Genomic DNA, 285,672 nt, shown 5'->3' with positions numbered 1-285,672 from the left:
TGCTGGCACATCAGTGAGAACTCTTCAACTCCTCTGGAATTTCCCTAGTGTTCCAGGAGTTATCCGTGATTGATGTCAAAGGGTCACTAATTTCTTCAGCCAGTTCTAGGAAGAATCTTGGCTGCAAGTTTGCAGATCCTGTTCGTATAAAATGTGTTTATTCCTAGAAGATGTTGCTTAACTTCCTTCTTGGTTGCTAGTAGAGTGGAAAGTATTTCGACATCCATGTGTGATATAAACACATCCTCTTCTTTCTTTCCAAACTCGGAGTAAACATATTTATTGAACATTTTTGTTTTCTCTAAATCATTTTTCACTTTTTTTTCTGCCTCCACATGCTTGGCCCATGTCACCACTGGCATTTCTTTTTCCTTAATTAGTCTACAGAACTCCTTCCTGATCAATAATTTGGATAATTCCTTATGACCTTTAGCATCTTTTTTCCTCTTTATGTACTTCTTGTCTTAAATTCTTTACCAATTTGCATTTCTCCTTCCTTGTTTTGCTCTACTGCTTTAGTACTAATTGCTGCTTTCATGTCAGTGCTGAACTAAAATGAGCATTTGGCCAAAATTGTCCTGGTTGTTATTGTTTTGTTTCATTTCTTATGAAATCATAGCATTTAGGCCCTTGTAAATTTTCATTAAAACTTTCCTGATAAATAGACATATTTACTTACAATATGTGTGTATATATAACCGTGTATAAATGTTTTTCTCATTTGTGCTCATATTTTCCCTCAGTTTTGGGAAATTGTCTTCTGAAACCATGGTGTACACCTCTCAGAGGGCTTTTTATTGTCTTTATTAGGCATCATGAACAAGTGTCCAAGGACCAGAATGTTCTGGATAGTTGATGAGTCCCAGCAGACAATTCATTGTGCCCTGCAGGGCTTTTATACTTTGTAGAGATGGATGTGGCTGAATATGCCTGCTCAGGAGCAGGAAAAGGTGTCCCCATAGGCTAATCAGCCATACAAATCCTCATGTTTTCTTGCTCATTCCACCTTCCTCAAAGTGACTCCCTGGCTTACAGTACATTTTGAATCTAAAATGCTCCTACAAAGGTTATACTTTATGGCAGTTCCCAGGACAATGCATACTGTTAGCTGTTTACTGAACACATGCATTTCATAAGATTGATTTGGAACACTAGACTATTCTTGACCAGGAATTCCAAAAGCTGGAATATCCTTGCAAGGAGTAGAGATAGTCTAGGTATCTAGAGGAGAAATATCTTTTACATTATAGGCTGGATCGATGAGCTGAGACCAATGGGATGCAGGATCAAGTATCAGGTCCTGTGCTTTGTGTAGAACAACTCCGTGCAACGCTACAGGCTTGGGGTGAGTGGCTGATAGGCTGCATAGAGCTAATGGCCTCAAGTTGTGCCAGGGAAACTTTAGGTTAAATATTAGAGAAAATTTATTCTCTGAAAGAGTGGTGATGCATCAGAACAGGCTGTCCAGGAAGCTGGTGGAATCACCGTCCCTGGGGGTGTTCAAGGACTGTGGAGATGTGCTATTGAAAGACATGGGCAATATTTGTGGTAGATGTGATCTCAGAGATCTTTTCCAAACATCATGATTCTATGATTGGTGTTCTATCAACACAAATTAAACACAGGGACCTCAAGATTAATTTTCTTAGTGAAAGTCTTGCTTGAAGGTTTCTTGACTCCATTTACTGAATGACTCTAAATGACTGTAAGTATTGGTAATCCCAGCTCCTATGAGAATTAGCATGAGTTCAGAACTTCCACAGCTATTATGACTTTACCCTTTTATGAGTATGAGGAATATTCAACAATGACAGCCAGTTTTGCTTGTTGGCAATCTCTGTGTGTTTTGAATGTCTGTAAGGATGCCAGAAGATGCTTTATCAGTCTTAGAGCTGTGGGAATAGGAAATACTTTGGCAAAGTGAGATGGAGTTGTTGGTGAAATAACTGACATAAGACATGTTGTGGCTGATAGATACGCTCTAAGAATGATTACAGATGAAGTTCAGTACATGGAAGGAATAAAACCCCGTCAGCTTAGTGGTAAACCATGATTCTGGAATGGATGTTTCAAGTCATGGTTAATTTATTCAAATCAGCCTTTCATCTTAGTGTGATAGACAGGTACAATATGCCTATCCCCCTTCAGCATTTTAAATAGTTCTCAAAAAAAATGCATCAAATTGAGTTTCACCGCTAGTAATAATGCAGAACATTGACCTGTGACATCTGAAAATAAATGACTGGAGCATAAATGCACTCCTTCTCAAGCAATCATGCTTTTCATACAGGTGAAACATTTTTGTTCCAAAACCATTTTGTTCCAACTATAGCACCCAACTCATGTCAATCACACTGAAGATTCAAAGAGCTTCACTTGTTCAAAACAAACAGAAGGGAGCAGTTCATCTCACAACATATAATTATGCTGCTGAACTCTCTGCCTCAAGATCTGTGGATGGTAAGAGTTTTTCTGAGTTTAAAAAGTGACTCAACACATTCATGGAAGAGTGTGCTAGCACCAGCTATTAAGCTCAACATCCTCACCTGCCTCTGGATGCCTGTAAGATGAAAATTACTGGAGCCTTGAAGATTTTTGCTGGGGAAATATCAGTATATCCTTGTCATGCTCTTACATTTCCCATGTAGGCATCTGCTGCTGGGCATTGCCTGAGATATGTTAGTGCTGTAATGGACCATTGGTCTGAGTAAGTATAATGTTTCTTGTATTCCTTAGCAAACCCAATGGAAATCCTTGATCATGATTAAAAAAAAGGATTGGGAATGGATTCAGGATGCCTAAAAGTTTGGCATGGCAGATCTTCATCCAAGAGAGTGTCACAAGAGCTGATGTATAACTTGGTGCAATGCTGCATTTACAACAAAACAAATGTCCTTCTTGGTCTGGGATTACATAGCTGAGCTTGCACTCTCCTCGGCAGACACAATCTTAATGGTGAATGAACTTCAGGGTAGACTGCATTTGATGCAAGATAGCAGTCATTATTCAAGCTGACATTGACAAAATGACAGAGTAGTAGAATAATGGCACATTCTTTGATATTGCCTTCAGGGTCAGGATACTTACTGTTATAGGATAGATTATCGACCAGCCTTGCAATTTTTAGAGCCCAGACGAGATGTCAGAAGGAAGTTGCAACTGGAGAATAACAAGAATTAAAGGACTTAGCACTGGTTCATGGCCTTCACGGAGTGTGAAGATGCTGGTTTTCTTGTGACCTGTGAGTAAATGACCTAAAACTTGCATTCCTCCCGGATGATGATGCCATAGGATAGAAGATACTTTTGACAGCCAGCGACTTTCCTGTTGATGATCTCATCATTTTATTCCTCTGAGGAATGGATCTCATTTTGGGGCCCACAGTGACACAAAGGAACAGCTCTGATTTCATAGCTGCATGCTTTTCTTTGACATATGAAGGCTTATGCAAAGTCTTGGTGCACAAGGAAAAACGCCAAGCCAAATGTATTTTTAACAGTTCAGACAGCTGGCTTTCTTGTGTCTGCACGAATTCTCTGCTTTTCTCCATAAAAAGATCAGAAACATCACTCTTACAAAAGTTGTCAGTTAAATGCCCATAAAAATGGGTGAATCCAAAGGTGCTGTAATCGTCCCCTCTGAGGAGATGCCATATCCAGAGAGTTGCAAAATATTGAGCTTTTTGTCTTCTATATATAGCACATTTTCTCAAGCATCGTTAGGAGAAGATCAGAAACGTCCATGTAGGCAGCCAGGACCGATCCTGATACAACCACACTGAAGTTACTGACGTAAAACATCAATGGTAATAGTCTGAGCAACATCGGTAAATATGCAGAGTAAACAAGCTCTACATAGACTAAACCCTCCTAATCAACACCTTCATAAATACATGCCACGCTGCAAGCTCTGTTCAAGCCCAACTTCATAAACACGCTGGCACTCTGTGTCCTTTTCAACATTCATTAATTAATGACAGATGACATTTGGTTTTGATCATTATTTATTTTTCATGATTTGATGCAGTTGACAACAAGGCGCGAAGATCTGCCCCTTCTTAACAAGCAAGAGGCAGATATACCAGTGAATGAAGTTCTTTGTTAGGCTTTTTTTTCAAGGTGTTTGTGTGGGGGTTGAAGTTTAGGCTGGAGAGGAAGTAAAATATTTCAACTGAAGTGCTGGACCCAAAATTCAAACTCTTTAGATGTGACCGAGGCGGAACTAAAGGACCAAGCAGCTTTCATTCAGCTGTTTTTTGGAGGTCTGGGGCAGAAGCTCACTGGACTTTCGAGGGGTTACTGGAAACGGGTGTGGTTAACATGACCAAATTTCCATGACATCACCAAAGTATTAAGAAAAAGGTCACTCTGGACAAACTCCATCTGTACTGAAGGCATTTCTGTGAAATGTAGAGGTGATGCAATGCAAGCAAGAGAAGCCAGTTCCAAGGGAATGCAACATGACAGTTGGATGAGGGTGTTGTCACAAGGTGGTCTGGGATTGGGACTCGGTGAACTCAGTCTGATGCAACAACCACCAGATCCGGCAAGATCAGGAGGGGCTCCAGTTCTGCTGGGCCAGAAAACCACACTGCAGGGTAGCCATGAGGTTCCCAGATGTGACAAAGCCATTCAGGAGAACTGTGAAGCACAGCTAGAAGAGCTGACGTAGTGTGGATGGAAACCCAGCTTAGCAGAGCTATCAACTTTCAAGTCTTTCTATGGCTGGGTGTTCTGCACATTTCCTTGGCTGGATAACCATTAAAAAAAAAAAAAACAGATTTTTTGACCATGATAAAACAAAGCCCAAGGAAAACTGTACTGAATAGTCCATATGGTGTCTTTTCTGGTGCTTTTCTGCCACATCAGCTGACCCTGGTATGAATGCAGGTTCTGCATGAGGGATGGCTGATTGTGGGGAACATGAGGATGATGATGGCAGTGACACTTTCTTTGCCCTTGTTGCTGGTCAAATCTTGTACGCCTTGCACGTCTGTTGGCAGAGTTCAAGTAAGGATGTGTACAGGTCTGGCATGGCAACTCCAGCCAACTCAATCCCTTGTTTTGTCAGATTTGGCAGAAAAAGGCTATCTGAGGCACTTCGGTCTCCTCTCAGTCAAGAACTGTGCACAAAAGATCAAAGTAGGACAGACACTGTGCATCAGCTGCCAAGATGACCAGGTGGCAGAAAGCTTCTCACATGTCAACAGGCACTAGGAGAAGTTTGGGAAACAGTTATAAGCTTCTGATGTCTCCATGGATATCTCAGGCTGCAGCTTTTAAGAGTTCACTGCACCTCCAAGGAGAGCTGCCCAGGAGGCAGGGTGCATGCAGCTGGTTGGGATACAGCACTGAGCAGCAGCTCACAGCCCCTCCTGGAGCGGGTTGAAGCAAAGGTGACAACTGAGAGCTGGTCAGGAAAGGAGGAAGATGGCAAAGAAGAAATACCAGTCCTTTTTCCACATAAGCTGCTTTGCCCTTCTTCAAATGACAAGCAAGTGCTGGAAGAGACTTCTTCTCTGTCTTCTTCTCTGTGTTGCTTTGGAGGTCTGGAATGGACTCCAGGAATTGCATCCGGTCGGCTGTCTGCTCCTACGCTCAGCTTGTGAGTGGATGATGCCCCAAATCTTGCAGGAATTTAAATGGAAAAAGGGCAAAAAGGCTAATCTAGGGAGGGAGCCAGCAAGACATTCAGATGCAGGAACATGTTAAAGCAAAATATTGTTCCTAACAGCACTTTCGGTCTCCTCCCTAGGATCAAGGATTAAATGGTACAGAGCTGCTTCTGCTTGTCACATGTTGAATTTTATTTTCCTATTTAATTTTATTTATTTATTATTATTATTTTTTTCATTTGGGAAGTGTCCCAAGAAACTGTGTTTCCCACATAGACATTTCAAAGGAAATTCGATGCTGCAACAAGGGCCCTGGGGGAAGCACTTTGGGAAAACAACACCAGCTCTGTCCTTCCTTTCTCTCTTTCTCACTCTCTTCTTTTTTTTTTTTTCTTTTTTCTTTTTCTTATTATTTTGTAAGAAAGAAAAAAATAAAGAAAGGGGAAGGGGTGAGGAGAGGAGCCCTCAGTGTGGGAAGACGTGAATCTGGGAGAGATTGGGTTTCAGAAAGGCAGTGGTGCCGCTGCTTCATTCATTTCTTGAGCCAAAGATTCAGCCTCTGCTCAGCCACGGGAATACCTCACTCCTTTAGGCTGATACTTTTGTGATTCCATTTTGTGTCCTTTTACCTTTTTTCTGGAAGACTCCATAGAACCTTTCCTGTGAGCGCTGAGAACAGCACAGTGGTTTCTGGATGCTGAGATGTGATTCCTACCTGCCTTCCTCAGGGGCTGAGCACAGTCTGCTTTGGTGAGGAAAAACTCTTGCTTCGTGATGTACCCCCCTGAGGGTCCAGGAATGGCTCTGCTTGTGCAACCCTCACCTCCAGAGCAAAGGTCCACGTGTTTCCCAGGCTCACAAAGTGACTGCCTGACACACAAGGCTGCTTCAGGGCCTGATCTTTACTTAAGAGAAGGATCTCCTTCCCCAGAAAGCCTCAGTTTGCAAAATGATACCTCACAGCCATGCTGGAGTTGGGTGAGGTTGGAGAAAGCCATTTCCCAGCAGGAGAAGGTCCAGCTGTTTCCCTCGCTTTGGATAACTAAACAAGGGATTTGAGCAAAGCTGCTTGGCATGAACATCCACCCTTGCCTCTGAAATGCAGCTTCGGAGGGACAAAACACTGGAGGCTGGAAGGAGCCATCGCAGTGTGTGAGGTATGTCCTTGCTTCCTGCTGTCTAGGTGAGGTAAGGTGGGGTGCAAGTCCTTGGCATTTGTTCTTGTGCTGGAAGGGCTCTGACAGCTCTGGAGCCACCAGCAAGTGGGTACCAACCTACAGACTTACCCTGCAAAGGGCACTGATCCTGCAGAACTGGAGAAATTCTACTGCTTCCCCAGATGGCTCTCTGCTATCCTGCTTTGTCAGGTGGGGATGAGTATAGTGACAGCATGGTGATGGGTCATAGAAAAATGCCCTGAAGCAATTGACTTTCACCAAATCTCACAACTTCAGCCTCCTCTCCCCTTATCCTTCCTGCTCACAGTGGCACGCAGAGCCCTGCTGAGTGATGCTGTGAGCCTGGATAGACTCAGTGCCTCCAGGCAATGATGGCAGAAGCCCCATCCCGCTGCCCCAGGATCCCAATGCATCTACTTGTGTGCTCCTTCCACAGAGCTGTCCCTAAATAGAGCAGAGCACAGGTGGGCTGTCCACACCCATTTTTCAAGGCAAGGCAGGCAGGTGAGCTCCAGCCCTCACTTCTACCACCCGTGCTGGTGCCTGGAGGGTTTGCTGGTGCATTTCCATGTTTTCTCCTCACTGACCCCCATCCTTCATCCCACAGCATACGCATGGGGCTGGGAGCCAGCAGAGGCTTGCTGCAGGACCTACACTTGCAGCCACAGGACATTTAGATAAGATCAGTATATTTTTGCAATGCAGGGATTCATTCATGGGGAACGGACAGAGATCCATGAAACTCATTTTGCGGATGGCTCTGAACAGCTGCGACACAGAAACAACTTTGCAGTGCTCTCAGCCTGGCTGCATCTGAGCGAGTGTCCTCAAGGCCTGATTTACTTTCTAATCCATCTACCTAGATAGTTTGCATGCATCACCACTGCAGCATCTCTGTGTTGGCTTAGCTCCGTATCCTATTGCATATTCCCAAACGATATTGAGTAATGTGTCTCCAATATTACTTTTTAAGTAACCTTAATTGTCTGATTTTGATTTGCGTTTAAATTGCACTTTCCTCTGCAACCCGAGAGGCATCAGAATTGGGCACGTAGTGTTTAGGTTACGGCGCAGAAGGTATTTTTGTGTGCTCGTCAGGCGGGCGCTCCTATTGGAGGGCAAATGCTTGAGGGGCAGAGGGAAGGCTTCAGGGGGAAGATCAACTTCTGAATTTCCTGAGGTTTATGAGATTAAAACCTCACATTTAATGCTGCATTAGAAGAGAGCTGTCAGGTTCTATTTCACAGAAGATGTTGTTTTTTGTGAAAAGTGCTTTTTACGAAACATATGGCTAAGGTAATTGTTTGGGTTTAGGGGGAGAAGAGGGAGTTATTCCAGGGAAAGCGTGTCTTTTGAACAGCTCTGGCCTGGAGAATTTGGAGCCCTCTGTTAATGCATGGAAATGAAACTGACTTCATACAGGACGTGCATTGGTTCTCCTGCAGTCTCCACTGGGAGCACGGTGCCGTTCCCAAGTGCGAGGTGTAGGCATCTCCCCTGGCTTCACCTCACCTGGAGTGGGGCTGAGATGCCCCAGCCCAGCTGGTGACAGCCTGCTTGCACATGGGCGCATTTAACGAGCAACACACTTTGCTCATTACATGCCTTCCTCTTAAAATCATAAAAGATTTCACGAGGGCTTTTCCTTTCCAAACATATGTAGATGGGTTTCTTCCCTTTAAGGTGGCTTTTGTGTTTGCAGCAGAGTGAAATGCTCAGCCACGCTGAGGCTCAGGGCTGACATCAGTGGGAGCTTTCGTTAATTGAATTACTGTTTTGTGGCAGAGTGTTTTAAAAATAAGCGGAAATGTCCCACATACTTTTTTGGCTGAGAGATCAAATGTATCCAAAGGAATTCAATAATATTCCTACATCTGTGAGTCCTGTCTGTCTCTGGAGAAAAAAAAAAAATTCAGATTCAGTCTCCACCATTGTTTGTGTTCATTATATTCCCTTATCGTCTTTTTGGCTCGTGGGCAGCAGGGGGGAACCAGCAGAGTTCCTCAGGCCTCAAATGGAAACATATAGAGTCATATGCATATCACAGGAGCAGGAAGGACAGTATCATAAAAAAAGACTCCTCCGCTATTCATCTGAATAAGAGCCGTGATTTTCTTTGAAGACGTTCACCTCCCCCATCGCTCGTCTTAGCTCATTGCAGCAGCATCTGGGCTGAAAAGGTGTGGGTAAAATAGCAGAGCGCGAGGTGAGATGCTTTGAACCTGAATTCACATGCAGAGCTGCATGTGGATATGTATTTTCAGGCAAGTGTATCTTCAGATACGTATTGACAGGCAAATCCCAAAGCAAGCACTTGCTCTTATATGAACTGATGAGGATTTATCTAAGAATTTGCTGGCAAAAGAATACTCATGTGAGCACTTATTCAGAGATACCCTAGCAGGGAAATACTTGTTCACAGCCTCGTCCACAAATGCATTAGCTGCAAATTCCCATGTAAATCCTGGAGCTACAATCCCTACGTGCATGGGTGGGTAAGGGAATGCATGTGCATGTGCAGCAAGGCTAGGCACATCCAAATGAGAATGAAAATACGAGAAGTCAGAAGAAAACAGTGTTTGATACCTGTGCAAATGAATGGAGTGCTTATGTAAATAAAGGCTGTGTGAGTGTGTGACTTGGGGTGCCCATGTGCAAATGTATCCAGACAGGGCTTTCCTCTGACAAGTTCTCATACAAATTGGCAGTGCAGCCCAGGGCTAACACATGTCTGCTTTCTGTCCAGTGTTCTGGTGTAAAGGTATGAATGGGCACTTCGAGGTGGCTCAGGATAACAGGGGCAGGGAGAGTTGGGGTGGCCAACCCTTGGATGCTGCTTCAGGAAACTTCCAGGATCCTCACTGCAGAAGGGGAGTGAAGTCACAAGCTCACACCCCAAAAAGGAACTGCCTTAGCTCAGGTCTACACCTAACTCACAAAGAAGGTACCCAATTAAAAACGAGTCCTGGTGCCAAGATGTCAGTTGGAAGACAGAAATCCATCTGGATACATTTGATCTCCTTCACCAAAATATTAATAATAATTAAAAAACAAACCCAAACAACACCGTGTTGGACATTTCAGTTTATTTTTAAAACATTCCTCCCCTAAACAGTAACTTGAAGAGCTAAATCTCCCTCTGACATCAGCTCCTAGCTTCAGTGTTAGGTCAAGTTTTATTTAATATGCCTTAAACAGACACTGCCAAGTTGGAAAGAAAAATATTGTATGAAAAATCTGATACTTAAAAGAGTTATTTCTGACAGAGCCAGTGCTCACTCCATCCCCCAAGAGCTGCATCTCTGCCTTGCCTAGCAGGATTTATCAGGAGAAGCAAGGGGCTGAACCCACTTTCTCCCAAGGTTCCATTGCAAGAAAACCAGACGTAGTGCCAAGCTTCCCACTGATTGCAGAGGACTTCATGTGCTGCAAAACACTCAATATCTCTGCACTGTTTGTTGCTGATTTAGAGCCTTTCGCATTCTGTGTATCTGGACAGGGAAGTGAGCCACAGAGCTGCAGAAGAGCCAGTGCAGTGCCAACACCCATCCTCTGTGATGTCTCCAAGCTCCTGTTGCTAAGCCCATGGAAAATAATGTAATTACCACTCTAAATTAAAGTGCATCTGAAAAGTGCATTTGATTAAACATGCTCTAATGGACTAAGTTTGTTGGTATAACTCTGGCAGTGCGCACTCCTCTCCTTTGCTTATACTCCATCATTAACAAGTGCTCTACCAGATTAATGACCTACTAATAGGCCCTGGAGATGCTTTGACTTAGATTTATCCCACCTAATCTGTACAGATTTCACCGAGGCAGATAAATTAGGAACGGAGCTACCAATACAATGTGATGAACAGCTCCAAGAGGGCAGCAGGTCTTCTAAGGATGCAACACTGGGAGAGTGACAAACTCAGCTCGCAGGAAGAGAATTGGAGGTTAACTTCTAGCAGAGCTGCATAAAAGCAGATAATGGAGGAATTGGCTGCAGGTATCTCGTTCTGGTTACATTTCTGAAGCAGACCCTCGTGGGGATGGGAGATCCATCTCTGCTCACACTGCTGCTGCCCTGCAAGCTGCTGATCCTTGGTAAAGCAGATGCTGGTGCTGCCAAGGTGGTATTTTTGTGCTGAGAAAATGTACTGAAATAGCAGGGCATGGATTGCTCCTCTTGGCCTGCTCTTTTCAAATGATTCCTCTTTTTGCACCTGTATCAGGCTCATTCCTCTCATCCTGCTCACCTGAGTGGTCCCACTCTCTGAAGAAAGACCTCTGGGTGGATTAGGAAAATAGGTCTATGATGTGGGATGCTGTAATGATCCCTTACTTGTACTACAGCAGCAGGGTTTTTATGGCATGTTTTTAACATCTCAGACCCCAGCTTTCTTTGCAAAGGAGCCATTGATTCTGCTCTCCTGGTTTTACAGGGAAGGGAGGGAAAACAGGACACAAAGAGGGAAAGAAAAGCCTTTGTTCAGGGCTGTGCATCAAGCCAGCAGCAGAGCAAGGGAGGGACACAGCTCTTGGATCACCAAGCGTAGCTCCCACTTTGTGTTTGCTGGAAATAAGTGGCTAAAGCCAAATGAGTTTAATGGGGGTCATGGTCCCCTTGTTCCCCCATACGCTCTGCAAGTTAAGGAGGACAGCAACTCTGCCCATACAGTTGTCAACTTCACTGCTTTCATGTCTGTGCTAGCATGGGGGAAAGCCAGCCTCTGTAAGTGGGAAAGAAAAAATGTTAGCAAGGGAGGACAGAGGAGTTTGCTCATACATCTTTGGAGAGAGCTGTGTATTGTTTATATTCACAGAACAGCTCACACTGCTCATCAGAAAAGCCTCTAGACTCCATCAGTGGTCACAGTGAGCATCATTAATGTCCTGCTGCCATGCATCCACCAGCCCCAACAGGTCTGCAGATGGCAGGGTTCATGGGGCCTGATGCCCCAGCTCTCTACAATGTGCAGGTTCTGCACTGCCTTATGATGTGGTTAATGAAGTAACTTTTCCCCCACATGGGACATCACGAAGGGCTGCTCCTCCTGATGGAGAGACCACTGGCCTCTAACACTATAGGTACCCAACATCTCAGTGGACTTTGTACCTGAGCCTGACTTGAGTGAAATTACCCAAAGCATCTGAAAGACAAGCAAACAACCTTGTTTCCTTAGGAAAGTCCCATGCTAAACATGTTGCTTTGAAGAATCATTCCCTCTCTCCTCATACACACAGCCCATTTGCAAGTTGTCAGCCTTTATCACAGTTTGCCGAGGGTTCAGTTGTGCAAATAGAAGCTGAAGAAATTGAAGGCTACAGCAAAGCAAGGGGGAAGAACAGAGAGCTTGTCTGAACGACGACCCACTTCATCTGGACCATCTTATGTCTGCAGACACTCGTTTCATTATTAGGGCTCCCAGAGCTGGGCAGATTTAGGCTGCAATTGTCTTCACAACACAACGGGCCCTCTGCTTAAGAGCCACCCTCCTCATGTCATCCCCCTGCTTCTGTCCCAGTCCTGGGGTCATCCGTCCAGGCATGGGCCGGGGCTGTCATGGGCAGAGGATCCACCTTTCACCTCCTCACTCTGCTCCAGCTTTTGATAGATCACTGTCTTTCTTAGATGAATTCCTCTCGCTTCAACTTCCAGCAGAGCGGCTTTCTTACAGCCTTCAGTGGTAGATTAAAGATCTCTTTGGTACTCATAGCTTCTTCTGAAAGTGCTTAGATACTATTATCCACTCACCACTTCATCTTCTTTTTGATCCACTGAATAGGTTTGGTGATTTAAATCTCTCTCTCCAAGACATCTTTGTCCATTGCTTAAATTATTCTTCAATCTTCTCTGTTCTCTTTCAGATTTTCCATGTCCTTTTTAAAACGCAGGCACCAGAACTGGAGTTTAGAGGCTCAGTTACAAATGGGTACAAACCATTTTTGCTATCTGGGGAAAACTGTCAAGATTTTGTCGTGTTTTCCTGTCTGCAATGAGGAGAGATGTCAAACCCTTGATAAATGCAGCGACATCATGACCCCAGAAAAAATTGTTTTGGAGGAAGGTAAATATTTCATATTGACCTTTTTAACCATATTTTAAGAAACCTTCTGCTTTTCAATTTCTTTTTTTTTTTTTTTTAATATCGCTTGTTCAATTTCTTAGACAGCATTGAAGCAAAAAAGGAACTCCCATCTCTGAAGATGTGTTGGAAAATATTGTGCTAATTTTTAACTCCCCATTTTTATTTTTCAAATTGATAAATGCACCATTTCACTTGTCCTCAGCAGATTTTTTTTTTCTTTTATTTAACCGCATATTAGAAAACCAGTCCCTTTGTTCTGATTACTCACATTTCCCTCATCAACACAGAGATGAGCTGCTCTAGTTGACTCTGCTCTGCACTCGGGGTATGGACACAGTGATCTCCAGGGATACCTCCCAGCCTCAGTGCTGAGAGCTGACAGGTCACTTAGCAACCCAGAGCAAATCTCTTTTAATTATGGCCAATTATGTTCATGTTTCATGTGAACAGGCACAGGGGAGATAAGTCTTGCTTCAGCTTAGATGAAGTCTGTTCCCAGTCTGTGGAAGAGAAGGAAAACCACGGTGACTTCTGGATTGGATTGCAGAGGGCAGATATCCTGCACTTTCTTTCAGCATATGGGCAGCGTGTGCATCTATCAACCAGGAGCTCTCAGAGAAAGCCAGCAAGTTGGTTTGTGTTCTCCCTTTCCCCACATCTCACTAGGCTTGCAGAGCATCTTCATTACCCTTGAACAGCATCCTGAAAGCACGAGGACCGAACCCTGCTCTCAGCTCTCATGCCAATAGCCCTGTTGAATTCAAAGGGGCTGCTGGGCGATGGGGTCTCAGTGCAGACTGCTGGCTTGGTCTCTGTGCCATGGACATTTTCCAGCTGGATAATTGCATCCTGCCTCTATAAATTCTCCCTGGAAATCCACTTGGATGCAGCATCTTCTCTCCCTGCCTCTCTTCAGCAATGGTGGGGAACGAATCTAGGCAGCGAAGCAGCTGCTGCGTGCTGTCTCAGAGATGGCTGCATTCCAGTTGCAGGCAAATGATCTCTGTGCTCATCAGGTTTGCAAAATTGCTCGCGGGGAAGAAGGATGTCAATATATGTGCTACTGGGCACAGGGGCCCTGTGGTAACACACAAACTTCCTGCTCTGTGCTGCTTCCCTGTTGCAGCCCTAAAACTGTGCTGTTCTGCACTGGCATGTCAGCTTGAAATGCAATCAGAGAAGCACGATGGACTGACATTTGCATCCCTCTCATCTGAGCCCTTCAGAGCAAGGCAAATATTTGCTGCTGATACTGATATCACCTCAAAACTGCAGAAATAAGGCCTGGCAAATGCATGTTAGATCACATGCTGCCATTAAAGGGGCAGGATTGCTCCCTGAGGGAGCCTGGAAAAATCTCCAAGCTTACCCCGTCTCATTTCAGCAATTCAGAGGACCATTCACCATAGGGAGGTATACAGATGTTGCTTCTTTAATGACTTGGGTGTCTGTGAGGCAGCCTGGCTGGAACACTTCTTGGACTCAAGCCTGAGCCCTAATGAGCAATTGATACCCAAAGACTATGATAAAAAGAGAATAACTTCTCCTGTGTAATTTAATACTTATTTTCACTCTGAGCGTGGTTCTCAATGCAATGCAACATGGCATCAGAGCTGCCTAGGGACACTGAACATCCCCGTAGGCACCTAGTGTGCAAAACATGTGAATGATGGGCCTAGAAGAGGCTGAAGGGGTTGGGAATGGGTGCTCCCTGCATCTGGCTTTGGACAAACCTCCTCCTCACATGCTGTCTTTATCTGTCTGCCTCTTTTTGTACAGCTCTGCTTTCCATCTCCTTGCAGCCCATGCATGCACATTGTAAAGCACTTCTGGTGCCACCTTGCCTTTCCCCACAGCCCTGCAGAAACACAGCCTGAAAACACACCCTTCTCATCATCAAATGCCGGTGTGCACCCCCTCCATGCAAAAACAGGCAGCCAGGCTCCCCGAATGCGAGCTCAGGGAGTTATAAAAAGGTAGATGTGTTTGTCAGGAACGCGAGCAGCCCAGCTGAGCGCAACTTCAAGGGGGCCACTTCTCGCTCCCTTTCGTTTCCACTCCAAAGAGCGCGTGAATGATGTCCGGAGGGAACAAGCACGCCAAGAAAAATGCAGCTGAACCTCCATCGGAAGGGCTGTGTGCTTCACACCATAAAACCTGGAGTGGAAGAGCCGTGTGAGAATCTAAGACCCTCACGCACAGGCCATAATGTTCTTTTCTGCTTTGAAGTGGATTTAGGGCTGGCTTAACCTCTCTGGGGGCTGGAGGCTGCTGCTTATCCATGCATCCTAGCAGCAGCAATAAGCAGCTGAACGGCCATGAGCCTCCTCCAAACGGAGAGCAGAGAGCACTCCCCAGCCCTCTTGCTCCCAAGCAGTGGCTGCAAAGAAGCAATGACAGGCTGGATCCATTCTCATCTCTCCAGCATATTTGGGACGTGAATTCTCCCCATTTGAGGTCTTGCCAGCACCTCCTCCTTTTGATCCCATCTTTCTGACCAGAAATACCTTGCAGGGCATCAAAGATGGGACTTTGTGGCCTCCCCACAGCTTGTCTCCAGATGAAGATCTTCTTTCAGGGCAGCATTCCTATAGAATCATAGAATCACAGAATATCCCAAGCTGGAAGGGACCCACAAGAATCACTGAGTCCAACCCCCGGCTCCACAAAGGACCACCTCAAAATCTTGCCACAATATCCTGATATCTCCCCTTCATTTTTCCCTTAATGCAGTGCAGCCTTGGATTTTTTCTCTCTCTTCCCTCCCTACTGAAGACAAATAAGTGTTCAGCTGCAATATGCCAGCTGTTATCTCTGAGATCTCAACCAGTAAGGTCTGTCACCTGTTGCTGGTGACACTCTTCCAGGTGTCCTGGGGATCCATGGCAGAAGGCAAGAGCTGCCGTCAGGGCAGATGCTCTCAACTATAGCACATGTTTATAGGAACAGCCCATGGGAGAAGGACACAGTGCAAGAAACCCCAACAGTGGGACACTGTGGAGTGCCCACTGTGATGTTTATTCCTGACCTCTTATCTATCTCCATCAGAGGGTAGGGAAAGGAGATTCTGAAGGAAATGTGTCCCATGTCTTTGGATTACCTGCTTCAGTGCTAGCTATGGCTTTAAAGCAGTATTCACCACAGCACACGCTGATGATGGAATAGGACTCAGAAGCCAAATACTGTGTTGACCAAGGAAGCCAGCCACATCAGGACTCCTGCACAGCGCTTCGGGGGGCTGCAAGAACAAGCAGTTACCATTGCTTCCACCAAAGAAGCTAGTTTTCTCTCCACCAGAACTCAGCATCTAATTTGCACTTGTCGTCTGAGATATCTCCTGTCTGTGGAGCACCTGTTGATGCAGACTCACCCAGTCTGTCTAACACCCTTACTTGAAAAAGGGATGAGTTTTTCCCTGAAGATTCTGTTTTGTCTCCACTTACTATGAAAGGAGGAACAGAGAACGGCCCCACTGTCGATCAGAAACATAACATTAATGCAGACAAAAATAGGTGGGACAAGTCCTGCTGTCTGTGTCAGATGGGAGGTCACCCCTGTATCATGGTGCATGCCCTTTCTAGCTGTTTTTCTGTAAAATGAAATTTCTAATGGTTCTTCTTCAGTCCGATCTCAGTGAGTTTCTAGCATACAGACACTCCCAGGTGCCTCTGAGAGACAGCACTGATATTTTCAGTAGCCTTTCAAGGATATTTGTGGCTGGTGTCAGTGTTATCCAAATCAACACATCCCAGCCAGGTCTGCCAGAGATTTCTTGCTTTATTAATGAGAGCAGGGACGCCTGAGAACAGTTCAAAAGAGTTTCCTTGGGTACAGGCAGTGTTGGTCCTTCAGGTAGCATGCAGAGATTAGGGGAAAAATTGATGAAGCTGCTGCCCAGGAAACACTTTCTCACTCAATTGCAGTTGTTTAAAATTGGTTGGAATTTTGTACACTGCTGTTCACTTGTTGTTTGTTCAGTGCATGCATTAGGAACATTTAGATGGACCGTTGAGGCTGATAACAGACCTGAGAGGTGACCTCAGGTTGAACTGTTGAGAAAAGAAATTGTTTTCTCATTAATATCTCTGCAAAATAAATGTCAAGTGGAAAAGCAGTTTCTCTGTAATCAATCTTGGTGCATAGACACTGGGCATTGACAATTCCTCTTCTGGAAAGGAATATATTTCTCATAGATCTGTAGTGCTTCATACATTATATCTCTCATAAAAGCAAAAGCCAGTGCTTGGGTTACATCGAGCTTTTCTTTCTAACCCTTTGGTTTCACATGACCATAATTCTCTGAATTTTTTTCCTGCTCCAACTAAAAGTTTCACACTTTGTACAGGGCAAGGAATGATGATTTTTCTTTCACTGAAGAAAATCCTTTTAGCTATCTTTGATTTATTGGAATGTGTGTAGGGGAGAATTACGCTTTTATGGTTTTTTAAAATGTATTTTTCTTCTTGGCAACTAACAAGGCCAGAAAAGCCGTTTTCCTAACCTGTTTGGCATTTTCCTTATGGAGAACCTGAGTTTTTGTTGGGAGCGGGTGCTAGGGAAATCATCTAGAACAACAATTCAAGTATCTCCTCCAAGCGTGTTTAGCTGAGACAGAGTGGGACTGGGAGGGGCAAGAGAGGTGTTGAGATTTATTTCTTTCAAGACAACATCATATACAGAATCTACTGCTGAGCCTGAGGCTGGTTTACGTTGGTCACTGGGTTAAGGACAGGAACATGTGGTGGAATGACAGATGGATCTGCCTCAAATGCATAAAGGAGGGGCATCTTTGCTCGCAGCCTCGTCAGGCTGTGTGTTTTGGATGCTGAAGACATTCGGTTCTGCTGTTTTTCTTTTGAAAAGCTCAGAGAACCAAGTGATACAAGGGAATCTCACGTATCATTGCAAGGAAAGCACTTTCTCCACTTCATCTTTATGCAGAAAAGTGTGAAAGCACAGCTTGGCAAGGCTCCAGGGCTTCTCAGATCTCTCATGTGCTGAGAACTGGTTTCCATCTTCTTCTTTGGCCTTTCCCGGCTGCCCATGGCAGAGACAAGTGGTTGCTAAATCATGGGTCGAGTGGCTGTGAGAAAGGGTCCTTTCTTGCTGCAAGCCATGCATCTGCTGTGCCAACACCATGTGCCAGGGGCATGTGGTCATTGTCCCGGGCCCCACAACAGGGATGGGCCCAGTGAAATGTGCAAAATCTTGAGTTCAGTGAGAAAACTTCACGTTTTCAATAAAGACTTTTTAATCAGTGTCAGTGTGGCCTGATGAATACATCTGAGGAGGACCAGACTTGGCCAAACCCATGAGTTCACTCCTTTCCAAGGGGAGCAGGAAACAAAAGAAGTACAGACAGCTGCACAGTACTTTCTTCTACCCTGATTTTCCCTTACAACCAGTAAGCAAGAAAGTGTCGTGTAAAAAGACTGTTAATGTGACAGTAGGATGATGTATTCGTACAGTGAAGGACAGGAGGATGCTGAGAGGTTGATCTCACAGCCACGTTAATTTGTAGTCCCCATTTGTTGTACTGCCTGCCTCCAGTCTTGGTGATTGTGGCATCTGGTTCTTGCAGAATTTCAACAGAAATCTGGAAATCTTATCTGAAAAGCAAATTCCTTACCACCCCTGGTATTTTTAAAATACATAGGAATTTGAGCTCAGATTATTGCCTTGCTTTCTGTCCTGTGCAATGTAACTCACTCTGTTGATCTAGCCTTTTCTTTTGTACATCCTATGTATTCCTTGCATCTGTTCAGAGATTGGATTCACCCTGCTACTACAGAATTTTTCCCTCTGAGACTTCTCCTTCCTATGAAAGGATGTTCTAGATGGTATTTCCAGTCCTTGTAACTAGATCCAGGCACTGATCTGCTCAGGGTAGTTGGCGACCTCACAGAGATCCCTTCAAACCATAACGTTTGTCCTTGCAAATCTTAATTGCAGACTTGTTGCTGACTACTCTTGTTGGAATTTAAACCAAAGATGACAGCAATTGCTTGATCACAGCCTACATCCTGCAACACATTCTTCTACAAAGTCATTATTACTTACCAAAAGTCAGCTCCTAAACATCATTGTACCACTAATATCTCAACGTACCCGTGAGAAAAAAAATCTGCCATCTGCATGCTCTCAACAATTTGGACTGGCTAAAATAGATGGCCCAAGAAAAAATCTATTAAAAGGATTACGTGATGCATTTCTCATGGGCTGTCAGTCGACCTCTCCAGCACTGAGACCATATATTACACTGACTCAAATCAGAGGGCAGTCTGTGGTTACATGGTCATTAGTGGATGTTCTGAAGGAAGACACAAGCTGGCAGACAAACCCAACTGTGTTCCCAACGGTGCCTAAAAAATGAAATGTAAAATCCTCCTCAAACATCACTGTCCCTCAAATTGAATACAGGTGGTGTTTTACCACTTGCACCAGTAACCCCAGATGACATTGAGAACCCACCAGCCAGACTTTGGATCTGCTGCTCTTAGTGTTTTCTGATGGCACAGAGCTGCACAGCTCAGTGTCCTGTCCTACAGCCCGTGTGCAGTCTGCCCATCAATCTGTGGGGTGATCCACGGGGTTAACAGTGCCCTGACCTGGGTCCACACGCTGTACACTTGAAATACAGCCGAACAGGCAACTGGTCAGGTAGGAACACATTTTAAGACTATATCTCTTTGCATTAAAATATATTTACAGCATAAAAAGCCACACGCTGTATTTCAAAGACCAGTGAGAAAGGGACGGTTTTGGTGACATTTGAAGTCCATCTCCTGGGCTGTCACATTCATTTGAAGAACGCCTGCTGTGCACTCAGATCCACCCCCATCCAGACTGTTGGGAACACGGTGCTCTCCCCATATGGGGCTAATCTCCGGGAAGGCAGCGGGAGCACATGGTACCAATTCCTGCACACTTTGGTCCCTTAACTCAGTCCTGAAGGCAGCGGGTTGAGATGGGGGTGGGGGGCAGCACTCTGCTGTCACAGTCTCTTCCTTGCAGGTCCTCTGCTTCCAGGTGTTATTTGAGAGAGTGATGCCCTGGGATGCGAAATCCACAATGGAAATGCTGCAAAAAATTGCTGATCTCTCCAAATTTCTGGGAAACAACAACAAAAGACATCAATCCCAGAAACAGCTGAGTCCTGCAAACCCAACTGCATGGGGAAATACATGTGTTACGCAGAAAAAGCAGTACTGAAGGGAGAAATCTGACTTGCAGCAGTGAGATGTCCTCTGTGGAGGAATGCTTTCAGCCCTGGAGGGGCCAGGCTGAGCCCACAGCACCCTGCACACACACCTGTGGGTGCTGGAGAATGAGTGAGGGAATACCACTTCTGGCAGGAGGGGAGCTGCTGTGGTGACAGCACTGGGAGATCTGCCTGAGAACTGAATTTTGCACAGAGAGGTAAAATTCAAGCTTTTGAACACTGTGTTATTTCCTAAAACTTTCCAAAAGCTGTTGTAAGATTTTTATTGGCAGTGCCTAATTAAGGAAAAAAAGAAAAAAATTTTTTTTTAAATCCTGGCTTAGTCAGTCTTGGTATTTTTTTCAGTTTATCTGCTTCTTTTCTTTCAATCTGAAGAACTAAAAAAAAAGTAGAAAAGGGAAAAAGGGTTAGGGTTAAATGTAGTGCTGGAGCTGGGAGTAAGATTATGATTAAGGTGAGGGTTGAGGTTAGGACAAGGGTTAGGGTTAGATTTAGTGTTAGGTTTAGGTTTAGGCTTAGGTGTAGGGTTGGGGTTGGATTTAGTGTTCGAGTTAGTCATGGGTCATGAAGGAAGACTGAAAAATAACTACTTTCAGAGGAACACAGAAGTCAGTTGGAAGAGGACCTCCACTGTTTAAAATTTTGAAACAATAAATCCTGCTGTCTGTATGTTTTTTTCATCATACTTTGTTGATGGTTAGTCTTCCACTTGCATTAGGCAAGAGCAGGTGCTAGGAAAATCTACGATGAGAGGGAGCTGGAGCTGTGCTCGCTCTCATCAAGTGTGAGATTTTTTCTTAGCTTCCCCGAGACATTCACACCGCAGTGTCTCAGATCAACTGCATGAAGATTCTGCTCAAGTTGTGCTCATCTTGTTCTGTACGGACTGATGAAGGCCCTATTCTGCTGCTGCATGTAGAAATTTCTGAACCAAGGGGCTGGGATCTTCTTACAGAAAGTCCACTCAGTCCCTCTCCTTCCAAGAAGGTCTTTGCTGCAACTGTGCACAGTCTTGGTGAGGAGGTATCTATTCATCTGAGATGTTTTGCCACTGTGTTTCAGAAGGAAATCAGTAATTCATAGAATCATCAAATCATTAAGATTGGAAAAGACCACTGCGATCATCAGCTCCAGCTGCTCAACCATCTGCCAAGTCCAACTCATCCCATCATGCCCACTAAGCCATGACACTCAGTGCCACAACTGCCTGTTTCTTCAGCACCTTAAGTGACTCCACCATTTCCCTGGGCAGCCTGTGCCAATGCATTACTGCAATAATCTCACATAAAATCTCACCTACCTTTAGACACTAGAAGTGAATATTATACATCAGATCTCATCTCCCTTACACAGTAAGAGCAGAGATTTTATCTTAGCAACGGGACTTCCCACCACCTATAGTTAGATCTGCACCAGAAGGTGCTGCTTGTCCTCAAAACCAGATGACAGCTCACCTCCAGACCAGTGATTTTTAGATATATGCCAGGAAAGCAGACTCCTGTCCTGGGATAATGGAGACCACGCAGTATTTAATACAGTGGGTACCACCACTCCTTGTCTGTGCTCCAACAGCATCCACTTGCCACTTCTGTCAATTTTCAAATGCTCCAAGCATCTTCACCAAACTTTAATTACGTGATGGCAATCTGTCCAAGAATTTTATGACATTAATAAGAATGTTCCTAATTAGCATTTATTGTTTATATTATTGAAATTCCAAATTACACGACCAATTGATTTTTCCCCGTTGCCCTCATTAAATCACAGCAAAATGCATTTTAAAATAGATTGGCATTTAATACCTTTAGAAAGCACTGATTAGATCAAGGGCCTGTTTCACTGCATTTGGTTGTATGAAGCAACGTTAGGTTTTAATTTCTCCTTGTTAGTATGAAGCTGAGTCACCGGCTGTGTTCCTCTTCCCCTGCCACACAGGAATCTACTGGAAAAATCCCGCTCTGTGGCTAAGGCCAGGACTCTGGAATAAATGAAAGCAAAACAAAAGTCTCCAGACAGCAAATTCAACGTGAGATGAAACACAAAGCTCAGCTGACTGTTGGAAGTGTTTGGCTTGCTTCATACGCCCAATGGATAGGGAAAGAAACCTGGAGTGATTAAGGAACTGCAAAGGCTGTTGGTTTTTTTTGTTTGTTTTGTTAATTGCATACCTTGGTCTTCTCCTGGCCCTCAGGAAAGGCCTTCTGCCTGTCCTCTGTCCCTTCATGCCCAGTCCACCTTTTCAAGACCCAACTCTGGTCTGCCATGCTGAGCCATGGAAGCTTGAGATCTGGATGGAGCTGGGATCTGGCCATCAGCACATGTTGCCGGTTAGAATCGTAGAATCATTAAGGTTGGAAAAGACCCCTAAGATCATCTAGTCCATTCCCAACCCGCTGACCATGTCCCTCAGTGCCACATCTCCACAGTTCTTGGACAGCTCCAGGAACGGTGACTCCAGAGCCTCCCTGGTTAAGACACCCGGCTTCATCAGATCTCATGGCTCTCATTACTTCAATTTTACTCTGTGTGAAAGGGCTGTAATGGTGTCTCCTTGGTGTATATACTCCATAGGACTGAAATTGCATGAATGCATAGGGATTTTCATAGTTTCTTAAATGTTTAATGTTTCCCGTAAGCTTGTTCCAACTCATCATCAGGACAACTCATTGTACTGGGGCTGTATCGTCTGCAGACATGGTCAGGGAAGCATCCCAGGCTGTAAGAAGTGCTCTTTTTCAGTACATTTCCTGAGTTTTACCTGAGTACCCCCACACACAGCTACTTTGTGGGGCATCCAGCTAGCTAAACTCTATGCTGCAGTGGGAGATGAAGACATGGGTGCCTGGTCTGACTCCTCTCAAAGCTCCTTTTCAGAGCTGCTGCAGGTTTTCCTTCTCCTGCATGCTGATAACTCACGACTTTTTCCCTATAAAATCCAGACAGACATTTGCTAAATTGTCTTTCAGGGACAGACACTTGGTGGGCCCACACAATGCCTGCAGCTGTTCATGGCAGGCTGTGAGCACGGAGCTGGTGGCACAGGGCACTGCTCCCAGGCTGGTGCCACCTCCTACTCCTGCAGTGCGTGGACAAGGACGCAGCTGTTTACAAAAATGCCTGCTGTTGGGTCTCCACTCATGCTGGCCGACAAAACCCATGGTTTATGTCGGCTTTTACGCAAACTTGTTTTTTGACAAAATTATTATTATTATTATTATTATTATTATTATTATTATTATTATTATTATTAGGTAGAAATGTTTATTCCTTAATTTGTCAGAGTTGTTTTTTTTTCCACATGAAAGTGTACAGCTGTTCCAAATAGAGTGGGGAATTGCCTGCTGAAAATGCTACTAGAAGTAAAAAAAAAATAAACTACTTTCCACCACATCTGCCTGTATGGGAAGAGAACACATTCCCCTAAATCTTCACCAGTGTCACACAGTCACCAGTGGGATCTGCGAGCAAAACTAGAGCTCACCATGCACTTCCCTCCTTTCCTTTTATCAAGTTGACGATGACAGCAAAACAAAACTCTTGTTCCCCACCACATTTGCTGAAATCTGGCCTTGGAAACAGATGATGCTGTAGAGGGGTAAACTGAGTCAAGGAGTATCAGAGCATTTGCTTTGGAGTTCTGCCAGAGCTGGGAAGAAATCCAAAGATCCTGATTGTTGAGCTCTTGACCCAGACACCACCCCATGCAGCCTCTTTATTAAGCATCCTCCAAGATGTCTTTAAAAAATCCCACAGAAAGGCTCCCTTGTTCTCTCGCATGCTCTATATTAGCATCTGAAACAACCGTGCTAAATTTGAAGAGGGAAGGGGAGGTGAAAATGCATGAGCAGCTACTTTGATTAGGTAATAAAGTATCAATTTATTTTCTATAAACGCGGAGAAAATTCAAACCAGCTGGAACCTGCAGTACCTCTTTGCACGCGACGTTTCTAGCAAGATTTCCTCCCATCCCCTGGAATCCACTCAAGGCATTGCCATGCCCGTGTGTTTGCTGTGGTCCTTTTGCTGGTCAGCAGGGCACACAGGAAGGCATGGAGCAGGGAGACTTTGAAACAGCTTTTACTGAATATTTTCCCTCTTGAATGCTGAGGGCATCACCGACGAGGGCTGCACAGCCCATTGCACAGAGGCTGTGGGAAGAGTGGGTTATCTCTCTGACAGCTCTCAGTCCTGCACTGCTGACGGTGATGTGAAGATGCTTGTGAAGATGTGTTTGGGAGCATATGTGTGGGTGTGCAGGCTCTTGGGTGTCTGCTGCTCTTGTGCACCTACCTGTGTCACTCCAACATGACTCAGGGAGAGAAGGCTGTAAAGGTTGACCTGCAGCCCACGTGCAAGAAAGAGAGAACAGGTCTGAACTGCAGGAAGGAGGTTTCAAGTGAGCTACAAGTAAATCAAGGAGACAAGAATCAAGTGTTTGCTGACGGCCTGGAGAGAAGCAAACTTTTTGTTCTGGGGAATTGGTCAAGAATAAATATCTGCCAAGAAAGGCTGGAAAAGGCTGGTTTTGGAGAGGGGTGACTGATGGCTCCCTGCCTCCTTTCCAGATCTCACAGATGTGACCTCACATCCCAGAACCGACAGCAGAAATGAGCTTTTGTTTTTCATAGAGGAGAAGAAAAGCTGTCTGCAGTCTGAAGGCCATTCCCTTTGCATTGTTTCCCCAGGCCCTCAGGGCCTGTGCCCTGAAACAGGAACTTGTTGAACTCTGATGTTCCCAAACCTCCACATTCCAGTCCAAAGAAATGACATCTTCACAAAATCACAGAACTGTAGGGCTTGGATGGGACCTCTAGAGATCACCATGTTCATCCCCTGCTAAAGCAGGTTCCCTACAGTATGCTGCAGAGGAAAACATCCAGGTGAGTTTTGAATATCTCCAGAGAAGGAGACTCCACAACCTCCCTGGGGTGCCCTTTAGAGCTCCAAGTCTCTCAGCCTTTCCTCATACAGGAGATGCTCCAGTACCACAGCCATCTCTGTGGCTCTCCACTGGACTCTCTGCAGTAGTTCCCTGTCTTGCTTGAACTGGGGAGCTCAGAACTGGGCACAGTACTCCAAATGTGGACTCACCAGGGCAGAGCATAGGGGGAGGATCACCTTCCTCAGTCTGCTGGCCATGCTCTTTTTAATGCACACCAGGATCCCATTGGCCTTCTTGGTATACTGCTGGCTCATGGTCAACCTGTCATCTACCAGAACACCCAGGTCATTCTCCACAGAGCTCCTCTCCAGCAGGTCAGCTCCAGCCTGTACTGATGCATGTGGTTATTCCTCACCAGGTGCAGGACCTACTCTTGATTTTGTTGAATCTCATCAGGTTCCTCTCAGCCTGTCCAGGTCTCACTCAATGGCAGCACAGCCTTCTGGTGTGTCAGCCACTCCTCCTGGTTTTGTATCATCAGCAGACTTGCTGAGAGTGCATACTATCCCTTTACCCAAGTCATCGACGAAGATGTTGCGCTGACCCCTGAGGAACAGCTGTAGTGACATTCCTCTGGTCACACCACTGGTCACATCCCTCAGAGCTCTGCCAGTAAGCCAGGTATCAATCCACCTCATTGTCCATCCCACACTTCTGAAGCTTAACTTCTGACGAAGCAGCCTTTAATCATGAATTTCAGGAGTGACTTGGGGTGAAAGAACACAGATTATCCTATCTTCATATTGATTAAAGAATAAGTGATGTAGGGTGGAGTAGAATTATAGGTATTGGATGGGACTGCCAGTGGGATCTGAGTGCTTGGTACATGCCTGCACAATGCTGTGCAGCGCCTCATGGGCAACCTGAAAGACCCCCTTCGGATCTTTCACTGTTTGCAATTATTTTCTGGTACGAAGGCTATATTTTGCAACACACTGAACTTCGCAAACAAACTAGGATTCTATTTTAGACTCCAAATTGATGTATCCAACCGGCAAGGAAATTAGCATGCATTAATTAGAGTGAAGATGAAAGACTTCAGTAAGCAGTGTTATGAGCTACAACGTTTATTAAAGCTCCACAATGCGTTCTCTCCTTATCATAAGGTAGAGCACGCAATCTGAGCACACCACTGACTGGGACTGACAGGATCATACCAGCACTTAAATGCAGGCTCCCTCGGTTCTGCAATTGTTTGTGCTTTGCTTTGCCAGAGGTGGTTTCATCTCCTGACCCCTGCTCTACCCATCCCTTTTGCCCAGCCCCATGCTGCAGCCTCTCAGAGAATTCAGCCTCCCATAGACAAGCACCACTGATAAAGAAGCTAACCAGCACTCTGATAAGTAATAGCTTAGCTGGGAAACAATTCATCATGAAAACAAAAATGTTTAAGAAGGAGAAAGAGGTGGCAAACAGCAAGCAGAACCTTGAGAGTGTAGCTACTCTATGCTGTCAGTAAGACAGCGTGTGGATATGCAAGGATATGTGCTTCTCCTCTCCACGGTCTCATGCAGTGCAGGCACTGGACTCTATTGCAGTTTTCTGGGGTTTCCGCTTGTGTTGTTAACTTTCACTTCAGGGCTCTGTCTTCTGCCTTTTCCCAGTGTTCTGGAAGGACATAGCAACTGAGATAACAAAATTTGGGGCAGTTAATTAGAGGAATGCTCTGTGCCCTGTAACCTTGCCTTCAGCTCACTGCGTCATTTTGAGAAGACAGATAACATGCATGTTGTGCTTTGATCTGCTAGGAGGGCAGCTCATTTTAATGAGAGATCCTGCAGGTTTACCCCTGTCAGTTTGTAGGAATTCCTTGGCTCCTCTGCTGTACCCACCTTCTCCTCCTCTTCCTCCTGCTCTTTAATTGCTCCTTCCCACCCCCCGCTGTTCCCCTAGACCGATCAACTGCCGCCAGCCTTCAGATACACGTTATATATTTCCACTTATTTGGGTTTAGACTGTTAACTATTTGCTCTTTCAATTCCCTCTTGGTCCTCAAGTTTCCACCATAAATGCGATAAGTTACAACATCTGTTCTGCCAGGGCTGGGCTTCCATGCTCACATGCTTGAAAAAGACCCAGAGTTCCCCCCTCCTGCTAATCCTCCTCTCCATTTTGAAGTCCTGATCCCTGCAGCCTCCTGCACTACATTTTTCAGTCACATTGTCAAAGCAAGATTGAAAAAGAAGCAAAGGAAACAAAATGTTTTGCTTGTCGAAAGCTAATTCTCAGCCAAGATTCTCGTATGTATTTATATGCATGTGATAACTTTGTATGATAACCAGCAGCACTGTGGCAACCAGCCCACAATGAGGGTTTGGAAATAGGTAACATTTGAGGTCCCTTCCAACACAAGCCATTCTATGATTCTGTGATCCTATGCCTTCTGCGTGATGGAGACACCTCAAGGATCAAAGCCGTTTGGAGTGAAAAGCATGGCCTCAAAGGGCTCCCAAATGCAGCAGAAGAGATGAGATACTCCTCAGTCCAGTTCATGAAGCAGGATGGTAGCAAAAAAGTGGTCCTTCCCCCACCTCCTGGCAGCTCTAATGCAATCCATCTGACCCACTGCTTGTAAAAGTGCCTTATCAGCAGGCTGGTGCCGATGGTGAAGAAGCAACACTGAGAACCATGCCAGGAAGGAGGGAGAGCTGACTGCAGGGATGCTGGTGTCTTGACGGAGTGGACACACATGGCATGGGCTCCTGAGCGTGCAGACCTGCCACAGCTACTGCTGCTACTATTGCTGCTATGCATCTCCCAACATGAGCAAAGCAGTGAAATTCAGGGCTCTGAAAGGCACCTGGCCAGTGTTTTCTCTTCCTGCACAGTTCAGAATATCCAAGGTTTTGAATCAGCCCCCTGCCTCTTTTTTATCACAGCTCACCTTGGGCTAGGAGGGCCATCTGGGGCAGCTAGAGGATCAGAAGGTGCCCAGGGCTTCAGGTTTAACACTGCAGAGGTTGTTCCCAGGAGGGAGGAAATGGTGGAGGGACCTGGGCTAAGTCTAAGGCTTCTGTTACAGAATGGAACAAAAGGCAGAGAGAATTATCTGCCTTCTTAAAGAAAAACAGCAGGGGAAAAGGGAAGATGTGGGAATCAGTCAAAGGATTCTGCTTCTGTTTCTGCATTTTTTTCTTTCCTTTTCTTTTTTGCACTTGGTTTCTCAGCATTTTGCTTTTTGAAAGAGGAAGATTCAATCAGAAAGATTGCAGTTCAGAAGACCCAAAAGAAGCATTTCAACTTTATCAAAGTGCTCTTCCTCTTTTACTTCTTACTTTTCTTTTTCTTCCTCTTCCCAAAAATGAGTTTTGTCCCCAGTGTAAGACTTTTCTGCCTCCCATAAATCATTCATTTCCCATGGAATACTCTTTCAGTGGAAGGTAGTTATAAGGTTTGGGAGGAGGGTTGGAATGCTGTTGGTGCCTGTACCTCTGAGGGAAGAGCTCAAGCACCCTTTCCTTCTAGCTTTGTGCGTTGTATCCTTGGAAAAGGCAGAAGAAATCTGTCCCCAGACACCTTGTGCATGACGTGTTTTAGAGTGGCTGAACTCCTGTCTTACCTCTCCTCAGTCATATGTTAGGTGTAACACAGAGTCCTAATTTGCTGGTCGGGGCAGAGAGCTTTCAGCTCTACAGGGCTACAGCTCCTTGTCCTCAATTAGTCTTCAGCTTGAAGAAGTCCCAGATAACTCTACTTCTCAAATATTAAAGAAAGAAGGAAAAAAAGAAAGGGAAGCTGATCTTGTCTCTGTAACTTTGATCCTTCCTTTTTTATTTAGGAGAATGCATGTCTCCTGGAGTCTCTTACACAATACCAAAATTGCCTCCATTCTGAGTTGAAATAGATAACTTTTTTCTTTTGAAACTTTTTCTTCTTTTCCTTCCAGAAATACAGCTTGAACTGATGGAGGTTGTTCTGATATTTTTATCAATTTTGCCAAATAACTTCAGTCTGAAAAGACAGCGAGAAGCCTTTCTGAAAGGTTAGAACTTATCAATTGCGCATTTACAGAGTGAAGCCTTTGCATTTTTCATCAATATTGTATTTCATTAAAGAAAAAATAAAAGGGAAAGAAAATATTTCCTATTTGCTTAGGGGCAACCTATGCTTCCTTATCACAGAGAAGTAGAAATGTAAGGGACCTGCTATTGCAAGGCACTAGGGGTCATTTTTCAGGCTGGGAAAGCAATATGTAATGTAGGCTAGGAGTGAAGAAATGTCCAGCACAATAGAATTTGGCAACGGGTTCCAAACGGGACAAACTGTCTGCTCTTAAGTCCTCTTTCCAAGAAAGAAAAGGTACTTGGCAAAGGGACTCAAGCACCCAGATCTCATTCCTACAGCCTAAATTCACACATCTCCCTGCAGGATGCTAGTGATGCCCTGGACATCACCGCATTCATCTGGGTTTGATATCAGCCAAGCAGGTGTGAACTGCTCCAAGGAGCAATCAGGCTACAATTACAGGTTCTTACATGAGTTTCCACAAGCTGTCAGCTACTCAGAATATCTGACTGTGAAACACCACTGCACTGTTTCTCACAGGAGGTGATGCTCGGATGGCTACAACATATTGACAAGGTGAAGAGGGTGGAAAGAGGGGAGTGATTCTTGTCCACTGTGTTCCTGAGCAACTGTTTAAATCATTTAACAGTGAATAAATTACAGTGTAATTTAACTGCATAGCATTGCATGCTCAATTAGTGCTACTTCAGATGGAAGACAGTTCTCTATGGAGAGTAAACTCAGGAATTTCAGCCTGCACTTGGAAAAAAAACCCTATCTTTAGAGATAAAGGAGTAACTATGGCAACAACACAACACTCCAGGGAAAGCAGGGACGAGAGAAGAGGCTGCAAAGAAGAAAAAGGAGATAAGAGACCGGCCATCAACAGGCCTTCTTTGGGAAAGATATACCTGCTGGCAAAATGGTGGTAGCAGTAGCCAGATGGCAGTCCCCAGGTCTACACTGGAGGCACGGTCACCTCTGGCCAAAACAAGTCCAAAAGGCTGCTTTAGTAAGTGATGAATGACAAAGGAAAGACACGAAGCCCTACAGCCAACATCTGCAGGAGAAAGCAGGCGGGGAAAATAGAGGGACCGGGAGGTCACAGCAGGGCTTGGAGATTTTGTTACCCACGGCATGACCTGTTAGCTGTGACATCCTGTCCTTGGTACCCACCATGGTGCAGAGGCACTGGTGAGGACATCAATGTGTAAGGGGTCCTGGGGTCTCTGGGGAACCGTCTCCCTCTTGTCTGTCTCCATCACCAGTGGTGTCAGAGCAGGTGAGATGAGTTGCTATGCAGGGGTAATCACATTGGAGGAGCATTATGGGGAATAAGACATCAGTCTGTGCAGAGAGAGATCCTCGGGGTCCTGGAAGTATACACAGCACCCAAGAGCACAGATGTGTGTGGATGATGGCAGTGCTGAGATAACTCAAACCTGTTCCATTGTCTGTCACCCTCACATTCCTCTGAGCTCTGCCAGTCAGCCAGTTATCAATCTATTATCTGTCTGTCCTACACCTCCTAAGCTTACTCACATGGCTGTTGTGGGGACAGTGTCAAACACCTTGCTGAAGTCAAAGTACACAACATCCATTGCTCTCCCCCACATACTCCGGTGGTCATGACATCATAGAAGGCTACCAGGTTGGCCAATCATGACTTCTTCTGTGTGAATCCATGTTGATGACTTCTGATAACCTATTTTTTCTTCCTTTTCTCTCTGAGCTCACAGGGCCTGTGGTCTCTGTCTTGCACAACCATATTCTCATGCCATGACCAAGGAGGCAATTCCTCAGGCTAATGCATCCCTGTGACAGAAGGCATTTCCTGATGTTGATATGTAATTTTTCTTGCTGGATTTCATTCCTTTCCTCCCAGCGAAACCATAAGGGGACACTAAATTACCTTCTGTTTCCTTCCAAATTCTTGCAGGCAGGCATGTCCCCATTATTTCTCTTTAGGGCCTTTCCTTCAGACCTTTCATCATGCCTGCCCATTTCTTCCCATCCCACAGGCACAGGCCACAGGAGCAACTTGATCCAAACATCAATTTGCACAAGACCTGTGTGTAAGCAGGTGGCACATTCAGCTATCTCCCTAACCCACTGCAATGTCAGAATCAGGCCAACCTTTCTTCTTGGCCTTACCTTTGTTTGTAACAAAACAACATGAAGAGGAACCCCCATTGCCTTGTCTTCTTGCTTCTTGGATTCCCAGCACCTAGTATCCACTGTTTCCTGGGACCATTTGAGCCCCTCTTTCAGCTTTAAGTCTGGATGCATTTACCTTCGGCTGGAGCCAGCAAGAATACCTCTCAGGAGATGTGTTCATGCTCCTGATACCAGGTTGCCTCAGCTTAAGAGAAGATGAGGCTCTGCTGCTGAAAAAGATGCTAGATTCATGACCAGAAACATATTTAACAAGCACAGAGAGGAGTAAAATATTCCTAAAAGGGAGCACAGCGTAAGCTTCCTTCTGTAAGAGGTTCCTGCGGGTATGGGAATAAAACAGGAGCTGCTCTGTATAGATCTTAACCACAGGTGTGGAAAATGCATGAGGAGCAACAGTCTGTGCTTTGAAATGACGGACAGGAATGTGAGGTAATTACTGATGCTGGAATGGCAAACATCACAAACACAAATATCCCATAGTATCTAGACGAGACAAATGGAGAGTAATGCAGATCCCAGAATTAAGGTTGTAGAGAGGATATAATAAAAAGCTTAGCAGATACAGCAATAGTTGTGGAATGAAAGGAAATGAGATACAGCATAAGGCATTTAAACACCCTTTTTCAGCCAAGTAATTCTGGAAAAAACCTACAGTTTATCTGTCATGCCCCACTCTTGTCAGGAGTCACATTGATTTGAACAGACCATCTTAGAGAAAGACATCCCTCGTTCCAGAGATGTGATGAAATCACCACGTCCCAGAAGTTACCACATCTCTGGGATTTTGACTGATTGTCTGGTCACATTTTCAGCCACAAATCTGTGCCTGAATTGTTGTTGGAATCTGTCTGACCTTAATTTCCAGCTGCTGGCTCTTGTGTGCCTTTCTCCATGTGATTGAAGAGCCTTTTGCACCTTGTATTTTCTTCCTGGGAAGGTACTTACACACTGCAATCAGTTAAATCACAAACTTCTATTTGATGAGTTGAACAGATTTCTAAGCCTCTCACTGCAAGACTGTTTTTCTTCCACCTCCACAGACATTCTTGCAACTCTTTCCTGCCCTATCTCCACTTGTTCAAAATTCAACATCTCATTTACGTGCCCTCATGTTCCTCCAAAACAGTTTTGCTCGTAATTTCCTCAAGATGTGTAAAACTAGTCCTTCTGAAGCAATGAGCTTATGTGTGTACTACAATTTCGCACTCAGGGCTGTCCTTCGAAAGATGCCACAAATGACATCAAACTGTGATTACTGATATCAAGCAATCACCAATTTCCAAAGCCGTGATCTTGCTGATCGCTTCACACTTACTTATCTGTCCCTCTTACTGGCAGAGCCCTCTTTTTCCTCCATACAATACTTTTGAGGTCAAGAAGAAGCATCTCTAATTTTAAACATTTGCCTAAAACGTCCTTGAGGAGTTCAGTGTCTTGAGGAAAGAATTTAGCTGTGAAGGTGTAGCTGCTGGTTTGTACTGCCTGTTGGACATGCATATTAGTGACCCTTCCTAGGACAAAACAGAGGTTCCCAAAGAGCAATGGATTTGTCCCAAATGGGCTTTCCCTCAGTACCTCACGACATTCGTCTTATGCCTCCTGTCTGGGCTGCTCTTCTTGGCACCATTCCCCTCTAAAATCCTCCCTCCCAGTGCCTGTGCCTCGACCCCTCGATAACAAAAAGCATTTGACCTTGACCTTGACAAGAAAAATCAAACAACTCTTCTATCTATGGAGTCGTGCTGCTTAGTATCATCCCAGGACATTATTAATGTGTTGTTTACTTCTCCCTCCCTATCATTAATAAAGATGTTAAACTAAACCAGCTGTAACATCGATTCCCGTGGCACCTTCTGGACACCCCCCTCCTCACATGGCCCCCTGTACTTTATCATGGCTTGGTGTTTACCCACCTTAAGCCAATTTTCCATCAGGTGTCTCAGCTTGTAACCACCACAATTGGAATTCATTTGCCAGGTAAGATTTTGCAAGGCACTATATCAAACACTTTATTAAAGGTGGCCTCTAGACACTTGCATTTTTCTTCTCTTAATACAAATGGCTCCATCTGAGGAGATAACATGCAGGTTGGAAAACATTTGAAAGAAGATAGGCTTAAGCTTTGTATACAGTCAGTGGGTATCAATGTGTGCACTTAAGTTCATGTCCATTAGGGAATGATGATTAGACTACTTCTGCTTCTTGGGAGCTTGATTCTAGTCACTTTTCCTCATGTGAATGTTTGTTTAGTTTTTTTCTGTTTTGTTTTGATTTAGTTTGTAGCTTGGTGGTTTTTGTTTGTTTGTTTGCTTTTGTGTTTGTTTTGTTGTTTGTTTGGATGGTTGGATGGTTTTGTTTGGTTTTAAGTGCAGCTGTTATTTTTCTAAAGACTTTCAATATCCACTATTTCATAGAATCTTTTGAGTTGAAAGGGATCCCTAAAGGACATCTGGCCCCTGCAGTGAGCAGGGACCCCCACAGCTCCACCAGAGCTCCTCCAGCCTGACTTTGGATGTATCCAGGGACAGGGCATCCAGCACTTCTAAGGGCAATCTGTTCTCTCAAGTAGCTAAAGGCTCCTCTATACACCCCGCACCGTGACCCAGATACCACAGGTCATGACAGATCTCCTCTACCATGCAATACAGTCAACCAGGTCTCCAATAGTGCAATAGATCTTTTCTGTCCATTCAGTATCCTAGCATGGAGAGCAAATCCTCTCTCTATGCAGAACCCCTATCCACATTGCTCAAGTAACAGCTCCTCTGTCCATCCAGAACTTATGTCAAGTAGACATAAGTCCCCTCTTTCCATCATGTACCCCCACCTAGATACCTGAAGTAGCAACATGTACCCTTTTTCTGTCATACAGCCCCACCGAGATCTGTCAGGCAATGGAACAGCTCCTCTACCACTTCACTGTTCCCACCCAGATCCCTCAAGTAACAGTACAGCCCTTCTGTCCTTTAAATACCCCTATTCAGATTGCTCAAGTAGAAGCACAGCCACTCTATCTTGTACCCCCACCCCGATTCCTCAGGTAAAGGCATTGCCCATCTGTGCATCCAGAACACCCACGCAGCTACCAAATAACAATACAGACACTCTGTTCACCCAGAACACTCAGCCACATCCCACAGGTAGAGACAAGACCCCTCTGTCTCTCATGTACCCCAACCCAGATCCCTCAAACAGCACAACAGCCCTTCTGTCCTTCTGGGAGAGGCTCCCAGGCAGCTTGACAATGTTCATCACAGATACATTTTTCTGGCAAGCCCCTATTTGCATGAAAGCTTTGATTTAGGGTGACTGACAGCACTCACAAATTTGGTCCAAAACAAACAAACAAAAAAAGAGTGTGAGAAGGGATGTCTGCTTAGGGCTGCATTGCATTCTGGTTATTATCCAATGTGAAATGTTGGATTTTCAGGTCAGAATACTTACGTGGGCAGAGGAAGAACATAAAATGATGAATAGGACTTGCTGAATAGGACTTCAGATGTCACTCTCTTTCCACATCCTTGGGCTGGGAGCAGGGAGTCTGGTTCCACCCAGACATGGTCCTGGCTTTGGGAGCCATACCCTGGCAGTTTCATCCCTCTCTGGGATGCTGGCAGATCTCACAGTCTGCTGACCTGGAACAAGTCTCCAGACTGGGGTATCCTTGTCCCTGTCCTGATGAGAACTGCCCTTTGGGGAACATGGCTGGCAGTGATACCTGAACCAGGACAAACCTTGACATGCAACTGGCAGGATCTGCTGTCCATAAGCACCAGTCGGAGAAAGACTGCATTCCCATTGCCCTGCTTTCTTGTTTTCTAGCAATGCTCTCCATTACAAAATGTACAAGAGAGGCAGAGCAGCCCATATCCCCTCATTCGTGTGTGTGTGTGCAATCATTTTTCTCCTCTGTCAGAAGGCAAAGCCAGCTTGTGAAGAAGCCATTAATCTGAGCCCACGTCTCATGCTCCTTTTCTGCTGTATAGGACTCTGGAGGACATGCTGGAAAGAGCTGCTCTACTGTGCTAATGCCTCCTAATCTCCCCCCTATACCCCCCCCCCCCCATCCCAATAGTCTCCAGCAAACTCTCTCTGAGCTCTGGAGCTATATGTCTTCACGGCTGCTCACAAGGGGCATCATTAGGAAAGGGCTCTTAAATGGCTTGACATTCTCAGCTTCCCAGAGGAACAGGGCCGCTGACAGATCTCTCCATTTGGAGTATGAAATCTATTTGTTCAGATGCATAATGACCGATTTGTCTTCTTGGAGGAGCTCTTGTTGAGTTCTGGGACAGTCAGTTACGGTGCTAGGGGCTAGCAGCTGCATGCTGAAACCACAGTAGGGCCAGACCTAAGCGACATTGATTAGAGGAGAGGGTAAAAAATCATCCCTGGATGGCAAAAGGTGGAGAATTACAGGCTTTGCTGGGGATGGAGAAGGTCCGGAGAAAAAGAGAGCCCCAAAACATTCAAGTGAGACAGTGTGCAGAAGTTCGCTGAAGCCAAGAGAGAACTGAAGCCTGAAGATGCTGATTCCTTGTGCTGTTTCCCATAAGAATCCTTGACTGCAGCCACATTTCCTTGTTTGTGACCAGCACCTGAGCTTGTATGGCACCTGAGCACTCATTTTGCACTGACAGCAAGCAGCAGTTGGTGCTGCCAGCTCCATCACTGCGAGGTGGAAGACAAAGAGGAACAGAAAATTAGTGTGGTGCACTGAAAGGGACACACTACTTCACTGTATCTGGCTTTGGCAGAGAAGGTGGCAGTGACAGGCAGTCCTGCTCCTGCCTGTTTCATCTCACTCAGTGACTGGAGTAGCAGATTGAGAGCAAGGAAGGGGCAGAGAGCCCTGCTGAGAAAGCAGAGATGCATGGGCCCTCAGAAAGAATGGAGGAAGGAAAAGGTATTGTACTTGGGTGATCTGTAGTCAGGAGCAAAGGGAAGACACAACAAAGGGAGAATACGAGAAAGCAGGAGACTCCCTCTGGGTCACGGCTCATTCTGTGAGTGGTCTGCATGGGAGCAGAGATGGCAGCTGCTTTCTGAGGAACAAGGGCAGGAGGTGCCCAGGGCACCAAAAGTCCCTTCCCAGCCTTTGCAAGAAGCTCAGCTACACCACTGCAGGACCACATCCCCTGCCACCCTTCTGCATCAAGGCACTGACCTCTCCCACCGAGACGTGGGATTTTCGCTCCAAGGGGAATCCCAACATTTCAGCGTCTCTTGTTTTTCCCCAGAAGGGTTGGAACAGTTGCCATTACGAAATTTTTCACAGAACAGCAATTAAACAAAAAAACAAACAAAATCAGAAATAACAAAAAGTTTGGAAGGCAGCAAAGTGTTTTGATGCCGTGAGAAGGTCAAACGGAGTTGGACTTGTGTGGTGCAGAAAAATGCAGGCTGGGGGCATTTGGGAAGTGTATGCAAAATTATTCCCAGACCTGTGCTCCCTCGATACCCTGCAGCTTGGCATCAGCAGGTCAGAAGAGGAAAAGGCATCTCAGGACAGCACTGTACCTGCTGCTTCAGTGCCAAAGCATCTGCGCTTGGTCTGCCTCCCACCTTCCACCACGGATGAATTCATTTTCAAAGCAGAAAACAGCTGAAGGCGCCTGGGCTTGTCCAGTGCTGCTGGGAGGGCTGCCCAGGCACACAGAGCTCTGCCTGCTGTAAATGACCCCAGCCCAGCTGCCTGCAAAATCAGAAGCGAGCTAATTAAATAAAAGGAGAGGCAGAGAAAAGCCCCTTCTCTGCTTTTCTGGGCTCCATGAGGAGAGTAGTTGTCTTTTTCCCAGAGTTTGTGGAAGCAATGATTGCAGGATTGTTTGCCTTCTTCATTACAAACAACATCACGGAGATGGCCAATGAATTCAAGGCCACCTTTCATACCGGGATTTCTCTGTTTGCTTAGGATTGTCAGTGTACCATGAATTTCTGGGCACACGAATCAGGGCAGATGCCGGCTGGGGACCAGAGAGGGGAGAGCAGCAGTGACTGCCAGGCTGAGTTTTCCATCTAATAGAGCCAGGTTTAGTGCTTGCCCTGGCCAGTAGGAATAAACAAAGGGTCTTAGTAGGAAGACATAGGGTCCAGTTCAAAGTTGTGACAGTCTGCTCGTTCAGCTTGGAGAAGACTGAGTGGAGACCTCACTGTAGCCTCACTGTAGGGCAGTGAGGCACTGGCACTGCTGCCCAGAGCTGTGGTGCCCCATTCCTGGAGGTGCTCAAGGCTGGGTTGGATGGGGTCCTGGGCAGCCTGAGCTGGTGGGGGTAACCTTACAGCAGGGAGCTGGGGCTGGGTGGGTTTTAAGGTCCCACCAACCCAAGCCATTCTGTGATTCTATGATTTCACCTCCATCACTATTGCCATGGTCCCATAGATCCAGCCTGAATTTAGCCTGTGTTCCTTGGCAGCCTCTCAGTCTCAGTGCCACGCTCCCAGACCTCTCATCTCTGAGATCTCCATTCATACCACCAAGGGAAAAGCTGGCGGATTTGCACATCAACATGCTCTGCTTCCACCTTACTCCCCACTCTGCTGGGCAGCTTTAAGAGAAGGATGGTAGCGTTACTTCACGTGCAACAGGATGCAGCCTGGGAAGACAGGACTGCATGGCAAGGGTAGCATCAGTAGCAAGAATGAAGAGGAGAGAGCAGGCAGGGCACCCAGTGTTCTCTGGGGATGGCCCTTTAGCTCCCTGTGTGTGTAACAGCATGGCTGTCCCCAGCAGAGAGGGAAAAGAGAAGTGACCCAGCACCCTTCTCCCCACCTAAACAAAACAAACCTGAGCAAAATGCAGCCTCACTAAGCAGGCTATCCCTGTCACAAAAGGGTGAGGAAGCAAAAAGCAGGTCAGGCAAGTTGTCACTAATGAATCAGAAGGTGCCTAGTGTGTAGTGTCTGGTTGGAGTCACACAGAATCACAGAATCACAGAATTGCCAGGGTTGGAAGGGACCTCAAGGATCATGAATCTCCAACCCCCCTGCCACACGCAGGGCCACCAACCATCCCACCTAATGCTAGACCAGGCTGCCCAGGGCCCCATCCAATCTGGCCTTGAACACCTCCAGGGACGGGGCATCCACAACCTCCCTGGGCAGCCTGTTCCAGCACCTCACCACTCTCTCTGTAAAGAATTTCCCCCTGAAGGTCTGTTCAAGTGTGATAAAACCTGTGTGTGTACATTTAATTTATTTCCTCATGGACATCCCTTGCAGAATGCTAGGACACTGCAATCTCCATCTGACTGGTTAAACTTTATTCTGAGAGGAAAGTTTGGGACTTGTAAGGCTTTTATTTTTCTCCCTCCCCTTAGGTTTACTTCACAGCAGTGCAATCACTGCATCTCCTAGGTGAGATGTGGTCAGAGCCTCTGTGCTGGAGGGGAGCACACCTGTCACCACAGCGTTTATTCACCACAGGTGTCCCCACATGGTTTTGCTGCTCATGCTGGAGTCTTGAGTGCACCTTCTGTTGGGCATTTTCATTCTCACCAAGATGCAGATGTAAATGGTTGTGAGATGCCAATGGTTGCGAGCTGCCAGCAGCAGAGAAGAAGCTAAAAAAAAAAGGTTCTAAAACAGGGATCTAAGAGCATCCACAAAGCGTGATACACAGTCCTGCTTTGCCCCTCAGCCCCACAGGAAGCAGCTGCCCCAGTAGAGCAGACGTGCTGCTGTCAGTTCCAGCTTCTCATCCGCTTCGCTCCCTCTCCCCGTCATTCATAACACCACTGAGTGCTTAGGAGACACACCGTGTGTCTTTCAGTCTTGGCTCCATGCTACATGTTTGACCCAGGAGTACATACCTACTGCTTAACTAACAGAGCTGAGCTGCCAAATAAGTGCCTGATTTCTTTACTGCTGATTTCTAGCAATGAAAGAGTCCTAAACCTTATGTGCTGGGTGAGAGTTGCAGAGCAGAGGAACATATTAGCTGTATTTTTTATTTCTTCTCTTTGTTTTGGGGTTTTGTTTTCCTTTTAACTGTAGTGAAATCATGATGGCTGCCTTATTTCTACCCATGTGCTGCAGCCTTTCTCTCCCTGGGCTCCCTGTATGGCGTGTCCTGCACCCCTGTTCATTGCAAGGCATTTGGACCAGATGATCTTTAAGGGTCCCTTCCATCTCAAATGATGCTGTGATTTTATAATTCACCCAGGCATCTTTGTGATGCCATAAGCATGTATCTCCATGCAGTGACCGAATGAGCTCTGGGGAAAAAGCTAAGAGATGTTCCTCAACTCTGGAAAGAAAGGCACAATTGGCCTTTCTGCTTCTCCTAAGGGCAACAGGAGATCACTCAGACCAAAGAAAGCACATGCCGATTCTCTTGTGTGATTCCCGTGATGTTTTTGGCACTTCCCTGGCAGTGTTTTTTGAAGTCTCACCTGCATTTGTTCTCCAGCACCTATGTGTTGTTGGGGCTCCTTTTGTTCGCTCCCTGCATGTTCTCCTCCTCCCTCTCTGGACTTGCCTTCCAAATGGATTGTGACTGCCTTTACCCAGAGATCAAGCGCTGCTCTCTCTCATTAAATGTAGTATTTATTGTACTGGCACTCAAATGACCCCAGTGCAGCAACAAAAACTGAAGAATCTCTTTAACTGCTATGCCAAAGACAAATATTTGCTGGTACAAAGTGCTTAAGTTGATGTTATAAGGATTCTTTCTGCACACAGCAGACGTGCAGAAAAGCTGACGTCTTATCACCAAGTTGCAAGTACATCTCATCTGTCAGAAAAGCTGGAAAGTCACTTTTATTTTGTAGGGTAAATAAATTTGTCAGAATTTCCTTTTGCCTTGCCTTTTCTCTTTCCTTTCCTTTCCTTTCCTTTCCTTTCCTTTCCTTTCCTTTCCTTTCCTTTCCTTTCCTTTCCTTTCCTTTCCTTTCCTTTCCTTTCCTTTCCTTTCCTTTCCTTTCCTTTCCTTTCCTTTCCTTTCCTTTCCTTTCCTTTCCTTTCCTTTCCTTTCCTTTCCTTTCCTTTCCTTTCCTTTCCTTTCCTTTCCTTTCCTTTCCTTTCCTTTCCTTTCCTTTCCTTTCCTTTCCTTTCCTTTCCTTTCCTTTCCTTTCCTTTCCTTTCCTTTCCTTTCCTTTCCTTTCCTTTCCTTTCCTTTCCTTTCCTTTCCTTTCCTTTCCTTCCCTTCCCTTCCCTTCCCTTCCCTTCCCTTCCCTTCCCTTCCCTTCCCTTCCCTTCTCCCTTCTCCCTTCTCCCTTCTCCCTTCTCCCTTCTCCCTTCTCCCTTCTCCCTTCTCCCTTCTCCCTTCTCCCTTCTCCCTTTTCCCTTTTCCCTTTTCCCTTTTCCCTTTTCCCTTTTCCCTTTTCCCTTTTCCCTTTTCCCTTTTCCCTTTTCCCTTTTCCCTTTTCCCTTTTCCCTTTTCCCTTTTCCCTTTTCCCTTTTCCCTTTTCCCTTTTCCCTTTTCCCTTTTCCCTTTTCCCTTTTCCCTTTTCCCTTTTCCCTTTTCCCTTTTCCCTTTTCCCTTTCCCTCCCCTTTCCCTTTCCTTCCCTTTTCTTTTTTCTTTTCTTTCCTTTTCCATTCTTTTTTCCTGAACTGGAATAAACCCAAGATTTTAAATTTTATTTCTAATGCATTTCTAGGTTGTGCGAAATGAAATGGGAAGAGCACTGGCCCGTGACCAGTTACCACTTCGTGGTGTAAGAGAAATGAATTCAGTCCTAGATAAACTGATTAACTCTTCTCTGCCCTGAGCGCTATGACTTCTGTGCTGTTGCCTAATTTGTGTTTCCTTGATTTTTGACTGAAAATCTTGCCAAATTCCTGTTGAATCTTCCCATCAAAACAGGCACATCATCATTTTGTGATTTGGTTTATTTATTTATTTATTTAAGCAAAATAATGGGCAACGTTTTTCACATCAAACAACAAATTAATGAGTGTTTCAAGCTGGGAAAGAGGCATAAGGGGGCATTTTGTGTAGATTTCTTTTCTTTGCAGTGACAAGGGGAAATTATTTCAAACTGAAAGAGGGAAGATTTGGGTTGGATATAAGAAATATGTTTTTGTACAGTCAGAGTGGTGAGGCACTGGCACAGGTTGCCCAGAGAGGCAGTGAACGCCCCATCCCTGGAGACACCTGAGATCAAGCTGGAGGGACTCTGAGCACCTGATGGAGCTGTGGGTGTCCCTGCTTATTGCAGGGATTTGGGCCAGATGACATGTGAAGGACCTAACTAACTCAGATGACTTTACGGTTCTTCCAAATCTGGGCAGGAAGCAGCAAGTTTAGAAATGAAGTTAGTATCATTTTCCAGTTGCAGACTGTTCTGTGAGCAAGCTGGGCTCTGTAATTAGAGCAAAGAATTATTGTCTTTTCCTCAAGCACTGTGTCTGCAAACTGACTATTCTGCATGTAGCACATGGAACAGGAGAACCTGAGAATGATTGCTTTCCATCGAGCAGAGAAGCACAGTTTTCAGAGGGGTGCCACAGGTTGTGTCTATGTTAAGTGCTGAGCAGGTGGTATTTTTTTTCCCAGAGAATCCAGCCCAAGTTATAGATGCTGAAGGCAGAGAAAACAGTTTTTCACAACTGGGAGCAAGTGGGTGGGATAGGAAGGCCCTCCTGACAGCTGCCTTCTTCCAGAACTGTTCTCACTTACAGGAGTGTTCATTTTCAAAGGCTAACGAGACACACTGATTCTACAGTTGGGAATTTCTTCTGTAATAATAATTAGCATCCTTTGCCCTTCTCTATCTGCTTCTAATAGGAGACCTCCAGGTCTCCATCTGATAATAGATCTTGACTGCCAACCCTTCTGCAGGCATACAGATGGTCTCTGTTTCACAGGCAGAGAAGACAAGCCTGGATAAAAGTGATGAGCATTTCTTCCCATCACCACTGGCCTCCCCAGATCTTTCCAGATCCTGACCCAGCTTCTCCAGGTCTCTCTCCTCCCTCTGGTCTGGCAGAAGAGTGGAGTGCATTGCTGTGCTCGTCCTCAGCAGAGCCCCTCTTATTCCACAACTCATATGGCCATGAAGGTCATCCCAATTGCTCTGGGGGAACACACTGTGACATTCTACCACTCTGCTCTCGCCAGGCAGCAGCAAGGGTGAAGAGACCAGCTGGACTACCCTTCCAGACACAAAATCCCTCATGCTTCCTCTCAAATCTGTGTTCTTATCTCCAACATCTCCCCACTCACAGTGCTTGCTGGGCAAAGGGCTTGAAAGTTTCTGTGTTGGCATCTCTAATAACATACTCCAGCCAAAACAAGATTGTTTTCAGTATGATAAAGCTCTAGAAATAAATACTCTTGAGTCCATTCTTTTTTTTAAAAACAAACAAACAAACAAACAGTGCCTTTCAAATACACACCCCAGCACCCCAGTATCCCACATAGGCTCATCTGCACTTAATTTGCTGAGCAGCAAGAGGTTTCAGGAGGTCTTGGCCAGGTCCCAGCTGGTACCAGTATTACTGGATTAGTGCTCTTAGGGCTTCAAACCTTGCTCCATACATCACACAGTGCCTAACCCAGGAGCACCGGGAGCGGGAGAGAGGAAAATGCAGCTTAATTTCCCATCTATCAACTCTCTGATGTGTCTCTTATAGCTACAACCTGCCCTTTCCCACTGCACAGACAAAACTGTGACCATAATGGGTGACTTCTTTCCCCATCTGGCTGGTAATGACACAGCAGAACATCTCCTGCTCTGCAAATCCTCCTTTCAAGTCACATTAGGGTCATTCTTTTTCCGAGAAGGAGATGAGAGAGGAGAAGGGAACGATTCTGAGGAAAGAGATAAATAATCTTCAAAGAGAACAATTAACAATCAATTGCAGTACCACTGTAGAGCAGAGATAGACACATATTTCGGGCTTTTATTTCTGATTAACACAGGAGAGGCCTGGCATCCCCTCTCCCCAGTCCTGAGAAAATGGTCTCCTGATTGTGTCACAACTACTCTGCAATTGTTCTCTCTGAAGATTATTTATCTCTTTTCTTCATGATTGCCTGCTCTGAGACCTTAATAAATTGGATCCAGTCAGAAGCAGTGCTAGCTAATTTCCCCCTGAAGAGGATTTGAGTTTTTGTCAAGCTCTCAGAACACCCGTTTGCTTGGTCTCTTCTGCTTTTTGAAGGGTTATGTAAAAAAAAAAAAAATCGTTTTCCAGCATTGTAGCATCAAGGTTATTGGCAGTTATGTATTTACACTGGATTGCATTGGCAGCAGGGTCCCATGCTGATGAGAGCTCTGTGCCAGGTGCTGTACAGAGCGACCTTGGCAAAAACTGTCTGCAAGGTCCCGTTTCTGCATGCTGTGGAGAGCAACTCCTTCTTCTTCCCAGCCGGCAACATGGAAAGGGCCTGGGACGAGCCAACTGGAGCCTAGCCAGGCTACAGGACAAGCACAAAGCAGGGGAATTTGGGGGGATGAAGAAAGGCAGAGATGCTCTGAGCCAAATGCACAGGCTGTAGGTCCTGTGCTGGGTTGGCAGACTGGGGGCAGAGCTGCTCCCTGGGCTCAGGTTCCAGCTTTACATTTCAGACTACTTCCTACATTTTGGAGTGGGTTCCAGCCCCACATTTTGGAAGGTACTCTGTTCTTCATAGGTATCACTGCACTCAGTCCATCCCCAGAGGCTCTCCCAGGATACTAGGTAAACCAGGGGGTCAGTTCTGCAAGGGATTTGTCTTGCTACCACCCTGCAGCCTGCTTTCACATTCTGAATGGCATGTACTGCATCAGGTATGCAGCCTCTCAGTACCTAACAGGGGACAGTCTCTTGAGCAGTGTCTGCTGTGTTAGGACAAGAGGAAATGGCTTCAAACTAAAAGAGGGGAGATTTATACTGGATTTAAGGAAGAAGGTTTTTACAGTAAGGGTAGTGAGGCACTGGAACAGGTTGCCCAGAGAGGTGGTGGATGCCCCGTCCCTGGATACATTCAGGTCAGGCTGGAGAGCCTCTGAGCATGTGATGGAGCTGTGGGTGTCCCTGTTCATTGCAGGAGAGTTGGACCAGGTGACCTTTAAAGGTCACTTCCATTTCAAAAGATTCTATGATTCAATGACTCTATTTGCTGTAAAGCTCCCTTCCTTCTCAGAGTCAATCTCTTGTACAGAGTGGATGGCGTCCATTCCTGTGGGTAGCACAGAGGTGTGGATGCTCCTGTTTATTGTTCCACAAGTGTGATTAAAGCCTTTGTGCCTTGCTGCCTTCCCATTCTCAAGGCAAGGCTTTGCGTGTGCATCTGTGTCTGTGCGAGCGACTCTGTGTTATTGACTGCATACACTCAAGGGCTCAACTTCCATTAATGCAGCCAGATGAGGAGCCTTCCTTGGGGAATCATCCCCCACTGTTTTTATTTTAATATAGCAAACATTGCGTGCTTGAGTGGTAAATGAGATGGTGTTATTCCTCTGGCTTCCTTTACGTTCTTGTCCTAATCTTCGATCCTATTTCAAGTTGTTGTTACAAACCTTCTCCCTCCAGTTCCTTTTCTCTGAGACTCTCATCCTTCAGATGTTTAGGCTAAGTCTCTCCTTGGAGTCTGATGGGATCAGCTTCATAAACCTCCCTGCTCTTGGCTTTCCTAGGAGAAAGGCCATGGGAAGGAGTGTTACCGAAGACCAGGCTATCCCCAGGGCCATATACTGTAGCTGGCTTTGTGATCTGACTACTTCCTCTTAGTTTAGAGTGATGAAAACTACACCCCTAAAAACCTGCATAAATATTTCAACTGGAAAAAAAAAGAAAAAAAAGAAAAAAAATAATTACAACAAGAAAGGAGAGCCGACTGCAATGCCAGCTCTGCTGGAAACAGCAAACTGAGACGTGGGTGCTCTAAAGGTCACTCTGAGCCAGAGAAAGCCTTGAATGAATTCAAAATGCTTTTCCTCCTTGCTGGCAGCAGCACATGTGGTTGCAGACTGTCTCGAGATCTCACTCTGATATATTTTGTTTCCCTTTTATTTGTTCTAGCATAATATTCCCCAGTCTGTATCAGGTTGGCAGTTCTCCCTGTTTTTTTGGGTGTTCACAGCCTGGTGTGGCTGGATGGGAGAAAAGTCATCATTTCTTGTATCCATGCAGCTAGACTTGGTTGCAAGATGACAGCTGGCCTCATCCTCTCCAACACTAACCATACAATCATATGGGGAAGGTGCCATGCCTGTCCCTTGTTGGAAATTTAGCAATTGCTACTGGAAGTCCCCCCATCCCCCCTTCTGGTAAGATGCCCCAATGTCACCTCACTACAAAATCATGTATTGCTGGCAAAGACCAAAGCCTTTTTGGGCATCTGTGTGCTCCCAGGGCTGCATGAAACATGTGCCTGCCTCCTGCATGCCAGCACTGGAGAACAGACTTGGACATAGGGTATCTAAAAGAAAACACGTACCACTCTGTCTTGAAATGTAATGGGATTATTAGTGTAGCTGCAGCAGCCTGTGAATGGCAAACCCTTGATTTAGAATTAACTTGACATTTTATTCCAAGCCTATACTGTGTTATAGGCTCTGCTCACCCAGCCCTGACCAGCACTTGGAAAATTGATAGGGGTTGAAGGTATTTTCACCAGTCGTGAGCTGCAAGGTGGAAGTGAAATGCCAAGGTGTTAAATGGAAGAGCTAGCTGATCTCCTGAATGCGCAGCCACGTCTGCAGTCTGCTTTGAAACATGAGAAACCAGTGGTATCAGCAGTGATAACTATCGTGAAACCACATGCCAGGTTTAGGTCTTGAGCTCTCGTCCAGAGATGTGTACTCAGCTCTCCCCACTTAGTTGGACTTGTATCTTCCTGCAGGACACCCCTTTCAGGTGGCTGGTGACCACCTTCAGTTGGGATGCTGTGGGTGTTTCTGAGAGGATGTATATACATATCTGTACATTTGGGAAGAGCTTCCTCAGAAATCCCCATCAATCCCAGTAGTTCAGAACATAAACCATTATATAAGGGGTGAGAGCTAAATCTCAACAAATCTTGGTGCCACATTAGCCAGACTGCATTTTCCTCCTGGCTCTCATAGAACTTGTCTCAACCACTAACAGGCGTAGGACCAGCAGTCTGTAAAGTTGCCCTATTTTTGGTAGTACCACTGCTCTAGGCACTAATTCTGCAGTTCTAAGCATCAAAACTTGGCTTGTCATCTCAGGTTCCCCTTCTCATCATTGCAGGGAAATAATGTCCAGCAATCAACCTCACCCTACAGCAGGGGGCTCAGGAAAGATTTGCCCCCCACACTTGAGAAAGGGAGGTGGAGATCAGTGCTTCTGGCTTAAATGCTACATTTTTCAGTGTGCAGCTCTGGGAAGGTGGACCTGCTCCATCACTACTGACCTTGGCACCACTCAGCTGCTCTACTGACAAGTGAGGATTCTCCTGTTGTTACCATAGACTGGTAGAATCATTAAGGTAGGAGAAAAACAATAAGATCATCTAGTCCACCAATGGGTGACCTGGGTTAGAAAGAAGCCAAACCAATGGTGAAGATGTTGGACAAATGGATGAGATTAGTCAGGCCACTTTTCAATGGTCAACCTTGGTATTGCTCAACAGAAACCATAATTCAAAACCTCAAATCTACTAAAACCAACAAAAATGAGGCAAGCCATCCAGCCACTAATGACCAACCTCATCTACATGAGGCCAAGAAACCATGGTCAGTCTCACTCCGGAAGAATTCAACCTAAATCCTGGCCAGCTCAAACTTATTCCTCTCCAGGTCATCCGGAAAAGGCCAATCCCAGATGACTGACCCAAACTGAAGGACCAATCCCAAATATGGACTAAGTCATCACCAAAATTCAACCTAGGGCTGCAAAAAGACCAAATCTGACCCAGCACGAGTATCAACTGAGGTCTTGACCAATCTGGTCAGTACAGAACTTGTCCTACCTCCTGTTCCCTCATGTCTCACTGTGTCCCTTTGTGCCCCACACTGTGATTGCCATTCTGAATGCCTCCATAACGTCCCACGAAGTGGCTCAACCATTAAAATCTCTCAACACCTTTCCACACAATTATGATTCTATGATTCTAAATCCACAGCTGCATCCGGATTTCCATGACTGGCTGATCCAGCCCCATGCACTGGTTGGTGGGACCTTTGGGACAATCTGGGCCCAGGAGGGAGCTGATTTCTTGCAACTACGTCCTTTTCACCTTGGATGTCTCCATTGGATGTGATGGTGGACCCACGGAGACCTCTGGGATGAAGAACAGTTTGCTCCTCTCCACAGTGAATGGCTCTCATTACAGAGAAAGTGCCAGGAAATACCAGGGACGTACAGCTTCTCTTGCTAATGGGGAAGTCTGGACCAACAGCTGCAAAAATGTGTTATTTTTTGCAGCTTCCATGCCTGCAACTGCGTGGAGTATAACAGGGAAGATTATCTTGACAGCTCTCTTACCTTATTCTCTCATTACAGCTCATCCACAAGGATGGGGGTGCAGTAAAGCAATTTTAGGAGGCTGCGCATTTTTTATAGTTATGTCTTATGATGTGTTAATTTGCCAAATCAAATATATGTCTCAGCACTTCCACCTTTTACCTCCCGCATGCCTGCAAAATAAATAGTCATATTAATCACACTTTGCCTTTCTCCCCGGGGATTAGAAAGCAATTTGCTAGGATGGGTTAGGCTGACCGTGCAGCTCGACGTGACGTGTGTGGCTGCTGTTATTGCATGGATCAGGAAACTGAGGCACAGAGCAGGCAGAGCAGCAAGATGTGGAGGATCTTGGTGGTGGAAGAAGAATGGACAAAGGGGCACATGGGAGAGATGAGGGGAAAGCATCCACATAGGAAAATAGGAGCTGCAAGAGAAGAACTTGTTCAACTGCAGACAGCTGAGGTTGGGTGTTGAAGGCAGGGACTGTAATGCTTTAGGATGGGGTCGTTCCTGCTTTCCCCTTCCTTCTCCTCCCACCTGCTTGCTAAAATAATCTCTCCTGCCCCTGCAGCCCTGGCTGTGCCTGCTTTTCCTCCTTCATAGCCTTTGATGACTTCATTCACACCAGCTCCCTGTCTGCTGACACCTGCCATCAGCTCTGAGCCTCTCTGCTGGCACAGTCTGTTACTTGTGGGCTCTGGCATGGTACGAGAGGTTATTAATAAAGATAATGTTATCCAGCAGCGATGTAAGTCAGTATTTTTTAATAATCATTTCTGTCCACTGTTCCAATTAATGGATACATAAACAAGGATCTGGAATCGCCAGGTTCACACTGATCTGAGATGGCCATATTCCTGGCCAGAATTCCCAGGGCGGTGCTGGTACCTGTCCACCATTCACTTGGGAACATGTGGCCAGTGTGTTTTGCTGAGATGTGAGCAGCGTGACACTGAAGGCAGTCTCTAAGCATCTGAAATCAAGAAAACATGAATTGGAAAAAGTTCTTTGGGTCACCTGCTTTCCCATCAAGCTTATCTTCTCTGAATCAGAAGAACTGCATGTGCAAAAAATCCCAATGAATCTGCAAGTGAGGAAGCTAACAGAGGTTTGGAGTCTTGAGGGAGGCTGGGAGAGGGTTGCATGATACTGTGTGCCTCACCACAAGATCACATCCATCCATGAGCCTGGCCCCTCTGTGCCACACTGGCCTGCCTGGTGGTAGAAGGACCACACCAGAGTGCAACTGCAGGGAAGCACTTCTATGGGGATTCTCAGCTCTGCTTACGCAGCCTCCCAGGTAGAGTTGTCTGTAAATCAGAATTGATCCTGAGTAGCATTGGTATGTGACATGTCAAAGCTGTGCTGCCAAAGAAAGAAGTCCAGGGGAGATTTGACTGTGTTGGAAATGAAAGAAGATGACAATGTAATTAGCAACCCTTGGAGACCTAACTTGCTTGCTTAGAGGTCAAAAGCTATAAGCCATGCCAAGCATGGGGCTGAGATCCTCAGTTACAGCTGAAATGCCGCACACCAATACCTTATTCAGACATGCAGGGACACTGGTTGCTGACCAGAATCCCAGCAACACCATGGCAGCATTTAGGGACATGTCTGCAGATTTACACTGAGGAGCCATTGAGGAGACATTAGGTTTCTGTAATTAACACAGACTGATGGATTACCACCATTCTGGCAAGATCTGCCGGAAGACCCTTTTTCGTTCCTCAGAGGAAACCTGGCACGATGCGCGTGGTGTCCCTCCTGGCTTCCAATGGCTTGGCCAAGGACTGAAACCACACAGCATGTTGTCAACATGCTTTATTAGTCTTTTGAGGAACAATCCCTCCCAGAGCTGGCAGAGCTCATGACAGATGAGTTATATTTGTTCTGTGCATTCTATTGTGTCCTCCCTGGTGAATGATACTTTCTTTTGCCATCCTAGCTGCTCCTAGCACCTCTCCTATGTCACTTCAGTGCACTGACTAGTAGTCCTGTCTCAGCTTCCCGAGGCTTTTCCCTGTGTAAGGAACTAGCTGCACAGTTCCTGCTGCAATAAATTGACAGATCTCTCACTCTTATGGGATGGCTCCGTTCCTAGCTTCTTTCTTATTGCGCCCTTAGTCTTTGCATTAAGATAGTGTAATGAAACCACCCAGAGCTGAAAGCTCCTACACTTTCCAGTGGGGAAAAATTGGATAATGCAGGCACAGACTCACATTCAGGTTAGAGAGGACCCATCCTTCTGCTTCACAAGGGAAAGGAAATGGAGATCTCTGCTCCCCCAGATGTGCTTAAAATTGCAGTCACTCACCAGTCCTGTCATGCAACAGCACCAGGAAGGAATTTGCCATGCAAGGTATCCTGCAGAACATCATGTCCAGGGGGCAAAGCAGGTTTTGTGTAAATGTACTCCACTGGAGGCTTTGGTGAGCAGAGGTCACCTAAACTCCAATGCAGCTCATGCAGAGGCTGTTGTCTGAATGAGCAGAGAGGCTGAGGATGGAAGTAATAGGAATTAGAATCACTCACTACAGATAAATTGTGAGCCAGGGATGGAGACATCCATCAATAAGTGTCTCCTTAGTATACAGTTCCCCAACTGCTTTACATTTTCTAGTCTAATGTATACATTACAATGGAAGGTACAGCCTCCAGTGTGCTTGGGTACATCCCTAAGGACCCAAAACATCTTCCTGGGACTGACAGATAGAACAGAGAACCCAACCTTGTGCACCCGTATGGAGGCCACGTGGGGTGGACACCTCCACCAGACACGTGAATTGCTCCCCTGAGGTCACAGAGCAGAAAGGCAGCTGGAGGCAGTTGACATTTCCACCTTCTAAACAAGATGGGCATTTTCTAAGGAAATATATCCTTCCCCCTCCCCCCCCCCAAATATTTCACCAGGAATAAATGATACTTTTCGTTTTGAGAACTCTTCCTCAGTTCTCTAAACTGGTGTGTACAGACAGCAAAAATATCTTGAAGCCCCCTGCATTTTTATTTTTTGCACACCAGAAGATTTGCATATGTTAGCATATGTATTTGATATATAATAGATGTATAGACTCTGAAAAGTAATTAGTATTTTTTCTACCAGCTGCGATGATCACATGTTCCTCGGCTCCGTGCTGGCATAATTGGATGAAATTGTTGTACGTGTTCTACTGCTGGTTAGAAGAGCTGATCTGAAGCTCCCATCTGGCCTTAAGATTTCAGAATCTCTCTCAGTGCTTTACAGCAGCTCTGCTGCAGCCAAAAGGTCAGTAAAACATAGGAGGCTGCAAAGGGCTGAGCCTGGCTGCTGGAGTTCATGTCCAAACCCAGCATCCAAATTTCTGCTCAGGAGCTGGAGGAGAGAAAGGAGCTTTGAAAGCCCCAGTCCCTGGCGGCACACCTGAAGCACAGGGCTTTGGCTTAAATAATCTTGTTACTGCATGTTTTCAGTTATCGCCTAATGCAGCTAAACCCAGAAAGCCACTGCTGCCTGCAACACATCATGGAAGAAGTAGTTTCTACTGAGGATACTTTCTGAAGATAAAGAGCAAGGCTCGTGCAACATGCTAAAGAAACCGTGACACAGCAGGAAGGCTGTTTATAGGAAGGCTCCACGTATTTCTGGAGATACGAAATCACAGCTCAGACCTGACTGCCAACATGTTCCTGCTTTGGTTGGCTGAATGTGCATCTTCATCCTCCACCCTGGCTGGAAGATGTCACAAGGGAGACAGCAAGAGGCAAGATGCAAGGATTAATTACATGCCTTCCATTGTAGTGCTGGAATTTGTTTTTTAATCAGCAGATTTAAAGTGTTTCGAGCATTGTGAGGATGTTTGGTGAAGAGAAGCTAGAAAGTAAGAAAGGATAAAGTTTGCTTTCAAGTTCTGCTCCATCGGGAGTTTTGCTGATGCCTGTGAGCACGGCACTTCAGCTCTGATGGGGGCTAAATTCCTCATCTGTAAAATGAGGTCAGTCGTACATGTCCACATTGCAAGGATAAGTGCTCACAACTGCTGAGATGCTACAGCAATCACATATCCACTTGAATTAGATGGCCTCACAGTTGCCCAGAGGAAGCAGTTTGCCAGTTGGAAACTCACTGCATTGAGAGGTTTAGCGTCAAAGCAAACTCAGCAGCAGCAGTGAATGCTGTGCCGATGGGTACAGAATGAGGGATGCCATGCTGTAAGGAGACAGAGCAGCAGGTTTTGAATCAGGCAGGTCTTGGTAGTCATGCTGGCAGATGAAGAACAGCACTGAAGGCCAGGACAAGGTTGTTTGCTGCTTGCGATGTGCTTGTTGGAAAGCAGGCTCCAGCCACAAGGCAGCACAGATCTTCAACCTGGATAGCAATGAGGAGTGCTTCTGCTGGTTTCTCTCAATACAGATTTGAGCTACCTGCAGAATGTGAAGAATGGCAGATGGCAGCAGAAAACATGCCTGACAACAGCATGCTGGGGAAAAGGTACTGCCTGTTCAAGAGGTCTTATCACTGTAAAGAAAACTGGTTTCCTTCCCATCAGATCTCATCAAGGAAATGTAGCTACTGTCTTACATGGCACAGAACCCAAAATGTTAAAAACTGAGAAATTTAATCTACACGGATTGAATGGGGCTAAGAAATTCAGGAAAAAAACATGGATTTCTTCAGCCCCACTTGCAGATAAAGTACCAGTGCAGTCCTGGATTTCTGACTGTTGAAAACACTGAAGTTCTGTGCCTCCATCTGGGTGGACCAGAGCTCTGTGGACATCCGCTGGTCAGCACAGGAATGACTCACCTTGGTGCAAGTGCTGTCAGTGTGCTGGCTTCTGGCACAAGAGCAGGACATGCAGCAACACGGCATACAAAATGCTGGTCCTGCAATGCCAGCTCTCTGTTTTCACTCTAACCTGCCAAGAGGCCGTGCCAGCAGGCTTACCATGGTCAGGGGACATCTATGGCCAGGAGAATCTCTTACTACTTTTTCATTCTGCAGTCTCCTTCCTTACTGGCCAAAATACTCAATTTCAGGCCCAGAGGAAGCATTCAGAGCTGCATAAACTGCTAAAGCCATTTGCTGTCTTCGGGCATCCAACAAAATGAGGGTTGCAGCACTTCTTTCTTCCCAGCCTGGATCATAGAATCCTTTGAGTTGGAAGGGATCCTTAAAGGTTGTCACATCCAACACAATGCTCTGAGATGTCCAAGGGTTTTGCATATGAACCCCACTTTTCCAACAACTTGCACGAGTCTGAGGCAGACCTGTCCTCCCCCTGACACCCCTCAGTGGCCTGTCCTTGTGGCCATGGTGGCATGAGCTACCCAGAACCCATGTGGTTCTCACACCTGCTCATCTCACACCCTTGTGAGAGAGACACAGTGGCACCAACATTTCTTACAGCTGTTGTGCACGTGTTCCACTCCCTCTACCCCACACCACCTCTGCTGATACAAGAGACTCATGCCCAGAGACAGGTTAAACTACCTTTTGGCAGGGTGTTAGATTTTAGGGGACTGCTTTTAATTTGTCTTTTCCAACTCCAGCAGCTACTGACCGCAGCTGACTCTTCATTCTTCTGGATGCCATGACAGAAAGATGGCTTTCTCCTCAGAATACTTTGCTAGCTGAAGTTTATCCCTGTGAAGTGCAGACAGGTTTCCATGGCTGCTCAGTTTTGCATTTATCTCATTTAAAATTCTCCAGCTGTTTCATCTCCCACTTTGGCTCAATCTTTCTAGAGTTTCTCACAATTATTCATATTTCTTCCCATCTTTCATCAGATTCTTTCTTTAACAAATGAAAACCCAAATAGTTTGGTGTCAGCTGGACAGATTTCACCTCTCGCTCTGTTCCCTCCCTTCTCCAAATCGTTAATAAATATTTTCAGTAACACCCCTCCCAAAGCTGTTCCCTGAAATCCCTCCTATTTAACCTCCCTCTGCTCTGAGGACCATTCATTCACTCCAACCCTTTGTATCCCGTCACTTGAGCGGTTTTCGACCCACAAGAGGATGCTGCCCCTTACCCTCTGGATATTTATTTTCCTTCAGAGTCTCCTGTGAGGAACTCCATCAAAAAGCCCTTAGAAAAATCCAAGTAAATTGTGTCCAGAAGTGCCCTTCATCCCGTTTGCTGGATTAACTCTTTCCCAGGTTTTGGCAAGCTCTGGCATTTCAGTTTTCTGGGTCTGCACCCCACCCTCCTCACTTGTGCCATCAGTTTCCACTGGAGCAGATTTCTGCAGGGCTGGGATGCTCTGAGGTGCTCACCCAGAGCAGAACCCCTCAGGATCCCACCAAATGAAAGACCTAAAGCACCCCGGAATGTGGTGTTGTCTTATCACAGGGAAGGATTTTATAATAAGGACAAAACTGTGGAGTCCAGATGATGCTTTCCACTTTCAAAAAACTGATCTCTTTTACAGACAGTGTATTAGGAAAAGTTACTTCCTTCGGTTACTTTCAGATTCATATTAGTTTTCTGTATCTCCTTTTTGCTGTTTTTGTTTCCTTTGTAAGTTTCTGCTTATGTCAGAGCTTGCTTGTTATTTTCATGTTTTTGTTTAAGCTCCATACTGGAATCTTTTAGACAATCATAAAAAAAAAAAATCTCTTTCAAATGAAAAAAACCCAAACAAAAACCAACCACAACATCATAGATTTGAATAGAAATACGAATTAAATTCAAGGATAAAAGGAAAATGTATTATTATTTTGCAAAACAGATGAACTTTACATTTTTAGGCACAGGATGGAGATGCAGTTAGAATTGAAACAAGGCATTGTGATTTCTTGGCGTGTCAGGTACTGGTAAGGTATTTATTGGAACATCATCTTTAAGTCTGGTGTTCAGCTTTTAGAAGGATGTTAAAAACTGAATGTGTGAGCAGAAGAGCTGCAAAAATTATTGGAGGCCTGGAAAAAAAAACTGAGTGTGAAGGAAGTTATTCTACTCAGCTTACCAGAGTGAAGGGTAAAAAGCAATTTGACCCATAGGTATCCACCCAGGAGGATGGTATTTGATATTACAGTGCTCTTTAATTGAGCAGACAAAGCAGAATGAGTTCCAGTGGCTGGAAGATGAAGCTGGAAAAATTAAAGGTGGAAATAAGGTTTAGCTTTTTTTTTTTTTTTTTTTAACAGGCAGAGCAATTAACCACTGGAGCAATTTACAAGAATGGAAGAGGTTATCTATCATTCAAGGTCCTGAAGTCAGGACTGGATGGCTTTCTTGAAGTGCACGTCCCACGTCAGTGCCCAGTTGTGAGCACCGTGCAGGACTGCAGTAATGCCAGGATCAGATCCCGCGGGATGTCAAAACCAATTATCATAATTGCACTGTCTCACTTAAATTCCTTGAATCTCCACAGTCCTTTCTCCACTGCCCTTCTAAGACATGCCTATTAGCATCCGCACTGCAGAAACCTTTTTAGGTTGAAAATAGACACAGAAGAAGAATTTCCACCATGTCCTTTTTCTCCCTTCTCCACCTTTGGCAATGTAGAGGTAGCTCTGACTCTCATAGTCATGCCCACCACCCAAGGCACCTTTCCCTACCGGTTTTGGCTTGACCACACATGCATGGAAAAGCTCCATTTTCAAGGCTGACAGTGGCTGATCACTCCCTGCCCATCACCTCCCACCAACCATCAGCTCACTCCTAATTATATACCCCAGAACAGACTTTTCAAAATCAGCCTTCACTGTGGGTTGTGTTTGTGAATTCCCTTCACCACGTTCTCCTCTGTCGTGATGCTCACCCCAATACTGACAAACCACAGCTGTCTGTGCCCTAAGATCACTGCCTGAACACGGTCTCATTGCTTTCATGCATTTCCCCCTTATGTTTTTTTGCCTTGCGTTAGGAAAGCAAGCTTTTCATATGAACACTAAACTGACCAGACTGAGGCAACCCAAAGAGCCTCTTACTCTTACAGCTTCTCTCTAACAAAGGCTGCAGAGGGTAAGAACAGGAAGGGGACACGCTCCTGTGCACCAGGTTTCCAGGGAACTCTCCTTGTTGTGTGCTTTATAGAACACCTCCAGAGGCGGTCTGCAGTGCCAGTTCCTTGGGGGCATGGAAAGAGGAACCATCATCATATATTACTGCAATTATTGCAATTATAATAATTATTATTCTGTCACTAAGATTTCAGCAATTAATTTTTCCACTATCTAGTTTAAGGCACTTTCTTTCTACCAGATGCTGATCGCAACAAGAGCAAGGTGCAGTGTCTGCTGCTGGTCAGAGTCTGCTTTAACTCATAAGGCACTGTGCAGTCAGCTGTCTGGGAAAGCACAGAGCTGGATCTCCCTCACCTGAAAGATGAAGCTGGTAGCATGACTTCTGTGCTCCCAAGCAGGCATGACCCGAGTCTGGGGACATAGAATAAGGTTTTCAGCAAGCTGGACCAGGAGGGCTGAGCTAGAATGGTTCAAAGCCAGGACATCCAGGACACCAGGCTGTTTTATCAAATTAACATGAAGAGTGGGATAATGCAGGATTCATCTTTATGCAGCTAAAGGCTACATGTCTTTGCTAAAGTACTCATCTAGCAGCCCACAGAGAGCCCGAGGAGCAGATCATCCTATCCTCAAGCAGTGTCTGATCCGTGCTTCAACTCATCTTTGGAGGTCCTGTTTTTCTCCACTGACTGTAGAGAAGCCCAAGGGGTTCGTTCAGACCAAACACCTAGTTGAAGTGGGAGGAGATCAAACCTGACCTTCATGTTCTCAGCTGTAGGTCTGATGATAAGAAACTTTGATATGTGAGAAGGATCCATCAATTCAGTGGTTTGGGAACCACCAATTCAAGGTAACTGAAGGAAGGGCAAAGCCCGCAGTGGTTTCCTCTCATCTCCCACCATCAGGTGACACTAATAACACACTGCCATGGCATAAATGAATGCACAGTATCCAGATCATCTTTCTGAGTGACAGCTCTGAGACCTAAAATGTGTATCAGTTGGACAAGTCCATTGAGAAGTATTTAGCGATTTCCATTTGCATCAGCTGGAGCTGACTTACACCATATTCGGGATGTAACATTAATCTCATACAATGAAATGCTCTTTCCTCGGGCATGACTGCTGCTCCCATTAATAAGCCCTCTTCTATTACAAGCTCTATTGAGGAATTTCACATCCAGGCCAGCAAACCTTAAAATGAAGGCAGGGAACTATATCTCAGAAAGCAGTGACTCTTGAAATGACTGAAGGTTCATAATAGATATTCAGTTCACTGAGGGCTGTCTTTGCACTGCTGTGAGGAAGGGAATAAATGATATCTTCGAATCTTTCAGCAACAAGACAGTAGGCAGGAACTAGAAGATTACTGTTATCTCCACACTTAATATTGTGTCCAATTCTGGGTTTCTGCTTTCAAAAGGGAACTTTAATTAATTAGAAGAGGATGAGAAAATTGCTGCTGTAATGACTTGATTTGGGAGAAGGTTGTCTTCTAGTGAGAAATTCACTTATGTTATTTATCCAAGAGAAGATTAAGAGGCAATTTGGTCATGGCCTATGGGTCTGGGCATTGAAAAAAGGTCTGGGGAAATAAATGGTACTTTGATCTATTGGGAAAAGGCAGATAAATATCCAGTGGTAAGAAGCAGAAATACAGTCACAGTGGGAAAGGAGTGCAAAAAGTGAGGGGATAACCAGAGGGGTTGTATTGGGTGTCCCTTACTCACATTTAAGTCTAATCTGGGGTTGTGCTCTGGCACACACAAATATTGCTTGACTGATGTAGAAATTAGTGGGGTGGGTCTTTGCTCTCCTCACTGCTCTTGGTTGCGTTGTATTCTTTAATTGGATTCCTAGGGCTACAAACCATTGCATTACTCCTGTGAGAGTAGATATAAAGTCCATCTCATCTACAGCAGTATGAGATAACAGCACAGAAAAGAGTCTGCCGTTTGGGAACCATATCTATTGGGACAGTATCTGTTCATTAAAAGACAATACTAAACTATGACAAATCTACTGTCTTGACTGTTTCTTGGTCATCCATGGAAACAATTACAGAATCACAGAATGGCCAGGGTTGGAAGGGACCTCGAGGATCATGAATCTCCAACCCCCCTGCCACACGCAGGGCCACCAACCTTCACATTTAATGTTAGACCAGCTGCCCAGGGCCCCATCCAATCTGGCCTTGAACACCTCCAGGGACAGGGCATCCACAGCCTCTCTGGGCAGCCTGTTCCAGCACCTCACCACTCTCTCTGTAAAGAACTTCCCCCTGACATCCAAGCTAAATCTCCCCTCCCTCAATTTTGGAGAAGAATTAAAAAATGGACCAGAAAAAAGACAAAAAACATCTTCATTTGAAATTCAGGTGAAACACAAAGGGCCAGCTTCTGCAGGGTCCACCAGTAAGGGCTGTGTTCAAGGCTATATAGACCAGGGGCAAGGTCTCTATCATTTCAGTAAGCTTTTTGCTTATCCTGCTTTAGCAAAGATTCCACTGCTGAAAAAAAGGACAATAAACATATTTTTTCTTATTGAACCCCTTAGCTGCTGACAAAGGTGCAAGAGGCTGCAGGATGGAACTCCACAGTGGTCCCAGGGTAAAGGGTCCCAGTGAATGCATTTTGGAAAGGCTCTGGTGTACCAAGGATGGAAGGCTGGGAGAAAAATAAGAGCCAGGTCAAGTGAAGGTGGTCGAAAAAAAAATAAAAAATGGAGAGGTGAGGAAATAAACTGTGTATACATCTTCATGAGGAATAAGTACCTTCTCTTTCATCTAGCAGGTACCAGCCAGAAGCAGCAACTAGCCTTTAAAGGCAAGCAAAATTCAATTCAGAAGGAAAGCACACGTTTCTCACAGTGAGACTGATTAACTGCCAGAATGAACCACGAGGGAAGCAGTGGCTGCTTTCCCAGCCCTGCTCGCACGCTGGTCTGCCTGAGACCTCAAGCAACCACATGTGGATCCAACACACGGTGGAAATGAGAGGTGAGGGATCGCCTCCTAGTCGACAACAAGGGGGAAGAGTGAGTGATTGCACGGCCTTCTTTGCTTTTTCAAACACAGTCAAGACTTTGTAAGTGGGAACGCTCAAAGGCATTTATTTCAGCATGTTCTGCTTAGTTACAATTGCATAATGAAGTCCTTTTAGGAGTAATGTTTCTGTTTAGTTCAATAATAGAGCTTCATTAAGAGCCTTTATAGACCAAAAGGGGAAGAGTAACCCAATCAAAGGTTTCTGATGAAGAGAAAACAGCAAAGTAGGAAAATAGGTTTACTGTGTGAACCCATTCCCGGCAGTGAACTGAAATGTAGTTATTTCTCTTGCTCACAAGGACATTTAGTGATGATTTGCACAATAAAAACGTGCAGAAAAGCAGAGGTAGGTGTGCAAAATATGTCCAAAAGAAAACTGTGGGACAAAAATTGCCACTGGAAAGGACCTCCTAAGCTGCTACAGTCACTCATCTGCAAGAACCAAAGACTCTAATCCCATTACGAAACTTATCTTTCCTGATGGACAAAAAAGCTTTCTTCCATCAAACGTCTATTCTGATGGAAATCTTTGTACCAGAACTGTGTCTCACAAAGGGCCAGGGTGCAATCTAAGCCTTTGATGTTGTGTTTGGAGTATAATGAAAGGCATTAATTTGAATAGAATTATTGAAATGGCATGTCTGTTTCTGCTATTAATAGAAAAGAGTCTTAAAACAATGAGCAGCAGAGATGGGGTCTATTGCAGCGAACAGGAACAAAGGCAGAGCATTTTGCTTTGGTTGTTGTGTTACGGGAATGGCCTGAGGTCACTAATGTGCTAGGCTCTGTACAGAGCAGAAATGACAAAACTTACGGGAGGCTGCAAGAGAAAATATGGGGAGTTGGGCTCTGGCTGCAGATCTCAACCAGCCTGGGAGCTGTGGGGCATTAAATGAAGCTGGCACAGAGAAAATTCAAAATAAATCAGAGGCGATGGTCTTCATTTAGTTGGAGAACTCCATGTCAGAGAATGCTGAGGGTGCTATAGGTTTACCTGTGTGCAAGGGGAAACTGAATGAGTTATTGAAAAAGAGATGCATTGAGGATGGAGACCTGAAGTCTCAAATAGTATTAGCCTGGCAAGAGTGCAGAAGAAGAGCATTATATCTGCTCGTCCTGATGGTATGTCTTCCCTGCACGTACGTTTTTGTGAGGATTGTGAGATATCTGAATTTTGATCTGACTTAATAAAATTGTTCTGGCAGTCTTGAGTTCCTCTGATCCCTGAGTCTAGTGGAGTTGTATTTGTATTTTTGTATCTGTGCAGCTCTGCGTAGTAAACTGAAAATCAGAGAAGTGGGTGGAATCTTCTGTGGGAAAAAAAAAAAAAAAGAAAGAAAGAAATAACAACCCTTTCCTGGGGCTTGAATTTGTAATGAATTTTCTCTTTTCCTTTTGTGTTTCTCACAGGGAACAGGATGGCAGAGAAATGAAGTGACACGTGCCCACACGAGGGGGTAACCTGGGAGCAGAGCCGGCAAGGTGCTATGAAGCAATACAGGCTTTTCTGTGCTGGTTTCCCAGGGATGGAATACATGCTGAAGAACACTGTCTGCATGGGCTGAAGTGAGACACCTCCTCTGGGGTCCAGGAGGAGACTGAGACAGCCTCTAGAGAGATGGCAGAAATGACCTTACCATGTGGTGCAAGACTGAGCCCAACAGAAGCCAGGAATTGCTTTCAGGAAGCAGTTATCTATCAATCATCTAGTGGTATATGCTCCAGGTCCCAGCAATGCTGGTGGGAGCTATTCAGATGAAATAAGAACAGCAGGGTCCTCAGTAGGGACTTTTTGCATCCCTAAGTGGGACAAATTTTTCCCCATCCGCACAGAGGTGGATGGTTGGGTGCAGTATGATGTACCTTTGGTAAATTGACAGGGATGTCAGTGGCAGCATGGAGGTTGAGGGTATGCTGGGAGAGGACTCTGGAGAATGTCCACCACCGAGGGCTGCCTTCCCCCAGGGTTTCCTCCTGCTCTCTGCCATGCATGATGCAAGATGACCTGCACAAAGGTGCTCGGAGGGCCCTGTACAGCTTTGTTTGCTCCCCAGGGCACAAGAAGCCAGGCTTGCCTTGTCCTTACTTCCTTTCCAGCTCCAGCTGGAGAGACTCAAAAGTAAAAACAGCCCAAGGTGCAGTCAGAGAGGAGAGAAACCAGGACTGCAGGGCAGAGAAGCAAGTGACGGAGATGAGAGCCTGGTTAGCATTGGTTGGATGGATACTGAGCATCATGATCTAGTACCTGGCTCAGTGGCTGACAACCTTGCCTATGGGTTGAACTAGATGATTTCTGAGGTCTTTTCCAACCCAAATATTCTATGATTCTATGAAGACTGAAGCTGTGAGATGGGAGAGACAAGAAGCAGGCCAGACCAGGAGGCAGCACTGTGACTTCTGATCTGATTTTCATTTCTGAGAAAAGCAGCAATACTCCCATCCTTGTGCTGAGGCATTCTTTCCTATTTTTCCACTGACATCAATGGCAGTTTCTCCTTCTCTAATGGGACAGAAGGTTTGCATCAATGGGAAGGGGCAGCTTGACCACTAGCAGTGGTGTGTGTGCTGCTGCTCTGTGCTTTCACCAGCTGAGGCAAGCAGGATCCTGCCTGCCATCCCTGTGTGTGAGCCAGCCCTCCTCCCTTTGGTCCAGATGCTCTTGGCCACTGCATGCAGTTCTTACCCCCTGGGGAGTTGCCGCAGTAGCAGAATGTATTTCTTCTCCACTCTGCAGAAGCAGTACGCCCAGACTCCCTGCTTGAAAACCCTGAGCTGCTATCACTCCTGCATCACCACTGCTTTTGTATGCTGCTGTTGCTAGCCAGAGATGTGAGTGTCTCAGGGCATTCAGGAGCTGAGAACGAACTCCAGTGTGGTGTGCATGAGGTTGAGCTGGGAAACTGGAAGCAGGAAAACTGCCTCAGCCTGCCTCCGTACAAAGCTGCTGCACCTCCTGCTAAAGACACAGTTCCAGAGCGACACTGCACAGCCCCTTGGTCCTGCTGTGTGCAAGGTGCTCCATCCCTGCCCATCCTGCAGCCAGACCTGCTCCTGCATGCCTTTCCTTTACTGAACTTAGCCCTCAGCTGCTGTTATTCACATGGATGCTCTGAAGCAGGGCTCTGCGTGGTTTTTTTTTTGGGGGGGGGGCACATAGGTCTGAGAGGCATGACACAAAGTGGATGCAGAAGCATGCTTTACCTGAAGAATTTGCAAGCTTCAAACTTCCCCTTGCTCTCTTGCCTTGCTGCTGGCTGGCCAGCAGCTGGCTTCTCACACCCTTTCAGAGTCAGCAGAAAGGGTTGGAAACCAATGCAAAATGGCAGAGGCCAGTGAAATTTTTAACAGAGTCAAACTGAGACTCTGCAGCTGAGGTAGGCAGGTAGATCGTACCAGGAGTTTATTTAGAGGTTCATCTATTTTCTTGTGCTCAAATGGAGACATAACAAGGATGGATCTCTGCAGTCTCCCTTCCTTCCCCTTCCCTGAAACCTGCCTTTGCAGAGGAAACTGTAAGACCTGCATCCTGCTGTGAGCCTGGTTCTGGGTGCAGCAGTGCTGCCACCATAGTAGGGCCTATTGTTCCACCTCTCCCTGTCCTGAACTTGTGGAAAGAGGGAGGCAAAGCCCTCCAAATGAACAGGTTTCAAGCAGGTATTCCATCTATTGATTTTTCTGTTGGCCTTTTGGTCTGCAGGGTTCACATGTTAAATAGCTCAGCTATTTAGTCACAGGGGCTATACATAAAACAAACATGTTATGATTTTTCACAAGATTGCAGCCGCCAGAAGCTTTAAGAAAACAAAGCACCAAGCAGCCCCTACATCCCCAGGACATACACAGAGCCAGGCTGAAGCCTATGGACATTTCTCCAGCAGCCATACAGGGGAACCCATTTCTGCCATCCCTGCATGATTTCTCCAGATGTGTTTGCACAGCTGGTCTTGAGGCCAAATGATGAACTGGAATAAGGGAGTCAGTCTGGCTTACATAGAACTGCACGAGAGAATTTCCTTATTGCTGTATATACACCTATGCAAGCATCTCTCTTTGTTTCATTTCCCTGACTGAATTCATTGTGTGGTTTCATGATGATGGAATTCTTTCCCCTAATTTCCATAATTTGCCATGAACAGCTACTGAGATCTGTTCTGGCCTGACCTTAAGTCAGCATCTCCTCTGACACATTCCTGTGGATGGTGTTTGATAACCAAACACATCTCTCTCCAAGAGGAGTGCTCTCATCTGCAGCATAAATTTATTTTTTCCCTCTGCTTTTATCTCCTTCTTGTGCAGGAGAGCTGGGGTACAAATTTTATTTGTGTCAGCTCTTTCAGGCAAAACCTGTTGGAGTTAAATACAGGAATCACCCAAAACGTCTCATCGAAGGGGCTGAAGCTGCGAGCCAGGGGCAGCCTGCTACCCTTCAGGGCATGTGGAAAGAGAGGAGGCAAATGAGTGCCTAGAGGCAAATCTGCAGCCAGGCTGGGAAACGTTGCTACAGGCAAGGAGCAGAGCTTTGTGCCTGCTGCCTGAAGTCAAAAGGGGAACATCAGGAGCTGCTGAAGGTCAACTGCTCTAAACTCCTTTTTCCGTTGCCAGAAGCATTACCAAGAGACAGATGTAGGTGAGTGTTTTGGCTGAGGATTCAAGGGTGCTGTGTTCTCGATCCTGCTGCCAGCTGCTCCCCGGTGCACTCTTTGTCATGCTCACAGCAGAGCACATCACTGTGCCTCACAGGGCTCCGTGTGCAGCCAGAAGTCACTGCTTGGATGCAGGGGTTGAAACCTCAGCCAAGAGCAAAACAGCTGCTTTCTCCTACCTGCTGGTACCTACCGTCCGTGCTGTAAAAGCTGCCACACAATAAAATCGCTTCTACCAAAATTACTGCTCAGAGAGAGCACCAGGGATTTAGCAGGGGGAGAACTGTGCACCACTGTTTGACATCTTTGCTTCATCTGGGACTCCATCTCCTTTTTGTAAAACAGGAGTTTGCAGTCATCCTTCAGGCTCCTGCACTTTGGTTGGTGATCCTCCTGTTGCTCACACTGGGCAGGAGGCGGAAGAGTTGGAGCTGCAACTGGGTGGATCTTCTTTGGGCTGGAAAGATGGGGAGGGGGCTATAAAAAAGAAGGGGACAGACTCTTTAGCAGGAGGTGTTGTGATGAGACAGATAAATGGTTTCAAACTAACAGAGTGAAGATTTAGATTGGATATAAGGAAGAAGTTTTTTTTACAATAAGGATGGTGAGGCATGGGAACAAGGTACCCAGAGATTTGGTGGCACCCCCATCCCTGGAGATTCTCAAGGTCAGACTGGAGCTCTTAGCGCCTGAAGGAGCTGTAGGTGTCTCTGCTCATTGCAGGGGAGTTGGACTAGATGTCCTTTAAAGGTCTCTTCCAGCTTAAGTGATTTTGTGATTCTGTGTGTGAATTACGACCACGTTTCACCTGAGCTTTGCTGTCCTCCCCTCCTCTACCCGATGATCAGTGCAACATCCCAGAGACTTCTCGCTCTTTGCTTTCCCCAGCTCTGCTCAAATGTGTTGGGAGTGGTCTGAGTGCTCTGAAGTGATGAGGAGGCACAGGAGCCCAGTGTATGGCAGTGGGTAAAGAGAGTGCTACATTCTTTAAGTGGGGGAGATGGCAATGTGAGGCATGGCAGGAGAAAAACCAGGGACAATTTCAGCAAGACAGGTGGTAAACTGCAATTTCAGATCCCATGAAAGCAAGCAAGAGAAAAAAAAAAAAAGAGAGAGAGAGAGAGAGAGACTGAGAAGTCTGAATTATTTCCTCTTTTGGAAGCTTAATTTTTCATCTTCTCCAAAGTATTTGCATAATCTTTTTTATTTGTTTGGTTTGGTTTTGCTTCGGTAGGGGATTTTTTAAAAATGAAGCCTTTCTTGCCTGTGCTACCTTGGCAGTCTCTGAGCACTAGCATAACGTTTTGTGTTTGCTGTCATCAGAAAAATTGAGCTCCTGCTCCTGGGAACCTTGCAGCACAATTACAACCAAAGTCCTGGAGGAGAGAGGCGCTGGGGACAAGGAGGTCACCACTTTGGCTGGAGGTGTTGTCCCCATGGAGCAAATCCCACCTGGTAAATCCCATCCCCAGCTCGTAGACACCTGCACATCCCTACAGCCCATCCCTGCAGGACCATGAAGGGTTTGAACATCTGGGTTTAAAGCTGAGGGCTCCGTGTTCAGGCAAGAGATGTGCCCCATGGAGATATGTTAGAGGCAGATCTGCAGGTCTCTGGCTCAGTCTGTTTCTCCCGATCAGAAAGTATTGAACCCCAGACACTGTGAGTGAAGGTTATGCCAGAACATTTCGACCAACTACTCAGATCTCTCACTAAGCCCCTCCGGCACAGTGCTGGGCTGAGAAAGACAAAAAAAAAAATCCTGAATAAAATGGAGACATTTCATTTAGAAATTTTGCTGAAACCTAACATTCAGACTCCTCCTGAAGCAAATGTGATTAAACATCCCCTCTCTAGTTTGGAAACGTTTGCCAGATTTCATCTGGAAGATCATTATCCCTCTCCCCATGCATGTTTGCTGAGGAGCAAGCTGTCTACCTCCCCCCATCATGCAGAAAAATCAGAGCATGGCAGTGCCATACCACTGTCCTTGTGTCTGGGTGCTGGGACAGACCTGCTCTCAGCCTCTCTGTTCAAAGCACAGAGAAACCCCAGCCCTTCAGATCTTCATCACCCCAACCTGATGGGAATATTTATTCTGTGTTGACAGCAGCGTGCTCCAGTGTGGGAGCTAATATTAATTACATGACAAACACATCCTTGGCTAGTGATTTGCATGCGGCCTTCCATCAGACAACTCAAGGTCCTGCAGAAGAGGAGCGGATCCCCTCCCTGCTCCCTGCTGCATGATGAGTGACTCCTGGCACGACGCCTGATGCTGTGACCTTCGGGAAGGTCTGAGCGTGTCTCCAACCCCTGCATACCCAAGCAGGTGATGGGACTGTCCTCTTCACTTTGGAGAATCTCTTGTGAAATGCTTGCAGGGGTTGCCACCACCTCGCAGGCTGCTCCTTCAAGCAGTGCCGTATTTACGGCTTTCTTGCCTACAAAGAGCAGCTGGCACCTCGTCCCACGGAGAGAATCTCTAACTCGCAGGCTGATTTACGGAACGTGTCTTCCTCTTCTCAATAAAAATTACAAACAGCACCAAAAAGAGGGAAAGAAAAGTGACTGATTCTCCTCGTTTGGGGCTCTACTGTCATAACTGACAGGTAAAAAGGAGGATGGGAAAATACCTGCTGAGAGTGAGGGAAGATCTACTGAGCTGAGATCCATCTCAATTCCTCGTGAGGTTATCAGTGCCTTGGTGATCAGACTATGAAAATAACGTATTGTCAGAGCCAGGTGCCAGCAGAGGAATAGCCCAGCAATACCAGGGCTCAAACAGAAACAAATCTGGTGTGTTTGGAGTGACCCAACCGAGGGATATCTGATCCCAGAGCTGTCTCTTATTTTGCTTATCCATTTTATTACCCTTCATTTCGTTCATGCCTTTCACTGCCAGAAGACAGGGAAACGGCACCGTGAAATCCTCTGGCTCAAGGGGATCTGTGTGGAGATGTTCAGGATATCTTATGATTTTTTTCTTTCCTTCCAAAATAATAAATAAATTCTGATTTCTTAGAATGAAAACTTGCCTTGGGAAATGGTTGGGTTTGATGGATTTCCCATCTTAGAAAGTAATCGTTCCCAATACCTTTTGGAATTGTAAAATGAAGGATCTCTGATTTCTTTCACTGCTCACTTAGAAATGCAACCCTTGGGTAACAGAAATGTTTGAGGCAAGAGCAAAGCAGTTTGCAATGACAGGGCTGAAATACTTCGATTATACTAAGCCAGTGTTGAAGGATTATTATTCCAGTTCTAGCCCAATCTGGAATAGACATTTTGTTTATTTTCTTTTTTTTTTTTTTCTTTCTTTCTTTTTTTTTCCTTTTTCCTATCTTAAAAATGTTCGCAGGTGGGGGAAATAGCTTTGTGCAAAGCTTCTGTTCTGCTGGAGTCCCATCACCTGTGCAGACATATATATATATAATATATATAGGATATATCACTGATAGGAAATCACATTAAGGCAGAAGACCAAGAAACAAAGGGTTGCTTCATTAGAGAGGAGCTATCTGTACCCTAGTGATGTTAAATTTGGGAAAGCCATGGCTGAAGCAGGAGAGATAGAAAATGATTAGATGCATTAAATCAGGTGTGTTGTCTCAGAAAGAATGGTAATGCTCTGGGACAGGCTGCCAGGAACAGGGAAGTGGTAGATTCACTGTCCCTGGAGGTGTTAAAAAACACAGAGTTGTGGCACTGAGGGATTTGTTTAGTGGGCATGATGGGATGGGTTGGTGGTTGGAAGAGAGGTTTTCCTCTAAGGAAAACCTAAGGTTTTCCAACCTTAATGATTCTACTATTCTTTGGGGGTGGTGGGACAAACCTTGGTGACTTGAAAATAGGTATAAATCATTTGTGTGAGTTGGCCTAGGGAGTCCTTATAAGATGTCCGTCATCCAAAAATGTATTCTCACATTAGGTTTTTTTCCTTAAAATCTCGGCCTCCAATATCAATATTTGCTTTCAGGTATCCCTGAGTTTCTCTGCTATAAGTCGGGATTTAAGACCTACAGCCCCAACTCTGAATTCTCCATGGAGAAATTCTTTTTCTCAAGAGAAGTGTGAAGATTTTGGTCTCACCCTGCCTCTCCACCAGGACACTGGATCACACTGGAAGCACTGCAGAGTGGATGCAGGGTGAGGCTTAGCTGCAGCTGAATGGAGCCTCCCCATCAGTCACAGCCAGAGATGATGTTTGTCCAGGCACAGTTACCAGATACCTCATCTAGTCAAGGCAGAATGCTGCCAAACAAAAAGGAGGGAGAAGGGGAAGATGTTGGCTGCTGCAGATGGCACACTGGAAATCCCATTGTCAGGCGATGGAGTAGAAAGGGAATGCTGAAATATGGAGAGAGGAAAGAGAAAAATCTGAGGATGAAAGAGGATGGCAGCTGCTGGGGCAGGGTGGCTTTGATGGAGAAAAGACATACACAGTTGCAAAGATTCCTCTCTACCTTCATGTGTGACAATTCATGTGAATTATTTAATGAGCAGATTTACATATTTTCAAATAATTTTCAATGCTCTCTTCCGCTGCTTCTCATGCTGTTGTTGCTGGAAGCTGCTGCTGATCTTGGAACTCTTTTTGGGGTAAGGATTTATAAGAGATGCTTGCTGAGAGACTGCTGTTCCTTCCAGGAATGTGCTGAGAGAGGGACAGGCCCATGGAGGGGATGAGATTTCTCTTGGGACTGCAGCAATGCCCCAGTTCCCAGGCAAAACACTTGCAGACTCCGTGCTCCTTAACTCTAAGGAGGGAAGGTGAGCCTAGAGGGGTACAAGAACCAGAAGGACTGGAGCATGAGGGGGGTTGGGATACTTCCCATAGCTTTCTATAAATATGTCCGAGGAGTAAGCACTATGGAGGGAAGAGAGCTATTTCAGCCAAAGGACAGTTCTGGCACAAGAACAAATGGATATGAACTGGCCATGAATAAACTAGGCTTGAAATTAGTTGAGGACTTTGAACCATTAAAGCAATCACGTTTGGAGTGGCCGCCCGGTAGGAGGCAGGGGGGCAGAAACCCAAAGAGCTTTTAAGAAAGTGTGGATTCTAGCTCTAAAAGGGCATCATGATGTCCATTGGCTGCAACAGCAAGGATTGGATTTGGCAAGCGTGGAAGTCCTTGCTAGAAGTGTGCTTGAGTTTCAGGCATTTGGAAGTTTTGACTTCTTTTTGTAGATGAATATGTCTTCATGAGCAAAAGCAAATAAACTGCTGCTGGAAAAATATACTTGGACACTTTTCAAGATGTTTTAAGAGTGGAACTCAGCAGTTGAAAAGCCAGCTCTCACCTCCCAGTCATTGCTGTGACAGCGTGGGCTGTCCTGTCCAGATGGGGGAAGACGATGAATGAGGACGTGATGAAATGTCACCAACCTGCGGGCTCAAATTGATGTGGCACCTCTGGGTAGTGCCACCTGGGATGTAGGAGGTTCACTCTTGTGCAAAAAAAGTGTCCCACTAGAGGAAACTTGATGGTGGAAGGGACTCAGCCAAGTTACTGCAGCAAACAGATCTCTGCCACTGTGTTAACAGCCCGCTTATCAGAGGCTCTGGTTCATGTTCCCAGACCAGCATCCGACTCCTGATCTGCTCCAGCTGATGCCTTTTTTTCCCACTGTTTCCCACCAGGATCTGGTCCAGCTCTGAATTCAAGCTAACATCAGCATAGGGACGTAGTGATATTCCTTCCAACATAGAGTGTGACCAACTGCAAAGTCCAAGGACAATGAGATTGATAATAAAGCTCTCTCAGACATCCCAAACCCATGCAGGTATCCTTGTAACTAAAATCCACAATATGGGTTCCCCACAACCCTTTCACATCATTTATTCTTGAACTCCTGTAAATGTTTTGTATCAACAGTATCATGCAGTAAGGAGTTCTACAGGCAAATGATATGTTGTTTAGAAAGATCTACCTTAATTTATTTCCAGTCTGCTACCTATAGTTTTCATTTGATGCCTGCTAGTTCTTCCATTTTAAGGCATGGCAAATACCTAACTTCTCTACATCTCTTCCTTCCAACTTACTGTTTGATTTGCAGTTCTTAAATCTAAGTCTATTTGATTGTTCTTCATACTGTTGCAGTTCTAGTGCTTTGCTTGCTGTTTTTGCCCCTCTCCAAATCTTCTCCTATGCTTCTCATTGTGGGGGAGCACCACAGATTCAAACACAGTGGCACCAAAAAAGACCCATCTGAAAGCAGCATAAGACACATAGAATGCACTTACAGTCTCCAAGACATGTTATAAAAGATGAACTTGAGGTCATGGAGATCAGAGAGGAGCTGCACTGACTGTGGAGTTGATGGACCAACCGAGTGCTTCTTTGAGATGTTGAGTCTACTTGGCTCCACCAGCAGGATCACCTTCATGGATGGGCTCCAATTGGACCTCCAAGGCTAGCTCTAGAGCACTAACTCCCCACCTATGAAAGCTGGCTGAATCCCATTAAACTGTCTGTGCCTGTGGGGCCAGAGATACATCTATCCGAATTCATGCCTAACAGTCTCTGAACGCAGTGTAGTCAGGGTGATGTGGCCACTACTGTGGTGGGAGGCCTGAAAACAGTTATCAGGGCTCTCCTACACGTCTCCCACACTCTTTCCACTGGTGAAGCTTTTCTTGTTTGGACCCATCATTTCTGACATATGACTGGAGAAACAGCAACTGCCACAAGTGCTGAAGTACTGTAATTTAGTGCCCTGGTTGCTGGGCAGCAATTTAAACTACTATAATTTCAGAGGACCCACAAAGGAACCCTTCTCTAATTGAGTCTTTTCACTCCATTTGCCCAAGAATGCGTATAGAGGGGACAATGAGCCACTACAGGAAACAACAGTGTAAGAAGTTGTTGGAAAGAGAGAAGAAAGAGTCAAAGCTGCTTGTAAATGGACTGCAGATTTGAACATAACAACAGCATTTCACAAAACCTCATATGAAGATCAGCCTCCTTTAACACATTTTTGACAGCTCCTGGTTAAAAAAAAATAATAAAAAAAAAACTTTAAAAAAGGAGGAAGGAGGTGAAGTAAATAAGCTATAGTAATTCTCCCTGTTGCAAACTGCTTTCTGGTTTATGGAGATGAAGTGAAAGGAAATATGAAGCAGAGACGGCCACGAGCTCCTTGACTCAAAGGAAGCAGAGGACGAAGTCTCACACAAACTGCTGGTTAAAGCTACCTGTGGTGTGTGAGCACAGCCTTGGGGCAGGGCTGTGTCCCACCACCCGTATCCATCACCTTGAGACCACTTCTGCTTTGAGTCTGCAGCAGCAGAGGAAGTCAGATATGCGCCTGCACCTCAGCCCATGTCGTTTGTGTTTCCTTCTTAATACAATCCTTGCTTCTCGCCCTCCCCTCCTGCCTCTAGCCCCCAGGATTCCCTCTAGCCTCCATCCGGCATGCCTTGGCTGCTTCTGAAAACCCTAATTAAGAGCAGTTGCCCACCAGTCCCCCCTGAGACCATCGCAATCCAGTTCAGGGGTGAGCATCTTTTCAGTATTCATCAAGCTTCATTCTTTGGCACTTGGCGACAATTTCATCTTCCTCTGGGGACACAAAGGAAGGAGGGATGATACTGCTGTAAAGAGATGCTAATCGTTCTATGGGGATCTCCAGAAGAAATCATGGAGACCTTTGTTGTGGGACGCCAGGTCTTGTTGTCCTCGGCTCTTTGTTTCTCCACTGATTTCTGAAAGATGCCGGGCGGGCAGGGAGGGAGGGTAGAATTTATAACTATATTGAAGGGCAAGAGAAGGGCAGAGCTTAATTTTGAGACACAAAGAGTGCTACGAGCTGTTTTGAATTGGGTCTGCCTTTTTACTGCAAATGCATGCAGTGCCAAGCTGGTGGGGATGGATGGGGATCTGCTCTCACCCCCGTCAGTGGGGTGAGTACGTTTGTTACAATTATGATTTCTGGTTTCTGGCTTGGTGAGAGCTGCATACGGATCAGATGGGCCCCCGAGTGTCTGGAAAGCTCTGGCTGCACAACAGTGTTTCCTCTTCTGGAGTTTTAAGAGGCGCTCAGGGAGCCTCTGGAGGAACATGTGGAGCCAGGCGTGGAAGAAGGATGCTTCTGGATTGACAGTGACTGATGGCTTATGCTGTGTGGGTCTCTTGCAGCGGTGCCAGCAGCAGGAACCACCTCCTAATGACAGAACTCAGGGGTGTGTGTTCCTCTTCCAACGCAGTGTGCACAGCCTGGGGCAGCCTCGTACAGCCTGCAGTGAGGAGCGTCCAAATTCTGCTTCTCTACTCTCCTGTGCAGCCTAAGGAAAAGGTCACCTTCTGCTTGGGTCTTGGCTGCAGAGAACAGCAACCAGCCGGATGGCAGGTTGCAGGTAGAAACTGAGTATTGCTCCTGTGCTCCCTTTGAGCACAGGTTTAGGACCCAAGAAAAATACAGAAGTTAAGAATCACATTGCTTTGCTATGCCCACTGCCAATGGTTTCTCCAAGTTCTTTTCCGTCCCCATAGATGAAGTTGCACAAGCATGGTCCTGCCTTCCAGCTTGGCCCAGTGCCTACGAGGTGCATCCTGTAGTTCTGACAGTGCTCACCCCTCTGCTCACCCTTTGCCACAGTGGCTTAGGGACATGTCACAGCCCAGGGATGTCCCCAGCACTCTCTGTGGGCTGACAGCCTCGGTGCCTGGAGAGGTCTTTAAAGAGTTAACTTCCCTCCAGATACTCTCAGCAGCTCCCTGAGCACAGTGACTTGAAACGCGCCGGCCTGTGCGGCAACACAGCAAAGACTGGAGCAAACCATATGCTTCTGCACAAGAATAACTGCATCATTAAAATCCTGCACCAAGAACTCAAAGGAGCATTTGAAGAGTACACAGCAGCGGGTCCTGAATCCTAACTATCAGCTTCTTTTCCCCTTGAATCCTTTGCATGGGCTGAATGTGAAAGCAAAATGTATAATCAATCACAACAACCCACTTCCTTCCTCCTCGAGTGAGTCTTCAGGCATATGCCCACCTCAGGAGTGAGCTGTAGTCTGTAACAGCAGGGAAACAGAGGGGAACAAACAGGTGAAATAGCAAAGAGAGAAAGAGTACATGAGAGAGGGAGACAGACTCCGGTCACTGCTTAAACTTTGCTTATTTACAGCAGCAGCATACATATGAAGATCTATGGCACTTACACCCAAATAAATCCTCCCCTGGAGACAGGTGGCAGATTTCCCCCTCCATTATTTACAGCCACTTCTCAGTGAAAACTGCAAGCTGTAAAATGCCCATACAGTGCCGGAGAGATTTATGGTCCTCCTGTATTTCACACACTGCCTAGCCCTGCTGTGCTGCCTTTGGGGAGACATGGCAAATGGACTCCAAGGTGTTTGACAAAGATGAAGTCTCATTTATTACTTGATGCTTTGGAGAGAAGTATTTGTACGCTGCAGCCTACACAGGTGGCAAAGGTTAATCCTCTCCCCTGCTGTCAATTCAGCTTTTTATGAGCACTGGGGAAGGCAATGTGCTGGGGAAGGAGAGGAGCAAGGGAGGAGAGGCTTAGAATGGCACCTGAGATCTGCTTCACCCCATGCCCTTGACCAGAACTGAAGGAGACATGGGACATCATCATATTGCCAGCCCACTGCACAGCCAAGCCTGATCTCTGCACAGATTTTGGTCCTATGAGAAGGGAGCTGATGTTTCCACTTCTTCCCAGTGGATGGGATTCCCTGAACCCTGATATTAGAGGACACTTTTGGCTTGCAGGCTGTGTAGCATCCTTGACACCCATCACCCTGATCCCAGTGTGATGTGACTCCATCTGACACAGTGGTGTATAGGAGCACGAGGACTTTGGGATCCTCAGCTTCAGAGTACCTTAGCCAAGCTTGGACCTCTGGAAATACATATTTTCACCCACTGCTGCTGGCACAGCCAGCACGAGATAAGACCACTATACAGTGTGTGTGAAGCCAAGGCAGACAGCCAGCACAGAGCCAGCATGCTGCCTTCTCTGAGTACAGACAGAGCTTCAATCTCCGGCTCTGTCGATAGAGTGCTTTTCAGCAGCACTAAATTCTTGCAAAAACTCGAACATGAAAACATAAAAATAAAAACATGGCATAAAAAACACACAATAAAAATACAATACCAAATATATCACTTAACTAAAACCGCTGACCCAGCGGCTTTGATGTTAATGCATTGTCTGTAACTGCAAGGCATTCCAGCTGAATACTAACCGGCTGCAGAGCCTGAGCCCAGCCTTGCTTCACAGGGCTCTGATTTTACTACTCTGATTTCTGCAGTCAACCCTCCTCTCCTGGGGTTTATTAGGTCTCCTTCCCACCACAATCAGCCAGGAGCTGTTGTCACTTTCTCCCCAGCGTTAATTAAAGCTGGGGGAGAAGTAACCCCCTGAAGACTCCTTGGAGGAAGAAGAGGGAGAGGAAAACTGAACCCAGCATGACTACAGTGCTGGATCAGCAGAGCACTATGTTAACAAGAGTCCTGTGGATGTGAGAGGGATGAGCGGTCGGCAGAAAGGCAGGAACAGATGGTACCCAGCTACGTGCAGCATGGCTCCCAGTCTGTGGGATGTGCAGAATCTACTGCTCACAGTAGATTCTAATGACAGCACCAGGCACAGCCTCTGCAGGGCTGTGTGTTCTCTTCCATGCAACAAGGAGACACCTCAGGAGGATCCTCTCCTGCTCAGCCCTTGCATGGAGCCAGCAGGAAGCTGCTGAGATGAGCTCAGTGCTTCTGTGCAGAGTGGCATCTCTGTACTCTTATTCAGTGCCTGCATGCAGGAGAAAGGTCGAGTGAAAGCCTTCATGAAGAAAGACAGAAGTAGAGTCTCCAGCAATTTGAAATCATCATGCCTGAATGCCCTAAAGCAGAAGATGCACCAGTTTCTCCAGAATCACAGAATCACAAAGGTTGAAAAAGACCTCCAGGGTCGTCCAGTCCAATTGTCCACCTACCACTAATATTTCCTACTAAACCACATCCTTCAATACTTGTAAATGTTTCTTGAATGCCTCCAGGGATGGTGACCCCACCACCTCCCTGGGCAGACAGTTCCCCACCTGGCCACTCTTCCAGAGAAGAAATTTCTCCTAACACCCAACTTGAATCTCTCCTGGTGCAACTTAAGGCCACTCCCTAAGAAGATTCACACCACTTTGGTGATGGAGAACCTGGTGGGATCCAGCACAGAATTTCAGGCTCATTGGCTGGAGTCACTACTTCCAGATGAGGATGGGGTGAGGATGACCTCCTTACTGTTTAGTCAAACCTCTTCACTTCAGCAGCAGTTGAGTGCAGGAACAGTGAGGCTTGAATCTGGAGGCTTTCACTGCAGACAAAACTAAAGCTGCTGTTTCAGCTGCAGCTGAAGCAATCAGTCCTGGAAGGTGTTGGCTCTGTGTGGCCCTGACTGAGCTCACGTTCCCTGCTCAGTCAGTAACTGCCAGACAGGCAGCTTGTTACAGCTACCATCCAAAGCCTGTAAATCCACATTGTGAGCATTTCGAGCCACACTTTGTCCTTTGATTCCAACAGGTGGAGTCATCTGGAACAAAGCAATTCTACGTTTTCTCTTCCTCTAAGGTCATGGTGACCAATCTTCAAAGGACAGCATCCCATCTGTGCATGGCTGCTTGGTGAGGAAGAAGGTAGATGATCCCTCTTCTGTCCCCAGCTGAGCCAGCACTTACTTCCACAAACATTCTTCTTCCATGTTGCATTTTTGTTCACTGATATAAACCAGCAAGAGGAATGTTCTTGCTCTCTTTAATCACACGACAGGGGCTGCAGCTGGGATGTGTGCTGATGGCAGCATGGTCTCCACTGCTCTGTGAGCTTGGATGCTCTCTGGGGAGGGTAAGACACTGGTTATCTGAAGCTGGTAGAAAGTGTTTCACTTAAAATCATAGAACCATTAAGACTGGAAAAGACCTCTAATATCACCTGGTCCAATCACCAACCCATCACCACCAGCTGACCTACTAGAATGAGAGGGAAAACTGAGGAGGTGTTGAAGCAGCCGACGAGAAACCTTAATAGTAAGTACAATTTTGTAAGCTTGCCCTTCTATTTTTCCGGCAACTTATTTATCATTGCAACCTAGTATTTGTTCTTCCTTTAACCTAGCTCTTGGCCTTGTATGACCCACCTACAGCAAGCTTTCCTCCCACAAGCACAGCACATCATGACACAGTGTGCTTGCAGAGCTGTGCAGAACCACTTAATTCCTCCAGGAACACCAAAGTGTCTGGTGATACTGCTATTTAGTGTTACAGGGTACAATGGGTGTCAGGAGGAGGAGAAATATTTCCCAGTAATGGGTAGAGAGCAGGGAAACACGCCCAGTAAGTGCACATTTCGACTCACTGGTGCAAGGGAGTAGGAGAGAAATTCCAGCACTATCACACCAAGGGCATGATGTTTGCCTGCCTCTCTGGACAAGCAAGGGCCCCTTCTGCAAGAGCTTTTCAGCCCACATGCCTCCTAAGCAGGACTGAGATGACCATCACTCCCCATCTCATGGCTCCATTACTGGACAGAGCAGCACTCCCATTTATAACACCCTGGGAACAGCACTTGGAGTTGGGGCTGGAAGTGGGGAAGCCCTGAGATTGACTGTTTACAGAACTGCTCCCTCACTTCCCAGTCCTATCCGAGGTCCCCTTGGTGCTCCATGAAGGACTTCCACTTGCCTTGCAGTGTGTTGTCAGCAGTGCCTCGTGCTGGAAATGCTCCCTAGTTTTAATTAAGGCTTTGAGGACCCAAGTCAGGCAGAAAGAGGAGAAAATGCTAAGAACAGCTAATTTCTTAAACTGCTCTCTGGCACCTTTTAAAACTTACCTCATGCAGCAAATTAAAAATGCTAATAGATGGCCTATAAAAAAAAAAATCCTTTCTTCTCCATAATTTCTGTGAGCCGAATGGCTCTGTGCATCAATTAGCTGTGGAAAATGAGATTTTCTCCATTGGGAAAGGACCAGGTTGAAGGCGCAAACTCACAGGCTGGCTTCTGAAGTGCTTTGCTCTCCAAAATGCTTTCAGCAAAGGCGTGTGGGGCCATGCTGAGCTGCTCCTTTCACTTGTATAGCCCTTACAGACTTGTCACTTCTTGTCCTGAGGTAGACTGTGAGTCTGGTCACTCAAATGGGAATGGAGACTTGGAGCAAGAATGGTCCCCTGTTGTATTTGAGAGAGCTTGATTTCATCTGGGTAGTGCTGTAACAGTAGAAATTAATACAAAATAGAGCAGACACATAGGCACAACACTTCCATTGCCTTAAGTTGTCTTTGGAGAGATGCTATCTGTTGTGTTCTCCTTACTGTTTGCAAGCAGTACTCATTGCTACAGGGACTTCAGCTTGTGTTAAGTCACAGCAGCTTTACAAATTTAGAGAGCAATTGAGTTTTGAAGGTTTCTCAGATCCCAGGCACAAGAGATGGGAAAATCACTTCAGCTACCCTCTGTCAGGTTAGCAGGTGGAAAATAGAAAAAAACTTTTTACCCAGAGGGCGGTGGGGCCCTGGCACTGCTGCCCAGAGAGCTGTGGTGCCCCATCCCTGGCGGTGCTCAAGGCTGGGCTGGCTGGGGCCCTGAGTTGGTGGGGGCAACCAGCCCATGGCAGGGGTTGTAAATGGGTGGGCTTTGAGGTCCCTTCCAGCCCAAGCCATTCTATGATTCACTCCAGTCAGAAATTTGAGTACTAGACTCCCACAGGTCAAACGAGCACTGTACTCAATAGATTTAGAGAGCCCTGAATGAAGGATAGAGAATAGTGAATAGTTGATCCAAAGCAAGGCGGACATCAGAAGAGAAATGGATATGAACACCAGCTGCAGATCATGTCTCATGTGTATCTACACAGCATAGAAGCAAAGCAGATGAGAAGTGGATTTTGAGTCCCTCACTCCAAGTGGCTGCCCAGTCATCAGAATGACTATAAAACATGTGAAAAGATCAGTGATCACTGCATCTTCCAGGCTGCACATCAGTAGTATGCGATTGCTCCTGGAGCCAGAAGAGAGACTATGCTGTTTCTACTCAACAAAAGCTTATTCCCCTCTTGTGTTAATGTTTACATCCTTTTCAGTCTCCCAGTTATCTTCTCCCAGAAATACCTAGTCGTGATCTATGTCTTGGAAATCCTGGCCCAAGACGAGCACTCAGTTAAATACATCGTCACAGCATATTGATTTTACGGGTCAGCTGGTACACCTTGGAGGCAAAAAGTCCAGGGAGCCTGAAGGAGGTCATGGACAGCATCACAGTCACACAATTTGGACCATATCCAGTGGCTCTGCACTTAAAAGCTGTCAGCCAACTAAAAGCAGCCTTGGAGAATGAGGAAGGTCTGAATACTAAAACTCTGAAGAATGGTTAATGAAGCTTCTGGTTTGATGTATTTCAGCCACGTCGTGTGTTCCTTCTCCTTCCACCCTCCCATCACTGCAAGAGAGTGGATGGGGAAGAATGAGAAAATTACAAGTGGAAGTTTCTACTTTCCCTCTGAAATTGTCTTGACTTTTGAGTCCCTTGAGGACTGTACAAGTTCATCACAAAGCAGACCTGTCCAAATGAGCAGTGACACTTTGGTAATTGCACAGGGCAGGAGAGCTGCTAGAGGAGGCAGGGGGGAGGGGGTGGTAGATTCCCATGTACCCTGATCCTGACATCATCGCTTCCAGGGAGTGTAGAAATAAGGCAGCACAGGTGACCCTGGAGATGAAAAGGATTTTCTGAGCTGTTGAAGGCTGTTGTGGCCACAGAGCCCCTCTGTGAGAGCACAAAGCAGTGCTCACATCAGGCCCCCAGCTGGCGCCCTGGCCGGGTGTAGTCAAACTCACAGGCATTGGGATCCTGGATTCAGTGAAAGAGGATGAAGTTATCCAGACTGATGGTGCTGAGTATTTCTTCCCCTTGTGGCTGACAGACATGGCTAACCTCCTACTCAGTGGGCTTTGCAGCTTTGTAGCAAAGATGCTCCAGTCTCACCAGTAGCTCTGTTACATCCATAGATGCATAAGGAAGAGAGAAGGGCAGGTCTATAATTCCAGAGGTACCCAGGAGAGGAGGAAAAAAAATACACAGGCCTGAAGGACCCTGATGGTCTGCATGGCAGCAAACGATATCCAGATGGCGATGGCATTTGCCAGCACTGATGAGCAATGTCACGTGCAGGCAAGTCATTTCTCTCAGGTGATGGCTGGAAACGTTGTGAAAGCAATGCCTTTCAGGTCAGTTGTGAAGGCTCACCTTCACTCCCAGTCTCTCTCCAGTTCCCCAGCAAGATGTGAACACCCTATGACCATACCATACTTGGGAAACTAGCAGCCACAGCTGAACCAGCATGAAACCAAGGCACTCAGATCTATAAGCTCTTTATCTTATACAAACATGAAGTTCACTTTAATACAAAGGAGAGAAAAATGAGATTTATATCTTCTGTGTTATGCTGGCTTGGGACATAAACTTAATTAGAAAGACTGAAATGTCATCATCTCCTGGAGGAGGGTGAGGATTTTTTCCAAACCATGAGCATCTTTCTCAATTTCAGAGCATTCACTGGCCAAATAGATGTGATTTGCTATTTCTTAAAGAGTGATGTCTCACTGTGAAGAGTGTGGAACTGACACCACGGATAATTCTCTGCTCATTCTGTACTCCATTTAGGGAAAATTCTTGACCTGTTCTAGTGTGACCTGGATCGTGTAAGTTTTAAAGAGAATTCTGGACACGAGTGTATTTTGCAGCCATGAAGAGCCCTGGGAGAAGGACTGCAGGCATAGCATCTCTGAGCCGCACAGCTCCCGGCTGTGGCAGCAGCTGCTGGCAAGCAGAGAGCATATGGAGGGACATAGGTCAATGCCTCTCGGAGCCTGTCTTAGCTGTGCAAATCATGAGATGAGCAGAGCTGCAGTGACAAGCAATGATCTTGTACTAGTAGACACTGACATCTCCAAGGAGCTGTGAATTTTGCAAGTGATTATTTAATCTAGCAGGTGATGCATAATCTGACCAGGGCATCTTTCTCATGGAGTAAGCAGTGCCTGTACTGGTAGGACTTCAGAGATATGGTTCCCAAACAGGGACCTGATGCCTACAGCGCAGCGATGAAGCAGCATACCTGTGGTTGTCCTTGGGAAGTGTATCAGTATACTTCTCTTCCTTGAGGGTACAAACAGCCTTAAAACATCTTCCATCTTCCGTGGGATAGGAGCCAAGCTCTGACTGTTCCAGTGGAAGACACAAGTCATGACAGTGCGTCTGAATAGTGCAGCATCTCCTGTTCTCCATTCTGTTCTATGCTCCATTCTATTCAACTTCTCTCACAGCATGGGAAGGGTGTGTGAAGGATGGGAGAAATTTGGGAGAAGTGGTCATGTGAGAGCAGTGTGCAAGATGGAAAGTGTAGATAGAGTGCAAAGCAGGGGCTGGCTTCACTTACAGGAGGTGAAACATACATTAGAAGATCAGGGAGGAGGTGGCCCTGAGACATGAGCTTAGAGGTGTCTGACACAAATCTGCCTTGCTGCCGTGCTAAGCCCAAATACTGGCATTCATGCAGTTTGGGAAGAAGGCTGGGCACATGTCTACGTCAGCATGAGGGCATGATCCAGACATAGCCATGCAAGGAGAAGCCCTTCCCAGAGAGTGTGTGTCAAATTGAGCAGTACAGACTAAGTGCTTTGGAGGGAATCATAATATCAAAGAATCATAGAATGGCTTGTGTTGGGATGGATCTTAAAATTGTTCTGTTCTAACACTCAGGAAGGCTTGGGGGTTACTTCTAATGCTGTGACCAAGAAAGAAGGAGTCCTAAACCTTGTGCCTAGCAGCAGTGACCTCTGTGCCCAAGTGTGGCCCAAAAAACACACTCTCCTTCCAGCTGAACCCCATTAAATCATCAATTTCTCAGTTTCCCCTTAATTACTGAGATCAATGACTACATAGTCCCGCTTTCCTCCATACATTTCCTGCTTCTTCTGAATGTGGAGCAGCTAATTGCAGTTCACTGCTCATCCTAATGTTTCCTCTCTCGCTTACTTTCTCTCTCTCCTGCAATTTACTGGCATTTCCTAAGCACATTTAGGCCATGTTGGCAGCTGGATTCTGCGATAAGGTTGTTTTGACATCTAGTGATTGTTGGTCGATAACATTTCTATCCCATAATGAATAGAGGAGGGGGACAGCGAGAGGAAGAGCGAGGAAGGAGCGATCTTCAACAGTTAGGAGATGAGATCATTATCTCCTGGAAATATGGGAAAGGCAGAAGTGAGAGGAGAGAAGCGAAGCTGTCTTCACAGCTGAGAACAACCTAATAATTGCCTTTCACAAGGAAGGGATGGCTCAGTACAAACATGGGCACCCCAGGTGCTCTCTGCATTCCCGGCTCCAACCACAGCAATTGGATTGCACTGTAGGGATGGGGCCAGGCAGGGGATATACAGGTCTGGCTCTCCCTCTAGCTAGTGACATTGCTTGCTGTTGGGTCTACCTATATGCTCCTTGGTGCTGGTGTGGAGTTAGCCTACTGTGGGGCTCTGAGAGTGAGAAGGGTAGTGAGACCCTTCACCTATGTGGGAGCCTCTGCCTCTTCCAGCTGATAGAGTTTAAGGTCCATCCGCAATGACAGACTTCAGCTTGCAAAGTCCTGCCTGGCTGGATTGCTCATTGCAGGCAGAGGCAGCAGGCTTCTTGCGCCTAGACACCATCCAAGCAAATAAAGCCTGTTAAAACTCAGGATGTGTATGAAGAACAAGCTGCACCAGACCTGAGATGGCTAGGCTTTATACCCCTCACTGCCCACGTGCACTTAGTGTTTGCCTTGGCTCTAGGATCTCTGTGCCATTCTCTGTTTCCAGGATAAGCAGGCTTTGAATAAATACCTAGATGGAAATGCTGTCTTTAATGACAAAGCCAAGCTGTTTAGCACACATGCTGTTGGGTAGGCTGGTGACCACAGGCAAGACAAGCACTTGGTATGGACTTCTATGACTCTTAGTCCTCCGCAGGCTGAGAAGTGTTGATGCTTCACAGCCAGGAATGTTCTCTGGTCAGCAGCTGCCCAGTTCCTGCCTGGCACACCAGAGCTCTAATCTGCCACTTTTCAGCAGATATCAAAGCTAATTGTGCCTTCCTGTCCTCCTGCTTGTGGCATGGGTCTCACTGTGTGAGCCTTCCTGGGTTCTCATCCATGCCTTCAGCACCAGGCAGCAGTAAGCTCGCCTGGTCAGGGAGGTGCTACCACCCTGGGCATTGCACACTGATGCTCACGTGGAGCAACAGGCAATGAGACAGCACAGTGTTGCTGGCTCTGCGCCCAGCAGGAACGAATCAGAGATCCACAGCACGCAGGAACTCAACAGGCAGCTGGACAACTGCCCATCACTCTCCAACAGCATTACAGCCTTTTGTAGCCACAAAATCGGTGACAGAGTTCACAGAGAAAGCACTGCTCATTGCTGACGAAGTCCCAGCACAGATGAGACGATGTGCTGGGGAGGCACTGCTATACATTTGTCCTGATGTATTTGTCCAAGGTGAACACTGCTGGCTGCTGTCAGGGGCTTCTGTGAGCCTCAGTGCACCTGTCCTTATCACCTGTCCTCTGACAGTGCCTCAGTCTCTGTTGGCTACAGAGAGGTTTGAAAGTCATGGCACATCTTATTAAAGAGCTAAGATGAAATGTAGACAGGATGGGGCTGAACTCAGATTTCTGCCAGTTGCTTCAGGTTTTCCTGGATTTGAGCCTGGGTGGTGCTTACCCCTGCTTCTTCCGAAGACCTGCTACAGAGCTTCTCCCACAAGGACAGGCAGCAAGGGGCAGATCCAGCCCCTCCTCCCAAATCTGCCTTCTGCCGCCTGTCACCAGTGAGAGTTTTGGAGAGAAGCACAACAGACAGGGTGCATATGGCCATGCTCTCCCTGCTCTCAAGCCTCTTGGGTGGTGTTTTTGCCCTTAATAGCTCTCGATGGGATTCTCTTTTTCCCACTAATTCGCTTAGTCGTTTGTGGGAGCAGCCGAAACTCTTGTCACTACAAGATCTGTTGGCAGCAAGATCTGCAATTTGAATACTTACTGGGAAAACAAAAAGCACCCTTTTGTACCTGGTGAATTCCCTGGGTGCTTCTTTGCCCTTGCAGTGTAAGAAACAGCAGAGAGAAATACTTCATTTGCTACCTCCTTTAAGCTGTCAGGCTCTTCCCAAGGTCTCCATTCAGCTTTTTTCTCAGCTGCAGAACCCTAACTGATTTCGTCACTTGGTGTTCAGCGTTGTTTGGTGGCTCTGATCAGTTCTGTCACCTCTCCCTGTGCTGTTTCCAGCTCTGTCTCTTATCTGAGCCAGAGGTTGAGGCTGCATGCAGAATTGGAGATGTGGCTTCAGTCAGCGAAAGTGCACAGCCATCACTTGCCATGCTCTCCCTCCAAAAGCACGGCTTTCTGCTTGCTTCCTTGACTGCTAATGAGCAGGAATACGAAGGCTTTTGTACACCTGTCTGCACAAGCTCCACTCTGCAAGGTTGATGGCGTGTTCTTGGCACATCTCTATTGGATAGAGCTGTGTGGGAATTTTCCCAGGTGTGTTGCTTTGCTCTTGCACAAGGCCACAAAAAGACAACAGAGCGATGGGCTGTTCTTTGCAGCCTTCGTAACAGAGTCAAGACACAGTATGGAAACAATAACCTAATTCTGCCTCAGGGCTTCTGAACCCCAAATCAGGAAGGGCAAAGCCAGACTAGGCTTGCTTTAGGTTGGTGAAATATTAATGAATTTGCTGTTTCTTGAGCTGTTTTTTAACGATGTTTTAATGCACACTCCTCGACTCAGCTGCCATCTCTCCTGGAAGATAAATCCCGTGCTTCTTCACCAACCCTTCCCTTCCTCATCCTCCTTCATCAGCACATTCTCTATTCCTCTTCTTCCTCCCACTGCTTATAATTTGGTCCCTCATTCCTTGCGTCAAGAAAAGAGAACATTCTGTACGTTCTCACCTAACACCTCGGATAAAATTAATGAGATTTTGGGCTGAGAGGACTCAGGAAGGGATATTTTATCTGATGTTGAGAAACATAACTGCGTGCCTCAGACTAATGAAGAATTACCTGTTAAGAACCAGAGATCTAGAAGAAGAGTTGCTGAATACTCTGTTCAGTTGTTAATATCATTCAACTACTAAAAACTCCCAATTTCTGGAGCTTAAAAAAGAATTGCAACATCTCAAAAATAGGATAGGTTTGCTCTTCACTATTTTAGTAAAACATTGCCCAGCTTTCCTCCGCAACCATGAAGTTAAAGACTTTTACCTTGGACACTAAAACCAAACAAGATGACATGTCCTGGAGATGGCCTGTTTCCATTACAAGGGAACTTACAAAAAGAAAACATCACTAAACAGAGTGACTAAATGGCAGGAAGTGTACATTGTCCTTCAATCTGAACAACCAGCAGGGCAGCAAGAAGAAAGGCAGGGGACAGTGTGCCTTGGGAAGGATGTTTCTGGAGGTGGTAATGGGAAGGATACTCCAGGAAAGGAGACATCTGATTTGTACATCCTCCTCAGCTGGGAGAATGAGCTCAAAGGCATTTCTTCACCATCCTCCCAGCAGAGGGAACCGTTGGTCCTTGCTGGAGACAGGTCACTTCTAGTCCTGGAGGCTTTGCACATCTCCAGGGCACGTGGAGGGGTGGTTGCTGCAGGCTGCCCTGGGGCATGGAGCCCTTGACCATGTGATGAAGGAACGAGAGGTGTTTGCAAACACAGGGCACTGGTTAGTGCTGTTTAGTGTCATAAGAACCCACACAGCAGAGGCCAAGCCTTGTCTGGCTGCAGGTGGGAAAGGAGCTGCTTCTGCTTCTCAGTCACCTCCTGCATCAAGACACCTCTCCTCTCTTCCACGTTCTGGTAGAAAAGCAAAGAAGAATGGATGCTCCAACTCTCCTCTGACACAAACACTGCCTGGGGTTTGGTATCTGACAGGGAATCTTTGCCCTCTTCCCCCCATCCACACTTCTCAGTATTTTCTTCAGGAGGTTCTAGAACAATATAAAAACAACAGTAAAACCTGATGTGTATGGCGGAAAAACTCTGTCTAAGGCAGCAAAGTGAAGCACACCAAATTTGCTATTGCCTAAGCACTTTATTTCTGTCCCTTCCCACTTTTACATGACAGTGCTGACTTTAACAGCACAGATTTACTATTATTTATAGATCCCCATACCTCATTCCATGCAGCACAAAGAGGACCAATTAAAGCTATGCAGATAACAACAAATTCCCCTTTTCCCACTTCTTGCCTACTTGATCCCTCAAGCTGGAGGAAGGCTCCTTTAGGGCAGCTGTGGTGCAGTGCTGCTGTGGCTGAGTGTGCAACCAGAGCCTGCTGCACTTGTGGCATTGTTAACACACTGGCAGTCTGCAGATCTCCCTGCTGCCCAGCTGCTATGCTGGTCGTGCCCAGTCCTTCCCTGTATTTTTGGCACTGCTGTCCTTCAGTCCATCTATCTGCACATCCCTGGCATTTGTTTTCTGGCCCCATTGACTCAGGGCTCCCCACATGGATGGTGTCTTGTAATGCATGTCACATCTACAAGAAGGAGAGTCAGCTAGGCAATTAGGGCTGGTTCGTTAGCATTCATTAGGCAAATATCATTCTTGGAACTATGGGACTTCGGGGCTCTGACAGATTGTGGCATTCACCATTTCTGCCAGCAATTCCCTTTCCTTCTTTCTCTTCCCAGATTCTTGCAAGTGTTTCTCCTCTTCTGACCACCTCCCTTCTGACATGGGGCTCTGTTGTTGACAAAGCTTGACATTTCCATTGGAGATGCAGAAGAGCCATTGCCTTACTATCTGCCTACGACCTGAAAACCAGCCCTCTGACAGTGTCCACTGGAACTTCTCTACTTTTATCTTCCCAAAAGAAGAGGAACAGACTGCACCCCACACAGCACACCGCCCAGTCCATCAACACAATGGCACTGGTGAATTTATTCTGTTCTTTCCCAGCATTCCTTCCCTTTCACTTTGCAATTTCCATTACCACATTTCACCAAGCCAGCATTGCAAGAAGCAGTCCACAGCCACAAGAGTTAATTTCTGCACAGCAAAAGCTTTAATTATGGTAATGGAAGGGAAGCCTTTTCATTGTGCTTCCAGCAGGCTGATGGGGCAGTGGGAGGGACCCTTCACTAACACTGCCATATAAAACACACAAGTGCACTGTGCGGAGAATCACAGAATTGTACAATCATAGCACTGTTTGAGTTGGAAGGAATCCTTAAAGGTCACCTGGTCCAGCTATCCTGCAATGAGCAGGGATATCCACAGCTCCATCAGGTTCTAGAGCCCCTCCAGCCTGACCTTGGGTGCCTCCAGGGATGGGGCATCCACCACCTCACTGGGCAACCTGTTCCAATACCTCACTATCCTGGTCATAAAAAATATCCAGTCTGAATCTCCCCTCCTTTAGTTTGGAACCATTTCCATTTGTCCTATCACAACAGACCCTACTAAAGATTCTGTCCCCTTCTTTCTTACCCCTTCAGGTACAGCTCAGTTTGCAGAAGAGCTGTGGGGAACTGGCTGCCCAAAATGTCCACACTGAAAGATGAACGTAAGGGCACTTTAGATGTCCACAGAAACCAACAGGTTAATAAAGGAGAGACAAAGTCCTGCCTAAATATATCCATCGTGCATCATGGGCGAGTGATGTCCTCAGCAGGTCGTACTGGTCCTGGCCTGATCCAGTCACAGGGATACAAATAGCCATCTCCGAGTTTTGGTGTGGAAAATATTACTAATTACAATTTTAAAAAAAAGAAAAGCAAAACATCTGTAGTCGGCAGCATCTGTCACTCTTGCTTCTTCAGGGCATCGTGCTTGGAAACTTTAAAACCAGAAGATATTTTTAGTTTGAAAAAAAAAAAAAGTTAGAAGCATAGTTTTAAAATTAAAAAGTCTTTCTTTTCTTTCCCATGGCTCTCCTGCATCCTGGGAGAAGCTCTCTGGGTGCCCATCCTAGGAGCTGAGCTCAGGGATGGAGCAGGGTGGCTGTCCCATCCCTCCACATCCAGTCTGAACTTCTTCCTCCAAAATCTAGGGGAGCTGCCACTGATTGTCAGCCCTTCTGATGTCACATGTGTTGGCACCAACGTGTTTTTAATTAGCACAGGGCTGGGCAGAGGCAGAATGAAGCCAACTGGTCCCTCCTGCCTCTTGCTCCATCCGCTGTTAACATCCCCCCCAGCATGCACATGTCCTTGCTCTCCATCTCCTGACCCATCACAGCCAGCATGTCTTTGGGGCTGGAGCTTCACCTGCCCACAGATGGTCCTGGCTGTGTTCTGCATATCAACTCAATACCTGCAGCATTTGGGCTGGTCTGAATGGGAGATGGTAAGGCTTTTCTAAAGGGCAGAAGAATTGGTTTAGGTTTTGCTCATGAATATTTTCAAGATTCTTTTGATTATTATAATTTTTATTTATTTATTTTTTTAGCGGATGGTGAAATTACCCTGGGGCTTGCATGGTTGCTTTTTTTTTATCTTGAGTTTTTTGCAGTTTTTAATTGGAAACCTGAAAGATTGTGAAGGAAGCAGAAATATTTGTCTGGAGATCTGGGTCTGAAGTAAGTAAGGAAAGTCTAAGGAGCTGGCAATGAGCTCTGGACATCTCTGTAATTCTGTCAGGTGATGTTCACTGCAACATACTCCACGAGCAACTTGTTTCTAGGATGTTGATTGTCCATGGTGATGGTAGTGGCCTTTGAGAATAGGCTTGTCACATCTTTTCTGTGTTGACACAGTGGAAGGAAGGGGACTTTAACAGACTTGAAAGGTGGGCCTGGGTGAACCTGATGAGGTTCCACACAGCAAAGTGCAGGTTTTGCACTTGGGCCGGAGGAATCTCAGGCATTTATACAGACTGGAAGGAGCAGTCCTTGAGAGCAGCCCTGTGGAGAAGGACCTGGGGGTCTTGATAGATGAAAAACTGAACATAAGCCAGCAGTGTGCTCCTGCAGCTTGAAAAGCAAATGGTGTCCTGGGCTCCGTCAGAAGAGGGGTGGCCAGCAGGGACAGGGAGGTGATTGTTCCCCTCTACTCTGCTCTTGTGAGGCCCCATCTGGAATACTGCATCCAGGTCTGGAGCCCCCAGTACAAGAAAGATAGGGAACTGTTGGAGAGGGTCCAGAGGAGGGCCACAACGATGATCAGGGGACTGGAGCACCTCCCCTATGAAGACAGGCTGAGGGAGCTGGGCTTGTTCAGTCTGGAGAAAAGAAGGCTGTGGGGTGACCTCATTGCAGCCTTTCAGTACCTAAAGGGAGCCTACAAACAGGAGGGGAATCAACTCTTTGAAAGGGTGAGTGACAGCAGGACAAGGGAAAATGGTTTTAAGTTGAGGGAGGGGAGATTTAGGCTGGATGTCAAAGGGAAATTCTTTACAGAGAGTGTGGTGAGGTGCTGGAACAGGCTGCCCAGAGAGGCTGTGGATGCCCCGTCCCTGGAGGTGTTCAAGGCCAGGTTGGATGGGGCCCTGGGCAGCCTGGTCTGGTATTAAATAGGGAGGTTGGTGGCCCTGCTGTAGGTTGGAGGGGGGTTGGAGTGTTCGAGATTCATGATCCTTGAGGTTCCTTCCAACCCAGGCCATTCTGTGATTTTGTGATTTTCAGCTGAGTTTGTCCCCATATCCTCAATATCTCTGTCAGCAAGCCAATAGGCAGCCTTGCTGGGGCTGGGGTTGTGTTCCCATGGAGGCTGCCAAGATGAAAGGCATCTTCTCCAGCCAAGGCTGACCTTGGGAGATCAATGTGGGAAATGTCAGGGTTTGTTTAACAGGCCAGGCAGTATACTTTGTCAGCAGGCTTTTCTTTGTTATGGAATATCTAGAGAAATCACATCTAGGAGAAACCTGTGCAGCACAACTGGTTCTCACTCACATTTAAATGTCTGCACCACTGCCGAGACCCAGGAAAAATGTTTACTTCCCTCCACAGATGCCTCCATCTGCTGAAGCATTGAGGAGGGGGACCTGACACAGGAGCTCAGACCTGACCAGTGCCTTCTCTTTATGTTCTCCTTGAGCCACAGCTGGGACTCTGGGATGCTGCCCTCTTTGCCTCTCTAAATCATCAGAAAAATGATGACAATAACTCAAGGCATGGTTGACAATCTGTGACTCTGAAAATCCTTGAGCATCCCAGACAGGAGGCACTTTGCTGTTGTCCTATTAACATCGGAGCTTGGCTTGCTTTTTCAGGCAACCCTCTGAAGAGAAGCCAACAACCCTTCAAACCCAAAGCCTCCCTGGGACCACCCCAGAGTGCTGCAAGATACAGGAGCCATGCTGCTGTTGAGCAGTCATCGCTGGACCGTGATTGCAGAATCTCTTAGAATAACAGAATCAGAATCATTAAGATTGGAAAAAACCTCTAATATCATCTACTTAAGCATTAACTCACCCCCACCACTCCCACTAACCACGTCTCTCAGTACCACATTTCTGTGTTCCTTAAACACCCCCAGGGACAGGGACTCCACCAGCTTCCTGGGCAGCCTGTTCCAATGCCTCTTTCTGAAAGACATTTTTCCTAATACCCAACCTGAACTTCCCCTGCAGCAGCTCAAGGCCATTACCTTGGAGCGGAGCGCTCTTGAGAGCAGAATGAGCCAAGCCAAGGTGACATGCACAAGGATGCACGGTGAATGCCAGAATGAAGGGCATGAGATGCATCGAGCATTTTCTTATGCAAAGGGGACGTGCTGTTTGGTGTGTCTGGGGTTTTTGACGATTTTCTGGAGGTTTTCAGGCTCTGCACAAGGAGAGCCCCTGCAGACGCACACCCGTGAAAGCAGGAAGCTGTTTCGGGGACATGAGCGCAGCTCCGCGTCGCCTCAGCTGCAGCCCATTAGCTGACCATGCTCTCCGCTCCTAAATCATTTCCTGAAGGGCTTTTTCAAGCCGAAAAGAAAAAATTCCCCCTCAAGATGGGAGGAGGGAGGGCTGGGAATGGTGAAAAGTTCAAACCCAGCCTGGTGCCCTGGCGTCCTGGTGCTGCCGTGCCAGGAGCCGTGCCCGGGCGGGCAGCAGGCAGTGGCATGCCGGCGAGCCCTCGCCTCCGCGGGGGTGGGAGCCCAGGGACCCCGGCTGAAGGTTTTGCCTTTTTTCCTGCTTGTGACTTTTTAGCAGTCCTTAGGGGACATTCCAAGTATGTGGCCAGGCATGGAGATAGTTTAAAACACATTAAGTTCACGGACAAGGTGTCATTAGGGCTTCTTTGGAGGGGGGAGAGAAGGAGGAATTATTTGATGTTCATTTGCCCAGAGGGAGTGCTCTCTGAAGAGGAATGGTTTTGGGGCACGGCGGGGCGGTTTCAGGGTTTTTGCTCTTCCTGCGGCTTCGAGGAGCTCTTTCTTTTGAAGACGACGGCTGCTACGGTGAGGGACAGGCGGGGAGCAGAGAGCATTTTGCCTGCTCTGCCTTTAAACTTGCTCCCAGCAAGCTGTCCAGGAGAGCTGGTCAGAGCTCCAGAGTCCTGTTTCGTGGGAAATATTGACCTCTTTGTTGTTGTTGTTCCAAATAGGAATGAAAAATGTAAATTTTTGGTCAAGCAAACATTCCTCAGGGCTGTTCTGGAAAATTGAAGTGACACTTTCTCAGCATTTTTGTTATATTAACATTCAGCATGCAAATTGGGTCTGTGATATATATTACATAACATATTATGAGCAAATCGCAATAGAATATAAAGCATAAACCTCAACTTTGAACTGAGTGTTTTCCTCTAAGTATGTCACTGAAATGATACCTTTCTGGCAAGAAGTTCGGATCCTACTGAAACAGCTTCTTCTCCTTTTGTTTTGGAAAACTCCCCTGTTGCAAATAAATCCGAGCCATCCGCAGGCTCCATCCCAAGCCAAGCCTGCCCTTTCTCGGGGCTGAATTTCCACTGGGGCCATTTCAGCTGGGAGGAGGGCTTGGATTCCCAGTGGCAGCAACAGGGGCTGAGTTTTGCACGGTCTGCTGGGCTCTGGGCTCCTCTCCATACCTGACACCCTCCTTCTGGAGGAGGCAAAGGAAAATTGGCCTGACCTGGAAGAACTCCTCAGCATTTTTTCTTTTTTTCCTGTAATAAATCTGAAACAAGTTTCTTTCTTTTCTATTTTTCCTTTATATTTTTTTTTGTGTGTGTGTGTGCTGTTCTCTATTTGAGGACAAGGCAGCAAGGCAGCTTTTTCTAACCCCTACCAAGGAGAAATGCTGCTGCGATGCATGTTACCAAGGCTGGTGGACTTGCTGAGAACTTCTCCAGCTCTCATTGCTGTTATCCATAGAGTTTAGGTCTGCAGAGACTTCATTTACACAACATGACCCAGCTGCAGTTCAGTGTCAGGGCCACAGCATGGTCCTGTGCAGGGACAAGAACATGGCTCACAGGGGTTCTGCAGAGGCACTGCTTGGACAGCAGCATGCAGGGCATCCCCCAGCAGGTATCACCACCCACTCCTCAGCATCTGTGTCTCTCCATCAGTCCCTGTCCTGTTCCAGTGTACCACCATGGACCTGGTGGGTAGCAAGATGCAGACCACACACTGTGCCTTGCAAGGCTGTAGGAAACCCCTGCTGCTCTGCTGTGGCTGCAGTCAGCCTCACCAGGACAGAGGAGAAGGGGAATGATGTAGGCTTTTTACAGTCAGGGTGATGAGGCATAGGAGTAGGTTGCCCAGAGAGGTGGTGGATGCCCTATCCCTGAAGACACTCAAGGTCAGGCTGGAGGAGCTCTGAGCACCTGTAGGTGTCCCTGTGCATTGCAGGGAGTTGGACCAAGTGACCTTTAAGGGTCCCTTCCAACTCAGACAGTTCTGTAATTCTAGGATTTTATTAGCTGCATCCTAAAGGAGGACAATTAAGATTAGTTCCCTCATCTCTGCATAGAGCAGACTGAGTATATCATCTGCTTAGAATGGCTCAGAGAGACACCATGGGGTAGAATGCTGTGGCTGGAGGCTGAGAACCAGCAGGCAGCCAGGGCGTATCTGTGAGCAACACAACAAGCAAAGCTACCTGCACACGCAGCAAGAAGGTGGCAGGGCCTCACTGCTGTGAGCACAGAGGCAAAGGCAGAATGTCTGTCTGACTAGCATAGTTGGAGGAAAAAGGAAAAACCCACAAAACTGAACAACAAGTTTTGGGGCAGACCAGACCTTATTCAGATTTCACATACAAGGAGAAAACTTCAAAGGGAAACACAAATTGGGAAGAGCAGCTGGGAGCTTAATTGGACTTGTTAATCAGCTAGACCTTTGGAGAGAAGATACCTGCAGTGACGGGGGGGAGAGCCTGGCCCCTGCCCCACAAGCTAATGAAGCAGAATGCTAATGAACACCAGATCAGAGAGGAGGAGGCATTTGTAGTTGAAGCTTGAGCTTTGTAAGCAACCATGATTAAAAATATAGAAATGAAATCAGGCAAATTGCCCATTCACCTGCCCTGAGGGGGGAGCGGGGACCCTGTGAACAGGGTCTGCCTGCTCTAACCCTGGGCTGTGGCTCATGGACGAGACTGTGCCCTGAGGAGCTGCAGAGCAATGCTGGGCTGAGCACTCCAGCTAGTGGCAGGTGGCCTTGTTTGTCTTCACAGGCGTGCCAGAGGTATCTAGGGAAGCAGACTCTTTCTACTGAAGCCCCTGCTCTTTCTCCAGCAAAGGCATCATCAGAGACCTCACCAACCTACCCTCTGCAGTCCCTTTCAGGAAAGCTCAGGAGCAGATTTGCTATTCCTCATCTCCTTTGCACAGCAAGAAGTGTGGCAACATCTCACCAAGCCGGAGATGCAAGTCCCCATCATTCCAGCAGGGCAGCAGGGGGCAGAGCTGTGCACTGGGGCAGTGGCAGCAGCAGTGTGTGACTGGCAGGAACTGATTTGAATAATTGGGTGTCACGTCTCTATTTTTCTTTCAGTTAGGCTACATGTGCAATTAATTAAAATAATAACTTAAACAGCCTCCTGCTGGGGCAGCATTTGCTGCTCTGCTTCAGCCTGCCATCAGCGCTGCTGTAGGTTTTATCGAGAGCCACTTCTTGCTGAGAGGAGCGTGCGTGGAGGAAGGCTCTCCCTGCAGATAGAGCTTTACTGCTCTTGGCACCTGCACTCTTCCCACCCATGCTGTCTGGGTCGTGGATAAACAAGAAATAGGGCTTTAATGCAACACTTCCCACATCCTCAGCTCCCAGTGTGGAGAACTGCCTTGTGCACACTGAGGGATGTGTGGATCCCATCCTACACCCAGTGCAGGATATCTCACCTTCCACCTGTTGTGCTTTCCTTTGCAAGAAGACAAGGAGGAAATTATCCAGCAATTTTATTCAAAATACGCACTAAGCAAATGTTGAGATTTTGGTGCGCTGTGCTGACCCATGCCTTACAAGATGATGCTGGTGGCCATTGCAAACTGCAGATCTCTGCAGAAAATATGAAGTTATTTGGGGAGCTATGCTTCTGCTTCTCACACTCCTCTCAGGCAACCTGCAAGCACAGGCTTCAACAGCAGCAGAAACATACTTTAAAATCACAGAATCAAAGAATCATTAAGACCAAGATCATCCAGTCCAGCCACCAACCCACCCCCACCATGCCCACTTAACCATGTCCCTCAGTGCCACATCTCCACGGTTCTTGAGCACTTCCAGGGTCAGTGACTCCACCAATTCCCTAGGGACAGAGATTTTCAGGGCTGAAGCCTATATCCAAAGCCTCTTCCTGTTGTTATTTTCTTTGCTGGTACACGAAACAGCTGAATGCATTCACATCTCATCCTGCTCCTTTACCCACTTCTTTTTCCTGCCTGGCTGACTCCCTCTCAGCAGCCAACACTAATCTACCTCTGGCAGTCCTTTCCTTCTCTGCTTCAGTTTGGGATACAGGGTATTGACAACAGCATCCTTCCATACAGCCCCTCAGTCCACAGCCTCTGCCTATCTATCGTAGAGTTTGGGAGCAAGCTGGCAGGTGGAGATACCTGCCCTGAGATGGCCCCTTCTGCCTGTGTTTGCTGAAGACGCCTGAACTAGATGGGCAACAGAAGACACTGTTAGAGATTAAAGTGCCTGGCTGGCAGGAGGGAGGTGATAAACTTGTCCAGACAAAATTGAATTGGGATTTAGCTGAACGGGAAAGCAATCAAAATTCAAAGGTCTTTTGCTTAAACCAACTGACCAAAGCAGAGCTCCCAACCCTTTAGGCTGTGTTCATAAACTTTAAGGCCAGGGAGAACCATTTGATTATCTGGTCTAATTTCTGGCTCAGTGCAAACCTGCTCCCTCCTGACAGCCTGAGAATTCTTGCACTGGACTTTTGTACCTCCTTAAGGAAAACAACCTGTCTTGATTTACAGCAAAGATCTGTCTCCCACACTATTCTGTAGTACATGCTGGAGGCTGATTTATCAGGACTTTGAATAAGAGGCTGCCTCGTGATTGTTGCAGAGACAGTGAGAACATTTGCACCCAGCTCTGTGTGGGACAGCTTCCTCCTCTTTGTGCCCCCTCAGGTGTCCCAATGCCATTTCCCAGTGACAGCCAAGCCCTGACCTGGTTGCCTCCCTGCTGCAGCAATCTGCTCATGGCACAGCTCTCATGCTCCTGAATCCCACATTCAGAAGTGAAACTGCTGCTTGCAGTCCCTGGTCCTTTGATTCTCAGAGTGGAGGAAGCTGATGCTGCTCAGCGTTCCTTCTGCTGCATGATCCTGCTGCTCTCCGGGAGCACAGCAGAACTCAGGGCCGATTGCTTGGGGGATTGCAGGGAAAGGACAAACCCATCACTTCAAGCACAGGCAAAGGATGGGGTGAGGAACTGAGGACTGCACCGAGAGCTTCTGTGGGATATTTACACCACTCCGCAATATCCAGTACCACCCTTTCTGTCCAGACCAGCAAGGTTCCCCATCACCCAACACTTCACAGAACACCTCTCAGATCAATGCAGGGAAAGGGCCGAGAAAGCAGATTTTTTTTCCCCTTGCAAGCCCAGCCCCTCGGCGCTCAGCCCAGCCCCTGCCAGCTGCGGGGAGCAGCCCCGGCTGAGCGCTGCCCTCCCGGATCGCATCCCGCAGCAGTAGCGGTCCCCGAGCAGCCCCTGCCGGGAGATGGCACTGCGAGCACGGAGAAGCGGCGCGGTGCGGTGCGGTGCGGCGGGCGCGGCCGGAGCGAAGGAAGCCCTTCGCTTTTCGTGTTCTTTCTCCTTTCCCGGAGACGCTGCTGAAAAATCGCTCCTGTTGTCACCTGTGAGGGATGCATTCTCGCTGCTTAGGAGGGTTTTTATTTTTTTCGCGTCAAGCAAAACTTGATGCTAAGGGGGCAACAGTGATAGGGATGGTTAGAAGGAGGAGGTGTGTCCCCATCTGCATCTGAGCAAAGAAGCGAAGGGGAAAGAGTCCAGCCCTGTCCTTAGTGACAAATCTCCCACTCCACATAAGGGTTTGCAGACCCTGCCTTAAGCTCTGGAGCATCGGTGTTCCAACTGCAGACTTCTCTATTTCCAAAATCACCCAAAATTTCTCTGGGAAAAGGTTTTTGTTTTTCCAGTTCAAACAAAGAAGCTGAGTAAACGTAAGGAAGTTCCCCCTCTAAATGGGAAGTTTTACTTAAGTGGTTATTGGGGAATCAAAATTCACAGTGCTTGAATTTTGCTCATTTCACCTCAGGGTAGAGGGGGAGATATGATTTTCCCCATCTCTCATGAGAACTCGAATCTCCACCTGGATGAAATTGAGAAATTTCGGCAACCTTTTGTGGTGCCAGCCCAATTTCCTAAGGAAATTTCATTGGCCTTTCCACACCCTGCCAGATTTTTCAACACCTCTCTGGAAGTCACAGCTGAACGCTTTCGGTCAGGATAGTTTTGCTCCTTGGGGACAGTATTTGTGCCATTAGGTATCCTCAGCAGATAGCTGTTCAACACTCTCAGGACCGACATTTCCACAGTCTCAACCAGTACATTGTTCCAGGCAGCAAGATGATCCCAAAATAGGCACTTTGCAGTGAGAAGACACCCAACAATCCTCTTGTGAAAACAGATGTGTTTGGGCTCTGATAAAAGTCTTATGGATGAGGCTCTTCGAGAATTTTCTAGGGGAAAAGGGTACATTTTTCCACTGGAAGTTCTCAAAACTTCCAGTTTTGAGAAGTTCCAGGAACAGGAACATACTGGTGCCCTTTCTGCTCTGAGGAGGTGATAAAGAGCTGCATAAGTCCCATTCTTTTGCAAAGAAGGGTTCTGTTCCTCAGTTCCTAGCAGGACAGATGAATGTATAGTGAAGAAATACAAATGACTGTACAGTGAAGAAAAGAATTGCGTTCAAGAGTGGTAACAGAAGTTTCAACATGGGGTAAGCAGGGGGATGTGCTTAACTCTGGCACCATTTTTGCCAAGTTGTTGAGAGAAAAGTGAACATTCGTCCAGCTTTGGGGGAGGATGAAGGAAGGATGGCTGGTGAAGGGAAGGTCCTCTTGATACAGATATGCCTCATACAGGGACACATGGGAGCTCTGGGGCAAGGATGGAGCTTAGCCCAAGAGGGTCTCATTGATTTCAATGAGGTTCCAAGCCCTAAGGATAAATCCTAAGGGGCAGAAACTAAAAAAATCATTACGAGAAATGCATTGCAGAAAGTTTAATACTCACTGAGAACCAAGTAGCAGGAAAGGAGGTGGTGGTGGCAACACTTTCCAGGCACTGTATTGGGATGGTTTCTACTCATCCACTGAATGCAACAAATAGGAGCTTATGAGGCTCCTGGGGAGATGGGGAGCACTCCATCCTCTCCCAGCCTGCTCCCCCAGCCCAGCACTGATGTTTCCCAGGTGTTTCTGGCTTGCAGAGCTTGAAACTGAGTCATCTTCGATTTTTCCTGATATTGCCCAGATTTTTTTTTTATGGCAGCACTACATTTACCCCAAATGTGGTTTTCTGAAAGAAACGTGATCTTCACCTAAAGGAAAAAAGAGAGAGAGAGAGAGATAAAAGGGAAATAAAATGAATCTCCCACCCCTCAAAAAAAAAAAAAAAAAAAAAAAAAGCCTTTTGAAAATCATGGGAGCAGCGGGGCTGCAAGAATTCCTCACCAAAAGACATTCAAAAAGCAGCTCTTTCACTTTTTCCTTTTAACCTGACCTTTTCATGCTAAAAACTTCAAGCCGCTCTAATCCCTGGCTCCTGCTTTCTATGCGCGGACGATGGCTGCTGTTAGAAGCGGGCGGAGGAGGAAGAAGCCACGCTGTGGCAGATGCTCCCTGCCTCGAGGTGCTGTCTGCAGGGATGCAGTGAGGATGCGCTGGCATGGCCCATAGCCTGGGATAGGCTCTCAGAGAAGGCCTTGGTGGCACGGCTACCGATCCCAGAGCCACAGCCATTAGGACGTCTTTGCTTTCTGCACGGCCATTAGGGAATGTGGGCGACGTGTAAAACATTGCTGGCTTGGGTGTTATCCCATTGCACAGCATCCTGCTGCGTCCTCTCCTGAAGATGAGCACCGTGTGCCTCGTGGCAGCTGCATCCCTATGGACACCCCTATGTCTCCATCCACGGCAGCAGGACAGCATTCACAACCTCTCTGAACACAGCTGAGATCCAAAAGAGGAGAAAAGAAAAAAAAGCGTCATGCAAATGTGCAGGATTGTGGTGCTGACTTCCCAGTTCCAGGAACATTGCAACTCCTCTCCTTGCAAGTCAGGATATTCATGAAATAGAGATGCCAAAAAAATGTTGGCTGTAAGGTCTCAGTTCTTGACTGAGATTACATGGGGTTGTACTTCTGGCGTGCAGGAGAGAGAAGTGAAGGGGTGAGCCATTTCCAGACCCCTATCCTGTTCCCCACTTGGAAAGACACATGTGAAAATGTATTTTAAATAAGTCATGCTGGGCCTCTTCTGAGTGAGGTGCTGGCAGCAGCGGGCCATGTGCTGAGGGTGTTGGGATGGATGTTATTAAAACAGGTGTCAGGACACACTTTGTCATTGAAATCTTACCCAGCAGCAGCAGTGAGGGGTCTTGCTGTGAGCCAGTCACTGTTTTTCCAGCAGTGGTCTGGTAATGCCCCTGAGCGTGGGTGCCCCAAGGACAGCATTTCCTCCCCTGCAAATCTTTGCACCCCGACGTGGTTGCATCCCCATGGCTGCTTTTTACTGCATGCACACACACAGATGCTCCCCACTGCCATCCTTCCCAGGAACGTGGGTCGCAGCTAGGAAGCCACTGCCGAGCCCTGAGTTTATTATCTCTGCCTTTGTCTTCCCCACGCACCTCCCTCCGTCCCCTTCCATCTCCACAGGAAGAACTTTGGCAAATGTAATAAAGACAAGGTGAAGCTTTACATAAAATAATCTCTCCTGCCATGAGTCCTGAGGAATTTTAATCAGTCCAGGAGCACTGGCAGAATTCCTTTGCCTGCAATCTTTTCATGATCTGCTTTCCTCTCCTGCTCCTCGTGGGGAGCATTTGCTGGGAAGATGATTAAATCGGGCTGGTAAAGAGCTCGCAGGTTCTGCCGCTCTCGTATTTTCCTGCTTCTTTGCGAGATCATTTGTACTTTTTTATGACCTGCAACACGCCAGGTCAGCCGCTTTCTTTGCCTCCCCTGTAGGTTTCCTCACCATTGTTGTGGGGTTTTCCCCCTCCGGAGAATCTCTTTTGTACAAAGGCGAAAGACAAGGCTCCCAGCTCAGCCTGCTGTGTTGTTGTTCGCCTCGAGTCCAGCAGGAATTCAAGGAATGGTTCCCCACGTCTCCTATTCACCTTGCTCCTGCCGATGGCGAAGATTTGATCGGAGTGGGGGGATGTTTTTGGGAAGTGGTGAATGAGGAGCCAACACGAACTCGGTGGAGTGGGGATTTTGGAGCACAGTGCGTTGGCTGCCAGGAGTTCACTGCAGGAATCCGAGCATTTTTCTTTGAGCAAATGATTCACCAGCAATCACTCAATCAACTCTCTCAATGGTTGAATAATCTGAGAGTAATTTAGTCAGATGTTTGCTATGAATTATCAAATAAATGCTTGGAAAGACACTGGCCCAGAATTTCCCCTTACATGTACATGACCACGTGAATGCCATCCCTTGAGGTGTCCAAGGGATCTCTGTTTACATCTGGCCAAAGAGCTCAGGCTCCAACCAAGATTCAGCTCCACCCTTCCTTTTCTATGAACTCTCCTGCTCTGGGTACCCCACTGCTGGAGGCAGATGGGTGCCTGCAGTGCAGCAGAGCAGCAGTTTTGGTCATGCTCTCCTGGTCAGACATCAGCATATGGGCTTGCGAGCTCCTGCTGCCTGCAAGCAGCACCCATCTGGAGATGGATGGGAGACAGCCCATAGCAGTGCCCTGGTGCTGTTTGTATGCTAAGGGAGAACCATTTCCCCATGTCCAGCTCTGCCCCTGTTGGTGCTGCAGTTTTCCATCTCTTTCCCCCAGAGATTTCCCACTGGTTTCAGAGGGATGCCTTTTTTTTTTTTTTTTTTTTTTTCAACCTCAAGCTTGGCTGATAGTGGGGCTGGAGGGATGAATAAGAAAGGGGATTGGAATTTTCTTTTCCGTTCTTACATTTTGTGGCTATTTCACTTTGTCCAGAGCATCTGGGCAGGAGGTTCTTCCTTCAGTACTGCTGTTGAATAGCCCTGGGCACAACCTCTCTGCTCTCAGCTTCCCTTTCTGTGTTGTGCATTCAGGACCTGTTCTTATCCATCACAAACTCCCCCAGAGCTCCTACCTGCTGGTTATTCTTCAAGAGGAAAAACAGTAAAAATAAACAGATGATTTATTACGGGGGAAAAAAAACACACAAAAAAAGTCCACTATTTCTATCCAATTAATAGTGGCTTTTATGAAAAACTGTATTCAAACTGGCTCCCACTCAGACTGTCACAGTGTCAGTATGAGGCCAGGACTGAGGGGAGAGGAGGCATCTTTCACTCCATCCACTTGTATCTCTTTGGGATAAAACAGAGTGGCTTTTGTAGGCTTGTTTTCCTTTTTCCTTTTGCTTCAGCAAGAAGAGCAGAAAGTTTTGTTGTCGTTAGTCCTGTTGTTTTGTGCAGTCCTGGCATGTCAGGGAGGGTGAGAGCATACCAAGGGGAGTATTTCTCCCAAACCTTCTGCAGTTTTGTTGCATACTCTGCTTCTCAAGTCACAGTGATTTGTCCAGCAGTACTTGGGTGTCTGGAAGCTGGAGCAGACCTTGCTGCTGACTGCAGGGCTGATGTTTCCCAGCCTGCAGCACCCAGCCCTGCTGCAGTTCCCATTAGAGCTCCCCAAATATCAGCTCTATGACCCTTTTGGGCTCTCCAAATAACAGCTCTCTGTCCCTGGAAACCCCTTGCAGTGAGTGGGCTATGTCTGCCTGGGCATTTGTCTCACTTACAAGTGGGGAAACTGAGGCACACAGCCACCACCAAGTGAGGGTGTCGCAGGAAAGGACAGCCCAGCTGCTGCCCCCATGGTGCCAATTCCCCCTTTCCCCAAATACTATCAGGCACTGGCAGTGCCCATGGAGATGGCAGCCCACTCCTCACCTCCCGCCCACGCTGCCCTTCCTCATCTCGGGGCTGTCCTTGCTCACCCTCCCCTTTGGCTCCTGCTCCCTTGGCCTCGCAGCCGCTTTAATTTTAGCAATTCCTTGGAAAGAGTCCTTTTCCATAACTCAGCTCACAGCGAAGCTCTCTGCCTGCCAGCTCTGCCTTCTCCCACGTGTTGCTGGCGTGCCCCAGCAGCACACGCCTGCACCTGCCCAGCCAGGCCTGTCCCAGCCTCCTGCACACCCAAACCTCACGCCCGGCTCCCGTCCCCTCCTGGCACATTTAATCCTGGCACTCCCGAATTGCACTGCGGGAGCAGCTTCTGCCTTGTCTGGAGGCATTGTGCGTGGCACGTCTGTCCTCCTCGTCCTGCAGAACCCTCACCTGCGTGACAGCTTTGGTGCAATGGGAAGTGGGGTTACCCTACAGCCAGGGGGTGCAGAGGATGAGAAAGCTGTGCAGTGTGGGTGTGCAATGTGCACCAGTAGGTTGCACGGGAGTGGGAAAAGTGGGTGCATGCAGGATGCTCTGCTTGTGCACTGGTCATGTGAGACCAGTGTGAGCACAGAGCTGTGTGCACTGGTTGTGCAAGGGTGTGTGAGCATGGACCTGTGCATTGAGTTGTGCACTGTGTGCGTGAGTGTGCTTTTATTTTGGTCTGGAGCTGTGTGGCACTTCGGTTGGAGGGGTACTTGGAGTGAGTCATCGTGCAATGGGATGTGCACGGCCATGTGTGTGCCAGACACTCACGAGTGCGATGCGTGCGTGTTCACGGGATGCATGTGAGCACAGTGCCTTCTTTTGTATCTGCACCCCGGGGGTTGCTGTGTGCCCGGAGGGGTGTGCAGGGTACGTTGTGCACGGCTGTGTGTGCAAAACGGGGCACGCGTGAGTGTGGTGTGCGCGTGCAAGGAGCTATGTGTGTCGAGCGGGCTGCGTCTCCTCGCACGGGCGCGCGTGCAAGGGCGCGCGTGCAAGGACACGCGCGTGGATATGTGTGCGTGTTTGCACGTGTGTGAGTGCGCGCTCGTTCGAGTACGCGCCCGTGTGTGTGTGCGTGCGTGTGTGTGTGTGTGCGTGTGTGTGTGTGTGTGCGGGCGTGGGGCGGGAGCGCGCGGCGGGGCCGGGAGCGCGGCCGCGGCGCTGTGCCGGGGGGTGCGGGCTGAGCTCATCGCTGGCTCCCCGGCGCTCCTTACCAGTGGCTTCTGCGGTCACATGGGTTATGTGCTGGAGTTTAAAAGAGCTTATAGCCCCCGAGCCGGTGCAGAAGCAGCCGGTGGTTGCATGGGGTAGAGCCGGGAACGGCGGCGAGGAGGGCACCGTGAGTACGGGGGCGGCCGGGACCGGGGGGGCGGTGCAGGGTGGCCCCCAGCCGCGAGGGTCGAGCCCCGGTGCCAGCCGCCCTGCGCGGAACCAACGCCGCCTTTCTGGTGGGCGAGTCGGGGGGGGGGAGGGTGGACCCGGATCGCCGCCTCCCTCCCACGCCCCGCTATTTCCCCCGTTCGCATCTTCCCACGCGTGTCCGTGCCCCGCCGCGGGCCGCGCCGCCGCCGCCCCGAAACCCACGAGGAAACGATTCGGGCAAGTTAGTTTCCTGCTCCGTGCGTCCGTGTGTCCGTCCGTCCGCGCGTCCGCCCCGCGCCTTCACCGCGCGTCCCCCCGTCCCCCCCCCGGCGGCACCGCGGGACCTCCGTCCCCGTCCCCGCGCCGGGAGGGCATCGCGGCCGCACTGCCGCGCCAGGTTGAAGGCTGCGCCGCGCCGAGCCCGCTGCCTGCTGCATCGCATTAGGCGTGCTGGAGCCGAGCTCGCGGGGGGGCTCTTTGTCAGCTGCAGCCTGTGGATTTCCCGGGCAGGAGAACGGAGTTTTTCTTTCTTGCCCCAAAGGCGCAACCTGCCCTCTCCGCTGTGGCAGCGCTGACTTTTATCCTTTTTTTCTTTTTTTTTTTTTTCGTGGGGAGAGCTGATTTTATAAGAATATCATCTGGCTGGCGCGCTGTGGATCTGCTGTCCCGGGCTCGGCAGCTCACCCCTAGCACGATGAGGGCTGCTTTCCGGAATTGCATAACACACACCGTTCCCTGTGTGCACAAACTCCCTGACATCCCCTGATCCCGGTGATTTCCCTTCTAAATCCAGACCGGGGCTCCAACCGCCGCATGTGCGACGCTGTGCTGCCTTCGCAGGGGATGGGACCTGGTCTGCACATTTCAGCTCTCCCAGGCTCCCCCAACCGTTGTTTTTTAAGGCACTAAACTTTTTTTTTTTTTTTTTTGGTATAAAGATTGGCACTTCTCCCTCTCCCTCTGATAAACAGTTTTCCCCTTTCTTCCCCACCCTTTGCTCATAGACACGTGTCTGTAGCACAGGTTGTGGAGAGGGGATTGCTTGCCAAGCTGTTTGTTTCATTTCTCAGGTCTCTTTGTGTGTTTATTTGTCAGTTAACCCAGGAGGTCCTTTCCTCAGGTTGCGTTTTGCTCCGGACCCTTCTGACTCCTGCTCGGATCTTGCAAATTTTGCACTCTCCTTACTCCCTCCCTGTTGTGAGCAGCCGAGCTCTGCTCTGATGGCTCTGGGCACGTGCGAGAGATGCTCTTGGCCGTGCATCTCGCTGGGACCAGGTGCTGGGATGGGGGTCTCTGGGGAAGGCATACTGCCCAGGCACGGGTTGTGCTTTGGCAGTGAGAGCCCCACGCCTGCCGGACTTCTTTGCAACAACCCTTTTAGATAACTTCATCTGAACCCACTGTCAGAGCAGGCCAAGCCGTGAGCCGTGTGCTGTCTTTGGTCTGATTTACCCTGTGTAGAGCTGCTCCAGCTGAGCCACTGAGCCCCTCGTGCAGAATGTGCCCCCGCCTCCTGTGCTGGGGAGGAAGGAGCCACGGTGCCGTGGAGCTGCAGAGTTCACGGTGCAGATAACTGTGGTGGGGCTCAGCTTTTAGAAATGGTTCAGCAAAATGGGGAACTCTAAGGGTGCAACCATCCTTTTCCCCCTGCCAATCCCACGTGGAGCCGGAGGAACGCATCCTGCTTCTGCCAGGGAGCTTGGCTCTGCCGTTTATTATTGCAGCCGCTGCCATTACGCCTGACAGACGGGAGTTGCTGAGTAATGTGCTGTTTGTGTGTAAATATCTGAGCGCTCACCATCGCGCTCTCTGCCGTGGCTCTGCAGCGAGCTGCCTCAGCACCTCTCCCTGTGCAGACCCCAATGAGCATCCTGCCTTCCTTCTGCTCCCCACGTGCCCTGTGCAGGGCTTCCAAAGTGCCAGTCTGCTGTAATTGGTCAGGGGAGGCCATGCTGCTACCTGGGTGCGAATTGGGGCAGGAAAGGGCTTTGTGTATGAATGCATGTGTGTGTGTCTGTGTGCACCTTGGGCACAGGGATGCTGTCCTAGAGTTTGCAGATGTATATTTTGCTATAAACTTAAGTCATGGACAAGTAGGAAAGCAGCTCTGTTTTGCTGTTCTGGTTTGCTCCATGTTTTTTTCCCACCTAGCTACCCAGTCCCAAGTTCCCCTTAATTTCATCCCATTACTACTGAAGATGCTGAATTATTCCTTCCTGTATCATTTTCATCCCATTTGCAGATTAGCATCCGACTCCCCCTGTCAGTGCTTGCTCAGCCCAGCTAGACTGATCACAGCCCCTTTAATCTCCCCTTGTAAATCAATCCTTTCTGCTTCCCCATCATTTTTGTCGCTCGTTTTTCTGAAATCCTTCCAATTTGTCCATTTTGTGCTGGTGACGTATGCCTGGCCCTAAACATGATGTATACCAAGCATGGCAGCGTGAGGGAAGGACACCTCCTCCCCTCCCACCCGCTGGGGCTTGTGATGCTTTGTCAGCTCTGAACTGAGTTACTTCCCCATTATTCTAAGCTATAGTCCCTGCTCGGTGTTGCAGAAGGAAGCAGCGTACCCAGGTCAGTGCCCTGGGGAGAATTCCTCCAAATTTTGGTGGTGGGTTGGCAAGCTTGGTTTGTGTGCTGCTATTGCATGCTGGTGCTCCAGGTGCTGCGTTGGAGGTGTCAGGAGACCACTGTGCCTCTTCCTGAAAAAGCTCAGGGTTGAACAAGGTAAGGTGAGCAAAATGAGTGAAGACAAACTGTACAGGGCAGGAGGATGGATGGGGAAACTGAGGTTTGTGCACAGGCTCAATGCACTTCCCTCCAATACACGGGGATTTCACATAGAGGCAGCACTTTGTACAGTGTTGCTCTTTGGAGTTTCCTTGTCCCAGACCTGAAACTCCCAGCACTGTGCATTCCCACTAGCAGGGAGGGCCGTGCCCTTCCAGGGACCATCTATTTTTAGGAGGAGCCGTGTTCTGGACATTGGCCACTGCAGATGCTCTCTGCCTCCTCCTCTTGGCCCCTCTCCAGGAGATCTGCTAGTGGGGAGCATTTTGCTGAGACTCTATGGGAGCATGATGGAGGTGGCACCACACAGGGCACAGGAACACCTGAGGGGAAGTCACTGCCCAGGGGTCTCAGTGGGGTTGCACTGCCCTTCTCCTGAATGGGGAAATGGCATTGGCTGAGATCTGGGGACCAGCAAGGATATGGCACATTTGTCTGTCTCTGGCTGCAATGCAGGGTACATCCCTGGAGTAGGAGGGCAGTCCAGGTGGGTGCACAAGAGGGCTGACCGTGGTGGTCCTGGTCCTGTTTGGGTGCCAGTCCCTTCACCAGGATGACACTAGGGGGCACGAGATGTGCTGGAATCCCCTTTGTTGGGAATGGGAAGGAAGGATGCGATGCAAAAGCCACTCTTGACCATTTCACCCCCTGCATGATCCCTCTGCACAGTTTGCAGGAATCTGAGCATGAAACCCCTACAGAGGCCACAGGCTGATGCTGGTGCCATGTCCTCGGTCCTTAGTCTCTGTCCTTGGTCTCTCGTCCTGCTGAGGAGAGAATGCATCTGTCCGGCTGCACACATCATGCTGCTCCTGGCCATGGGAGCAGGGGGAGCGGGGATGGGAGCACTGAGCTGGAAGCATCTTGGAAGCAAGAAAGAGGTGGACACTGACAGGGGGTCACTGGGGAATTAGGGAAATCCAGGAAACACCTAGCATGGTTTTAGTTCCTCCCGAGAGGCTTTGTCCAGACAGGAGCAGGTTAGGATGGACCGTGCTTTGGTTTCATTTTCTGCTGGATGTTAAGTCCACGTGAGATACCTCCTCAGGATCGTGTTTTCCCAAAGCAGCAGAAACTTTAGAGAGTCAGATGTGATGAGCAATCCTGATCGATCTGGAACATGTGTATATTTATGTGTTAGCTATGTGTCCACTTGTATACCTGGGTAGGGTTTCAAAGAATGTGTTTTTTAAGATGTGTTTATGCATTTCAGCATAAATTCAACTGTCATTTTGCCTTTCGTCCTTAAAGTCTATTATTCCAGCTGTGAATACGTGTGTGTGTACTAAAGCACCGTATACTGCAGTCTTTCTCTTGTTATAACAAACCTTGTGAAAAAGCAAATAAAGAGACATTGTTCTCATAGTGGGCTTGGAAGGATTCAATATTTATCTTCTATGAATTTTGATAGTTTTTGTTCAGCATGTTTGCAGGTTGTGGCTTTTCTTCCTTTTTTTTTTTTTTTTTTTTTTTTTTTAGCTTATCTGCTAAAAAGAATTGCACAAGCGGAAAACTGAAAACATCCAGACACATTGAGTTTATTCATTACTTAATGAGCACAGAAGTCAAGCTTCTGGTTTAAAATGATGCTTGATAACAGCCTGGCACATCTCTTTCTCCCTGGTCAGTTCTGAATGCTTTCTGGCTGCCAGACACCGGGAATCGGAGCGCTGCTTCTCTCCCAAACCCCCAGGCAACAATTTTAGGACAGCAGAGCAATGCAAACGCACCCGTCCTCCCGGAGCAGCGCTGGGAGGGTGGGGTGGGAGCATGAAGGAGATGCTGTGCTGCTTTTTGCTCTCTGTGCTCAGCCTCCCACAGCCCAGCACGGGGTTCTGTGGATTTGGGGCTCTGCTGGATCTGCTTTTAAGTGCCAAGGCTGCTTTTAAGTCAATTAGGGATGGTGTCTGAAAGTGGTGTTGTGGTTTGAGGAGGAGAGGGTGATTTGTCTGAAGGTGTTACCTAATTAGAGGGTATAGTCAGGGCCCTAATTAGCCATGACACCCTAAAGATGTCATCGATGCCCCCTGTCCCATCAGCCTTGCGTTTCCCTCTGGTGCTGCTGCTGTTTTCCAGTGATTGCTGTACGGTCGCAGAGCGAAAGGAAGCTGCAGCAGATGGAAGAATTAATACGAGCACTCAGTGGGGGAAATCTCCCCTCCCTTTCCCCCGGGGGGGTGGGTTTGTGATGTTCCCTGCTTGGGGAGGGTGGGTGAGGGAGGCTGGGGAGGTTTGCAAAAAATGATGCTGTGATGGAGGAGTGATTGCATGGGACCAGCTGAAACCTGACCCAATCCGAGGGGCTGAGTGCCTAGAAGAGAAGGGACAGGGGCATCTCCAGGACTGCTGCTCCCTGCTTGGCTCACTTTGTGCTTTCAGAGTCAGGAAACAGCATGAGTTGCTCCTTTGCAGCCGGTGCTGAGCATCAGCAGGAGCCAGGTGAATTGGGGGGCTGGCTGGCAGACAGGGACAGGAGCAGTCTTGCCCTGCCCAGCATCACCCAGTGACAGCATCCTATGGTGCCAGGGCTGAGCTCACCCCTGGAGCTGCCAACACCCAAATGCTGCCCAAGGGAGATGCTTAGCCCCAGGGCAGATGTGCAGTCCTGGAAGGGCTCAGAGCTCCTGTGGAGGAAGGAGCCACTGCTGTTCCTCTTTGGATGGGAAAATAAGGGGATTCTCAGGGCTCAGCTCCTTATTTTCTCAGTGCTGCAAGCAGCCCCACTCTGCAGAGGGGCTTTGCTGTTGTAGGCAGTGCCACTGTTCCCCTAAAGCAGATGCTCAGCCAGGCGCATCCCCATGCTGGTAATTACCAAGGGATGTCTGCTTTTAATTATGTGGGTGTTAAGGGAGTGAATGCATTTTGTTCACCAAGTTGCAGCCTGTTATTTTCCTATATCTCTTGGTCTCCGGTGGCTTTCACAATCCCTGGAGCATGGTATGGGGTAACACGGCCATGGTGATCTGCAGACCCTGATTGCCCACTCGTGAAATGAAGCAGCTGCTTGTATTACAGGTACTCTCTCTGCACCACAATCATTTTCTCCATGAACTAAAAATAATGCTGGTGACAATGAGGACACATCATCTGCTGCCATCAGACCTGGATGCAGAGGCAGGCAGCCTGTCCCAGGCTCTGCCGATGTGTGTGATTTGCCCTCTTTTGTGCATCACCTTCCTGGCCTCCCAACTGGCGGCTGAGAAATAAATACATTTAAAAAAAGGAGAGGACAAAATGCTGCTGCTGCTCTGAGGTTTGATCAAAAACGCTCTGTGCAGACCTTCGGACTCCTCACATAGGCAAGAGCTCCAGAAATAAGTTTTATGGCAAAGGTGCACCAGCACATAACTATTAATTTGGGAAGGAGATGGCTTTGCTCCGGAGGCACCTGGAGGGGGTGCGTTTTGCAGGGTGTGCTGCAGGCTGTGTCAGCTGGAGGCTGCTTTATTTGCTCTCTTTCGGTCGCTGTTTGCCTCAGCTTTGCTGCACAGCACAGCTTCCTCCTGCTGCACACCCAACACGTGTTGCACAGACACGTTCCCCTGCTCTCTGTTCTGTGCCTGCCCACCTATTTGCAGCTGAGGGAGCTGAAGCTGCCCTTTTTTTTTTTTTTTTCTTTTTTTTTTTCTTTTTTTTTTTCTTTCTTTTTTTTGTGATTCATAAAAAAATCTCTCTTGCTCTGGATGGAGTTGTCTGTGTGTTTATTGACTTGGTTCCGGGAACGGCGGTGACTTTTCCATCTCCTGTGTGCATGATTTCTGTGAGGGCTCTGGAGCAGTGGCCAGCCCTTGCAGCTGCCGTATCTCCAGTCCTAACATTGTTAGTCTGACAGGCCCATTGGATATGTAGGTGCATGTAGTTTTATCTTGTGCATGAAAGCAAGGTCTGTGGCTGGGCACAAAACATCACTGAAGGTGATGTAGGAGGGAGCACATTGACTCGACAGCATTGTTAGCCATACCCCAGCAGTGCTGTGCCAACTGGCTGAAGCCCTGACTCTTGTAATGAGATGTGCATGTCTCCATTCTCATGGTGTTCTGGGGAGCTCCCCTCTTAACGATTGCAGCTGGGGAGTGCTGCAGGATAGCCCACACGTTTGCAAGGGCATTCCCAATGATGCTATTCATCCCTTCAAAACCCAGCAAGGTGCCATCAGCAGAAAGACTGTTTTCCACCTGTGCACGCTGCATGCTGATCTCCTGTTTCATGTCCATTCTGATGTACACTGACCGAGCTGATGGGGTTCATTTAGCTGGGATGAGGGCTGGGATGAGTCTTACAGATGCCCTGCATCTCCACCCTGCAGTTTTTTCACAGCGTAGGCACATTTGCTGTCTCTCATCTATCTTTGGGTCAGTCGCTTTGGGCCCATGACTCCTGCTCTTCCAGGAAACAAGGGTGGAGGGTAATCTCTTTAAGACCCAAGATGGGTCCCTGACTTCAAGAGCAGGCAGCATTTGTGCTTCCTAGTTTTGACACTCTTTACCTTCAGTCAGGCCATCAGTGCTGTTCTTCTTCCAAGTTGATCTTTGCACATCCCCAAGGCTGAGAAAGGGAGAAGGCAGTGAAGCACCTCTGCCCAGGTCAAAGGTGTCACTGGCAAGGGAAAAGGCTTGGTGGTTTCAGCTTTCCCCCACATGGGATGGATAGGTATTATCTGACCAGTGTTTGGGTCTAGGATCTGGAAAATGTGGTATACGTGCACGGTGGTACCTGCATCTGTGTTTTGTTTGTGGTGTTTACCGTGGTACATTTCCATGGTCAGCAGTAAACCTTCCCACAGCATGGGGATGCAGGAAAGTATCATTGCCTCCACAGAGGGGAAACTGCAGGCTGGAATGGCTTTGGGGTTTCCTGGAGGTCCCAGAGCATACATGGTGGCAGAAAACCAGACTTACTGAGTTACAGATGGATCATGCCAGTGTGGGACACATCAGAATACTCTTTCCCTAGACAAAGCAGGGCGTCCGCCCCTCCGTGCAGTGCTCTGTGCTTATCTGCCTGCCCCTCTGGCAGCTGAACCCCTGAAATGACATTTGAAGGCTTTACATTTATTCTCTCCTGCTAGTTCCATATCGGATTTGCTGAGTTGTCAGGCAGAAGATGCTTTTCTCCTAAGTGCTGGCCCTGCAACAGCTCCCTCTGCTCCATCCCTCCTTGCAGCAGAGCAGCTGGGCTCCTTCTGCCTCCGCCGTCACCAGCAGAGATGTGTGGGGGCTGGAGCCACAGCTTTGCCAGTGGGTGCAGGAAGAGAAACAGATTTCATCTTCCTTCTTCCCCTCTTGTTTGGGCCATGCTGGGTTCTGCCGGCAGTGGCTGTTGAAAGGTGACATACAGGGAAAGAGATGTTGGGGTGGAGAAGGTGAGGGTACTCAGTGCAATCACATCCTCCTGGAGCTGGCTGATGCGTCTGACCTATATGTGTGCACTGAGCTGGTGGGTTCTCCGCGCACAGCCCAGCCTGCAGATAACCAGGACAAGTGACACTAACAAGCAGCTTGCCCGCCAGCTCTCTACGAGGAAGGCGAGCGCTTGTCCATGCGTGGCGAATAAATTGTGCCTTTGTCCCCGGAGGCTGTCACTCTGACACTTCGCCGTGCTCTGCTGGCAGAGAGCAGCACTGGGAGCTTGCCTCGGCAAGCAGAGCAGAGACATGTGTCCCAGCTGGAAGAGGGAAATGAGAAACCTCCCTGAGAAGGCATTTGCAAGTGGCAGTGTGACCGTGCATGCTGGTGGGGTCCTTGCAAGAGAAGTGGACAGCCGTGTCCCTGTGCTGGAGCAGAGCTGGGAGCAGCCTGCTGTGTGCTGGTCCTTGAGCACTGCCGAGGACTTTGTGCACTGTGGTCGCAAGCAGTAACAGCAAGGCTGGCAGCTCAGCGGGTGCTGTGTAACTGAGTACAGCAGTGATGCTTTGATCCCAGCACACAGGTAGGATGCCCTGCAGCTGCTGCACAGAGCCCATGCTCAAGGGCAGAGCCAGCAGAGTGGGTGCAGAGAGGCCTTGACATAGGCGATTTCATTGTTGGCTGCAACAAGCAGCACACACGAGGTTGCTGCTGTCACCCAGGCTGGGAGATGGAGGAATTTAATTATCCTTCTAACTTCTTCCAGAAGGGGCTTGGATGCCATAGCAGCAGACAGCTTTCTGAAACTGAGAGTACAGGGGGAGAGAAAGACAAAGCACCCTCCTTTGCTGAGTCCTGGCCATTCACCCTTCTAGTCAGCCCAGCCCAGACAGCATGAATGGGCTTTGGAGGCACTGTGGGCAAAGGGCATGGCCATGTCAGTGACACCTCCTCCCCTCTGCAGGATGTGATCTGCTGGAGGTAGAAATCTGTAGGGCTCTGCTTCACAGCCCTGCTGCATGCTGTCCCTCCTCAATTGCTGCGTGGACATTAATTTTTCCCAGATTTCTGCTTCCCTTTGAATATCTCTGCTGTGGATCATTTTCCTTGCATGTGTTAGCTGGTATTTTCCCAGAGCTGAGTCCTGAGCTATTTCCTGCCTGTCTTTCTGTGATTTCTCATGCTCCCTCTTCTGTTGCGCCTGCACCCACCTTGGCACGTGCCATTGTCACTGGGTATGGAGGTAATCTCTTGCTCTTCTCATTCAAAAAGCCTGCAGGAGGGGATGGACTGCCCATTACAAAGATTGCAAATCCTACTTGGCTCTTGCTTACACTTCCCCAGCTGGAGCAAAGTGGCTCAAGTCCTGTGGTAGCCACAGTGGGAGAACAAATCTGGAGTTTTGGGGTGGGGAGAGCATTGGGGGGAGGGGGAAGAGGGTGCTGCAGGGCAGGTGCAGGCTGGAGCTTGAGGATGCGGTGTGAAGGGACAAACAGGGAGCTGCTGCCCTGAGGGTCTGCAGGAGGCAGTGAGAGGATGTAGGGGCTGTGGGGTGTCCTCTTTGTAGTGCTGTGGGTTTTGTGCTTGGAAGCACCTCTGTGAACTCCTTTCTTCCCTCCTTGCCTTGTACGCTTCAGCAGAGTACCAGGACAATGCTGCTTTTCCCAAAGCCTGCTGAGGATCCCCACCTCGTGCTGCACGCTCAGGAGCCAGACAGCAGCTTAAAGACTAAATATATCTGCTGCTGCAGCTCTTGGCTCCTATAAAAATAAATCTTACCGAGGTAACTTTGTGCCGTGCAGTTCTCAGAGCTTGCTTTGCTGTGGTTTCCACTGAGATAGCATTTGGCTAACACAGCCAAACATGAGCAGAACAAGCCTGGAGCTGTATAGAAAGTGATAAGATAAGGCAGGGCTATGATTTGCCTGTCTGATCCTGAAGCTTTGTGCATTATTTAGTGTGTGTAGTGAGAGGTCAGTAGCCTCCTGATAATTTTCATTAGATTAGTCAGGCAGGGTAATCACCTGCTCAGAAAAACCAACTTGACACTGTCTGTTCAATAGTTGGGGTTTAACTGAAAATAAATAGCCTTGTAATTATAAGGACACTGCCAAGGTCAAAAGGCTCAAAGATTCTCTTTCTTTTCTCCCTCTGATATGTTTACAGAGATCTTGCTATTCTTTGTGAGGTTTTTTTTTTTTTCTTTTTTTTTTTTCCTCCCTTAAATTCAAATCAAAAGCTTCAGAGCTCTTAAAGGAAATTCAACACTTCCATGGCAGTGGACGTGAGTGGGGTTGCAATAGCCAAATGATGCCTCTGACCCCATGCTAATGAGCGGGGCACTCATTAGTGCACTGGAGTGTGTGCTGCCCGCCCATGCAGGGCAGAGATGCGCTTCCCTCCTCATCTGTGCTAATTCTGGGATGGATCCAGCCTACAAAATCTGGCTGCAGGTTGCTCCCTGCTTATGTGGCAGAGTTCATCCCTCTTTGGGTGAGGTCAGCCCAACCCAAGTGCTGTCCTGTTAAAGTTGTGCATTAGATCCTGGGGTTGACTGCTGCTGTAGTTGGATGCTGCTCTCTTTCAGAGAGCCCAGGGAGAAAGAGTGGAAGTGATGCTGAGCCTGCTCAGCTTTAATCAATACCAATGGGCTCTGCAAAGGGGTTCATCTATTGTAGCAAATGGGATATTAAAGCTGGGCTCAGTGTGCGTGCACTGCTGAAATCCTTGCCCTTTTCCAGCTTCAGGTGGTTGTGCTTGCTATTTATCTTCCTCAATTGCATGTGAAAACTAACGTCTGGAGGGATCTTTGTAATCTTGTCCTTTTTACAGGACTGATGCTTTCTGGATGAGAGCGGGCCAGATGCTGGTGCTCCAGGTATGTTCAGAGCTGCTGGTGCCAGAAGTGGTGGAGAGGTTGTTGTGTTCCAGCAGTGCACTGTGACCCGGGCAACCTTGCTTTGCCCAGCAGTTGGGTGAAGCAAGCTGTGATGCTTTCTGTCCTGAGCTCTGCTGTGAGCCAGGAGTGTTGCTGCCTGCTTCAAACCTGAGCACCTACATGTCACAAAAGGCAGTGTTTGCATGCTGATGTCATCACAAAGCTGTGCTTCCTTGCTTTGGTGAGCTCCCAGCACAGTCGGATGAGTTAGCACATTCAGCCCCCAAGGATCCTGGATTTTGTTTTATTTCCTCCATCCCGATGGATGTAAGTGGGGATCCTCATCACAGAGCTGGCGGGTCTGGTACTTGGCCCATCTTCGCAGCAGTCTGTTGCTCTCATTCTCTGTCATAGGCTTTGATGGATGGCTCAGGGATAAGGAGGGCAGGGCAGGGACCGATGTGCCAAATGACGGATGGTGTGGTCTGGTGAGTGACGCCGCGCGGCCGCGTGCGGGTGCTGCCTCCACGGGAGGAGAGGGGCTGCCTTGACAGCTTGTTTTGAAAGCAGAATGACTTCAGGGCTGGATTCTTTTTTTGTCCTCCCTTCCAGCTTTATTCCTCCTCCCCCCCCCCCCTTTTTTTTCTTTTTGCCTGACAGAAAAAGCATAACTTGTCTTTGTTTAATTGGTGCTTTGTGCCTGTCTCCTGCCAGAACTTAACGGAGAGGGGGCTGGCTGGATCAAAGCAGCTCGAAGTTGGGAAGCTGTTATACATCCAGCCTGCCTGTTTAAAGTGAAACCCCACTTTTATTTCCCCCCCTCCCTCCCAGCTGCAATCCAGTTCCTGGCACACAGTGAAAGCGGCTCATTGGCTGCTGCTGCGAGCCCCCCTTGGAGCAGCCTGGTGGCATGGGGGTGAGAGCTGGTGTGCTGCTTGGAGCATCAAATCGACGTGTGCTTGTGAGGCTTCAGTCTGTTTCATGATCTTACAAATAAGACCTGCTGGCGTCTGAAACACAAAACAAATGCATTGTGGATCGAGTGAGGAAGCAGTGTTGTTTGGGCAGACATGGACGTGCTGTCTGCAGGGCAGAGCGGGGTTAGAGCAGAGCTCCAGCTCCCCAGGTATCTCTGGTCTCAGTCTCATCACTCTAGAACATCAGTGATGTGAGGCCAGGTAACTTCTTGCAGGAAGGGCTGTATACAGGAGAGAGTTCGTGCCCTTGCGTTGTACTCAGCCTCTGTCTCTGGCAGAGAACAGCATGGGATTGCCCATGCTATGAGACCTACTGCAGCCTTTGCAGAATGGTCTTGCCCTGCTTTTTGCAGAGCAAAAGCAGCAAAGTGAAATGCTGTGGTGTGTGACTGGTGCCCGGCTGTGTGCTCGCTCCTGTGAGGGGCTGAGTACTTCCCAGTGCTGCTTGCTGCAGCTTTGCCTGGACTCAGGGATGGGTTCAGCGTCCTTTTGAGGTTCCTTCCAGCTGAACCTGTCCCTGTGCAAAGGGTGTAGTCAATTGCTTTGATTTTTTTCTACTGTCAAATTTTCTTCTGCCATTTGCAGGGGCAGCCAGCAACTCATACTTGTTCTGGTTACAGGGTGGATCCTGACCTTGCTGGACTGTGCTTCTTGCTGTCTGCATCATGTGAGTTTTTGACTACAGCCTTGGCACATGAGGTGGTTGCATGTAGCTTTGGTACGGGAGAAACAAGGTGCCTGCTTATTTCTGAGGCATCTGAGCAAACCTGCTGGAAGGTTATAGGTCTGTAGGAGTCCCTAGTCTGTTTCTTAGCAAGATGGGAGCAAAGCATGAAGCAGCTTGTCTGTGAACATCAGGTTCCCCGTGGCACCTTACAGAACTTTGCTGCAGACAGCGAAGGACCTGCTGCAATGAGCAGGTGGCGACTGGAATGGAGATGTGTGGGCTGTAAAGGCATTTGGGGAGAGAACTGAGAGCGCAGCTTGTGCTGGGCTGAACTAAAGCGACAGCCAGGTGTCCATGAGAAGATGTCAGTGATATCTCCACAACCTGACAGCCCTCACTTCACCACCGAAGGGCTGTGGACGAAGTATAAATAGTGTTTGGTGAGTGCTCCTCTGCAGAGGGGATGAAGTGAGTCCTGTCTGGAGTGCTGCAAATCCAGGGTCACACTGTGTGTGCTCATCCCTTAGCATCCTGTCTTGCTCAGACGCCAGGTAAGGAGAGCAAACCACATCTGTCAGAGACCAGAGCCCCGATGGAATATGAGCATTGAGAGAGGGAGATACGGTATTTATACTGTGGTCAGGGCAGGATGCCCAAAGGAAGAGGTATTTCAGAGAATACCCTTGGGCCATATTCCTTGTTTTCTTGGGAGCTTTGGATGCTTTCATGGGAGAGAGTGTTGTTTGTTTTTTGTCTTTTGTTTTTTTTTTAAAAAGCAGCTCCACTGCAGTAGGATCCTAGTTTACTCAGTCATGTCCTTAGAGCTGTCTGTACTCTCTGTTTACGGTTTTTTTTTTCTCTTTTGGACAGCCTCGCTTCTTGCAGAGCTTCTCCCAGTGTATCCCAGCTGGGTGAAGCACTGATGCACTGATGCTCTAGATCTATCTTTCCTATATACTGGCAAAATTTATTTAGCAGATAAGTGTTTCAACCCCTTCTCAGAGTTGTTGCCTGTATCGATTTGTCAGTGGGAAGAGGGGGAAAGCAGCAGCCACCTTCATGAGCCATTTCTTTCCTATTTTCAGCTGTGTAGGCTTGTAACTACTAGGCTCTGACCACACCATGCTGACAACTGTTAGGGATGCCTGGAGCAGAGCAGGGCAGGTGATCTCACCTGTTAGTGATGGGATGAGCCCTTTCTGGTTTCCTCTGACCCTTCTTCTACCTGCCCTTTTGTTGCTGTGCTCTTGTCAGTGGAAAATAACTGGTATACATACCTATTCTTAAGTCCCTGAGGAGTCTTAACCTTATTTCTAAGCTTAGAAATACCATACTCCATAGGGCAGAAATTGAGGGCTGCAGTAATTCCAGCATTACACCAAAGCCTCTGGGGAGCAGCTGGCTGTTTCCCTGGGACTGCAGCATGTCAGAGGCCGTGGCGGGGCTGGTATCTCCTGCCTCTTGCTGCCAGATATGTGATGGACAGGGGCGATGGGGAGGAGTGCAGGCTTTCAGCAGGTGGGAGCTTTGTGCCTTTCTCCTTTCCCAGGGGACCAACTTGCTGCTCACCTAGTGAGAGCTCAACCTGCTGCAAGCTTTGCCTGTTCAGGGATGGCCCCTTTCTGCATCCCCATTCCTCATCTCTGGGGTTCAAAGCTGGGGTGAGGGGAGAGCCCTAATTACCCCTCTTCCCAAGGCTCCCGCCTGTGTTAACGACCTGTAATGGGATGGGCTGTGTTAGCCTATTAAGCCCAATGGGGTTCCTTGTAGACCTAAGTGTGAGGAATTTCTCTCAACCATGTTAAAACATTTCCATCCCCTGTAATAGCTTCGTGCATTGATTTAACCCTATGGCAGCTGGAATTGTTTGCTGGGAACAGCCATATGGAGAGCTGTCCTGCTGTCACGCAGCTCCTTTGGCCAGGGTTTACATTTCTGGGGGATCTGATTAGCACCGGGGCTGCTCTCGCTCTTGCCTCCTCCCGGCTGAGCCCTTGCGGGAAGCAATTTTCCTTCCATTGAGCTGAGCCTGGCTTTGCTGCTTTTAATGAGAGTAATTTTGCCCTGGCTTGTATCAGCCGCAGCCCACCTGCGCTGCCAATTACCCCGGCAGATCTGGCGTGACCTGTGGAGCTGGGAGCAGCCTGTCCAGGCTTTAAGTGTTTCTGAGCCGTAAGGTGTGAAAAATCTCACCAGTGTCCAAATGGAGATGGAGGGGAAACGGCTTTCCGGGTTATGAACGACCTCAGGACGCACTGGCATCAGGTGCTGCTGGTCTCAGAGGGATTTGCAGAGAATCAAGGGCTTGCTAATGTCAGGCGCGTTGCCAGCGTTTTGGGAAAGATATTCTCCCTAATTGCAGGCTGCCTGCCCTAATTTTTGTTGTTGTTATTGAATTAGTTAAATGTGTATTGTAACACTCCAGTGCCTGGGCAGACCTGGAAAGTATGTGTGCAAACATGCTGAAAGGGCTCTGCGGGAGGGAGAACGGTGGTTCTGCTGTATAAACACAATGCATCTGTGATGTTTCTGGAGAAGCCAGTGTCCATGCCATTGCTGACCTGGACATTGCACAGATTTACCTTCTGCAGTGTCTGTGTGAGCATGATTTCTTCATGGCTTGAGGATAGTGCTCAGATGCCTACCTGCCTCCTTGTGATTGCTGTCGTTGTCGTGACTTTGGTCATATTTGAAGGAGAATATAGGGTTGACTGCATCCTTTGGGCCCCTCTGTGGTGCAGGTAGGTGGATGGCTGCAGCACTGGTGCAACAAACCCTGTTGTAGGGCTCAGTGCCTGTGCCCATGTTTCTGCTGCAGCCCCTGTGTGCAAGTACACTGATACAAGGTGTGCATATAAAGATGGGGTTGGTTTGGGATGCTGTCTTGGAGCTCAGGGTGTGAGGTCTGGAGTAGATGGAACACAGACAGTGAGGCGCTGGCTCTGCTGCCCAGAGCTGTGGTGCCCCATCCCTGGAGGTGCTCCAGGCCAGGTTGGATGGGGCTCTGGCAGCCTGAGCTGGTGGGGGCAACCAGCCCATGGCAGGGGGTTGGGACGGGTTGGGTTTTAAGCTCCCTTCCAACCCAAGCCATCCTGTGGTATGATTCTACGGTAGGATTGTACCTGGCTTACTCCTTTAGCACAGGACTGCTAATTACCCATACATTATTGCTCCCACTTTTTGTTATCTATGAGCCTGTGAGCAGTCACTGTAAAAAGACCAAGCAAAGAGGGAGGAGTTTGAAAAGGAGCACAGTACAATGTTAACCTCAGATGTCTCCGAGACATCACTGTGCAAAGAAGCAGTTCTCTGGGAATCAAAAAGCAGCTTAATTTATCCTCCCAAATTTCAATATTGCTTTTATTCAGCAAGGCCAGGAAGGTTCAAGTAACAGATTATTATCAACACGTTCAACACGCACCTAGGGAGTCTGCTTTAGCAGGAGAATAGATGATCTCCTGAGGCCCCTTCTGGTCCCTATTTTGTGATTTTGGAGGCTGGCTGGGCAGCACAGTGACCACTTGAGTGCTGTGGTCTTGGTGCAGAGGAGGGGGTGCTGGGGACGGAGCTGTGGCAGCATGGCTGTGCATTAAGTGACTTATTACAGCAATAACAAATGGAGTTAACTCTAATTAGCTGGGATCTTGGGAAGAGGGGGAAGGGGAAGGCTGCAGTTTGCATTGTCACAGGAGAGCAGTGCTCAGAAGGCTGCACGTGAGGGCAGTCGGTGACATTTTGGGTGGAAGCTGTGCTTGCTCTCTGCCTGTGTGTGGGCCAGCTTTCTCCTTGATGTGTCATTCAAAAGTGTGGTGCTTGATAATTGATGCCACCGTGATTAAGCATAGGAAAGGGGTGATTAAGCGTAGGAAAGGGCTTCACATTCTCAAGGTGGGGCAGCTGGAGTGGGAGCTGCGAAGGGCTGGAGAGGTGATGGCAGGCTCAGTCCTCGAAGCAGCGAGGGGGAGGAAACGGATGCGTTTTGAAATGTGAGGATGCCGTTGATGAAATGAAAGCTAGCTTCAATTTCAAAGCTTTAGAGCCTCTCTGGATACCCTGGCGTAGCCTGGCCCGGGTATGTTGTTTCTTGGCAAGGATATTCTTGCAAATGGAAATGCTGGCCTAGGTGACCTTCTGTGTCTGGCTGCTGGAGGAAATGTGCTGAACAGAAACAGGCATTTCCAGAGCTCAGCTCTCAGGCTGGGCTCTGTTGATCTCCCTGCTGGGATACAGGGTCTGGCAGCCGGGCTCCATCCCTCTCCAGCGCCTGGGCTTGCTCCCAACCCAGGCCCATCAGGCCGCTCGTGATACCAGCTTGCTTCTGACTCTGAAGGTCAAATGGCGCACAGCGGGGTGACAAAGGAGGCCTTGATCTGAAAGCCGGATTGTTCTTGTGCCTCGCCCCAGGAGGGGTCTCGCGGGCTGGGATGTGTGCGGGCTGAAAGGAATGCTTAAAATGTCCTTTCTCTGCTCCTGTCAAAAGCCTTTGGAGCCGTGAATCAAAATATCTGCCCTACTGCCTTTCCCTCCGCATGCTTCAGGCTGGTTTATTCCTTCAGAATGGCCTGGTCCAGCACAGCCAAACGTCCTGGCAGCCAGTCTGACAGTGGGCAGCAGTGGGTGTGCAAGGAAAAGGGGCTCGGAGCAGAGTGAGTGTGCACGGGGGCAGCCCCAGCCTTTGGTAAAGAGAAATTTTGTAGGTTCAACAGATCAAGTCTTAATCATGCACAGCATCCTCCAGCCAGGAGGCCTGCAGCTCTGCTACACTGCTTGCCCAAAGCTGACCTGCTGCCAGGGGCTTCATCTGGCTCCTGCTGCAGGGCACTCTGATGCTGCAAGGGGCCAAGTCAGGCAGTAGTGTGTGCCTCTGCTTGTGGATTTCTTTCCCTACGGATGCCTTTGGTTCAGAGCTGTGAGGAGAGTCTTGCATGATGCTATGCATGCTGTCCTCATGCTGCATCACCTCCCCACCCAGCTTGTTTCTGCAGGGAGGCTGTGGCTGTGACCTGCAGATTGCTGAATGCTGCTCATAGGGTCTCATGTGCAGCTGTGATGCTCAGGTGCTGGAGCATTGCACTGCAGCCACGAGGCACATGTCATAACATCTCCCTGAGATCTTACCTGGCTCCTTCCAGTCTTGGAACTTCATTCAGTTATGCCTTGGCAGTGCAGCAACCAAGGACTCAAATACTGGGCAAATTAAAAGTCAGCTTAGGGAAAAAAAAAAAGAAAAAAAAAAAAAAAGCAACTCTTGAAATGTCTCTGTACAACTTTAAGTTAAAAAAAGAAAGGGGTCCAGTAGACTGCATCTATTCTGATGCACCTGTGTCAGTTCCCTTTGATTGGGAGGAGAAGGGGTTAAGGTGACTTGCATTGTGAGGAGTTGTGCTGGAGCTGAAAGGAGGCTGTGATCACTAGATTGATCATCCACTCTTAATCCATTGGCGATGTGTTAATTACTCTCATCGTGTGTTAATGTGGCACTTGTACCAGGGGATCTGTCATACCCTTAGCTTCTTGCAAGCCATCTTGGTGTTGACTGCCACTCTTGTCACACTGGCTGTACACTGAAGGCAATGTGGGCAGGCAGGTCCGTGGGAAGCAGTGACTCTGCTTACACATGTCAAAGGGTTTGGAACAGCCTGACCCATATTGCATGTGTTGCCTGATTTGCGCCCTTCCTGCTCTGCTCCTGCTGCAGATGTGGCTTTCTACCATTTGCTTGCCCTTGCCACATGCTGCAGTGCTCCTGGCCACAGCTGTGGTGTGTGAGGATGCTTGTGAAGCAGGGACAAACTGCCTTGTGGCTGGATGGAAAATGCTGTCAGGAGAAGATGCTAGGAGCTGCCAGCTGTGCATACCTGTTGTGCTTTGATGGGGGTGTTGCTGAGGGTGCTTGGGCAGATGGGAATGTTTTGCTCCCCTTCCCCAGCTACTCCAGGCTTGCTCCATTTTAACTGCAGGAAAAAAGCAATTTACAGGCTCCTGTTCCCATGTGGATCACAATTTTTGGGTGCTTTCCTGTTAGAGTGACCCTCACCTGGGTCTGACCTGTGGATGTGCTGTGTCAGAGCTGTTGGAAATATCCAAATAATTCCCACACAGCCTTGGTGGCAGTGCTTCTGCACGCCTGGTTAACCAAAAACTGTGTGGTTGTAGTTCTTCTCATGGAACGAAGCAGGTCCTGCTGGATGGTGTGCTCCCTGGGTGAGGCGGGAGCTGAGCAGCCAAACTGCAGCTAGTGCAAAGCATGTTCCCTGCATGCTGCCTCACACCTTGCTATTACAGCTGGCTGTGAAGCATTACAGGGATTTCTCTGCTTTCTCCATTTAAGTACAGTGCAATATCTAACCTGTGTAAGGTGTAAGACTGCCTTCTCTCTTCTCACCCCATGACTCTTGCACAGTCACTTAAAAATCATAGCTCCCCTCTTTCTGTCAGCTGGAGGAGGCTGTGAACTGCAGCTGCTGCCCGAGCAGGTAAGTGGAAAGAGAAAATCTCTTTTTTGCCCTCCTGTTCCTGCCTTTGTGCTATTTAGGGAGTGCATGGTCAGGAGGCTGGCAAGGGTGGGAGGACAAAGATGAGCTGTCACTCGGCACTGGTCCAGGGTACCAGGGATCTTGTTCAGGGCTGCCCAAGAGTTGCTGCTTCTGGGGGCAGTGGGGAGGAGGTGTCAGCAGTGTCAGGGCTGTCAGCAGATGATGGATGGCCATGCTGTATCCAACTTTCTGTATCTGCTGGCCGAAGCACCCTTTGCTTGGAACAGGCACCTGCCAAGGGGCACTTTTACTTTCCGTTATGTTTGCAGGGCATTCAGATGCAACATTGCCAGGTTTCTTGAGCACCTCCCAGCTCCTGGGGAGTTGGTCCACCTGGCTGGCCCTGGTGCCCACCCATGCAAGTCAGGGCATAGGAGAAAAGTGACAAAGCAAAGGAACTGTAAGGAAATGGAGGTCAACAAGGGAACTGGGAGGTCAGGGCTGAAATCCAGTGAAGAAGAGATGATGTACTTGCGGGAGAATATTGCTGTAATAGGCAGTCTGACATGGGCAGTGCAGGTAGCTGCTGTCCCTCTACCAGGGCACTTTCAAGAGATGCTGGGGCTCCAGCTCCAGATACAGTGCATGGAGCCCTGCGTCTGGACTAGGTTTGGGGCAGCAAAGTGCAGGTTTACCTTTGGGCAGAGCATGAAATGGGTTTCTCTGAAATGCTGCAGGAGTGAAGTCTCCCCTCCTGATTTTAAATCCTCCTCTGGTCAGATGGCTGTCAGCATGACAGCGCTGTGACTGTCTGGATGATAACTTCAACTTTTGTCTTAAGCAATGGAAAGTACCAGACAAAGGTTTGCTTGCAGGAAATGAACTTAAAATAATAATTGCCTGGCTTTTTTTCAAGCTGTTTCCTCTTCGGATCTTTTTTGATTGTAGAGGAGCTTATGCTAGCAGAACTTCAGGTAAAATAAGCTTCTGTCCTGGTGCTCAAATGTGTAAGAACATCCTGTCCTCATGCTGTTACTGACTGTATGTCACCTGCATCAGTGCTGCAGCGGGGAGGCGAAGTGTTTTAAGGAGGTTATAAGGCTCCTTTCTCTCTTGGTCGTGCTGTGGCCACAAGGATCAGAGCCCTCAGGGCCATATTCATAGACTGCAAGGACCACCTCACTTCTTTTGCAAACATCTTTAGGCTGTCTGGGAAATTGTTGAGATATTCCTGCACTTACAAACTTGTGCTCTCCCACATCTGCTTATGAGCACACATGTTCCTGCCTGCGGATGTGCAGTTTTTTCTTTAGCAGCAGTACTTGGGATGCTCGGTGATGCCTTGAATGTCCTGAGTTGAGAAATGCTGGAGTGAAATCTCCAATGGGCTGGCGTGTCCTCCTAGCACAGCGCTTGTCTCCTTGTGCAGTCAGCAATACTCCATGGAGCTCATCTTCTGAGCTTCCACATGCACTTGTTTTTTTGTTGTTTGTTTGTTTTTTCAAGAGCTGACACAAGCTTGGAGCATTAACCTCTTCAGGACTGAATGCTCCTGTGTTATCATTTGGAAATACATGAGGGAGTTTGTGGGGGGTGACAGTGACCTGCTTGTGTTTGGGCTCAATGAAACATCAATCCCCTGCTCTTCTGGGGCATGTGGGAGGCAGAAGCCTTTACTTCAGGGAAAGATACTTTGCGTTTTGCAAAGGTACCTGCAGCCACAAACACCCTGTGGTATTTAACCTGGAGGATGAGTCTTTTCCTGCTTCAGTCTTTTTCTTACTGGGGGAGCAAGGGGAAGCTGCAGATAGGAGGGAAAGCTTCTTCTTCCCTCTACCCCAAATTCAACCCCTCACTGTTAAAGCGTCCTTAATGTATGCGATTTTGAACTCCTTGCATACAGTAGCACAAAGGGCTCCTGCTTGTTCCCTGCTGCTCCTGGTTCCTTTCTGGTCCTTTGAGCCATGTCACCAGCCTGCAGATTCCAGACCTGGAGGACCATCAGGGCACAGTGCAGGAGCTTCTCTTGGCACCTGCTCCCCAGCTCTTGGCTGCAAGCCTCTCTCATGTCTGCCATTTGTGCTCAGAGGGGACAAGCATGCCTGGGGGCTCATCTTGACAGCTGCTGGCAGTAGCTCATTTTAATTTCCATAATGGACCTGGTTCCTGCAGAGTTGGTCCAGAGGGAGATAAATCATGATGCTTGGAGAAGAATTGTGGGGGTGACAAGTGAAGGAAGAGCGTATCTAGATCCCATCCAGTTTCTTACTTTGTCTCTTATCTTTGCCAAAGCAGACCTGCTTCCTGTGGTCCTGGATGCTCTCCATTGTCTCATAGTTTGCCAGGCTGGAGTTGGTATAAATCACACTCAGAAGATGCTGAACCAAAGAGTTTCCTGACCATAATGGGGGAAGAGGAGCAAGAAGGGCTGGAAATAGGAGAGAGCTGAAACCATGAGCAAGAAGGAGATGATTTCTGGGTTAACAGGATCATTAAGCAAGCAGAAGCACTGCTCAGCATGTGGCATGACTGTTGGAAAGAAGGTGATATTTTGCTGTAGTGTCACTGCTGTTTCTCATCTCTCCTTTCCCACCTGTCCCATGTGCTCAGCATTTGGTGTGGGGGATGGTTTGGTAATAGTTCCAGATCAGTGCTGCTGCATCCCAGCATCCAGAAGAGGAAAACTGCGCTGCTGCAGACAGTCCAGTGTGCACTATTTTGTATCTTCTCTGCTGCTTTTCTGACTGAGACTTCAGCTGTAGAAATGTCGTCTGGTCTCATGTTTGTGCAGCATCTTGCACAGTGGGTCTCTACTGGATGAAGGCACCTGGATTGTGCTGCCAAAAAAAATTCTCCTGTCTTCCCTGCTTTTTTCTGCATCTTTACTAATGCCCTCTGTATTCAAAGAAACTAAAGCTCTGCAGGAGCACTTGCACTGGCAAAAAAGAAAAGACCCCCAAACTTCTCCAAGTTATTTCTGTCAGACTGACCAGCTAGGTGCTGTTACCTAGATGAGGAGGACAGAATAAAACCCACACAAATCAATGGGCAAATGGGAATTGAACTTTGCCTCTGGTGCTCCAGCACTGCCCAGCTCAGCCAATCTCTTGCATTAGCTCTGGGAGCAGTGCAGGCTGTGCAAATGTCTTCAGGGTTTTGATGCCCTGGATGAAGCACAGGTCCATGTGTCTATGACTGCAAGTCCTTCAAAGACTATTAAGTGGCTCAGTTTGGGTTGCAGCCCAGCTTGGTGGCTCTCCCGCCCCTTGTCCCTGCACCACAGTCTTTCCTGTTTGTACAGAGCTGGTGGAGATCAGAATGAGCTTCACTGCTTGTAATAAGCATGGATAATACAGATCAGAAGTGCTCTGGGAAATGATGTTTTTCTTCAATTATCTGTGCTTGTTACTTGTGGCAAGGGAAGGAAGTGCCCTTGAAGGTGAAGGGTGGGCAGAGTTCATGCAGAAACAAAACAGCCTTTCCTCTGCTGATGCCTTAGATGATTCCCTCTCTCCTTAGCCATTCGTTTGCACTGATGCTCAAAAGCAGCGCTTGTGCAAAGATGCTTGAGCTGAGTTGCTCCCATCTCCATCATTCCTACAGAAGTGGTTGCAAATGAGCACATCGGGCAGTGGTGAAGGAGCAGAGTGCAGCAAGATTAGCCTGCAGCTAGCTGCTTTCCTCTCTGGAGGTTTTTTTTCCCCATCTGCTGTCTTTAGAAGCTGTAAATCTTTTGCATTAGTGGTAGAACCAGGAAAAGAAGAAATTCAGGGGCAAAATGCAGCAGTGAGAGATTTAAAATGGGCAAAGACTTAAGGGTGCATATGCATTTTTGGGAGGATTGGGAAGCGTGGTCAAGCCCTTAAAAACCTCATTATATCATTATATCAGCAAGGGTGCAGCTGGGTGCGAGGGGGGAATGACTGAATTCAACAGGATTGTATCTGCAAGATACAGTGCAGAAGTGTCAGGGCTGTGTGATCAGCCCTTCCTGGCAGAAAGGCTTTTTTTCCGCAGTACTGCCAGGGAGGAGAAAATGTAAGGGAGACAATAGGTCTATTAAATAGAATTGGTTTCTCACCAATTTCTTCTCCCTTCTCAGAAGGCTGAGATCCTGAACATCTTTTTATACCTGTCTTTAGCAAGATTACAAGAGCCAAAAGGCCTGGGGGGTGGGGGAATGGAACAAAAGATAACTGCGCTATAATAGCACTTGAGGCAAAAGTGAGGATACTATGCAAGCTTCTCAAATGCTTGGCCAGCCTTGATAAGAATTTTTCAGGACGTTAGGGGAGTTACTGATTGAATGTAAATAATGAGTGTCACTGCCCTTTAAAAGAGGGAAGCCTTGTGCCAGGGGTGGGCAGCAGGCAGAGGATGGGACAGGCTGCCGGGATGTGCTGCCCAGTAGGTCACTCCTGTCCCTGCAGGGAGCAATGCGATGTGTCTGCTTGTAGCAGGGCTCTTCCAGGATGCGGCTCTGATGGGATTACAGCTCGAGTCTGGCAGCTGCTCATCTGTGCCATATATGACTCAAGTAAAGCAGGCGTCCTGGGCAGCCTTGTTTGAAAGGTGATGTGAATGCTGTAATTGGAGAGAGGAGTGGACGACAGGGTTTGGTATTGCAGCCAGGCTTTAAGACAGTGTCTGAAGCAAAGCTTCAGGTCTTCCCTGCTGAAAATGGTTTCAGTATGCAAGTAGGAATGAAAAGACAGTGAGACTTCAAAGTGCTGGAGAAGCACACGGGATTCCGATTCTGATCTCTCAAGGCTGCAGGTCTGTCCTAATCTATCCTCCTTCTGATCCAGTGAGGACAGCTACATGCGCTTTAAGAACAACATAATATGCAGTACCTCTTTCTAAATCACCATTGGCCTGACTGTCTTTGAGAAAACTTAGGCTGTCTCCTTTTGCAAGTCTTGCATACACCACAAAATGGTGACCTAATGGAAAGTGCAGGAGCACCTCAGGCTGTGCTGTTGGAAGATGCCCCAGGAACTGCCACATGGTTGGGCTTCTGGTTCATATTTGTAGCTGGAGGGAAGGGACCAGAGTATCTTCACAGCTTATCTGCCCTCCTCAGTCACTGATTGGAACTTATTGATGGGAGCTTACTGATGGGATTGCTTTCAACTGAATCCAGGAACTAAGCAAAACACTCCTGACCCCAAGCTAGTTCGCTCTCTTGTTGACCTACAAGTGGAGTTGTTTCCATTGCCTTTGTGCTCCAGGATCTGAGCCCTTTCTAAGTTTGCCCTGCCCTTTGCATGCCATGTGTTGCATGACCGGGACAATGACAATTCTTGTAGCTGTGGCCCCTTCTCTTGAGCAGGGCAACAACCAGGAGACAGAATCAGGGTGAATATGACCTGTTTCCCCTTGGCAGCCTCCTGGTGAGGTCCCTGCTGCCAGCAGAAATCCCATGCATGTGCCAGTATTTCTGTTTGCATTGATTAAGACCTCACCTGATTGTCTCTTGGCTAAGTTGAACCAAGTGAGCACTTGAGCTTGTGACTGCACAGCAGGCTTTCTATATCCTGACTCATTCTCCTAATTTTTCTTGGAAGCAGTTCCACTTCTACCTTTTTTCTTTTTTTTTTCTTTTTTTTTTTTTTTGTGCAAGCATGGAGGTAGCAGCCAGGAGTAGCATCACTGTGCTGTAGCAATACCTAATACTGTGCTTATGCTGTTCAGGATATACTGGCTGGAGTATGCTGGGAATTTTTTCCCCTTAATTAAACCACTGCCCTTGAACAGCCTGACTTTTGTATAGGAGACTTAGAGCTGTGCTTTCAGATACGTGAGGCTCAGTGTTGCAGCATCTGGCCTTACTCGGACTGGGAGGGAACACAGTGAGGTGCAGAGTGGAGCTGGGTGCCCTTGTGACCCAGGGCTTGCAGCTGATGCAGCAGGGTTTTGTGTATGCCACAGCCTCATGTCTGAGGGTAGGGATGAAATAGCGATGATTACTTGGGAGGATCAGCTTTCCGCTGAGCAAGTAGGTGGAAAGTCAGACAACAAAATTAGCTGAATACACAAACAGTCTGGGCTGGAAGAGGCTCTCTCCCTGGGGGAAAATTAAGGCATGTGCTGTCTTATGTAGTGAATCACAGTCTCATAGAATGGCTTGGTTTAGAAGGGACCTTAAAGATCATCTAGTTCCAAGCCTCTGCCATGGACAGGGTTGCCATCCACCCGATCAATCTGCCTAGGGCCCCGTGCAACTTGGCCTTGAGCACTTCCAGGGACGGGGCACCCACAGCTTCTTTGGGCAACCTGTTCTTGAGTCTCATGAGAGCAGAGTAGAGCAGGACAGTCACTTCCTTCTCCCTGCTGCTGTCCTTTGGAGGAGAAGACCTCCAAGATCATCCACTCCATCCTCCTACCAGCAGTGTGTCCTCACTACGTCATGTCCGTTAGTGCAACGTGTAAACATTTCTTGAACACTTCCAGGGATGGTAACTCCACCACCTCCCTGGGCAGCCCCCTTCCAGTGCCTGACCACTCTTCTGAAGAAATTCTTCCTGATAGCCAGCCTGAATTTCCCCTGGTGCAACTTCAGGCCACTCCTAGTTCTGTTGCTCGTTACGTGGGAGAAGAGGCCAACTTCCATCTCACCACAGCCTTCTTTCAGGGAGTTGAAGAGAGCTGTAACATCTCCCCTGAGCCTCCTCTTCTCCAGATTAAACACTCCCGCTTCCCTCAGCTGCTGCTCCCCATAAGACTTGTGCTTCGGACCCCTCACCACTTTCATTGCCCTTTCTCTGAACATGCTCCAGGGTCTCAATGTCTTTTTTGTAATGAGGGCCCCAAAACAACACAGTACTCGAGGTGCAGCCTCACCAGGCCTGAGTTCAGAGGGGAAGATCACCTCCTGTTTCTGCTGGTTGCTATATTTTTGATGGAAGCCAGGGTGCCATTGGCTTTCTTGTCTGTCCGCCTGGGCACACTGCTGGCTCATGAGCACTGACCAGCATCCCCAGGTCCATTTCTTCCACACAGTCTTCCAGCCACTCTGCCCAACGCCTGTAGCATCGCTTGGGGTAGTTGTGGCCAAAGAGCAGGATCCAGCACTTGGTCTTGTTGAACCTCATCACACTGGCCTCAGCCCAGAGATCCAGTCTTGCCAGATCCCTCTGTAGGGCCTTCCTATCCCCAGGCAGATTGACACTACCTCCCACCTTGGTGTCATCTGCAAACTTACTGACAGTGCACTCAATCCCCTCATCCAGGTCATCCATACGTATATCGAACAGGACAGGCTCCAGTACCATCCCTAAGTAGTGACAGGTAGACAGCTGGATTTAACTCCATTCAACACCACTGTCTGTGCCTAGCCCTCCAGCCTGTTCTTTACCCAGGAAAAAATGTACCTGTCCAAGTTTCTTTCCTAGGGGAGTATTGTGGAAGACAATGTGAAAGGCTTTGCTGAAGTCTAGGTAGATTATGACGGCAGCCTTTCCCTCCTCCACCAGGTGGATCTTCTTGATGTCATGAGTGCGGGCACCTGGCAGGCAGCAGACCTCTTTGGAAGAGGTTATCTGGGTGGCAAATGGGTGCCTCAGTGCCTCTCAGTGAGGAGTCCCCAATCACTAAGACCCTTCACCTTCTTTTGGTGGCAGTGGTTCTAATATTAGTCTTTGGTTGGACCAAGTTAATGTGGGTCTGAACCATTACCCATACACTCTCCTCTTTCTAACCCTAGAGTATCATTGTCTCTTCCTTAGGGACACTTGGTGACGAAAAGGAGATTCCTCCTTCTGGTCTGAGCAGAGACAACGATCTGGTCTCCTTCATCTTGTGTGTTTTTGAGATCTGTCTCCTCGAGCTGGAAGCTGGTTTAGCTGTGAAGGCCTTGTCCCTGTGCTGCTGCTCTGTGCCATCTGATCTTCTAGCAGTAGGGGCACCATATGAGACTTCACAGATAACTTTGCGTTTATCTCCCATATCACTGAGCAACCAACATCTGTCAGCCTGAAGCATGAGATCGCAGACAATGCAGAGGGGCATGGCAATGGAAACCTGCAGGCGCTCAGTAGTTTGGCTTTCAGACATGTAGAAATCAGCAGGATGCTGGCCCTGGCACAGGTTGATGCGTGGTGATTTTCCCTGGCTCTCTGTAGTTGTTCCTCTGTGGGAGGCTGCAGCTCAGTTTCCTGTACTGGTATTGTACATTCTACCTAAATCCTGTAAAAGGAGAAAAATACAATCACTTGTTGCTTGTTTTTACTGTGAATGGGTCATATCTGTTGCTCAGCAAAGCCTCAAGGTGATCTTCTTTCAGAGAAGGATGAGTGCTTTTCCTCCAAAACACACACAGCATGATGCAGATAAGCACTTGGCCATGTCTGGGCATAGAGCCCTTTGGTGGTCAGAATTTGTATAGTGTGTGGTGAAGCAACAAGAGGTGTGAAAATGTTTCACATAGTGTTGCAAAGAATCTCTAATTCTGCATTTAATGTGCTTTCTGTTGAGCCAGGAGGACTAGCGGAAGCCTTGAAGATTTGCTCTTGTAACTTGCAAATGAGATGAAATTTGAGGAGTGACTAGAAAAAAAAAAAAAAAAAAAAAAACATCAAGAAACTAGCAAGAATGCAAAAGGAGAGTAAGGAAATTGTAAACGGAGAGGATGAGGAATGAAAACTGCAGGGGAAATTCAGCCTGAAAGCATGAGGACTTTGGACATTTCCTGCACTGGAAGCATCAGGCTCTGAGTTGTGCAAACGTGCACTGGGGCTGGCTTTCCTCTTGCAGAGCTCGACCATGCTGTGTTCCTGTTGGCCACCCAACTCCAAATACGTGGGTTCTCCATTGCCTTTGTGTACTAGCAAAACTCATTCTGGGAAACCCCTAGGAGGTGCCTTGGACATGCTTTTCACCACTGCTGGAGCAGGCAGATTTGGAGCTGCATCTCTTCCTCTCTGTGTTTGCCCAGAGACCCCCACATCCTCAGCTAGTAAATTACCAGCCTAAACTTCTCCATAGCAAACTTGCAAAGTAAATAAATATTCTCCTATAGAAGCCTCTTTTCCCAGTTAAATCGACCCCTTTGGTTACTTTCATACATTTCAAGAAGTCGGAACAGTTCACAATTGAAAACAAGCAGTGTTTAGCTCCTGCTGTGAAGGGAAATAGTCAGGCACCAGAAAGACTGTCATTTTAGCCATGCACTTACAAAGGAGGGTGTTACAGTAAACTTGCTTATTTCACTGAGGGAGAATTCAGCAGGCTTGACGGAAACCGGATGAGACAGGCACGGTAAATGGATTTTGCTGGCCAAATTGAAAGCAAAGAAACATGCATGTGCAGTGGCTGGTCAAGAATTGACTGCATCTTGCAGAAACCAGGAATGAATTAGGGACAGGGAATTAGCGAGCCTTGAAACAACATCTGTGCAGCTGTATTCAGCATCCCATTCACCTGTGGCATGCCTCTGGTGGCAAATGGGTGCAGGGAGTGAATAGACCTGTTTAACTGCTGTGCTGCCTTTTGTCTTTGTGCTGGAAGGGATGGAGGTGCCTACCTGAGGTCCATCAAATGGGCTGGGCGTGAAGCAATCTGAGGGGCCTGCTGCTGGGTGCAGAGCATCAGCATCCCTTGTGGTCAGCCAGCTGGCCAGAAGCTGATGGGAACCACTAGGGTAGAGTAAGGAAGAGGATGGATGTCCAGTCCCTGACAGCTGTGGGGCAGGGGGTTGGAACACCTGGGGGGTGTGCAGCATCTTGTCTGTCACCTCCTGCAGCAGCTTGCTGTCAGCAATGCAAGACCAAGGCTCGAGTCCTGGAGGCTTCTGAGCAAAGCTGCCTGTTGCTCCATCTTATAGCCACCTTGTAGGGCTGATGCCATCTTCCCTTCTGCACTGGAAGGGTGTCTTTTTCTCCCAGAGATGTGGAGGGGCTCTGAGCTTCACTGGGATGATGAGGTGGGGCCCAGCCAGGCAGTGAGTGATATGGTGGGGTGTGTTGTGTTTCCACCCTACCCTGTGCAAGAGCCCCAGAGCTGCTGAGGGCTCTGGTTAGTGTGTGAGGACAGCTGCAGCAAAACAGCCTTTCTGGTGTTATTCTAAGGTAAACCAGCCTGGCTGGGGAAAAATCCAAATGCCAGAATGAAACGTCTCCTTAATCACACCCCAATGTGTTCTCCCAATGCGCTCCTCTTTTCTCACCAGGAGTGACATTGTCCAGGTCCAGTACACAACAGAAGACTTTTGTGTAGCATATGCGACCCAAGGTTTTAGAAAGGTAAGCTTAGTTTTTCTGCATCGAGAACAGTCTGGCCTCCTCCGTAAGCACTGAGACAGAAACATGCTCTTTAAAGATAATAATGAAATACTCATCTTGGTAGTGGCTTTATTTTCTCTTCTAAAAAGGTGTTGTGTTCTCCATCAGGAGAACATAAATCAGGAACATTGCCAGTGCTGTGTCCCTTGGCAGACTGCTGAGCCCCAGCGAGAGATGAAGAGCAGAGAGGCTTAAGCAGCGAACTGTGGAGTCAGGTAAAAATCAAAGCAGGGTTAGGGGCTCTCAACATTTGGAAAGCTGCTTGCGTGCAGGTGGTTTGGGAAGTGCTTGAAGTGCCTGTTTACCATTAAGAGAGTATGTCCTACAGCATAAGCCATGATGCATTTTGATATGTGGGCTGATAATCCAGAAATGGCTCTTCAGCAGTTGTTTTGCATTTTCTGAGCATTTGAAGTCGAAACAACTGGAGTCCCTGTGGATCACAGACCCTTCTGTATGAGGTGCAAACTGGAGCTGTGTGTAGATTCACAGCCTTGGCTACCTGGATCATGCTGGTTGCCTCTGAACTGGTTCAGAGTCATATTTGCTGGAAGGGAAGTCTCATGCTACAGGACAGTGTTGGGGGGGAACTGTATTATGCCAGTCTCAGTGGCAAGCAAAAATTGATTAATTGCCTCTTTGACCAAAAGCAAAATCTTTCAGCTTGAAGTGCATCAACAGAACCTCAGTTTTGCATGGGCATCAGCATGCCTCCTGTTTTCAAGGTAACTTGATGATGTGTGCTTCCGCATGGTGCTGAGATTGCTTTCTTCTGGTCTCATCCCGTGCACCCCATGGCCATGGTGTCTGGCTTTCTCCTTTTACTGCCTGGGTGCTGCTTGCATCCTGCCTGGCACGGGCACCTGGCAGTGTCCTGGAAGGAAACAGCTGCCTGAGGGCTCCCAGGGCCCAGAGGCAGATGGAACCTTAGGGAGCAGGAGAGCTATCGCTTTCCAGCTGCTGTTATGTTGGCACAAGCTGGACATGGAGCCACAGCTGCTGTGGGACTGGGGAAGGGCTCTCTGTTTTGCTGCGAGGTTTTTCTCTCTGCAGCCTCCCTGGCTTAAAGGCTTTCACCCAGTGAGGTCTGGAGAATGCAAGATCGTTATGAAGTGTGCTCTGAAAAGGGCATCTCTCAACACTGGGTTGTGACTGCTTGTTGCAGTCGTGGGAGCACGATTATAACGTGGTGCATAAGAACTGCACTAATCCAGCAGCTTGGTGGCTTTGACAGCATCCATGCTGACCCAGGAGGATGCTGTGCAGGCTGGCAGTGCTACACATGTGGGAGAGTCCCACAGTGTGTGCCATCTTGTTTTGGCTCCTGCTCTCCTGCACAGTCATCATCCTCGCATATCCCAGCCCACACCAGTGCCACCTTCAGGTGCCACTTGTCTGGCCAAATGCTACCCGTGGGCTCTCAGGGGCACAGGAAGGCCATCGCGTGCCTTTTACCAGGAGACTGAGCCTGCTCCTCGAGACCCGGAGGACAATGAAGGCGCTGAAGCAGCCAGAGCACCGCCGGGGGCAGAGGGGGACAGGCAGGGAAGGGGAAGCCATGCAAATGGGGACTTTGATGTGGCTGCGAGGAGTGGGGCTGGAGCATTGTTCCTATCACATCACATCAGTTTCACATTCCTCATGCAGGAGTGATCAACGCTTTCAGGGCCAGACAAAAGAGTGGGGAGATGAACAAAAGCGAGAGGGGGCCTTACCTACTGCAGAATAGAAGCAGAGGATGAATTGCTCTCTTGGCAAGCCATGGAGATGGGCTGGCAGTTGCTGTGCTTTAAAGCACCAGCTTAAATTTTTTCTTTCATTTAAAGGGGGAAGAAAAAAAAAAAAAAGAAAAGAAAAGGTAGGGGAAAGAGTTTCCTGTGTGCAGAAAGGAGAATAAGTAAGATAGATCGCAAAGATCTGTGATCTTTTTACATTTCCCTGCCTGGTCTTCCCAAGTGGTGACTTTTGGCTTATTGCAGAGGTACAGAGCTCTTGGGAGGATGGGCAGGTAAACATGGGCTTGACCCAGGGGTAAGGTGAGGGTCTCTTGAAGGGAACCTGCTCCCAAAATCAGTAAGTGGGTTTGGGTGGAGGGTGGCTGCATACATCTGAACACAGATCCATGGAGGATGTCAGCATCAGACCTGGAGCAGGGGGAGAAGCAGGGCTGGAGAGAGTCCTGGGTCATATTCAGCTCTCCTAAGCTGGGAACAAGGGAAAGATGAAGATCAAGTGCTCAATCTTTTCTGTCAGCTGCTGTGGGGCTTCTGCGTGTTGTGTTGCTTCACAGGAAACTCCTTGACCTCCCTTCACTGGGCTGGTTTTGCTTGAGGTTAGAGAGCAGGGATATGGGACAGCAGGCAGAATATGGCATAGAGCACACATCCACATCTGTGTGTCCCTGTGCATACCTCCTTGCTGCTGCTGCTGTCGTCTCTGGCTCAAGTCAGTATCACTGATCACTGGCTCTGTTCACCTGCCTAATCCTGACTTTTTACTGGGATTCCTCTCTCTGCTCTGGACTTAGAATCCCTTCTCAGCTCCCATCTCTCTCCTCTGTCCCCCCCTGCTATGTGTTCACCTCTGGAAAATGCTGTATTTGCATTAGACCAGCTCCTCTTTCTATTTTACTTTTTTTGGTTTAGTTTGGTTTTTTTTTTTTTGGTTGTTTTTTTTTTTGTTTGGTTGGTTGTTTTTTACTTCTGTGTACTCCAGTTTATCTTTTGCCACTGTTAAGAAGCAGAACTGCATCCCCTGATGGATGCTCCAGAGATCCTCCCTGTTGAAGAATAAACCTGAGCATCCTCCCCACCTTGCGGCCATCCATCCCTGCTCTCCCAGCCCCTCGCACAGCTCTGTCTGCCCCCCCAGCCCTGACCCATGCCCCCCTACCCTCCAGCCCCGGGCCTCTCTGCATGAAAGGCTGTCAATCATGCCGAATTGTCTGCTGGTTTTGTGATGTGGAAAGACTCCCACCAAGGAGTCAAGGGCCAGGCTGAGACCTTTAAACTCGATCCTATTTGTGTCTTAAACAGGAACCCAAGTCCTGGGTTGGAGGGGGGTGGTAAGGGGATGCAGAGGCTTGAAAGCCTCTGCTGCACCTCCCAAGAACTTTCTTGTATCCTCCCCCCACTCCTCACCCAAAGTGCATACCCATGGCCCTGGAGTTTAAGGCTTGTTTCCCTGCAAGCCCTCAGAGTGATGAAAGCCCTGAGCAGTTATCCTGAATCCCACGCGAGGAATGGCACAGGTCAGAAGTCTGAGCCTCGCTGGTCCTGGTCCCAGCTTGTGTAGGGCTCCATTTCCTCTTGGCAGAGGTAATACTGCCTTCCACAGCAGGCTGAGATTCCTGTTTTCCCCCACTCCCCCGTTCTTCCTGCTCTGACAGCAGTAAAGCTGGCAGTGCCCATCTGGACCAGGGTTGAGCCCTGTCCCCATTGTCCCTTCAGTGCTGCTGGCAGGGAAGGGATGGCAGGGACTGGCTGGGAGCTGGCCCTGGCATCTCAACCTGTGGCTTTCTCTGCATGCCAGTGAGTGCAGTTGTTGCTTTTTTTTTTCCCTTTCCAACCTCTTTCCGTGGTCCACGTAGTTGAGAGATTTCATTTTTCTTCCCGGGGGAAAGCGATGAATCTCTCTTCCCCTGCTGGAGCCGTGTTTTCAGGAGAAGCCTGGAGCTGCCTCAGACACGTACAAGCTCAGAAATGCAGTGGCTGTGTTTGTTTTTGCGTTCAGGGCAAAGCCATGGCTGCTGACAGTGCTAAGTAAATACAGAGCTGCCCTGATGGGAGGCTGCAGTAGCCAGGGCCATGCTCGCTGCCTGCGTGAAACCGGATGGATCCATCTGGGGACTCCAGCAGCAGCCTTCCTGCCACTAGCACAGGCAGAGCCACTGGCGTTTGGATTACCAGCTCTCCTGTGCTTTTAACAGAGTGCCAATGTTTGACAAAACCATTAAGTTAAATTAAGCCCTACGCATTTCAAATGGATTTGGAGACTTCTGGCTGACTCGCTATTAGCAGAGCTGTCTCTTCTCCCTTTCGTCTTCCTCTCTCTCTCTTTTTTTTTTTTTTCTCTTTCCCTCCTCCTCCATTAAATTCCCTCTGTGTAGCTGGTTTTACTGCTGACATTTAAAAACAACTGGGAATGGCATTGCTGTGAGCCCAGGCAGCAGATAGGGTGTCTGGATGGCATTTTCTTGGGACCACCTCTGTGTCCTGCAGGATATGGGCTTGGAGGGGAAGCTTGGGGCCCTACAGGCTGCTCCCCTCTTTCCCACTGGGGTGCTTGTTGTTTACGGCACAGGCAGCTGCTTCATTGGGCAGTTTCCTGACAGTGAAGCAGTGTACTTGGAGGGGTTTGGGTGGGAGCAGGAGCAGCAGTGCTTATGCTTGTTTATCTCATGCAAAAGCAAAAGGCTTAGGGAGATGCAGGGCAGTGACATTGTAAATGGCTGCATGACACATCCTTATCTCTGGTACAGGCTGCTCCATGTCCTTGGTACCGCTCTGTGCCTGTGGGGTGCCACTGGGACTGGGGGTGATGGCCATGGTCTCATCTGCACAGCTCAGTGTGAAAGTCACTGGGAGGAGGAGTGCCATCCACCTTCTCCCTGTCCATTTACTGCTGTTTTGGGGACTAAAGGCAGCTACTGGATGTAGATGGGGTCAGGAAAGTGGGGGAGCTTAAAAGCGAGGGATGGAAAAGCACTTGATGTTACAGCGTGGGAGAGAAGGCTTTTCAATTAGTAAATATGCTGAGGCAGATGTGATGGAGCTTATGGCTGAGGGAGGAAATAGAAAGGGGAACCAAAGCTGGAAATGGCTTGCTGGTGTGTGAGGTCTGCAACATTTATTTGCTGCCCCATGGTCCTGGAAGCACAGCATATCAAGTGCCCAGCCAGCAGACACCAGCCCACATAGTGGCTCCTGGTGCTTTGCCTGCAAACTTCACATTGTTTTTGGGTGATGTTGGCATCTCAAGTCTGGAGAGCTCCGGGTTGCTCTGCTGAGCACCTCTGCTGAGCACCTTTGCTCTCATGCATCCTTTGGCCCCATATTTGTCAGGTTGCTCCAAGATGTGCCCTCTTGATGGAGAATATCCTTCAGTGGAAGGACTAAGTGGTGCTCATGGCTGGTGAGCTGAAGCATGAGGAACACCTCTGGGTGAAGGTGAAGGCATGGCACTGTGGAGCCTGCTCATGTTGAGCCTGTAGCTGACTTATCCTGATGGGTTCAGCTCCCCCATCAGTGTCTCATTTCTCTGGGTACTCTCATTATTTCCATCGTCATTAGTGCCGATGTGCTCAATTGCATCAGCTTGTTTCCAGGGCCCAAGTGCAATCCTACTCCTTTATTTGCAACCCCGCTGCCTCACTGTTGCCTAGGCAGTGCCAGGTGCTTTGACATCATTACCCAGCCGACTAGCATCCTCTCTGCCCCATTAACCTTCCCGTAATTGACTCAGGATTGAAGGGAGGGGAGGAGGAACCATGTTGAAGCAGCAGCCATTTGCACCACAGCGGAACAGGGCTCTTTGGGGAAGGTGGGCTGAGGTGCAGACTGTCTTTGTTACAATCACCAATCAGGCAGCAGGAGATTCTTTTCCCAACCAGGGAGGTCCAGCATCATCTTTCTCAGTTTAACTCAAGTGTTGGAATAGGAAAAGATTCCAGAGGAGCTTTTTGCTAGTTTAAGGTAGAGTTGGTATTTGTCAGGTTTTCAATTTGTTCCCTTTTGAGCCCAGAGGTGCCCAGACACATGCTTTGCTCCAGCACCTTTTCCATTGAATTGCCACCATCCAGTGAGCTTCACTGCACAATTTGCTGTCAACCTGAGTCACTTTTATTTATTCACTTCTCACCTGCACTAGCAGTTCAAGGGGATGGAGACCTCCAGCAAGTGCTGGGAGCTTCACATGGACTTCAGAGGTGTGTAGTACTTCAAGCTATATTAACCCTTATTAATTATTATCTATTAATTTTCATATTTAATTACTAAGAGGAGGCAATTCTATTTTCCAGAAGGCAAAGTTGGGAGTCTTGTGTCAGGAAGTCTTATGTCAGGTTCTTCAGCTCTGGAGTTTCTAGTATGAGCTTTCACTTGACTGGAATAGTTCCTTTGCTCCTTCTCATCCTTTGCAAGGTGCTTGAATCTGTGAAGAACATTTTGCAGAAGCAAAATGCTGGAGGCTTTTTTTTTCTGTACAGAGCTTTTATGGCAGCTGATATGTGATGGTGAGGAAGCTGTTCCTCTCCTTCAGGCATGGAGGATTTTACCTAGCAGGGAGCCCTGGGAGAGGCTGTCTCTCCCAGTTGCTGTGTGATAGGAAAAGTCTGTTGAAGGCAATTGCTGGCTCTTGTGTGTTCTTGGTTTGTGCTTGGGTCTGACACTAGCTAGGAGAGGAACACCTTTAGGTGTCATGGTGTTTGGAGACAGGCTGGAGCTGAAAGTAGCAGAATACTGAAAAATTGGTATAAGCAACTCACCACCATCAGCTGCTGTGGAGCTTGTGCCAGCCCCCAGTTTTCAGCATGGACCTCCCTGCACCTGTGCCCCTCCAGCCTCTGCCCTTCTGATCTCCCATCCCTGGGGTCCTGAGTATGGGGCCCCTCTCTCCATCACATTGGATTGTGCCTCTTTTTTGGGAGAGCAGCTCCTACAAGATGCTGTTCTTGTATTGTTCTGTGCCATCCGGATGGGGACTGATCCCCACGCTGGTCTGACTCTGCAGCCTGCAGGACTTGGGCACCAGAAGCTGGTACCTGGATTCACTTGTCTTTGGGGGTCTCTCATTGCCAGGGGCTGTGAAGCTATACCTGTGTTTCAAGCAGGGAACAATTAAGTGATTTGTTTGTCTCCCTTTTCAGCCCATGGGGTCAACCCCTCCAGTACTGTTCTTGGGCTTGCTGCTGCCTGGAGCATTCTGAAATTTAGGGGCAGGTTTTGATATGGAGGTTGGTTGGAGAACAGGAAATAGTCCTGGCAGGGGGACTGCTGCTGCATGGGAGATTCCTGCCTTTGCATCCAGGAGTACTGGCTGATCACCTGGGGCAAACCTTTCTCTCTTTGCTCTGTGGCAGCTGCAGTCCTGCTGGCCAGGGCCACCCAGCAGAGATGAAGGCGAGTTCTTTGTGCCCTACAGCTATCTGCTGCAGGAGTTTTCATAGTACTGTCCTGCAGGATGATGGTAGGTCCTTCTTTCCTGTGTCACATTCTGACCAGCCTTGATGTGAATGAATGGTCCAGCAGCCATTTCAGTTTTTTAAGGGAGGCTGTAAGAAAGAAGGGGATGGACTATTCAGCAGGGTCTGCTGTGATAGGATAAGGAGAAATGATTCCAACCTGAAAGAGGAGAGATTTAGACTAGATATAAGGAAGAAGTCTTTTACAGTCATGGTGGTGAGGCACTGGCACAGGCTGCCCAGAGATGGATGCCTCCTCCCTGGAGACGCTCAGGGTCAGGCTGGAGGGGCTCTGAGCACGTGATGGAGCTGTAGGTATCTTGCAGGGGAATTGGACCAGATGACCTTTAAGGATCCCTTCCAACTCAAACAATTCTGTGGTACTGTGATTCTGTGACTCCTGCCCTGTGCCTTGCTCCATCCCTTGCATGCGCTGTGCCTGTGGTTCTTCTCTTCATCATCTTTCTTGAACAACTGCTTGCTGCTTCCTTTTTGAAAACTGCCAGAAGAGTGAATACATTGTGGGCAGGGAAGAAGAAGCACTTCTACACTTCACCTTGTGGAGGAGACGGCATAGAAACCGTGTGGTGGATGCCAGTGGCTGTGGGAGCACAGGAAGAGCAGTGGCAGGATGAATGGCAGTGCTGGACATGCAGTGCATGTCCTGGTTTGGACATGGTGTGTGAGGGACAGCCAGTCTGATGTCTCTCCATCCACACCTTCCGGTGTGTGTGAGCAGCGCAGCTGAGCTCAAGTTGCTTTTTCTTTTTCTTCCTATTTCAAGGTTTCTTAATGCTCAACTGTCTTAATCAAGTGTTTCCATAGCATTTGAGTCTCCTTCTGTGTGTGGAATGATTTGTCTGCAATGGTTGACATTTGTTTGAAGTGCAGTGAGTGTCATGCCTGGAGAGGTCTGCAGTTGGGGCAGGAGCTGAGTTAATTTGCACTGGAGGACAGGAACGATCCACTTTGCATGTTGGTTTCTCCTTGCAGAAATCCCATTTGAGGTATTTGCTCTTTTCTATTATTGAAGCTGTGTTAAGGGGCATGACAGCCTCCTGCAGGGCTGGAAAAAGAGGGAGGGAGCCAGAAAGGTGCAAATTAAACCTGTGCTCTGCTGTAAACAAGCACGGCTAATATGGGCCCTTTTCCAGAGTTCTGATGTTCTTTGCATGCAACTGAGGAAGGAGTTCTCCTGGAAACAGTCCTGTAGGGAGCAGTGCAGGTTTCAGAGCTCAATTTGTAGTTTGATAGTATAAAGTGCTTCTGATCTTCAAGAAAATGTGCTAAAGGGTTTTAAAATCTCTTGAATCAGCTCCAGAAATGGTCAGGACATGGCGTTTTGGTGCAGTTTGCCTAGGAGGAGGGATTCTTTGGATGGGTCAGGGGCCACAGTGCTGCCATGAAGGGTGCCCACTTGGTCAGGAACACTGACTTGGTTCTCCTCTACCCAGTGTCAGATCAGAGGGTCATCTCTCGTGTCTTCCATTGGCTACTTTTTTCTGGGGATGCTCCTCTGTGCCCTCTGGCCAGCCCCCACGTACTCCCTGTTCTCACCCTGCAGCACCATTCACATTGTCAGATGACACAGAGGGACGAGAGCTGGCAGATCTTTGGGGTTTGGGGTTGTCATGGGGTGGCCATGGTTCATTGGTGGTTGTTGAGGAACAGCCAGAGGGCATTAGAGTTAGCCATAATCCTTTGAGGGTGGTCAGAAGGTGGCCAGAAGGCACTGGAGATGGCCAGAATCCTTCAGAGTGGTCAAAGGTTGACCAAAGGGCATTGGAGATGGCCAAAATTCTTTGGAGTGGTCAGGGGATGGCCAAAAGGCACTGGAGGTGACCAGAATCCCTTGGAAGTGGTCAAAATTCTTTGCAGATTGTCAAGATTCACACAGCTTTGGTGGGTGATGACTACAGGCTGGCATTTTCCCTGACCCAGCCTTTCCCTGCAGCCTTTCCCTGAGGTCCTGAAGGAGGGAGATGTGGGGCTCGAGCCGGCTGCGGGATGCACAGGGTTAAGCAGACATTGACAGAAAACAGGAAGAGGACAAAAGCAAGTCTGCTGTAATTATGTGGCATTTATTATTAATACGCTGGAATTGCTGGAAGCAGCCTCTGTAATGTGAATACTGATACAGAGGTTCAGAAGACAATTTAGCTCTCATCTGTCTGTTTATTAGCTCCCTCAGCTCTGGCAGCAACAAACTAAAGCCTCATTTGCTCCTGTCTTGTTGCACCCGCTCCCTTTCTCCCTAAACTCTTTTCTCTTTCCATGAGGAAGCCTGTTCTTTGTGCTCCTGTGGCGATGTGCAGAGTTATCACTCATAGCAGGACAGGGCTTCATCCTTGACCTGCACCTGCAGGAAAGTGTGAAATAATTAAAGGCTGGTGGGGTGCAGAGGGTGAGAAGGTAAGCCAGGAGGTGCAACAAGCTTCCTTTCTCTTGTAGCATACCAGGAGCTGTCACTTCAGCTTTTGCCCAAGTTTCTGAGCTTCAGCCCATTGGGTTTTTTCTTGTGTGTTTTTTTTTTTTTTTTTTTTTTTGCACGTATCCCAAGCATATAGGGCATCCATCCCCCTTATGTATTATAGAGTAGTTTAAAGATGATTAAGACAATGGCTAATCTAAATGATGAATGATGTAGATTGCTCAGCCTCAGAGCCACCAGGGCTTTTCATGCACACGGATTAGTCAGCTCAGTAGCTAAATATTGGGGCAAACAGCGTAAATCCATGCAGATAAGCCTCACTGGCTTTAATAGGATAGCAGGATTTCAGAATGGGTTTTGACACCGCTCCACGTCTTGTCGCGGTGTCTGTGGCCGCGTCGCTGACACGGCTGCTGCAGGAGGCTGGATGAGGAAATAAAGCATGGGATGGCTGTTTGCTGAGCGAGATAACGTGGCTGGCAGGGTTTGGCTTGTAGGAAGGGACGGCGGGAGGCTGGTCCCTGTTTGTCCTCCTCCTGTCATCAGGATAGAGCTGGCAGTGCCTGGGGAGCGCGGCCCATAGGGAAGAGCTCATTGCAGCGTGGGGCTGACAGCGGGTTTTCCTTAAGCACTGAAGCGTAAGGGTTTAAATCTTTTATTTATGTCTGGTTGAGTCTGTCAGAGTTGTGTCAAATATTTTTGACAAGCAAAAACGCCATTTGCTTCAGTTTAATGAAAAATGATTTTTTTTTTTTTTTTTTTCCTTTCTTTTATTTTCTACCCCCCACCCCGCCGGGAACTAAAAGAATTGTAGTTTCAATTGCAAACCCAAAAAGCTCCTCGGGAAGAAAAAAATAATAAATCCACAAAGAGCCTTCAGAAAGTTGTGAGAGTTGGATTTTACAAGACTCTCTTGGTTGGTGTTTTGAGTCTGTGTAAAATGAGAGTCTGGAGAGCATTCAATCATATGATATCTCCTTTTATGAAGCTTTCTGGGCATATTATTCTAATGATGTTTAATGGCAGTGATTTCTTCATCTTAACTGAGTCTGTCTTTTCCCAGTCCCATGTCATTTTTAATTCGTTGCTCTTAGGAGAAGTAAGAGAGCACGAGACTGGCTTGGGCGCCCTGTCTCTGCCATAGAATGACACAGTCATTAAGGAAAAGACCACTGAGATCACCCAGCCCAACCACCAGCCTGCGCCCACCGTGCCCGCTGACCATGTCCCTCAGTTCCATGTCTCCACATTTCTTGAACACCTCCAGGGATGGTGACTGTACCACCTCCCTGGGCAGCCACAGCCATCTCTCCACAGGCAGGTGTCCTGTGCATGTTCCTCAACACCAAGCAAGTGTCCTTCCCAAAGGTACAGGGAGTGGAGCTGTGTGAGGTGTCCAAGTGGCAACTGCAGGGTAGGCTGGTATGATGTCAGTGTCCTCTCACCTGGGGAAAGGGGATGCTGGCCCCCAATGGCATAGTGTCTGTTGAAGTCCTCAGAACATGATGTAGACCTGTTAGAGCTCATCCACAGGAGGGTCACACAAATGGTCAGGGATGGAGCAGCTCCCTACGAGGACAGGCTGAGAGAGCTGGGGCTGTGCAGCCTGGAGAACAGAAGGCTGAAGGAGACCTGAGGGCGGCCTGTCTGTATCTAATGGGGGCTGTAAGAGAGACGGGGACAGACTCTTCAGCAGGGTCTGTGTTGATAGGACAAGGGAAAATGGCTTCAAACTAAACAAGGGGAGATTTAAATTCGGTATAAGGAAGAAGTTTTTTTACAGTCGGAGTGGTACTGGCACAGACTGCCCAGTGAGGTGGTGGATGCCCCATCCCTGGAGACACCCAAGGTCAGGATGGAAGGGCTCCAAGCACCTGCTAGAGCTGTCGATGTCCCTCCTCATTGCAGGGGAGTTGGACCAGGTGACCTTTGATGGTCCCTTCCAACTCAAACAATTATGTGATTCTGTGATGCTGTGATTCTATTTTGTGGTATGCGGGTACAACTTCTAGTAGATCTGGGTTTACATTCAGCCTGGGTCATGGCTGGCTCTGAAGCTGTGGGTGCAGTGGTTGATACCAAGTTGCACCCAGGGCTTTCAACAGACTGGGCTGAAACACAGGATACTACAGACATAGGTTACAAGATGAGAAGAAGGAAAAAAGGTCTTTTTTTCCTCCTGAGATGAGAACAAATCAGGTTTTGCTTGGACTACTCCCTTTCAGGACACATTCTTTGTAACTCAGCTCCACGCTCAGCATGGCAGACCCCTTCTTGGGCTAGGAGGACAGCACAGTGGGACAAGCCTTCACATCCTGCCCACCCCTGCAGCTGAAGGCTTCATCCTGTGCCTCCTGAGTCAGGATCAGGCTTTGTCACAGCCCAATCCCCCATCACCTCCGTGGCCTCTCCTCATGTCCCCTGGGAGCTGTCATGAGGCTGCCCGCGCCATGCGGTAACACGGGTCTCAGGGATGCAAGCAAGGTCAGATGTCTGCTCAGAAATAAGATTGGCGATGATGCCACCGGTGCTGACAAATGGCCTGTCACTGCTCTGTGACTCACAGCAGCGGAGAGGGCAGCGGTGGAAGAAACCCATGAGGTCACTCATAGCCTCGCTCCCCCCTGGGAGCCGTGTGTAGCCTTTACCCAGGGAGTGCTGGATTGGGCAAGGCTCTTCCCACAGCCTTCCTTCTGTGTGCCTGCGTGTGGGTTTAGGTGCCTGAATTTTTAGGCACAGATCTGATTTAGCTCCTGCGCACGCCCAGGGGGCTGGTCCTGTAGTGCAGATGGTGTCCGCTCTGCAGCCCCTCTTTGGATCTGGGTTTCTGCATGGGGTACTCCTCAGTTCAGCAGTGCTTGTGAGCAGGGTGAGGGGTAAGACAGACTTTGTGCTTTCAGCCTGTTGCAGTGCTACTGTGATGCACAAATATGATGCTGCTGGGAACAGAGGGCCCTGCAGAGCCAGCCCAGCCCTGGTGTGCTCCAGCCTGGGCCATACTCCTCTGTACTGGGGCATCGGCCAGCTCAGCCTGCCCTTCCTCTCTCATGTTGGGACTTTCCATACTTTTTAAAAGAGCATTTTTCTCAGTTGCAAAAGGATCCATGGACATCACAGCCAAAGCAGCCAGCACCAGGTGCATGCTTCTGGAGATGCTGCACCCACCACTCAGCCATGGGGTCGAGTTGCTTTTTTGGGGACAGTATTGGTGTTACGGGTTTTGTGGGGAACAGGTGACCTAAACTCTCCAAGTAATTTGAAGGAATGCCCCAGCTTTAATATTCCAGTTTCAGTTATTCTGCCTCCTGACATGCTTCATCCTCTTAGCCAGCTCCTGGGAAGCGATGGCGCAGCTGGGGAGGGTGGGATGGGGTCTCTGCACGTAGAACGGCAGATGACAGCACACTGATGGGGATAAGAAGTTGCAAGTCTTGGCAGTATGAAGATCTCTGAGCTGGATGCAGGGTATATCTATGCACCACTGCTTGGAGCTGGTGTCCTTCCTCCCACAAGGACAGCTGTCCTAAAAACCTGAACCCCTTCCGCAAAATGCAAATGCATGAATTCTCCTGCCTTAAGAATCCATCACAGGCTTCTTGTCTCCATCTTGATTGGTTCCAGTGAGGTCAACTTTTTTTAATAACTTCTGGACTTCAGCAGGGAAAACTCATTCCTTCAGGAAATAATATAATTAAGGTTGCCTGACACTTGTGATTATAAGACACTGTCTTCAGTTGCTTGAAACTACGCCAGTCTTTAACAATGTGGACTGAAACTTTGCATGTTCCTGCCTCCAGCTGAACTTTTTTGGAAATTTTTAGCAAAGAAGTGTTTTAAGCTGCTCTCAGGACAAGCTTTGGGGAAAAAAAGACATTTCTTTATCTGTAGCTTAAAAAATAGCTTAAAAGTAGATTAAACTTGCAGTTAGGCTGAAGAAACTCTAGTACCTTTGCACTGTGAGACCAGGGCAGATTGCTGTCAGGGGTGCATATAGTCTGTGTGCAGAGGCGCTGCTTGCAGCTCTGCTCCCAGCAGGACCTTCGATGCTTTGAGCATGCAGGACTGCCAAGCCCATGGTTCGACTGATGCAAGGTGTGCTTCACTGATGGGAGGCTATGGGGCTCTCCTGTTGGTGCAAAGAATTCGTTGATCCCTGATCCATACAGTTTTTATATGATGGTGATTAGAGAGAAGACTTCCCCCCCCAGCATTAGTATTAGTATTAGCATTAGCAAGAATTGTCCAGGATATCCCTCTACCTTAGCTCCACTGATTGTCTGGGAGGTACAGGGACATGCAACAAGTGCTGCTTTCAAGGTTTTTCAGGAGTGACCTGGCTAAACCACCAGTTCTTTTGCATTGCATCCTCCTAATTCAGCATGTATTTATGGAAGTGTCCAAAATAAGAGCATGTTGTGGGGACAGCCCTGCCAGATCCTGTCCAGCAAGTGTCACCTTGATAATGCGTCCACTTGGGACCTTGAGTCTAGGGTGCTTTCAAGGAGCTCAAGGCTGCTGCAAACCCTCCTGTGGAGCTTGTGCTGCCCTTTGTACCCTACACAAACCTGCCTGTGCTGTGGTCAGAGCTGCCTCCTGTTTTCCAGGAAGTTCAGCTCACTGATACTCACTTCCTGCAGGTTGCCCTGAGTTAGATCCTTCAGGTGCACACCTGCTCTGGACACACCTGCTGAGTTCCTCCAAAACCTAAGTTGGTCCTCAGTTTGAGTTCTTGAGAAGTAAAGAGGAGAAGGTGAGGCTCTGGGATCTGTACCAGAGGTGGCTTGTCCCAACAGAAGAGAGCTCAGTGATATCCCGGAGACACCAAGGTCAGGCTTTGGGGACTTTGAGCACCAGATCAGGCTGTAGGTGTCCCTGTTCGTGAAGGAGAGTTGGACCTTTGAGGGCCCTTTGCAGCTCAAACAGTTCTGTGATTCTGTGCCCATCCTCATGGTGTGAGCAGGTCCCAAGGACACCCCTCAGCCAAGGGTTCCTGGTTGTAACAGAGCATCCTCACCGCTCGCTTTGCCCTGCCTTCCTCTGCTCTGCTCCATCTGTGGCTTAAACTCTCCCCCCCCTAAAATAACAACAACAAAACAACCGCATCGTTGTCATTGCAGAGCGAAGGAGCTTGGTGGAAGGAGCCCTCCTCTCCTTGCACACCCTGTCAGCCTGGGGTGCCCAGTGGGGCGGCTTGTGAGTGATGGGGCGTTGCGGGTGTTCGGCTCGGGGCAGCCGGAGTTGAATTTCCTGGTGTCTGACACCTGACAAGCATGATAAATTGTGGTACGCCACGCGCTGCCAGTGTGACAAACGGTCCATTGCCCTCCTTTTAAGCTCTGGGAAAACTTTTTAATTATTTCCCAGCACTTTGCAAATGAGCGTTTCTCAATCAGGCGCCCAGTGGAGTTCCTTTTTTTTATTGGGAGGGGGATGGGGGCAGGGAGGATTATTTGTTTGTTTGGGTTTTGCAGGCAGATGGGGGTGGGCAGGATCTGCAGTTTGGGTTTGTGCAGTGTTTGGATGGGGTCCTGCAGAGGGTTGGGATGGAGCTCATCAGCTCAGGTGCTAATTAAAGCACATCGTGTTCCAGGCTTGCAGTCGCCCGTGGGAAAACGTCTCCCCAAGAGCGGCACTGAGGCTCTCCTCTTGCCAGTGGAGTTTGGCTCCTTCTATTTTTCATATTTAATAATGCAGAACCATTGTACTTTTTTTTTTATTTTTTTAATCTTCTCAAAGCGCTTAAAAAGGAGGGAGGGAACCAAAGAAGCTCAGCCACAAGAGCTAGATAATGAGTGCTGATAATTTGTTTGTCTAACACGAAAAGTGTGTTTGCAGCTGTAACCAAAGGCACCGAATGCCCCAGACACTGCCTCGGTGGGCAGCACATCACACAGCATCTCTCACACATTTGTAGTCCTGGGAACCTGTACCACAAAACTGTGTGTGCTTCTTTCCTTCCCTTGGTGTACAGTGGAACCGTGTGTAAGGCCCTGCTGGGTTAGGGCTTATGCAGCACAAGACCTGTGGGCACGTGCCAGGATGCTGGGCTGACATTTTGGTCCTGCTACGTTATTTTGGATGGCGACTATTGCTGTCTTGAAGGATGATTAGAGATGCCCCAAGCTGCTGTATTTTTTCCCCCTCTCCTGTTTCATGTCTCTAAATCAAAATAATTAAGCAGATGCATGCTCTGGGGCTGGACTGGGATGCTCCTTCGGGAGGGCTGTACATCCGAACAAGCTTTGTGTCACCCCTGGCTGCCAGGGCTGGGAAACAGATCCCCCTCCCTTGTTCATTGCTTGTGCTTGAAGCAAGCGCAGTGCTGCACCAGATAACCTGACAGACTGTCTCTTCTGCTTTGTTGAAGAAACTCCCAGATCCGAGCGACGGGGTTCAGCCGATCGTGAGCAACCAGAAGAATCCCAGAGACTTTGATGATAAATAGGGGACGCCCCCAGGATTCAGGACCGGTGGAGAGGTGAGAAATGTACTGAAGTGCTCACTTACCTGCCTTGCCCTCAGTTCCCATGTTCTAAGCATCAATTCTTTTATTATTATTAAATGAGTTCTTTCTGTTCACCCTTCCTGCACATGGGATACAGCATCTATCTTGTGCCCATCTCTGTCCCACTGATGCTGTAGGGCTGCGTCCCCTTAGGAAAACACCATGGCTGCCAACACTGGTCAAAAGGTTGTCAGATTTTCTATTCATGCCTTTTATGGGTTATGATAATCTAACATCGTTTTTGGAGAAGTCTAGGGTCACTTCCTAAGCCACAGGGACTCTACTTGAGCAAAGAAAGAGTGGTGATGGTACTGCCTTGTTTGGACATACAGGCCATGCTGAGACTTGCTAGAGGTTGGGAAAGCCAATGCTTGCTGCTGCTGGGTTTGGAAAATGGAAGTGGTGAATTAAATTTTTAACGGGTCCCTAACTGCCAAGCAAGGACATCTTAAATGAGAATTGTCACTGTTTGACTAGCACAGCCTCCCACTTAGCAAAAATTGCGTGGTTTTAATTACGCTGATCTTGGAAAAGCAATCACTTGCACCAAAGAGGTGAAACTTCAACAAGACATCAGGTGTCAGGGATTCTCACTGCCTGCTTCTACTGCTCTCTCCCGTGCAGCCCATTTCCCAGGGATGTTTTGCAGCCTCTTTCAGTCTGCACTGACCTAATCATTGTCCCCTGAGCACCAGGCAAGGACAGAAATGCACCCTGCAAGTGCACTTGAGGCTGGGTGCAGGCACTGGATGTAGCTCAAGGTGAGAGACCACAGGAGTGGGCAGCACCTGGTGGGGCACATTGGTCTGCAGCAGCAAAACTGCCATCAGCACTGCCTGGGGGTGGCATCTGTGGGACGGTGTGGAGTAAGGACCCCTTCCCATCCCTCCTCATCCTCTACCCAGCAACAGTTCTCCTTGCAGCTCTGCAAATAGAGAACAGCACAAGGAGGGTACGTCGCTAATAATACCAATTACTGTTACACGCTGGCTACAAGGTACGCTGGCAGTAATGGGATCCGGGGGGATGAAATGAAAGCGATATAATATGGTGAGATAAATTAGCATTGTAAAATTAGCCATGGGTCTAGTCGGGGATCTGACAAATGTGTTGCAGCTTCGTTACAAGCTCTGAGCTCTGCCGAATTGGATTTAGTGGCCCAGAGCAAAGCAGACAGGAGCAAGGGAAAAGAGAGTTTATTAGGGGTCTCCGTACACACATGCTAATGGTTAACGCTGCTTGTTGCTTCCTTGACTTTGCTGAATGATATGTCCCCTGGCGCCTGCTCGTATGCTGCAGTGCAGGAATAAAAGCCCAACCCTGCTGATGTGCTGCTGGAGCAGCTCAAGCCTGGCAGAGGAATGGGAAGTGGATGGAGTGGCGCAGGTTTGGGGTCAGGTGGGATGTGGGGAAGGTGTTTGTGTTTTAGCACGTGTTTCAGGCTGTAGGAAGGGTTGGAGGCTGCAGCCTTTCCTATTTCCCATGGTCCAGGCTTGGCTGTGGGGCAATTCAAGCTGGGCATCCCACAGCTCTCCCTGCACGTCAATGATACACCACCAACTTCAGGGGTCCAGGTGCACATATTATCCTTCTTTCTCTGAAAGGGAAGGCTGTTTGTGCCTCAGGAACGGCTGTGGCCAGATCCAGTGGGACTTGCTGCCTGGAGGCTCGTTAGGCAGCAGCGGAGGCAAGCGGTCCCGCTGTGAGCAGCGCATGGATTTGTGAATGCAGACTAATTGCATGTTTAATGGCTGATGCATTACACAGAATCTAGGGAGGGGCAGGCATGATTTAGGTCTGGTTTAATAAGGCACGTCGTGTGGCTCATTTAATAATAATAAAAGCAAGGGAGAAAAGCGCAGAATATGCTGTAGAGCTCTGTGGTGGAGCTGAAGGGCTTGCAAGGAGGTCTAAGAAGTACTAAGGCTTCTGCAAGCTGTGCCACCATGGTGCTAGAGGAGTGGTAGGTACATGGCAGACATGTCCATAGGAGGGATGAATTCCTGGGGACTGCAGTGGGCTGGGCATTGCTCCGTGCTGTTCTGGAGATCAGGGCACTGTGGGCATATACGAGTTGCATTATGTACACAATGTTTTGCCAGGAGGGTCCCCTGGACAGCAGCATTGGCTGGGGCAGTGGTCACTATGGGACCATCTCAGCAACACCCAAACCCAGGAGCATCCCAGGAAACCCAGGTGGGTTTGTGAGCACCAGTTGGTGGGAGATCAGTGTGCTGGTGCAGCTGCCCATGTCTATGTGGCTGCAGAGAAAGCAGGGTGCAGCTGTGATGCATTTAAGGTGCATCAGACCCCAACCAGCTCCAGGTACAGACAAAGGGTTGGTGAAAGCAGATCCTCTGGCCCCATCTTTGCTGCCGGAGAACCAATGCAGGACCTCAGCAGGGAGCAGCAGGAAGGCAAGCCCACAGTGCAGTGCTCACAGAAGCATAAATAGAAATACGACTTCTCAGGCTCTTGTGCAGCAATGATATATCTTGTTTCTATTGACTTTTTTTAAACCTCTAAAATACATTGTAGATTGATCTACAAATCTGCAAAAAGCACCTGTTTTTTTTTCTTTCTTTCTTTCTTTTTTTTTTTTTTTTTAAGTCTAAAGCAATTTTCTGCCTGCTCCTTGTGGTTGGCTCTGAACAGACACATGTTCTCTTGTCCTCTTTGAGGCTGGCGCGCTGCCACGATAGTAGGAAGTTTAGTAATACTTGAGCTGGATCGATGCAAGCCCATTATCTGTGCTGCCTGGGACTTGGAAGAGACGGGGAAAAAAAATGCTCTCCCCGAACGCATCAAAGCCCTGCGATAAGGACAGGCGGCTGAGCGCTATTTATAGATGGACAGATGTCTTGCCAGAGCTCTGGTGCTGTCACTTGTTTATGCAGTTTTTGAGCATTTAGCAGTGTTTATGAGGGCCTGAAGAGAAATCTGTCCTACCTTCTGTCTGAGACGGATCCCTCCAGGCACAGCCGGTGATGGCGGCTCATTTGCTCGAGGGCTTTGTCCTTGTTCAGAAGGAGGGACCTGCCTTTCAGATGGCAAGAAGAGTATGGTTGCGAGGCCTCGAGGTGCTCTGTGATCAAAAGTAGGGTGTGACCAGTGATCTCATCTCCTTGCGTTGCTGCAGACCCACATGGACCTTGGAGGTCTGTAGTTCAGAGCAGAACTGTCACCAGAGCTGTGTCAGGTCAAGTGTGGGCTGTGAAGGTCTCCATCCTCTGCCCCTTGGGATTCTGGCTCAGGAAAGAGGTTTTTCCTACTGGTTAGTTAGTTAGTGTGGCCAGTGCCATTCCATTTCATGTAAAAGCCTACATCCCTCATCAAGAAACACATAGAGCACTTGAATAGGTGCAAGCCATTCAGCCTCAATGTCAGGAGTGGCTCCTGAGCCCAAGTTAGGTCTTGCAGTGCATGTCCATGTACATCTTCAGTGAGTGCAAGTGTCTGGGCCACTCCTCCAGCTGGCCCTCAGGATAGGCAGAAGTTTCTCCTTGCATCCAGTGGGAGCCTTTTCTTTCAGCTCCAGCACGCTGCCTCTCATCGTCTTGTCACACACTGCTGCAGAGAGCCCAGCTCAGTCTTCTCCACAACTCCCCCATTCATTTTGGTGACCTCTGCTGAATTTTCTCTAACAGCTTGTTACTGGGGCTCCCAAGACCAGTTGTGGTGGTGGGCTGGAGTTTTCAAAGCAAATGCTTCAGTGGCCTGGGGCTGCAGGAGGGAGGGAGGTGCCTGCAGGCAGGTTTAGGGGACCAAACCTGACTGTGTATTTTAACACATCCTTTCCTTTACAGGATGCCTCATTCCTGAGCCAGGGAGCAGGAAGATTTCTGCCCCCCGTAATGTGTTCATCTACACAGTTTTTGCAGAGTGCTCTGAGCATCCCTTGCTCTCCGCTCAGCTTCAGCCACTTTGCTCTGCCCATATATTCCTCTGACTAGTGGGCAAGCCAGGAAGTGGATACCTTTGTAACAAAACCACATATAGGCTTTCAACTGGTGATGACACTTTCTCAAGCTATCTGTCTAGTGAATGTGCATTCCCCAGCTTGTTTGTATTCACAGGCATGATACTTAGCTGCGCAGGTGGGCCATGGATGTCCAAAAAGATGTCAGTGTCAGGAGGAGGCTTTAATGCAAGCCTTTCTGCTATTCTATATGATGGGTGGCAGGTGAGATCCTAACGTGCCAAGGGCTGTGAGGGGGATGGCTTGCAGGGTGAGGCACAGGAGATGTGGCTCAGCCAAGAGGCAGCAGCAGTGCTGGGGATGGCTTTTTACTGCTGAGCTACAGCATGACCGTGGCAATCATTCAGTAAATGAGGGCTCTAATGGAGCCAAACAGTGTTTTCCAATTAAAAGAAACAACCGTCAGTAACGGGGACAGCACTCCCTCTGAAATACTATATGCTCACCAGATTGCATTACAGCCGCTGTGGGTCTTGGCTCCAGGAAAACTGCGACGATGGATGCCCGATGCTCTGCCCCCTAGGGCAGATGTGGGGTGTATGTGGGGTGGGAGCTGCCCTGTGAGCCAAAGCTGTGTGCAAGGCAGGCACCTGCTGCATTACCCTGTGTCCTTTCCAATGGGGAAGGGGTGCCAGTGGGGACCTTCTTTCTTTCTAACAGCAGGATGGTTCCAGGCAGCTGGGACACCACTCTGCTCCAGGGCAATTAGCAGCACACGCTAGGCTTGGTGTAACAGCCTCTAACAAGTTTGGCTCAGCGCTGCCCTTCACTGAGATCACATTGCTCGCTCTTTTTCTTCCCCTTGCCCTAAATCGTAGCACTTACATAAAAAAGGAGGGGCAACGCACGTGGGGCCTGCACAATTTATGGATCAGAGATTTATATGCCGCTGGGATGCAGTATTTTTTCCCCACCGTGACACTTTATTGCCACAAATTACCAAACAGGCAAGGTTACACGAGTGACAGCAGGCAGGGCTGTAAAGGACAGGAACAAACGGCAGCGGGAGAAGTACTCAGAGGAGAGGGGGAGGTCGGGCACGAGGCAGAAATAAAGCAAGGCGGGAGGCGAGCGTGCGTCAGAAATCTGCCCGCGCTGCAGCGAGCTGTGTGGGTGAGGGCTGGGGAATTGGCGTGCCACCTCGCACACGTGTGCCCACGCTGACGGTGCCGTGCAGCTGCGGAGCAACTGGCGGTTGGGCACATGTCAGGGTTTGCAGGCTGTGAGCCCATCCTGTGCCCTGGTGATGTGATGTGCACCTGCAGGCGGCCTTTTTGCGGTATGAACTGTGGGTTTTTAGTTGCAGAGGGATAGTTATTTTGCATGCTGGGGCTGCTTGGTGGTACCTTGAGGGCAAAGCATCCTTAGAAAGTGAGACTTCATTTCCCTTTGAAGCATCTTCCATCCCAAGCAGTGCTCAGTCTGCAGCAGCTGTGGGGGGTGTCCTGCAGCAGGGTGTCCCTGCTCCTGACTTCTCATCAGCAATCAGCAAAAACGTGATGTGTTATGTGGAGCAAACACACCTGGCTTCTGCATGGTGGGCAGCAGACCTTGCTTTGACAAACCTAAGGGCAGTTATCCCCTCATCAGTGCTGCATTCGCAGCCTTTCCAGGCAAACCTAGTCAGTGCAGGGACTCCCATGTGAAAGTTTTTTGTGGTCAGTTTTTCTCTGCTTGCTTTCTGGCTCTTGACATCTGTGCTGCAGGGACGATTGGGCTGTCTTCTGGCTTGGCCTGGGTGTCTGTCCCAGATTTGAAGACTGAAGGTGTGCTGATTTTCTATGCAAGTGGTGGAGGGAAGGAAATGCTCCTGGGAGACGCTCTGCTGGAGGAATGAGTGCTGGGTTTTCTAGCTGCGTGATTGCAGGATGGGGAACATCCCAGATGTCCCCTTAGGTGGGCCAGGATGGGCACTTCTGTCTGTCTTAATGTGTCTAAGTGTTGCCTGGGGAGAATGGGTAGTGAGCATCATCCCCTGGCCAGGGAGGTGTCAGCACTGCTGAGTGCCTGTTGCAGCTCCTCTGCGATGCGCTCTGGTTGAGCGACTCTGTCTGCGCCCAGTCGCCCAAGTTAGATCAGCTTAACTTCAAACAAATGTAAGAACTGAAAGGCGCGGGAGCAGTGAGGTATTAAGGCTGCCTTTGAGCTGGGGATGCTACTCAGAGCTGCCGGGAAGCTGTCACTCCATTGTTATTGCAACAAAACATTACTGGAGGAGCTGAGAGGTGCAGAGACAGAACTGCTTTTAGCACGCAGAAGTGTGGTCCACAGCCTTGGGACGTGCTGTGACAGCCCAGTGGGGAGCAAGCATGGGTGCAAAACAGTGTTCGCCTGGCCCTGGCACCACCATGGGCAATGGGGCAATTTGATGTGCGTGTTCCTCTGCTAGTCAAAAAAAAATAATAATGATTTCTCTTGAATCCCATTGCCATAAGCCAGGTATTTAATCTTGCTTGAAGGGAGCATCTCTAACGTACACAGGGCATCACAAACAATGGTAAGCAATCAATAGGCTAAGTCCTGAGGTCTCTTACCCAGACTTTGCTGGGGTAAAGGTTGACAAAGTGCTGAGTATTTACTCGAGGCTTCAGACCCGTGCTGAGAGCAGGAGAAGTGATTGACAGATTTATTGATGATACGTTTCTCTATGAATCCCATCTGACTGTTGCTCACAAATGCTCATTTGAGCATAAATCCTGCCTGGGCGATGTAGCAGATAGCTGCTACTAAAGCAGAGCTGGGCAGAAAGGTTTCAGATGAATCACATATTTGGTGAAAAATAGCTTCAGATTAACAGGAATAGCTTGTGTTTCTGTGTTGTGTTTGGCAAATAGCCTCAACTGAAGAAAGTGAAAGCCCACTTGTGAAAAAGATCAAGCGCCAGGTTTTGACACGATGTTTAGATCTCATTTCAAATCGGTTTTAGGTTTTCTTCCAAAATCAAAAAGCCAGACAAGCTTCAGAAGATCCCTCTGAAACCCTTTCATTCCTCGCCCTCTGCTTCTGCCGCAGCGCGGGGAAACGTGGCACTGCTCGCACAGCTCGCCGTCAGCTCTGACTTCATCTGTTTTCCGCTCAACTCGCGGTGCGAAGGCTGTGTTTGGTGCAGGCTGAGCTACGTTGGGCTGCTGTGGGGCACTTCATACTCACTCCAGAAAAAAATAAGCCACCTCCATGCCATGTTTTTCTCTTGTTGCATTGATGTTTCTTTGTTTAGCGCCCGGCTGTGGCTCTCTACCTCTGCCGCAGCACCTGCTTGTGCCCGCGATAGGTGCCATAGGAAATCGCTCAGACAGATTTGTGCATGTGTGTATGCCTCTCTAAGTATTTCCCATTAATTAATGGAGGCTGGAGTCTGTCGTCTGTAACGAGCGCTCACTGGCGGGTGATGAATGGCTTGTATGACAAGATGGCAATGAGAGCCGGGTGAGCTGCTGCTGCTGCTGCTGCTGGCGCTGGATTTGGGAGAGCAGCAGTTGGTACCTGGGTGAGAAGATGGGATGGAAAGCAGCCAAATTTCCGCATGGCTGAAGAGGAGGAATGGACTTGCACCGTGGTGGCCACCCCAGTCCCATGGAGTTGTTGTCTGGAACTCTGTTTGCCAAGCAGAGACCTTGTGCTCTTCTCCTGACTTCTGCTGTGCTTGGTTTTGCTGCTGCTCCATCCCCAGTGAAGGATCCATGTGCCCACATTTAGTTTCTGTGCTCCAGCAGCGCCTTCCTTCAAGCTGTGCTCAGGAGCTGGAGCACATCATGGTGGTGCCAGTACCAAGTGTCCCCAGTGTCCCTTACCTGCTGGCAGCAGGCACGTGCACGCAAGACAGATGCTTGAGGGTGTTTCAGGTTCATGTTTGTTGTTGCAGCGTGGTGTGAAGCTGGTCCTTATGGATGTGCTGGTGTGAGGATGTGTTTGGTGGATACGAGTTTCTGGTGCTTGCAGCCTGTTTGACGGTAGCCAAATGTGTCCTCTTGAGCCCAAAGTTTGTAAGTTAGAACACTGTCCTCTGCTGCACACTGATCCAAGGGAAACAGTGCTGTCCCCAAAATCTGCAGCCTCCAGGGCAGGCATAGACAGAGAGGGCACTCCATGCCCAGTAGGAATAATCCCTGCAGCATCACCCACCATGAAAGCTGTGTACTGATGATCCATTTCTGTTTAAGCTGGTTGTGGCTGCTTGCTGGCGCTCCAGCAGTAGGAACAGGGACACTGCTTGGAGGAACAGCGTGGGTGCTGTGCACATCCTGCATGGTGACCCCCACCCCACATGGTAAGGTTGCAGGGGGAGCAGCCTGCCTTTGCTGGGGAACTGAATTATCTGCTTCCCCAAGTGGGGAAAATAATAATAATAATAATAAAAAAAAGTGCCTTCCACTAGGTCATGAGCCATTACCTCGAGGGGCCCTTCATCAGCTGATGAATTCTACTTAATAAAATAAATACTGAGAGAAAATGTAATTGGATTTCATTTATTACCCAGTTCCGCCTAGCAGCCCCAGATTATACAAAAGCAATTAGAGAAAGCTCTCCATTAATAGCTATCTTCAAGCCGCCCAATGGGCTCATTCCATCAAACCTTCTGGCTCGTGTAATTTCCTTTCTTGGAGCTGGCTCCTGGCTGGGGGAGGGATGTGGGGTGCCCAGCACCATTGCCAGCAGCCTGTAAACAACAGCAGCCCTGTTTCCATCACCCTCGTGTATGCTTAGGTCTGCAAAAGGGTCTCCTTATCTGGGGAGGGAAGCCAGAGCACCTGGGATGTTTGGCTGAGGGTTGGGCTTGGTTGTGCCTTCTCTGTGCTGGGAGCACCCCATAGCCGTGCGGTCAATCCGTCTGGCTTGGCAGCTGGAATGTGGAGCCCTGCAGGGGAATTTGATGTAATCCTGTCCCCCTCAGGATACTTTTTGCTTCTCTCCAGTGCTGATTCTTCCTCTAATGCTGGCAGTTTGCACATCAGCTCCTGTCAGCCAGCTGGTGGGATGCAGGAGAGCATTCCTTCTTCTATGCATTCTGCTGGAATCAGGGGGACCAAAGACAACCTGCTGGTTAGCCTGTAGCAGAGGCTCTGTCCAACATCTCAGCTCCTGGTCACTCTTAACAAGGCTGGATGAGGAAGAGTGCTGACAGTGGAATTGGCTTTCAGATTCTGTTTGATCCCAGTGCCCAACCTGGAGTGCAGTGGGAAGGATGTATTTGCTGTGCACACAGCAGCAGGTGGATGCTGCATGGCAGGAGGTGAGGGATGTGCTGGTAGGGCATGAAGCCATGTGTCATGGGGAGAGTGACAGATGCTTGGCACAGATATGCGTGTTGCTGTGCGGGTACTTCTCCCCACAACACAATGGACTCATGTCTGAGGTGCTGCTGATGAAGGAGATGAGGCTTGGCTTCTGGCTTTCTTTATTGGCTTGGGACTGTGGGAGTGACCCATGACACTGTCTTTACCTTCTCAGGGCTGAGGGAGATCAAGGGCTCAGCTCAGCCTTGCGCCACTGGATTTTTTTGCATTATGTGGTATGAACAAAAACAGGCTCCTATCCATGACGATGAAGACCACCTTACTCTTCCTCTGCTCACCTGGGCCCATTTAGCAGCCTTGGAGAACAGTTGTCCTGCCGTGCTGCCTTGTGTTGGGTAAGGAGTGCTGTCACAGATACACCCATGGGCAGTGCCTGTCAAATGAAGGATATCTGTTCAGTAGAGAAGAGAGTGGGTGCTGGAGACCGTGAGGGAGGGGATGTAGTTGAGACATATCAGTGCAGAGAGAGCGGATTGATCTTAGCCATTGAGGTGGCTGACAGCATGGGATCTCTGCTCTTGGAGGGGGAAATGGTTTGGGCATGAGGAGATGAGTCTGCTGAACTGAGAGGAGGCTGAGGTGTGGAGGAGGCAGGGGAGACCTTTCCAGTGGGAAATGAGGGAGGTGAAAGATCAAAGAGCAGCTGTTGATCTGGAAATGCAGGGACCCAGTTGGAAGCTTTTTACAGGGATGGCACACTTATTACAGCCACTCAGCTGCTTCGCCTCTGCAAACACAGTGGTTGCTGAAAGTTGGGAAGCTTTTCTGACTTCATGGGCAGCCATTTCTTCCGGCCTGGGAATGACTCTGGACTCTGTGATGGCAGGAAAGGCTGTGAAAGAGACAAATCCACCGTCCAGTGAAGAAGGGACCTTCTCAGAGCTGTTTTTTCAAGCCATACAAATGCAGTGACCATGCAAAACCTTCCTTTTCATCTCACTGTTTATTTTTTCACAGGGCTTTTATTTATACCCTCTTAACATCCGTGCCGTTAAAGCAGCCTTATTAGGATGCTGCCCTTCACCAAAGAACTCTGCTCTCGAAAAAGAGCATTAAAGATTCAACAAATAGCTGAGAATTGGGATTGATCCTAACCTCCCATAAATGGGAGTACCTTCCCCCATTAATCAGCCTTGGTTTTCACTTACAGGATGATGGCCTCAGTGCTACACTTCTTCAGGACTAAAAGCACGTTAAATATTTATCACAGCTGAGTATTCACTTCCCCCTCTATTGCCAACTGTGCTCCACCGCATAAGCCTGCGTCGGCTTGACAGGTTGTGTAGTGAGGTGGCATGCCATTAGGAAACCTCTTGTGCCAGCATGCTCCAGTCATTTGCTGTGCTAAGCACGGAGAAATGGTGGCATCTCTCATCTTGAAGCATGGTCAGCATGGGACTGTATTATAAAGTCTCGCTGCCTGCATTTGCACTAGTAAATTTAACATGCCCAGGTCTGCTTTTAAGCAGAGGCTGGTGGTGATGCGTGCTCAGCATCCGTGCTCCTCTGCTGCCCTTTAGCCTCCAAAATGGGACAGTCACCTCCACACTGCTTAGCAGGAGCAGCTCAGTGTCTCTGCTGAGGGCTTTGCCCCGTGCCACCATCAGTGCTGGCCATTCAGAGTGTGGCATTGAATTGCAGTGCTGGGAAATGCTCCCTCGCTTACGGCTGTGCACATGGCTCCGGTGCTGTCCTGCTGCTCTGGAGGAAGCCAGCAGCGCTCTGCACTTTGCTGGCATGCTGGGAGGAAGCTTTTAGTGCCTTACGAGGCTTGAAATGCCGGCAGGGTGTTTAGCGGTCCAGTTGGTCTAAACATATGCAAGAACGTCCTTGATAATTGTGCCAGGTGTGCCATAGCATTTCAGGGAGAGGCTATTTTAGGAGTATCTCTGAGAGCGCTTTTTCCTTTTTTGCTTGCTGGTTTTGACTGCCAGCATTTCTCAAAGGCAGCTCTGGCTTCAGGAGCTGCTGAGGACCTCACAGCTGGGACAGCTTGATAGCAGTGTCCTCAGGCAGTGCTGAAATGAGAGCCCTTTATGGTGCCCCTGCCTGGGTTATAGCTGGTAAGGAGGAGCTCCCTATGATGCTGGGAAGAGTTTTGCTTCTTGGGGCATGCTCCACTTGGCCAACCCCACAGCTGCAATTGAGCTGTTGTTGCTGGGTTAGTGCTTTTTCTTAACGCCTTGGCATCATCGTGATGCATCTTCCCCCATCTCCCTCTCCCCCCCTCCGCCTCCAGCTTGAGTTGCTGATGTGCGCAGCCTTGTTATAGCCGTTTACATGTACAGACGCACAATGTGTTTCATTATCCATGTATCAAACTTGTTTTGCTGCTGTCACGCACCAGAAAAGTTAAACACGTCTGATCAAAGGCATGTAAACACAGCTTCAAAACAAATGCCCTCGAGTCCTGCCAAAAGCGCAGAGCTGTCTCGAACAAACCCCCATCTCCTATTCCCACATGTGCATCTCCCTCTCCTTCTCCGAAAGGGAACGTGATGCCAGGTGGTTTCTAAGAGCTGCGAGCACTCGGTGGCAGTGGGACCAGTTGTCATCTGGCCAAGCAAGCGTGGCCATGCAGCACTGCCATGGGGCTCGGGACTGACTGGAAGTGGAGGCGGCTAGACGCATCCTTGGACCCCTACTGAGAGGGGAAGAACATAGATGTTCAGTGGGAGGACCTGGGATGGTCCCAAAGTAGGAGCTGCTTCTTCTCTGCCACTTTTATGCTCCTCAGTTACTGGAAAAGGAGAACAGAGGCATCCATCCGTGGCTCAGGGTCTCCAATGGCACAAGATCACTTGTGAAACTGGAATTGCTAAAAGATGGGAAATTTTCCCACTCTTCAATACTGAGGTTTGTGTGCTGTCAGCATGTGTCATTGCGGACTAGTTGAGTTTTCACTTTAGTCCAACCTACAGGAGGACTAGATAGGTTCCTTAAATGGGGATGGAAATCCATGGGATTTTGCAGGCTTTGAGAGCAGGTGTTTTAAGAAAACACTAGCTCCCTTGAAATAAGCCAAAATCCTATTCAGTGGTTGGCTATGAGCACGAACAGAGGGCAGTTTGGGAATTCATAAGCTTGTGAACTGACCCAGACATTGGAAATTAGTTGCCCAAGGTCTTTGCCAAATGCCTTTGAATAATGGACGTGTCAGAACCAGATGAGATCGCAAATGGTGAGTTATTACTGCCCAGTGCCTGTGCCAAGTCTGTGGGGTTTGTCCCCCAAGCCAGCACTGCACGGTACCCCTGGCCATGTTGCCACATGTAAGGTGATGCAGTGAGCTCCCTTCATCACACCCGGCTGTGCAGAGGGGACAGATAGAGCTGCAGTCATCCACTGCCGTGCTGCTGGACAGTGCGGGCAGGTTGCGAAATGCCCTGCAGGCAGTGGGACGTGGTCAGAGGTTAACGATGGTGTCAGCCTTCATAAATCATCCCTAATGAGGCTTGGGAAAATGATGGTTTGGAGCCTGCCATGCGCAACCGTGCTGTCTTTCCTTTCCTTTGGACTTTGTTCCCATTCAGTTTTTTAGGGCTATTTGGGGGGAACTCCGCATGCCCGGAGGTGCTGGAGGCTTTCCCACCACTTTGCGTAATGAGTGGTTCTGGTTTCTGCCTGCACCGCTTTTGTGGGCAGTGGCTGGATGATTTGCTAAAGTCTAAATACATTCCACATTTTTTGTCCCCATAGTTTTTCCCCAGCAGAAGGCTCAGGCTGGAAGGCATTGCCCATGTCTTGGTACGTGGCGTGATGCTGCTATGGTCAAGCTTGATGTGCTCAAGCTGTGGGGCAAAGAGTCATGGGACCTTCTTTCAGAGTGCCATCCCAGCATGGGAACCATGTGATGGGGACACAATCAGGTCAGAGCAATTGGAAAGAAGAAGGAGGAAGAGGAGGTGAGTGAGATTCCCTCAAAAAACAGATCTGGGGCAGATGATGGTGGGCTGCTCTGGACCATGTGTGGTCCCCAGGAAAGCTGACAGCCATCAGAATGCTGGGAGGAGCACAGCACGAATGCAGTGAATATTCCTGTATTATTTATAAAGTACTGCCACATCCCTGGAAGTGTTGGGACTCTCAGAAAAGCTGAAGGAATGCACTAATTAAAGAACACAATGGGAATGTAAATTCGGAAAGATCCCCAGAGGGATGCAGCCCTGAGGGGGAGCTAATTTGCCATTCCCTGCTCCTCCCCTGCAAACTGGCTGAAACACTGGAGCAATTAAGGAGGAATTTGAGTGTTAAATATAATCTGGAATTGTGTTTTGGGCTTTTTTTGTAATTGGTTTATTTTTCTCTTGGGTAACTGTGTTTCCACTTCTGTAATTGGGACTTTAACCCACTGTTCTGCTAGGATTAAGGAAAAGTTTGGGGGCTGGTTTGGAGTGATTGTCTGGTGTTGAAAACAGCTTCAGGTGCGTGTCACCAATGGGATGGCACATCCCCTCTTGGGAAGTGGCATGGTTGGATGGAGCTGTCCCACACCTGGTGAGCCCCAGGCCAATTTGGGTGGCTTTTGGGACTGTGAGCACCAAAGTGGTACGAGGAAGAAGACATGGCACCAGGGCAGGGCTGTTCAGGTCTGGTGAGGGACAATCCCTGCCTTTGATGTGAAATGTAGGTTGTCAGAACTGTCTCCTGAAATCAGTCCTAAGAATGTACTTGCTGTTTGTTCGTTGCCTTTATTTTTTTGCCTACCCATTTCTTTTCTGCATGGTTTGTTTCCCTTGCTCTGACTTCTCTTACCCTTTCAGGAAGTAAACGCAGTTGCTATCATTTGAATTATAGCCAGAAGGGCTGATTCGAGGTAGTGGCTGCAGTGTATTTGTCTTTTTCTGTAAACTTCATGCAGTCCAGGGTGAGAAAACAGCCTAGGAAATACCATTAGGGATGTGAGGTAACACAAAGACATGCTTAACTGTGGTGGGGTGACCATCACCTCCTGTCTCATTTGGTATTGAGATTTTGGGTTGGCCATGTCTCTGTGGCTGAATTTGCAGTTGAGTGAAGAGTTTGTGTTCTTAGGTGTTAGGTTTTTCAGTTGTCATCATCTTGAGCTGACCCTTTTACATATTTTGTATCAGAAGATGTGCCCACAGCTTGCAGAATGGTTTGGAGAAGTACAGCTGATGTGATTGCTGCAGTGGTTTTGTTGCTGAATCATGTGGAGATGATGCTCCTGATGTCAGGCAGGAAATAGTATGTTGCAGGTGCCACTCTTTATTTTTATTCTTCTGATTGTCTTAAATATTTAGGTTGTTTTTTCCATCAGCATTGATTGCTAAAGATTCTCATCCATTGCAAGCTCCTGTTTGGCGAGGGAGAGTAGGATTCTCCAGGCTGACACTTGAAAATATGATCCGTGCCCTCCTGTGATGTGAGTACCCTCAATGCTAGCATTTTGCAAGGCTGTGGGTGCAGAATTGCTGATGTGCTCAGTACCTCATCCTAAAATAGCATCCTCAGTCCTTGCCCGACAGCAGTTGAATTCAGTCTCCTTGTTGTGTATTCCCTGCTCCCCATCCTTTCTACCCATATGGATCCAATTGCTGCGTGTAATGAGAAGTCACCACCAGCCCAGGACCCCACTGTCACCGCTGTCCCCATCTCCCATGGTGGAGGAACAGGATTGGGGTTTCGGTGGTGTCAGGAGGTTCTCACTGGGAACCAGAGCTCTCCCAGCAGTCCCTCTGCATTTACTGCCATTTGTTCTGGTTTATTTTTCCAAAAATAAATGTTGGTTGAAAGAATACAAAACTTGGGAGAAAACAGTTTGTGGGGAGGCTGGGGAAACAAATATTTAGAGTTCTCACAGGGTCCCACCTCTAAAAAATACAGGATTATAAATCCTTCTATCTCTCTGTGCTGCGGAGTCTCTCTAGACTGCTTCTATGGCCTGTGCTGGGCAGTGTGAGGAGGCAAAACAGCACAAATCAGGTTTTTCCCTGCATTCTGAGAGGGGAGGTCACAGAGCCCTTTCACCCTCCGGGGGCTGGAAGCTGCCACACGGACTGGAGCAAACCCACAAGGGGAGATTGCTGTTCCTTTCCTGCCTGCAGCACCAGGGAAGGCCTTTTAGGGGCTGGGCTGAGACCTGCCAGCACTCAGCTTCACGTTCATGGTGCTTTCCTGTGTGACCTCCAGCCCTGAGGCATCCCATTCCCCTCCCTCCCGGCTCTACTGCGGATAATTCTCCCTTCCTCTCTCCCTCACCATCTGAAGTTAGTTTCCTCTAGATGACAGGGGTCAGGAGGACTCGGGTGCTGAAAGATCAGCATGTGCTTTCCTGGACTGGGGCCTTGCATTCCTCCTGAGCAGCCAACTGGATGCTGGACCCCTCCTGGGATGCTGCACTGAGTTGTGCAATGCCGGACGCTCTTCCAGGCCCTTGGGATCTCTTTGGGACAGAGCCTTCAGTGGCTTCTCTATCACCCAGAGTGATTTAATGGAGGGTAGCAGCCTGCACTGCCTCTGCTAGAAACACTGAGCTTAGCGTAGGAAAAGAGTCTGGGCTTGCCATTCTGTTGCTGCCTGTGCTCACGTGGATTCTGGGGGGATGCTGTGATGAGGGATGAGAGCAAAAGTGCACCCGTCCTCACTAGGCTGCACAGCTTTTCTGTTGGCAGGAAAACTAGACTTGATCTAGACAAGGATAAACCCAAGATTTAAAAGCAAGGAGCAAATGCTGTGGGCTGGGTTGATGATGGCTGTTGGTGCTCAATCCTGTCCTGAGCTAACACAGTGCTAATTTGGGACAGCAGCTTGAGTCTCTGCCCTGCTGCGACAGTGCTCATCCTGAGTAGTAAGATAAACCCTTTGGAGGATCTTGGAGAGGGACAAGGTAAGCCTGGGCAGGTTGTTTGTAGAGCTTTGTGTGCTCACACCCGCTCTAGCTGCTCCACACTCTCCCTTTTGCCCGGTACCCAGGACAGGATTCTCCATGCTAAGCTCAGCACCCAACCACTCCATCGCATTCCGTGGGCCGTGCTGACCACATCTCTACAGGCAGTGCAGAGGAGCTGGTCGGACTGTGCCAGTGACCCCCATTCCCACACGCTCCCCCCTCACTGCATCCCTCCTGCTCGCCAGCCCTGGCCGCACCACCTCCGGGTGCTGACAGCCCGCAGCACGGAGCCTGTGCTGTCACCCAGCACTTCGTTCGCTGCATCTCCAGCCCTTTGCTGTGTGCGTTTTATGGTGCCTCTGACAACCTGCTGACATCCACATTTATTTTAGTTTTTCAAGTTTTGCTCCGCTGCCTCCATCACCCCGAAGCCCAGCACCAGGTCCAACTCCCTGTTAGCAGTGACTTCTTGCCATCCCTCGCTGCTCTGCAGAGCTTTGCAGAGGGCTTTAAGGCTGCCCCTGTGTGTCCTGAGGCTGGCACAGTGCACTGGGGCAGCTGCCCGTGTTAGCCCTGGGATCTACTACAGGCGGTTTGTTTTCCCAAGGAAGTTAGTTTCCAAAATAGCATCTGGTTTTCATGAGCTCTGATCAAATAAGGTGGTATGAGTGTGTGTGGGTGGTGTTTTTATGTTTGTATACATGTTGTTGGTTTGGGGTTTTTTTTTGAGTTTTAAAGTCTTATAAATAAATGAGTTGCTTAACTTCTTCATTTCTTGTGACCGTGGTTTTGTGAAATCACTGCTGGATCCAGAAAGCAAGCTGTATCTCTGACCTGAGCAAAGGGCAGTGTGGATAAGCACCTTGCAATGTGTTAGCATTGGCAAGAGTACTTCACATTGAATACTAGGAAGAATTTCTTCTCAGAAAGAGTGATCACGTGCTGGAACAGGCTGCCCAGGGAGCTGGTGGAGTCACCGTCTGTGGAGATGTCCAAGAACAGTGGAGATGTGGTACTCAGGAACATGGCTTAGTGGGCAGTATTGGTGTTAGGGGGATGGTTGGACTAGATGACCTTAGAGGTCTTTTCCAACCTTAATGATTCTATGACGATTCTATGATACTTTTATTTTCAACACCAGTGCAGAATTACTCTTTAGTGCCTTGTCCATGGCTGGAGGCAGTTACCTATGGAAGCCATGGATGAAAACCAGGTAATTTTGCAAGCAGCTTGCTGGCCCATTGGAATTATCCAACAGATAGTAACAGTGCTGTAATGTGTTCTGTGGGGTCTGAGCTCACTTTGCAAATAATTTGCCTAGGATAAAAGAATGTTGGAGGTTTGAATGTGCTTTTGTGGGCAGAGCTGCAAGGGAAAGCTGTGTGCAAGTGTCCATAGGGGCCCTGGGCTTTCCTCAAATCCTGCATTGAGGAAATGGTAAAAAGGATTGGAGGGAGACCTGCTGCAGAGAGGGTTCTGCTTGTGTTTGTTTCTTTTAAAACTTCAGCTGAACGGAAGAAAAAGAAATGAAAACATGACTGTTTGTTGTTGGTATTAGGAGGGATTTCTTTGGAGAAGATTGGAGAGGGGAAGAGAAATCACCAAAAAATAATACAGTGGTGGATGGTACTCTATCTGCATCCCCTTCGTTAATGGAGGATTAATAAGTGATGTGCTAATGGTGTACGGGGACCTGGTTTTTTGTGGCTTCCCATCTGGGTGGGTTTAAAAGTGTCTGCCAAGCCATCTCATCTCATATATATTTCAGTGCCATCATCTCCCCTCTTCCTTCTCCAACCCTTCCTCCACATGTCAACCCCTCCACTCCTCCTGCACCATCCCGGGAGTGGCACATGGGCAGTCCCCTCCTCGTGCCACCATGGATGCGTCTGTCTCCTGCAGGTCCCGCTGGTGCCTTTGGTACAGCCATCCCAGCCAGGGCTGCCCTCCTGCTGGCCCTCTCCCCAGCAGCTCCGTGAGATGCTGGTGGTTAATCCCGTCTCCCGCCGAGCCCACCCTGCTGACGGGATCACGGCACATCCTCAGCTCCGGGATTTGTTTTTCATTTCCGCTCTCTCCTCTCACCCCCCTTCGAGACGCAGGGGTTTGGCAGAAGATCCCCTCACCCTCTTTGCTTTCCTGCAGAGAATCATGTCTGGGGGGGGTGATGTCTTAGCGGTGATGGGGGTTTGAGACAAAGCCTCTGGATGTCTTCTCAAGGAAGGCATTAAAAGCCAATCTGTGCCTTCTCCCTCCTTGCTGCTCCCCGAGGACCACCACCAGGCTTCCCCAGTCCCTTCCTTGTTCTGCTCTTTAGTTTTTCCCACAAATCTGTTCCAAAAACTGATGCAGAAGGACGAGGCGAAGCATCACCCCTATGAGATAGATCTGCACTGTAGCTGATATTTCCACTACCACTCGCTGGAAATGGGATTTTCTTTGCAGTATCAGAAAAGCAGTGCTTCCATGCAAGGGGATTGCCTTCTTGTTGGACTGTGGGATCCGTGAGTGATTTAGCATCTGCACCCAGACCTTGTCTGAGTCATTCCCAGCTCAGTGCCAGGTGTCCTGGAGGCATCTCTGAAACACTGTCCATGTTATGAGAGTATGATGCTACACCCAGACACTTGCTTTATGAAATCAGGAGTGGCTGATGCTTCGTGCAGTGAAATTCTCCTCTTTCTGCTATGGGAACAGCTCGGAAGCAGGTTTTGTAATGGGAAGGTTTTGGAGGACAGGGAGCCCATGTGTGTATTTGTTTATAAGGGAGATGGGAAAGGTAAAGCCTCCTGACAGTTTGACAAAAAGCCTAAGAAAACAGAGCCCTGAGCTCTAATTGAAAGCCTGGATGCTGCTTTACCCAGAAAAGGCTACTTATGATGTTTGTGCTGCTGCAGTTATTTACCCAGTGTCTCTGCCAGCACACATTTGCATCTCCCAGGAGCAGCTTGCTTTCACAGGAGCACAGCTGGGATGCAGGGATACCGGGGCTCCAGGATGATGAGTAGCACCAGGTCCCATAGCACCCCCACCTTTCTGCACCAAATCCATTCTCGTGTCTGTGGCTTCCTGGGGCTGTTTTGTAAGCCGTCCCCCTCCTGTGTGCATATCTTACCTTCAGCTCCAATATTTCTGGAAAGCAGATGCAAAGTTTTCATGGGAAATTATCACAAAGTATTTGTTCAGCTCTGGTCATGCCTGATGGAAGAGCAAGCAGTGCCTCGCTTTGACCCAGGAGTCTCCACTCAATTATTTGCCCATCCAGATAAGAGATAGCTGCCGTATGTTGCGCACTTGTTTTTCCCAGCCTCTCATATGGGATGAGGTGAGCAAAAGTGAGGTTTAGTTTGTTAAGCTGTGACAGTTCATTAAACTTCTTAGACTTCTCTGCATTTCCTCTTCAGACACTGCTGTATATGTGTGTGTGTGCAGATATTCTGTGACAAGACAGCAGTGGACATTTTCATGATTTCAGTTTCCAAAAGCCCTTATCTGTATGCGGAGCCCAGAGAATGCCTCTGAAAACTGCTGCATTTCGCTGCTTCTATTTCGAAAAGCTTGTGGAAGCAAAGTTCATTTTTCTTGGCTTTTTTTCTACCTTGAAGCAAGCCTCTTTTTTTTCTCTTTTTTTTTTAAACTCAAAAACTCTTGGCTGAGATGCGCAAAACTTGGTGAAATTAATGGGAGCCGTGCCCTGAGTCTCCTGCGCAGCTTTTAAATTCTCTGACTTGTAAACAAGGAGTCTGGTTTGCAGAGGGCTTTCAAGCCTACCAGGATAAAATCCTGAAGTTTGAAAGTAAAATGAGGGATGCTTGCAGTGCTGTCCTGCTCTCTTGCTGGTGATCTTTTGCATGAACTGCAGTGCCTAGAACCTGGCACTGAGAGAGGTCAGAGTACGATGCGCTCCTAGGCTTTGCGAGGATACTGTGGTTTTGGGACTCAGTGTATTAGTGTGCTCTAGCAAAAGTTCGGGTGTCCTGTTGGGTCATCTGGCATGAGAATATGCTCCTGCTTGCATTCTTCCAATGTGAAAACCCCTCTTTCAGGAGAAATTATTTGCATGCAAGGCTGTGCTGCCCCATGTTGGGCTTCACCCCGCGCGGAGCACAGAAGGGGCAGCTGAAGGGGAAACGTGTGAGCATCTCTGTGCGGCCACAGAAATCTCATTTGATCCTCTGTGGTGGGAAAGGAAATGGAGCAATAACCCAGGACAGTTTAATAGAGTTGGGGTGAAATATGGCTGTTTTTGTTAGTTGGTCTCTTTGCAGTGAGGGCTCTTTAGCCCGTTTTGTTGTGCTTGGCTCCGCTCTGGATGTTGGCACCAGCTGCTCTGCAGGTGCACATGTCTTTGGCAGGAAGGAGCTGGGATTTGGGGATTCGCCTTGGTCGGGCTGGGGAAAAGAGGAAAAAAGCAATGAGAGATGGTGTTTGTCTCTTGCAAGAGAGGGAGACTCGTCAGGGGAGTGGAGGCATCAGGGAAAGGAAGCAGATTTAACTGCCCCGTGATGGAAAGAAGGCATTTTTGGGGAGTGTGTTTTGTGAGGACCAGCACCCTGAAAGGGAAGAGTGTGGACTAGAGGTGCCCCTTTTTTCGAGTTTAAGCAGGAGATTTCTGCGTGGCTCATCACCTGCCAAGCTGGTGATCTCACCAAGCCCAGGAGTAGTGGGGAGCTGGAGCTGGACTGTGCCATCCCTCTTCTCCTGGCTCACCCCATCCATACTCCAGCTCCACACCATCCTCAGAGCAGACTCATACTGGGAGCCCCCAGGCAGGAGCTGTTTGGCCCCTCAGGGGGAGGAGGGGAAGCATCCAGCATTTTCCCCCAGCAAAACCCCACGGTCGAGCCAGCAATGGCAGACCTCTGAGCACTGGCAGGGACCCAAGGCGTATTTTCTTCCTGCCACCCTTTCAAATTAAGAAAACGATTCATTTTATTTCTTTAATTTTCCAAATGGAAGCGAATTGGCCGTGCTGGCAGGTGCCTGATGGATGTTCCCTGCCACCTTGCAGAGGGGATGGAGCTCACCCACCATCCTCCTCCTCCTCCTGCATGGGGCCCACACCCAGCACAGATGCTTGGGACATGGGGACCACTGGGAGCAGATATGGAGTCTCGCAGTGATGAGACTTTTCAGTCCTTTGGGGGTTGCAGAACGTGACAAAACAAGCTGCATTCCCTATCAGCTCCCCCTGCTCAGTGTTTTATGAATGTGGCTTTTCCCCTTGCTTTTATTACGCTTACCGGAGTGTTTCTCATGCATCTGCATAGCCCCTTGCCTGCCTCAAGGGGACACTATCAATAAATGGCATCCGCTTCACCAGGCAGGCAGTGAGAAGGGCTGAGTGCACCCGTGTGAGGATGCGCAGAGATGGGATGCTGATGTTGCCCAGCACCTGGCTGGGTGCAGTGCTTACTCTCCGGCTCTGCTGACCTCAGTGGTGGGAGATGGCAGGGTGAAGATTATCCTATCTATGTGACAGCAATTATCAAATCTATAGATTGCATTGGTAACATAAACTGCAGAGGACGGGCAGAGCACATGACATGTAATTAGGTCTGGTTGCCCAATCTCTGTTAAATCTCAAAGATCCCCTCCTCATCTCTTGCATTGTAACTTCCTTTTTCTCCCTACTGCTGTTTTTCTCTGTGCTGTCTTATGCCTCGCCTGCACTCCATGGGGTCCTGGATGCACTCACAGCCCTTTGAGCCACTGGAGCATCGTTGTGTTGTGGTGACGGTTGCAGCCTGGCTATTAAAAGAAGCAGTTTTTTTGGCCTTTTGATAGGAGAAAAAGAAATTCTGAGCACCTCACCTGTTGGGAAGGAAAGTCTTTTTAAACATGCTGTGTCCTCAGGGGTGAACTGCTGTTCCTCTGCTCTGTGGAGTGTGGGTGTTTTTGGTGATGGGGAAACTGAGGCACGGCGTGCTTATGTAATGCAAACCCCCAGGGTGATGGGGTGCTGCCAGACCCTTCTCTGAAGAGCTCTGTTCCAGCAGCCAGGGATGAGCTCTGCAACACTGCAGCACTTGAGAGCAGCAGGAAACAAGGCTTAGAAGCATGCCCTGCCCATGGAGATAGAAGCTCTGCTCTCTAACGGTGAGGTACATTCTATCTGTTGCTAATTCTGGGATAAAAAGGAAACTCGGCAGCTGGGTTTTGTAATCCTGTGCGGGTGAGGTTTTCTGGGAGACGCTGGCATCGGGGATGTGACAAGTTAATTGCAGAGAGTTCTCTGGAGGGGGAGCGGAAATCAATAGGTGTTGGTAAGGCGCTCGTTTTGAGATAAAGTCTATTTGTAAATTACAGTCATTTGTCTCCTTGCTGCCTCCAGAGCAGTTAATTGTCAGTTGCCCGAGGCCCAGAGGGGTGTTGGGTTCTGCCCTGGAGCCTGAGCACAGGGTGCCCACAGTGCAGTGGGCAGAGTGACCGGCCCTGCAGGCTGAAGGTTGTGAATTCATGCCCTCATGTGCATCCTGTAATCCCTTTCCTGGCCGGGAGGAGCTCAGACTATTTAGTTACCAGGGCACAGAGGGCTGGCTGCAGGGTGTGTGACTCCCAAAGGGCAGCCCTAGGCTGGAGGGAGAACAGCCAAAAATACTCTACTGCTTTGGGCACTGCCTTACAAGGCTGGAGCACAGTTTGTTAAGCAGAAAACACATCAAAATGAGGGACTGTGCTTTCTGCACTGGAATAAAGGAGCAGCTGCTGTGCCCCAGTGGGTGCTGGGACAAACCTGCTTCCTTCCCAGTTGATCCCCAGCTCTGCAGGATCAAAGCCCTCCTCATGCTGATGCTACTCAGACTTTGCTGTACAGATCAGCTGTGTGCTTTGGTTACGGACATGCTGCACACAGGTTATTAAGCACAAGTTGTTGCCCCTGGATGTGGCACAGAGGGGCTCCTGGCCCGCATTTGGCATTGCATGGATGGGTAAACAGATATTCCCTGCACCCCAGGTGCATGAGGCAGTGCCCAGCTCCTGGGGTGCCAGGAGTGAGCAGATCTCAGAACCACCCTCCTGCAAAGCTGCCTCAGGAAGATGGGACAGCCAGGGGTGGTGGGAAACACCTGCAGGAAATGCGTCCACCGGCCCCGTGCGAGCCTCCCAGAAATATCTGTATCTCTGTGTTATTTCCAGCAGGTGGGAAGATACGAACCTACACCACATGCTTTCTATTCAACACTTTGCTGAGGGCATCCTTTATTTTGTCACTTTCTTTTCTGGCCCTTCCTTCTCTTCCCAGCTGTGCGAACATGATCCCCCACAGCCCCAAATTGATGTTCCCAGAGATGGGCTCAGCACCAGCACCCAAAATCAGGAAGAGAAAAGTGCTGAGAAAAGTAAGTTCAGCATGGAAGGGGGTAGGCTGTTCCCACCATATATTGCCCAGTTTGCTGCTCTGAGTTTGGATGCTCAGAGCCTTCTCCAGAGAGAAAGCTATTGATGGAGGCGTGGCGGATGGAAGGAGCGTTGCTCAAACCTTCTTTTGGAGGCTGCTCTGGAGAAACCATGCATGCAGCAAAGTGGATGCAGGGTTGTTTTCAGGCAGGTCCGGCAGAGTGCTGTGTGCACGGGCAGGCACGCATCAAGGCGGTGAGGGCCACATGTTGTGTTTGTACGTGTGAGCACGTACAGGAGAGGGACGCCCGCACCTTGCACCGGGGCGCAGAGGAGGCTGGCTGCACGTGACGGTATCCATGCCTTGCACGCCGGCCACGTTGATCTCATGTGCTGAGCTTCTTGCAGGCACCCAAAGGAGTCATCGAGCGCGCTCCGATCGCTGTGCGCTGCCAAAATCCTCTGGAATCTGCTCCCCTGCGTCGCCCCTTCCCAGGTCAGCGGCGGGGGCTGCGGCAGCAGGTGCTGAAACCCGTCCCTCCCCGCGACCTGCCTCGCTTGCTTTTCCAGCACATTTTCCGGAGGTCAGCCGTCCCCTCCCTGCCGCTGGATTGCTTTCCTGCCCTTCCCACCTGCTCCTTCCACCCGGCAGATTGTTTGGAGAGCGGCTTTCACAGGGGTAGTGTTGGGGGAACATGAGTCGAAGGAGAAATCAATCCTGTCCTTGCTGGGGCCGAGATCTTGGAAATGCTGTGCTCCCATCCAGTGGCTCTCGAAGAATCGGGGCTGAGCGTGGCACTGCTATTTCTGGCCGCTGGCAGCTATTCCTGGCCCTGACCTGAAGCTCAGTCCTTTCCCACTCTGTGCCCATGCACGAGGGCTGAGCTTGGTGTGCAGGGCAGGCAGGGAAGGCTCTAAATATCAGCAGCCGTGGGCAGCTGCTGGGAGAGGCACTGAGCAGAAAGCATCCTGGCTCTGTGGCAAGGAGCATACCCTACCCCACCCCTTCCCAGCGTTAGCAGGATTTTGCAGGGCCAGTGCTCTGCTTTTTTCATAGGACTTTGTGAGGGGAGGGATGGACCTGAGCTGTCCATCCATCCTGCACTTGTAGGGTTTGCTTGCTCACCCACCTCCTGTTCACAAGGTGAGCTCAGTCCACATCTACTGATGGTGCTACGCAGCTTGAAGCTTCCTGAGCACATTCCTCCTGCTCTCCATCCTGCTTTGATTTTCTCCGCCCTCGCTTTCTGTCCCACTGTCTTCCCAGCTTTCTTCAGCTGTCTCCTTCCCTCCCCATCTCTCCCTCGTTTCCTTCTATGCTTTTCACCTCTCTTTTTCTCTCCCCATCACTCCCACCTGCTCCCACCACTACTCCTGCTATCTTTGCCCTCCTCCTACCCCATCTCCTTTCTTTCCTCTCTGCAGCCAGGTACTGTTTTGCTCCGCACACACCAGCTGCACTGTTTTTCTTGCATTGCAGTAAATGTTTCCACAGAGCTGAGGAGATCTCCAGAGCCGCTGAACAAAGAGGCTTTTCATTTTAGCAGTGGGATAGAGAGCAGCCGTGCTGCTGGACCGAGGGGTCTGCAGTCAGGGGACTCACCCCCTGGGTGAGAATCAGGGCAGGGAGGGACGGTGCTTTGGAGCCGTTTGGGGTTTTGGTTGTTACTCCCTCCCTCCTCTCCTGCTGCAAACCTGGTATAATTGTAGCAGGAAATTAAACATTTGAAGCGTTAACGTGATAATCTGTGGGTTTAGGCTTCAAGGGCTGGGGGCTGGGAGCTGAGTGTGTTTCTGCTGCTCAGGGTGCTGGGAGTGGGAAGGAGGCACGATGGTGGTGGTGTGTCCCCAGATATCCCCACTCTCTGGCAAAATCTCAGGGGATGCTCTCCTTCAGCTCTCTCTGACTTCAGCACATCTTTAGTTTCCCAGTTGGAATGGTGCAGCTTTTTTTTTTTTTTTTGGTCATATCTTGTTGCTCATGGTGGTGGGACAGGAACTAGTGGTTGCACTTGGTGCCTGTGCTGAGTTTGCCTGTGCTCTGTTGATGTTGATGGGAGACCAATTGGCTTGAGACCTGTGCATGCCCCACAGCCCTATTGCCATGGGTCAGCAAAGAAAAAAAAAAAAGCCATCTGTTTTTGGAGATGCAAGGAACTCCATGGAAAACCCTCTCCTGTGTTCATGGGGCACCAAATCCCAAATGTAATGCTGGTTCAAGCGGAACTCCTGGAGTTCTGTTCCTTATGGGAGGGGTAGGTGGGTGTCTGATGTGACCACTAGGAGAGGAGTCTGGGGTCTCTGTCATTGGAGGAGGTGAGGATCAGGGCAGATCCCATCCGCGTGGCAGTGCATAGGCAGGATGGAAGGTACATGGCTCTGGTTGGACTGGAGACGTAGGCAGACAGTTGAGCACAGGTGTCCCAGTGCCTTGTTTGAGCTTCTCTGTAGTCTATAAAGATGGCTGGCATGAACATATTATGTTTTTTTAATTCCTTTTTTATGTCAGGCTTGGATTGTCTAATAGATGCTTGCATTGTAATTTTTTACTTTAATAGGAATCATTTGTAGAGAGATCTGCTGAGCTCAGCATCCCGGCTGGAGCTTTTGCATTATCGGGAGTTGCTGTCTTTGCAGATGGATGAGTTTCAAGGATTTCTAAATACACAGGCCTATCTGTCTAAACAAAAGTTCAAACGCCGTGCAGTTCACTGGTTTGGAGCAAATGTCAAACAGGCAGGGGCTGGGCTGTCACTGCTAAACAAACCTCTGTCCTGTTTTCTTCTGTGCTAGCTGTGCCAGGGTGGTTTTCTTCCAGCATTGCCCAGCTGTGAAACTGGGGGTGAGCAAATGTCTTTAGAAAACCTTTTTAGCCTTGGGCAAGGCAGAGCCTGTTAGGCATGGAGTAGAGGAAGGAGGAGGGAACATTGGTTTTCTCCACTGGTCATGGACACTCATCTTGTGTTTTCCTAAATATATCCCAATGGTGCATGCAGAACTGCTGGCTGTGAACGTAGCCATGAGTTTTAACTGTCCCATCTTTTATATTATAAAGATGCAGTTGTTTGCAGAAAGGTGTATCAGCTTTGGGCTGATGATTTGCTTTGGCCTGACCCAACACCTTGCTCTCATGGCATGGGGACTGCGTATTCCCCTCTTGAGCCTGGGATGAAAGTGACAGTGGGTTGCAAAAGGTCCCAGGTCACATCCTGCACTGCTTCTTCACTCGGTCCCTGGCAGCAGGCTTTGTGGGATGGAGATAGCATCCTGGCGTGGGAGACAGGAGACCTTTCTCCCCGACACCTGCATATGGTGCGATTTCGGCACGGCCTCTCGCGTCCGGTGTTTTTTGTATGTTTTCTGAGACACTTCACATTAGCTCCTTGGCCAGTGCTGGGAGGGCTGGATTGGAAAGGAAAGGGATTTTCATACTTCATCTTTTTCTCGCCGGAGCCTGAAACGTGAGCGCCTCCAAGGCGTTGCCGAATGAGGTGGTAATGTGTTCATCAGCTGGGAAATCACCGGCCTTCGGAAAAATGGGGAGGGGAGAGATGGAGAGATGTGCAGGGACTTGAACCAACCCACCCACCCTGAGACAGCCATGGCTTCGGGCTGCAGTGGGGATGCACGGAGCATGGTGTTGTGGAGCATCCCAATGGCACTGGGGCCTCTGCCCCTGCCTCAGTTTCCCCAGCACAGGCTGTGGTTGTCATGGGATCCGTGAGGGTGTGCTGGATGCCATGCCCCTCAAGTAGGGCTGAGGGAGGGATGGAAAGAAAGGAAGCAAACTGAATAAACAACCAGGTGCTGCTTGAAGTCGTAGTGGGGAGCCTGCCTGCCTCAGGCTGTGCGCTCACCATTGACTGTGCCCAGCTGAGAGCCAACTCCTGCCATGGTGAGTCGTGGTCTGTCTAGATGTGGGTTGGATCTGCAGGACCTCATGCTGCCCACACAGATGCTGTTGCTCTTGTTCTCTTCTCCCCAGCATACAGTGGTGCCACCGTGTACCTCCAAGTCGTCTTAGGCATAGAATCATAGACAAATCGTTCGAGTTGAAAGGGACCCTTAAAGGTCATCAACTCCAGCTGCCCTGCAATGAGCAGGGACATGTGCAGTTATCCTCGAAGCATTTTAGTCACACTCTTGCCTAGGGCTGTGCAATGCTCGGGGCTGGCTGTGCACCTGTGTGTAAATAGATCATCCTCAAGTGCCTTCCCTTTTCAATTTCATGAACTCTTCTTCTGCCCTCGCGATACATGAGGGCAAATGGGAACACTTGCTGCTGCCTTTCGTTGCTCACCATCCCTCCTTCCTCTTCCTGTTTATCTGCCTCCTTCACAAATTAAAGTCTCCAACTTCTCAGTCTCGCTCTCTGCTCTTTCTCTACATCTCATTGCTTTTATTGCCCGTCTCTGAGCAGAAACCCTTTTCCTCTGCCCTTTTTTTTTTTTTTTTTTTTTTTTACGCAGGATATCCAGAATTGATTGAAGCATTCCAGGTCAGGCCACGCCACTGATTTACATCGTCACGTATTTTATAATCCTCTGCCTTCATATATAACCTAACATTTTGTTTGCCATTTGAGCAGCGGCTGCAGAGCGAAGGCTGACATCACTTTGCTGGCCGGTTTCAGCTAATTTAGACTGCAGCAATGTGTGTGATTAGTTCAGAACGCTCCATGCAGCAAGCGGTGCCTTGCATTTATCACCAGGCCGGGCTTCCTTGCTGCCTCGTGCTTTGAAGGGTTGTGCCATCCGTCATACTCTTGATTAGCCCAAATAATATTGTCATCTGCCAGTTTTTCCTCCTCGTTGCTCAGCCCTCTTCAAAGCATTAATAGACAGATTAGAGCGCGTTAATCCTCATCCAGGGCGCCGAGGTGCTTCTCCAGCAGGCTGCTGCCGTGCAGAACGCATTCAGACCTTTCCAAGGGTCTGAGTGAGGATGCGCCTGGCTTCTTTGCAGAGGACATATTGGGTCGCCCCAGCAGGAGGAGACCCACCCCAGCGTTTTGTAATTAACAGCACAGCAAAAGGGGTCGTGGATTGTTTCTATCCATAATAAATCCGTGATCTCTGTTTTCTGAGATTCCTTCTGCTCTGCCCCGTTCGTATTGTGAGTGGTTAATATTGGTCTGCGTAACCAAATATGGTCTTCGTGTTAATACTTTCAAATGCGGCCATTGTGCATTTAAATGGCAAGGGCCTTTTTAGCAAAATACTTAGGATTTTGGTTTCATGGGAATAGCAGAGTTTAATATGAAAAGTGTAGAGTATTATTGATGGGCGATATGGTGAAATTATGTATGTGGACATATGCTTACAGTTAGATCAATAAATGTTATTAATGTGTAAAGATATCATTTTTATGTTTCTTTTTTCCAAAGGGTTTTGTGGTTAGCTTATTTTTTGAGCTTATTGATGAAAGAATAGTATTTATTTTGAAAAGTCAATGATTCAAATCAGGGCAATTTTTTAATGGGCTGTAACTTTTAAACAGAGTAATAAATTTTTGTTGTCATTCACAGAAATATTTGCACTCGAGATAAATGTAGCAGCCTGCAGGTCAATGGCTCGGCTCTCCCCAAAGGTAAATTCTGGAGGTGCTGAGCAGGGCTCTTCGCAGTGGAAGCCGATTGCAGCTGAAATGTCATTAAATTTTGTGCTATTCAGGAAGGGAAGCTAAGGAAGAGTGATCACAACCGACTTCACCATTTTTCTACATATTGCCCAAATTGAGATATATGTAAGTTGTGAAGAACATAAGAAATAGCGTGACCATGCCATGGTTTGTAACCTTCAGCTTCTTGCAAGCAGTTGCTGCTTCTTTGAGGTCTGTCTTCTGTTCTGCACTTGGGATGCTTTTCTGCTCATACAGCGTGCCCTGGCAGAGACTTCTGCTGGATGCTGATGTGCAGAATAATGTGAAAGCTGTGTCTGCTGTCCTGCCTTGTCATCTAATGTCCCAGAACACAGAGAGCTGAGGAAAAATGGTGCTGTGGGCATTTGGCTGGATGGGAGCTGGGCACCACAAACATTGCACTGGCTTGGAAATGCTTCTGAGGAAATGGGAGGAGAGCATCATCCTATGGAGGCTGCAGGTGTCGTGTCTTCTGCACTGGCTGCTTTCTATCTGTGTCATGCAGACAGGGCTCTTTGCAAGGCTGGAAAGCTTGGTTTTGTTTGTCCATGCACCAGTCAGACTGACTTTCTGCTCTGCTCATGAGTTCAGTTCTCGTCTTGCTGCCCAGATCCCACTTGGTCCTGTAAAAACCAGGAGGTGCTTTTTGCCCGTTTCTGCTTTTGCAGGATGGTGGTAACTCTCCTCTGCTCTGATTCTGCTCAGCAAATAAGATGAAAACAGATGAGGTCAGTGGCGTCTATACCGGCAGATTTGGCCTCCATTTTCTGTTTACTAGGGCTGCATTAGTTGTGAATAATGGTGCGTCAAACCACTCGCTCCAAGCAATTTATTCATGGGATTTGGCCCCGCGTGCTGTCTGCGAGCTGCCTGCCAGCAGGATATGATTTTTAAAATACACTTGCAAACACTCAGCTGTGCGCCCTATCCGCTCGCAAACACATCTGGGTGTTGCAGGGTGGGAATGGCAATGTCATGGAGGCAGCACGGCTGTCCCCAGCATCCAAAGTGCAGTGCAGAGCGGGGCAGGCGGTGCCTCTTTGAAGCAGGGTGCAGTTAGATGAGATGGAAGACGAGAAGTCACAGGAGACCCGGAATAGTCTTCCTTCTCCTTTTGCCCAGGGGACATCATTATGTTAAGCTACGCGCACGCACGCGATCCCAAATCCTTAAGACAGAAATTCCTCCCCAACTTGGGAGAGACGGCAACAGTTTTGAGCTCGTTTCTCGCCGTCTGGCAGATTTTATTTCTAATTTTTGCTCCGTCACATCCCCATGGAGTAACATTGATTTATATCTCAGCCGAGCCCAGAACAAATGCTTTTGCTGGAGGACGGATACCTGTGTTCTCTCCAAGAAAGAAAGGTTCCTGCTCCCCAAGCTTTGATAGAAAGGCCAAAGCTAAAGAAACTCTTGGTCACTGTGATGTCTGTGCAGAAGGGAGCACAATAGCCCATGCATGAAGGGAGGCAATCGCGGGTCAGGTTTGCTCACCCGTTGTCAGTATGATGTGCACCACTTGCTATTGTTTTCTGGGGTATTGCACTTTTGATTGATTGCTTAATTTGTGCGCTTGTGTGATAGTTATTGTCATGTGATGGCTCTTTTGTCGTGCTGGACTGAACGTTTTTATTCTTGGGAGACAGTTCAGGCTCCAAGATGCTTCCCAAGAATGCTTGGGCTGATGTTCCCAGGGGCCATATTTGGAAATCCCAACAGTTTTCACTTGGCCAAAAGTACCAATTGATTTTAAGGGACGTTTTGTTTGTGTTGCAGTGTGAGTTGCTAGCCTGTAGTGTTCTTGAAGGGAAAAAAAAAAAAAAAAAGAGAATTCCCAGCTCACAAGACATTTGCACTAATTAAACAGAGGGGAATTTGTTGCTCTTCACTGGTTTGTTGTTTCGGCTTCTGTCAGGCTTTTTGTACTTGGGTTTCCATAAGCCTTGTTAATGTGGTTGGTGGCTGTCACACAGACGGACGGACTTTTCCTCTTCCCTGCAGGACAAGGTCAGTGGGATGCAGAGCACAGAGGGGCACATCTCCATCCCCACTGAGTTTCTCAAGGTCAAGGTTGCCTCCATAGCCTGTCCTAAAGGAGACACCCCAGTTTTTTTTGGGTCCCTTGCCTTGCTGGCCATTGAGGGAGCTTTGGGAGATCATCAGGACCATAGGGACCACATCACACCTGGAAGCCTGATGATTTTTTGGCTTTTTGGGCAAGGAGAAGCAGTCTAGGGAGGCTGGACTTTCTTTCCCATTCAAGCCAATGGTGCGGTGTCAGAGGATCTGCTTTCCCCACCTGGGGTAGCTGACGGTATAAGGCTCTATCTTGTTTTCCTCCTCCATTAAGTTTATTTCTGCATAAAAACAGTGTATTCTGATGCCATTGGCTTTGAGCAGTCTCTTAAATCTCCCCACCCACAGCGGGGTAAGTACCCATTCCCCTCCTGCCGCTGTGCAGTTCACCCTAAAACGCTTCACTCTGGGAGAGCCTGCAGGATTTCTCTTCCCTCCTCCCATACAAAATCACGCAGTCAACAAAATCTTTCCCAGTGCTAATCCTCTGTTATGCAGGAGGACTCATCCGGCCCCGCGGTAGTAGGGGAGAGACAGATGTTCGGCAGACAATTAGCGCAGTTGTGCAGCTCCTTCCTGCTCAGAGCCCCTGTGCCAGAGCCCCCGAATAAATCACTGCCTGTGTGCCGGCGTCGCCTTGTGCCACCAGACCTCTGTGAAGCGAGCACAGGTGGGACAGGCTGCGATGAGGGACACTGTGCTCTGCAGAGAAGTTCCCTTTTGCTCTGTTTTCCTGAGCCATTTCTCTCCTTGGCACGGTTTAACCACTGCTGTACCTCTCCGAAGCCTTCATCTTACGAGTTATCCCCTCAAAATGGCTTTCCACCCCCTACCCCCCCTTTTTTTTTTTTCTTTTTTTCCCCTGGAGGTTTTCCAAACTTAAGGGTTAAGTTTTGGGAAAGAACCAGCTCTGTCCCAGTGAGGATAGCAGCAGTGAAGGTGAAGGGAAGTGACAATTTCAGCACAAGGCAGGGAAATGCTAATGGCTTTTAGAAGTCTTGTGCTGTAATGAAATTTTCAAGCAGCTTTAGGGAGTGTCCAGTAACCATGCAGGACAGTCTGAGCTGAAAAATCGGGAAAAACAAGCAAAATAAATAAACAAATAACTGCTCCATTTGGTTAAAATTGACTACAGAAATCATGCTCTGCACTGAGCAGGTGGCTCCCTTTCCCGTTTCTCCATGGTGGTTATGAGGTGCACCACCAGCTTAATTGTTTCCTAGTAATTGGATAGTGTGGGCGTGATGGCATCTTTACAAACCCAGGTCATCCACGGGACAGCTGGGCAATGCATGCCCTGAGCTCCCAGCAAAGACGTGATGCTCAGAGGTGCCTGCCCTGCTACAAGAGTTTCACTCTCTTGCCATAATGCTGAGAGATTTCTATGCCTCGTTTTTCCTCGGCTGGAAAGGAGTGGGGATGGGGAATGATATTCCCAGGGCATCAGGATGGGATGCTCTGCACCCACCCAAGGTGGAGGGGACAGTGGGGATGGGGATGACCTGAGAGTGCCCCTGGCCCCAGTGCTCAGACGAGTTCAGCAAACGGGATAGCAGTCGGAGAGCTCCAAACTGGAGCCAAATTGCTTATCCTTCCTCCGTCCTCCTTCGGGCAGCCTTGGAGCTTGCTCAGTATTCACTTTGCAACACAAACGGAGCCTGTGCAGCACCTAGCGCTGCAAGATTGGGCGTTTGGGTTTTTTTTCTTAGCTTAAGAGAAATCCTTTCAACAAAAAAAAAAGGAAACTTTTGAAGCGTATCATTCTTCCCCTCTTGCATATGTTCATTTTTGATTCAAACACACTGTCGAGATCTTTCTTCCCTTGCAGAGCAAAATTCCCTGGAAAGAAGCAGAGCCTGCTTTTGTGCATTTATTTTTACCAGATCTTGAAATAATTTGTGACTTAAAAGGAGAGGGAGGGAAAAAAAAAGAAAAAGAAAAAGAAAAAAGCCTGTTCCTGATTGAGGCCTCTGAGCATTGCTGTTATAGAAACAAAAGTAATAAGGTAACGAGCGACTCTAACCTTAGCTTAATTAACACATCGTTAAGATCAAGTGCCCAGAAAGGTAGCAGCTCTGTGCTCTTATGGATGAACCCGGAGGCTTGGCGACCCAAGAAATGCACTGCAATTTATTTCTTATTAGACTGTTTGTTCTCTACCCCGGCGAGTAACCTCAGCCGTTTCTCCAGGGGAGAGCCGAGAAGTTTTCAGGTAGGAGTGGGAAGAAATGAGTGATCCGCGGAGCGCGGGGGAAGGAAGGGGTCTCTGGGAGCCCCTGTGCGAGCAGGTTGGGAGCGCGGGCTGCGTCCCGGGATGATGAGAGCAGTCAGGAAAATGGGAGCTGACTGCAACCTTTTAGTACCAGAGCTATTTCTTGACATACGATGCAGATCGCTTTCTGATCTCATCTCCCCCCGCGCTCAGCTTGGAACCAGAAGGGGAGGTAAATGGGTCAGGGTTCCCAGGGGGGCTGTGAGAAGGGCCAAAAAGCAGACGTCCGCAGGGGGAAAACAGTCGATTTGGCAGGTCTGGAGTTCATTGAGAAGTTATTGCTTTGGAAGGCACAGGAATATCTGTTGGGAGTCATAGAAGAGTTATTGGTGTTGGAAGTTATGATGTAGAATTATGGCGGAGGATATAGAGACCCTTATAGAAGCTCAGCAAACCTGTGAATCCATCTATCTAAGCACCCTCAATTCCCACTGAAATCCTCTTGGAACAATAATAATCATTTAACAAAGGAAATGGTTTTTGACCCAGACAACTAAATGCATTTCCGCTTAGTGCTTCCCAGCCCTCGCCTGATACTCAGCCGTGTGTTGAGGTTGCCTGTTATTTTCCCAGACATCAAAAGGTTTGAAGGAAAATGCAGCTTGGGAAAATTGATTGTTTGCCATGAAAATCTCCCCTGAAAGAGCAGTCTGAAGAACAATTAGTTGAAGGCATGCGAGCAGATTGCAAAGCGAAAATACAAAGTCGGTGCATGGGTGAGGATCCTTTGGGAGAGGTGGTGCGATGCCCCGGTGATCCCAGAGCTGTTCTGGGGGATGATGAAGGCACTGCAGTGTTGTTAACTGTTCCCTTTCATTGGCTTTCGTAGAATAATTGGATACAAAACACTAAGGATGGTGAGGCGCTGGGATAGGATGCCCAGAGATTTGATGGCTTCCCCATCCCTGGAGATGCTCAAGGTCAAGTTGGAGGTGCTCTGAGCACCTGGTGGATCTGTAGGTGTCACTGTTTGTTGCAGGGAAGTTGGGTCAGTTGACCTTTCATGCTCCCTTCCAACTCAAATGGTTCTGTGCTTCTTTGGTTCTGTAATCCTGAGTTGGAAGGGACCCATAAGGATCATTAGGTACCATTCCTGAGTCATCGTCAGCTTTCCTGATGATGGTGGATATTGGAGGGAGAAGCTCTCCTGATTGACTGCTATTGGGATGGACGGGGTGAAGCCAAGGAGCGTTGCTCTGCTTTGAGCACGTCAGGTCTGGGGCTTATCACAAAGCCTGAAGTGCAAAGTTGGAATGAGCTGCTTTAATAGCTTCCTGCAAGATTCCCTCCCCAGTCGCCTCATTCCTGCTCAGCAGTTTGATTTTGTCAGAAGTAACACATGGTGGCAGAAAGCTATCAAGTTGGAAGTGTCACAGGGCTTTACATGGGGAGGAAAGAGCAAGCATCATCATGCTTGGTTGGGTAACAAATATTTAATGCTAAATGTTAATCTGAGGCCATGAAAGGTAGCACTCCACCTGCAAGAATGTGGCTTCCTTAGAATCGTAGAATCATTAAGGTTGGAAAAGACCACTGAGATCACCTAGTCCAACCACCAACCCTTCCCTACCATGAGGATGAAGGAGAGGGATAGAAAAGGAAATCCAGCCTTGTATAGCTGGGGCTAGGGAGGAGCACCTTGCAGCACTGAGATCGTTTTGCCATTGCCAGCTCATTATTTTATTTTTGTGTATTTTGTACCCAAAAGAACGACTGTGCCGAAGAGGATCAATAGCTCAGCCGAGCATCCAAGTTATTAACTCACAAACAAACAGCATTGGGCTGAGGGGAAGGAGGAAGAATGTCAATTTTCTGTGCAAATGTTATTGTGGGGAGCCTTCAAGGAGTGTTTTATTTAGCAAATAAGGGCTATCAGAGGCAGTTACTCCCGTGCTGAGCAGGAGGAGAGCAGGGAATTGAATAATTTATCTGGGAGAGTGCCCTGGGGAGGTAGACCTTTGGGTTTAATGATGATCTAAAGGGACCGTGTTGGCTGGTGAGGAGTAGTCCTGTGTTCCCCCATCCCTCTGTCTATCTTGCTTTGCTCCCACAGTGGGATGTTGCTCCCTAAGCAATTTTGGGGATACTGGCATTTAGAGGGAAAGGCTATGAACCTGCCTTGAATTTTTCTGTAAGGGGAAAAAAGGTCTGTGAAAGCCATCCTGCCCCGGGGTCACCCCATCAGCCGCGGTATTACGCCATAGGGATTCCTGAGGAGGGCTGCACAGCTTTGTCCCAGGCATCCCTGCACTTAGATGAAATTGGGATTAAAACGGAGGGGCAGAGTGGGGCTATCCCAGCTCTCTGCAGATTCAGCGAGGCTTTAAAATCTTTGAAATCCCAGCCCTTTTCCCTTGTTATTTTCAGAGTCAGTGGTGACTCAATATGTGAAAAATATTACCAAGGTTGGAGCTTACGCTTGAAATCTCAGCTGCCACGGAGGAGGTGGTTTTGCAACACATAAAATGCAGTTGGTATTCTGCCACATCCCAAAGTTGCAATGTACCGTGCAAGGCAGAGCATTTAGGAAGGAGATGGAGAAAGTCTCTGTTTCATTTCCCTTTGCTCCTCTTTTTTCCTGCTGTTAAACCCTGCAACAAAGCCAGAGGGGTTAGGGCTTGGGGGTTTTTCTGTTGTGGTGTAGCTCTGTCGTATTTAAGCTTTCGCAGCCTGTCATTATCCAACCACAGTGAGCAGGGGCTTTTCCCTCCAGGTCAGCAGAGACCCAGGTAGCTTCACTGCTGCCCCATCCCTTCTTGATTCCAAAGACCCCAGCAGATGCGGTCTTAAAGTTTCCATGTGTCTCTGGGTGAAAAACTTGCTTCTGCCTCAGATCAGCACTTCCCCATCAGGAAATGACTGGCGGGGATCAGACTGCTGCATGCCGCTGTCTGCATTTGATTCTTGGGGCTGTGCTGAGGCTTTCTTCCTCAGGTGCACTGCGGGGATGCAGAGTTCACGGCAGTGAAACCACTGGGATGTGGGATGGGTGTTAATCCCCTCTGCTTGGCAGTGCCTGACACTGAGTGTGCAAAATGTCACATTAGTGCATGGTGATGGAGTGTCGGTGCCTGGTGAGGGGTCACAGTGGTGTCCCCCCATCCCATCCCATCCCATCCCATCCCATCCCATCCCATCCCATCCCATCCCATCCCATCCCATCCCATCCCATCCCATCCCATCCCATCCCATCCCATCCCATCCCATCCCATCCCTCTCCTCTCCTCTCCTCTCCTCTCCTCTCCTCTCCTCTCCTCTCCTCTCCTCTCCTCTCCTCTCCTCTCCTCTCCTCTCCTCTCCTCTCCTCTCCTCTCCTCTCCTCTCCTCTCCTCTCCTCTCCTCTCCTCTCCTCTCCTCTCCTCTCCTCTCCTCTCCTCTCCTCTCCTCTCCTCTCCGTGCTGACAGATGGCAGGTCCTCGGGAAAACGGAGCTGACATTTCCAGGGAGCGCACGGCCGCATTGCATTTGCAAGTCATAAAAGCAGAGTGGAGAAAGTGCCCTCCTGCTGCCACACAGGCACCTGACATTTAGGAAAACGGCATGCGATTAAGGCAAACATCTGCCGGCGGGAGGTTTGCGCCGTGCAGTCGAGATCTTTGATTCGTTTCCAGAGGGAGTCCTGTCTCTGTGCTGGGCAAAGGAATCCGTTTGCAGGCAAACTGCTGATGCAAACCCCGATGGAAAAAAAAAAAAAAAATAGAAGGTTGGCTTTGGCTTCATAAGCAGCAAACTTCTGCTGGTGCCGGATTGCTGCACAGCATCCCCCTGGGTCCAGAAAGGGAGCATCTGAGGTGGGCAGTGCCTTGCTGAGCAGCAGCCCTATCCTGGAAAGCAATTCGGAGTCATTTTTCTCACTCAGAAAAACTCCTATCTGCAGACACAGGCTTCCAGTTCTGCACTCATCGTGCCATGGCTCAAGTGCCAGAAGAGTAAGAGGGGGTGTTGCAGGGCAGAAGAAGAAACACGCAAATCAGCAAAAAAAATTGCCCTTGGATGAAGCTGCAAAATCTGGCCATAAAGCCCAACATTTTATTCCATGTGCAGCAATTCATTTATAACAAAAAAAAAAAAAAAAAGGAAAAACAAGAAAGAGCCAACCCATCATATTTCTGCAGAGCTCTGGTCCCAATCAAATAGCTGGACCGGGAGAGACATTAGAAAATGGGGGAACAATCTCGTGTTAGTCCACTGGGAAAGCTAATAGACCTTTTCCATCCCAAGTTTGCAGGATTCTGGGATTTTCACAATAGCTGCTCCACTTAAACCACTGCTCTGTGCATTGCCTCGCTCAAACTGACGGCTCCTTCCCCTGCAGCGGCCCCGCTTGTCTCATTACAGCTCCCACCTTTCCGCTGCTGAACTGAAAATCAACAAAGGGAAATTTAGGCTGGATATCAGGAACAATTTCCTCAAGTTGACTATGAAAGTGCCTCTGGGGAGCAGCAGTGGAGACTTTGTTGCTCGCAGTGTTTAATGGGTTTCCCATCTCGTTGTGGGAGGGAGGCTGGGTGGCGAGGGATCCTGGGTTCTCCCAAAAGTCCTCTCAGAGGGCTGGGAGGCACTGGGGAGGGATTGTGTGAGCACGGTGCGTGGGAGCTGAAGGTGGTGACCATCCCTCCAGTGCTGCAGGAAGCCCCCATCATGTTTTCGGGTGCATTTTTCCATATGGGTTGCAGGAGTCCTGCCTCATATCCTGGCAGGGTGAGTGCTTTGGACATGGGGCCTTGGCACTGATTTTTATCAGAGATGCTCCTAAAGCATAGAATAACCTGACTTGGAAGGGACCAGTAATGATCAAGTCCAACATCTGGGTCTGGATTTGACCAAACCCGTCCTGTATCTGTGAAACACACAAAGGAGAGAGGAAGGGGAATGTATATCTGCAAAATGTTGACCAAAATGAAATGCTGTGGCGGGTTGAGCCTTTAATTTCTAATTGGGTTTCAATTGGAAATGAAATGTCTTATGTTGATCTACCTGGAATTCCCAGCTGATGGTGCACATGGGAGCAGCTTGCACACCGCAGGGCTTTGGTTTAAGGTGAAGACAGGAATGGAGCCCTAAGGTTGGTTGGGCTCCCCAAGCAGCAGAAAGATGCCTCGTGGTTAAGCAGTTGACAGGCATATAGTTGCTATTGTAGGAGCTTTGAAATGGGAAGACAACAGGAATGTGGTACAAGAGATAGATGAATGCTGCCATGGTTCCCGTTCTTTTGCATTCTTCTTGCTCCTGTATCAGAATCTTATATCTGCCTTGGGCTTTCCTGTTGCTGTCATCTTGTGTTGGCCATATATAAGGACAAGGAGAGGAACCCCAGGGCATCCACATACCTTGGTTTCCTGATAGCCCCTGGTTGACTTCGATTTTTTTTGGGTAGAGCATCCTTCCTTTCCCACTCTGCTTTTGTCACTGGTGCTGGATGAATGCAGAGCAGGATGTGCAGTCCTGTCCTTTAATAATTTCATAGTCGAAGGGTAAAGGCTACTGATAAGTATAAGCTTGGGGATGGGGAATACCCAAAGGCCCAGGTCCGTGTGACAGGCAGCGGTGTCACTGTAGAGCCACTAAACTGCTTTACAGCAGAACCCTCTGCAGACAGCTTTTAAAAATGTATGCGATATCTCAGAAAAAAACATGGCTGGGGTGTGGATTCCAGCTGTGCACTTCAGAGATTTCCAGTCTTTTGTTTCCCGTACATGAACCCAGCGCAGCGCTCTGCAACCCGGGCTCTGACTCTGCTCCTTGCTGAGCTGTGCCGGGATGGAGGACGCCATATGGGACCACAATGGGCTCACTGAGAGCCATCCAGGAGAGGAGAGGGGGAAAGGGAGTGGGTTTTTCTGGCTCAGCCTGCGGAACATTGCCCTGATGCATGGGAAGCTGTAAGGAGATGAAAGGCACTTTCAGTGTGGCAGAGAACATGACACAACTGGCCAAAATGCTGATGATTTCACCTGCTGAGTGAGCACCTGCAGTCCATCCTGGGGGTTGCTCAAAGCCACATTGGGCTGTACAGCCATACATGAAGATATGTGTGTGAACTTGAAGGGTCTCTTTGGAAGAGGAAACCACGTGCAGCACAGTCAGCTTCTCTGTGGTTCCCATTCTTTTGCATTCTTCTTGGTGCCACACTGGTATCAGATGGCTGCTCATGGGCTTTCCTCTTGCAGTGGTCTTGTGTGGCTGTAAATAGGATGGGAAAAGAGGAATCCCAGTGCTTCTGGATACCTTCGTTTCATGGCTTTTGTATATGATATCCTACAGTGAATATTATTTTTCTGGGTTGTGCATCTTTCCTCTCCCTTTGCAAAGCCCAGTGTACGACGAAGGAAGGAGTTGCACATTCATATCAAGCAAAGTGTTTTTCAGGATCTCTCCCTGTTTGATGCTGTTTTGTTGCAGACTTGTTGTGTCCAAGCCTCAAGCAACATCTCCACAGCTGGGAGAGTGTTACCAGCACCCAGTGGCACCCTGGGGGCAGAGCAGGCTGTCTGGGTATGCTCCCTGAATGCCCCAGCCCCACGCTATACTCCTCCCAACATCCTCATCCTCATTAGGGCAAGATTTCATGTCTCAAAGTGGATACGCTTCTCTTGGCTGGAGCTTTATTCCTTCTGAGGGCAGCTGATTTTTGCAGAGGAAGTGACATTTGTTTTCTGCAAGGGCGACACTTTGCCCTTCCAGAGCCGCCTGAATTCCTGCTAATCCTCCCCTCATTCATTCTGCACATTTTTCTTCACTCTGCTCCTAGTCTGTGGCGCTGTGCTAAGCATCGTAGTCAGCAGCAGGTAATTTAAGCACACATCTGCTTGCAATCTGGGAGGAGGGAGAGAGGCACTTAGTCTTTGTTAGGAGCCCAGCAGTCCTGCCTCCATGTGTACCTGGTGGCATTATGGCTCTGTGGTCACAAGGGGGACAGGTGGAACTCATAGGTTGAATGGGATGGGGACAAGGTGCTGTACTGGGATCTATCTGCCAAGTGGCAGCAAGGCTTTGACAGCCAGGGAGGCACCTCCAAGAGAATGCAGTGCCTTCATTTTGGGTAAGGCCTGGGGACCCCTCACCTTCCCACGGGTGAGCCAGGGGACAAGGCATAAGCAGGAGGTCAGAATTATTGCTGTCGGTGTGGGGGAGATTAGGTGGTACAAGTCCATAGGAAATCAGGGCTTTTCTCCTCCCAGCACTTCAAAGCAAACTTCTTTTAGTTAATCCTCCGTAGCCTGTTGCTACTCCCTCCATTTGTTACCCTTCTAATACACCAAGCCCCCACCGCTTCTGGGGCTGCACCAGGGTGGGGATGTGCAGAGGGTGCAGGGGATATGCAGAGATTGCAGAGGTGAATAGAGGTTGCAGGGGATATGCAGGGGGTGAGCAGAGGTTGCAGAGGATGTGCAGGGGATGCTGCCAGCAAGAGGAGGGCTCAGTGTCTTCCTTCCCTGCAGGCTCCCTCCTTCATCTGCGCACCAGCTGAATCTCCACTCTGCAGCTCCCCGTCTGTGAAATGGGATAATAGCATTGCTTCATCGAGGCTAAATAACTGCCTTCAATAGTGGGAAGAGCACAGCGTGTGCCCTGCCCATCAGTGTGCTGCGGTGCTGCCATTATCCGCAGGACAGGACTGGGCATAGAGGAAGGGGAGGGAGCTGCTGGCTTTATTCTTGGCACTACCTTCTTCCCACCAGCAACACAGAGATGCTGAGGAATCCACATGTCAGGCTGAAGGTGGATAAATCTGGAGATAACGCTGATTTTCCTGGAAAAATGAGCACGTATCACAGCATTTTTCTAAGGAGCCTGAGCCAGTGCTGTGATAAATAGGAAACAGGAAAGGATGCTGTGACCCAAGCTGCAGAGTGGGGTCCTTCCCATCCCTGCTCAGCCCCAGGAAAGCGTCCTAGGCACTGGATCTGCTGGGCTACTTTTTCCAGAAAAGCTCGTTTTTCCACAGAAAGCAGCTATGCTGCTCCATCCCTTTCTCGTCAAACTTGCTACTGGCCATGTTTTTGGGTTGACTTTCAGTTCCCATTAAACTCCAACATCACAACCCGTCTGCTCCTCTGCTTGCTCGCTCCAAACCCTCCTCGCTGCACACAGCCCTTGCAGACCTCTCCCTTCCCTTTCAATTGCTTGCAACAAGTTTTAAAATGCATCAAGCCCTTTCCACGTGTTTTACTAAGTTTAGACTGCCTGCCTTTTCCCTCGGTATCCCAAAACAGCTGCTGAATGAAAGGCAATCGTGTTCTGATATTCAATACCATAAGCAGGAGTGATTTGAAAATGTGTTGATTCCTTAGACTGTGGGAAAAAGACCTGTACTGCTGGCAAAACGGGGCTGAAAAGTAATGTGGGGTTTTTCAAGTGGCTTTTTTTTTTTTCTTTTTTTCTCTTTTTGATGGGTTCGTAGAAAAGCAACTCATAATTCTTCATTGCTTTGAATTTTCCCCAGAGGCTTCCATGGGGCTGAAGGCTTGCATTTATACACACTTGTTTGTAGAGCAGGCAAAATGCAGGGGATTCACACGAAAGCCTTGGATTTGGCAGTATTGGAAAAAGGGGATCTGACTAATGCCTCCGAGCAGCGTTGTTACAGCCCACGGATGCCAGACATCCCATGGGGAGCCTCATCCCAAAATTAGCTGAACTCAAACCCCCCTCATCAATGCAGAGAGGCAAAAGGGCTCTCCAGTGTCTGCTCTGGCGCAGATGTGTGCTGTCACACCGGGGTCTGCTGCTGGCAGCTGTGGTAGAGGCATCCTCCAGGGAAAGGTCCTGCAATAAGGCTCAACCCTTTTTGAAGAGCACAGGTGAGGTGCAAACACCCGGGCTCGGTCCGGATGCTGAGCTGCTGGCCCTGCGTGGGCTCTCCTCCATCCATCCGCTCTGCTCAGCAGCCTCAGGTCCTCTGAAGATTGCATGTTTGAGATATGTGTAATATTAGTCCCCATAAATCACATCAAACCTATAGCTTCCAGTGCTGCTGGCTGAGGTCCTGGCAGCCTCGCTTGCTGTCACTCAGATGCGGGATGTCTAGGTTAGCTTAATGAGGAAGCCAGACTAAGATGAAATAATTAATGCAGCTGTAGAGTGGAGATGTAGGAGTCCTCAGGGGATAAGGCAGCTTGGCCCAAATCTTTCTCCCCAGCCGAGGTGCGCCAGGTCTTTGTGGAGGTTGGGAAATGCTCCATTTCTATGGCGTATCTCATGGAGCTCTGCTTCCCATTTCCAGTGAGTATCCCATGGAGCTCTGCACCCATTTGCAATGGGTACTCCATGGAGCACTGTACCCATCCAGCCCAGGGTGATGCAGTGCACCAGAGGCTATGTGGGTTCAGGGCAGCCAGGGTTGGGCTGCTTGCTGGGAGCATGGAGTGTGTGAATGGCATCCTCTGGCTTGCACAAGCTCAATTAAAGCTGGTTTATTTAGTAAACACGTTCCAGGATAAAGCTTTTGATTTATAGACGCCCCAATAGTGCTCCAAGGAGGACTTATACAACTTTAACTGCATTTTCTCAGCATCACACCAGCCCAATAAAAGTGAGTTCATATGCGCTGCACAAATTCTCACTTCCAATATAAAAAAGGTTTTATGAGACTGGAAGTCTCGTCGGCTCTGCGGGGCCGGGCGTATTGGCGGATACTCTGCATGACAGACCCTCTATTCCTCTTTGAGTTGTCAGACTTCAGTAGCATTTACAGCTATTTAGCTATCAAATTTTATGTGCGGCTCTGAGAGAAGTGTGTCTTTTAAATACTGCTCCGTCTCATAAACAGCAGTCTGTTAAACCATGTCAATTGTACAAGTGTTTCACCAAGCAATCCAATGCAATCACACACACCTCTGGTCATTACCTGAGCAGCAAAGTGCTGAAGAGCACCCCTCGCTTAATTCTCTGAGATGGTCTTCTCAACTGCACATCACCTTTCCAAGTGACAGCTGGAAATGGTGGTGCTCCAGCACCAGTATAAGAAAGACAGACTTACAGATTGGGTTAGCAAATTTTGCCAGAAAGGTGGGGAGGCACAGAAAGTGTTTGACCAAAGAGGTTGTGGATGCCCCATCCTTAGAAGTGAGCTTTGGGCATCCTGATCTAGTGGGAGATCTCTCTGCTTCTGGCAGTGGATTGGACGAGATGGTCTATAAAGGTCCCATCCAACCCAAACCATTCTGTGATTCTGTGATCACATCCCCAGTATTTCAACTCCAGGCTCTCCTTTCCCTGCCTGGTTGACTCCTCTCTATTCTTATCCCATCAGCAATACTGGGGAAGAGTGTGCACCACTGTGCAATTTATTTGGTGACCTGAGCTGAGCCTATGAGCACTGGACAAGGAACAGACGCTCGCTCCCTCTTTTCCGCCCGATCTCCCTCTTTGCTGATGGTGCAGTCGCGCCAGCTCTGCTTTGGATATAATTTACAGACTCCAAGCAGAGTTTCGGAGCGGAGCCAGGCTTGAGTTTTCAGCCTCTTTTATTGTTTTCTTTTTTATTCATTTTACTGTTATTTGGGCATAAAGCAGTAACGCTATGTGTATTTCCAAGCCCATACCCTCTAGGAAAGCACAAGTGGTGCAAGTGGGGCTTTGGGTGCCTGCACCCAGAGGTGCAGGGTGACGGGCGGTTGGACGTCTAATTGCTGCCGCACGCTGCGCACTGGGAGGTTCACTCTCCCAGCGCTGCTGTTTCCGCATGCAATGAGCTGGGAGCCAAGGAGGAAAAAATATATGTGCGTGTGCAGCATGGTTATTTTCAAATATGAAATTGCACCTGCAAAAATAGAAGCCAGGAAGGGACTGGCGAGCAGCTCCAAGCTGGGAGGCGTGATGCATGGAGAGCAGGGGATGGGGACGGTGTCTCCAAATTTCTTTCCCATGCTAGCTCTGGCTTATAGTTTCAGCGGACGTTACTTTTCCTCCTGCATGCATTTCCATTAATCATCTGCTTGTCAGCACTCTTCCCCCCACCTCCCCTCCCCTGCCAAGTCTCACTGAGCAGTGCGCACGCACACAAGCGCCCATGCACGCAGCGTGCGTGCTGATGAGCCTGGCCGCTCGTTAATCACTTACTGGTGTTGTATGAGTTGTGTTCCAAACCACAGAAGGTTTGGAAGTGGGGAGAAAGGCCGTTCCCTTGAGATCAGGGCTGTGCCATGGTGCAGCTCTGTGGTCTCCATCCAAGACGCGGTAGTGAGTGGAGATCCGTTCAGATGCATTCAGAAACATCTTGCTGGGTTGTTGGGAAGAGTTGTGTGTTGGAGAGGGGTGCCAAAGTGAGCTGTCCCACTCCCAGAATTCGTAAGGGACTTATTTGTGTTTAATTTTTCCTGGTGATGATGTGCTTCTGCAGCTATCCTGGCTAGAAGTGACCCTGGGAGGTCTGTAGCCCAGCTCTAAGCAGGGCAAGTGCTGCATTCTGAGCAGTTTGTTTCTTCCACCAGGGTCATGGAATCATTAGGTTGGAGAGGACCACTAAGATCATCAAGTCCAACTGTCAACCCAGCCCCATCCTCTGTCCATGTCCCTCAGTGCCACATATCCTTGGTTCTTGAACACCTCCAGGGATGCTGACTCCACCACCTGTCTGGGTAGCCTGTGCCAATGTGTCTCCACTCTTTCAGGGAAGAAACGTTTCCTAACATCCCACCTGAACCTCCCTTGGCACAACTTAAGGCCGTTCCCTCTTGTCCTATTCCTGTCACTTGTGAGAAAAGACCAACCCCACTTTGCCACAGCTTCCTCTCAGGGTGTTGCAGAGAGTGATAAGGGTTCCCCTGAGCCTTCTCTTCTCCAGAATGAGCAATCCCCGTTCCCTCAGTCGCTCCCCATAAGTTATGTGCTCCAGACTCTTCACAGCTTCTCTGGATGCACTCCAGCAGCTCACTGTCTTTCTTGTCGCGAGGGGCTCAAAACTGAACACAGTACTCACAGTGACAAGTCAAGCCTGATCTCCCTTTTTTTGCTGTTCCTGCCTGCCATCTCTTGCCTTTCCACCATGCAGCACTGGTAAGAATCTGTCTTCATCATCTCCATCACCTTCCCATAGGCATTGGCAGGCTGCTGTTAGGTCCCTTCAAATCCATCCCTTCTCCAGTCTGGCCAAGTCCTGTTTTCTCAACTTCTCCTTATCTCCGTGTGCTTCCAGCCTTGTGACCACAGTAATGGTCACTGAACTTACAAGGACCAGCAGTGCTCACTATGTAGTGGAGTTCCCCCAGAACAGCAATGTCCCAGAGGCGCTTTAAGGTGTGCTCTCTTTTCTCCTTGAATAATTTTCTTATTAGTGAGATCTGGCTGGCCCTGTGTGAGCATCTTACCTGGCACCAGCCTTCCTTTCTGTTTGGGACAGATTGCCAAAATAATAAAATTGATAGCAATTATGCGTGTGTGTGTGCCTGTGTGCTCATGCAGGTAGGAACATTTTGTTCAGAAATTTTGTTTGAAAAATTCAATAGTTTTTACTCCTTTCATGCGTGTTTCAGAAGTAGTGTTTGACAGGCTCCTTCATCCCGGTGGAGCATGTATGACTACCATATCACAGAATGGCTTGGGTTGGATGGGACCTCAAAGACCATCCAGTTCCAACATCTAATCTAGGCAGGTTTGCCATCCGCCTGATCAGGTTGCCTAGGGCCCTATCTAACAAGACTTTGAGCATCTAGAAGGGAGCAAAATGGGGGCAGAAATGTGTTTTTCCCCTGTTTACTGCCCATCCGTGGTGCTGTCCTGCTGATGGATGTAGGTGGACCAGACGCTGGCTCAGCTTTTCCTTTTTTCTGCCATTGAGGAATAGTTGGAGATAGAAGGCAAAATACAGCGCTTTCTTCTTCCAAAATAAAATGTAAAAAAAAAAAAAAAAAGGAAGGGAAAGGAAAGGAAAGGAAGGAGCCTCTCTCGCACACTGCACCAGCAAATGCTCGTCATCCTGTAACAGGAGGCCAGCACGCATGAATATTCCTGTGTAATATGCGCGAGTGATGAGCCCCATATGCAGACCTTGGGAGAAATTAAATATTTTCGATGGCGTTTTCCAAAGAGCCTTTCTATCAAAGTGCTCGGTCGGGAGCCAAAACGCCACAGCTTTTGCAGCCCCAGCTGGTTGACACTTAAAATTATTATAATTATTATTTTATTTTTAAATGCTGATGAATATTTTCTAATTAAAAAAAAAAACAAAAAAACAAGCCGTGCTCCGGCAGGTCGAATCCAGGCAGAGTTTTAGAAAGGGCTGGAGGCCACCAGTGGGTTTTTTTTTTTTATTTGGTGGAAGGCTCTGGGGCCTGAAGGAAGGGTCCGGAGTTAAAGCACACACATGGTCAGCATCTGTCCGGCCACAAGCACTGGGGAGGCTGCTGGAAGCACAGCGCAGGTAGGGGACGGCTCCTGGGGCCAGATCAGGGATGGAGTGGCTGGAGCAATAGGCTGACCTGTTTTGACCACAGGTTTAGGGCTTGCAAGCATAGGGCACAAGCATCATTTTTGGAGCATCCTCTCAAACCCTCACATGGACAGCAGACACCACATGCAGATCGCTGGCGCCTGTTCGCCGAGGAATTGATTTCTCTGGGAAGGCTGGAAGATTAGCCCCCCCACTGAGCAATAGGAAAATGCAGCCGATTAATGGGGATCCTGTGCTTACAGAGGTGTCAGCAGTGCAGTGGTCACTGGGAAGGAGCCTGAGGAGGGGCACACATGCGTGGTGGTGGTGAACCTTCTGATGATGGTTTGTTGTGAGCACGGGGGGCTGCAGTTGGCTAGTTTTAAGACAGATGGAAGTGGCACAGCTGGATATGAGCTGGCTTGTTTGGGCTTGGGAGCGGGAGAGGAGGGCTGGTAGGGAGGAAAAGGGCTTGGGAAAAATCTGCTGGAATCTCATAAAGTGGAGCTTGGTTGTTTTTCTCCCAGATAGGCAGACAGGCTTCAGACCATCTTTTCCTTGCTGGTGTTGGTAGGTAAGGAAGTAGTGTGGATGCTGTACGTCAATTTGGCATTGGCTGGGAGATGAATCAGTTCCTGGGCTTGCCCCCAGTATTTGTGCCTTCCCTCCCTTGCAGGGCTAGAAACAAATTTCATTTTAACCACTTTTTCCTCATTACTGAATATCTGTTTAATTGCTGTCTTTCAGTTACAAACTCTCGTTGCAGACATCTTGTTCTCTCTTTTCTTTTTGGCAGCGCACCTGGATAGAGGCTGAGAGCTGAGCCATCATCCAAACACAGATTAATCATAGAATCACAGAATGGCTTGGGTTGGAAGGGACCTTAAGAAGGAACCTCAGAGGCTGTGTCGTTTCAGTGCCCAGGCTCAGCTGACAGCAGCTGTGTGCGGTGATCTGGGGCTCACTAGAGCTCATTGCCTCAACCCAGAAGGGATTTTCACTTCCAAAGCTGTGTTTACCAGTGCTGTTCATGCACTGGGGGCGGTTTTGCACTGGGAGCATGTTAGACCCATGCATTTCCAGGCTGCTCTATGATCCCCATCGCCTCCCAGCCCTGCTGTGGGCTCACCATGCTGTTCAGGCACGTGTTTGCAGCACAGCCGCCTCGTCCCCCCCCTCCTTGCCCCCATGGAACTGCCTCCCTGATGTCAAACAGCTAATACCCCCTAACAAACATGCTAATTTAAGAGCTGTTAAAGCCAGGGGCCAGCATGAGGTCACAGTCCACACAAACAGATGGTGTTTTGTCCTTGATAATTAAATTTTCCTGTAGTTTTGGGTGAGAGGCTTTTGTGCCTTTTATTTCAGCACAGCTGCCTTGGGACAGCCCTGCTTCTTCCTCCTCATCCTCTACTCGCTCCCAGTTGTGAGGCTGCAACAGGGCCCCAGGCAGGGGACCCTGGGGGGACTCAGAGGTGTCCTGGGGGGCTGCGGGGCTGGGAAACCCCTCGAAGATTCGTTGGAGGCCAGGTGAGCTGCATCAGCCCCTGGCCCTTTTTGGTGTTGCTGTTGGGGCGCAGCATTGGTGTGTGCTCCCGTGCAGCAATGCTTGGCAGGCCCAAATGTTGCTGGAAATGCTGTGAGCATAGCAGGCAAAGAAGGATGCTTGGGGGTGCAAAGGAAAGGGGTTGGTTCCTCCTCCTGCTCTCCAGGGAGGGCGTTCTTAGGCAAGCGTGTATCTCTGGTCTCTTCACTGTCTTCCACATCCCTGCAGCTGTCAGAGGGCTGCTGGCAGCAGAGAGTCCCCCTGGCTGTCACCAAAGGGGAAAATGAGCTTCCCCACAATTCTGCCTTGAGGAATCACAGGGCAGCCCTGTGCCTCAGATTCCCCCTCGCTCACTGCTTCGCTTGCCTGGTCCAAAAACTGGGGGCTGCTGTGGCATTTGGGGGCAGTGTGGGGCCATTGGGATGAAGAAACAGCAACTGGTAGACAGATATCCTCAAAGCAGCAAAGATGTATGGAGAATATTGGCCCCCAGCATCCCAAGCCCCCACCTGCACCCAGCATCCCACATGGAACAGCCTGATCCTCCTTTCTTGCAAAAGCAGTGGCAGTTGGGACTGTTCCGAGCTCTGCTTTTCCACCATGCCAGAGCAAAGATACAAACAGGATTTTTTATTCAAGATGTTAGCACGTCATTCTGGGCTTCCCCCTCCTCCCCTGATTGTATTTTTCCCTTTCCTCTCTGTTTCGCTTAGGACAGCGTGTGACTGTGACATGGTGTTGGACTTTAATGCTGTGATGTCTTTCTCTGCCCTGGAGCTTTCTAAGGCATATTTGTGAGTTTATAAAGCAGCTCGGCCACAGACTGTCCTCAGGGCAAAAAGCTGAGTTTTGAGCAAAATCATGGGAGAAATTGAAAGGCAATGCTGCCCTATGAACAACATAAGAAACGCTGCAAGCGTTGACTGGAAATCACAAACTGAACCCAGACTCCAGCAGCTGGGACTCCCTAAAAAGTCTGGAGCTTTGTGCTTAGAGATGTGTTTTAGGGTTTTGTTTTTGTCTTTTTTTTTTTCCCCCATCATCATTATTTTTCTGTTTTCGTGCCTGAATACTGAAAGTTCATGTGTTAAAATCCAGTGCGGCACTAAGAGTGTGTTCCTGGAGAGGTGGAAGGAGCAGGACCTTCCACCAAACACAATGGTCATGGTGATTTCTCCACCTTCTTGGGAGGGGCACTGGAAAATGTGGGATCCTCAAGCATCTCCCTTCTCCCATCAATGTATCTCCCATTGATGTGAAGAGGAAGCATCTTGGAAAGTGACAACCCAAGGCCCCACTCAAACAGAGGCTCCAGAAAAGCTGTGGCACTTCTTTCGTAGAAGCCAACTGTTGATTGATTTCTGCAGCATGTCTCTGCAGGGAGCCAGGAAGTGCTCAGTGCAGGGGAAAGTTGATTGAAAAGGGGGGAATACACAACAGTGACCAAAAAAAAAAAAAAACAACAACCATTTGGTCTTGTTTCCTCCATCTCAGGGCATCAGTATGGAGGGGGAAGGAGGGGAAGGACTGGGGCTCACCATAGCTTCATGCCGTGTGTGTGCTGGGGTGGTGAAGAACAGGCTCAGGGGTGATGTTTCTCAGCAACCCATGCCTGTAAGGATTCATCCTCCTCCTGCCCTCCCATGCTTTCTCCCAGAACCGATTTCGAAGACACGCATCGCTTATTAATATGCCAAGCTTTGTGTTGCCTTTTATCACCACTGGAACAGATGGCTGGGCTTGGACCGCTGCCCTTCGCTTGCAGATAGGCTGGTTCGTTTGGTGGCAGTGGTGAGGACTGGTACGAGCTGCAGGAAATGTCCCTCTGTGAGGCAGGAAGAGGGGACAGACGGCGACAGGCAGCTGCCCGTGCGTTAGGCTAGAAGAATGGCTGTGGAGCCAAGGGCTGTTCATAAACAGGGCTGCTGGAGATGATCCCAGTAATGTGCTTGGATGATGCTTAAGAAGGTAGGACACGCTTGGCAGAGAGCCACACTGCAAGGATGGTCCCCTTCATGTCCTTGGAGGAGGGCAGGTTGTAGCACCTACTGTCCCCTTCTCAGGATCAGGGTGTTGTCTGCAGTTTTAATGTAGTGGGACTCACTTTGTCATTTTGCATAGGGCTGGCTTGAAAGGAAAGATACCCACCCTGTTCCTGGAGCAGTGATCCTCCCAGCCCTGCAGACAAGGACAATGGCTGAGATTGGTTGTCCTGGTGATCTCTGGTCCACAGCTCCCTGCCCATCATGTCTGTGATCCAGACAAGCCAGCAATTACCTGTCCCCGAATCCAAGCAGGCAGTTCCCCAATTGGCCTGTGATGTTTCTGGGATGCTCACACATCTGTCAATCTTCTCAGCTCCCTGCTGCGCCTCCTGGAAAGCTGCTGTGGCATTACACTCCAGCAGAGCCACCTCTTCCATCCCTGTGAGCACAGTGAGAAGCTTTGGTGGGTGCCATTCTCACTGAGGTCCTGGTTATGTCTTGGCTCCAAGCTTGAGCATTCATGCAGTACAGCCAAAAGTCCCTTAAGCAGATGGACTAGTGGTCTCTTCCAACCTTAATGATTCTAAGCCTATGGCCGCCTTGCTGTGCATGTCTTCAAACAGAAGAGGTGGGAATTTTTTTTAAGGACTTCCCTTCATTTTCTGTCCATTTCTCCTTCTTCCAGCAGGGAAGAGGTGGAGTTCTCAAGAGCAAGGAGCCAATTAATTTCAACTGGTCCAGCAGCGCTTGGTCTGGGCAGACAGTGTGCTAATCACCATCTTGACAGTGGGAGCTTAAATTAGATTTAAGGAGCACTTTCAAGTAACACGGCTGACCCTGCCGATAAGGCTTTATGAAGCACATATTAAGAGATGCTAAAGCCTGTCTTCTCTTCTCTTGAGCTGAAAAATAAGGTCCAGTGCAGATGGGGCACTGGGAAGCAACAGAGCTTTAGGGCTGCAAATAAACCTCTCATGTTAGATGTTGAGCAGCAAGGGTATTGTTGTCTGTTTTCCTCCATTTTGAGGAGAAGTGTAATCCTTGTGGGGACCAGTGATGGGATGTCTCTCTGTCCCATGCAGCTCTCACATGGGACAGCGGTAGCATGGGCTCTGTGAACAGAGGGCTGGCTGAGCAACCACGGGTGGCTGTGGTCAGCCTTTTCCTGTCGATCTGGTGCCCAGGAGGTGTCTGCTGCATCTCCAGTGCAGATGCACTGTTTGCAGTCAGTGTCTGCAATATAGGCGTAGCATCATGTCCCAGCAGCAGAGAAAGTTGTCACATCTCCTCAGGATATAGGTGTTCTGGGGTGTCCGTAGTCAGCACCTGCACTGCAGGCATACCATAGCATTTACAGCCAGCATCTGCAGGACAGGTGTGCTGTAACATCAGCAGTCAGCATCTGTAGTGCAGGTGTGCTGCAGTGTTGTTACGGGCACGTGCAGTGCAGGCAGAGCTTCATGCCTACTGCTGGTGCAGGTGTAGCACAGCAGCTGCAGTTGGTGTCAGCAGTGTGGGCTCATCACAGTCCAGAGCCCATGGACGGCTCTTGGCAGAGCTGCAGTGGAGACATACAGGGAGGAAATGAGTTAATTGAGGTTTTGGGGTTTTTTTCTCTTCTGGATCACCACTTGAGAGCTGGGCCCTGTAACAGCAGAGCTGGGGGAATTTCCTGACAGAAGGCTGTCGTGCAGTCATGAGGTTTGGAAACCAAGGCGTCTTCTGCACATTTCTGGCAGATGCTCGCAGGATGGCCGAGCAGCTTTCAGCAGGCCATAACTGGTTGCTACCTCATTAACCAGCAAGTGTCTCCATGGCTTTGAGGATCACATTAACAGGAGGTGGGAAAGGATCTCAGCCAGTGCAGAAGAGGACCCTGGGACTGTGCAGCAGAGGCTGGCATTTTGTTTTCTGGCTAGATACCTACTCCCCATCCTGCTGCCAGTCCCACCCCATCACACCACTCCAGTTCACATCCCATCACTGTGCCCCTCACCCCAGTTCAGGGGCACTTGGGTCTTGTCTTCACATCTTAGTTCTGGCCACATCTTGCTTACAAAGGGCCTGTCTGACCCGCTGGAAACACGTTTGGATAGAATGAGAACTGCTGGAGTGGATCATGCTCATGTCCACATTGAAACAGTCTCTAAGAATGACCATCAGAGCTCCACTTTCCACTCTGCTGCCAAGAAATGATTCACCGCAGGGGCAAAAGCAAATATTGTCCGAACTGCTTTTCTGCAGAAGATTGAGTTCCCCACCACTGGGTTTGCTGTGATATAAATGTGGTTCCCTGCTGTCACCTTTCGTATGTTTCCTGCAGGAACAGGGACACAGCCCAGGGTCCCTTCTGTTCAAGCATGGATGGTGCTCTGCTGTATGCTGCCCCATGCACCTGCCTGCCAGGGTGCAGGCATCTGTTAGAAACAGCACTAGATGAGCACATGCAGCCAACGGAAATTTGCATTGGAAGCATCTGCAGAAATGTTGGAGGTTTTGTTATGTGTTTGGAAAAAGAATAATAATGGCTTTGGGCAAAACAGGCAAACGAAGCAAATGCTGCATGGGAAATTGTGATTTGAGTAAGAAAAAGTTGGTTTTCTCTCTAGATTTTTCACACTGAAATAGCTCCTATTCCTGCCTGGCTGCAAGGCTTGTCTCTGAGATGAAATGGAGATTTTCAGGGGCAAAAACAGCTGAGCAGTGGGATCTCTGTGCCGGCAGTGGGCACTGTGGGCTCCCAGAGGACCCTGGCCATTTCCCTACTCTATTCTGCCCTTGTAAACCGAGCAGCATCACCCTTGAGAATCCCCTCCCTCTGGTACTCATCTGTGCATGGGTCTTGCCTCAGGGGAGGCTTCCAGGCAGGCAGGCAGAAGCAGCAGCAATTATTTTAATGACTTGATAAGATGAGGAGCAGGAAGGGTGGGAGGCTGTGATCCCCAGGAGAAGCAGTAGATGTGAGATTGGGAGTGCAATGCTTGGTATAGCATCAGCACTGAGGCTGCAGTGAGCAGGGTGATCTCTTGGGGGCTGCATCCCCGCTGGGATGGGGACACGAATGGCAGCAGTGTCACATAGGGTGTGGTGAGGTTGAGTGCAGGATGCAGACTGGGGAGCGGCGTGAGGAAAGAAGGAGCAGAACAGAAGCACAGTGTAATAATGTAGTAATTAGTAGTAAATTTCCTCGACCTGAGCTTTCAAAGGCCAATATATCTACTTTGTAGGTGGGGAAACTGAGGCACAGGGAGAGTGATTTGTTCACAGTGACCCAGGAGGGCTGGGGCAGGTGCCTTGGTGTGTGGGGATCTCTCTCACCACCAGCCCTTGTGGTGCAAACCTATTGCCATCATTCCAGCAGCAATGTCCTGTCTCTTCTCTGCGCTCCCCATTTTCAGTGCCCCTATTGCTCCCCTGGAGAGGCATTAGGAGCTGGGCTGGTACCACTGCCCTGCAAAACCTGTGCACCCAGCCATGCTTGCTTTCCTATCCAGCCCACCAAATATCATGTCCTGCTGCGAACTCGAAGCCATCTGGGCTCCTGCATGGGCTGTGTTGGTAAGGGAATATGTTTTGCTGGGTTTTTTTTGTTTTTTTTGCTGGCCGATGCAGCTCCTGCTTTATTTAGGTCTAAATGGATGCCATCTGGCTAACGAGCCTATACTCATGTTCTAGATTAAAAGGCAATCCTCTGCGCGTTACCAGTACGACGCTTTAGATTAGAGAGGTTTAAACGGTTGTGAAGGTGTAATTTGCTTTTCACGCAGTGCTGTTCACCTCCTGGCAGACAGGCTGGCAGCACTGCCAACCCAGCAGCTCCCTCCTGCTCTGGTCCCCTGCATCAACCCTATTTGCTGTGTGACCAGGGAGGGTCATGCTGTTTCTTGTGATCCCAGAAAGGCTGCAGCAGGGATGGCATCTGCATCTTGCATATCCTAAGCACAGAGCATTGCCATGAAGAGATGGGGTATGGCTCCATCTTTTATGAAGAAAAGATAACTCCTTGTTGCTTATCTTGGTTGGGTTACACGTGCCTCTCTGTAGACCATTTGCAGGCAGATGCTGAAGGGAGCCCAGCCCCAGGGCTTGACTTCTTGGGGAGAAGTTGAAAAGCAGAGGAGAAAAAGAGAGCAGTTGTGCAAGGTGTATCATAGCCTGCAGGCACCTGAGTCTGCTGGCAGCTCTGTTGGAAAGTGCCACAGGCCATGGAACCATGAAGTGTGTGGTGACAGAGCACCTCCTTTTGCTATAAGTTCTCCCATTGCAGAGCTGAAATCTTGCTGCATGGCATCACAGAATCACAGAATGGCCATGGTTGGAAGGGACCTCAAGGATCATAGATCTCCAAAATCCCCCTGCCACAGGCCACCAACCTCCCTATTTAATACTAGACCAGGCTGCCCAGGGCCCCATCCAATGTGGTCTTGAACACATCCAGGGAAGGGGCATCCACAGCCTCTCTGGGCAGCCTGTTCCAGCCCCTCACCACTCTCATGGCATCCCCTTGCTCCTGCCATGCAGGGTCCAGCTCTGGGTGCACTGCTTGCAAGCTCTCCTGTGGCAAATCGTGACTGCTTCTGCCTGTGCTTGCTTCCACAGATGGCCAATCCTGTCCCGTCAGCCTGCTGCGTGGTGCTCGCCGTGGTGGTGGTGGTGTATGCTCAGAGGCACAGCCAGCAGGGTGAGTCTTGTCCCAGCTCCAGGGGGATCCCAACAAATGCGGGTGCTGCTCTTCTGGCCTCTTTCCTAGCACAAGCTGGGTGTGCTTTCCGCATTTGCTTGGTGTTATATTTCTGGATGTCATTGTTTTCTCCTCTGCTTGATGTGGGCATCCCCTCCTGCCTGTGCTAGGGATTTGGGCGTCCTGTGTCCCACCAGCACCTGCTGGTCCCCCTTGGTGCACTTCCTCCTGCCCAGACTCCTGCTTGTTCCAGGATGCCCCTGCAGCCTTTCCCATCCCTTTTACTCATGTTCCCATGAAGGGAAGGGAGGCTGGGAAGCAGAGTGTGACAGCTCCAATGCCTCAAACCCAATCCCATGGCTATCAGTGCTGCCCCATTGTGCTGTGATCTCCTTGGGGTGATTTTGTCCTCACCTCGCATCTGCACCCACCATCAGCTCATGCCTCTCTAGGTGAGCAGAGGATCTGGGGCTTCAGAGAGACGATATTTTAGAGTCATTGATGGCACTGGGAGCTGGAGGACCCCATGCCAACCTGGGTCCAGATCTGAGCAGGATGTTTTTGGGCAACTGTCTCGGTTTATCTATGGAGTCACTTGTGGGAGCCCTGTAAAAGAGAACAGAATGGGGGGCCTCCATGGTTTTCCTGACAGCCAGCAGTTGCTTTCAGTGGGTTATAGGGTGGAATTTTGATGGCTAGCTCTGATAAGAATACCTGTGCATTCGTGAACTTGGGGTTGTGGAACCCTGCAGGAGCACCTTACTGACCTGCTCTAAATTCAGATGAGTGGTTTTGTGCAGCCCTGCAGCTGGGATTTGGTGGCATGTGGGTTTGCTTGTTTTCCTTGCCCAGAGCTCACCTCTTTCTTATAGCTGCAGCCTCCCCTCATTCCCTGCCCTCATCCCCTGTCTGCACTTGCTGCTTAGGCTGGAGAAGTGGGGCTGGAAGATGAATGAATCCCACTGATGGCAGTGACTGGATGGAGTGGGGGAAGATGCAGGTGTAGAGTCCATTTATCATGCTCTTGAGGCACGTTCAACTTTAATAGCTCATGAAGCACTTTAAGAGATGCATTAGCACTGAATACGTGAGCGAGGAGGATGTGACAAGCTGTTAAGCAAGCAGGAGCACAGCGCAGTGAGGCTGGCCACCCGCTTCTGGCTCTCACGTGCACACTGGTGATTACTGGAGCGTCCTGCAAAGTGCCACATGAATTTATAAAAGCAGCATTGGATGCAGCAGTGGTGAGGTTGCTCATGTGTTAACTCCTCCACTGCTCATCTTTGCTCCTTCTCCTTGGAGCTGGAGGAGTGAAGGGCACATTTCTTTTGGATACGGCTCCCCAAGCCCTAAGGTTTTTGGGGTGGAGATGGTCAGACCTGAGGGGACATGCATTAACTGCCCTTCCTCCATCCCTCCCTAGGACAGTCTTGCTCCAGGGAACAGTTTGCTTCTGGCAAACCAGTTTGGTGATACCCACGCCATGCTTGCTTCACCTGAGCATGGGTTAATAACCACCATGACTGAGTACACGATCCTGCCTAACTACCAGCCAGCAGGATCCCCCCCTTCTGTACTGCTCCTTTCCTTGGTATCCATGGTAGATTGCTAAAGGTAAGTGTCAAGCAGGAGACACAAGGATGGATTACTCAGTGGGGCTGGATGGGTGAATGGAGGTTGCATGGTGTGCTCACTGTCCATCCCACTGCTACCAAAGCAGTCACTCTGCACTGTGGATCCCATCATGCTGGGTGGCTGTGCTGCACTCAGTATGCTGCACCAGCATGAGTGGTGCTGCAGCAATCCGTGCAAGAGGCAGCTCTTAGGTCTTAGGTGCCGTGACCAGAGAGAGCCCTGTCCCCATCTGTCAGCCTTGCCAGAGTTATATCCGCAGCTGTTCCAGATTGAGATTTCTCTGCTTTTAAAAGAGGAGTAATTCTGTTTTATTGATCCTCACCTTGCTGAATTAACTCATGTTTAAGCAATAATTATGTTTTCACGTGGGAGAGGAGAGAAAGAGATGAACATCTCTGGAAATTAATGCATTTCAGGCGCTGCAAGCTGGGGTTAATTTATTGATGAGCGGAGGAGCCACTATCACCACTGTTTCTCACCAGTAACAGGCAATTAGCCCCCATCCTTCCTCAACCGAGGAAAAGACAGGGATTTTGTTTCATCAGTTTCCCTCCTCTCCTGCTCCCTTCAGCCCCAGCACTAATCGTTTGCAATCGGTTCTGCTGCAAAGCCTCCCAAGAGCTCCCGTCCGCACGCGCCTCGTTAGAGATGCTGCCCACATTGCATCTAAGACAAAGCCTGAACCGATAAACAGCCTTTGAAATGCACAGCAAAGCCATGCAAATTGGCTTCTCTGAGAGCAGGTCGACTGTGCATACCTTCTTTTCTCCCCTTTACTTCATGTGATGTTTATGTTGGCTGACAAGGATGTGACCAACTATGTTCCTGCATCACTCGGCCCATGAAGGTCCCTGGAGCATCAGCCTGGCAGGGTTAAACCAGTTGCTTTGCTTCTTCGGGTTTTGCCTTTGTTTCTTTGTAAGGGTGGTGTTATTTTCATACAGGTGCATGGTTGGTTTGTAGACATGCATCTGGTTTTCTGATAGTGATTCAGATGACATGCAGTTAAAGTGCTGGGATGAAAGTCCTTACTGCACTTCCAGTGGGGCCCAGGGGGTTCATTTGTGACAGCTTCTGTACTTACGTTGCCAGATATGATGCTACCCATGTCCTACACCCAGGGAGGACTGAGCCCATGGAGGCATCCAGGAAGATATTCTCAGTGTACTATTGGAGCAGGAGTCTCACGGCTCCTTGATGAGAGATGCATTCAGCACAGCATGCTGACAATGCCTCTGGGCTTGCAGAGCCACTTTACAATGCAGAGTATACTTACATGACAGGTTTTAGGGAGATACGGGACCACTAGAGACCCAATTTGTGCAAGTTTGGGAACAGAGGTGTATTTTTCTGCAGCAGAATAATCTGGAATTTCACTATTTCAGTAGTGCTGGGACAGGAGAAAAAAGTTTGGGATGATTTTTAATTCCCCTTTTTTCTCCCTGTTCACAGCTGGAGTTTTCCTATTCCTGCACATCACTGAATTTCCAGAGCTGGGGCTGTGATCCTCTTCCCTCTTCCATCCCTTGCTGTTTCTCTTGCATCTGATTTTACTTACCTGCTCAGCAGGTTGGACTATCTTAGGATCCTTCTGTGCCCCCCAGGACAAACAGCTTTGCTTCCTCTGATCACTTCAGAAACAGGGTTTGCAAAGCCTCAGGCATCCGGCCATTCTTTCTGCTTGATTCTGTCCCATTATTCGCTGTTAAAAAAAAAATATCTGAAGCAGAAATATAGTTGTGTGTGTGATTCCTGGGATGACTGTGCACCAGTTCTGAAGGCTGGCAGGGAGTCTGGGGATGCATCCCTCCTGCCTGCCTTCTTGGGCTCTGCTCTGCCAAGGGGCAGATGGTGCTGTGCTTTTCTCTTGCTTTTCTCTGCAGCAGCTGGTGTTCATGTCAACCCAGAACAAGCTTCTTGAGTGCTGGAGTCCTGCTCTGAGCTGGTCCTGGTGACTGACAGCTCTGCTCTGTATCATTCATGTTATAAATAACGGATCTGTAAAACTCTTTTAACAAAGCAAGTGGCTGCGCCGGTGAGATGTGCTGCTGCACAGGTTGCAGGAAACCCAGTACAAGACAGAGGTTTGGGATTATCTTAGACCCTTTCTCACCTCTTTGCTCTTTCAGAGACTCCAGATTCAAGGGAAGCCTCAGCACACAGCCTTTGGACCTCCTTGTGCTTTTCTCTGCTAGATTTCAGGGTACAGACGTTAGCACCAGATAGATACCTAAAGACCCCAGCCGGGCCAATGGCTGGGCTTCTACTCAGCATCCTCTTACTCAAGCCCAATTCTTACCTTTTCCCTATTACTCTTATCAGTCTTCCCTGGTACTGAGTGTTTGTAGCCAGCCCTTCTGAAATGCGTGCACTGGCTCTAAAGCGGCGGTGCGGGAGCAGTCTCTCCAAGCAGAGGTCTATTCTCTGCTTTTATCACGCTATCAGAGTGCCATTCAGTCATGCATTAAGTGACATGACAAACATCTGTCATGTGTTGTTTGTTTGGTTTCCCATCCTTTCTCCAGGGTGAGATGTGTGTGCAATGGAGTGTTTTGGAATTTCTGTAAACGCCCGTACGCAGCTGCTCACTGTTTGTTGTGGGGAAGGCAAGGTCAGAAGGACAACACACACGTGTGAGTGTGACTGCCTTGGTGCAGGCTTCTCTCTGAGTGAGCTCTGCCTTCTTGTTGTCTTGCATGGCATACCTGCCCATGGGTTGAAGATCAAGTAATCTTTAAGGTCCGTTCCAACCCAAGTCATTCTATAATTCTGTGATAGCGCCTTCCCATCTGCTGGCATCTCCATGCATCTCAGGCCATGTTTTGCTCTGGTGTTTCATCTCCAGATGGCTCCTGCAAGGCCATTTTGGAGTTGTCATCCTCCAGACACAGCTCTAACTGTAAATGGGCTCATGGACAATGGACTTGTCCATTCTGCTCTGTACGTTAGCCTTTATGTTCCTTGTAGACTTTTCCAATACCAGCTTTATGCTGCCTGCAAGATAATTGATAAGGCTAGTGATTAGCAGAGGGCCAAGAGCAGATCTCTGCAGGGCCATGCTGGGAACACCCTCCTGCAATGATGACTCCCCATTAACAATTAATTCCCCATTAGCAATCACATTTTTTTAATCTTTCCTGTTACAATTCGGGATGCTGTCATTATCCAGCTGGCTGAAATGTCAGCTTTGCTCAATGCACGAGCTGGTTGCAGAGCACGCCTGGTTGGGAAGCAAGGCTTGGCACAGACTCTACTTGCCCTGCATCCTTCACTCTTTGCAAGCCATCTCAAAGCCAAAATGCTGCTCACATGAGCTTCACGGGGAGTTCAAAGAGCTGGAACCAAGGTATCGTGCTGGATCAATAAGAAGACACATCTTGGCATTGGAAGGGCATTATCAGGGTTTGCTCAGCCTGTACTGAGACTAAACAAGCTTCGGTTCTCATTGATATTCACATTTTCTGTTCCTGGAAGACCTTAGTCCCAGGGCATACATAAAGAAATGCTCCCGTCTTCTTTCCTACTGCCAGGGGTGAAGGTGGAGGTGGTATGGTGTAGGGATGCATTTGCAAGGAAGAGTCATAACCTCCATGCCTAGGTATCCATCACTGTGACAGTTTCCCCATTGCATCCCCACCTTCCTTGCCAGCCCACAGCCTCAGGGAAGCAACAAGGACAACAATTCTCTCCTAGCTGGGCAGACACCTCAGCTGCAGCCTGTTAAACATCACTGCATGCCATTAGGCATTAGGTATCTCATAAAAGCTTGGGGTCCCCTCACTGCCTTGATCTTCTTGCCTTGCTGTGAAGGTGAGTCTGGATGATAAAGGGAAGCACAGCCACATGCTGTATCCTCTCTTCTCCAGCTGTACCCCATTTCTCCCCTCCCTCTCTCTGGCCCAGAACACCTGGCTACGTGTGCAGCACAAATTGCATCTCCTGTCTACCTGCCTACAAAGACTACTCTGTCTGCAAAGCAGAAGAAAACAGCAAAAATAGCCCCAGCTCCTGGAACATCTCTTTCTATTACTGGACATCCCTCTGAGCTGAAGTAGAATTCCTGCCCAGACACGGAGTGAATTATGGCCAGGCTCTCGGAGGCTGACCTTGTGGTCAGCTAGGGCACGGGCTTGCTAATAAATGTGGTCATCCCCTACCGCAGACAGCCTATTTTTAGTGCCTGTGTTTCCTTGCCTGCTGCCTCGCAGCCCTGCCCAGTGGCCCTGCAGATCCCAAGCTGGTCACCCTGGCAGCGTGGCTCATGCTGTGGGATAGCCCTGCTGGGAGCAAGAGCCTCGCTCCTCCCACCTAGGACAAGAGATATCCAGGGAAGCCATTCCATTTGCTGCCTGTTAGTTTTGGATGCACGCAGCGATGTGGCTTCTCCAGCTGCTTTTTGCTGCGGGACTGCAGCTGCACTCCCTGTCTGCTGGGCAAGGAGCCCTGAGCTTGCTGCACTTTACCCAGAGTGTGCACTTAGAAAATGGCTGCAGCTCTGTGCAAGGTGAGCATCCCACTGTGCAAGATGCTCTCGGGTACGGAAAGAGGAATGCTCCTAAAGTAGAGCTGAGATTCTGGAGCAAAGCAAGGATCAGTTCCTGGGCTGAGAACATGGGAAGGACATCATAGAATTGCTTGCTTTGGTAAAGACCTTTAAAGGTTACCTGGTCCAATTCCCCTGCAGTGAGCAAGAACACCCACAGCTCCATCAGGTGCTCAGAGTCCTTCCAGCCGGACCTTGAGCATCTGCAGGGATGGGGCATCCACCATCTTTCTGGGCAATTTAAATCTTAGAAATATGTAACACTAACAAACGTATGAACACCTCCATCAGCTGGTGTATTGAAGAGAATCACAAAGCTATAGATTAAAAAAAAAAAAGTTTGGATCTGGCAGGTTTTGAAGAAGTAAATCTGCAGTCTCACAGAATAGGGGAAGATCATCCACTACAGTGATGAGAGAAAGAAGATGTTAGGAGGATCACAGTCTGCCAGGACTCACTAGTTCAGGCAGCGACAAGGAAAATTGTGTCTCAGTAACTTCTTAGACTTCATTAGACATATTGAGAAGCGCTGACAGAGAAGAATTGGAGTTTGCAACCCATTTAGCTCCTGCAGGAGCTCTGAGTGAGGTGTTTCCACCTAAGGAGGGAAGTCCTAGGAGTTTCCCAGGCTACCAGGGCCCTCTGAAAGCATGAGCAGCCACACAGGACACCAGCACATGCTGTGCTGGGAGCTGCTCTTTCCATGGACTCTGTCCCAGCATTGATCTCTTTTTGGTGAGAGAGGAAGCAGGCTTCATCCAAGGGTTATGCCTGTTGTTTTTATGCTTGTTATGTTGGTGAAGGCTGCCAGAAGTGGAGGGTCTTGTAAAGCTGTGAGAAACTGAGATCAGGCATGCTCCTCTCTGCTTTCTGAGAAGGGGGTTTTGCTAGGGTGGAAGCAGGGTGAAGGAATCTCGAAAGGTGCTCAGGAGGGCAGATGCTGTACACAAGGTGTACAGGAGCAGAATAGCAACTTGCAAGATGTGCAGTCTGTCCTGTGTCTGAAAAGAGCATCTTTCAGGATAAGCAGTGTTGGGCAGCACTAAATGGAGTGGATCCATGCAGAGAAGCCAATATAATTGTGGCATATTAAAAGGAAAAGAAGAAGGATTGAGCAGAGTCTGTGGCAGGCTTGTTACTGAGAGGAAAAGCAATGCATGTCACCTTGTAATGAGTGCTCTAGCAAGGCCAATCAGGTGGAGAAGTGAAGTGAGACTGCAAAGCAATTGACAGTGATAGAGGCAGGAGGGGTTACTGCAGTATTACACAATGTACAGACCATTGATCTCTTGGTGTAGGATTTTCTGGAGAAGATTGTTATTTAGGCTTAGGTGCCACCAGGTGCTAATTGAAGCTGAAGAGTCAGGAGCCTTTTCCTTGCACTGCTGCATACACTAGTGTGCAGGATTAGTCCTTGGCCCTGGGCAGGGTGCATCCACCCACGGTACAAAAATCCGTGTGGATGGGGCAGAGCCTTGCTGTAGGGTGCCAGCAGCTGGCAGAGCCATGTGCTGCCCTTCATCCCAGATTCAGCATGCCATGATGTGTGACTTCCTAGCTTTTTTAGTTTGCAAAGCCTGAAGTGTTTTCCCCAGTGCACATCCCTATTAGCTGATACAAACCATTCAGTCAGGCTCTTCTTAGTTCTCTTTTTTTCTGGAGTGTTACAAAGCAGCCAGAGGTCTGCAGCGCCCAAGTTGAAAAACACTGACCTGCAAGGCTGGGGGCCTGGAGAACTTCTGCCAACAAAGAGTTTGTGCTTTGTAGACAGGAGAGCGATGGCACCGTCACACCGATGGGCTGGCTGAGATGCAAGAGCTAAAGCAGAGCTGCAGCATGCAGAACAGCTTGCTTGGCCCCTGCTGAATTTGCTGAACTATAACGAGGTGTGCTCTGCTGGCTGGAAAAGGGAGCTTTGCTATGCTGCAGTGTGCTTCTGCATTGGAGAAAGACAGGAGCATACATGTGCAGGCAGTGCACAGGGTCTGCTGCAGCGGCCATCCTGGTGCTCCCATGCCCATTCAGACGAGCGCCGTGCTCCATCCATGCTCCCAGGGTCACAGGAAGCACAGCACAGAGCAGTCCCCGGGGGATGTGAACACTGGACTTCTTGGGATGAGTCACAGAGAGCTTCCAGCCCCAGCCAAGCCGCAAACTCCAGCGAGTTGGGCCCTGCTGTGCTGGTGCTGTGCCTGAGCTGTGGTTGCTCCAGCTGAATGCATGCGGTGTTGGGGAGAAACCAAGGCATGTAGGAGCAAGTGTGTCAAATCCCATTGTTGACATCTATCTGTCTACTTCCACCTCTCAATTTCCCATGGGAAGTCTCTACTCCTGGCCTGCACTGAGAGTTGGAGAGCTTCCACTACCCATACCAGCTGCTGGGAGAACTGGGAGGGCTTAGGACAAAACAGGAAAATGCAATGGCGCAGCTCAGGAGTGGAGAGAGGCTTCTGAGTTCATCACTGTGGCTGCTCTTTGGAGTGGATGGAGGCACACAGCAAGGCGTGATGTGACCACATCCTGCCTGCTGTGCCCAGTAGATCTGAAAATTAATTTTACCATCGTGGTGAAAGGCACAAGGTGACTGATATGCCTGTCTCCTTTTGCTTCCAGTGAAGGTGTTGCTTTGTGGTGTAGGGGAAGGACAGTGGAAGACCTGGGGGTTTGGGTCCCCACTGGTGTTTCCAAGTTCATAGAGCATCATGCAAGCCTCTCGATGGGGGAAAGAAGTCCAGAAACAGCTATGGGCTTGCTTGATACTAGTGACTCACCACACCGTTTCCCCTTGTGCTCCCCGTAGGATTCTGTTCATATTACTGGTACTTAGAACCATAGAATGGCTTGGGTTGGAAGAGACCTCAAAATCATCTAGTTCCAACTTCCCACACCCCTTTCTGTCATAGTTATCTCTGGGGTGTTGTCTCTGCCAGCTTTGCTTTCTAGCACCTATCACTCCCCCAGCACTACAGGGTACAGCCCTTTGAGTGGCAAGAGAAAAGGTGTCCTGGTGGAAAACATTTGGTCTTGGTTGGTATACTGGCTCTGCCTGCTTCATCGTTCACAGAATCACAGAATATTCCAAGCTGTAGAAGGGATCCACGAAGATCACCAAGTACACCTCCTGGTTCCACAAGGGACCTCCCAAAATTCAAACCCTGTGTCTGAGGTCATTCTCCAAATACTCCTTGAGCTCAGGGCTGTGGCCACTGCCCTGGCCAGTCTGTTCCAGTGCCTCCCATACACTTCACCTTGGCAAGGTGAAGAACTTTTTCTTAATACCCAGCCATTGCTTGACACCACTGACATCTCTAGGCTGACTTACTGCCCTTCCCACCATGTCAGCACTGCTTTGCTGGGGCACATCAGGTCTGCCCCACACTGGCAGCTCCTCCAGCTCTCAGCAAAGGGTCACTGCTGTCTGTCCTCTCAGCTTGCAGACTGAATTTCTGCTGTTTTCTACCCGTGTTGCTGGAGGTTGATCTTTGCCTCCTCACTTTGCTGGAGTGTAAGCCCTGAATATTCAAGGAACAGCGCTGAACTCAGTGTGACCATGGTTGGTGGATTCTGGCCCTTAATTAATTAGCATTGATCGCGCTTCATTTCCAGCAGCAGAGAAGGGAGCTGCGGCTCAAGGAAGCAGCACAGTGTAGCAATACAATCACTGCAGCCATTTTCATGCTCCTGGTCAGTGTTCTTGCTGACCAAACTTGCATTCCTGCATTTATTTCTCCTTACTTTTGCAATTACGTTCTTGGCAGCCCTGGAGAGATGGGTGTGGGCATCCTATCAATCCACGAGAAGGACATTCAGATACAGACCCTGGAGGAGTATTCAGGATTCAGGTGGTGGATTTAATGCTGTCCTGGTGTTAATCCCGCCCTAAATCACAGCTTCAGTATGAAGACCATACAGTGAGAAACACCAAGAAAGAAGGCACATATGGCAGAATTTTGAGCATAGGAACATAGGAAATTGCATGTGAACATGAGACAGAGCTTCTTTAATGTGAGGGTGACAGAGCTCAGGAACAGGCTGTGCAGAGAGATTGTGGTCATCTTCTCTGGAGATGCTCAGTGCCCACCTGGACACTCCTCTGCACTTTTCAGTCGGGTAGCTGCTTTAGCAGGGCGTTGGACTTGATCTCCAGAGGACCATTTCAACCCCTAAAATTCTGTGATTCTGCGAATGTGTTGTGTGACGCTTCGTGTTGCAGATCAGCAGGTATGTGATGTTGGGGACAGGTTTGGACTGAGTTCCTCTGTCTCTTGCACAGCTGGAGCTGGGCAGCCTGATGTGCCAGGTGCCACAGGGCCATGGGAGAGAAGGAAAATCCACTTGGGCCAGTCACTTCACCTCATTTTAGGACTTGGGCTCCCATTTGTAAGACACTGCCTCTGTTTCCTCTCTGAGTTGTCAGCTCACTAAGGCACCTCTCGCTGCCTGCCTGTCCCACGGGTCTGCAGCCTGAGCAGTGGGGAAGAGCCTCTGGCAGCACACCCCTCTGGAGCTCTGTCTGCTGCTGCATGTCCCAGAGCTGCTGGGGAAATCCTCCAGGGAACCGTTTTCCACTGGAAAATGAAGTCCTGTCAGCATCCTCATGTTTCATAAAGCCACATGTCTTCATCAGAGGAAAAAGGGGAGAAAAACAGAGGTGGAAGGAGGCTGCAGTGTATCTTTTTGGTATTTTTCAAAAACGGTTTTAACTGACACCTCTTCTGCACAGAAGGGTTGTAAAGCCTTTCTACAACATAACAGGCTGTTTAAAAGGTGCAAAACCCTTTTGGTTTCACTCAGAAGGAGACCAAGCTTTCTGGTGGTTCTTTGGTGATTTTTTTTTTTGATTATTATTTTTTTTTTTTTCCACTTAGGAGAATTTTTGGAAGTTGATGCTTTTGCACCAAAGCTGCACCTCAGCCTTATCCCAAACCTCCCCGTAGCATCCCCAGGGCTGATGGCTGCTGTCGATGCTTTGAGAGCATCCCTCCAGCCCCACCGCCCTGTGTGGGCTGCAGCCAGCCCCAGCTCCCAGCCTGTTTTTGCTTTGCTTTAGAAAATAAACAGGCGTAGATCCCAAAGCTGCTGTGACCGGCAGAGAAGGGGGATGACCGGCAGAGTTGAAAAGATTGTTTTCTATTCATGGCCTCCAGCATGAGGTAGGGAAAAAGCCACTTTCTGCCTGCGCACGCATAGATTTACATTGATTGAAGGCAGAGTCACTGCCTCCCTGTGCCCTTTCTCTCCTTTTGGGCTCTTTCAGCTCTTCCCTCCCCATGAGCCTGTGCAGCAGGGATGCACGCAGCTCCTGCTCAGGGCTCTTCCATCGTTGCTTCTTCCCTCCTTTCCCCCTCCCCTGACAGCAGCCTCCCACAGCCGACTCATTTCAGAGATGTTTTTTCGCTGCTCCAGCCAACATTTTTCTCTCCCCCATTACGTTTAGCTTCCCCCTCCCTCTTCCAAACTATTTTTTTAAGCAATAAATAATTTCGGCATGCTGAAGAAGCATGCAAAGTCAGCGTTAGGCTACGGCGAAACGCTCCATTTGTTCTAGAAGTCCTTTTCCCCTCAGAAAGCTTCCCCTAGTGTTTAATTTTAAAGCATGTCATTATTATTATTTGTTTTCCTACTTTCCAGAAGAGAGTCCCGTATTTTTTCGGCTTGTCTGGAGATTTCCACACGCACACACGAACTTTTCCTTTGGCTTTTCTCCCCTGCTTGCTTTCTTTTTGCTGGGGTTAAAAGCCCCAAGTCAGCAAGGTACTTAAACACATGCTGAAAGTTAAGAGCTCGCCTAAGTGCTTTGCTGACTGGGAGCCAAGGATATTTTCTCGAGCCCTCTAAATGCTTCAGAACCTGAATTCAAAACGTTTTGCAGAAAATCCAGAATTCAAGTATCTCTTGTGCTAATGGTGGCTGTAATTCAGGAGTGCCATCAGATAAGGGCTGCACTCTTCCTCCTGGAGCTGCTGTATCCCCTTGCAGAAAATGCTTCCCTAAAGTCTTTCACCACTTCAGGGAGCTCTCCGGAGATCTGGGCATGTGCTTTTGTTTCACTCGGTGATCATGTTGGCATTTTGGTATTTGTTTTGCTTGACACTTGATGCTTCTAAGTGTTGAAATATAGGGAAAAAAGGAGCAGTTCACTGAAGTCACATAGTGCAAATATCTGCAGCTGAACTAGTGCTTTCTCATCAATGCAAATGGGGGAAAACAGAAAGAAGCTAACAAAAAAAAGTAAAAGCAAAAAAACAACCACACACGTACAAATATATCTGTATAAAAAAGCAGAAACAACAACAATAAAGTGAATAAAAAACCCTGCGAGTGGAGAGCTCTGTGAAGCTGCAACATCACTAACTGGAGGCCAGGAAGAGCACCCTGAGAGCAACAACATGTTTCCCTTCAAAGGGATTAGTCTGAGAGGCTGTAGTAATGTCTGTACAGAGAGGGAATAGCGGTGAGCAGAGGAGAGGAAAGGCTGTGCAGACAGGAGGTGCTTCCAGAAGTGGAGAAGCAGTTGGCATCAAAGAGAAATCATGGCTTGGCTGCTTGGGGCTCTGCGCAATGGATGCGGGTCTCTGCCACCAGTCAGCTGCTGGGTCTGCTTTGATATGGTTATCTGTGTAATGGGGAGCATTTGGGCTTCCCTGCCCCCCCCCCTTTTTAAAAAAAAAAGATGATTGAAATTTTATGTATGCACCTCTGCATGAGTCAACCTGCAAAGTCTCTACCTGCTAGCTGCAAAGCAGCTGGCACTTGCGGTCTCCTGCTGCAGGCATCCATCTCCCTTTATCTCTCTCATGGCAGCATAGCTCTTTCTGGCAGGCTATGGGTCTAGTATCCTGGTGGGGTTGCACCCAGGAGATGCTTCATGTGTCTGTCAGGATGCAGCTTCCCAGTTGTGCATGGCTCAGCACTGCTCATCGCTTCCAGGCTTGGCTTTGCTTGAGCACCCTTTGGAGTGAAAGGCATGAAATGCAAATGTAATATCTTCTTATTACACAAGCAGATCCTGAGACCTTGGCTTAATTGTTAATACAGCCCCTCGTGGGCAGAGTAGATTGTTGCTTTATTATTAATATTGCTTTGAAATCATCTAGGCTACAGGAGTACAAGTGTTGCTGGGAGAAATGACTGATGACGACTGAGTCAGAAAAAAAATAGGAAGAGAGTTGGGAAAATGCTTCCCATTGTATCAGCATCTTTACTTCCTCATGTATGCATCCTGTGCTGGCAGCATAGAATCATGGAATCTATAAGGTTGAAAAAGATGGTTATCTAAACTGTCAGCCCACTCCCACCATGCCCACTAACCATCCCTCAGAGCCACATCTCCACATTTCTTGAACACCTCCAGGAATGGTGAAAATGTCAGTTCCTCTGTTCAAGAGGACACTGAATCTTGGGGCTGATGCAAGGCGAAGAAATCCCTCCACTGATTAGAAACATGTCCTGGGGTCTCACCTCTGGGTGTTTATGGGTGCAGTAATGGGCATTCCCAGGCATAGGACATCATTTTTTTGAGTAACAGAATCATAGAATTGTACAGTAGCTTAAGTTGGAAGGGACCTTAGAGATCATCAAGCTCCACCCCCCTGCCATGGGCTGGTTGCCCCCACCAGCTCAGCTGCCCGGGGCTCCATCCAACCCAGCCTTGAGCACCTCCAGGGATGGGGCACCACAGCTCTCTGGGCAGCAGTGTCAGGGCCTCACTGCCCTCTGAGTGAGGAATTTCTTCCAAATATCTAACCTAAATCCTCTCTCTTTTAGTTTAAAGCCATTCCCCCTCGTCCTATCACTGTTAATCTGTGTAAAATGTCGGTCCTCCAGTGACATGCCTCCACGAGGACATAGAACTGTTGACTACAACCCTCTGGCTGCAGTCACCCAGTCAATTCCTTACCCACCCAGTAGTCTACCCTTCAAATCCGTCTCTCTCCAATTTAGAGATAAGGATGTGGTGTGGGACCACATGAAATGCCTAGCACAAGCCCAAGTAGATGACATCAGTTGCCCTTCTGTTGTCCAATGATGCTGTCACTCATCACACTCCTGGCCTTGCGCCTCATCCCTGTGAGGCTGAGCCTCCCATACCTGTGGTTGAGGCCACAGAGGAGTTTTTCCAGCTCAGGATGCAGAAGTTCACAAGTTAAGTTGCAGCAGCTCCAGCTTCAAGCCCAGCTGCTGCTGATCCACCCAGGGGTGTGAGCATTGCATCAGGCAGTGATGAGCCACTGGCCTACAGCAGGCGAAAGCCAAGCCAACAGACAGACAGACAGAGCCTGAGGGGCTGAATTTTAAAGCTATTAAATGATTAAATGCAAAAAAAAAAAAAAAAAAAAAAAAAAAAGTTAATTTAACATCGCGGTTGTGATTTTACACACCCAAGAGCCTGGAAATTGAGAGCGCTGCTTCTCACACAGGGATCGTAACTTGGCACTGCACAGATTGTACAGTATGTAAAATTAGACCGGAGAAATAGTAAATACGCTGCAGGGACCAATACTGTCTTGGCAGAAGGAGGATGGACTGAGTGGGACCCAACAGGTCTTTTATGCCTCTGACTTCCATAATTCTGTGCTAATAAAAAAACAAACAAACAAAAAAAAACAACCCTCTAGCATAGTGCAAAGCACAGCCTGCAGCAGGACAGGGTAGGAGTGGGGCTGCCCCAATGTTTGTGCTCCAAGGGAGACTGCTGCTCAAAGGTGGGTGCAAGTAGGAGCAATGGGGAGGCTCTGTAGGCTGCTCCTGGGTGCCCAACATCTCTATCTGCCTCTTCCTCTTCCCTGTGTGTGGTAAATACAGGCGTCCTTGTGCTGCTGCTGAACCACAATGGGCTTTTCTTCTGTTTACGGCTGTGATTTGGGCACCTAATTCTGAATCCTATTGATTTCCTCTTAAATGGCGTTGAAAAGCCTGATCTAAGCACTCTTTTGTGGCCTAAGTTATTTGTCCTGTTGGCAGGAAAAAGCAGAAGCAGAAAACAAGCCTGTAATTCATCCGCCGCGCTAACTCCTGTCACCTGGCCATGGAGGGCGAGAGCTCAAGCACACACAGCTTTAGCGATGCCAGTGGGATTTCTCTACCATGCACTTGTTGCCCCTATTGCCATTTGTCCCCCTCTAGCCCTCTGAGCCCTTCCTTTCTGTGTCATCCTGCGTGCTGGGGCGAGGAACCTGAACCTGCAAGGAGCAGCCCAGCCTTCCCTTTGCCTTAGGATGGAAGGGGAGGCATTGCTCGACCTCTCCTGGCAAAGAGAATGCTTGTAATCCCAGAGCTTGGGCAGGAGAGATAGGGCATCTAAGGAAAGAGTTGTGGAATCATAGGGTTGTTTGAGTTAGAAAGGACCTTTAAAGGCCATCTGATGCAACTTGCCTGCAGTAAACAGGGATATCTGCAGCGAGATCAGGGTGCTCAGAGCCTGGTCACAATGGAGCTGCCCATGGTGGAAAGAGAGGGAAAGTGCCTCATTTGCAGTGCCCCTAAAGCAAACCTGCTTCCAGAGATCTGCTTCCAGGCTATCGAGAAGTGATTGAGTACAAGTCCTTTAGCACCCATCTGTTATCTCTTAATTAAAGTTTCTTGCTAATTATTTTTTCTTGTCAAGAAAGCAAAGCTGCTGACTCCAGGGATTTACCAAAGTAGAGCAAACAAATGCGGATTCTGCTTGCTGCAATTCTTCATTAATGGACAAAATTAACTTGGAACGGTCCATATCTTTGGCTACATCAATGACATTTAATTATGCCTGTTTCCTTACAAAGATGTATTTAGTTTTAAATCACTTGTGGAAGAACTGCCTCCTTAAGCATGAAATTCCTTCCTCTGGCAGGGAAGGTTTTTGCTGGCAGTGAGAGCTGTGCAAAGACCAAGCAGCACCGAAGGGAACAGCTGTGAGGAGATGAGGGGTAGGATGTGCTCTGGGGAGGTGGTGTAGGAAAACCCTCTCCAGTACAGGTGGCTGTTTCATCATGGCAGGAAGGGGCCATGAAGCTGCAGATGGGAGCAGAGCCACCCGCATCCCTGAGCATGGTTGGTGATATGCCAACAAGGTGCTGGAGCAAGAGAGAGGGCACAGGGTTGTGCCACTGCACACCCAAAGGCCCCTGGAAGCCACAGACATCCCACTGATCCCATTGTTTCACTGGTTTCATTTACAGTGGGAAGTTGCAGAGAGTGAGGCCTTGCTGCTTCATCTGCTTGGAAAGCTCTCAGCATACCCCTAGCACCTTGTAAATATTAAATGTGTAATTTATGAATGCATACACAGAGATCTAATTATCCACTTGGATTATTACTCAACGCTTGCACACAGCTCTGGGTGGGAGGTACGTAGGCTAATGGAGTGATAGACACCTTAGGATAGATACCTCTGTCATAAGGCACAGATGTGTTTCTCCGTCCCACTGCAGAAGCTCTCGACATCTTACTGGGGACATGTCTTTTTCTCACTGCCTCAGTTTCCCCATCCACAGGGGCAGAGCCAAAGGCCACGCACAGAAGAGTGCAGTGGGTGCAGAACGCTTGTGTCTGTCCCAAAAAATGCTTTGGATCCCTCAGGTGGGATCCTGCCCATATCCAGCCAGAGGGGAATTCGAGTCTCCCCGGAAAGGCTCTGATTGCCCTCACTGTTCTCATCCAAAAGCAGTACTGATGTCTGCAGCACAGGACAGACAAAAGGAAGTGACACTTGCCAGCAGAGTGTCACACGTTCACATGGTGATGGGGCTGGGTGGGCTGGGACAGGAGGGATCTGGGGATCTGGATCAGCTCCAATGAGCAGCTCTGAGAGAGTAAACCTGTCTGAGAGAACTGCCTGCTCTATTACTGTGCTTTGGATTTCTTCTTCGTTAGGAGCCTTAAATCATTGCACTGGGAAGGAGTGTTGCTTTCAAAGACCTGTCTTCCAGGAAAGGCTCCCTCAGCCTTTCTGAATGCATGCCAGCGTTTGTGCTGTGTTTAAGAACAAATAGGAAATAATTCAAGTTGCCTTTACCTCCCTTCCCAGCCTAACCCTGACATCCCCATCTGCAGACAAGTCCTCATTCACAGTTCGAAGAAGCAGGGCCAAGAACTCCAGAACTTTTCTCTGACCCAAGCCTTTCTCCTAGGCACCAGTTGGGCAGCTTTGTTGACCCATTGCTGCAATTAAGTTTTCTTCTTTCAGGGCTGGTGGGTGATGCTGCATCTCTCAGCATCTGTCTCTGCCCAGCAGGTTCTGGTTGTGAGGACAGGAGGAGTAATGGCCTTTTGTGAGCCAGCAGGAAAGGGGAAAGCAAAGTGTCTTTTCTTTGTGCATAAGAAAATAATAGAGGAGAACCTGAGTAAGACCTCATACTGGAGGTCAGTGATCTATATCTGTTTGCCCATCTGCCTAGTCATCTGTCCATCCATCCATCTACCCAGCCATTTGAACAGCCAACCGTACACCCACACCCACTGCCGTTCATTGATCCTTTTCTCCCTCCTTCCAGCCGCCCACCCAAGCATTCACCCACCCATCTGTCCATTCATCCCTCCATCCCACACGCAGCCAGCCAGCCAGATGCCTATATGCTTAGACCTCAATCCTCTTACATCTCTGCATCCCCACATACACTCATCCATCCATCCACTTACAGAGTCGTCCATCATTTCTTCTTCATTCGCTTCCCTCCATCCCAGCTGCGCCCATCCAGCCAGCTATCCATCTGTCTGCAAGCACACACTCGTTCATCTGCCCACCCATCCATCTCCTTCCACGCTTCTGCCTATCAGCCCATTTTTCTGTGCCCATTCCAGCTATTCCACCTCGCACAGTCTCCTACAGTCTCCTTGGCTGGGATGTTTTTCCTTCTTTCTGCCTATCAGTAAGCTTTTTTAAGATGCTCAAAACAAACTACAGGTGTGTGTAGCCCCTGTTCCACCTGCCAGCAGGACACAGGAGCTGATATCTGGAGGGAAAGGAGTAGGACAAGTGTTGGAGTGCTTCTCCCATCCCTCCCCACTGTTGGCATACCGTCAGCATGGGTGGAGTCCTCTGCTATGGATTCATTTAATCGCTGTTTTCCCCTCAATTTTGACATTCATAGCAACAGATGGATGTGGGTTTCTCTAACTTAATCACACCTTGTGTGAAAAAAGCGCTTTCTTTTCCTTACTTTCATTTGCTGCCCCTTAATTATTTTATTAGGAGAAAGAGCCGGCGGTCCTTCTCTATTCATGCTCCTCACATCATTCAGTGTCGCTCAGGTGTCTGTCACGCCTCCAACCAGTGTCTGATTGCAGGGATGAAGAGATTGAGTCTGTCAAGCCATCCCTTAAACAGAGGCTGCTTTCAACCTTTGTTCTCTCACATTTCCTTCCTCTGCTCCATTTTCATCTTAATGGTACAGGCTCAGATTTGTGTGCTGTTTCTAGGGTACACTACTCGCCATTCTCAATCCCCCCATTCTTAATAATTCTTAACATTGCATTTGCGTCTTTGATTGCCACTGAGTTGATGTTTTCAGGAACACGATCACTCCATGATACGTTTCCATGGAGGCTGAAGCTGATTTGGAGCCATGACTGGGCAGGAAGATGTGCTTTCTTGTGTGTTCATCGACACAACGCGCGCTGTGATGCCCCTTGGGATGCTTTTGCCCCCAGCTTTAACTTTGCTGCCCTGACAGCCTCAGCTGTCTGCTCGCACTGCCTTGGCCCATGAGTTATGAGTGCGCTGGGCAGCTCGGGTCCTGCTCTGAGCTCTGTCAAAGCTCACTGGTGACGTCTTCCTCGGCCAAGCCTGACTGCTTCTTCTCACCCTTGGTCTCCTGACCTTTAGCTGCTATAAATCCTTGCGAGGACTCTCCTTGAGTTCAGGGATACTGGGTTTCTCTGGGAGCCTGAGTGGGGCACCTTGTCAAAAGTGATTTGGAAACCCAGGAGTATTTTGAGACCTGAACAAACGGATGAAACCTGGAAGGAGATGCTCACACCCTGCTCAATCCCCATCCTGCTTCACCCCATATGATACGTTCACAAAAATGTTTTCATCCTTGCCACATACAGCTTAGAGAACAACTCGTGTAGCAGCACAGGAAAGATTCAATTGCCAAGTATCATTAATGAATGTCGGCTCGAACTCCTGTCCAGAAACCTGAGAAAATTCAATTAGGCAGCTGGTGCCCAATGAGCTGTGTTGCTACACTCATGAGATGCTAAATCAAACAGCTCAGCAAGGCATCATGTTATTGTAGAGAGAGAGAAAAAAAAAAAAAAGAGGCAGGGAGATAAACAGCATAGCATGTGCCAAGCAGCTGCCCCTTTCCAAGGCATGGCACAGGTAAGCTGAAATCCTCCCACCTCATTTGCTAGGCAGGGAATTGAAGGCAGCTACCCGCTTCCCATTTCTGCTAGTAAATAACTCAAAGCTTGCTAATGACAAGTCTTGGGGCTCTGTCACCTCTCTCCCCTGGGAATTTCTGATGTGTGCATTTAGTCTGTGTCTTGCAATGAGACAAGAGGGTGCAGGAGTGGCAATGACTTGCTGACACAAACAGCTGGATGTGCTGTGGGGCATTTGGCCAGTGAGCCATACTGGTGTCCCTGTTGTGCCTTCTCCAAGGTAAAGATGGGAGGAAAGCATCCTATGACCCTCAGCACTGGTGAGGCCATACCTTGAGTATTGTGTTTGGCTTTGGACCTCTCAGTATAAGAATGACTTTGAGGCTCTGGAGCGTATCCAGAGAAGGGTTTGGAGCACAGGTCTTATGAGGAACAGCTGAAGGAGCTGATATTGTTCAGTCTGGAGAAGAGAAGGTTCAGGGGAGACCTTATCACTCTCTGCAGTTCCCTGAAAGGAGTTCAGGCAAAGTGGGGTCAGCCTCTTCTCCCAGGTAACAGTGATAGGATGAGGGGGATTGGCCTCCAGTTGTGCCAGATGAAGTTCAGGTTGCATTCTAGGAAAATTTCTTCTCAGAAGTCTTGTGATGAATTGCAGCAGGCTGTCCTAGGAGGTGATGGAGTCACTGTTCCTGGATGTGTTCAAGAACCTTGTAGATTTGTCACTGAGAGGTGTGGTTAGTGGGCATGGTGGTAATGGGTTGAACTAAATCATCTGAGAGATCTTTCCCAACTTTAACAATTCTGTGATTCTGAGAGATAGATGTGATCCTCGAGTCCCAGCTCATTGGCCCTTGCCAGCTGATCCACTCCAGTACTCTGGTCTAAGGTCAAAATAAATTATTATCCGGACCAGAGGGAGAATGTGAATTTCCCTGGCCGTTGTGTCAGCTCATGCTCCAGCCCTTCCCATGCTTACTGGTCATGGTAAGATCCTGTTTCCAAGGTAGCCCACAGGTTCTGATCTCACCTGCTTTTCTCCTCCACAGACAGCCACATCCAGTATGAGCGGGTAGGTGCCGACGTGACCATGAAGTGCGGCTCCATGGACTGGGATGCAGCCGTGACCTGGACAGCCAATGGCACTGACATTGATGACTCCCACCTGAACGGGTCCTACCTGATCCTGAAGAAAGTGGACCTGACACAGAGCGGCCAGTACTCGTGCTACGAGGGCTCCTCCTGGCACCTCAAGTACCAGACCTACCTTAGGGTGGGAGGTGAGCACACTGCTGTGAGATGTTGTGGGGAACAGGGGACACAACCACACCATTGGCTCCTACACTGACCCCTCACTGCACCCTCCATTCACATCAATCCCAATACTGTCCATATGTATGGTTTTCTGCTGCAGCCTGCAGCACAACCTACCAGCGGTGCCTGAATTCTAGCAGCAGGATGCTGGAATCAGAATCACCCTCTCCAAACTTTGAGTCAAAGCTGATAATGATGCCCACAGAATAATTTCAGGAGGGATGCTGCTTCACCAGCCAGCCCAGTGCCATGGTACAGCAGAAAGAGCATTATCTGAGGGTGGGAAGGGCTGTATATATGGCTGTGGGAGGGGACAGCTGCACGTTTCACAGGATTTTGCATATCTTAAGTGAGAGATGCGCTGATTCACAGGTCTCGCTGCGGGAGATAAGAGCTGTGCTATATTTCACACCACGCTGATAGCTGACAGCAGCTGTGTGTTTTGCGGGCTGCAGTGTTTGTACAGCTGATAGCAGCTGTGGTTTTCACACTTGCAACTGAGAGCTGGCGGTACCTGGGAGCAGTGTTTGGCATGTCTGGCAGCAGGGTGCAGAGGATGCTGAAAGGTGCCAGTTATAAGACCCTGGATATGTGCTTTGTAGATGGCTGTTCCCACAGGTGGGAGATGTGGCAAAGCGTTTCTTCTTTAGCACCCTGCAGGTGCATCTCTGCCATAGACCATGGGCCAGGCAGAAGGGTTGCCTGTATCATGCATAAGCCCTGTAAATTGGGCAAAAAGGGCCCTCTGTGTCAGTAGGTCCAAGTTTTGGGAATGCTGCATGGTGTTGACCTTGTTGTAGTGGTGTCTAATGGGAGGGATGCTGGCGCTCAGTCTAAGGATGCTGGAAGGAGCTGGACGTCAAGGAGAGAAGCAGGCAAGTGGGCAAGTGGAAGCCGAGAGGATGGCAATTAATAGCAGGCAGCAGGCAAGTGTGTGGCCAGAGACCTCTTGGCCATGTTTCTGGGCTGAGATGGTGGTCCAGGACTATGGGTCAGGGTGCCACCAACAACTGGTATTCCAAGCACGGTCTGCAGCCCAAATGTAGAGCTAATGAGGGGAACATTGTCTCCAAACATCTCTGCAGCTGTGGCATCACTAAGACTCTGCAATGACTCTTACCTCTGCTCAGCACCTCACTAATAGTAAGCCCTCTGAGTCCACTCTGGGACCTATGGGAACTGCACAGCATTACAGCTGAAATCCCACTGTTTCCATTTACGGCTTGTTCCCGTCTGCTGCCCACTCCTGGCCCTGCTGGGCACTGGGCAGCCGAAGGGCACGCTCAGACACCACAGGGGCCACGAGCAATAAATAAACGAGTGCCCGGTGTTCTAATGCAATTAAGTATGCAAGGAGCTAATCAGATGAGACCCTTTTAGTGGTAATTAATTTAATTGCCTGGATTTAATTTAATGTTCTCTCTGAAGTTTCTTTTCCCAGCACCCCTGCTGCCCCCAGTCCCTCCGTGCTCCCCTTTCCTGCCCTCTCCAGGGCAAGTCGGTACCCCAAGATGTGCAGGGTGCTACGGAGAGCAGGTTTGGGAGCATCCTTGGAGGAGATACTCGTGGTTTGCAGCGTCCCCATGGTAGCTTATAATCGTGGGGATGTTTGCTGTGTTCAGCTGAGCATGCGGAGTGAGTGCCTGCAAGGACCACAGAGGAGAACCTGTGATTTGTAGAATCTTGGACTCATTTAAATTGGATGGGAACTTAAGTGAAAACAGGCCTGTGGCTGCATTTTCATGTCTTTAGCAGGGCAGAGCAGCAAAATTAAAGCAGTGTTAGCTATATGAATAAAGAGAGAGCAAGGAGAGAAATGAGCTGCGCAGGGAGGCTGGAGGGGAGCTTAGCAGTAACAGAGGTAGAACGTGTTCCTGAGCAGTGCTGGGGAAAAAGGGGAGGAGAAAACCTGAAGGTGGTCATTAGCCAGGTTCATTAGTGTCTGAGGCTGTCATTGGTGGTACCCAGTGGGGATGTAGGGAAAGGCAGCATGTCTCCTGTGCTTGGGAAAAGTAAAAATCCCAACCACAGTGTCACAGGGTGCGCTCAGGAGAAAGCACAATTACAGATATGGAGACAAATGGAAAATGGAAGAAAATAATATGGAGGCTTGCCAACAATATATCACAGCAGATTAACCTGATAGCTCTCTTTGATAAGGGAACTGATTTCCTAGGCCCAGAAATGCGGCCGATGTAATCTATCTTGACTTCAGTGAAGTATTTTGTTATGATGCCACATGGGAAATTATGAGTTAAACCAGAGAAAATGTGGATTAGTATGGAAGTTGGAACATGGCTTAGGAAATGGCTAAAGGGGATCAGATTGTGCTGAAAGGGGAGCTGCTGGGAGGGATGGGGGAACTGCAGCATCAGCCTTCGGACTGTGCTGCTATGTTTTACATTGTGGCTCTGGACCAGGAGGAGGAGGGAGTGCGGGTGGGACGTGGCTTTGGGGTGACCCTGGGGCTTCTGGGGTGAGAGCTTCATGCTGGAAGGGCCAGAATGCAAGTGGGGCGAAAGTCACATGAAGGTGGCACACTGATGTGCTTTCATTATCTGGCCTTAATGATGGGATTTGATATCTAGGTCCAACTCCTGGGGGGTGTGGCTCCGCAGCACCCAGTGGAATGCAGATGGTTTGTGGTAGCCTGCCTGTCCCGAAGCTGCAGGCACAAGGATGCTGGCACACAGGCAGTGGGGACAGAGTGTGTCCAGGGATGGAGTGATTGAGACATGAAGAGCCCACTTGGGAGAGCAGGAAGGAGCAGCAGGCATGTTTATACATGGGAGTCCCATCCGCTAGGCACACAACATCTGGAGGGACAGTGGCACTTCTCCGGGACACTTCTTCCAGAGGGCTTTGGGCAGCAATGTGTAGCTTTTCAGCTTTCATCAAGTGGTGACAACTGAGCATGGGGTGAGCCATAGGAGGGCAACCGTAGTGCATATCTCCAATAGCCTTCCCCATAGCCTGGAGCTTGGTGGGTCTGAGCACGGTCTGGAAGCAGTGGGTAATGGAGATGTGGGCTTTGCAGGGCTTTGGGTACCAGGCTCCTGGCTACCCCCGTGAGCTGCAGCATTTGGAAACGCATGGCCTGAGGGCCCGTGGATGGATGTAACAAAGACGTTGGGAAATAATGCGCTCTTGAGGTTTGGCACACGGCTCTGTGCATTACAGAATGTTATAAAAATACTGCTAATGGGCCAGAGAGGAGTGGAAACGCACGGTGGAGAGGCTGCCAGAAGCTGGAGAGTGCACATGGGAGTGGGGAGGCCTTGTGTGCAGACAGGGGAGGGATGCAGCAGCCGGGTGGGTGTCCATCCCTTCGTTCCCATCCCATCCTAACCTGCTTGTCTCCATGCCCTGCCTGATGGCATCTGACTCCTCCGGCCCCTCTGTCCTGGGATGCCGGAGTGCCCTGCTCGCCCCATCGCTGACAAATTCAGGGATGCAAGTTGGGATGTTGGCTGTGGGATGGGGATGTGAGGCCACATGCCCGCCCAGATGCTGCCTGCAGCGATGGGAGGTGGGCAGGCTCCAGGCTGGCTTACTTCCTCCTGTGTCTGTCACTGCAGTGGCTGGCAAGAGAAAGGGAAAAAACATGCGGTTTGACAGAAAACGACATGGAAAAACAACCAAATTAACAGAAAAACAAACAAAGCAAAACCAGAATTGAGGTGGGGGGGGGGGGGGGGCAGGGAAGGACGGGGCAAAGCAACAGGAACCACATGTGAGCGGGGAGGCCGAGAGAGCCCAAGTGTGTTCGCTGGCCTGATTAGCGAGCGATCAAACATCGGCCACTAATAAATAATCAGAGCCTCCCTTCTCTCTGCCTTAGAAGTCCCTTTCCTCCCAGCTGGGCTCCAGCTGCAACTGGAGGATTGGACTGCAGTATGCTTCTTTTCTGTGTGTGTGTGTGTGTAACGTTTTTGGTTTTTTTCTTCTTTTTCACCCATCCATGATGAAGAAACAAAGGAGGTAACAGCCTCACAATGTGACATGTTCTTCTCTGTTTCCCCGGCTCAGAATGGAGCAGCAGGCAGGTGTGAGCATCCCACGATGGGCACTGACTCCATGAGGTGGCTCTCTGCCCAGTCTTCTCTGGGGGTTGATACGGTGTGAAAAATTGCACTGATTGTGCACCCATGCCGTCAGCCACCGGTGTGAAGGTGCATGGAGTTAGACTGGTGCTTCTGCTGGTATAGGGTCAGTGTGTGCAAATATTTTCCTTCTCATGTCCAACGATCTGTGATATAGGGATTGTTTTTGTCTAAAAGCCTTTTTGATGGATTTTCCCCCCATGAGTTTAGCCAGTCCTTTCCCGTGGCCATGTAAACTTGAGGCTATTTCAAGCAAGCAAGCAAGTTAAATATGGCAGTGGCTGCTGCCGGGTACCAGGGCCAGCTGGCAGCACCAGCACTGTGTCCTTCTCTCCTTCCAAACAGGACACCCCCATCCCTTCTGCCCCTTGAAAGCAGCACTCAGTTAGCTGCACCCAGGCAGAAATGCATCGACCTGGAGCAAAACCACACTGAGGATAGCACTAATAATTCAGAGCATGTGGCTGCTGATGTTCCAGCATCAGGAGATGCACCCAGAATCTGTCAGCATTATGTCTGTGTGTTTTTCTGTAAAAGTCTGTTGCACTGGGGGATGCACAGGTGAGCAAAGGTCTATTGCCACATCGCTGGAAGCATTCAAGCTCCCCCTCTCAATGGGGCCCTGAGCAGCCTCATCTGGTGGGGGGCAACCAGCCCACAGCAGGAGCTGGGGCTGGGAGGGCTTTAAGGTCCTTTCCAACCCCAGCCATTCTCTGATTCTAAGATTCCATGATAGCACATGGGGCTGTCAGATTGCAGGAGAGCCCCACTTGTAGAAGTGCGGCTTCATTTCATGGGCTATGCAGGCTGTCTGCGTGCCCCGCTTTGCTGTTTGCTTATGGCTGGGAAAACTAAATGGAGGAACTTTGCTGCCTGCACCCTGATTTTGGGTCTTGGCCCAAAGGCAAGTTGGTTATGATATTCAAGTCACCATCCCAGCTTTTTAAGCAGCAGGCCAAAAAATACCCCACTAAAAAGCCCAGCTACGCTCTCAAATGCAATTAGTGCTAATTGGATTAGGAGCTGGGCTAGAAAAACAAAACACTTTCAGTGGCAGCAGGCAATCTCTCTCCCGTGGCCACATGGGAGAGGATGGATGAAGCTGTGCCCTCAGGCCCAGTGTGCACACATATGTGCATTTGCATGCTCACACCCATGCATTGCACACACCCGCACACCACTGCCTTCTCCCATCCTTCCCTGCGCCGTGCTCGGCAGCCTGCCCAGCTGCAGCATAGCAGAGTGATGCTTCCTTGGCTCGCTGCATAAAATATGATAATCTGGGGCAGCCGGTGTCAGAAACAATAAAAATATCCCCTCTCCCACCCCGGCGGCCCCCCTGCACTCATGGGAGCTGGGGGCGGAGGGGCTCAGCGGCACGTGGCATTTATTAGGTGCTGCAGCGTGGACTTGCAGCGCTTGTAGGTCTGCCCCAGAGCAGAGAGGAGGTCAGCACATGCAGGATCCTGGGTCCCCATGATCCAAAGGGACCTGTCCCCATGCTTGATCCAAAGGGACCTATGAGCTCATGGCAGCTTGGTGGTGATGGAGGGCTGTGCGCTGTGCCTGAGTCATGTGGGAGCATCCCATGGCACAAGGTCAGAGAGAAAGCACTGCTCTCACTGGGTCATTTCAGCAACGGTTGTTCCACTGCCCACCCTCTGCTTGCTGCCATCTGCTCCCAGACTGCTTCTCCCTCGCAGCACATCCTTTTCCCTGGGATGGGGTGAGAGGAGAAGACGAAAAAGAGCTTTCAGGCACCATCCGCATATGGCACAGCTGGGTTCTGGGGACTGTGCCATGCCAGTGTCCCATGTTACTGCCTCCTCCTCTCTTCTGAGGTTTGTTTATTCCTTGTTAACATGACAAAAACAGCTTGCTAATTAGCAAAGCCCAAGTCTAGTCTAAACAGCTTCCCGAAGCCCCTATTCCGCAGTGCCAGGAATGAGGGATGTGCGGTGCCGGAGGGACGGAGCCTCTCTCTCCTTGGCCAGGGGACAGCGGCTGCGGGCCGGGGCTGTGCATGCTGGGGGACACGCGCTGGCGGCACTGGGCTCTGCTTACACCAGGAAGGATTTCGTCTTGGCCTCTCCTAAGTGCCCCTTGTCAAAATATTTAGTGCGAGCTTCCTGCTGCCTGCTCGTGGTGGGTCCTCGGCTCTGGGAGGTGATGGAGGGGAAGGGCCGGGATGCGGCCACTGCCCGTCTCTGAGCTGTAGGACACGTCTGCGGGGACCCATGGTGCTGAGACCCCGTGGGGTCCCTGCCTTCCCCAGAGCTTGTCAGGAGGAGGGGTGACCACACTACCAAACAGATTCCAAAGAAGGGAAGGTGACGATAAACCCTTATTTTTCCCATCTCTTGGTGCTTATCCATCCCTCCATCCCCAGTGACGGCACCCGGGCAGCAGTGAGGTTCCAGCATCCGATGTACTTCAGCGTGAAAGACATTGTCATTAGTGATGCTTTCCCGAGCCGGTGCGCCCGCTGTGAATAATTTAGAAGAACTAAATGTGTGCTAACAGCAGGTCTGCGTGGTCAGGGAAGGGAGGGAAGGAGGGGGAGAAGAGTTGTGGGTCTGGAAAGTAAAGCAGGGAGTGAAGCAAGATTATTTTCCTACTGTTTGCAGGACAGGGTGGTGTTCCCCCCCGGAAAAGGAGTCAGAGGGTTCCCATGCCCGATGGATCCCTTCTCTCCCTGTCCCCTCCCGAGCTGTCAGCATCGGTACCAGAGGCAACTGCAGGACAATTTCCAGTTGCTCTTGCTCCAAGCACTTTAATGCTGTTTAAACAATTACGCAGTTGATAAATTTTGACAAGAAGAGATAGAAATAGCCTGGGAGAGCCGCGCAGTAGAAATGCTCTAAACAGATGTCCCTTTTCTCCCCCTCCCCTGCTCCCTGGGGGTCTTTATCATTTGCTGCCAACTAAACAAGACTGTGTTTGCTTGAGTTGGGACGGTGTGGAGGGGGGAGCAAAATGCCGTATTAAAATGGTTTATGATACCATCCCTGCGGTTACGGCTGCTTGTTTTCTCTCCAGAAATCTCCTCTATACTGACAGGAGCCTTGCACAACCTGTGAATACCTCAGTGATGTTCGCCCCTCTTGCTGGCTCACTGGCAACTGGATTCGGCAGCCATTTGGGTGCCAAGGAGCCATGTGTCCTAGTCCAGAGATTCAGGGGATAGAGTGAGCAGCATTCATAGGGGGTGCTTGGTTTCTTAGACTGCTGAGCTCAGGTGTAGAGGGAGAGGAGAGGGAAGCAGCTGGCTGTAACCAGAATCACCACCCATTGTATTTTCCTTGCCACAGCCACTCACCCCTCCATCCCTGACTTCCCCAGTTCTGCATCCAGGTGCATTTGCTTTCTGCAAAAGCTTATTCCTTTAACTTCTTCCTCCTCTTCCTCCCTTACTTGCACGCAGTGGAATGCAGATTTTCTCTCTCTTTTCTTGTCCTGGGGGTTTTGGAGCTGAGCATGGCTGCAGCTTTACTTTTGCTCCCCTTCTGCTCTTTGCAGAAATTCTCAATCACACCAATCCAAGTAGGAGCCCTCCTCTGCCCTTCAGACCCTTGGGGATTCCTGTAGCAGTACAGGAAGGCAGCACGTTTGCATGGGATGTTTTGCACAGTGCCAGCACTGGTACAACTGCAGAAGCCCGGTGTGGAGTGGGCTGTGGGTTGGCATGAGAGTCTCGAGGAGAGGGGCTGGACTCTTTTCCTGGTGCTGTCAAGCGCGTGGGTGGTGTTCAGTCTGGCCAGGTTCCCTGCAGGAAGGAGCCCACCAGGGCTCTCCGCACAGCTGCTGGTCTGCTGCTCTTGCACAGAGGCAGGTCTCCAAATCATCTGCAGATCCAGCCTGCACGGGCTCCAACATAAACAGCCTGGGCACAGGTGCGTGGGGTTTCCTCCAGCTTTGCTTCAGAGTAAAGCCCCATGCGGGGCTCTCCAGCCCAAGGAAAGCACCTGCAGCACACAGAGCACTCTGGAGTAGGGTACGTGTCACGGGGGTCTGCTCCGGGCTGCATCCCCCTACACCATCACTGCTTTTTTTTTTTTTTTTGCAAAGAAAATGCAGTGTGTGCAAGCAGAAAAGGAATTTGCAGCTGGGGTAAGAAGCACTGAATTGGTGCTTCTTACTGAATTGGAGCTCCTTCGTGTCCTTTTTAGCTAGTCTGCAGCAGGGAGATAGATGCACAAAGAGGGGTTTTCTGTAACATCAGCTCACCTACTGCACTGGACAAAAATGGTGAAGGGTCCCATGTCAGACCCTTGCGCCCTTCCTGGAGAAGAGAGTGTGAAGATAGGTAGTGAGTCCCATAGACCCCTGTGCTGCTCTTATTTGCAAACCAGACTTGACTCTCCTGCACACCAGCAACAGTCTCATCACCTCCAGGTAGAGGAAACAACACACACCTTTTCTATCTGAAAAAGGCAGTGTTTGTGGGTGTGATTTTTGAACAGCACTGCATTTGCAGTCTCTCCAGGGCTGCCACTGACTGCTGTGTTCATCTGTGCAGAGTTCTGCTTAGAAAAAGGGTGATGGGCTTCTTCATGCCAGCTGCTATGACTTATGGTTTGTGCAGGTGTAACTTTACTGTATTCCCTTCCCTTATTTTCCATCTCTAGCACCTCATCCCAAGGGCTCGGGGATAAAAGTCAGGGGCAAATGGAATCCAAGGGCTTAATAGTGATGAAAATTGCAGACAGCAAAGGAGATATCTCTTAAAGAAGGGTGCCAGGATAGAGACAGCACAAACTGTGAGATTCAACTGGGGCTGCATGCAGAGCCAAGGTAGAGTCAGCTCCACCAAACGCTGCGTGTGTGTGAGGAGGCGGCAATTATGCCTTGTTGCAGATTGGATCTGGGACATGATTGCAGTCTGTTGTAGTTGCACTAGCTAATATGTGAAGGTCCCTCCTAACTGAACTATCCTCTTCTATTCTGTAGTGAGTAATTTGAGGAAGAAAACCAGAGAAAGTGGAGAAAGATGCAAAGGGAGCAGGGGGAACTGTTGTAAGGAAGAAGACTTAAAATAGTCTGCTTGGTGGCTTCAAAAGGAGCTGGAAAGATGCCCTGACTCTAGCTGGTAATTGCCTCCAAGCGGAGAAGACACCGAGTACTAAACTAGCAAGCAAAGCCATAACTAGAGCCAATGACTGGAAGCTGAGCATAGTCACATTCAGATTAGAAATGAGGCTCATATTTTTAATAGAAAAAATGATTAAGCATTGGAACAAACTGCCAAAAGCCGTGGTGGCTCCTCTGCTGCTTGTTATCTGCAGAGCAAGGCTGGCTGCCTCTCTGAAGGATGATTCAGTCGAACATGAGTTATTGGGCTCAATGGAGGGGTAACAGAGGGATGTAATGGCCTGTGCAACCCAGGAGGTCAGGTGAGATAAACTAATTTTCTCCCGTGGCCTTCAAGCCTGTGAGTTAAGGAAGGTGTGTATCCCTGTCTTGCAGATTTAGCTTCATAGACACTTCTCTGCTGATTGGTGCCCTGATAATATGACTCTGGCATTCAGTGGTTGGAACTGGGCAGTGGGACATTTGGAAGGTGCTGCACATCACTGTGTGGGATAGGACATAGGCAGCCCTGAGGGTGCAGGAGTGCATCACCACAGTGCGGGTTGTGGCTGGGGCCATTTCTCTCTTCTTTGACTCTCCAGAAGTAAGAAGAGTCATGCATCACCCATTGGAAGCCCAGTGGTGCACCCCACGTGCTGTGTCCTTATCCAAAGCAGAAGATGTTGTGCAGAAAGTTGCAGCACAAGGCAGGAGGGATTAGCACGAGGCGGCGGGTTGGGTGGGATGCCCTGTGACTGGGCGCGTGGAGCTGGCATTGTTTGTGAGCAGTGTCACCGCCCCTGGAGCTTGCACAGAATGGGCAGCTTGGCAGGAACACACGAGGAGGTAAATGCAGCCTGCTGCTGAGCACTTTTTCTCCTGGAAGGAAGCTAAATCCACATTGGCAGGAGGAGCTGGCTCTCCTCTGGCTCAGGGGGACCAAGCCCGAGTCACCTCCCGCTCCCCAGCGCTCCCTGCTTTGCATGAAAGAGGCGCTTTGATTGCTGACATCTGTAGACAATCAGATAAGAATTAGAGTTATTCCTCTCGGCATAAATGGTATTTCTAATCTCATAATCCCTTAATATTGTTCTCACCGGGATATGGCCGCTGCTAATCCCTGAGAACTTGTTGTCAGGCAAATTTCAGGGAGGTGCCATGGAGAGGGTTTGGCTGCCTTCCCCCTGCCCTGAGGACCTCAGGGAAGGGATTGGAAGTTGTGCACCGTAGGCACGGGCCATTGTATCCATCATCCACGCCGTGTCTGTCCTTCCCCAGCACACCACACATGCTGAGCAGAGCCCAGTGCTGGGAGTGCAGCCACATTCCTGATATAGAAGAAGGTGCATGCTCTATGCAAGAGGGTATCCCCAAAGCCCACCCTCCCTGGGAAGCACCCTCTATGTCCCTCTCCCAGTTGCGTTTTCACAGGAGGCAGTGTACCAGCATCTCTCCCTTTGCCAGGCAGAAATCTGTCCATCATTTCCTCCTAGACCCAAGTGGTTTGTTACTATAGCTACATTGCTCCAAACTCAGGTCTCTGCAGGGCTGAGGTCTCAATGGCATTTCTGCGCAGCTGAGAGGAGAGGGCTTAGCCTCAAGGTCAGATGCTGCAGACCGTTCCGTGGGGATGCTGTGACTTCAGACTTAGGTGCAGTGGTGCAACTTGTCCAGTAGCTCAGAAACACTGAAACTCAGCAAGATCCCATGAAAAGAGGTGTGGATGTTGTTGGCTTGCAGTAAGGCAGCACAACACTGCTGTGCATTTGTTTGCTGTGACCTGAAGGTTGGTATGTGGATAAGGAGCTGGTGGGCACCCTTACTGCAGTAATTTTGGAGAGGAATTCCTGAGGGATTTTCTGTCAGGAGAAAAGGTGGAACAGCTGGGTTTTGTGGTTCACTGGCAACTTTGGAAAAATGCTCCATAAATCAATCAGATGAACATTTTTAATGAATTGGAAAATTAGAGAATTAAACACTTGGGTTTGGGATTTCAGTGGTTTTATTCTTGTTTTAAGAGATACATGTTTTAATGAAATCAAAGGGAGCTCCTAAAGGGAAAGCCCTGGAAACTTGGCCTTTTCCTTATAAACACCAGCAGTGAAAACAATGCTGCTGTTGTGTTTCCTTTGGAAGCAAAGCAGACACGAGCATGTGAACCCCTTTGGCATGGCCGGATGTGTGGTGTTCCCTGCAGTGGAGACATGGTTAGGGTTTGCTCCATCCCACTTTGAGTGTCCCCTTGGCTGCAGACGGTGCTGCCTCCAGGTAGGTGTCCCTGCAAGGAGCTTGGCCAGCAACAATTGGCTGACAGTGAATCACTTGGCACCAGGACTGTCCATCTCTGCCCCTGCCATATTGCTCCTTCTCCTTCCCCTGCTGAGACATTGCGTTCCTCCTTTCCTAAATATCCCCTCCAGTGGGGCCACCACTCCACTATGTCTCACCCTGTGTCAAACCCTGAGGGCAGAAAAATATTTTGATTGACGTCCCAACCTAGCTGCTTCAGCCCCAGGCTGTGCCAGCATCCTGAGGGATGTTGTAGGATGTGTCTCTTTGACCAGAAGGCTGTGACAGCATCCACTGCAGTGAGTGACCTCCAGCAACAGCTTGTGCCTGTGCTATTTCTGTCCCCACAGACAGCCCATCCTTGGGCTGAGGGAGCAAATGCAGCAAGGCAGTCATCCTGCTGAGACCTCTTTTGTGGGCATTGGGGAGAAATTTCAGCCTTGATGTTCCCTGTAGCAGCTGCTGGTATGTGGCTGCTGAGCCGGGGACCGCTCCCCCCGTCCGGCCATGCCTCTCTGCCTTATCATTTTCAATCCTATCAGAAACAAAACTGCTGCTGCTTAATGCTTCATTACAGGCTGTTATGTGTCTCCTACGCTGCCCAGGAGAGCAGCAAGGAGGGCTCTGACTCTATTTAATAACTGTTTCATGGTTCCTAATTGACAGATAAAAACGCTACTAACTTGGTTTCATCAAACATAATCTATGGGCAGGAGCAGTGCTGCCCTTCTGGAGGCTGGGCGGCAGCACAAGTTTGGATCCATTATTTTGAAATGGGAAATCCATAACGTGCTGATGTGCCATGCCGATGACAAGTTTATGCCTCGCTCTTTCCCCTGTTGGTTTTGGCTTTGACCATACTGGGGGAAGCCAGTGCTGCTGGCCCCAGCCCCAAGACTGTCATCCTTGAGGCTGTCTCACCAGGCTCTGCTCGTACTGGAAAGGAGCACTGAATCTCGTAGCTCTGACAGGAAAGCATCCTCACTGATGAACCAGGAAAGGATTTTTTCTTGCAAATTCAGAGATATCGGGAAAGCAGGATGTTTCTCCAGCACTGTGCTTTTAGCAGAAGTTCACCGTCTCTGGGGGTTTTACCCTGCCCCTTTCTGCTGACTCAGGTGACCAAGTGACCCAGGCTCCTTCCACACTCTGCAATGAGAAATGCCAAAAAGACAAACCTCTGCTCTCCCCAGAGATGCACATGGCATTGCAAAGCCAAAATTGTCGATGCAGGGAGTGCCAGTGGTAATGAGAAGGGTTGCAGAGGTGGGGTTCAAAGCCACACATCTGACTGAAGACTTGCCATGCAGTGAGAACGTTAGAGGATTTGCTATTGGAGATCTAAATAAGGATATCTATTGGAAATCGGGCTTTTAAAGAGCTTTCTCCTCCCATCATTGTGTCTGGAAGCTGAAATAAAAGCTGGAAGTGTGGCAGGTATTTGTGACTAGTGGAGGGGCTAAATTGCACCCTGTGACCAGGAGTCACAGAGTAATCAGCCCCTTGGACCTGTAGAAATGCTTCAGATTTTTTTTTTTGCAACCAGTGCTGCTACTGCGTGAGCAGCAGCTCTCTCGGATCGAGGAGGAATAATCTGCTTGGTATCAGAGATTGGTAACCAAGACTGGGGCCAGGCCATCAGCTGCACTGGGTGCATGGCAGAATGGGAAGAGCTTCACCACCAGGCAAAGCCGTTGAGATCAGGGGATGCATGTGGAGAGCTGGAGATGGATGGAGAGTGACGCCCCTGGGCAAGTGCAGAACAATGCAAGTCTGACTGCAGCTAAGGCCATCCTGGGAGAGGAGAAAGGTAATACATAGAAAATACTGATTTGAATAAAAAGCACTGGATTAGCAACTCCAACAGGACTCTGCAGGTCACTTGGAGGAGGATCAGAGGTAGCCAAGTGTCAGTGCTGGCACACTGGGAACATCTGCCACATGCCAAAATGATGCTGGAGAGAGCCAGGATTGGTGCGTGTGGGAGCAGGTTTGGGGACCAGGATGCAGGTGCTGAGCTGGGTGCTCACCACAGCAGGATGCAAGCAGAGCATCACTGCAGAGAGATTGGAGATCAATTCAGTGTGAGCGGGAGGACAAGCCGGACTGTTTCCAGCACTGCCAGGAGTTGTGGAGCCAGGAGATGGATGTCCGTGATCTCAGCAAGCGGCAGGGCCGTGGTGGAGGTCGGATTCCCATGCTGTGAGTCAGGCACATTCCTCCCTAGGGTCACTGAGCAGTATGGGGCTTCGGTGGCCTCGGCTGCCTCCAGCCTCTGCGTTTGCCATGATTAACTACGCGGAAGATGCTCAGTTTGAGGGATGAAGCAGAGGCTAAGGGGCTCCAGCCAGCTGGGAACAGCTTCAGCCAGTCATCCATGGGAAAGGGGAAGAGTGGTTTCTTGGCCACCCTTCATACCAAGTGTCCCTTTATCAGTGGGGTGTGAAAGGCTGATGAAATGCCACCAGCTCTCTCTGCAGACAGTTAATCCGTGGTTATGGATTTGTTGTTAGGATGGCCAGCAGAACTGCGCAGCTCCTTGTAGCCATCTGTAGTTCTCATGGCACAGCCCTGCTGCAACACCAACTGCTCTCACCAGGATACAGGGTCATGTTGTGCCCTGCTTGTAGCTACAGGGGACATGATGCAAGATAACAGCCAAGCCACGGAAATAAAATGAGTCTAAGCACGCAGCAGAAGTGCTTCTCCACTCAAATAATTTTTCTGCTTGAAGTTCTTTGTGTTTGTTTTTCTCTTTTTCTTCTGAGTCGCTGTGCACAAGAATCTGGCATTTTGCAGAGAAAGCCTCATGTGTCCCTCAGCTTTCCCAGCAAACAGACCATCTGCAGGACCTGCAGCACAGCCACACTGAGGTCGCAGTGTATTGCCAGACCTCTGTCACCGAGCACAGCCCTGCTCAGAACGCCTGGAGCAGCTCCCTCTGCACGGACGCCTCCAGCAGCCTGGCGCCTGCACCCAGCAGCCTGCGTTGCATGCAAGGCTCGCGCAGAGCACTCAGGCTGCATTGCAGTGGGTGAGCGAAGACAGAGCTACAGTGGGACTGTCTCAGGAGGATTGCAGAACGAAGGAGAGATGGGCAACCCCCCTCCCCCCCTTCTATAGCTGCGAATTTTGCCCCTACTAGGAGTGGGCAAACTGCAGGAGCTGTGGCTGGGAGGTGCCTGGTGCTCTGCGAGGCACCACGGTACCTCAGCCTCCACTTGCACAAAGGGTTTGACATCCCCATGAATGATGTGCTTGTTGTGTTTTTTCTCCCCAAATGTCGCAGCCTTCCCGTAGGAGCGGTGCTGCCCATGCAGTGTCTGGGCGTTCTGCAGCCTGGCGAAGAAGACCTGGTGCTTCACGAACACCTCAGAGTACTCATTCCAACTTCAAAAGCCTCAAATGCGACAAAACCAACCAAGAAACAGAAGAAGGAGCCAAAACCTGACTGTCTGGTGCTGCACAAGCCCTGCTGTCAATGATTCCCAGCGAGCAGTGCCATAAGCCTGGTGTCAGACAGCATCTGCAGCATGGATATGGGTGCTAGCAGCTCTCATGGAGCCTGCAGTGCTAGGATATTCTCCACCCAAACCTCTCGGATTCAGATTACCACTAACTCACCTCATTTCCTCGTTTGTTTTAATTTCCCAGCAGAAATGAAACTATAGGCTGCTTTGACCAGTTCCTTTCCTGGAATTAAATGTTTAGCTCCTAAAAAAACGGTGGTTCTGGACTGGCTTGTCCCTGTAACTGACCTGAGTACCCTCATGCCATGGCAGGGGCGGGTGTGTGCATCTCCTTGGTACATCCTCGGTCAGTGCATGTCACTGAAGGGCAGCAAAGCAGCGAGGAGAAGGCTCAGCCCTGATGTGAAATTCTCCAATAGAGTGGAATCCAATGGATTCTTTAGTGAGATCCTTCTCCTCGTTTTCATTCACCATTTTTCAGCTTTTCCTTGATTGCTTCTATGATTGGAGGGTCAGGAGGGTTGGGTCCAGCCCTTGCTTTTCACCTGGTGCCGTGCTGGCTTTGCACATTGTGCCCACCTACTTATGAAGGTGTTTGATAGGCATCAAGTTTGCAAGGATAAGGAGCACTCCTATACAGTCATAGAACTGCTGCAGGCTGTCATGCGTCCGTGAAGAGGAGTGATTGAAATGGTCATCACGGGGTCGTTGTGTTAAAGCTGTGCAGGGAAATGGACTCTGCAGATACAGCCTGACCCCAGTGCATGGCATCCCAAAACATCCCAGCAACCAACCATCCCATTTTCCTAATTTCAACCCTGTTCTGTGCCTTGCAATGCAACTCCCATCTCAGGGCTGTCCTCTGGGCCACATTGCCATCTCTGCCTCGGGCAGAGCCTTCCTCCCATCTCCAGCTCTTCGCTGTGTGCTCCACACAGGGATTTCAGGTGGCTTTCCTTACCAAAACGTAGCGATAGAGTTACTTTTAATAGCACGTACGTGACGTGGAGCAGGATTGACCACTCCGTCTCTGACTGGCACATTATAAATCTCAGGGAAAAAAAAAATGCAATGGGCCAGGAGGGTGGGGGGTGAAAAAAAACAGAAGAAACATCGGTTTTCCCAGAGCCCGAAGCAGTGCGGGGTGGGGAGCTGGAGAGGCAGGGTCGTGCGGCTCGCCGGGGCAGAGTGTGCAGTTGTTTATATTGGAAATGAGTTTCTGTTTATTGCAAGCTATGGTGGGGAGACCACAAAATGAACGTAAAACAAAATGGGAAGGGTGTGGAGAAAGGCAGAGGAAGGGGGGCCGGGTGCCTTTGACGAACTCCAGAAGTCACGTCCAGTAATAAATCAAGCCAGGATCCGTCCCGGGGAATGGGACCCAGAACATCTGCTGGAGTGGAGGGGAAGGCGAGCGATCAAGGAGGGAGGGCAGGACTGGAGCACCCTCTTTGGGGTGGTGCCTGTGGGGCAGAGAGGTCACTCCTCTGTCACTTACGGCCGTACCTCAGCTTCTCGGCACCTCCATTTCCTCAGGTGGCTTTTTCCCATCCATCACTTCTACCCAGCTTCCAAGTGCTGGATGAGAGGAAGCAGCATGGTGATGGTGTAGGTGCCACCAGGCAGGGTGGTCCCTTACCCTCTCATGAAAATTAGTGTGTTAATGGGGCTGTTGCCAGTGAAATCAGAGACAAATCTCCTGATAACCCCACCGGGGCCAGCATCGCATCTATTCTTTGCACAAGGCTTTGAGGGTATTAAGTGCTAAGTATTTTAGTTTGACATCTGAATCCAGCTGCATTGTTGTGAGAAGCCCTGACAGATTATTGCTCTAGACCAACCTTTCATATATAATCTATTGCCACGGATTTAGCGCTTCAGAAGGGGTGATGGACGTTTGTTTTACAGATTTAAGCTTTCCCCTCCTCTTCTTCCTTTTCTTTCCCTTTCCTTGGAAAATGGATCCTATTAACCGCTACAGATGACACAACACATGCCAATACATTTGCAACCCATTTGGCTCACATCAAGGGCTGCATTCAAGCTACAAACTTCCCCAAGAGTCCAAGTAAAGCATTGGGATAGGGAGGAGAGACAAAGTCTGTGCTTCTGTCCTCTGAGTCCTTTTCCAGTTCTTTCCAGCCCATATTAGTGCAGAAAGCAGGAGATGCAGCCACTGAGACGTGTGTGTGCGCGCGCTATGATCTCAAGATTCATTTGTATCTCATTACACTGGGCCATGGCTGGGTTGCTTTGCCATTACAACACTGTGGGTGCTGTGGGAGCTACTCTTGGAAGATGCCTGTGTGCAATTTTGGGGTGTGAGGCAGGTACCAAACTGTGCCTCCAGCACTCCCCTTTTGCAGACAAGCCCCACAGCCTCTTGTACTGGGCACACCCCACAGATTCATCTGAATAACTCACCTAACACCAGGTGTGCTGTCTTCTTCCCCACGCTATTGGTGGCTACAAACCCAGCAGTACTGGCATTAACCCAGCCAGAGTTGCTTTCTCCACTCTAGGAGAGGATGGCAAAATATTTAGGTAAATCCACGACTGCCCTAACCCATTTGTTTTTCCCCATCACCTCCTTGCAGCTCTTACACACAGCCAAGTCCCTGCTATTGAACCTATCCCCTGTTCTCAGGAGGATGCTGAGCCATGGTGTCAGGGGGAGGCTTGTCCCTGCTGCATGGGGTATTTGCAGTGCAAGGAACAATACTGCCTGCCCCATCCATGGCAGGGCAGAGACGACACAGCATCCTTCTGCCTCTGGCTATGCCAATCTCAGAGCCAGGTCCAAAGCATGGGACTTGCTATTCTGCAATTTTCTGTGCAACGCTTCAGAGAGTGCAGAAAAATCCTTCAGTGACTCTAATAATGTTTCCCTCCAAAGCTCTTGGGTATTTTTCCTCTGTACCTGTGAAGTCATGCTTCAAGCCTGCAGAAATCCGATCAAATACCTCCTGAAATCCTCTGGAGCCCTTACGACAGTTTATTGAGAGTCCAGGGCTGTCTGACCTTGGAGAGTGGGGAAAAAAGGCACAAGAAGAAAGCCCTGTCTTCTCTGCAAAACTCCTCCTTTCTGAAGAGGAAGATGAACCCCAGTCCCCGGGTCTTAGAGTCCGTTCCTAATTTCTAGCCCTTCATCTCAGGATGAGCAATGCAATTCCACTGCTTTGGAGCGGAGAGCAGAAAAAAAATAATTTCTTCTTATTTGTTCTCCTATGGAAGAAAAGGAAATGATGCTTATGAAGCTGCTGGAAGGCAGTGTTTGTGCCCAGGGCTGCTGGCTTCACACATTGAGGGCTGTAAGGATAGATGGTGCTTTGGGATACTTTGTTTACTTCTGGGTGTCTCACCATTCAGAGGTCATTGATAAATTACAGGGGCTGCAGGGAAGAATTGATTAAAGGATTAGAAGATGGTGTAGGACCTAAAGGGAAGATTAAGGGAACGTGGTGGGATGCTGAACTGAGGGAAGCAAGGAGGGGAGGAAATGAAGAAAACCTTGCAAATATTTTGTAGATGATAATTAGAGCAGTCAGAAGCAGTCAGTGGGAGTGATCATGTCGGGTAGTGCTTCTCACTTTGTTTGCAGAGCCTCAGCTGGGTGGCAAGGGGCTCCCTGAGCTCCTGAAGCTGCTGCCTGACTCCGGAGCTGTGTGCACTGGGAGCATCCTGTGGGGTTTGCCTCTTGCCAGCTCTAGGGATTTAATCATCGTGTTGTGGTCTGAGCAAGATGAGCATCATTTTTATAAAGCAAAAAGCCTTTTTTAGCTCTGTTTCTTCACAGATGGGCTGAATAATGGGACTACCCTTGATGTCATCTGTGCTAAAGATTCAGCTATTATTTCCAAGTGCAGTGACGTCTGGGGTTGTATGAATTATATCATCCCAAGGATTGCATTGCCATTAGATAAGAATGAGGCCAGGGCCTAATTCAGTCCTGAGTATTAAAAAAAAAAAACAACGGAGAGCAAGATGAGACAGGATTGTAACAAGAAGGCTTTTAAGAAAGGATGAAGATACAGGACTAGTGATAAAGCAGCTCTTTTAGGATAGGAGCTAGCCTCCAAGGTATGGGAAAAAACAAGGGGAGCTGCTCCTCCTGGGATGCTCTTCCATTGTTCCCATGGTCTCTGCAGAAGCCATCAGCATTCCCCTGCTGGAGATGTGTGGATTTTAATTTTGTCTCTGTCTCCTGAAGAGCTGATGCCATCTCCCCATGTGGCTCCTGAGAAATGGGGGAGATGTGGAAGAGCAGTGCCTGTGTCAGCAGTGCTCTGACCTGAGCTAGGCATCAGCTGACCCCTTCCAGTACAGCCAAGCTCCCTCCTGGCATTCATCCCTTTGCATGACACCCTTGTGTGAGCTGCAGAGATGCTCTGAAGATGGTCTCCCTCCTCCTGCCTGCTTCCACCTAACACCACAGTGCTATCAGCACAGGGAAGCATTCTGCATGAAGCATGAGACCCTCCTGCTGTTAGCCATGGGTCTGACCGGTGTTTTCTCCAAGCAGGAGGATGGATACTGAGGGGTGGTGTGGAGACTTCATGTCTTGGGACAAATAGAGCATTTTCCCAGATGCACGTCATTAGTAGGAAGGCAGCATCCCCAGGCAGCCTGAACAGCAGCATCAGGCAGAGGTGTCCATCTTGGTTCCATCCCCCACAGAGTCCATGCTGGGATTTTCTAGGGTATGTTATGCAAAAGGACATCTGGGAAGGAGCCAGGTGGGTTTGCTGGCCATGCTAGTGAGGCTGGCTGCTGCTGCAGGGACTCGCATGGCTTTGGGGTGTGAACAGCATAGAGACAGTCTGTATGAGGCACAATTTGATAATATGTGAGCTCCCTACAACTGACTCCAGCGTGTCTCGGGGGACCTGTGGCTCCAGCCTAGCCATTTTCTCGAGGTATCTGCAGCTCATTTGCCAGCTGGCAGGAGGAAGAAGCCACCAGTGCTGAGAAATGAGTATGGGAGGGTAGAGGCAGAGTCCTGGGATGCTGAGAATGGGCAGAACAGAAGGGAAGCACAAATACATCCCTTTCTCTCCTGCAGAAAGATAGAAATCTTCTCCTTAGTCTCCATCCCCTGTGGTGTCAGATACCCATCCATGGGTTAGTGGGACAGCATCCCGCAGTGCAGAGCTGGGGATGCATCCAGGCTGCCACTTGAGCAGGATGAGGAGAGAAAAGGCAATTTTGGAAAGCTGCTGGCTGTCAGGGCAGTCTGCTCTTCCCCAGCTGGGAGTGAAAGCTGGTAATATTTGCAGCTCTCCTGCTGCTCGGTACATGACAGAGAGCTTGTAGCTTCTCTCAAGAGACTTCTCCTGGATGAATTTATAGTTTCCAGCAGTTCTGATGGGACAGCTTTGCTGAGGATACATGACTGCCGATGGTCTCAGTTTCATCTGATTGCACCGAGTATTTTCCCTGTCTTCTTCATCTGGAATGGTGGGGAAGAAGGATGCTTGCTTGCAAAGTAAGGTGATGGAGAGGTCAGGGGAACTGTGTGGTGTAGATTCTGTTGGGTTTTGTGCCTGGAGCCAGGAAAAGAGGGAGAAGGGAGATTCTGAATCCCCTTTAGCAAATACCACAGGCATGGAGAACCGTGGCACAGACCCTCAGGCTCTCCAGTATCCTTATGCAGGGATGCTCTCTTGCTGTTGCTTCCAGCAGAGCTTGTGAGGAATGGTTGTGCACAGGCTGTTTCCAGGTCTGTAGGATGTACAGTCATTATGAGACTGGGCACAGCAGTGAACAAATGCTTTGGAGCAGCTCTAGATTATCCAGACCTTTTATTGAGGGATACCTGAGATGGGAATAGCTACTCCTCTCCAGAGGTAGGGGCTGTGATATGATCCCACATGTACCAGCCGTGAGCAATTTGAGGTGAGGAACAGGTGCTGGGAGACATGTCCAGGTACAGGGGATCACTTGGTCCCTACATCAGCTTGGCACAATGCATTCCACCCCCAGATGGAAGAGTGGGGCTGGGAAATTAAGGATAATTAACACCGCCTCCCCACACATCATCTTGGAAACAGATTATTTTAACAAAGTGGAAGATGCTATGGTTTTCATTCCCTGCATTCTTCCCAGCCTTTTCAGAGGGGCATTTAGGTGAGGGCTGTGGGGGATGCATCAGGCTCTGTTTGCCAAGTCAGAAGGGCAGAAAGATCCCAGAGGTGAGCAAGCAGTGAGCAACCCAGGATGCCCCAGACCTGTGCCGTGGATGGGAACACACTCTACATCCCTTTGTCTCCATTTGCCAGCACCTCCCTCACTGGGGTCATACCTCGGGGATGTGCACAGCTCCCTGTACAGGACCTGGCTGGAGTCCCAGCACGCTGGGTCCCAGAGGCTGCTGAGCAGCTGGTAAGGAGGTTTGGTCATTCCTGCCCCAGGCTATGTGCGAACCAGTGACCTGGCTCTGAAATGGTTTATGTTACACACAAATCTCCTCACAGAGGTGCTGGGGGAGGAAAGCTGGCCTGGACATGAACTCTCCGGGCTGGAGAGCAAATCCCAGCCCTGCTGTGGTCTCCCTGTGCCCATCGTGCTGCTCCGGTGGCCGCATCCTGCCCTCCTGCTCCACCAGACTCTGCTCCTGTGGGCACGCAGCACTGCGGGTCCTGTCCTCATCCGAGAGCTGGTGCTGCTACCGTTATACACAAAACAATAATCAGCTGCCGTAACAGGGACACGGAGTAGCTGAGCTGGCTTCCCCGCTGTTGTGCCGGCTCCAAGTAGAAACAGCTGCATTTGGTTTGGTTAAATGTTTTATTTACTCCCAATTATCCCAGATAACAGATTCGCTTGCCTTTGTTCAATATTTAATACTGTTGCAGAGCAAAGCTGCTCCGTGCTTTCTGACAGAGTGCAGGCTGGTGGCAAAACAGTTCTCTGCTGCCGTGGCCCCAGGGACATCAGGGTCCCAGGGACCCCCCAGACCCTCCCAGCACAGCGGTCCCAGTGGCACCTGTATCCCAAACAGGGTCACCTGCAGGACTTGCAGGCTCTCACTCATCCCTCCAGCCTGCTGAGAGGTGGCTTTTAGGGCTCGGAGCTTGCACTGTGCTTTGCGCTTAAAGCAGAGCTGTGAACTCTGTTATGGGTGAGTAATGCTGTGTGCCTCTTCCCCAAATTTACAGCGCTGCCTCTCGGTGTGAATTTTCTGCAAGGGAAATGAGAAAATCCATAGCTTGGTTTATGAGCCCTAATCAGTGTAAAACAGGGCCTTTAAGAAATTTATCTTTTGCTGAGTCCACCCTTTTATTCGGTACCTTCTAGGGAATAAATTCTCTCTCCTTGAGGCTGGGGAGGTAGCTCCAGGTGGAAGCAGGTCTTGGGGACTTCAGTCGCAGCCTCAGGTCCCTGCAGCAGGAACAGGCAGGGCCACTGTCTCCCTGGCCCATTTGGGGATGTCCCAGGGAAGAAAAACTGGGCGATTTTCTGTGTGCATTAATGTTGTCGCAGGAGGGTTTGGAGCTGGACATGGGCATCTCTGGTGCGTCTTGTGATGTCTCAGGTACCAGAGGGATCTCATTTTGGTGCATATTTCCAAGTGGGAGGATGTTTCCTGGAAATATCCCTTGCTAAGGCTGGGGGTGGCTTAAAGTGACTTGGAAAGAGGTCATGCATCTGGGAGTGGGGTGAAACCCTGTCACAGGAACAACACAGCCCAGGCATAACAGAGCAAAGAGAAGCAAAATCAAAGCATCAGCTACTTCCCTTGCTTGAGCAATGGGACGTGGACACATCCCAACCTTTGTGGCAGCAGAATGGACCGTCCCGTGACAGCTGTGCTACTGGGAGCACACAGGTGTGCAGCTGATGGATGCTCCCCTGCTCAGCCGGGCAGCGGAAATATAATTTATTCATTGCTATTTTCTTTGTTATTTCCTACCAGCCTGTTTTACACAGGCAATTTTGGAAAAGTGGCATTAGATAAATAATGCATAATGTTTGCTGCCAGTTTGTGTGCAACAGATGGGCATGGCCAGATGTGTATGCTGGTCTGCTGCTCCTGCATGCTGTGCTGATGTCTCTGCTCCAGGCTAGTGTCTCCAACCTGGTTGGATCCTTGCTGTGCCCTCCGATTTGCTTTTGGCCACTTGGGTGCATTTTTACTTATGCACACTTGCTTGCAAATGATCCAAGTGCTGCTACAAGGTGGAGGTGGTCTTGCAAAAGCCATCATTGGTTAGAGGGGGCTTTGCAGAAGCAGGGCACAGGAGAGAGCACTGTGCTGGAGCTGCCCCCTGCATGGGCAGCACGCCTGCATGCCGGCGGGCTGTGTAACAGCCAGAGATCTGGCGTGAGCACACGATGCTGTCATGGGCCCTGGAGGTTTTGCTGGCATGAACTGGGGATGATGAGTTATGCAGGTCATCCCGCGAGCGCGCTGTAACATCGGTATCCCCTGCAGCCCGGGGTCTGAATGTGCCCCAAGTGAAAGAGAAGAAATACCTCCTACAGAAGTGTTTTAGAGACCTCTTAAAAGTTTTATGGGTACTATTTTTTTGTATCCCTCCACCTGTGGAACAAGGCATCTTTAGTACGTTCAGCCCTCAGCAGGAGAGGAAAATTACAACTGATCCATTTCAGAAACCTCTAAAAATGACCTAAAATAACTTTTCTATATATAAAAATGCCACAATTTTAATGTCCATTATCTCATGACCTAGCAGGGCTAGGAAAAGCTATTGTAGATCATTTTTAGTGGTTTCTAAAATGGATCGGTTACACTTTTTTCCCTACTCAGTGGGACTCAGGGTACAAAGGCATCTGGGCTTTAGAGGTGGCAGGAGAGACAGAACCCTGTTCTGGGCTTCCTTAAAGTATCCTAAGAAGGGATACTTTCATCCTCAGGGGCCGTCTTGTGGTGTCCCCAGCCAGGCAGAGCGCTAGCGCTGCTCAGGCAGCAGTGATTCCTAATGAGCCAGAAGGGAATTGGTCAAGGGGATACAGTGCAGGATGAGGAGGGCAGCCCCATCCCTTACGTGGGTCTTCTGCAGGGTTTGCAGCAAGGCAATGATGGTTGAACAGATTTTACTACCTGACGGAGTTGTGCATTTTGCAAGGAAATTGCACAAATGAATGCATTCCTGTGAGTGGCATGAGACTGCTCACCCCCTGAAGCTTTTTGCAGCAGCTGTGCGGAGGGGGTGATGGGGGTAATGGGGTTGGGAAGGAGCCATGGCCCAGGCATTAGCCACCCCGGGCATGCAGAGTGGACGTCAGCAGAGCACATGGGAGAGGTGGCTTCCTGCCATGCAAGAGGTTAATAGACAGATTAGCGAGGGCAAGCAGTGTTTGCAGCGAGAGGAAAGGAGCTGCGCCTTGATGGAGCTCAGCAGCTCCACAAGGCGACAGGGAAGTAAATATTTGTCAGGATCAGGGAGGCTGCGGGCGGTCACTCCCATGTGCCTCTGAGAAGTGCCCGTGCTGCAAGAGGCTGAGCCCTGAGCCTGGGCTCTAGGGGCTATGTGAGGCACCACTGGGCTGGGGGCCGCAGGGGCTCAGGGCTGGACATCAGCCTGGTGGGACAGGGAAAGGAAGGGTGGAACTGGGCTCTGTGCACCCGGACACACTGCCCAAAGCCTTCTGAGATCCTCAGGACAGAAAAAGCCTTTAATGCTCTCTGATGGCTCAGTTTTCCTTCCCTGCCTTTCTTGCTCTCTCTATCAGCCGTCAGCCTGGCCCACCTCCAAAGACAGCATTATGGAGTGCAGGATCGATTGGAGCCTGCTATTTTATTTGCTGTCTGTAAGATCCTTTGATGGGTAGGATGAGCTGTGCTGACAAGGATTTTCTTGCCAAGGCTGGGAGAGGAACAGGGTTGCAGGCCACCATCTGCTGTAGAGTGATGGGACTTGCCACCAGCTCAGGAAAGGTGGCCATGACCCTCTCTTGGTGCACCATCACGTCTCACAAAGGGCTTGGTACTCCCTCCCTAGTGGCACCTGAAGACATGGCCACAGTGGGCTGTGAGGTGCCACAGCCACGTCTCCAGGTGTCACGTCAGCCTGGCTTTGCACTGACTGAGAGTAGGCATGATGAAAGCAGAGACTCGGGCAGTTCCATCTCCCTTTTTGGTCTCCTCTTCCACCTCTCATGCCTAAAGGCACTGCAGCTGAATGACTGAGGCTGCCGCAAGCACAGAAACTAGGGGCTGAGTCCCTGCCCCTGACCCCAGTGTGGTGCCCATGTTGCCCTTTGAGGTGCAGCCCGTTTGCAGACTGCTGCAGAGCAGAATAGGAATGGGCAGCAGCGAGCAGTCCTGTGTCTCTGGCAAAGCAAGGCAGGGACACAAGGCCAACTCTGAGATTGCTGAGAGCTGAATCCAGTCTAATTGCAAAGATAAATTATCAGCAGGGCTAATTGCAGGTAAGGCAAGGTACCATGCAGGGCATTGGCATTGTCCTGTATCCAGAGCCTGGACTGGCTCCCGCTGTCCTACAGGAGCTTGCGGCGCTGAATGCAGTAGGAGAGCCCCATGGCATCCTCCCAGCACTCCCATTGCCATACTCCCAGCCCCATTCCCATCCCCATTCCAGCCACCGTGCCAGGCGGGTGCTGTGAGCCCACACTGCCACCGCGCGGTCGCTGGGACACCAGAGCCTGTCCCGAAGTCCCCTGCACCACTTCGCCCCTCAGAAACATCTCCCAAGGGCCCTCAGAGCCTTCCTGTCGGCCCCTGCAACGGGTGATGCTGTCCTCAGCTTGTTGCAGGCTCACCCTTAGGGTATCTGTGGGGCAGGGAAGGGGTTAAGGACGGCCATAGGAGGAGAAGGAGAACAGAGATGTAGTGAGGAGAAGGCCCTTGTTTCTGGTCTTGCGATTAGCTATGGAGGATCTGCTTAAATAATTTACCTGGGAGGCTCACTATGAGGCTCTGGCCTTCGTCCGTCTGAAGGCTGAAATAGCCATTAGGGGGAACACACATCTCCTATCAGAGCAGCCTGCCCACCCCTCCGCATCTCACACCTGCCTATGCTGCCCGTTCTGTGCTGCCTCCTTGCTCCATCCTGCCCCAGGGCGATAGGGCGTGCACAAGCCCTCAGTTTCCCCCATCCAGCCAAGGGAGTTCATCTCATTCCAATGTGCCATGCCGTGGTGCTGCTGTTAGCAATGAGAGAGTGCAGGTACTGAAAGGAGTTAACTTCACTGATTTTAGGGTGTTACTGACCTGCAAGAACAAAATTTATCAGCAGAAAGGTATCACAGTTCTTCCTCCCACATGAGTGTTTCACAGAGGTTTCCTGCCGCTCTGCTGCACTCCTGCATGCTGTGATCTTCACTTGTATGTTTGGGGAAGCCGAGTGCAGCATGAACACTCGGGGACAGGATGCTCTGCCTCGCTGCTGAGAGCAATAGTACAGCTGTTCCTGCAGGGCTGGATTTTCCCTGCTGGTTTTAGGCTGCTTCTCTGCATCTTGTCATAAGCGATCCTTCTCCATCCCTTTAAGGACCTCAGGTCTTCCTGAGGATCATCCCTCAACAAGAAGTTTAGCACTCCCTGGGGACATGACGGAGAAAGCCGTGAGCGCTGCAGCTTAATGGGGTCAAGAGAGCAGCACATCCTCCCCATCAGAAACATCTCTGTGTAGCGATCTCGAAGATAATTTCCCCAGTACCTGCCAACCTTCTCTGCCACCCTTTATCTCATCAGAGCTGGTGACCTGCTGGGGGAGGAGGCAAGCACTCAGATGGACCTGGGTGTGTGCTTGAAGGGGAGAGACCTCTCCGTGTATGGGAGCTGGTGATAAAGCCCACCTGGATGAATAATTCCTCTTTTTTTTTCTTTGGCAGTCCCCCCGAAAGAGCCAGTGCTGATGTGTCGGTCCAACAACTACCCAAAGGGTTTCTACTGCAGCTGGCACCTGCCCAGCCCCACCTACATCCCCAACTCCTTCAACATCTCTGTTATGTAAGTGCCTTGGAGGGAGATCACTTTGTTCCCCACAGCACACAGCAGGTTACAAGTAGTGCTCTGGGTCAGCTGAGCTGAGTACATGCTGTCAGTGCCTGAAAGATGGGCCCTAGGAGGGATGCTCTGGAGACATCCATGCTTGGCATGGGGGCTTTGTCCCAAGGAAGATCCCAGAGGTGACTGCCAACGTAGAGGCCTATGAGGCCTGGAATCCTAAAGGCCTAGAGGGTTGAATATAAGGCATAAAACCCTTCAGGCCTAGGGACAGGCAAGGACAGAAGCCTTGAAGCCTAGAAGCTCCAATACCTATAGGACATTAACTAGAGTTCTTAAGCTCTAGAGAGAGACCTATGGGTCTAGGTGTGGATCTGGGGGCCTTAAGGCTTTGAGGGCAACTCCTAGGTCCCCTTTCCGTGCCCTGAAGTCCATCCTGTCCATACCACATCTCTGTGGTGGAGGTTGTACCTTCTGTTTTTCAGCAATTTTGGCAGAGCCATTTTGCCTCCTGAAAACTGTGGCCAGTTTTGGCCATGGCATGGCATCACCCACCACCCTGTGCAGGAGTCCTGGAACTACCTTTCTAATACCATGCCTTTGCTTTTGGGACTTGTTTCCTGCGCAGAAAGAAGATACATCCTGATCCTCCCGCAGGAGAGGCAGAACCAACCCTAGCCCCAGCAGGGTCTCATCCTTGCAGTTGAACAGGGGAAGAGCAGCAGCAATTTCTGGAGGCCAGCACAAACACCTTCACCGCAGTCTCTCTGCAGGCTTCCATCCATGATAACAGATCCTCATGCAAAATCCTCTCCCATGAGGATGGCAGAAGGGGTTCTGGCATTTGGGGACCTTGGGCAGAGTGGGTACACCACACTGCTCCTTTCCAGCTGTGTTAGTGCATCCCCACCCTGAGGGCTGGTCTGTAGCTAATCGCTCTTCTCTTCCTACTTCCAGACATGGCACGAGGGAGATGGTCTGCGAGAAGGACATCTTCCCCAAAAACAGGTGTCACATCAGATACCTCCAGCTCTTCTCAACAGTGAAGTACAAGGTGACTCTGACCGTCACGAATGCTCTGGGCAAAAACTCCACCACTCTCACCTTTGACGAGTTCGCCATAGGTAACTTCTGCAGCAGCAGCTGCGTTTGGTTTGATCTGTGCACTGCATCTCCCACTACAGCAATGGGCGAGGGAAGCATCGGGCTCCCCAAGTCTCTGTCTGCTCATGCATTGGATAGAGCCGGGATATGAGCCATGCTGGCATCTCTCTAGAGTCCCGCTGTCCTCTGGGCCCTGCCATTACCAGCTAAAGGATTGTGGCATTTGGGTTTTGCTGTGGGATGTGTGCTCCTGCTGAAGTGTGTGTGGTGGAGGGGCTGCCATGTGGGGATACTGACACCTGGGCATCCTGGGGGAGCAGGGCAGGGTGCAGATGGGCAGCCCTCATGTGGTCTCTGATGCTTTGCCTGGTCCTGTCTTCTGTGGTCTCAGTCTCTTGGGGTGCTAAGCTTCTCTTAGCAAGGGGCTGGGGAAGCAGCTGTCACTTACAAGGGCAGAGGGATGGGGAATCATGGCACTGCCCTTCTCACACCTCTGAATATTGCTAAAATAGAAGTTTTTTCTTCATGTTTGAAGCAAATTTGCAGGAATTAGCATTGGAAGACAAATTCCAATTACGTGTGCATGCATAGCACAGGCACAGCCCGTGGTAGCAAAACTGACCCTCTGTGGCTGCTGTGGTCCTCTGAGCATTTTGCGTCACCCTGGCTATAAGTATCCAGCAGAGCTCTGCAAGGCAGCAGGAGCAACCATGGTGCCATAATAGCCCTGTATGTGTGCTGCCCCGTCTCCCAGACCTTTGCGAGGCTACAGCTCAGCCTCCAACTGGCACCAATAGAGGCAGAGTGGGCTCAGCTCTGCTGATGGAACTCCTCCAATAGTGGACCATCCTGGAGCAAGCAGTTCAGAGGGAAAGTGGCAAAGCAGGGAGCTGAGCACGGGGCTTTTGCCACCTGACAAAGGCAAATGACAGCTGGTGAGGAGACAAGATTGTCCATTTTCAAAGAGCAGGAAAAATGAGAGAGAGGAATTCAGGAACAAGTCAAAAAGCAATTTGCTGTTTACATGAGGCAATTACTGGACCAAAGAATCAAATAAATGAATCCCTGAAATGCAGCCAGCAGTCAGTCAGTGCTACAGACATGCTGTGTGTGCCAGTCCTGAGCAGCCAGAATTGTCAGAGTGCAGGTAGAGGAGCTCCACTGCTGTCCCAGATTTTCGCTTTCTACTCTAAGTCCTGGAAAACATCAAACAAGAAACAAGGTGCCAGTTCTGAACAAAGGAGGGAAATTATTTTGGAGCAGGGACTGGGGCTGTCCTCTTGTATCCTCACTGCTGTGATTCATATCCAAAGTTCCTATTCTTTGGTGCACTGTGAACATTAATAACAAAGCAAGGAGCTTAGAAGGGCAGTGGTGGAGTTTTAGCCACTTGGGTGTTTTTAGATGGAAATTGTTGTCTTTGTGGAAGATACACTCCTTAAATGAAGGTAACCTCCGGACAACAGACCCAGGGCAGCAATTAAGCTGCATTTTCTGAGTTCCTTGCATTCCCTCCTCCAGGAGTTCAGGGCATCCTCCTGTAATATCTGCATCCCACCCATGCCCTGCCTGGCTTGGAGAGCATCTGATGCCACTCCTGAGTAAAGCAGCCGGCACCACCTCTGCAGGAGGAATCTGCTGGTCCCCCTTCCAGCAAACAAGGGCGTCCCCCCGGGAAGCACACCCAGCCCAGCACCGGCACAATCCAGATCCAGCCCAGGAGCCTGAACTCAGCTGGGTCAGAGCAGCAATGAGCAGGGCCAGCTGCTAGCATGGGTGCAGTACCACTGCCTTTGGCCAGATGTGTTCCAGCTGTTGCGGGGGTGTGAGACCCCCAGTACCCCATGGCAGATGCTCAAAGGCACTTAAGGAAGGGGTGATGGGACAGCACAGCGCTTCACTACGTTACAGCCTTAAAATCTCCACGTTCTGCATGGCTGTGAAATTTTCCCCTTTAGGATTTTTTACAGCTGTAGTGTATAAGAAGTGCAGAGGTAAGCAAGCAGGCAGTCAGCAGGCGTAGCAGAGATGTTCCAGGATGAACTCAGAACAGCCATGTATCCCACATCGAGCTTCTCCTTGGGCCTTCCTGATGTTGTTTCTGATAAAAACAAGTGTGCTACACTACTGTATTTTGCTTGGCATTTCTGCCTGAGTGGCTTCTGGTGGGAGGAGAGCCCTAGCTTGCCTTGCATGTCTGCACCTCCTGGAGGTCTGCTCTCTGCAGCTGCAACTGCAGCAGTGCAGGATAGATCCTGTGCCCCAGCATGGTTGTTGGCACCCAGCAGATGTCACCAGTCAGAGAGTTCATCTTTGAATTCTGCCTTACTAGATGGAAGTGCAGAGAAACCTCAGGCTTGAAACAAAACTACTTCACTGACTTGTTGCAGAGGGTTCAGGGGTGTAAAGCCCTTACTTTATGCCTGCTGGGACCACCCGCTGGCCAGTCACAAAAAGACCCCTGGGAAGAGGTGATCTCTTTTGGTTTTGCTTCCTTCCTCTTCCACCAGAGTCCTCAGCAGCAAATCCCTTCCCCAGCCGCTTGGAAGATGGACTCTAATTGAGTGGAAAATGAGTGCTGCTTTCTTTTGATATCTGGAGCTGATGCCTTGCTGGCAGTCGCACGATGCTGCCTGTTAGCAGCCAGCTACAAGGAGCTGCTCTGTGTTTCCATTCCTAGTGATGACTGGAAGAAGGTTTCCAGCCCTCTGACCCCCATCTTTCATTGCTAGGACATCTGGGCTGCCTCCTGCCCTGTCTTGCTGCTGGAAATTGTTTTCATAATTATGTTTTCTGCAAAGGTATAAATATTAATAAAGGTGAACATGGTGAGGGCAGGGCTGTGCGAAACCTTGCAGGCATCACATCCCTAGTCTCTAGCCAGGAGGGAGAAGGGCTGGAGGAAGAGAGGAGAGGGCTTGAGGCAGAGGAAATTGCCAGGCAGGAGTGATGCAGTGTGTTAGGGGCTACCCTTCCCCTTCATGATGGCTGGGAACACTGATGTCATTCTGGGATGTATCCCCCACCTCCAAGAGCATCCCACTGCAGAGTGAGAACAGCTCCACAGTGCCAGCATCCCACCTCAGTGGCAACACCTTTCTTTCTTTTAATGCAAACATGGGGCAGATTAGCAGGAGAAGATGTAATATATAATATAAAATGTATTGGCAGCACTGGCGAGATGGCAGACAAGCAAGGGAGAACAGAGGGGCTTGGTTAGGTGTGATCACAGAGGATTTCACCCAAAAAATGTTGAGTGGATAATAACCAGAGGTTTATTATCAGATCTTCTTAGCTCACCCCATGCCATGCTGCTGGGACATGCCCAGGACAGGAAGAAAGTGGCAGCACAGGCAGTGATGTCATTCCACATCTGCCACACATCCCTTGTGTGACCCTGGGGAGGTCATACGATTGTCCCCACTGCATGCAGTGAACGCACAGAGTGTTGCAGAGGGGCTGTGTGAGGATGAACGTGCTGTCCCCTTCAAGAAATTCAGTCTCTGAGCACGGGTATACAGTTGCCTAGACAGAAGGTCAGTTCAATTCATACTACTTAGGGAGGCAGAATTAAATTACGTAGACTGACATTTGGCTAAGACATGGAGTTTAATGTCCCTCTTCTCAGGGAAAATGCCAGGGGATATTTAACAGCCACAAGGCATCCATTTTAGCATGGGGCAGAAGGATGGATGCATGGTGTGTGCTCAGGCAGCACTTCCTTCGATGAGCACTTGTTGTCCAGCGTGAGCCTGCAGAGCCTTTAGGCAACGCCTGGCCTGTTCCAAAGACCAGAGATAACTGCAAGACCCTTTCTGAACCCGAAAGCGAAGCAGGATGAGCTGGAAGCTGCCTCCCAGCCAAATCCCTTGTCTCCTTCTCAGGAATGTTTGGAGATGCTCCCTCGGCTCTGCAGGATAATATTACATCTGGTTTTGCAGCCGCTTAACCAGTACTCAGCCCAATGCCCATCGTCCATTATTATTATTATTACTATTATTACTTATATTACATTACTGCCTGCGGGCCTGTGCTGAGGACACAGCTCCATTATGCTCACTGATGTACAGCCAGACAGCCCCTGCCTCGCAATTTGCTGTCTAAATGGACTGGGCAGACAAAGGCCGGGAAAGGAGGAGCGGGGAGCAGGGACTTGGGATGCTGTGGAGGATGAAGCACTCCTTCAAGGTCAGGCACTGGACCAGTTGCAGAGATGATGTAGAGCCCCATGTACCACATCCCCGCAGTGATGGAGGGATGTGGCAGGAGTGGCTCCAGCTCTGTTTTCTCGGAGGGGCTGGCACTGCCGCACCTCTCTTAGGCCTGGGCAGGAGTCCCGCAGCCAGGGGGACACGTGGGGAGGCAGCCGCAGCCCTCGTGATGGTTTTCCCATTAAGACGCAGTGACGTTTGAAGGCTCACTGCAGCCGGGAGCTCTGCCACGCTCGCGGGAAGCCAGCATAGCTCTCCTCTAACGTGAGGGGGTCACGTCCTGAGGAGTGAAGAGATGACTTCCTCTCTCAGCATCAGGGCACCTTCCTTGCTCTCCTCCAACCTGCCACAGTGGCATTTCCCATTCGCTGCGTTACGCCAGGGCTCTCCTCACAGCTGTGACATCCCATTGTGTCCATCCCCACTCTGGTGCTTTTATCCCTGTGCTGTGGAGCCACAGTTTGCTTTCATCTGCATGCATTCAGCCAAACAGATTTTTGTTTTGCAAACCCAGCCCAGTGAGCCAGCACTGGATTTATACTTTTCCGTATGTGTTTGGCCTCCAAGGCCCCATGGATGGAAGCTGATGTCCAGCCTAAGTCCAGGGATTCAAAGCAAGCAAGGGAATTACACAGCCATCTGGAGTAGCTCAGCAATGCAGTCCCAGCAAATCATCCCTCCCACTGCAGCTCCTGCCTGCCTCACGCAGTTACTGTCCTCAAATGTGATGACCCCAAATACCTCGTGCACAGATTGCCTGCACTGCCCAGCTCCAACCCGCCCCTTGCAAAGTGGCAGTGAGTGGCATGCACATGGCTCTCTTTGCAGCAGTGCCATCCCACAGGAGCACCCAGTCCCATACAGCTTCAAGCCTGCAGCTCACTTGCCACCTTCACTGACCAGAGAAGCAAAGCCCTTGTGGAGATGTCATCTCCATGGGGCCAGCAGGGAGGAGATGGCTCTGAGTGCATTGCAGGAGCTCTGTCAGGCTGCTCCCAACCCCAGAATCCCCCCTGCATGCTTGGAATTAGAAATGGTGCCTGGTCAGAGCGGGAGCACTGCTTTATCTGGTGGTTTCCAGGCTGAAGCACCTTTCTGTGATTCTGTGATTAGGTGATAACCACTATTCTTACTGAACACAGTGAGCCTTGTGAGCTGTCCCATGGAAATCCTTCACCTTCCCAGCTCCCAAGTCTGCTGCAGAGCTTGAGGATGTCTCCACGCACAGCTCCTCAGAGGGAATGTGCTTTAATCAGGCTGCCAGGCCCCTGCACAACCCAGATTCTAGACTTCTCAGAGCTTTGCTGCTGCAAATTGAGAGTCTGAGCTGTTTGGATCTGGGCAGATTTTTGGTGAGGAGCAAAGCTGACTCTGCAAGAGGCAACACTGTTTATCACAGCCTGTCTGGGTTTTGGTGCCAGCACTTTAAAGTAGCAGTAACTTCCGAGCACGTTGCACAGTCAATTAATATTCACTTGAAATACTTGTCGGATTGTGAAAAAATATCCTTGTATCTCAAAAGCAGAGCAGGAGTGAGAAACCACAGGGTCTGCCTATGCTGCATGCAGTGGGTCAGAGCCTGGAATCCGCAGCCCTAAACTGTGACCTGCTGAGAGGTGAGTAGGTTTGATGGCAGGTCAGACTCCCAGCCATCTGGAGGAGCAAGGAAAGCACGGGGTTAGGGCTCAGCAAGCTCCCTGCACTCAACCAGGTACCTGTGGGGAGGAGGGATGTTCTCTGTTCTCTCCAGGTGCTGTCATCTCCTTAGTGCTGGTTATTCTGAGCCAGGATATTCCTGACCCATACGCACTAAAAGGTGATTTTCTATGGCTGATGAGCCATCGCTTGGACTTACTCATCCCCAAAGCACATCACTAGGCAGGCTTTTCACCCACCTCCCCACTGTAAGACCTGTTGCATCCAATTAGTGGGACTTTAACAGCTGTTCTTTTCCCTTCCAGTAAAGCCGGATCCTCCAGAGAGTGTGGTGGCCAAGCCTGTACCCAATAACCCCCGGAGACTGGAAGTGTCATGGCAGAACCCCTCATCCTGGCCCGACCCCGAGTCCTTCCCACTCAAGTTCTTCTTGCGCTATCGGCCCCTCATCCTGGACCAGTGGCAGCACGTAAGTGATGCTGAGCAGGAGGCAGCACACAGGCAACATGGGGTGGCCAGGGACCAAGAAATGTCTGTTCACTTCCCTGTCAACACAGCCCCTTTTCCTCTTTTTTTTTTCCCCCTCCCTTTTCTTCCTCTTACTTTTAAGTCATATTCTGCCTACAAATGGCTCTGCAGGCTCTCCCCTCTCTGCATTTTAATCCGTGGCCTGTATCTGTTTTCCATACATATGTTCTGTATAAAACCTGCCAACAAGATGTAAAAGGCATTTAAAGTATAAATGTCACTGCATTTAAATGTGCCTCTGCCACATTTAGATTTTGAGCCGAAGATAAAATACCGTTCGCAGTAACTCAGGGCACAGTCAGCAACGGAGCGATTGCCATGATCTTATCGTATTTCTTACTTTTATTTCTTGTTTCTTTAAAAAAAAAAATTGTCAGTGAAATCCTTGGCAGCCCGCAGGACAGATTTCATTTGTTAGCGGCAGAAAGATAACGAACAGGATTTTATTTTTTTTTTTCTTCTTTGCTATATGCTGCTTGCATGCTCCACTTATGAAGGAAAGCAGTCTGCTGCTGGATGAGAGGTGCTGCTGCACCGGTGTGGCTCATCCCAACATCTCTGAGATGGGCCAGAGGAAAGCCAATTAGGCAAGCGTGGCAGCAGTTTGCTTGATGAGGCATTTTGCCCAGAAAAGAGACAAATGGGAGCCAGCGTTCCATCCCCAAGGAGCTCACCTGCGATGCGGAGCCGAGAGGGATTTTCTGCCAGACAGCTCTTCTTAGGGAGAAAAACGTCTCAAAAAGGGGATGAGAGGCTTTGTGCTGTGCTTGTGTCGCTGTAAGACATCATCATCCCAGTGGGTTTTTCTCTTTCAGTTGCTTTTCTTTGATAAGGCAGCGGCGCAGGTCTTGTTTCAGACTGAAGCGTTTTGCTGATGGCTTTGAAAACCAGACAGGTGCTGGTAGAGTCTTCTCCCACTTGTCTCTCCCTGCCCTTCTCTTCTCAGAGGGAGGGAGAGAGCAGCTGCCAAGCACTCTGCTGGGGTAAGAGAGCGATAGGAGAGTTTGGGTATTCACATGGTTGGAAGAGTTTATTCATTTTGAGGAGGAAAGAATTCAAATTGTGGGAAAAGGTGGAAAGTGCATGGGAAATATGAAATGCAAAGTCACTTATTTCAACATACGAAACCATTGTGAAAAAGGCTGATGTTTTCCCCAGCTGCAGCCTGGTCCTCATGATACACATGCCAATGGGCTGCCTTCTGCCTCGACACATTGGGCTGGGGCTAAGCCCATGAGGGGACAGAACAGCACACAGCCATGGTGGGAAATACATGAAGGTGTTGGTGACACTGGGGTGAGGCACCCTGGCTGCAAAAGCCCACTTCAGGGCAGTGAAAAGTTATCTTCCCAAGCTGCAGAGTGGGAGCAGTCCTCAGTATGGGTGCTTCAGAGCTGGAAAGCTGGAAAGCTCACCATCCCAGGAGGGCACAGTGGTGTCACTCTTCATCCATGGCCTCTTGAAGGACGCGTTTCTCAGTCACTGGCTGATAGAGAAGTGTGTTTGGGGAATAATTTGCTTGGTAAGCAAGTGCAGACATTCAGTGAGGAAGGTACCAGCCTTGCTTACTGAATCCCTACCCCACTGGTTGCATAATGAGAAATCTGATTTATGGGTGATTTGAGGAAAACTGCCACTATTCATCAGATGAACTATATGCAAAACCTCATTCAGTCAGCTCCCAAGAACCAGGAATGGCTGTGCTGCAGCACCAGAGCCCTGGGACCCCTGGGTGTGCTCAGCCACAGCCTCCCTTAGCCTATCTGGATACCTTGCAAATTTAGGTGTCTGCACCCAAAAGTGAGTTGCCAGATGCTGTGAGCCCTAGAAGTTTAGCATCAGTGGAGGTGTTGAAGAAACAAGATGTGGTACTGAGGGACATGATTAGTGGGCATGGCAGTGATGGATTGATGGTTGGACTAGATGATCTAAGTGATCTTTTCGACCTTAATGATTCTCTGATTCTATAAGCTCTGCTTTTCTAGACCCATTGCTTGTTGGCATCTTGAGAGTGCCCAAGGAGCACCCAAAGTCCATCCAGGAGAGGGAAGGTCATGGCTTGGTGGAGCCAAGACCAGCTCAGCATGACCTAAATTGATGGTAGGTCTCTCCTTACAGGAACTGGTGTCCTGAGATAGGATGCAGCATGACCTGTGTTTGCACAGCGAGGTGTTAATCTGTGCTGAAGTGAAGGTTTTCCTGAGCGCTGTGTGGAATGTCCATTGCTGTAAGAGCAGGGCTAGAGGACAGCTCCAAAGGCTGGCTAGAGATACAGCCCTCCATGCTCGCATTGCACGTGGCATTTCTTGGCAAAAGCTGCAGTTCCTTTCCCCCTCCGCCTCCCATTATCTGCACAGGGTCTGATTTATGCACAGCACCTCAGCAGACAGGACTGAATGAGCACTAATAGGATCAGATGGATGTCGAGCTGTCGAATACTGTAGGGCCTGATTCAATCAGCGTCTGCTTTCTCCCAGGCTCTTCCTTTCAGGATTTTAATAATGCCAGGCCTTGGCACCAGAAGATGAAGCCGTCCGTGGCGAGAGCAGTGGATCTTATCGAGAGTGCTGCTGGGTGAGCCAGCTATCATTGCACAGCATCTTCCCCAGGGACAGCCAGCCTGGGAGGTGCAGAGCAAGGGACACAGTGGGGGACCCTCCTCCCCTCCGTGACATGGCAGAGTGCTCACAAAGGTGCGTTTCAGCCTCAGCACACCGTTTGCCCCCCCCTTTCTCTGGGCTCGGCAATGAATTTCCACTCAGGCCACTTAGCAGCTCTTGTGTTGGAGTTTGCTCTGGGAGTTATTACTGCATGCTCTGGGATTTATTAGCACAGAGAGACGATGAGTGTCCACGTGTGCGGGATGCTGCTTGCAGCAGGGCTGTTGTGCCACCTCACAGCAGCTCTGTTGAACCCAGGCACAGGCATTTGCCGGTTGTGCAGGACACACAACCACACTGTATCACATCGGGTGATCACTCTGTCCCACCAACACCGAGCTCGCCCAGAAAGCTGAGCAGCTTCAACGTCATGCTCTTCCCTTCTGGAAGAGGGGCTGGCAGTTTCTTTCCTGCATGAAGAGAGATGAGATATTTGTAGCCTAAACAGATTTTTCCATTCTCTCCTTTTGGCAGAATCTCATGTTCTGTCTCCTAAATATAAAACATTAAATGTTCAGGGTATCCTTTATTTTTCTCCTGCTTTTAAGTTTGTAATTCAAGCCAGATTAGCATGGTTTCCTCTTCTGTTTTATAGCCCCATCCTGGCCCCAAGCGAGCTCTCCTAATGCTCTCAGATGTTCCTCTAATGGATTACCTAGGCTGGAACTGGATACCCTTTCCTAATGGATTGCTAATAGCCTGTTTCTGGTTTTACAGGCTCCTTCAGTTAACTCGCAACAGCAGCTATCTCTGTGCATGCCTGCAGGCTGCCCACGAGCGCAGCTGTGTGCACACTCGTGGATGCGATGGCATGCAGGTCCTTGGCCATGCACATGCTCCCCCACACAGCCGGGGATGTCCCAGGTGACTTCAGGGAGCCCAGCGCAGCTCATGCACCAGATCTGCTCCTGCTCAGGAGTATCACCTGGATCAGAATCTCTCCATCATTGTTTCTAGCAGGGATGGCATGCGCTGAGCACTGGCGGGGTTGGTGCACAGGCGCAGGAATGTGGCAGTGCTCAGAGGTAGTTGTAGCACTGGCAGCCAAGGGAAGAAGGGAGGATTTCCTCTGGTGAGTTGCCAGCAATTTGCAGATGCCGTTGTGAAGTCTAATTGAACGCATTGGCCGTGCTGACAACGCGAAATGTTAACGAACCGTGCATCTTCAGATTTGCAGAAAAAGGTCATGAGATGTTTAAAGCTAATAATGCGGTGGGGTTTTCTCCTTCATCTTCTGTTTTGGAAGCATTAGAGACATGTTTGTAAGCATTTGCAAAGGCTGGAAACAGCTTTCTTTAGAACATCAAGGGGAGATCTTCATGCCATGCCGGGATGTTAGGTGGCCGTGAGCAGCGGTCTGTGCAAGGTCTGCTGTGTGGGTGGTTTAAGGATATCTCCCACAAGCAAACCAACGTTTTCTACCGAATGTATGACTCTCACAGGCTAACATAATGCACAAGTATGTCCTAATCCTACACATCACTGACCATGGTGGGCAAGGGGAGGGAAGGAGCTGGGAAGGCAATTAGTGTGACCGCCTGCTGCAGCTGCATCCCCTTCAGGGTGGCAGCAGTGTCACTTTGTGACACCACACTTCTTTGTGCCTGTTTGCATCCCCATGCTGCTTTGCCTGCATTTCCCCTCCTCGCCAGGCAGCCTTGGCAGGGAGGTCACCCTGACCCAGCGCCATTAAAGCTTCACGCCTGGTCGCTTTTACTGCGACACTTCTCTTCCTTCCCCTCCTGGCTGCAAAGTCAGTGATTAAAAAAGAGGGGGGGAAAAAAAAAAAAAGGGAATCAATAGGAGGTAGGAGGGAGTGAAATGTTGAGGCTGGAATAGTGTCGCTTGCAGCTTGGTGTGGGACAGGCAGAGCAGAGGTGCCACAGAGGTGGGAGTCCCATCTCCTGTAGCCCGTCTGTATTGGCCCCAGTGGTAGGAGGAAGCTTTTGCATGGTAAATGCATCTGTAGCCTGAGCTGGGAGATTGGTGCTGAGTGCCCTGAGCATCCCAGCCCCATCCTCCTGTGGCTGCAAGCAAAGCGAGCTCTGACAGTTGTCGCTTGGCAGGAGGGGAAGACGCATCCGGAGACAGAGTCCCATTATTAACGAGATTACAGCTGTGCTTTCAAAGATGCTCTTTATTTTAAGCCAGAAGGGAGCCATTCAGCCTCATCTGGTGTGAGACAAGCCAAGCTGTGGAGGAGCCCTGCAATAACTCGTCCTCCCCAGCCAATAGCTGGGGCTGAGCTGTGTGCTGCAGTTTTTTTTGGGGGGTGACTGCAGGGACAATGGCTAAGACCCCACTGGGCTGCTCCACTGCCTGGCTGGCAGGGAGGAAGAGGCACAGGGGGAGGAGAGTCCTTTACTTTTCCCAACCTTTCAGTAATCGCTGAAGGAGAGAGAAAGTTTTGTCTGGGGTTAACCAAACTGATTCCCGCAGTGCCACAGGAGGAGACGTTTGGGGGCTCTTTTATTAGTAATGAATGTCAGGCCTATATGATTTCCAGACAAAAGAGGGAAAACAAAACCTTTCTTTGCCCCTGCTGACATCGTTTCACAGGCAGCAGCAACTGTTTGCTGTGACCCAGCTCTCGGGGTTAACCCTGGTTTGGAGCAGGAGAAAACCCTTTCCAGGAGTCACAACGGAGAACGGGAGGCATCGAGGAATGGAAAGTAGAGCTGCAAACACATTTTTGTGTGGGATGCAAAGAGACATCCAGTCTTCTCTTCTCCACCACCTTCCAGCACATCGCATCACCAAGCCCAGCTTCAGGGCAGGGAGGGCTGAGGTCCTCTCCTTTTGGAGACCATCCAGGCATCAGCCCTGCACTGCATCACCCTGTTCACCAGTAGTCGCTTCCCGGCTGCACAGAATGAAAATAGAGCTTGACTGGGAGCAGAACACACTGTGACCTTTTTACTGCCAGTGCACCTTGGCAGGACAGGCTACGGGAGCACAGGGGGAAATCACGACCTTAACCTCTGCTTTACTGTGTGGGTGGATACAGTGCCCTTTGAACTTGTGTTAGCCATGGGATGAGAGATGGACACTGTCCCAGGGATGGAGACCTGCAGAATGCCAGCCCATGCTGCCTCAGGCAAGCTATAGGCTGAATTACTGCTGAATTACTAGGGCTCAAGGGCTCTTTTTCATTTCTCTCTGGTGATTTTTTTGTTGTTGTTTTGGTGGGGTTTTTTGCAATGCTAATAGCTCTGCATTGCACTGGCTGCTGATCCCTCATTAATCTGGGCAGCGCTTTACAGCCAGCCGGAGTGACTTTTGGCAGGTGCACAAAGGCAGGCTGCAAAATGCGGACCCCTCCAGCCAAAAAAAAAAAATTACCATGCACAGCCTTCCTCCAACTTTTGTCTCTGTGTGGCAGGGATGCGGATTAAGGAATTTCTCCCTCTCCCTTTGATGCTGTGTGCCCAACCATCCCTCCGTGTCCTCCCCAGTCTGTCCTCGCTGCCTCTCCCTTTCTGTTCCAGTTGGATCCTGTGTGTTTTCCCATCTGCTGCTGCTGCTGCATTTCTGTGCTGAAACACAGGCACCCGCTCATGGACTTTCTCGTCAACTGTGACAAAGCTGTTCCCTCTCTGATATATCCCCTAGCTCAGAAATGCCTCGTGAAAACCCAAACTGCACTTCAGGACATCCTATGTAAGGAAGGAGATGGGTGCTGTACCTTACACCTTCCCTTTTTATTTGCTGTCTAAATACCTTAGGACAGCATCCTCCGAGATCCCACAAGGAAGATGCTTCATCCTGGGTCTTGGGGAGCATCCCCATGGCCCCATAGTCCCATGTGCAAACATTCAGCTGCAGACCAACTGCATCTGGGGGGCAGCAGGGAAAGCAGGTGCTGAGGCCGTCCCTTCAAGTGCTGTATGTGCAGGACTAGGTGCTAGGAGCCTGTCCCTGCTGGGCACCCTGATCCAGCTTGGGTTTGGTGCAGAGGAGCTCAAACCCCTTTCCTGCAGGACTGTCCCCTGGGAAGGGAGCAGCTAACCCTGCCATAGGGATGAGAGGCAGCACAGAGCTGGTTCTTTGCCTCTTCAGCAGGCTGGAAAAGCAGTAAAGCCCAGCACAGAGCCATACTGGGGTCTGAGGTCTTGCCTGCCTCTACTTCATGCAAGGCCTCTCCTTGAAGACATTTCTCCTGTGCAGGCAGCCGCAGTCACATTCTTTGCCCCAGCAGGACGGTGACATCCTGTGATGACCACAGCTGTGGCCCCTTTCAGTGTCACCAAGCAGTGCCATGGCACAGCTCCAGATGCCTTTCCTGACACCAAGCAGCAGGGCAGTGGGGGGACAGGGAACAGGCACCATGGCACAGCTCTGATCTCTGAGACTGGCTGAGGCATTAGCAGTATCTGTGCTGGAGCAGCCTTAGGGCTGTGTGCCCCAGAATGATGACTAGGCATTAAAGACAAATTCTGGCTGAATGATCCCAAGCGCTGCACCTGCTTCCAGCACTGAAGCCTACACCCCCTAAACCTGGCACCCTAATCAACTGCCCTTGTGCCAGTGGGTCAGACCTTGGCTCAGTGCTTTTGCTCCTCCCTGCAGAACTCACGCCCCATGCGCAGGGATAAACAAGGCTCAGCATCCCTCTGCCCAGCCCAAAAAGTGCAGTGCTGAGACAGACACACACCTTTCTCCCTGCTCCCCTGTGGATTTGGTAACAACTTTGCACCTTGCAGGCGGCAGAAGGCCCTTTGCTCCAGATGTGCTGCAGATGTGGGGCTCCAAGCCACTGGGAGCAGCTGAGAGCACAGAGGATGGCTTGCAGCAGGCTGCAGGCAGCACTCAGAGGGGGAACAGGGGCAGAAAGGCTCTTGCCCACAGTGAGAAAGCAAAGCATCCTTTTCTCTAGTGGGGAACTTAAGAGTGGCTGTACAAAAGCTGAGGGTGATATCTGTGTAACAAAAGGATTAAATCTGTGCTGGGATGTCGAACATGCTGTGCAGGTGAGATGGGAAGAGGGCTGATTGTTTCTCAAAATGGGTTCCTGCCTTTCTGATATCCCTGCAGGGAGCAGGGTGATGGCTTTGACCACTCCAGTCACCAGCCAGGCAGTGCTGCCAAGGCACACATCCCTGGTAGGGACATTGTCCCCATGCATGCCAAGGTGCAGTGTCAGGACATCTTGCCACATCAGCACACTGACTGTGCTGCAATCCAGTGGTGCAGCCCTTTTGGCTGTTCAGTTCTTTTCAGTTTTTGGGATGCAAGAAAGAACCAGGCAGAAGTTTTCATCACTATCTTTCTCCTGCTGTTGAACCAAGATCTTAATCAAATTCAGCTGTCAATGTTACCCTGGGCAGTGGGATGCTGTGCTGGAGCCTTCTGCTCCTAGAAGCATCACCCACCTTGCTGCTGTCTCCCGGAGCCTCAACCACCATCTGCTCCCACACCCCAGATGTGGACCCTGGCTGAGTTCTGGGGCTCACTGGGCACAAAAGATGCTCTGGCATCTTCCCTGAATAATGTCATAGAATCATAGAATCCTTAGAGTTGGAAGGGACATTTAAAGGTCATCTATTCCAACCCCCTGCAATAAGCAGGGACATCCACAGCTACATCAGGCTGCCCAGACCTTGATCCAGCCTTGCCTTGAAAGTCTCCAAGGATAGGGTATCAACCACATCTCCAGGTAACTTGTTCCAGTGCCTCACCACCCTCACTGTAAAAGACTTTTTCCGTATATCCAACCTAAATCTACCCATCCTTGAGTTTGATGTTTCTCTTTTTTCTGTAATCACAGACATTGCTGAAGAGTCAGTCTTCTTATTCCTGTAGCTCCCCTTCAGATATTGAAAGACTGCTCTCAGGTCTCCCTTAGCCTTCTCTTCTCCAGGCTGCACAGCCCCAGCTCTCTCAGCCTGTCCTCATAGGAGAGCAGTTCCATCCTTTGGAAGATTTTTGTGACCCTCCTCTGGGTGTGCTCCAACAGGTCTGTGTCTCTCCTGAGCTGAAGACTCCACATCTGGACGCAGATGTCCCTGCCCCCAGAGCTGCGCAGAGCCACTGGGACCACAGCGCTTGGCTTGAAGCCATCAGCAGGCTCAGAGGCCAAGCACCATGTCCCCCCTTTGCCTCCTGAGCAGATGGGCTATGTCAGTCCCTCATCCCCCCTGGACATGTTTATTATCAACATGTGTTGTGAGGGAAGGTGGTTTGTGTCAGCTGGGCGAGTGGGGAGGAGAAGGCTGCACAAAAGGGTGTCCATGGTCATGCAGGGTTTGTGTGGCCCCATGCTACTCCATGCCAGACACAATTAGGATGGATGGGAAATGAAACCAGTGGGTTTTAATGATGAACCCCAAGGAAGGGTGCAAAGTGATGCACAGTGCTCTCCTGCAGCGGTCCCTTTGGAGTCCGTTGCAGCTTGGTGTTATCCCTGGCATGTTGTGTCAGTGCTGAGCTTTCCTCTGCTGTCAGCACTGTGTGTTTGCTCACCAGTGACCCTGCAGTGTGGATGCGTCCCTATCAGGACGTATCTCCAAGTGGATCAGATGTCCCCAGAAGGTCTGGACTAAGATTGGAGTTCAACCACTACATCAGCAGCCACATGGCCAGGAGGACAGCAGGACCTCCAGTGGCCCAGGGAGTAGTGACAAAAAGACAGAGGGCATTTTTTTTAGGAATGACAGTTGGATACGAGTTTATTCCTGTGCAGCTGCCCAGCCAAAGGGCTGCAAGCCCAGGAGTGGGATTGCTGGAGATGTACTGGCAAGGGAATCTCCCCTCAGTCCTGAGAGCATGTGCATGCATGGACTGTCAGTGCCACAGCTGCCCTGCTCCCCACATCCCAATGTCCGAACAGAACTGCCCACACATTTACTAGTTTCTGGTGACCTCTAGAGGAAGCAACTCCACTCTGACTCTGCAGATCTAGGGACTCACTGCACCCTTGGCTTAGACGGAGCTGGAGCATCTCCCTGTATGTCCCTGTGCTGCACCGTGGTCATACCTCTGACCCAAACCACCCCAGAAAAACTTCCAGTCTGGTTTGGAGGATGCATGGGACATGTGGATATCAGGGTTAACTCTCTCCTTATTTCCATTTATGCACAGCCAGCTTCAATCCCAGCCCTTTACCCCCTTGCTTTTATCCCCTTGCTTTGCCTTTTAGATGATATTTTCTCCCTATGGTGGTAAAAAAGGGACATAAACCAGCCTCTTTATCACCCTTTATCAACCAGCTAGGCTGGGCTAAACACATTGATCATCCCTTACCTTCCATTGCCGGAGTTCCTCCTCTGGCTGCCTCCCATCCCCAGCAGCCCCCTGCCTGATCCCCACCTGCCCACAGGTAGAGCTGTCGGATGGGACGTCACACACCATCACAGATGCCTATGCTGGCAAGGAGTACATCATCCAGGTGGCCGCCAAAGACAATGACATCGGCACGTGGAGCGACTGGAGCGTGGCTGTGCATGCCACCCCCTGGACGGAGGAGCCCAAGCAGCTCACCACGGAGGTTCAGATCACAGGTGAGACCCTCACCCAGCACAAACACCCTGCACTCAGGGGTCCTGGGTATGGAGGGGAGGGTGTGGCAGAGGAGGGACACAGCCCTTTACCATGTGCCTTCACGTGCCTGTGGCCCTGTTGCTTGGTTGGAATGGCCCAGGAGGTGCTGGCTCAGCACACCTAGCTCTGGCATCTTCCTCACTGGGGTGCTCCAAGTGCCACGACAGAGCTCTGGATTTATTATTATTTGCTGGAGTGCTGCCCCCCACCATCTCCAGCTCTACCTCCCCTCCACACCTCCGACCCCACACAATGGCTCGGAGCGATGCCAATTAGAAATAAAAGCCACCAAGTTAACAAGCCTCTGTTTCTAGGAAAGAGCTGGGACCGTGTCCAAATGCACGTTATCAGCCCTTGGCTTCCCAGAAGGATGGGAGCGTGCCCCACGCCGGTTCCCCTGACTGGCACCAGCTGTGGGGTGGCTGGGAAGCACTGGGGAACAGTCATTGCCAGGCACTCTGGAACCCTCTGGGTCTGCTTTTGAGAACAGAAAGTCCCATAGACCACACTATCTCCATTCTCATCATCTTGTCCATCCAGCTTGGCCCCAGTGTAGCACGGTTGGGCAGTGTGGCGATGGGATGCTTCCCTATTCCTGTGGGAAACATCCTAGGGTGCCCCAGCTCCTCTCACCACCCACTCTCCCTCCCTGCAGAGACAACGAGCACCAGCACTTCCTCTTTCATGCCGCCCCCCACCACCAAGATCTGCGACAAGGGGGCCGGAGTGGGCAGTGGGGCCGTGGCAGTGTGTTGGACAGCTGGACTGGTCTTGGCTGCCTATGGTGTCCTCTTTATTTAGTGAGTATGCCCCGAATGGGGGGCATGGGAGATGGGGTTGGGTGCTGGAAGGGCATGAAGAGCTCAGGGTCTCTAGCATGGTTGGGAAAGAGACGCTGACCGGCCTGTGGGTGACGGCTGTTGGGTAGGAGGCATTTGGATTTGTTTGCAGTTCTTTGTCAATAAACCCAACATGGCTGCTTTTCCAAATTGGGTGTTCTGGTGAAGATAGCAGGAAATGGTTTTTCAGACACTTTCTGCAAGGCTTACAAAGGAGTTGAGCTTAGATGCTCATGTTCAGCAGAGATGGAGCATAAAGGATGTGCCACCCACCAGGAGGTGCACCAAACAGCCTCTCACATACTGAAGGAGAATATTGAAAGGTGCTGACAGTGAAAGTGGGGTTGGTCTCTTTTCACTGGTGACAGGTGAGGGGAAATAGACTCAAGCTGTGCCAGGGGAGATTTAGGATATCTGGATATCTGGAAAAACTTGTTTATGGAGGGGGTTGTTAAGCACTGGACTAGGTTCCCCAAGGAAGTTGTTGAGTCACCATCCCTGGATGTGTTGCAAAACCATTTGGATGTGCTGCTCAGGGATGTGGTTTAGTGGTTGGTCATTAGAGTTAGGGCAGTATGGTTAGCTTGTGGTTGGACTTGACAATCTTGAGGGTCTTTTCCAACCTGAGCAATTCTATGATTCTGTGATTCTTCGTGACGTGGTCCTTTCCCGCTGGGTGCATCACTCCCTTGTGTGATATTAGTGTTGGCAATGGGAGAGGTGGTGTCACGCAGACAGCGGTGGGAGGGCAGGGTCATTTGTGAGGAGGAGGTGGAAGCGATGGCTTTGTGTGCTCAGGTTCTGAGGAGGTGTGCATTTCTTCCTGGGGAAAAAGCCTTATTCAGCTCAGCGTATCCCCAGAACTATGTCAGTAGCTAGACACTCCTGCTAGCTGGCAGGAGGATGAGTGACCCTTCTCTTCCTCATCCCAGATCCCCATCTGTCGCAGCCCAGCGGAGACAACCTCCCACAGCCACCGCCACCGCCACCACCACACTCCCTCCGCACCCCGCCCGTTTTGAGTCTCTTTATCTCTTCGATTTTGCACACGTTGAGGACGTATCACGCTTCTCGCCATCGCTGCGGAGGAGGACAGAGCCACCATCCCCCCTCCAGGGGGATTCGCCCCAAAAAACCTCATCGAGAGCCCAGAGCGAGGACACGCACTTGTCCCCATGTCGCCCACTCCGTCCCCAGTCTCAGCAAGGCGCAACGAGCCCGGGCACCGCGCCGCAGCCCCGGATCCCGCGGGCCAGCCCCGCCATCGCTCATACAGCTAACCCGCCACGCCAAAGACGTGCCAGCGCCGCGCCGCCACGCCACCGAGACGCGGGTGACAGCGTGATGGCGCCTCGGAAGAGGGGACGGGAAACGGGAAACGGGGACGGGGACGGAGGGATGCTCTCAGCCCGCGGCCAAAGGGGGCACCCCGAGGACCGGACTCACTCCCCCCTGAGCTCTTGACGGCGTGGAAAAGCTGGAGGGGTGCAGGATGAGGGCTCGGTCCCCTCCGAGGGGATGGTGGAGGGATGAACTGGTGGCTTTCAGGAGTGCAATGGGGATTCGGGAGCTGGCTCGGTTTTCATGGGGATAAAAGGGGATCAAAACAGCGACAAAAGCCTAGGCTCCCCCCAGCAGCCCCTTGCAGAGCATCGTGGAGCCTGCCCCTCCAGCCAGCACCCAGCAGCACCCAGAGGAGCCTTCACCACCCCGTCCCCACGCCCCCACACTCTTTCAACCACGTTGGATACAGGGAATCGCCTCCATCAACATCTTTGTCTTACTCTTCAGCAAAATAAGAATAGCTTTGCCGTCCCCTTAGAGCTGGAGCCCCGCAGACCTGTCCCCTGCTGTCCCTGGCTGTCCCAATCCAACTCTGCTCTCCTCCCCGTCCCACCCCAGGCCCTGTTTTGTAAAGACAGCTCCTCTTGTCCCTGCCCAAACCCGAGCGCAGTATTTAATACCGTACGTCCTAGTATTCCAACTGTTGACATGCTGTATTTGAATTTTTTATAGATGTATATATATTAAAAAAAAAGAAACAAAAAAAAAAAAAAAAAAAAAAAAAAAGGAGGGAAGAAAAAAAATAAAAGCCCACACAGACACACGCACACACACACGCGCGCGCCAGGAGAGACGGTCTTCATTAAATGATCATTTCATGACCACTGGCAGCTCTGGGCGTTATTTCCCCTCCCCCGGATGGGTGGGTTCGGCTGTGTGCACAAAACCTGGCTTTCGGAGCACCTCGAGAAGGTGTAAGGATGGTGGTGGGCTGCCCACCCCTGGAAACCCATGGATGGCTGTCAGCACCCCATGTGCTGTGGTGGAGAAGTAGCTGGCTGCTACTTGTACCCATTCATGGGTAGTGTGTCCCCAAGCTCTGGCTGCATTCTGGTACCTCCTAGGGAGGTGGGAGGACACAGCTGTGGGCATCTCTAGAGGCAGGAGATGACACAGTCCCAATTAATGCACTTTCCTTGTCTGATTAATAATTTGACATCAGAAAGATGGCAATGGCCCAGATGCTTTGAATTAAATTTCCATGTGACAGTGCTGACAGGGATTGTTTGTGGGGACAGCGTCCATGGATAGCTTGGACTGAGGAGCAAGATGCAGTGCAATGGGGTCCGCTCCTCCATTTCCCCAGCATGTGCCCCAGTTTCCTGCCAGTGCAGTGGCTGCTGGGCACGTGTTCGTATGCACATGGAACACAGGCAGCTGGTCCCAGATCTGCGAACACCAGCAATCCCTTTGCCCTCTTGTTTTTCCAGGTCTTCAGGGGAGGAATGGGAAGGAAGCAGGCACACAGGAGCAGCCTGTGTGCTGCCCTCATCTTGGCCTTGCCTTTGCCTGATGCTGGGCCTCATGCCTTCCAAAAAATGGATGGATGGATGGATGGATGGATGGATGGATGGATGGATGGTTGGATGGATGGATGGATGGATGGATGGATGGATGGATGGATGGATGGATGGAGTTAACATGACCACAGCCCAGGGTTTTCACAGCCTTGAAGGCAGCACCAAGTGAGCCACCAGCTCCTACCAGGTTCTCGCTGTGATTTTTGCTGTGCTGAGGCTTTACCAGAGGAGAGCTCAGCCCCACGCAGCCCTGCCTCCTGCTCAGACAGCACTGCCCTGCATGCTGGCTTGGTTCACTGGTTAATGTCCCATTACCAGACAACATGCCTCCATCATTTATTAATGTTTCATTAGTGTTAAAAACATCTGGTAATTAATTATGCACTAATTATGGATTCACAGCATTAAAAGCCAGGGTAATCAACCATAGCAGATGGCTCTTGGGGCAGGGGGAAGAAGCATCTCTTCGCAGAGAAGAAAATGTCAGGCCCAGCCTTTGCCTGGGGGAAGTATCCCAGACAGACTGCCTTCATCTCCACCAGGCTCTCCCAGTCCGTGCTAAGGCTGACTAGGAACCAGCCACAGGCACATCGGCTCAGGCCTTTAAACAGAGAGGAAACCAGCCCCTCTCCAGCCATTTTAGAAACCAAAGGAGCAGTATTCCTGTACACAGGGATAATGGAGAGCGGTGGCTTTTGCGCCCAGTCCCAGGCACCCTCCATCACCTGGAGTCCCGCTGCCGGCTGCAGGAAGCTGTTTGTCAGCCCCTCCACCGTGCCTGTCTGCATCAAGCAGCAGTCCATAAAGCAAGGGGTGTTGTAAAAGCCCACTCACAGGGTGCCCCAGCGATATTGCCTACAGATGTGCAGAGATGTTTCTAACTCAGGAAGGTCCCCAGGGAGCATCCCTGCCAAGCAGAAAATCCATCCACTTAGCAGTATAAATCCATACAGGAAGAAAGAGGGAATTGCTGTGCTCAGAGAGCCCTGTGCATCGTATAACGTGAAATTTAATACATTAGCCAGGCAGAATGGGTCCCCACATCTTCCCAGCACATATGTGGCAGTAAATCCCACCTTAGGTGTTGCTTTCGGCTGTGGCTGATGTGAGAGCAGCTTTTCACTGCACTCCCCAGGCAGGCAGGCTCAGGAGCTATTTCCTGGCTGCGAGGCCATGTAAGAAGCAGAACACTGCCTCACTCAAGGGATGGGCTTAGCAGCCAACATATGGCTTCAGTGGGGTACCACGCTTTGGTGGATGGAGGAGGAGCAGCAGGCATGGTGGTTTGTGTTCAGGCTCTTGCAGAGCATCAGTCCCCCGATGAGAATGATAATGTAGAGGGGTAAAAAGCAGAAAGCACACCAAGACAGCTTCACAGACAGACCTGGGCATGCATCTGTCCTGTCAAACTGGCTGCAATGCAAGGTGGGATCTACCAAGCCAGCTGGCACGGGAGAGCTGCTGCTCTCTGGGGCAGGCATCAACCTGGTCTCCAAAGGGCAAACATAACAGCAAGAGGTAGGGAAAGAAGCATGAGCAGCAGCAGGAGCTGGAGGAGAGGTGGTGCTTGTGGTGAGAGGTGAAGAGCAACACCTACAAGTGGAAAAAATGCAAACTGATTCAATGTGATTTTGGGGATGCTTGGTCCCCAACATGCAACAGTCCCAAGTCCAGCAACGTGCAAGATCCCACCCAAAACCATGGGGCATATTTTTAAAATCTGCCTGCTGCTCCTGTGTCGACAGAGATACAGTGCCAGATGCCCTTGGCAGGTTGCAGCCCTCCTTCCAGGACTTTTCTCCCAGTGGCTCAGGAACAAGGTTCTGCTGCCAGGAAAGGCTTCTGCTCACTGCTGGTGATGCAGGAATGAGTTTGGGTGGTTCAGCTACCACTTCACAAAGAAGCAGATGGAGATGCAGTTAGTAGCCATGGAGGTAAAGAGATCCTACCTGGGCACCCTTACAATGATGCAAGGCAAAGATTTGTAGCAGCAGGAGGTGACGATCACAGCAAGTTGCCAGTGACAGCCTTGGAATGTCTGTTTTTGTTGGCTTCAGATCGGGACTTCAGGACTTGATATCTCTCCAAAAGAGGATATCTGTTGTCTGAAGAGCCTCAAAGGACACTCCTCTTCCTCATTTCCATCCTGAACAGAGCAGAGTCTGCCCTGGCACTGTGTTCCTGGTCCCCTGACACCTTGTTCTCCACTTCTATGCCGTCTCTTCCCTTTCAGACCAGTCCTGACACCTCCTCATCCCAAAAGGCAGCACAAATGGGCAGCACCCACCTCCTGCTGTCCCACATAATCTCCCTGCCTACTTTCAGTCTATCCCAGTGCCCTGATCAGGGTGACCTCCAGGATACATCTGCATACCCCAAAGCCTCCCCACATAAGAACACAGCAGCCGGACCCAGCTTGAGTGGCTCAGCTGCAGCATGCAGACCAGACCACACCAGTGTCCCCTAATAAGCAATTGACTCTTTTTCTCCCCTCCCTTTCAAGAAAAAGCCAAGCATTAATTTGGCTTCTGCCACTCTGTTTATCTAATAGCATCTCTGATTGATTGTCTTATTTATAACCCAGATCCGGTGTCTGGGCTGCTTGCAGAGACAGGGATGATTGATGGGAAGAAGACAGCCGGGAGAGGACTTAATGGAGCTGTGTGGCTGAGCAGCAGAGCAGTGGCTTAGGCATGAAATGTAAGCATCTCCCAGAAGTCTGGGCTCCTTTTCTCCTCCTGCACACGGTTCTCAGGGAAGATGCTAGGTGCTGGGAGAGAACATTGTGGCCAGGGATGGTGCTTAAGTCTCCTCCAGCAGCGTGAACAAGAATGGGCCAAGGGGACACAGCAACTTGTGCTGTTCACTGGATTCTTGGGCCAATCTGAATACATTCCAGGCCTCTGTCCCACCACCAAGAGCAGCTGTCCCCTCTGCAGGGTTAGCACATGGCTGACATCTTCAGGTCTCCAAAATGATGTTCAGCTTTGATCTGAGCCAGAGCAAAACCCTCATCTTGTTATGAAGTTCAGCTTAGGAAAAAAAAAGAAAAGAAAAAGAAAAAACAACAACCACCATATTGATTCAGTCAAAATATTTCACGGTTGTTTAACAGTCTTTATTTTATCTCTGATTGTAACAGATAATCTAATACAACCCTAGAGGAAAGCCAAACACAGAGTTCTTTCATGATGAGGGATCCCATCAGCCAATTTTGATGTGGCCAAGCCCCACCACTTTCCTTGTTTTTTGTTTTTCTTCCTTTCTTTTCACATCTGAAATTTGAGCAAAACCAAAGCAGCTTCACGAACATTCTTATTTGAGTAGAGAAAAAGAAACCAATTTGAGAATGAGTCTCTTGTCCACTGACATTTGGCACATTGGCATTCACACCACCAACACCAGGTAGCCTCTACTCAGTGCCTTTTGGTAGAGATCTGCCACTTTGGAGATAAAACCTCATAGAAAATCCTCCATACCATCCAACACAAGGAGAGTGGTACACATTCCTTTTGGGATCACCTCACCCTCTGGCTGAGGGGGTAGGAGGGGGCCAAGGTGGGGTGATCTGTGCAGGATATTCGAAGAGGCCATGACAGAGGGGCCCCTGAGCAGAGGGAGAGGAAGCAGCCTTTGATGTAGAATCTCTCCTTTTGCAAACACAATGAGTTGCAGAGGAGTTTTATAAACATGGCTATTGTTGCTCCATCCCTTTGGTGGGAACAGATGGTCCAAGCGCTCAGTTTGGCCCCCCTCTCTTTCCCTCACCCTCCACCCCCATTAATAAAACCCCAGCAAGTCCAGCACTGCTAAGGTTTTCCCAAGGGGGATCAATAAATAAATGTAATAACAACAAAGGGGCCCATGCAGACGAGATTCTGTTACAAAGAGGCCTCGGCCCCCCTCCTCCTTTCCGGGTGAGAGACATTGCGCACAGGCACTCCAGTTAGTTCGGGGAGAGGTTGCTCCATCCCCACTGTCTGCAAGGTCTTGATGAGCTGAGCAATATCTGGAAGTCAGGATGACAACTCTGATGCCACCTTGAAGCCTAGACCATGGGATGCTGATGGTATGTGGCTCTTAACTCCCCATGGGCATCTTCTTCCCTTTCAAAAGATATCTGATCACAATCTGGGGAAAGGCTTAGCCACCAACCCTGGATATATGGCAGGCAGATGTCCTCTTCTTTTAAGGTTTCCTGGCTAAATGGTTGCTCTTTTTCCAGCTTGATCACAGTAAGTACAGATCTCTGAGGAATCAGCATTCAGATTCTACTTCAGCTCAGTTTCTGTCTTGTTGCCTGATGCTGGAGGATGAGGCTGTTTTCTGACAGAGAAAAAGAAGTTGTGACTGCCACTTCCCTTGGTGGCATAGTGAGATTTTAGGCAGAGCTCAAGAACAGCAGTTTGCAGGAATTAAAACCAGACATATTTGCAGAAGGAAATAACCGAATTTCACCATATAGAAATCACCAAAATCCACAGTGCTACCGTGGGGCTGGAAAGGAGCTTCTCCAGGAAGATCATCAGGATTTGAACATGGCCAACAGCACCTCACTGGGCTCTGAATATTATACTCCGGCTCAAACACTCCAGCAGGTGGGTATCAAATGGGTTTTCCTTTGGCAAAGGATGAAACCCACTCTGTTAGAACTCTCCATAGACTTGTCTGCTGGGGAAGAGGCTCAGCTTGGAGCAATCCCAAAGGCACAGACCAATGGGCACTGCCTGGGCCTTGGCAGTGTGCAGGAGGGGCTGAGATGAGGGCTTGGTTCCACTGCCCCAGATACATCCCTGCTCCAGATAGGCTGCAGACAGCCATTGCACCACCTCCTCTTTGGCTGCTTCCATTGCCGGGATGTGGTGGAATGTTGTTTTTATCTTTGGAGAACTCCTGCAGCTGGGGGTCAAATGGACAAAACATGTCTCATGCACATCCCCCCACAGCCCCTAGCCTCGCTCCCCCTTTGAGCTACCCTGGGATTCCTCCCCTCCCAGCCCCTCACTCATAAAAAAATTGAAACTCTTGATATCATCTCCCATAAATGCGGATTTCAGGCCCCGTCAGTCACCAGACACGTCCCACAATCTGCGTTGGCTGCAGACAGCTGGAGGGGCTTGTGGAGGACCAGAATGACTTCACACCACCTCCCACGGACTGGGGTTACCCAGAGGGTTTGTTGCAGGGAGGGAAGTGCTCAGATCTTTTTCTACCTCACCGCCCCATCCGCTGCCACCACACCATGCCCAGCGCACATCAGGATGGGAACTGGTCCAAAGGATGGTCCAGACACCATCCTGACGCACTCAGGACATGGATGTTGTCCCCATGAATACAAGCAAGACAGCTGGCCCAAGCTGCGGTGCCGGTGAGGTTTATGAGGGCTGACCCCTCACACTGAGCGCCTGGGGCAGGATAAATCCCGCTCCGCCTTGGAGTGCAGGTGCACGGGGCTGACGGAGAGGGGAAGGGCCTGCAGATGCAGGGGGGACCCTGCAAGGGGGAGCGATGCGGTGCTTCAAGTCCTTCCCATCTGCTGAGCAGAGGGAGCAAGGTTGGGGGCACAACTGGGAGATGGGGAGGACGCAGCACATACTGGGAACTCGTCACAGCTGGGGAAAGCAGCCCTGCTCTGCAGGGATGGGATGGAGCCGTCCGATACCAAAAGATGTCTCTAGGGATGTCTGCTCCAGAGCAGGGAGCTACACTAGAGCCCAGTGCATTGCTCTGTGGGTGCACTTGGCCCAGGAAGCCAAAAGACCTGCACCATGCTGGTACGTAGGTTGCTCTAAAAGTAATGCCTCTTACTGTTCCCATGGAAATTACAAGAGAAACACAAAACACAATAGCACTACTTGATAGAGCAAATTCTCAGCTACAAAATGCTATTTTTCAACATAGTCACCACCATTGGCCAATTCGCATTGACAAACTGATTGTAACACTCTTCATTTCATGGTATGACAGCTGTGCTTGGCCATCTGGAAAGTGGTTTGTCTCTCACTTTGCTGTCACCACTGCTGAAACACATCACTGTGCTAAAATCCACTGTTCGGTCTCCATAAATGTTCAGCAAGCATCAATAAATGTCAGTGGGTGCCAGTTTTTTCCATAGGGAGGAATTCAATGGCACACCTTTGCTTCATGTACACTTCCATGTCAGCGTGTCTCAGTGTTTGAGAAACTATTGAGATTTGCACTGAGAAAGATGCCTGAAAGCAGATACAGCCCACAGTCCTGCCAGCATCACCTCAGGCAGTGTGTTTGGCCATGCTGGAACATGGGATTATTGAGTACAGGATAGAGAGCTCTGTAAGAGCAATCGGGATGTCAGGTTACATCCCACCTCCCATTTCATGTAGTGCTCAGGAGCCAAGCAGGGGGGAGGAAGACTTTCTCCAAGTGAATTATAATCATGTTTTGTTGTTTTGTTGTTTTTTTTTTAATAACACAAAGCAGCTGGCTGAGCTTAATGGTGGATAAATACCCAGCACACAGCACCTAACTGATGACAAGTGTGAGCCCAGCTCTGGATTCTTTGAAGTCAGCGCATCTTCATGCTCTCAGCAGTTTGGGGGCTCAAACCTTCTGTGCATGCCTTCTGCCACCACGTGGATAATTTATGGACTTGGTAAGCTATCCAGAAACTCCTCTGTGCACCGCCAGCATCAGCCCAGTCCAGCTGGTCAGGTCATGTTTGCTTCCCATGGAGCATGGTATTGCATGAACCAGCTCCAAAAGAAAATGTTTTTCTTGACGTTTAAATCACATTCATGGGCCCTCAGCTGTAAGATGGCATCGTTTCTCAAGGTACACCCTCTAGTGCATACCACCTACCCTGCCCCACCAGCAAGCCACTGACTGACAAATGTGCGCACACTTTAATTACAGCACTGCAAAACCTCCTCATGCTGTTTCGTTGGATAGCTCATCTATTTGAGGAGCTGGAGCAGCACTTACTCAGCTTAGCAGCACAAGTCTCTGGATTTTCAGGCCTTTAATATTCACTCTGATCTGTTCATAAGTTATTCATAGGGTGTGGGAAATGCTTCACAAGAGAACTCGCTCCAAATTGCGAGCACTTCTGAGGCATCTTGCAATCTGCTTGTGCAGAAAAAGGAGGGAAAAATAATAAATAAATGATTATTTACAAATTATTTACTTGTCTCCACTAATCTCCATGCTGTTTACCTGGCAGCAATCTGAAGTCAGGAACAATTAGAAAAGACTCTCCTCGCATATCAGTGGCTGGAAGTTCTGCCACACGGGGGAGAAGAAAGCCGATGCAGCAGACGAGCGAGGAGGAGCTGGTTTTGGCTGCCATTAATGATCATCAGGTGCAGTCTTGCTTGTCTCCACACTCCAGAAGGAGCCGATATGGACAAAGCCTCCTCCTGCCATCATCTGCTCAGCCAGCAGACCTGTCTCCAAAGTGTCCCTTTTTGCATGTCATCTGTACAGGCAGCCAACAGCCCCCTGACATAGCTCACTGCAATGGACGTCCCCCAGAATCTGTCCACAGGAGGCAACAGCAGCAATTTAGGAATGTCTTTATTGCTCCAGTTCACCATGAGTCAATCCAGTGCCTTAAAGCATATTGAGAGTCACTGGGATCTGCAGAAGATGGTCAGGTCTTGCTAGAAGGCAACTCCTTGCTCCATGGGGGTCATGAATTTGTGGGGAACACTGTGAAGAAGGTCTCTGGCATGAGCTGTGTAGCAGAACTTGACAGGATGAGAAGCCTGGCTCATTCTGGTGTCACCAGTGGGGGGAAATCATGAACACAGCCCGTGTGTCACCCCAAAAAAGCAGAGGGGAGCTACCTTGGGGCAAAGCCATCCCAGCAGGCAAGGGCTACCCATGCCAGGCAATGGAAAGAACCTATCCTCCTTTCAAAGAGCATACTTCCATCTCCATCTCCCACAATAAAACAGAGTCATGGTGAAGAGGGATGAGGAGCAGCAACCTTAATATGTAGGTGTTTGTTAGGGAAGGAAATGGGAGGAGACAATCTGGCAGTGTTGGGACAGTCAGGCAGGCTGGGGACTACTCATAGTCAGCTGGGTTGACATATCCTGCAGATCTCCCCACACTTCATTCCTGTTCTGTTGCTTAGGGTTTATCAATTCCCTCCAGCTGATCCAGTATCCTTACAGGCCAGTCCTGGAGCACTCTGTGCAGAGGTAGCTCTGGAAGGAGACTCAGGATGCCTTTAGGATGGTGAGGGGTGTGCAGATCAGGAAATGATGGCTGAAGCTTGAGCTTGGACTGCTGCTGAGAGATGACAAAGCATAAAGCTTGGGTGATGATTTAACCAATGTGCTATGAACCCATGCTGCAGAATGGTGACCCACAGGAGGCAGAATGACACAGTGTCAAAAGGATTGATTAGATGCACAGACAGGGGAGAATGAAGTCAGATTATCCAGCCCTGCAGTATCCAGGCTGCAGTCCACTGTCAGGTCAATGGGCATGCAGCAATGCTGGAGCTGGTAGAGACACGGGTAACAAGTCCAGCTGCAAACACCTGGATTTGCAGCCCCTCTTGTCATTGGCTTGAGGAAACAATGCAGCTGAGAGGCAAGAGGAAAGAAAGATGTGGAAATGCCTGTAGGCCCCTTGGCCAGCACGTGGATCCAGCAGAGAGGGATTTGCACCTGGCTGGGAGCTGGCAGCAGTTTACTCGTTCACACCAGCCTGCTGATCTCCCTCCACAGCCCCCCAGAGCCCAGCTCTCTGGTGTGAGATGAACACTGAGCAAATACCCCTTTTTTTTCCTGCCACAATAACCCTCTTTAACTTTTCAACTTATCACCTGCACAGAGGTTTATAACATTTTCAAGCTAATGGCGTCTCCAGTAATGATACTGCAGATGTACAAGCTGCATCCTGGGATGAATAAATTATAGGAGGCAGAGTAAATTGCAATGGGAAGGACAGCAGCTGCAGGATGGAAACAGATGGCTCGCTGCGCGTCACAGCTTGCTCTCAGTGCAGGGTATGTTCCCAGGGATGGCCTTTTCCTGGTGGCCCTGACAACCACCTGTGCACACCTGAGGCTGCAGGACCCCGGAGCAGCAGCAAAAGCTCCAGCCAGTGCTGAGCTGCACTGAATGCTGCTGCGTGGCTTGGCGGTGGGGTGGCTCAAAACTGCCTCTGTCCCAGAACTGCTGCCCTTGTGCATCCCAAAGGACCACTGGGACTGAGTTTGGTCCTTCTGCTCTGCTCTGCTCCAGTATTGCCAGTGTGATACCCTCAGCCCCAGTGGCTGGGCTGGTGCTGGCAAGTCCTGGCAATTCACCCCACAGCTTGGTGTTGCCCAGAATCATCAGTTCCCTGCAAAGTTCTGGAGAGCAGCAAGATGTTGCCAGGTTGTAGTGCTTTCTTCCCTCTTCTGCATTCCACCAGCCAAATCCTTCTGCAAAGCCACCATGCTAAATGCTGACCAGTGTGTCAGTATTAGTGCTCCAAAGCAATTTCCAGTGTGTCTTGGCCGACATATTGGTTGCACTACAGTTTTCTGCATGTCTCCATGTTAGGTTGCACTCAGTGACTCACAGAGAAAGAAGCTGGGCATCTCTAGAGATAAAAACAAGCTATCCCCTAAAGAAAAACTTGAAGTCTGTTCCTCTTTATGAACTTAGGGAGCCCAGCCCAGCATGGCAAAGAACTGTCTGCTTGGACTTCTGCAGCAATCAGGGGTGGACTGAAGAAGCAGATGATAGCTCCTGCACCTGTCCCCATCCAGGAAAGGAACCTCCAGCATGTCCTTGGCTAGAGTCACCTTTATGCTGGACAGTCAAGCAGAGCTAGATCCACACTGATCACCTCCCAGCACACCAAAGTGTACTTCCTTCCCCAGGACTGCAGGAACCCAGCCACCTTCAGCAAAAACACCAAGCACCAGTGCCAGCAGGGTTTGCTCCTTTCCAGGCATCCCCAAATGCTGCCTGAGCTCACACTAGAGGCAGAAGATGCACAAGGAGATGCTCTCTATGTCTGCCCCAGTCACCCACAAGGTCCCATCCAGGCTCCTTGGATGCTCTCCAGCTGCAAAGCCAGGGCACACGCAAGAGTCATTTCCAAGTCCTGGGAATATGGGATGCAGTTTCATCAGGGCTGCAAGATTAGGGTAAGCACAACTCTGGGAGGGGATGGGGTCACCTTTTCCTTTGTCTGAAGAAAGTTTTACTGCACTCCATGACACCGTCTCACTCCGCTTTCTTTCACAGTTTCACTGCCTCATTCCAGAGTGATTGCACAGGCAAACGTGTCCAAAAGCAGATGGATCCGCTAAGCATTTCTTTGTTGCACATTATCTCATACAGTTTGGGTGTAATAAAACTTCTAGGCAGAACAAATCTTCAAGCTTGTGCCGTGCCTTATTTTTAGCTGCGAAGTATGTCTGTTTTAGAGCTCCTAATCCCTGGCTTGGTTGTAATTTATGGAGCAAGCTCTTGGCTCAGTTAGGCCAGAAGATTTGCAGTAAAACTTTTATAAGTTGCAGAGATGAATCCCATGGACTCTTGCAGTCTCAGGAGACTCTCCTCCAGAAGTGTGTTTTGCTGAGCACTCCCTTGGTGTGGGAGTACGCTCAGGCAAGAAAGCGTCAGATGGCTGAGAATAAATTGTCCTCACTATCGTCACAATCTGCAAATTGCCTGGGAGGACAAATCGGAGGAGTCCACAGCTTTCCTGGCCTCACACATGCCAGGGATAGACATGAAAGCCCCCACTCAGCAACCTGAGGTCTGCGCCCTTTACCTGGTGCATGGAAGCACTGAGGGTTGAACTGTGTTATCAGGCTGTGCCAGGTGGTGAGGTGCCTGAGCAGGAGAGTGGTAACTTGTAAGCACCACACCAGCTTTCCTGGAATTAGTGGGGTGACTGTTTACTCAGTACTGCAGGGAAGCCTGTGTGTACATGGCCTTGAAGCTTTTATAAGGGACAAGACTGGGGCTTAGGTACAGGAGCGCTAGCAAATGTCTTTTCCCTCACTGCTTTGGGCTTCACAAGGTAGGAGTTTTCAGGATGGAGCACTATGTTCTGCTTTGCTGGAGCTATGTTGCTCAGGAAAGTCCAGGCATGGAGAAGGGGAGAGGGATCATGCCATGGGAACCACCAGCCAAAACACAGACCCACAGCTGTGTCCCCAGCTCACACATCCAATTCTTGCCTGCAGCATCAGTCCTGGCTTCTTTGAAGCTTCCTGAAGCTGGCAGCTCCCCATGCTCCACCCCTGAGGTGCGTGCCTTCGGTCCAACAGCTGGAAGCCGCTGTGGGGTTGCTCAGCAGGGACTCTGGTGATTCACCATCTGTGCACCACACTGTGCCAGGGTGATGCTCCGTTTGCTGTGGTGCTTAGATTCATGCAGCCCCAAGCCCTTCATATTCACATGAGTACTTTTTCTGAAGAGAATGAATGCATCCAGGAAATGTAAAGGAAAGAAGGTCAGATGTAGAGAGGAGATGATGTTGCAATTCTACCTAACTTTATAACCTGAACAGGTACTAAGGCTATCTGGGTAGACTCTCCCTATGCTTCAAGGATGGAGCAACTTTGATGTAAGAGGTATCCTTGGGATGGGACAGCTTGCTGGTGCCACTGTGTGCTGTTGCAGGGGATAGGATGGGTCTTTCTCAAATGTCTCCATGTTGTTTATTCAAGGATAAAGCTGAACTTATTTTCTTTGCACTTTTTCAGATACTCTTTGGCAAATGCAGATGCAGAGAGCAGAGTTTGTCCTATCACAGCCCATTGGGAGCTGAGTGCTGGGCTGGGAAGTGAGTGCCTGAGGCATCCTACTCACATAGCCTTGACTCTCATCCTGGCCCTCTCCCAGAGATGTCCCAGTGCCCATTGGAGGTCTTCCCCAGAGAAGAATGCCTGGTGCTGCCTGGAAAAAAATGGAAAATTGCCCTGTGCATTTCTGTCTCTAACAAATAGTATTCATAGTGAGGGGTGATAACCAGATTAGTAGCAGGGTCCTGCATAAACCATCCCCTCTGCATTCATCCCCTGTGTGCCAGCTGCTACGGCCACCATCCCCGGCCCTTGTGGGAGCAAAGTCAGTCTCCCATCACACAGGAGAGCCTCTGGTTCCCATGCCATCCCCTCCCCGATCCAGTGAGGTGATGGCACAGACACACTGCTCAGGGATCCCCAAAGAGATGTAGGCAGCAGTGCTCTACAGGCTGTGATGCAGTCAGCAGGACAGCTGCAATGCTAGAAACACAAAGCCAGGGTGCCTGCTAGAAGTGCAGCCTTTTGGAGATGGAGAAAACAGGGCAGTTCAGACTGTAGATCTTCACCTTCTCTGTTCTCTGCACAGCTTTAACACTCCACTGTGGTACGGAGGAGTCCTGCCTGCCCTTGCAGGATGTGCAGCAGTTTGCAGAAGCTGGCTGCAGCGTGCAAGCCCTGCTATGTTCTGCTGCAGTGCTGGCAGCGGTCTGCACTGCCATCGCATGGTTGTTCTGCTGGCTGGGTGCTGCGGGGCTGCTGTCGGGCTGCGTGGCTTTGGGGCAGCTGTGGGGAGGAGGAGTCTGCAGCTCCCACATCAGCCAGCAGCACCTGCATCGATGGGTCATGGTCCTGTCCTGACACACATCTCTCAGCAGCACCAGCATTCTCAGCGGAAACAAACTGCTCACAGATAATGTGCACCCACGGATTTTGGCTGTGCTGCAGGATGGTTGTAAAGCCTGCATTACATCTCTGAACACTGATGCGTTTGTGAACATGTGCCACCCAACTGCTTTCCTCTACCTGGAAATTGCAGCAGGTACTCTGCGTTGGAGCAGCGCACTGTGTCTCTCCATAAGGAAAGAGTGGTTTCTGTAGGGGATATATCTCCCCTTCTTCCACTTGAACCACATCAACTTCTCCTCCTGATTCCAAGAACCAGACCATTTCCAGCAGCCAGCTGGAAACCAATCAGACGGTAAATCCCAGGGACTTACTGGTGACACTTTTTACAGCATAAATCCCTCATTTCAGTTTACTGACCTCCTCATCTTTCCCGTGCTCTGTGCTCACAATCACCTACTCATGCTCTTGTGAATGGCACCCACAGTCAAGATGCTGCTTAACAAAGCCAGTTGTGCTCAGGAAAACTGCTCTAGGTGCACAGTTTGTCCTCCTGCTGTACAGGTGCTTTGGTACCAACAGTACTTCAGGTGCCCCCAAGCTGTCTGTGCTTTCCCAGTGATCCTAAATGGTCTAAGCAGAAAATATGATGTCTGCCTCTGAATCACAACTTGCTGATGCCCACAGACAATTGTTCCTCTGACAGCAGGGCACTAAACTATACCCTCTGCATATCCTACAGACTTGTAGAACATGTGCTTCTTCCTAAATGATGAGCCCAGGTGTAAGCATCAGCTTTTTCTTGTGTCTCACCTAAGTCTCCCTTGCTGTTGTACAGCCAGAGCAATTCCTCCTGGTGCAGGGGGTGGCTGTCACTCCCCCCTATTTACATACAGGTGGGTGCTCTTCATCCATACCTGGCCCTGCTGAAGGGGTGCTTGTTGTTTTTACCTGGTCCTCACCTCCTCTGCTACCTCTCAGCTCAACATCCATCATTTTCTGTGGGCAGATGCTCTGTATCATACTCCTCCCTCCATCCCAGACATCCTGTTCTGCTTGGAGCACTGCTCTGGGCTGCTCAAAAGCACTGATTGAGCTGGATACTTCTCCTTTTTCTGGATAAAAATCTGCTGCCTAAAGCACTATCCTGAAAAAAAACAAAGTGTGGAAGGAGTTTGAATGGCAACGGAGTGTCGTTTGGCCCCACTTTGGAAATCTCTGTCTCGGAAGTCTGCCTCATGATGCCCCCTCAGCTAACATGGGGCAGCATGTGGTCCCTCTCCTAGCCTCAGTCACAGTCCTTGGGACATGCTGTCAAACACCATGTGGGGTTGCAGGAAGGACAGCTGTCAGTGTGCCAGCACTGAAGATATCAGCATGATCCCAGGACCCCGCATGGAAACGTCTCAAAGGGAGCTCAAAGAGGCTTTGTTGGGCAGTGAATGCCACTTTTTCTTGGACCTCTGGCTTTGCCTCCAATAGCCTGCAGGCAGCATCAGGATGAGGAACCAGCAGCTTCAGACACCCAAAGGGGTGAGCTGAGGCAATTGGGTTTATTTAGCCCAGAGAAAATGGAGTTCAGGGGAGAACTGTCTAAAATTACTGCAAAGGAAGTTGGAGAGATGTTCAGGTTAGTTTCTTCTCCCAAGCAATGAGCAACAGGAAGAGAGGAAATGGCCTCAGGAGGGGTTTAGGTTGGATATTAGGAAAATTCTTCACTGAAGGAGTTGTGAAGCATTGGAACAGGCTGCCTGTGGAAATAGCCAAGTTCCCACTCTGAGAGGTACTTAAAAGATGTGTAGATGTGTTGCTTAGGGACATGGGGTAATGGTGGATTTGGTAGTGCTAGGTTAGCTGTCAGATTTGATTATGTTAGAGGTTTTTTCTTTTTCAACCTAAGTGATTCTATTATTCTATTATTGTGTTCATCTTCTTTATATTTTCTCTGCTCCAAGCATAGCTATGCTGTTTTTTGCTTTGGATGATTCCCTTCCCTTCCCTTCCCTTCCCTTCCCTTCCCTTCCCTTCCCTTCCCTTCCCTTCCCTTCCCTTCCCTTCCCTTCCCTTCCCTTCCCTTCCCTTCCCTTCCCTTCCCTTCCCTTCCTTTCCCTTCCCTTCCCTTCCCTTCCCTTCCCTTCCCTTCCCTTCCCTTCCCTTCCCTTCCCTTCCCTTCCCTTCCCTTCCCTTCCCTTCCCTTCCCTTCCCTTCCCTTCCCTTCCCTTCCCTTCCCTTCCCTTCCCTTCCCTTCCCTTCCCTTCCCTTCCCTTCCCTTCCCTTCCCTTCCCTTCCCTTCCCTTCCCTTCCCTTCCCTTCCC

At 49.2% G+C, this 285,672-nt stretch overlaps 1 protein-coding gene and 1 long non-coding RNA gene across 7 annotated transcripts; one reads left to right on the top strand and one right to left on the bottom strand.

Moving 5' to 3' along the window:
- Window positions 1-28,113: 28,113 nt before the first annotated feature.
- Window positions 28,114-31,783, bottom strand: LOC149913148 (uncharacterized). 2 transcript variants are annotated; one of them, XR_016461753.1, is made up of 3 exons: window positions 30,580-31,783; window positions 29,949-30,018; window positions 28,114-28,983 (listed from the first exon to the last, which is right to left on the bottom strand). It is a non-coding gene; the product is annotated as an uncharacterized LOC149913148 (long non-coding RNA). The 2 variants fall into 2 exon arrangements; XR_016461752.1 differs by lacking the exon at window positions 28,114-28,983 and adding an exon at window positions 30,214-30,410 and having other exon boundaries at window positions 30,011-30,097.
- Window positions 31,784-100,916: 69,133 nt separating this feature from the next.
- CNTFR (ciliary neurotrophic factor receptor) lies at window positions 100,917-269,935 on the top strand. Of its 5 annotated transcripts, XM_090130558.1 has the most exons (11): window positions 112,357-112,475; window positions 112,563-112,636; window positions 146,527-146,637; window positions 201,622-201,703; window positions 222,236-222,466; window positions 249,253-249,370; window positions 250,325-250,491; window positions 256,644-256,807; window positions 266,845-267,025; window positions 267,721-267,865; window positions 268,837-269,934. In XM_090130558.1, coding segments are annotated over exons 4-11 (1,089 nt in total). In that variant the 5' UTR covers window positions 112,357-112,475; window positions 112,563-112,636; window positions 146,527-146,637; the 3' UTR covers window positions 268,838-269,934. The 5 variants fall into 5 exon arrangements, with proteins under 5 accessions (XP_089986682.1, XP_089986683.1, XP_089986684.1 ...); XM_090130557.1 differs by lacking the exons at window positions 112,357-112,475; window positions 112,563-112,636 and adding an exon at window positions 100,960-101,109; XM_090130559.1 differs by lacking the exons at window positions 112,357-112,475; window positions 112,563-112,636 and adding an exon at window positions 113,774-113,792.
- Window positions 269,936-285,672: the final 15,737 nt, after the last annotated feature.

This window comes from Phasianus colchicus, chromosome Z (assembly GCF_987193195.1).
Source record: "Phasianus colchicus chromosome Z, bPhaCol1.hap1.1, whole genome shotgun sequence".
Lineage (NCBI taxonomy): Eukaryota > Metazoa > Chordata > Aves > Galliformes > Phasianidae > Phasianus > Phasianus colchicus.
This window is presented reverse-complemented; position numbering and strand designations above follow the sequence as displayed.

Bases quoted from the DNA above. Each gene is read 5' to 3' on its own strand.
- CNTFR (XM_090130556.1), top strand. From the start codon at position 101,011: ATGTGCTGGAGTTTAAAAGAGCTTATAGCCCCCGAGCCGGTGCAGAAG. The intron at 249,371-250,324 runs GTAAGTGCCTTG...TCCTACTTCCAG, and splicing joins TCCTTCAACATCTCTGTTAT to ACATGGCACGAGGGAGATGG. The intron at 250,492-256,643 runs GTAACTTCTGCA...TTTCCCTTCCAG, and splicing joins CTTTGACGAGTTCGCCATAG to TAAAGCCGGATCCTCCAGAG.